The sequence below is a fragment of the Cyanistes caeruleus genome, chromosome 2 (assembly GCF_971803275.1).
Source record: "Cyanistes caeruleus chromosome 2, bCyaCae1.hap1.1, whole genome shotgun sequence".
In the NCBI taxonomy this organism is placed as follows: Eukaryota; Metazoa; Chordata; class Aves; order Passeriformes; family Paridae; genus Cyanistes; species Cyanistes caeruleus.
Window position 1 is genome coordinate 113,786,312 of NC_141702.1, and position 288,358 is coordinate 114,074,669.

General features: G+C 39.1%; 2 protein-coding genes, 3 long non-coding RNA genes and 1 pseudogene across 22 annotated transcripts in view; 4 read left to right on the forward strand and 2 right to left on the reverse strand.

The window, feature by feature from the left end:
• The first annotated feature begins 2,209 nt into the window (after positions 1-2,209).
• On the forward strand, positions 2,210-139,483 carry KIF16B (kinesin family member 16B). Of its 9 annotated transcripts, XR_002862997.2 has the most exons (28): positions 2,210-2,448; positions 16,400-16,469; positions 17,469-17,582; positions 21,464-21,580; positions 26,637-26,734; positions 27,243-27,352; positions 27,974-28,116; positions 28,685-28,853; positions 29,004-29,135; positions 32,351-32,526; positions 34,374-34,439; positions 38,182-38,241; positions 62,319-62,438; positions 62,991-63,042; positions 64,192-64,329; positions 67,820-67,902; positions 68,083-68,171; positions 73,449-73,481; positions 73,810-73,863; positions 75,193-76,548; positions 80,775-80,933; positions 81,776-81,881; positions 82,413-82,463; positions 89,130-89,252; positions 95,773-95,862; positions 119,010-119,093; positions 135,072-135,140; positions 138,099-138,187. XR_002862997.2 is itself a non-coding variant. In XM_023923188.2 (27 exons), exons 1-27 carry the CDS (start codon positions 2,402-2,404, stop codon positions 138,255-138,257), a joined length of 3,999 nt encoding a protein of 1,332 aa, XP_023778956.2. In that variant the 5' UTR covers positions 2,210-2,401; the 3' UTR covers positions 138,258-139,483. The 9 variants fall into 9 exon arrangements, 6 of the variants coding, with proteins under 6 accessions (XP_023778956.2, XP_023778957.2, XP_023778959.2 ...); XR_015283870.1 differs by lacking the exon at positions 135,072-135,140 and having other exon boundaries at positions 89,083-89,252; positions 138,099-139,483; XM_023923188.2 differs by lacking the exon at positions 135,072-135,140 and having other exon boundaries at positions 138,099-139,483.
• Positions 82,577-85,704, forward strand: LOC147655146 (uncharacterized; annotated as a pseudogene).
• Positions 139,484-158,232: 18,749 nt separating the features above from the next.
• Positions 158,233-165,758, reverse strand: LOC147655147 (uncharacterized). 2 transcript variants are annotated; one of them, XR_015283874.1, is made up of 4 exons: positions 165,731-165,758; positions 165,235-165,388; positions 164,368-164,409; positions 158,233-163,091 (listed from the first exon to the last, which is right to left on the reverse strand). It is a non-coding gene; the product is annotated as an uncharacterized LOC147655147 (long non-coding RNA). The 2 variants fall into 2 exon arrangements; XR_015283873.1 differs by lacking the exon at positions 164,368-164,409 and having other exon boundaries at positions 159,228-163,091; positions 165,731-165,754.
• Positions 165,759-176,984: 11,226 nt separating this feature from the next.
• On the forward strand, positions 176,985-183,039 carry LOC111926682 (uncharacterized). The gene is made up of 5 exons (XR_002863120.2): positions 176,985-177,219; positions 177,944-178,049; positions 178,442-178,531; positions 179,040-179,128; positions 179,874-183,039. It is a non-coding gene; the product is annotated as an uncharacterized LOC111926682 (long non-coding RNA).
• Positions 183,040-196,451: 13,412 nt separating this feature from the next.
• Positions 196,452-288,358, reverse strand: part of MACROD2 (mono-ADP ribosylhydrolase 2) — an 846,953-nt gene continuing 755,046 nt past the window's right edge. For 5 of the 9 annotated variants that reach the window (XM_086879293.1, XM_086879291.1, XM_086879288.1 and 2 more), the window contains 11 exons: positions 283,333-283,414; positions 268,375-268,416; positions 262,197-262,265; positions 250,369-250,431; positions 246,995-247,060; positions 237,642-237,719; positions 237,067-237,141; positions 236,480-236,572; positions 207,231-207,314; positions 201,480-201,548; positions 196,452-199,650 (listed from right to left, as the gene is read on the reverse strand). In XM_086879293.1, coding sequence (XP_086735419.1) covers positions 201,487-201,548; positions 207,231-207,314; positions 236,480-236,572; positions 237,067-237,141; positions 237,642-237,719; positions 246,995-247,060; positions 250,369-250,431; positions 262,197-262,265; positions 268,375-268,416; positions 283,333-283,414 — 714 coding nt within the window. In that variant the 3' untranslated portion in view covers positions 196,452-199,650; positions 201,480-201,486. The remainder of the gene's footprint in view (positions 199,651-201,479; positions 201,549-207,230; positions 207,315-236,479; positions 236,573-237,066; positions 237,142-237,641; positions 237,720-246,994; positions 247,061-250,368; positions 250,432-262,196; positions 262,266-268,374; positions 268,417-283,332; positions 283,415-288,358) is intronic. The other 4 variants (XM_086879294.1, XM_086879292.1, XM_086879289.1 and 1 more) reach the window with 1 other exon arrangement.
• LOC111926493 (uncharacterized) lies at positions 246,797-251,271 on the forward strand. The gene is made up of 3 exons (XR_002862995.2): positions 246,797-246,854; positions 250,815-250,869; positions 251,212-251,271. It is a non-coding gene; the product is annotated as an uncharacterized LOC111926493 (long non-coding RNA).

Consider the following 288,358-nt stretch of genomic DNA (forward strand, 5'->3'; position numbering starts at 1 on the left):
TGGATAAGAGATGTCCCTCCTCTTCCCCAGGCTGAACAACCCCAACTCTCACCCCCTGTCTTTGTAGGAGAGATGCTCCAGCATGTTGAATTTAATGCAAATTTAAATTTAATATTTTTATTCTCTCACTTTTTGCCAAGCTGATGATAATTAGCTTTCTCTTGTTAAACTCAAAGGATGGAGTCGGTGCTGATACCTAACAGGAGAGCTGCTGCAGAAAAACAATGCGGATTTGTTGTGTTATGTATCTAAATATTGTTATTTGATTATGATGCCTATGTATTCCATTTCTGCTTCATGGAGATGTTCCTTTCCTTTGCTGAGACAGCGCTGCCTGTGTCTCTGCCTTGCTAAGCCTGTCCCTCTAGGTACTTCAGCATGGTGAGATGCTGGGTCCAGGCTTTGTCCCCAGCCCCATGGTACCAGCATGGTGGCAGCCCGACCTTGGTGGCATCTCACCATGGGCAGACTGGCAAGAGAGTGACAGTGACTGCACGCATGGTTTTAACACCTTCTCTTAAACACATATGTATGTACATGTATGTGGCCAAGAAGAAAAACACGTATTAATAAAAACACACAGTGTAACCTTGCTGCCAATGATATCCTGGGGTGTACTGGGAAGAGTGTGACCAGTAGGTCCATGGAGAAGATCTTCCCCCTCTACTTGGCCTTAATAAAGCCACATTCTGGGCTCCTCAGGACAAGAGACAAGGAGCTACTGGAGATGTTACAGCAGGGGTTACAAAGGGATCTGGAGCCTCTCTCTCATGAGGAGAGATTGTGGGAGCTGAGCTTGTTTAGTCTGGAGAAGACTCAGAGGGAATCTCATCAATACAAGTATCTCTGTGCCAAGAGGAGGGTGACAGACTCTTCTCAATGGTTCCCAGTGACAGAACAAGGAGCAATGGCCACAAACTAAAGCACAAGAAGTTCCAGCTTAACATGAAGAACTTCATTCTGAGGGTAGCAGAGCACTGGAACAGGCTGCCCAGGGTGGGCATGGAGTCTCCCTCTCTGGAGATACTCCTAATCCACCTGGATGTGTTCCTGTGTCACCTGCTCTAGGTGACCCTGCCTTGGTGGGGTGGCTGAACTGGGTGATCTTCAGAGGTCCCTTCCAACCCTAACAATTCTGTGCTATATGTAGAAACACATCGATACATGTAGATATAAATGACATATAGATACATAGATAAATAGAAATACATAGCCATCTACCTTATACATAGATATATGTGTATAAAATAAATATGTGCCCTCTCTATAAAATATATCTATAACCCCATGTATAAAAAATTCTATGTATAATGGGGAGATATTTCTATTTCTATTTCTATTTCTATTTCTATTTCTATTTCTATTTCTATTTCTATTTCTATTTCTATTTCTATTTCTATTTCTATTTCTATTTCTATTTCTATTTCTATTTCTATTTCCATTTCCATTTCTGTATATGTGTGTATATATGCACATATGTGCTTATATAAAACAAACTGGTTGTATAACCAAGTGTACCTAGGTGAGGGTTGGCCCTTTTTTGGTTTGTAGCCACACCAGGGGCAGTTCATGTTGGACTTCAGGAAGTTTCTTTGCAGAAGGGGTGATTACACAGTGGAATGAGCTGCCCATGGAGGTGATGGAGTCACTGCCCCTGGAGGTGTTTAAGGAACGACTGGACATGCCCTGGTCTAATTGACACGATGGTGTTTAGTCAAAGGTTGGACTCAATGATCTCAGAATTCTTTTCCAACCTAATTGAAGCTCTGATTCTGTGATATATGTATGTATATGTATATATATGTGTGTGTATATATGTATATATGTGTATATGTATATATATATTATGCATTATAATATTATAATTATATTTATATAATATTATCTAATATATAATAATATATACTATACATGATAATATTATATCTTTATATATATAAAATATATAAGTTTATATATGTGTATATATATATATATATTTATATGTGTGTGTGTGCGCGTGTGTGTGTGTGTGTGTGTATATATGTAGGTATAGGAGCATACGCTCCTTAAATAAATACATATATTTCTCAATTTCTATGGAGAAATTCACATACGACCATCCACAGTATCTACCCCTCTTCCTCCTCCTCTTCCTCCTCCTCCTCTTCCTCCTCCTCCTCTTCCTCCTCCTCTTCCTCCTCCTCTTCCTCCTCCTCCTCCTCCCTCAGCCCTGCAGCGCGGCCGGGCAGACGAACGGCGAGGGGCGTTCTGTCCGTGCGCGGCCGCCGTAGCGCCGCTGGGGCAGGCTGGCGGTCACCACAGCGACACGGCCTAGGCTGGTGGTGGCCTCGCTCGGTCCCGGCGGCGGGCGGGGCGCGGGGAGGTGGCGGGGGACAGCTGGTCCCGGCGGAGATGAGCCATGGCCTCCGTGAAGGTGGCCGTGCGAGTGCGGCCAATGAACCGCAGGTGAGTGAGGGGCCGTCCCGGTCTTCTCCGCTCCGGAGCCGGTGTCGCTCACCAGGGGTGCGAGGAACGCCGTGTCCCGGCTCTGCGGGCTGTGACAGCCGCGGCGGAGGCGGAGCTCTGCCGGGAATTCAGGGGCTCCCGGCGCTCGGCTGAGCCTCTCTGCCCAGCAGGAGCGACTGCTAGGAGCGCTTCTCCTTCCCGGAAAGTTGGGAAGTTGTTCCCGGGTGAAGCGGAGAGGAGCGGGTCTTTGCCCGGGAAGTTCACTTTGTCATGGTCTGAAGCATTGCTTTGGTCCTTCAGTAATGACGGAAAAGTTACTCTGATGAAGATACAAAACTCTCTAAGAGGAGGGACCTGCCAAGGATGTATAGTCAGGCTTCTAAAGCGTGAAAGAAACCTACTTTATCTGGAAACAGCAGCCTTTCCTACCTGCTTGAGAGAGAGAGATTGTTGTCTAGCTCATTTGGAGCCATTATGGTTGAAGGTTATCAGCTTGTGCTCAAAATATGTATCTCTCTCCCTATATATATATATATATAGGTGTATATATATAGATCAGACATAGAGTTAATGGTCTAATTTAAGAACATATTTAAGAACATATGTGGAAACCCATCTGATTTTACTGCCAGTGCTCTTCCTCTTCCCTTGTTCTGAAGTGATGTAGCCAGTTCAAAAGAAAAGTGGCCTAAAGCACAGGCAGCCCATCAGACTCCCACTGTTCCTCTCACTTGATCTGATTCAGGTGTTTAAAACACACAATTTGCCACATTCTGAAACCTGCTCAATATCTTGTTGTTTTCAGTAAGGGAGTGACAAATCTTAGAGCTGATGAAGGTAGGAAAGGGAAAATATTGCAGGTTGGTTTTGAATAAATTAGGTGGATGGAGCTGTGTGGTTGGAGGTCTGGGTTGGTGAATAATCTTGTCACACCCACTTGTTTCCCCCTGCCCTCTCCCTCAAGTAGTTCGTAAAAAAATTTAAAATTATTCTATATATACACTCCACTTTTCCTTTAAGAATATCTGGCAACAGTTAGCATAGGTCTTCAGGGTATTAATAAGACTTATTATGTGCAATGTTTTGGTAGCATGGAGAAGTTTTGCAGGATTGTAGGTATGATCTGCCAAGAGACAAAAGAGACACAGAAATGGAAAGCACATGGCAGAAGAGAAGACTGGTGGTTGTGACAGGCAGTGGTAACACAGTGACCTGTGAGTGGATGTTTGCAAGTATTGCAGTAAAGGAACATCAGACAAAGACTCTGGACCTGGTGTCTCTATTGTGGGATGATAACTTGGATGGGGCTGGATCTGAACATACCAAGAAACTGACGAAAATGGTTTGTGATACAATGGAAAGGGACAAACCTAAGAACAGGGCAGACAGAGGCCTGGTGTGGTCCAAGGGGCAAGCTGAGAAAATGGTCTTTGTCACAGATGTGTGGCAACACACAGGCTTTCTCTGAAAACTGATGTCTGACCGTGCAAACTGTGAAGAGCCTGCCAGTTTAAGTTCCTAAAACCTTGGAGTTTATGGGATGATGTTAGAAATTTATGAAACATTACAAGGAAGCTGGATTTAGTGCCCTGGAATGTTGCTTTTAAGTACTGATTTTTTCCAGAGGCACAGTTGGTGTTTGGTGTGGAACCCAGCACTGGGGTCACTGGTGTTCCTTCTCTATCTGTCACTGCTGGACTCATGCTGTGTTTTGTAAAACTGAGCTCCTAAGCCTAAGAGGATCCAATAGCTTTTCCTGTTGCAATAGGAAAGGCATGGTGAACTGTACGCTAGGAGCAGTAATCATGTTTTTCTGAGTGGTTTCTCAGAATTGTTGGAGTTGGAATTGGTCCCTGGAGATCATCTGTTCTAGCCCTCCTGCCAAGGCAGGGGCACCTTGGCAAGTGTTCCCTTGCATGTGTCTTCTCTCAGCTGTGCTCCCTTTGCCTTTTTGGGTCCCTGGAGGATTTTACAGAGGAAGAGCCTTTCTGCCCATTCAGAGGAACTTTACAACCAGGTGTTCATTCTTCAGCACTTAATTTCAAAATCCTTAACATGATACTGTATGTATGTATGGAGTTAAATTTAATTTAGTTAAGTTTGCTTTGGTTTGTTTGAAGTTTAATAATATAATGCAGCTTATTTCATGAGTCATTTTTAATTAGAGAAGACACAGGTGATGAATGGGTATAGGAAGACTCATTATGGAGCAGTTGCACAGTGTGGTGTCACAGCACTACTAATTGTGTAATAAGTCATGAACATGGATTTTGGAATGAAACATGATGGGGAGAGGGTTGTTTAAGGATTACTTACTGTTGCATTGCTTAGCTAACAATTTTATTTTTTTTTAATTCTTCTGTGGTTTATTTTTAGTCTTCATTTTCTCTGACTTGACCTGGAAAAAATTCAGTGGCAGTGTTAAAGTCCTTAACCATTCTTCTTGGAGTAACATCCCAAATTGTGATACACAGATGTTACATAGAAATATTTTGACTCTATCTCTGCATAATGTAATAAATGTATGTCTAATGGCTTTGCAGTTACTGCTTTGAAACCAGTTGTAGCATGAGCTTAGAAAGTTCAGTTACTTGGTGGGTCTCCATCTGTCATTTGGTTTCCCTCATTCAACACTGAATTGCCATGACAGCCTTTAAGTCTATGCTTATAGCTGTAAGTTTCTCTAAAGGCAGCAAAAAACCTGCCAGCTGGCTGAAGCCTTGGTTTTTGTCATCAGATAGAAATTGGCAGGGAAGTGGGCTTGGGTGTTTGATGTATTTTGCTTTGGCAAGGTAATGGATTTGGACACCATGATTTCTAAGGTTCATTTTCCAGCACAGTCGCTAGAAACATTCTGGAGATGGGATTCTTGAGAAGTGTCATCAGATTTGAGCCACTGTTTGCTCACATTCTGAACAGGTGACTTTGGGTGACTGGTTACTAGTCACTGTCTTCTGCATAGTGTGGTATCTGGGATTCTGATAAGCCCCACCTAATTCTGGCTTTCTGTTTGTATTATGCATAGCATCTGCACAGTTCAAATAAATGCACCACTTAATGTTCTTCTGTTCAAAGTCTTTAAAGAAGAAAGAGTGAGTAGTATTTTCTTACTTCCATTTCATGTCATGTTTTTAGTTTACATAAAGTAAATGGCTCTCAATTTCTTACACTTAATAGCTCTGTTCTGTTTGGCTTTTAACTCATGAAGTAACAGAGGGATGCCACCTTTTTCGGATTTTTAACCCTTTTCATCTGTTTCTTGTATTTGCATAAACTAATTATTATATGTAACTGGCTGAACAAACTAAACATACTGTCCTTACCTGCAGAGATGGACAGGGGTCTGCACTCAGATGTTCAAAGATGCACATGGGGCTGCACTGCAGTAAATTCCTCTCTGTGCTTCCCTAGTGCTCTCAGCATTTTTAGATACTCATTTAAATGAGTTGCCTAGACTTTTTCATGGCTCTTATTACTTCCAGTGTAATGAAATAGAAATTCTAATTTGATTTCATGTTTAAATGATCAGAGTTTTTTCTCCTGCATGCACAGACTCCTTGGATTTGCTCTCCAAATAGAAGTGACCAATGGGGATGGCAGAAGAGCCTGCCAGACACAGTAGTGCTCTATTTGGTTATGCAGCCATTCACAATTATAGCATGAAGATTAAAAGCTTTTCTATTTGATAGTGGGGAGACAGAGAAAGTATGTTCTATTGCTTAGAGACAGCTTTTGTGTGACTCTGGGATTTGTTTGGGATAAGATCTGATACTTTAATCCACAAATACAGTCTGTGTGATTATTCATTAGGTGTAAGGTTGTCCCTCTTGGATAACTTCTTGGTTATGCCTGTAAGTCTAAGCAACTCCTCTGCATGTAGAGCTGCAGGCAGAGTACCGTGGGAAATTTACGACCAGTGTCTTATCTTTAAAAATATCTGCTTGCACAATCCAGGCTGTAGTATCAATAGCAGACTTTTCAACAGTTCAAGTTAATAGAACAATGCAAAGACAGAGATATAAAGGAAGCTGTTTTGTTTTACAAGGAACTTATGACTGGAGTGTTTTTGTAGCAGGAAAAAGAAATAAACAGGCAAACAGTGAAGAGCCAGCTGAATTCTTAATTTCCATTCTAAATGTTTACAAGTGATTTAGGTAGGAACTTACTGGGAGTATGAAATTTATAATTAAATATCCACGCTTTAGAATTGAGAATAGAAGCAAAAAACATGCATGGAAAATGTGTTATAAGATTGTCAATGCAGGGAAGAGGAAATGAATTGGTGTCTCATAAATTACAAGTTTAAAGTATGAGTTACTGTGTATTTTTCATTTTCAAGTTACTGCATAGATTTTTAATTTTCATGAGCTTATAAAGAGAGAGTGTTTTGACAAAATGTGTATAACATCATTGTATCACAGGTGGAATGAGGAAGGATGGAGTGATTAGAAGGAAGGACACTCATAGCTGAGTATCATATCTGTCTCTGAAGTACATGGGGAAATTTTTACTGCATCTGTTTCCTAACACTGATTGCTGGTTGTTGCTCTTAAGAGGTGTCCAGAGTGATCTCAGATACATAAGTCAGAGCTTAAACATGGCCAAATGTTGCAATACTGTCACTTTCCGAACTACTGTACCAATGAGGATAAGCCATTTATCTGCAAGCTGAGTTTGTTTTTTCCTCTGGTAACTGTTGGAACTTTCAGTTTAAAAGTGGTGCTTGTAATTTGATTTATAATCATGAACAATTTCTCTACTATAAAAAGAAGTTGAAAGATCCTTGAGCATATGGTGAGGCTCTGGTGTGCTTGGGGTGAATGTGTATCTGTCTTGCATCCATCTTTTTATGCGGTTGAGTTTGAATCCAGGAAAAATTTACTTTGATGCTGAGTTGGCAAGATGAACTAACTGTTCTGAATGTGGCTTTTTTACCTTGCAATATATTGTGTTCAGAACCTTGAACATATTTAATAACCTCTGGCAGATTTTTCCTTTTTTTCAAAGTAAATACATTTCTCTACCTGTAAGCAAGCTATACATATTTGTACATGTAAGTCCCTTCATCAGTGTGCTGCTTCTGTTGTTAGGACTGGACCAGTGCGTAACGGTGTAGACTGATCCAAGTTCCTGGATCATGATACTAAGAGCACTTGAAGTCTGAAAGAAAAAGTGTTCTTAATTGTATATGATATATCAAGAAATGCTTTTACTTTCTATCTCTCACCTCTTCAAAAGGAACGAACTGTAGGAAGATTTCTATTCTACAGTATGGTCATGAATCTTCTTAGGATAGGTTCTCTGCTACAGGGAGGAGCAGAGGAGTGAACATCAGCCTGACAACATCGTCATCTCTCCTTAATAATCACTACCTAGTACTTGTTCAGTTGTGGATTACAAAGTGGGGAATCTGATCTGTGTTTTACCCTATAGTTGAAATGACATGATTTTTGTGTGGCCACATGTTCAAGATGTAAAACTTGAGACAGACCATTAGAAAAATTAGGAAGGGCTGGAGAACCTACTGATGAAGCAACTGAAGTAGAAGCAACAACTTGATCACAGCAGAGCATTGACTTGAAGGACTAGAAAATAAAATTAAAAAGCCTAGTGGTCTTACAGAAAAGTCTTGGTTGTCATGTATAAGAGCTGTCAGAAATCTTATAGTCAATCCATTTTAAGGCCCTTTTTTTTGGTGTAAGACTAGTAAATAGTGGTAGATTAATAATTCAGGTCTGTTTATGTAGGAATGGAAGAAACAGTTGGGAAGTGAGGAAAAAAACCACCCAAGTTATTTTACTCAGGAGTTTAAGGAGAGCATTGCAAGTGTAAAGCAGAACAGTTGCTCTTCTGAAGAACATAAATTGAAGGTGGTCTAGCCATGTGTTTGGTAAAGGGTGGTAAAACACAGTACTGGACAGCTGGGTTAAGGAGCAGGGTCTGAGGAGAGTGTCCTTTTCTAAAATAAGAAGTTCAAATCAAATAAAGAAGCCATCAGCAAGGATGAGAGTTGGCTGGGAATTTGGATGCTACAGGTCAGGATATTCTAGAGAAACTTGTTGGACTCTCCTTAGGCTTTTCCACAATAGCAAATGTCAGTAGTGCTCAAGGGAGCTGGAACTTAGGGGTCAGGGAAACTTAGGGAGCTGAAACTTAGAGGCTTAGCACTAGAGAATGTCAGCACTCTATGGTGTTTGTTTCTCTACAGTTTCTCACCTGTGCTGAAGTACATAGTCTTTGAATGTTAATGACTTGTTTTCCTCTTTTTTCTGTGTCTTTTCTCTTGGTGGTTATTTTTTTAAGTTTTTCTGCTTAGAAGCAATGGATTTGAACTTAAGGAGTGTGCTGCACTCTCAGTGTAATCCTTGTTTGCAAATACATTCCAGAGCCAAACACTGAAGCTGTGGTTGGTGCTTCCTCCAGCAAGCCCCTGTGTTAATATCTCAAAATCCTGTTTCTTTCTCAAAATCCTTTTCAAAATCTTTCATCTTGAACCTTATTATCTGAATTACATTGGAAAAGATCAACAAAAATGATGTGAGTCCTTGATTCAAAGACTATCAAGCTATATGTGCACTCTGTGTGTTATGACTACCAGAGTAGGTTAGGAGATGCAAATCTAGACATGTTTTCAGGGCTTAAATGCTAAAAAGATAAATTAAATTCTTAGTTATGGCTCCTTCTTAATATCTGCAAAGTAGTGGAATGAAGCTAATAATGGATCAGCTTAAATAGTATCTAAGGAATTACTGCTGGTGAGATAGTGCAGGTTGTGTAAGAATCTCCTGCGGGGAATGAAAGCTCAGGCAGCTGGATAGAGCTAATACTTTTTAAGAAAGTAATTAGAGGAAATCTTACTTCAATGGCAAGGTGAGACTAGACCTAGGTTGACTGTTAAGTAGCTCCTGTGCTTGCTATTCTATCTCAGACCTCCTCTTCAGTGGATTTTGCACAGCTTTATACGCAGAAGTGAGAATAAATGGGGTATGCAGTCTTTAAAATTGGATCTTGCTCTTTTCATGTATCTAAGAAGATGGATCAGGAGGGAGAGTCCCCAGGGGCAGAGCTTTATCCTTATGTTGGTGAGCAGTAGACCTGGAGTGGACTTGTCTGCTGCAGAAGAAGCTCCAGTGAGTTTCAGCCAAGTACTGGATTCCCACTAACTGAAGAGTTAATAGCTGGGAGTGATTGTTAATTTTCCATAAACCATCAGAAGTCAGGATGGCCCACTTACAGCCTCTGCTTACATGTGCTTTTTTTCCTGTCCTCTTTTGTGCTTTAATGCAAATACTTGGAAAGTTTTTCAAGCGTGTAGATTTGTCACAATCATTACCTTGTTTTGTCTGTCTCCCTGTATAGCACAGTGCCAGCAGGGCTGGAGCACAGTGGCAGCATGGATGAACACATGTGGGGCAGCCTGTTTAGACTGGCCTCATTTACAGCTTGCAATCCCCAAAACTTACTAGTCTTAAGCATTTTGAACTTAAAAGTCTAGTTTTAGAATAGTGTTTTCCAAGTCCTTTATTTTAGTATTATCAAACATGTTGCCAGGTTGCCTATGCGTGTTACATCACTGAAATGATAAACAAAAAAATCCTTTTAACTTCTGCTTTTTATTGACAATTCCCTGAGACCAGAAGAAAAAAAGGTAAGTCTCTCTGAATTGTATCTTTCCTGATAAATTGAAGTGAGAGATGAGTCTGTTTGTTTTTCAGGCTTTGTTTATTTGAAATTAAGACTAGTTATGAAATAAATGGGATTAGAACTCAGCTCATCTAACCTAACTGAGCCCTTGGACTTGAAGACTCTTAGAAGTCTGAGTGTCTGAAAGGCAGGTATTGTTGGTGAGAACAGCTGATTGAAGAGCAAAGTACTCTATTTTGCAGAGACTATGAGTACAAAGCCAGGGTTATTTACTGAGTGAGGGTTTTTCAGAGTTATTTAACAGAAAGAGTGCATAGATGGCACTCAGCATCTTTATTGCTGATGGGCTGAAGTTCTTATTGTTGAAGAGTCAGACACTTCAAATATTAGTTTTATGAAGACTCTTCTCCAAAGAGTTTGTATTGTAAATACAAAGCAATAGTGAGATGCAGAAACTTGGAGTACACCCATAATTCTTCTGTATACTTACACATTGGAAAGATATTTGTGCTCAGATAACAGAACTCATTTGTTGTTCAGTCCAGATGTTTCTTTGTGTCTCAGAAAAGGAAAAAAAATGACAGAAGAAAAGCCTTATGGATTACTTGAGGAGCTAAAAGGGCCATGAAGTCAGGCACAATTTTTTCCCTGAGTTTCTAATTTAAGGACTTCCTACCCCAAAAGACGAGGGCACTGCAGGGAAACTGAATTTCTGAATCATGTTTTACTCTACACAAGAGGTTAAGACAGTAATATCTTTGACTTGGGGTAGTAGGGATAAAAGAACAAATTGGAAGAAACAAGATATTAAAAACAAGTACACAAAGTATCACATGGACTGAAATCCAGGAGTCCTAGATAACCTTCGTAGTGGTATAATAGTTACAAGAGAATTCCCGAATGTCATTCACATCAAACAGTTTTTTTTGAGATTATATTTTATGTTGCTTTTGCCAAAGATAGGCTTTTGCTACATTTTCTTAAAGGCTTCTATCAGAAATGTGTAAGAGGAGGATTCACATGTGGCTATCTTAAACTTTAGCTGTGTAGGAGTAGTTCCCGCTGGTAAGACCATTACTGAACCTGGTCAGTGTGCAGGCAAAGCAGGAAAGTTACTGTTGAGGTAGTCTTCTAATTAAAGATTAAACCTTTTCCAGGTTATTGGGAGATTATTGATCATGGTGTGTGTAGATACAATAACATTAAGTTAGCTATTGTGTATGATTTAAAAATTTGCATATGTGGCCACTTACCAGTTGTGATCTGAGTTCTTGGGAGGTGGAGCTACCTAAAATATTATTAAAAAAAATTTAAAATCCAGGTCAGATACATGATTTAATATAGTGATCAATCTGTGTTACTGTGAGTGTGCATGGTTTTCCCAAGAACACTGGATATCATTTGAGAGAAGACAACACAAGGACACCTGTATGTTCATATTTTAGGAGCCTTACTGCAGTATATTAAATTGCTGACTTTCAGTGCTGATGTTAAAATTTATACCTATGGCTAAAATCGTTTAATCTAGGCTGTCCTTCATACAAGAACCAATACGTGTGTACTAGAATAGACTTAGAGATCATTTCTGTTTCATGACATATACAAGATTTCCCTTGTGTCCGCATTCTCTGTCACTGGATTTATTGTTCTGGTTTCAGCTGCACAGTGGAGAAAGTCCTGAGACTAGCAGACTCTTTTAATTCTTTTCAAAGTTAACCTTTTTTTTTATTATTATTATTTTTTTTTTTTAAGCCAGTAGAAGGGAATGGGGGTACCATCATGAATCTGTCCCAGCAAATTATGAAGATTCTGTTGATCAGAAAACCCTGTGCCCATACAAAACTTGATTTAGGATAAAATTCTCTTTTAAAGTACCAAATAGGTACAGAGTTTCTGTTTCTTACTGAGACAAATGCAATCTGATCATTAGAAAGCTGTTTATTTTAATTTCAATCCCCAGGAGATTCTTCTTCTGTTTTCTTGTCTGTCTGAAAGTGAGGTGAAGCTCAAGAAGCTGGCACAGCTCATCTGTCAGCCAGCCTGGGCTCATTTAGGGCTTTTGAATCTGTTTGGTAATGTCAGCTGGGTTTGACAGCATAGTAGAGGTCTTGAAGATAATGAAGATGTGCTGTCAAAGAAACTGGGCAGCTGTCAAGGAGCCTCCAGAGCTCTCCTGAGCAAGAGCGAAGCTGCCACCCTTATCAGCTGTCACTGGATGCCTGAGGACTCCTTTCAAATTGAGTCTGAAGGACTTGTGACTGCAGTTGTGCTGCTTGATGCACAATGTATAGGTGTTATCTTTAACATGTTCGTGTAAAGATGGCTTCAACCATTTAATTATGGCCTTGTAGCCATATCAGTCAACACCATGGCGTCACTTGGAGATCAGCATTCAGAGAGATTCATTCACCTTTTTTCTCTCATGGTCTCAGGGTGCTTAGGATATGCTGTGCTACTGCTCTGCTGTGGAGACAGCTGTGGTTTTCATGCAGTGTAATCATGTAGTACCAGTAACCCAAACCACAGTGGATTTCCAGAATGGTGTGACTAGGTCAGATTGCTTGATTTGTTCTGGTTTTAGGTCTCAGCCACCATGACATTCAAAGTACTTGTTATTGATGTTTATGGGAAAAAAACCCACAAAAAGTGATGAAGATATTTTATTTACAGACTACCAGTTTTTAACTGTGCCGAGATACTGAATTGCATTTTTAAAAAGTGTATTTTCTACTGAATTATTTGGTAAGCATTGAAGATGTTAAAAAAAACCAAAACAAAAACCTCTGACAGGAAAGAAAAATTGTGTGATACTTTGTATTGCAACAACTTTGCTTTTCTTGTAGTTACAGAAAGTAAAGAAGAATTTCTTGTGTAGGAGGGTTTTTGCTTGGTTTTTAAAAGCATAAAGCTGAATCTGTGTTCCTCTCTTGAGTTACTGCTGACAAAGGAAAGTCCTCTTGGTCTGTGTAATTTGATGGGACATCAGGGCAAATACACAGTTACTGTACTATCGAGGTACCAGAAAATGAAAGGTTCTTTGTGTGCCACACTTTGTGCTTATTTTTCAGTTAAATTTACCTTGAATGCTCTTGGTTATGAAGCAAATCCTATGCTTTCACTTTGTGATCCCGGAAATAGACCTTGGTAGTGAACAAGAAGAGTGATAAAGAAGGAAATAACTAACATTGTGCCTAAAATGCAAACATAAGAAGTAGAAGGAACTTTGCTGAAAAGAAAAGCCATTGAGCATGAGTTGTTTTTATGAACTTTCAGACTGTGTTTTTGGGTAGCTGAAAAACAAAATCACACATCTGCTTTTCAGTATAAACCTCTTCCTGTAATTTCTACAGTCAAATGTATTTCCAAGAGTGTATTTTACAGGCCACCCATTTCAACAGGTGCTCTGCAGGCAGTTCAGGTAGTGGCTGTATCCTTGGCTGTGCAGCCTTGCAGGTTTGCTGAAGTGATCTTTTTAAATGCTCTTTAGGAAAACTAGCACTTTCTGTCCTGTGCTTTTAGGTTTTTCCCTACCACCCCATGGATGAAATGCATTTAATTCTTTCTGTTGTCTTTTGAGGCATTTTTGACAGGTCATCACAAACATTCCCATAAAGGAAATCATAATCTCATGATTTTTTAGTGGGTTAAACTATAATAAATGCTCTAATGTCTGAATAGTACAGAGTGGATTAATAATAATAAAAAAAAAATCACTCTTTTCCATTGAAAGACCTTAAAGGAAGGAACTTAAAAACAAACTCTGAAAAAGACAAAACAGATTTTGCAGGTCATTAATAAAGCTTTTTCTAAAGCTTCCTTTGTTGATTTGAGGTCACAGTACTTTTTCACCTTTTCATGCTCTTTTTCCTTCTGTGGGAGAATCTTCAAAAAGTTTTGGGGTGGGTAAGAGACTTAATGAACAGGGGTCTTTGGAAATTGCCTTGAAATCTGGAGACACTGCTAATATTTGGCTGTCTGTAGTATGGTTTCAACTAAATCCCCATGGAGATGCAAAAACTGCTCTGGCCTTTGCCCTCAAAATAAGCAGGGAATGTAAGGGAGGGAGAGGAAGAAGCTTGACATAGAGCTATCTCTGTTGGAATTCTTCCATGACCTGCCATGTTTTGATACAGCTTCTAAACCATCTTCAGTTTAGGGCAGTTTTTCACAACCCATATTCCCCTTGTGAATAAATTATTAAAACTTGGCACAAATAATCCATCTAGCAAGTCAATTACAGGAGAAGGATACTAGTTCTTCTAAGCATATCTGGTACTAGCATTGACATTGTTTTATATTAAAATGGAGTGTCAGTATTAGCTGAAATAGTTTTTCTCATTTTTTCTCCTGCATTCCTCTTTCCTCCTTGCAATTAATTGCCGGATGACTAGCTGATTTGAGCAACACTAGAGGGGTAATTACAGCACTGGGCTGATGTATTTTCTGGTGTCTGTGCCAAGAAACTTGCCTGCATGATCACTTTGTCATTTGGTTAGGGGTCACAGGATCACGGGTTGTAAGTTTCCTTCCCTTGTGATTCCGGAGCTCCACGTGGTGTATGAAAGAGCAGTGAGAACATCCTGGAGGCTGTCCCTGAGCACTGCTGTGTGAGCAGATTTGGCTCAGGAGGGAAGCAGGATTTCTTAAATCATCAAAGCGTTAATTGTGAATCAGTTTTGGCAGCTGGTCCCTTTATATTGCTTTGTGATGGAGGCTGGAATTTGCAGGGGCAGAATCTTTGGTTAGTGGCTGAAGCTCATCTCTGGATGAGGTAGGGCAAGTAGTTCCTGTGGATGCTGGCAGAGCCTTCATCCATAGGCTGCATTACTGCAATGCTGAGATCTATTTCCTGCAAAAAAATACCATTTCTTTTCTCCATTTCTCTGTTTATTATCTGTAGCTGTATTTTGGTGTTTCAGTATCTTAAATCTAGATGGAGTAGTCATAAGACATGCCTCAAAGTTTTCCATGGTAGATCTAAATTCAGTTGTATAATTAATGCTGTAATTATTACAATTTTCTCTTTTTATTAGCTTAGAAAATAACCTAATGTGTTGATATTTAATTAAGTATATTTATTTGCCTAATCTTTATTCATTAATGTAGATTTTAAAGTGGGTTTTGCTTTTCTTTACTGTTTCTGCTGGAAAACTGAATATGAACAGAGTTGGCTGATCTAGTGCACCATGAGAAGAAAAACACTAAAATCCTGAACTTGGTTGACCTGCTATTGGGAAAAAGTTTCTCTTTTGCATTTTGTGCTGCTGCAAGTGAATATCCAGTAGCTGCTGAGATATTGTGTGATGAGGTGAAGCAGCACTTTATTGCTTTAAAGCCCTCTGCTTTGCTCTGCACTGGTCAGGCACACCAGTTTGTCAGGTGACTTAGCAGATGATTGTGGGACAGGTGTGTCAACATTTGAAGAGTGAGGTTTTGTGTGCTGCACATCTTTCCCTTGTGGCTCTTTTTTCCATGTGCATGTTTTCATTAGCACAGGCAGTGTCATGCTCAAGGTTGTCATTCAGGAGCAGCCTGTATTGCTCTTATGACTAACAATAGTGAAATTGCATCTCTGGCAAGCAGGTTGTTACATGCTGGCTTTAGACACCAAGCTTACAATTTTTAAATTTTTTTATTTTTGAAAACAGTCGGAAACAATTGTGAAATAAATGTGAGTGCATGAAAACACTTTTTTGGAACTGGATTTTTTCCTTCCTGGAATCCTTGTGATTTGGGAAGCCACAAACCTATGTAATTCTTTGTTGGTAGTACTCTCTCCTTCACTGCCATGATGCATCAGAACTCAAAACACGTTTAGTACCTGATTTCTAAGAGAGTTTTAAAACACTAGGGTTTTGTGGTTTAAACATTCAGTCCCTGTCACCATATGGATATATGGGAACTGCTGCTACTGGAATGCTGGTGAGAAGCTGGGGCTTACCTTGTTGTGTTCTGTTTTGCCCTTCCTTAGAGCCACATATTTGACTTAACTGGGCTTTGGATCAGAGTACTTCCAATTAAGAACAAACCACTTAATTGACTTGCAGAGTTAAATTTCTGAAGCAGATTTCCTCAAGCTTTTGCTCTGTTTCTAGATGAAGGGATTTAGAGGCAAGCCCAAGTATTTCAAATATATGCCACAGAAGTAAATAAACATTGGACACAAGAATTAAAAAATAAAATAAAAATTAATTAATCTGAGAATTGACTATGGCAGGCTGATGGGTGGAAGTATCACTCTGGATAACTGTGATATGTTTTATTAAACATACTCAAGTCTGGGTTTTTTTGTTGGTTTTTTTTTCAGGGAGAAGGATCTTAATGCAAAGTTCATTATTTCAATGGAAAAAAATAAAACAACAATCACAAACTTAAAGGTGAGTAAACACAATTTATAAAAGGAGGTTGTAACTCAATAGCTGCCAAAATATGACTGGACAAAACTGTGATGCTTGCTGCACTGTTGTCAATAACCCCTAGTTGTTAAAATAGAGTGTTAAAGTAATGCTTTGGGGAAACCAGGTTATGCTGTTAACTTGCTACACTGTGATTTTCTGAAGACCCCTTGATAGGCTCTATCATTTCTTCCAAGGTTTATCACTCAGGTCATTGCTTAGCTGGGAGATGAAAGCAAACAATAGAATAGAGGTATGTTTCTGATAGCTATTAAGTCTTCATTTCATCTCTAGAAGTCTCCTGAAATTCCCATGAAAATGAACCAAACCCAAAGTACCCATCATTTGCTATAACCTTTTGATGGTATATTTTAACACTTCTCTCAGCAAGAGAAGCCCTGTGCAGCAAATTGTTTTTTTGCAAGATAGTTTCTCATGACTAATATATGGAAAGGAGTTTCAGTGTGTAGTTTCTTCAGAATGATTTGGAGCATGGTGAGGATTGCTGAAGTACAGTGTCAGCTGTCATGTCTTGAACATGATGATTGCCTTAAACAGCAGGTATGTCACACCTTTTTAATTATGACTCTACACTGAAATGCTGTTCACAGTGCAAACGTCTCTCTGGCTCCTATAAATTATATGTGTAAGATAATCTCTGATTATAATAACAGATATATAGACCCATTTAACTGAACCTAAGTATTGTGACAAAATATGTGCTGTGGGGTTAGAAGTAGTAAGCTAAAATCCAGATAATTCCTGCTGTGCTGTTTTATGATGTGGCTTTCTTGCTGAAGGGTATACGTCCTCCTAATTTCATCAATGTTGTTGAAATCATAATCTGACTTACTTGTCATTATATATTTCTTAATGTGTATGGCATTATGTTAGATTTGCCTTCTGATTATTTATTGTCAAATATTTTTAATTACTTCATCAGGATGTGTTGTACCAGCTCTATTTTCTTTTTTTTAATAGATACCCGAGGGTGCTACTGGAGATACAGGACGAGAAAGAACGAAAACATTTACTTATGATTTTTCCTATTTCTCAGCAGACAGTAAAAGTCCCAGCTTTGTTTGTCAAGAAATGGTAGGATTTCTGAAAGTTAATAATTGATCTTTTTCCTTTCCCTTTTCTTTGTCTTGAAAGCATTCCATGAAACTTCTTTCCACAGAAAGTGCTTCTTCTGTAATTTAGAAATTTTCTAGGTACCTGAGAGTTTGAATTTTTCTTTTTTTTGGTGGTGTATTTTCTAATACAGCAGGCTGAATGCCTTCTTTCAAGTTCTTTTTTCTGATTAGTCTTGTATAAGGTTAAGTTAGACAGCATCTCTAAGCACTGAAATTGGTTTTGAAAAACTTTTAGAAAAAAACCCACTTTTAAGAAACAAGAATATAACTTGAATTCACTTAGAAACATTCTTATCTGGATTTTTTTGGTGGTGTTTCTTTTTCATGGTCCAAAAGCCTTGGTACATATTGAAGATTCTTTTTTTGTCCTCCCTGGAGTATTCACTTTAGGAAAGGACAAAGCAGTTTTTCTTTCTGCATAGTCAGAACAGAAAATTAAACTTGGAGCTATAGGCATTATTCAGATGAATAGATAGACCCTCTATGACCTTGCATTTCATGTGAACTTTTAACTTATCTGTTCTTTCTCATTCCCTAATAAATCTATTAAGTGAATCTCAAGTAAGTTGTGATTACTGAAATTCTCTTTTGGTTTTGATGCTGTAAGCTTCAAGTGAGAGTAGTTCTTTCCCCTTAAAATAATGTAATGGTTTACTGAATATCCTGTAAGCCAGGTGGGTACATACCTTCTTAGGATGTATCCCTTCTATTCAGGAATCCTTGAAATCAGGGATGCTGGAGTGGCTAATCCTAAAAAGCATCACAATTAAAACTAGTCATAAGAAACAGTAAGCTGAAGCCATTTTTAAATATTTATGAGAATGACAAGTTTTGCCATTATATATGTCATAACTATAATTGATGGGGAATTTAGACTTGGAATTTTTACTTTAACCATCAGGGTAAGTGATATATCCTCATATTTTCTGAATACTTCTTTTATTTCAGTGAGATATTAGGGTTTCATCCAAACTTCTGATCATGTGTATTCTTAAACTGGATTGTTATTTCTTGGTGAAGTTCTTTTAAGTAACACATTTTTTTGCTATGTTTTTTGAAATACCAGGAAACACTCATTTCATTTGTCCATCAGTTTAGTACTGTAGAAAATTGAAGTAGTCATGTATTTGAGAGCAATGATTTGAACCCGAGATTCTAGTAAATGGTTTTAGGCAGAGGTTTCAGGCCACATGGCTCTGCTAGAATTTAACAATGCTTTAAATTGAGGATGCAGGGTCAGTTATTTAATTTTAACTAAAGAAGCTTTGATCATGTATTTTTCTGCTCTGATTCTAAATGAAGCTTCTTCTTATGCACCAGTTGTGACTTAAAGTTATGGATATTTAATTCTTGGATCTTCTAGATACCTGCCTTTAGATACTTCTGGAAAGGTATGTTAGATAAGACCACATTAGAGGAACCCCAGGAGGATATTCATGGTGTTAGTAGGCTCTTGCTGTTGCAGTGCAGGTTATTTCCAGAATCCAAATTTGCTGTGAAACTATGAAGTTAATAATTGTCAAAATAACCATTTGCAAAGTAAAGTTGATTGCATACAAATAGATATCCAGGCTGTAGTCTATATTGATGTCCAGTTTCCACATATAAGTGGTAAGTTGCCCTTTTCAAAGTTTTTCCTTCTGATGCCATTTACCTGTTTCAGAGTGGGTCAGGTAAAGGCAAGATTACTATAACTTGCCCATGTCAGGATTCTATAGAAACAAAAATAAATTAAAATGCCCATATAGTGATGGCTGCAGCAGCCTTGAGCAATAATTTTTTTAAGCTATGAGTTTTATGATGGGTAATGATAGGATTAGTAATGATAGGATATTAATGGTAATAGGTAAACATGGCTTCAATGTCTGTGTTCAATATTTTGCTGTTATAGTGTGTTCCACAACCTTGGACACCTCCTTTATCTGTGATGGCAGGAGTGTGAACTTCTCTTGCTCATCTACAAAAATACTGTTTTTCAGGTGTTGTTTTAATTACACTGTGTGCAGCACTTTGAAAATGAAAGGAGTTTTTAAACTATAGGAATGCAGTTCCTAGATGTATGCTGCACAAGCTACTGTTTTGTTTGTATTAATTTAATATTTAATTGGAAGACTTTGTAGTTAAGCTCTTACCAAGTTCCTGCAGAAATTCTAGTTTACTGCACCAATGGCATAGAAGGGCCTCATTTTCACATTCATCTTGCCAGGGAATAAAATTGATCTTGATTGTTGGTAATGTGGTTGCTTAGTGCCCTTTGTTCATAATTGTTATATTTTGCCATTTGAAAGGCAGAAAAACAATAAGTGGAAATCTGTCTAATACTACATACCATATTCATTTGCCTTGTAGATGCAAAAAACACTTTAGTATTCCAAAGTTAGAGTGGGGATGACAATTTGCCATCAAGCTTCTCAGTTTGTATTCCTGACTGAGAAACAAATAGAATGTTGGTATTTGCTGCCCTTTTGTGACAAACTGGTGTCCCATCCTAACAGTCTTCTCTTCTAACCTGTGTGTTAAGCCTTTGTGCTCTGACTAGGCTGACTTTACCTGTCCTATGTACGACCTCAAACCACATGCAAGACATACACAAATTTTTTAAAAAGGAAAATTCCATCAAAACAGTAGTGCATAAAGACTTGGTGAGGTAAATACTTGGACACAGAGAAAAATAGGGGAAGGAATAAAGTAGCTTTGGCTCATCTTTATGCTCTTCTTTGATTAATATAAATGGTTACAGCACTGTAGCTCCTTTGCTTGAGGGAAGGTCAAGTGAAGTATTCCAAAGGCATGTTTGAAGATTAGTGATTAAAGAAATTACCCAGCAGTCCATCCAGGGAGAAGCTATGAGATTATTCTGAGCATGTGCCATTCACTATTAAAAATGGCTTGGAGAACTTAAAGAATGTAAAGTGCAGACTATGAGCACGTAAAGTAACCAAACTATGAGATTTTTGAAAATCATGTCTAGATGGTGAGACAGAGATTAATATTTTAATTGGGAGAAATGCTGCACCAAGCTGTTACTCCTTCACCAGTGAGGGGTATGGATTGAAATGAGGGGTAATGATGATGAAAGGTCAGGCAAATCTGCGAGGGATGTTGCAGCCAGTATTGTAGAGGAAGGTGGTGAAGGTATCTGGTGAGAGCTGAATTTATTAGGTGAGAAAAGAGTCTCATATTATGAGATGTGGACGAGCGATCGTTACTAGTTTTTACGTGTTGAGGGTAAAAGAGAAGAGGTTAAATGATGAAAGAGGGTCACTTACCACATTAAAAACAAGTTTCCATGTTTGCCAGCCTAAAAAGCATTGCTACATGAAAGCCACTTAGAGGAAAAATACAGAGAAGGTTATGGGTCATGTTCTTATACTTGATTAACGCAAAAAACCAAAGAAAACCAAACAAAACCCTCCAAAAAGACAAAGGAAGAAACTGACAGAATCACCAAAATGTTTCCTTTTGAGAGGGGACTCTATTTGTAGAATATGAAGAGTTGGTGAAGATACAAAAAGTGAGTAGATAATAACGATAATGAAAAGTGAATGGAGTAGCTGAGATTGCTGAAAGAAATTGGGGCTTTAGAAAAGAATGTAGTTATTTGACATGTCAAGTATTCTGTGACAGGGAAAGAACTAAAAAACCACTGCAGTGCTGTAAACGAAATACAGTAATAAGACTGCATTTTATTTGAAATACTAATTTCTTCTCCTATAGAAAATAACAGTGTGTTTTGCCATTGTGTTATGCTATTCTTCAATGTTTGCCACACTGGGCTGATGACAATATTCTTCCCCAAGCTTCTGTTGACTTAAACATTTATTTATTTTTTAATTTTAGGTTTTTAAAAATCTTGGTATGGATGTGCTTAAATCTGCTTTTGAAGGTTATAACGCCTGTGTTTTTGCATATGGACAGACAGGATCCGGGAAGTCCTATACCATGATGGGAAACGCGGTATGTTGTGTTTTCACAGAACCAGGTTGGAAGGGCCCTCAGGGGTCATCTGGTCCAACTTTTCTTGGCAAAAACATGGTCAAGAGAAGATGGCCCAGCATCCTGTTAAGATGAATCTTAACATTTTCAATTGTTGGGGAATCCACCACTCCCCTGGATTATTCCAATTATTCCAATTGCTGGTTGTTCTCATGAAAAATGGTCCTCTTGTGAGAGTGCTTCTCTCTGCAGGAGTAATTTGTATCTATTACCACTGGTCTTTTGCATGTGACTCCTTGTAACTAGGAGTCTCCATCTTCTCTGTAGGCAGGCACTGGTTAAATAGTGGGACATGGTTATAAGGTCTCCTCTGAGTCTTTTAGTCTCAAGGCTGAATGAATTCAGCTCTCTCTTCCTTTCCTCATATGGCAGCTTCTCAGTTCTTTGGTCATCCTTGTGGCCCTTTTCTGGACCCTTTCCAGCCTGTCCACATGTTGTTTTTGTATGGCAGGGACCAAAACTGAATGCAGTGTTCCAGGTGTGGCCTGACAAGTGCTGAGTAGAGTGGGATAATGACTTTTTTATCTCTACCCTGGTTGTTATGACACCCTTTTTATGATGCAGTCCAGCATTCTTTTGGCTTTTTTTGCTCATGTTTGGCTTTGTTTGCTCATACTGTGCTTGCTGTCCACAGGACCCCCAAATGACTTTCCACAGAGCTACACCTCAGCCAGATAGATCCCAGCCCTTGCTACACTCATGGATTGTGTTCTCTCATGTGCAAGACCTTATGTTTGTTGAACTTTATGCGGTTCTTGTTAGCTCACTATTCCAGCTTATCCCAGTCTTCCTTCAGGGTGACTGTCCCTTCTGAGGTGTTGACTTCCCACTCGGTTTGGAGTCTTCATCAGACTGCATTGTGGTACACTTGGTCCCATTGTTCAGATCACTTATGATCAATTAAACAGCATTGGGCCCACTGTTGATTCCTGGGGACCCTACTAGTGACAAGTTTCCAGTTTTACAAGGAGCTATTTGCCACCCCCCTTTGAGTGCAGCCTGTAAACCAGTTCCCACCCACCACAAAGACCCCTTGTCTAGATCATAACACGTTAGTTTCTTTAGCAGCAGGCTGTGGGAAACCATGTTAAAAGCCTTGGAGAATTTGATGTAGACAATGCCCAGTTCTTGTACCACACTGAGTGAGCAGGTGTATATTTTTTTGCAATGGATTAAAATTATGTTGTTGCAGGAGCATTTTTTTATGGATTTTTTTTTTTAATACTGCTTCTGTCTGTATGCTATTAACTCATCCACGTATCACACTTTCTAGTAAGAGGTTTTGGAAGCTGTTTCTTTTACAGAAAGGTATTTATAGTTGGAAGAAGTTTATTTAAGTGATGCTCAGTTGTTTTGGACAAAACCCAGTAATTTTTGTTCAGTAACAAAGCAAAAAATTTCAAATGTTACTGCTGATTTCCTATGCCCATCTTGAGACAAAAAAAAAAGAGATACTGATTTTGAGAAAATTAGTGATCAGCTTTTTCTGAAGATATGTGCTTTTTAAACCTCTTTTGAAGAGTCAGAAGACTAAAATAGGTCCTTAGAGAAGGCTGTCAAGTGAGAAGCAGAAATTTGGCATGATAGTAGTTCATCAAACCCTTGTGAGAGTATACAGTAAGTTTAAGTATTATGTGCTATTGAGCACTACAGGAAGAGGAAGGTGTGATAGGAGGTGGGAGTGGTTTCTCACAGTTGCCTCTGTGACTGTCCAAAGACAGAGAGAACCTGCTAAACTTTTGGGAGTGGAGCAGTTTAGAAAGGCTGACCTGATGAAGCATGTTGCCAGGCAGACTCTGCAGATTTCATTCTTTAATCCTTGGGAAAAGAAATGTATTGTGTCTTCTCCCAGTAGAAATAAAAAGGGTAATATTAACACTTATCCTCCTTTGGATATATCACTCTACTGAAATGTAGTAAGATTGGGCTCTTTGCACCTCCTCTAGCTTAGGAGAGTAAATTAGCTGTAAATCTTTTTCTTTTAGCTGTCACACAATAAGTAGCTTTGTGTTTACCTCAATATCATAAGCAGAATAGGCTTTTGTAACCAGAAAAGATCTCACGTCCTAGATGTGGATTTCTATTTCAGAAATTTATAAAAGTGACATTTTTATGAGACTGTCTTACTATATATAATGACTGTAATAATCAAAACAGTTTGCAAATGAATAGAAGCTGAAGTTTGTTTGACACTATTCAATAATAAAGGTCTAATCTTCTTGGCATGATACATAAATACTTTAATCTGGCTTTGTATAGAGTGCATATGAAATATACTCAGCTGGCAAGTTAAATACTTCAGAATTGATGGCCCTGTCAGAGACACTACAGTGCTATAAGAAAACTTGAATTGGAAATAAATATTCTTTTTTCCCTACTTCCCTTTAAAAAGCCTGGGTTCTGTTCTCATTTTGTTTTCAATATTTGCTGTTCTTGGCTCTGGAAAGCTCTTTCTGTAATTCTGTGTACAGCAATCATTTCAAGAAAGGCGTGGGCCAGTTAGAATGTTGGGCAGAGATACTGAAATGAGCAGAGATCAATAAAATATGAGGAAAATCAGACTTGGGTATGCAGAGGAGGCAAGACTATGGGAGATTAAAAGTCTTCCAAAACCTGAAAGGCTCCTGCAGAAAGGAAGATAATAATTTGCTCCTTATGGTCAAGGTAGATGGGCAAAACTCAATACATTTAAATTGCAATAAGGAGTTTTCTGGTTAGATAGCACAGAAGAAGGACAGGCTTTTAATGAGAAAATTCAGCTTTGGAGTGAACTGCCTATTTTGGTTTTTCTTATTTCCATGTCTGGAAACTCTGTAGGCCATAAAAAAAAAATAGTCCAAGCTGTAGTTGATCCTGCCCTTCAACTCTTGTGGGTGAGAAGGAGACAATGTTTAAATACAGTTTCCAATAAAGAGTGTACATTCTTTAGGATGTACATTTTACTAGCATAATACTCTGGGAACTGTGTGTGCTTCCTTTCTCAACACTATATTGCTAAGGTTGAAATTACTCAATTAGAGCTTGTACTTCCTATTTTAAGCCTCTCTTTGTGGTTGCTGAATTATGTCAGACAGTAATGATTTGCCTAAAACCTTGTGATAGATCTTCCATGTTTTTTCCCCTAAGCTTTAATTAAAACTATTCAGGTGTTTCCAAGCATGAGATGAAATAAAAGTATTTTCCCTCTTCCATTGTTGAAAAAAATTAAAATAAAATGTGTGTAGGAATTTGTAACACTGAACCATGAAACTTTACCTGGAAATAGAGATTGATAATTGATATATATTGGGAAAGGCTGCTCCTCTGTTGCCAGAGGCAATTGTCAAAAAAAGCCTGATTAATCTGTGAGTTTCTCCCTTAATCTAGGATTTTTTATTTTTAACACAAGGTGCAGTCATGTGAAGAACTAGGAAAGATAGAAGCAGAGAATAGATTATTATTTCAAAGAATGAAGCTTGGTTTGAGAAGGATAAAGAGACTCTGATTAAGAGGAGGAAGAAGCTGGGAAAAGGCAAAATGGAGGGATAAAGGATAATTAAAAAATAGAAGTGACTGGGTGATGAATTGGGAATTTTGTCTGGGCAAAGGAACAAGGAGGTAGCACTTGGAGGTGGCACCTGGAAAAATATTGCTGTGAAAGAAAATGCAGAGGGAAACTGAAGGATGAGGACAGAGGGACCAGTATGAGAGCAAACTCGAGTGAGCTTGGGCAGAATGGGTTGGATTTTTGTAGGGGTCCAAGAAGAAGAGAAATCTTTGCCCATGGAGCACTTGCTCTGACAATTTGGTGCAGGGGGAGTCCATTTGCTTTGTGTTTTTCTGCTACCAGGTATCTGTAGAATTCCACCAGGCAAACTCTAAGGTGCCTGGAGTGCCTGGGCTATGTTCACATTGAATGTGTGGTCTGTCTTGTCCTAATTTGCATCCTACTTAATTACAAGGCCCCTGACTCTAAACACAAGAGCATTTCTTGTTTCAGCTGTGAATAGTTAGTCCATCTCATTGAATCTCTTAAATGTTTTTAGACTGGAGGCAAATTGTAGCTGACAGACTGTTTTGTAAGCTGCTCCTGAGCCTGGACCTCTTACCCCAAAGCTCATCTGTATGTCCTGTCCTGTTATTCCAGGGAGCCATGGCTCTGAGGTAACTGCCATCTCCCTCAAGCAGTGGGGAGATATACTCAGCAGGTAGTTGGTCACCTACCTAGTGAGACTTGGTGGGAATGGGGCAGCTGAGACCAGACCTGTGTGGCACTCTCCTGCTCCTCTGCTGCTGGGGAAAACCCTCACCATAGCTTACTGCTTGGCTGGAGATGGCTCTTCCTGGACCAACAAGGAAAACTGCATGCTAAGTTTCTGGCTATCTCAGTGGGATAGGTTTTATTCAGTTTGTTTTATTAAACCAACCAAGCATTTCACACATAAAAACTCTTTATCTGCAGAGACAAACATTCAGTAATTAAATATCAAATTTAATTTGGCTGGATTGTGGGATACAGTGAATGAAGGTTTAGTTTTCTCATCGTGTATTAATTTATTCAGAGGACCTGCTGCACTTTTCATCACAGGAAAGGCTGTGACTTGGGAACTGGGGGTTTGAATGAGAATGTCCCATGGCTGTTTGTAGATGGCTCTTGTCCTGCTCTCTGCAGTTGACTGTTGTCAAGTCCACAGTGAAATGAGATAGAAGCAGTTAAGATACTGGTGAGATAAGGCAGTTCATGACTTATTCTGGGGAGCCAGTCTGTAAGCAGTTGGGATTATTCAAACCGAATAGGAGGGACAAAATGTATTCCAGTATTAAAGAAATGGAGCTGGTTGTACATTCCACACACAAAAGGGTTAAAGTGGCAAGGTGACTGCAATTACATAAAGGGCAAGAGAGTATTTGCTGAAAATTTTTGATTTTTCCCCTTTCTGGAGTCTCAAACTCTCCATTGGTCATCTAGGATTTTATTTTTTAAAATATATTATGCATGCATATATAGCCTTGGAATTAAGAATTGTTGTTATTGCAGGGTGATGCAGGTTTGATACCTCGAATTTGTGAAGGATTATTCAGCAAAATAAGTGAAAAAACAAAGCGGAACGAGGCGTCCTTTCGAACAGAAGTCAGGTAGGTCTTGGCATGTTAAGAGTTTGCAGTTTATCAAACTTGTTTCAGTTACAACCACTCTGTTTCACTTTATCTCTGGGAAAAGTGCATATTTTTCAAAAATAACTTTTTATGCTTGGTCTCAGACCTGTAATTGATTTTTCTTGGCACTTGTAGTCAAAATGCACAGTACTTGCACCTTCAATCCTAGAGCTGTGCTTATTGCTTCATTTATATGATAGTGCAAATGCCTTTGCTATTGGACAGTATCTTCCTTTTTTTACCCTTTATTTCAGACTAACATTTGGAGATCTCGATCTTGCTAATGTCTGCTTTTTTTCCACTTTCTTCTTGCTTTTTTAGCTTTTTCTTTTATGATACAATACCTTGTAGTCATTATTATGTTAAGCCAACTTTGGATCTATTTTCTTTCTCCAAGTGTCTTGCTTTCAAACTTGCATTAATATGTCTTTCTTTTTATAAAAGGCTCTTGAATCAGTCAGTGGCTTTCTATTCTTTTTTCTTTCAGTTATTTGGAAATTTATAATGAACGTGTGAGAGACCTTCTCCGACGGAAGTCATCAAAAACGAATAATTTACGAATACGGGAACATCCAAAAGAAGGGCCATATGTTGAGGGTAAAAGCACTTTAATCGTTTTACACTGCATATTTTATTACCTTTATATATTCTCAAATGTAGTGTCTAATTATATTTTAATTTTATCTTTTAAAATATAAATCATGATGGATGCAGTGCTTTTGCTTCGGTACAAAGCATTGAAGGAATAGCTTCTAATTTTGCATGTCTGCTTGCTTTTCCAATCCTAAAATCCTTATTACAGAGTTTTTTATCTGTGAATTTATAACACATTTTTAAGGAATATTAAGAGATGCATTTGGTTTTAATAGTTTGTTGACTATAATTTATAAATCTTAGATATTTAGATGAAATTAAAACCTATTAGGATCTAATTGTCTTAATCTGTTCTCTACCAGGGATGGTTCTCTTGTGCAATTATATTTATGTTGTTCCACTAAATAATTTAGTAAGATTGCATATTTTTTTCTTTTTTTACTGTAAATGTGTAAGTTGTCCAGTGTTCATACGAGGTCTCATTCCTTTCCTTACATGATAAACAAGTATGACAATAAATGCTAATTGCAGCAATAGTTTGCAGTATTGAGGGTAATTTGAATCTTTTTGTAAAGAAAATTAAGGACATATATGAGCATACTGTAACATTCTGCTTTTCTTCAGACTTGTCTAAACATTTAGTCCAAAATTATAGTGATGTTGAGGAACTTATGGATGCCGGAAATATAAATAGGACAACAGCTGCAACTGGAATGAATGATGTTAGCAGCAGGTCACATGCCATTTTCACAATTAACTTCACTCAGGTAATGAAACACAACTCGTTGCAGAGATTGGACTTGTTTCTTTAGAGCATAGTGATTTGTTTTCTTATATGTAGTAAACTCCTTTTCTAATGACTCCTGCTCTTCGTTGTTGTTTTTGGGTGCTTTTTAAAAAGCCCATGGATGACCTGCTAGATGAAGAGAACTTGGAGGTGGGGGAGAAATTGAGTGTAAATTTGTCTGTGCATGCTATTACGTATTGAAAGCAATCTATAAATATAATGGAAATGTCACAAGCTTAATAAAATGAATGCAGCACATGGTCACTGCATCACGTAGATTATAGCTCACAGTGTCACAGCTTGTCTGTAAATGGCTAAAATGTTGCACATATTACAATTTAAAGAAATAATATGGGAGTTATGCAACCATTCATTATCAAATGTCTTTCAGCAGCACCTCTAATACACCTGTATTCTCAAGATCTGCTATTGTAAACAAGTTAAATTCAGTCATGTCATGAAAAAGGCCACTAAATTTGATTCAGTAAAAGTGTAGTATTTCTTAGCTTAATGTACTTTTCTTTGTTTTATTTTTTTCTTTTCTGTAGGCTAAATTTGATTCTGAAATGCCTTGTGAAACTGTTAGCAAGATTCATTTGGTAGATCTTGCTGGAAGTGAGAGAGCAGATGCCACTGGTGCCACAGGGGTTAGATTAAAGGAAGGAGGGAATATTAACAAATCTCTAGTTACTCTGGGAAATGTAATTTCTGCCTTAGGTAAGTCTCTGTTTTTTGTGCTTGTCTGTCTTAAGGTGTTTTTAGTCATTAAATACCTTTGTGTTTACTTACACAAATAATGGCCTAACACGTTTTTGAAAATGAATGAAAAGACCTGATTTTAATTTTTTTTCTACCTCCTCATCACAGCTGATTTATCTCAGGATGCAACAAATCCTCTTTCAAAGAAGAAACAAGTATTTGTGCCTTACAGGGATTCGGTGTTGACTTGGCTATTAAAAGATAGCCTAGGAGGAAACTCCAAAACCATAATGATTGCCAGTAAGTGTTCTTAATTTACTCTTTTTGAATTATGAATAGTTCATTCCTAATAGGAGTGGATGTAAATGTTTAGGTTCCAGATGTTTTGTTAAGGCAGAACATGGTTTACACATATTAGTGATTTCTTCCTTTCTGAGCTTTCTATTAACACTCTGTCTTTTACTCACACTCTGTCTTTTACTCACACTCTGTGCAGTGTAATTAAAGCTTTGTGCCTTTGGTCTATACAAGTGTGAATCAGTTGCTGTTCCAAACTGTTGGTTTTTGTTACATGAGCAGCAGCCTGGTCTCTTTTGACATGCTGTGGGAAAGGTGGTCTCTTTTATCTGACCTTCTAAAGGCACCCAACATTTTAACTTCTTATTTAAATTTAATTATGATCAGTTGTCTTGAAAACTCTTATGGTTTCCTTTTTACCCGTAAGAAGTTCTGCAAGGATCACTTATGCCATATGTATTGCAGGTTTGTCAATAAATTGGAATGGGAGTCCCATTCCCAAAAAAACAAAGTGAAGCCAGGATGATGTTTAAGGGGAGACGACAGTTTTGGATGTTGTAAATCATAGAATGGTTTGGGTTGGAAAGGACCTTAAAGATAGTTTAGTTCCATCCCTCCTGCCATGGATGGGGATGCTTTTCACTAGACCAGGTTTCTGAGAGCTCCATCCACCCCAGCCTTGTTTTGCTGGTGGGTAGGGTCAGAGACACAGATACCAAATTAAGGAATAGTGTAATTTACTATAATGTAAAACTGTAAACAATCACAAAAAGATAAGCTAAGCAAAGCACATAATAATTAGCAAAGAATTTCAAAAAGATAAGCTAAGAAGTGCACCTAATCAATACTAGGAAAGAAGGCCTATAGTGATTAAGAAAGAAACATCACCAGGTTACCCTGATAAAGATACATCATTCAAGTCTGAGAGACATCAGCTGTTGGGGGGGAGCTGTCACACTGAAGGACTGGAAACCCCCACCTGGTAACTGGGAGCTCCTGTGGTGCATCTTCCTCAGGCCATGAGGCCTCCCAACTTTGCTATCATGGTGGCCCAGTTTTCATACTGTTAAGCAAACTGACATAATTCCTAATTTAATTCTCTGTTGGCTTTCTCCCAGAGCCTGGCATGGGCTCAAGGAGGAACCAAGGGAGTTGCCTTTGATTGTAATACCCCCCCCCAATTAAGCCAGATGTAGCCTTGTCCAGTTTCTAGACTATATATAAAGGCAAATACATGTTTTACCAATAAATGAACATATTTTTTTGTGTATATAGTATATAACTATACTCTGTTAATAACCAAATATATATATATTTTGCTAGCCCAGGATGTGGCATGTTTTCTGGGCCTTGAGCACAGACTGCTGGTTCATGTTCACCCACCAAAAAGAACCCCTGAGTTATTTTCTGAGGGGCTGCTTGCAACGAGTTCTTCTCCCAGTCTGCACTCAGATGTGGGATTGGCCCAACCCAGGTGCAGAACCTTGCACTTGGATTTATTGACCCTCACTAGGTTCCTGTGGCCCCGCTTGTCAAGCTTGTCAAGGTACCGCTGGATGTGAAGAGAAGAGGAGCTCTGAAATTTCTCTCACTCTTTCCTGCTCAAATGAAGTGTGGTCTTAACTGATATAGTCCATTTTTGGGAATGAGGGATAGCAGCACTGAGAAAATAAAATGTCTTCAGATCTGGTCCTTCAGAACCAGTCACATTCTCTGGATATTCTCAGTTCCTTTGTTGGAGGATTTTGGGGATGTTTTTGGAATCCCTGTCACTTGTTTTCCGCAGGAGAATCCAACAGATGATTGTGGACCAGACTCTGCTTTGGTTTTCTGTCTCTTTTAAGTAAAGGTGTGCTGGAAACTTTGTTCTTGCTGCTTTCTTGCAGTTCCATGGTTGAGTAACTTTTGTTTTTTTGACAGAGGGATTGGGAAGAGAAGTTTCAGAAACACGGTGAGCTTTTGGTGCCCATACTAATGATTACAGTACCCAGCTTCTTTTTCAGCTACTTCCTCCTCTTTCAGTGATGCTTCTGCTAGGCAGAGCCCTGATTGTTGATCATTTCTCCAACAGTAACTCTACTGCTAATGTGGTGGTATTTCCTAACAGCCCAACAAGCTATCCGGATACATTTGTCCTGCCTTTTGTATAATTAAGCACAACAAAATGCAGAAAGATCATTTTAAACTGTAGGAAAGGCTGTAGAAAAATATGTCTGATATTGATTTGTCATATTTCTGTAACATATTGTAGCATTCTTCCAGAAAGAGAATAGTTGAGTAGTGGAGAGGAGACAGTAGATAAAGGAAGTGAGAGGGTGAGCTAGGGGAAGTATAGGCTCTTTCCAAGTGCATCTTCTGTAGCTTAGAGAGTCTCTGCCACAAAAAATATTTGTTTTTGAGAGAATGAGAAAGGACAGATTATTTTAGTTGCTTAATTAGTTTTTCAGGTGTTTTCATTGTCTAATTCTCTCGATCTCTTGTTCAGTTTGATCATTAAAATTTCTGGATGCTTTTCTCTTCTGTGTTTTCTACTCATCTATTTGGATGCCTTAATTATCTTCTTAATTTGGAACATCATATATATTGTTAGGAAAATTAAAGGAAGGATAGTATTAGCACTTGCATTTAAATTGCATTGTTTTTCCTGGTTAGGTTGCTTGAAAAATAATACTGGTTTCTCTTGATGCATCAGATAGCATCTGTGTGCTGCCTGATGCCTGCAGCTCAGGAGAACAGCTAGGTTTGTAAATTATAGAAGCTCTTCTCTTGTTTTGGTTCTCCTTTCTGGTTATTTTTTGTTTTAATTTCCATACTATGTTTTACCTGGAATGTCTTTTCTATGATTACATTGATACTTAAAAAATATTCACTGTTTTCCTGACTGTTCTTGTAAAAAATTGCAAGAAAGCCTGTGAAGTATTCATATAGGACATTTATGTTTATTGAGGAAATGTAAATGTTGAATAGATTGACAGCAAGATTTCTTTGCAATACTTGGTTGTTAGACCTGATTATCCTAATACACTTATCTCATACAGTGTTTCCTTATGCAAAGTTATAGTGACATGAAAGTTAGAACAAATTGTATCTGTACTGGTAAATAATATATTTCTGTCTCTTCACCCACATTGAATTTATCTGACTTATAAAATATAAACTAACTTCAACAAATGAAGCATATGATACTGGATAAACTGCTTCTGATTTCATGTCCTTAGCTATTTCACCTGCTGATGTCAATTATGGAGAAACTTTAAGTACACTTCGCTATGCAAATAGAGCCAAAAACATCATCAACAAGCCTACTATTAATGAGGATCCTAACGTCAAACTGATCCGTGAGCTGAGAGCTGAAATAGCCCGATTAAAAGCCCTGCTTGCTCAAGGGAATCAGGTTAGCTTTACTTGGAATTTATGTGTAATTTTCCTTGAGTTATAACATCTATTTCTAGAATGTAATGAGATAATTATCTTTCATTATATTGATTTGAGTAAACAAGCTCTATGAGGCTACGAATGAATATTAGTTTCCTGATGGAATCGGTTTCCATGTGGCCAGCAGATTAGCTCTTTTAACATAAGGGGGCAAAAAATTGTCATCCCAAAGCTTTTAGGTTTCTCATAATATAATCCAAGATGGATTGCAGTGTGCTGTGGAACAGGTAGTCAATGTAGCATGAAAGACTGAGCAGGAACCTTTTGGGTCCATCCTGATGGACTGAAGAGGTACTTTGTGTAGCATCTTAAGTAAAAGGTTTAAAGATGCATAAATATAAAATGTGGGGTATGAATGGATTTAAACAACACGTTTTATTTGTGTTTGGCTGTACAGTACATTAGAAGGCACATAACATGCTAAATACATAACAATATTTTCAGTGGTCGTGTAAGGAAACAAATATCATGCTCTGCTTCACTTTTGTATGATTCTCTTTCTTGCTCCATCAGTATGATCTGCTATAAACAGTCACTGAACAGGCTCAGTTAAGTTTGGTTTCTCCTGTGTTGGGTGGTGGAACCAAAGTAATAAGAATATCAATTGGCTCAGGCCACTTGTCTCTTGTACATAATGTCATTCAGGACTACTAGATTTCGTACTTGGGCAAATTGGAAGTATCTGATTTACTACTTCATATTTGATTTTAGAACTATGTAGTTCTGTTTTAGATGGTCTGTGCAATGTGAGATGTCAGTTCAGCATGGACCACTGTTAGTAGAAGGGTAGGACTTCAGCTGGATTTCATGCTATAAAAATTTTGCTGAAAAAGGGGATAGGAACCACCGTTGGAAGCAGAAATGGGTGTTGTTGTCTGCTCTGGGGTGGAGCAGAGAGGTTGGCTTTGTTACAAAGAATTAAAAAACTCTTTATGGGGTTGAATTACTTGCATTTCTTTCATATTCTCTAGGAGGGGAAAAATAATTTATTTTCAAATTATGGCTTGATTTAGAGTTAGTAGATGTAACTTGGACCCCCTTGAAATTTGAGTGCTTTGACCTAGTTCCAAGCTGTAAAATAGTGGTTATTGTAAAATAAATCTGGTTCAGTGGTAGGATATGGTAGATGGCTGTGTGGGAGACAATAGAGAACTTAAGCTTAAGTTAATTGAATTTGTAATGGTTGGTGAAACAGCAGGTGGTGTGTTATGTATGCACAGTGGTATAAATCTCTGCATAATTTCTTTCATGGTTTTCTCTTGCATCACCAGAACACTGTATTGCAAATGCTTCTGTAGATCTGAATATGTAGATCAAAATATGGTGCTGGATTCAGTGTAGGTCACATACAATGAGTACTGCCTGTGTGTTTGTGTTGTTTAGTAATTTTCATCTTTTAAGGCCAGCTATCTTAAGATCAAGTTATTAAAGATAAAACAGTATACACACGTATTAAAGCAAAATGGATAACTATTCATGCTTAATAAATCTTCATGTTTTTTAGAAATATAAAGAAAGCTGTATTAGGAGTTACCTGTTATAAATGTGTCTGGTTTCCATGTGTGAGACCTTGCATATAGGTAGCGAGGGAAAATATTCTCAAAACCAATTTGTGTTTGAAATACCTTCTATGACAGGATTTTGATTATTCTGTTTACAGAATTCCAAGGTAAAATTATATATATTAAAGTTCAAAGGAGTTTATGTTAAAGACTGAGAAAAATTGAACAATTGCATTTCATTTGGTTCCCCCAGAAATTGTGACTATTTTCTTTTTGTAATGCTGTTTACTTTTTACGGTTTTAGATTGCACTCTTGGATTCTCCAACAGCTTTAAGTATGGAAGAAAAGCTTCAGCAGAATGAAGCAAGGGTGAGTTAAAATTTCATAAAGCAGTTTTTAAACATCAAAGAAGAGGAAATATGGGTGGTCTGGATGTAGGAGTGTTTGTAATTTTCAGGATGTTTTTTTATGTGCAACTAAGTTTTGTCCTACCAGCATCATTGCCTTGATGCTTTAAAGAAAAAACAAACCAGAAAGTGTGTGAATTAGTAATTTTGTTATTTTATTAATCTGACATTGTAACCAAGAGCAAAATATAACTTTGATATTGATGTAGCAGTTCTGTTTATGAAAAGACTTGTTCCCTGACCAGCTTGCCTTACTAAAAAAGCATGTTTGTAAATAGGCTAGAGAGGGAGAAAAGCCACTAGATCACAGTAATGAGAAGCAACTAATCACAGTAACAAAATATTCAGTGTGTAGAAAAACAGCAAAAGATTTTTGGGGAGAATGGTCACCTCTTCTGTGTTTTTCAAATAATTTATAACTTGTGGTGTAGGGTAGATCTTTTAGAAAATTTCAGTATTTAAATCTGGTGTGTACAAATGTGTTAGGTACCTAATTAGAAATCTTTTTGGAGGAGGGTCCTAGATCTAGACCTTGACAGTGTGCTTCTCACCAAGTTTTTTCAATAATCCAGCCAAGTGTTGAGACTTGAAAAATTTTCCAGACAGTTTGGATAACTCACAGCATCCAGAAGAATCTAGATATAATGGTACTGTCATTTCTCTAACTAGCAATCTTTCAGTCTTTATTGTATCATTCTGTGGTAATTATTTTCTATATATTAGCTTGCTTTGAAAGCTGTTGCAAATTGGTTTAAAAAAAAGAGAAAAAAGTCATACTTTGGAAGAGTCAAGAGGGAATTAGTCAACTACATGGCAGCAAATACTTAGTTCTGAATACTGTCAAAAGGTGCCAATCAAATGTAGATATGATGCCTTTAAAAAAGGGGCTCCTTAGGCTGGTTTAAATGGTAGAGTTTACCTACCCTTTAGTGCTGCTTGGACCTTTAGGACTAGAAAATTAACATCTTGCTTTGAAAATCCTGTTTTATTTATATACTTAGTCTTATTTTTGAGTACAAACAAAAAGCCTTTCTATAAGAGTAAGCTCAGTAATATAAATTGCTGACTGCAGGCTAATTAGAATATGTTATTCATGTTCTGACAGTAACCGTTGCTTACCCTGCTCAGAAGTGTTGGCCCTGCTGTGTGGGGTGTATATCAAGCATATTTTATTACCTTTGTCAGCCTCATTAAAAGGTTATATGATTACTATTCATGATAATTACAATAGACATAATTACTGAAACTTCTTGGTAGATGTTGCAGTGGTTATAGCTTTTTCCTAATTGAATGAGTGCAGTAGCTAATTTGTTTGTATAGATTTAAAGACTTTATCACTATATTTATATTGCCTGACAAGTATATGGTGACTTTCTTTAATGAGTTGATTTTCCTTATATAAGAATAATCTGGAGTAGTTTAATTTTAAAATGTTTCATTTAAAAAAAAATAATTTAAAATGAAATGAAGTGTTTCTGAGCAATACAAATTGTTCTGGTATGGTGAATAGAGCTGTGATAGACTTTCTTCATGTCTTTCTTTAAGGTTTTGAAATTTATTTTGTTTTAATGTTCCAGTTAGCAACACTAGGAATTACAGTGTTGCATTGAAAAGTATGCATACTTGTCTTTGTTGAAATCTTGAGATGCAGGTAGAGATGGGAGAAGTTTCTGTATCTGTCATTGATTAATTTGGAGCTAATCTGCAAAGACCAAAAAAATTGCAGATGGCAAATGGGTAGATGTCTGGAGCAACTGCATTGAAGACTTCTTTCTTTGTACAGTGGCATTATATGAAAGTTAGCTAAAGAGGTGGACAGCTGCTTGATTAGGACAGGAAGGACAAATCCTAAACATTCTGTTGGCCTGACCTCAGTTTGGGGGAAGGTCATGGAGTGGCTTCTCTTGAGTCCAGTCACACGGCATGTACAGAGCAACCAAGGGAATCAGGCCCCATCAGCATGGGCTTAGGAAAGGCAGATCCTGCCTGACCAACATAATCTCTTTCTATGAGAGGATGACTTGGTTTGTGGATGAGGAAAAGGCTTGAATGTTGTTTACCTGGACTTTAGGAAAACCTCTGATGCTCTCTCCTACAGCATTCTCTTGGAGAAACTGTCTGCTCATGGCTTGCACAGGTGCATTGTTTCAGGAAACTGGATGGCTGAGCCAAGAAAAATGGTGAAGTTAAATCCAGTTGGCAGCCAACCAGTTGGTGTTCCCCAGGGCTCAGTATTTGGGCTTGTCCTGTTTAATATCTTTGTTGATGATCTGGACGAGGGGAGCCTCTCTGTCAGCCTTGGTCAGGTTGCAGATAGCACTAAGGTGTGTGGGAGTGTTGATCAGCTGGAGGATAGGAAGGCTCTGCAGAGGGGTCTGGACAGGCTGGATCGATGGGCCGAGGCCAATGGTGTTGAGTTCAGTAAGTGAAGTGGGGTCCTGCCCTTGGCTCACAACACCAGGCAGCACCACAGTCTGGAGGAAAAGGAACTGAAATGTGGCCCAGTGGAAAAGGACCTGGGGGTGCTGGTTGACAGCGGCTAAACGTGAGCAAGCATGTGCCCAGGTGGCCAGGAAAGCCAACAGCACCTGGCCTGTATCAGCAGCGGTGTGGCCAGCAGCATCAGGGAAGTGATTCTTCCTCTCTACTTGGTACTGGTGAGGCCACACCTTGAGTGCTGTGTTCAGTTCTGGTCCCCTCACTTCAGAAAGGACACTGACATGCTGGAGTGAGTCCAGAGAAGGACAGTGAGAGCTGGGGAAGTATCTGGAGCACAAGTGTGAGGGCAGAGTGGCTGAGGGGGCTGTGGTTGTTTAACCTGGAAAAACGGAGGCTCAGGGGTGACCTCATTTTCTACAGTTATGTAAAAGGAGGTTGTAGCCAGGTAGGGTTCAGATTTCTCCTAGGTAAAAGCGAAAGGACAAGAAGAAATGGCCTCAGGTTGCTTCAGGCGAGGTTTAGATTGGATATTAGGAAAAAATTCTTAATGGAAAGGGTTGTCGAACATTGGAAAAAGCTGCCCAGGGAAGCAATTGATACACCATCTCTAGAGAGATTTAAATGACTTATAAATGTGGCACTTCAGAGGGATGTGGTGCAGTAGTGGCTTGGCAGTGCTGGGTTAGCCATTGGACTTGATGATCTTAAGGTCTTTTCCAACCTAAATGATTCTATACACAGTGTTCTCCCTGTCTGTAATGCCTTTGCAAGCATCTTCTCACTTCTGTGCTGATAACAATGAAGTGGGTAGTTTCTAAGTTTCAGTAAATTTTGCTCTGGTTTGCTCCTGAAGGCTATTGGTGTGCCTCTTCCTCTGCATGCCATCCCCTGGAGGGGATTTTTGCCTTAACATGCTTACCTGTACCATGGGAAAAGAGCTGTCCTGTTATAGCTAAGGGATCAGTCTGTGGCAGTAGACTTTGTAGACCTGAAGCACTTTATGAAACTATTTGAAGGTAGACAATTATTTGCAGTAATTATCCCAGAATTTCATTTCATCTTACGGTGTAAATAAGAATTTTGTGTCTTGAGGGAGAAGTATTGTAGGTATGACAACTTATTGCACGAGCATCAGTGCTCTTCTGTATGTTTAAATATTAAACTTCACAAAGAATTGCACAAATACTTAGTACTTCTTTGAGAATGCATTTATCAAGAACTTTGGAAGAGATGTGATTTTCTTCAATATTTGTTTTCTTTCATAGGTACAAGAACTGACCAAAGAGTGGACTAACAAGTGGAATGAAACTCAAGATATTCTGAAAGTAAGGCAAATAAATAAATTTTCCTCTTGGCATTTGACCTAGCCGTAGTGTTTTTCCTTAAAAGAAAATTTATCTTTCTAAGTCATCTTCTCTGGCTCAACTCTTTCTGTTACTCACCATAGTGACCACACAGTGCAAAACAGCTCATTTTTAACAAATCTTTAAATTGATGAATGGTTTTATTGAGTTACAAATGCAGAAAACCTGGGCTAGGGACAAGTGATTCCCTCATATCCTTGGTATTTGTGTGGTACCAGCAAGACCTGTGAATAATCACTTCTTATCTTACACTGCGTATCTCAGTGGATGTGGTGCACAGTAGATATGGATTTTCCATTGTCCTGGGGAGATTTTATATTGGTATTTGTTGCATGATTAAAGTGGCAGTCTGAGGTTATATTTTAATGAGCTACTTGATGATTCCATGCATTTGTACAAGCACACACATGAATTTGCATGCGTGCACACTCAGAGAAATAATTCCCACAATTCGTTTTTTAACATGTCAACTAATATTTTTGTTGCCAAGTGTTTTAACTGTTCTGTTAAATAAAAATTTTGAAAACAAAGCTTAAGCTTTCATGATTTGCTGAACATAACTTGTTTGTAGTGCAATTCAAGCAAGCATTTAGAAGTAATTTTTAAATTCTCCATATCACTGATATCAAACTTGATTTTTCTTCTTTCTTGAAATCACTTTTTGATTTCTTTAATTTTTTTCTTCAAGTCCATCACTGTCTTTGATCTGACTTCCACGTGAGTTGAATGGCTTTGTGCTTAAAACTAAAATAAAATATAATAAAGCACAAATAGCAGAGAGAACGGAGCAGGGTTGGTAACTGCTTAGCAGTTTACATGACAGAATGGACTGTTTAATGTCTGTCTAGATACTGAACTGGGAATTATCAATTGCATATTCATAAGATATGTTTTGGCTTCAACTTGATGTTATTTCTGTTATTTTATTTTGAAGCATCTATACATACCTAATGCTTTGTTAATTCTCTGTTCACTGTGGATTGGGACATCCATTGTCACATGCAGCATTTGTGAATTTTGGTCAATTGTGGAACTGAACATTATGTTGCATATGGGAAGTTTTGAAAGCTCTATGTTGGAAATGCACTGAATTCATGCACAGAAATTACAGGATCAGAGGAGGTGTTAACTGAACAATACATATAAACAAGGGAGAGCTGCATTTAAATACTGAATCTAAAGTTCTTTAAGAAGCTGTAATTTCTGATTTTTTAGTACTGAGCTTTTTTACCGTAATTCTTGCAGCTTCTGTATGAACTGCACTCCCACAGGATGATATCTGAGTGTATGAATATAGCTTATATTCCATTTTTGGGTTAAAGGCAGTTGATTAAACTTTCTTTGTCCCAAGCCCCCTGAAAATGTGCACAAGATTTCTTAGTTGTACTGTTTTATTTTACATCATTTCACTGAAGGTATCCATATTTTTATTCACTTCTTGTTTAATGATTTGTGAAATCACTGACAGCATATGAGTGGGAAAGGGCTTTTGGAAGTTTGCCAGGCTGAGTCACTGGAAAGAAGATTTTAAACTTTAGAGAGCAGTGGTGTTTTTTGTTATAAATTCTCTGTGAGTTTACTGGGGTTTTTGTTTGGTCATTTGCATCCTTCCCTTGCACACAGAGACCATAAATGTTTTAATCTGTAAAAACAGATTGTCTTGGCACTCTGAGAAGTGAGGCCATCTTTATATGTCCACATCACTGAAGTCACACCTGCCACTTTCCCCATGCCATAATTCAGTAACTTTCATGACATTCTTCATTAAGGTACTTAGAACTTCATGTTTGTATTATATTTAAAACCTTTCCCCTGGCTATGCTGTCCTGAGATAGTTGGTGCCTTCCAATTCCTGCCCTGCAACAGGCTTGGAGAACTAAAAATCATTTGCTTTTCACTTTCTAGCACTTTTTGCTCCAGATCTTTAAGGCATATGCTTCCAAGATGGAAGTGCGCTTGTTTGTAGCTGAATGGGATTCCCTATTTTATTGTATGTGGTTATGCTTTTTTGTACTAAGTTCTAAATATTGAAGTTCACATGATTTTGAATTGTTCTCACAGGCTGATGGGAAAATCTATAAATGTTTAAATCCAAAATAATTGAAATGATTTTGCATAAGCCTTGTAAAATACAAGTAAGAATCACAGGGCATGCTGGTGTGTTCCACTAGATCCACAGATATTGCTGGAAGGAGTTACCTGGCTTTTGATGAGTACAGTGCTTCCATCAGGCAAAGATGCCTCACAAAGAAACCATGTTATGCAGGGAAGATGTTCCTTAAATATTTTCACCCTTGCCAGTTACTTTGAACCTTGTTTAAAATTAGACCAGCAGCATCTAAATGCTGCCTTGAAAATAATTCATAGAGAATGGAAAATACTATCCAGCTAGGAAGTACCAAGGAACAGAAAATACTGTGTGAAGGTAAGCTTTTGATAAAAAGTATTTGGCAGCTTAAAATTCAATTATTCCACTCAGCACTGTACCATATGTGCAGCTGACATGTGCATCCCAGTATTCTTCCTTATTTTTATTGGTAGCTTTTATCCCCTTTGATGTTTGTGTGTAGTTAACCCAAAGTTATGTTTTTCCATCTTAAGACTGAATATGTTGAACTTATCCCATCTGCAAATGTTGTCAGTTTTGGATTTGGGGTAGTGTGCAGTGGCTGAATGCCACTATCAGCTGTGAGCATCTTGTGTAGTCCTTCATTCTGTTGATGACTGATGGACATATCCTGGGCTGGGGATGGTAGCACTGGTAGTGTGCTCGCTTTCTTTTGTGCTTTTGGCAGAATCATTTTGGAGGGTGACTGTCTGGCTTCCTCTGAAGTCTGAATTATTGTCAACTCACACCTAAAGCCCAGATCTTCTCATTTTCTATATTCAAAGCTTAGGACACTGAATACATCAGAGTTTAAGTTTGTGCTGATTCTGTATAAAGGATTCTTTATTGTGTACCATGGCAGGCTCTTGGTGCTATTGATCTGCATGAAGTGCCAAGCATTGTTTCTAGTAGTGAAGTTTGTTTTCATCCTTTATCTTCTTACTGTAATACAAACTGACACTCTTGCTTAGCATTGCAATCTGTCACCTGTCTTTTTTAATAAAAAGCAAAGATATTTTAATGCTTAATAGTTTTAATAAATATGTGGATGATGCTTCACCATTGGGTAAAATACTGCATTGGAACCCAAGGTGATAGTGTTTGGTTCCACAGGTTTTGGGTTATTTCTTTAAATGTCACTATAGGATTGAACCTTACAGAATAGTGTAGCTTTACATTGCTTCTCTGTCTTCAGATGTCTTGCAACCTCAGCACTTAACTGAAGGATTTAGCTTTCATCTCAAGCTTGTTGGATCTTTGTGTGATTTTTTTTTTTTTTTGCTTTCTTGAAATGTTCTTTCATATACATTTCCAAAAAGAAGAGGAGGAGGAGGAGGGAAAAAATCTTGTTTGCTCTTTTCCTTAGTTTAGTGCTTTTTATACTGTTCTGCTGAAGATCAGTCATTGGGTCTAAGATGTTAGGATAACCTATCCAGCTTTTGATTTTCCTCTTGCCTTGAGGCATTAATTGGTACAAAACTTCTTTTGATGTGTCTGCTTTATTTGACTGCATATGTTGTCATTCTCCTAGAGATCTTTTTTTTTCTGTGTCACCTTTTTTTTTGTCATCTTTTGTGCATGTTTCAATTTTTTTCTCTAACCTTTAGCAGCTTTTAGATTAATCTTTTTAAAATGTGCACTCCTTTATATAATTCTCTGTTGGTTTTTCTTCCCAATTCTCTTTTAAATGTCTTTCCTTTTTTCTGTTTGTGTAGAAACTGGTATGACTTTGAGCTGTTGCTTTTTAATGTATGTCATTTGTAGCTAGTGTAAAGGTGTTTAAATGCTCTTCTTTTATTATTTTTTAGCTTGAAGTAGATTTAAAATTCCCTTTTATTTGCTTATCCTGATATCTGATTCTAATCATGTCATTAGCTTTGTGTGTTGATGGTCAACTGATGTCAAAGGATGTAGAGAGATCTATCTTGGGAGTCTATTAAAGGACAGGGTTTTTTGTGTGCATGTCTAATTCTTGTGATCAATAGTTTAACTAGTCACTACTTCAGCTGGCTTTGTCCTGTTGGATTTAGTGACACCACCTCACTTGCATCAATAATACTAATTCTGCTGCAGCTCTTTACCACATGCTGTGTAAATATGTTATTGAACACTGTTTATTGATGATTTATTTGATTATTCTTTTTCTTTCTTGTGCTCTTTGGTTAACTGCTGTTTAATAGTGATATTTATGCCTTAACAAGTGTTGTTCTTACTTGAGGAAGAAAACTGTATGAAAACTGCTTATCTTCAAGCATTAACATCTACTGTTTGTTTATGTCATGCCTCTTTTTGGGGGAGATTAAATACCCTTGACTCACCATGATGAATAAATACAAACTAATACCAAAAATTATTTTGGTGGATATACTCATCTAAGCAGAGGAATTTTCTTTCTTTAGGAATATTGGCTATATGCAGCAAGGACACTAGGAGACCAAAACTCAGAGCAGTTGTGTTGCTCATTATGATGTGTAGATTAGGGTGGCACAAGCAAATATATTTAATTTTAACAATTTGCTTTCCATGGTGGCTTGCATACCATAGTGAGCTCCCTCAAGAGCAGTTTGTTGTGTTCTGTGTAAATGCTGCATTTGTCTACATTTATTTGCATTCCCAGATAATCTTTAAACCACAGTTGCTGAGCGATATTTAAACACTATTGTCTCGGTTCTTCTGCCTGAAATGCTGGGCATATATCACCATTTTCCTGGTTTTTCGCCTTTTTGTTACTACTTACTAACTGTGACCCACTTGTCAGCTTTTCCTCCTCTCACTTGTGTTGTGTTCTGCCTATGTTGCCCTTTGATGAGCATTTGTTTTCTTCATTCTTTCATGTCATTTCTTTAACAAGCTCAGTCCTCAGGTGGGAAGTGCTCTCAATTAGCACCTTCTGCTTTCGCCTAAAATTCTACTCCTAAAAGTGTCTACTTCCACTTTTGATGGTGGCAGAGGAGTTGTACAAGCTCTTGTCTCCTGAAAAACAAACTGTAGAACTTCTAAAAAGTAAACAGGCTTTAATCCTGCCCTTAAAAAGTGCATGTGAATTTTAAAGACCTCTGCTCACATGCCTGTGAAGAACAGACTCTAAAATTGGTTCTTTTTACAGGTCAAATGAAAATAATGGAGTTACAAGACTGGTATGCATTTGTATGTAAAGCAATGCCTACATGCTACTGTACTTGAACTATTCGCAGCTTTAGCATATGTGTTTATTTGTATGTTTAGCAGGAATTATTTCTAAGGTTTTTTTCATATTTCAGTAAGTGAATCATTTTTGTAAACTAGTTGTTAGTTAGAGATATTGATGTTGCATTTTGGTTATAATCTGTTGTTGTCTGTGTTCGAAGCATATCTGTTTATTTCCAAAGGGAGAACTACATCTGTACTTCGACTTGAATAAATCTTATTTGATGTTTTATAACTTCTTTTATCATCTGTTTGTATTTGAAAACTCTTATTGCATGCTTTCAGTTTTTGTTTCCTCTCTAAAAGCTATGTCATCTGCTTGAATTTTTAAGAGATTTAAAAATCTCTGCAAAATTAACACAGGATTGCACAGCTATGAAGCTCGTAGAAAAAATTTAAGTCAGATGTTGCTGCTGAATTTGTTTTCTTTTAGAAAAGTTCATAGAATAAATAGAGTAGCAGCTCTGTTCCTATGGATGTTGGCTTTCTCAACAACAGTTTGTCTTCCAACCATTATGTAATATATGTTAATTTATCAAACTGAATTTGTATGGAAAAGAAAAATGCACATTCACAATAAGTATTCTCTTATTAACATATTATGTTTAATAGAATTGCCTTGACCTGTCTTGTGAGCTCTGTGCAAAGGCAAAGATATTATGAAAGTTTTAAGAGGGCTGATGTTGGCTATTCTTGTTTATCTTGGTCAGTAGCATCTTTTCTTTAGAAGTCAGTTCAACTGTGGTTTTGATTTCTTGCACTAGATGTCACTGCAGATACAATAATCAGGTTCTTCTGCATGCTTAATTTGGATTTAATTCAAATATTTTAAAGGAAAATGATTTGCAGTATCTTGAATTTCATTGCTGTTCGCATTCACTAAAGTAAGTTTATGAGAATGCCAAAACATTGCCTTAGGAGCAAGTCCTGAAGAACCTGAGTAACTGTTCTGACAAAACCACTTCTGAACAACAATTCACAGTTGTAATGCACTGCAAAGTGATTATGTACATTAAGATTTATTGCAGTTGTTTTTCAGTGCATTTTTCAACCCTCTTTTTCAACTGACAGTATATCTAGAATGTTTGACAAATTTGGCTAAAGCCTTTAAAATATATTTATTTTCTTAAATTTCTATCCTTGATATTTTAGAGATGTAAGAGATCAGTTTCAGAGAGAGGCGGTATCTTTTATTTTATCAGGTAATACAGTGGAGAAGGCAAACAGGATTTTGGACATAGAGGTCTTTCACCAGGCCACTTCTGCTAATTACTTTCACTGAATTTTGCAGCTGAAACACCAATGGCAATGATATGCAGTTCATATTTATAACTGCTTCTTTCAACATTTTTCCCTTGATTAATTACTTTTGTAGATTTATAATTGAGTTTCAGTGCATGAAAATTTAATAAATTTGTTCAGTTTTTTCCATCTTTTTTAAAGAAAGTTGCCTGATAACAAGGGAATGTTTACTGTTCTTGGTCCTTCTACATTATTTAACCACAGTTCCTGCCTTCTGAGCAGTGATGAGTAATATCAAGTTTAGCTCTCAGTTTTATTAGAATTTGTTTTTTTATACCTGGCCTTGTGCATTATGTATTTATTTCCCTAGTGTAGCAGTTGCTAGCAGTGGTTGTTGCTAGCAGCAGTTTATAACATCATCTATTCTGGTCAGAAGAATTCTCCTTTGGAATTTGAGTTTGGACAGAGATTATCCAAGTATGATTGGTTTTACATTAAAGAGACATTGTTTTTTTCATACTATATGACTGAACAGATGCCACTATTAAGTGATGATTATTACTTTACCTAATAATCCTCTTTTCTTCAGTCTGGTAAGTATACCTAGGCTAATGCAAACCAAGAAGAAAGAAAAGAGAATGGAGAGAATTTTCTATAAAAGCAAACAGACAGGAACTTTTTAAGGGGTTATATGGTTTTTCTGAGATACAAATTGCTTTTTCTTCAGAGGAGCAGCTCTCATTGCTCTTCACTCACCAATTATTTTTTTCAGTGCTTTGTCCGTCTCAGCCTTGGCTTGCTGTTGTCAGAGCATGAAAAAAGTACTGAATTGGGAACTGGTACTACTCATCTACTGTAGCTCTTTTCCTAATAGAAGCAGTATTGAAAGGGTCCCAGCCACCTGAGGAATGCTGAGTGCAGCAGTCAAAAGTAGATTTCAAAAGGAATAATTGTCTGCTTTCAAGTCTTTCTGCCACCTGTGTTCATCTGATTAAGAAATCTCCTTTTTCTCTTGCAGATGCTATAGCTGCTTGTGATGCCTTTGTGGTGGGCTGACCACTTTTAACTTTCAGTTTCTGCTAGAAAGTTGTGATCAAGAGATGCCTAATGCTACTGATTGTTTTTTATTTCAATTTTAAACTGTTTTTCCTCTTGGAACCAGCTGGGCCATAAGAGAAGCACAACTGGGGACTACGGTTTCTGAGCTCACCTACCACTGATTAAGCCAGGGTTGAATAGTTCAGTTGATAAGGCTGTGCATTTCAAAAGAGGCCCTCAAGTGTCTAGGAGTAACCACACTGCCAAATATTTCACTGCCCTCCTCCTTGCAAGTGGGGTCCTGCATTTGTAGATTATTCAGGCCATGCTTAGCTTTAATGCATTGCTAGAGCTTGTAGGCGGTTTTCAAATGAAAGGAGTCAGGCAGAATGGGTTGCTCTTGAAATCCTTTCTACAGCTCTGGTGCCACTTGTTCAGCAGTTCCTCCTGGGCATTTGTTCTGCTTCCCTATTAATTATCTTGTGCCAGGAAGGTGGTCTAAATTGAAATCAGTGGAAACTCCTGAAAGAAAAAATATATCCTAAGAACTGTTTCTCCCAAAGGATCAGCAGAGAAGTATTAAGAGAGAGAGAGAGAGACAAAATGTGTATTTCTCTTTGGATTTGGCTATGGGATGAAGAAGAAGCATTTCAACATCAACAGTTTAGATGACCCCCAATTTTATATCTGCCTCACAAATGAGCTGTTTCTAATGACAATGTGATATGAACTGCTGGAACCATTTTATTCTGCTGGTGTTTTTAGCAGTATATTTAGGAGATTGTTGCTGTGTGATTTTGATACCTTTGTGTGCATGGTAGTGTTGTGTACCTGACTTTGCATCTTAAATGGCAGCTGGGCATTAGCCTTGATTCATACAGTCTTAAACACCAGTGGCAGCACAGACTGTGGCTGTTGCAACCAGTCAAGAATGTTCATCTAACTATGCATATTCCTTTGTGAAGTCTTCACTGTTGTCTTGCTAGTCCTGAACTCTGTTTTTTCTCCTTGGTGCTTGTTGCTTGCTAGTATGCATAGTCCTTCTTCCTCCAATTTCATTCAGTAGGATGGCTCACATGTTGATCCAGAGGAAGAAATTCACAGATTCAAAGAAATTTATTACTTTAGATTAATCTCTACAGAGGTAGAGATGAATATCTAGGTAAAAAGTAACAGAACTCTAGATAAGTGAAACACTTAATTCTCCCATTGCCCTAGAAACATACAAACCCCAAAATAGCTTTTAAAATTAATAAATGTATTTGCTATGAGCCTAGGGTTTTTTTCTCTCTATAATTCCTTGTCTCATTTATCATCCAGCTTTAGCAACAAATGAGGTAGGAGTCCTGTAGCTAATAGTCTACTGCCTTCTCAATTCATTCCCAGAATAAAGTCTATGAAATGAATTATTTACAGGTCCTGTAGAAAATATGTTATAATGTAATTAAAGGCTGTTTTGTAATGCATATGGAAGAGGAGATGAATGAAAATAGCCTGTCTACCAGCCAGGCCTTTTCCCCTTTTTAGCATCAGCATGAAGAATACTGAGGGTGGAGTTGCTGTCTCTGAGCTGGGAGGTACAATATCTCCTGCTTGGTAGCGCCAGTAATGGCAAGAAAAGTCTTGTTCTGTGCCCTGAATGTCAGTGTTGCTGTATGTAGGTTTAATTGGCCTTTGAGGTTAGTGTGTGCTCTGTGTGTTTGCACATAGGAGACTCTGAAGCCTCCTCCACTTGGGACAAACCAAATTTGCTCTGGGTGCCTTACTTCTTGAAACAACAATAGTTTTTCTTTAGGCCAGGCTAGCGGGGACAGGAACCAGCCTGCAGCAGATGCTCCAGAATGGAAAACAGCAGCTTTGATGGTTTAAGTGTTATAAGCCACTGGAAAACAGGATTTTACAGGCTAGTGTCCAGAAAGCCAAAATAGGAACCTCTGCTTACAATTAGCCAAGTCCTGCAGCTCTGTTCAGGGGACTTTTCTCAGATGTCAGTAGTTCTATCTGTATGAAGTGTGAGGTGCCAAGGAGCAGGCATTTCAGCTTAAGTTGGTTGTTGGATTCTAGGAATGAAGGCGAAATTTCCTGAAAAATAACTTTGAAAATGCCAAACCTTCTGATGGAAATTCTTGAAGCACATTAAATGTAGAGGTGCTTTGGGGCACCACCACAATAGTGGGGTTTCCATGTATTAGTAGCCAGCTGTGTGTTGGCAGTGAGCTCCTGACAATCTGTTCCAAGAGGGAAAGAGAAATAATGAAAAATGGAAAAGGTGAGCTGACCTCATGAGACTGAGAACTGCTCCTGTAATTTCCTTATTCTTTACAGGAATTGCATCATTAATTTTCCATCATTTTAGCTTCACTGTCTTAGCAGTTGCTCATTTAAGTGGTTTTACATTCTGCATCTGCCTTTTTGACTGGCCTTCATTGCAGACAGCTATTGATGCCTCTCTGGGCTGATGCAGGAGCACCTGCATTTTTACAGTAAGCTGCCCACAACAAAACTGCAGTTTTCTGATCTTGCCTTTTGCTGACTCTTTAATTGGCTTTTCTTGCTTGATAAGGGTGCTACGATCTAATGCTCTGGAAAATGGGGGAAAAACTGCTTAGGAAGTTTCTGCAGTGGTGGTTTTCTTTGTGGTTTTGGATAGTAGAAGTTTCTTCATCTCAAAAGAAGGAAGTGTCTTACTTCTACTAAACTTCCTGTTTTAAATGCACTGAAACCAATACAGCCAATGGTATAGTGTTAATTCTTTGTTCCATTATCTAGGAGAAGACATAGTTTGTGCCTTATCCATATGCACAAGGAAATCAATATCCTCTTTCATAGTTGATGGCTGTATAAATTATTGAGTCATTGCTTATAAAAGAAGAACATTATTTTTAATTTTATTTAAAGTCCCAGGATAGTCCCAAACGTAACTTGGGCATGTGCACAAAAGATAAAGCATAGCCATCCACTGATGGTGTGTTCCCTATCTCCTCTTCTGTTTGCAATGCCTCCCAAATAGCATGTACTACTTTTGAGGCTAGTGATTCAAAATTTATTTTGCTATTCCAGAAGCCATACCCATGTCATAATGAAATAAAACATGGGATAGAAATTTGATATTGTACATGCAGCTTTACAAAAACCAAAAGCTAAACAGACACCCACTAAGAAGAGGAGCAGCTTCATTGATGCAATACAGAGCAAAAGAGCTTTTCCTAATTTAATGTGTAGGCTGTCACTTCAGTGGGGATCTCAGACATTTCAGAGTTGTTTGCTTGGAACACTGTGGACATGATTTTCTGAACCTGAGACAATATTCAAGCTCTCAGACACTAACTGTTCCCAAGGGAATGTCTTGGGAACCATTCTCGCTCAAGGATTATTTGTGTAAATAAGGAATTACTTTCCCAAAACAAGGCACAGATGTTCTGAGCATGTTTTTCTCTCTTATCCCATCAATGGGATGAGAGGGGTGTTGTTCCTTCTACCAGTCAGGATGACCTGGTTGGAGAAGGATATAAGGGTTGAGAAAACCCTGCAATAAAGGCTTTTTGGCCTCACAAAGTGGCTGCTGTGTGTCTGATTGTCTGGGGAGCCCTCAATACGTCGTGTCCTTCAGTGACAGAACACTTTTTTTTTTGTTTTAACCCGGGAATTTTCTTGTCAGTCACAATTAGACACAATCAATTTTTTTTCAGCTGTTAGTATTTTGTCTTATCTGAGCTGTTTATGATAAGTATTTTTAAGGGAGACAGCCTATAGAAAAAGAATGGTGGTTATGTAACCACTTTTCATCCAAAACACAGCAAGCTAAATACTCAGCTGTACTTACTCCTTCACCTTTTAAGGAAATGTTACTAGTAAGCCCAAACCAGATTTCAATTTTCTGAAATATTTTTTTTTACTCCTCTCCTATCTCTTGTTCCTCTTGTCCACACAGTAAATGTTCTTTCATACTTTGAAGTGAAATTTCCTGTTTCCCCTTTAGGTTCCTTGAGCAATATTATGCGTAGAGAAATCTTCTTCCATTTTCAACCGTCTTATCAATAACTTCCCTAATGCTGTCATTTCTAGTATTTCTTGACGTCCATTTCCAGTATTTGCTTTTATTGGGAGATAACTATGTATGTGCTAGTTGTCTGGAAAACTATTGATGAAGTGTCTTGTCTTCTGGATGGCAGTGCAGCCTTCAAAAGTAGGCAGTGGGTCTGTTCCATCTCTTTGGCCTTTGGTAGTTTAAGCCCTCAATGCAAGCATGAGAAGCTCTTGACCACAAAAATCAGATGTGTTACCTGATGTGCAACAAACCAATAATTAAACACTAGAGAGAGAGAGAGACACTGAACATTTATTTCTGAGTTGATCAGCCCTGGGTACCCGGTGGTATTCCACAAATCAAGCACACCAACTGTTAGAACTTTTTGTTATTTATATATTTTTATACATTTTAACAAAGAAAGAAATTAGTGTACATTGGGTGCAAGTCACCTAGGTCTCTTATTAATTGGTATTCCCTCTTCTGTTGGTTAATTATTCTCTCACTTCCCATGTGAATTAGTCTGCCTGATCAGGCTTTCTCTTCTTTTGGGTCTGTGGATTTCTAGGGTTGGTGGTTGTGATCTGCCCCTGCCAAAATAATCTTTTACCCAATCAAAGCTGATTTCAGCACAGTTGGTGAGTTGGGTTTATTAGTTTCTTTCTTATCTTGGAATTTCTGCTATATGTCCTTGTGAACCATAAATTCTGCATTCTCTGGGCTCACTATAAATGCAATGTCCTTCTTCCCAAGGTTTGTTAACTTTCCCCGAGGTCTGAGATCACTGAAGCATGTCCAGCCCTAAACCTTAACTAGGCAATTTTACCAGAGAACTTTGTTTTTCTAACATCTGGACATCACTTAGAGCTTGTTTGCTGCTCTCTGATGTAGGGGTTAAATCTCCCTTCTTGTTGGTTAGGCTTGAAAGTGTAACAAAGATTAAACATCAAAGAACATACTTTCTTAAGAAAATTTTACACATTCGACATTTTGCAACACTCTAAACATATCTCCATTGCTTCCAGATAATTTTTCTGACTCTTCTAGGTTTTTTCCAGTTGGTCCATAGAAAGATTGCTTTATTATGCAGAATTTTTAGTTCTGCTGCACTTAGGTATTTTTCCCTCTGAGTATGAAAATGTTACTGAGACATATTGAACACTGACAATCTAATGTAACTTAATATCCTTCTCTTTCCACTACAATCTTCCTGTAAGGACAGAAATATCTTGTCAGCAGTGATTGACTCATCCAATAAGCGTCTTGTTAAAGAGAGTGCCAATTTAGTTTTATTTGTTGGAGGGTAATGGGCTAGTGTTTCAGGTTATCCCTATTTTAGGTACTGAAGTATCAGTGCTTGAAGGTATTTTAGGTGTCTAATTCCCATATGTTTTGAAGTGAATTTGGCTGTATGAATACTTTAAAAATACAAGGTTTAGACAGAATTCTATGGGGTACTTAATTTCTTTTTCCCCAAGCACAACTTCCTTCTCTGTGAAAGAAGTCTCATTGTTTTGCAGGAACTTTATCAGAAAAGACTTGTGGTTTCAGGCAGCTTCTGGCCTAGCAATAGTTCATCCATGAATATCAGCATTTCTATGTCTGGAGTTTTTACCCTTATGTAAATACAGAAAACATAATTAGGACTAATTAATCCACAACAGATGAGACAAGGACTAAATAATCTTCAAAATGTCAACTTCTGTAGAACTTTTTGTTAAATATTCACATATAATTTCATTCAAAATCCTGTTTTCAATATCTGGACAAACTGTTGCTGAAGGATTTGTTCTGAATGTGTTTAATTCAATTATCAGATTTTCTCTATGGTACATGTCTGTTAAAAAGTATCTTCCTGAACAGACGCTGCTCTAAACCCTTGATTGTCAAAGGTTGACAAGTTTATTTTTGTTTTCAACTGTTTTTCATTGCCCCTTGTTGTTTTTATTTTGTTGCTGTGTTCACAGAGCATAAGGAAACAAATCTGAGATGGATTCTATTTCAAAACATCAATAAAAGTGTTTTAACTTTTTTGTTCCTATCCAAAGGTGCCCAGACCTTTGATTATCTGAAGAAGCATTTTGACGCTATAAGGAGTGAAATTGGTTTGTTATCTGCTCTTGGAAGTTTCTCAGCATCTTCCATCATTTGCATTCCTCTGGTCAGACTGTAGTATCAGACTTAGACTTTTGACTGGCTAATGTCATGGCCAGCACAAGGGTTTGACAAGGTGATGGGTGGAGCTCTGAGCAACCTGGTCTAGTTGAAGGTGTCCTGTGAGGGTCCCTTTCAACCCAAATGCTTCTATGATTCTATGATAGTAGGCCAAAAAAGCTGCTGAACATGACTCATGAAAAGAACATATTTTAATCTTCCAAAAAGCAATGATTTGTCTTTTTTCCATTTGAATGTGGAAATGTTTGTTTTCAAGAAGAATTTCTGGTCAAGGGAAGCAATTCAAAATCCCATCTTCCAGGCATCATACAAAGTTTGATTGCTCTAAGGACCAAGATAAGCTATCCAAAAACTAAAATTCAGTCAGGATACTGGATTGTGCATTATATTTTGCATGAAGAAATGGCATGTCCATAGTTGTCTGGATTGTTTGCCTTCTGTTTATTTCTTTGCTTGTCTCTGTTTTGTGTGTGTGGTTTTTGTGTTTGGTTTCTTTTTCCCCCAGTGGGATCCTCCTGTTATTTGTGCTTCTGCAGCTTCTGTGGTGACAGCTTTCTGATGAGAACTTAGCAAACCAGACTTTGAAATACTGATTTGCCAATTGATCTTCAGAATTTGTTAATTTACTAGTTATGTGCTGCAGGGATACTCTGAATTTTGGGGAAAACAGTAAATCTTATACTCAGTCAGACTGTCAGATAACCAAGAGTTATCTGTGTGAAAGTAGAGAAGCAAATAGTTTCAGGTTTCTGGTGTTCATTTGACTTGTTAATTGGCCCTTAAAAAAAAGCACAGATCCATTTGTGTTGCATATGCCAACACTGCAAGGGAACCTTTTTCTATTGAGAAGTGCAGTATATATGAGATAATGTGGTAAGTATGAAGTCACTCTTCAGAGCAGCTGAAATGTGTATGTTTGAAGTGCCCAGCTGGATTGCAATAGTCTACCTCTGTTAACAGTCTTTAATTATGTGATCACCTTGCAGTCTCTTATTATTTCTTTCTCTGGTTTCAGTCAGTGGAGATATGGCAGCAAAATCCAATGTGGACTTGAGTAAGGAAGGAAGAAGACCATGGTCTGATTGACCTTGATGGATTCCAGAGTTACAATCATATATAGGGAACATAAGAGAAGAGCAAAGGAGGATTTTAAGGTTAAGATTCTATTAACCCATGGAAATTGTATCTTACAGTATCCCTAACCCAGGGAAATTTTAGAGGGTTTCCTCTTGAGGAATTTTCTTTTGGCCATTTTCCTTTAAAGTTGCTAGTCTCTAAAGACCTAAATTGATTAGCTGAATTTAAACAGTCATTAATACTCTTAATTGAAATATGCCTGGGAGAGAATTTGGTTATATTTGGTTTTTATGTTTAAATCTCTGTAGTTTTGTCTAAGTATAAGCTGCTTTACACAGTAAATGTGAAGGTTTTCACTATTAATAAAATAACATATTTAAAAGTTTAATGCCATAGATTGCTTTTGGTAAAGCAATATCAAAGTTTGTCCTGGTTTCAACAAGTAGCTTTTGTTTACCAGTGATCTTCTTGGTCTTTATACACCTGTCACCTTGTTTTCATTAGGAAAGGATTTGTCAAGGTTACTTCTTTGTCCCCTAGTCCTTTTTGGCAGCATTTTTGAAAGAGATTTTTTTGTGTACTTCTGATAGTTTATAATATTGAAGCATTTAAATGAATATTTCAAACATCTAATCTGCTTTTTGTTCAAATTGTTAGATTTAGACCCATTGTGAGGTCATCTTTAACTTCTGAAGTAATGGAACTTGGTGTCATCTATGCTTCAAAGGCTTAGGGACGAAAGAGGGGATTTGCTCTCCATTTGTTATGGCTGGTGATATTCATTTGCCAGTCTTTATAAGTCATTAAAAAGTGCTCTATTTTGTACCATATCAGTGCATGAATCCTTTATTTTGGGGTAATTTAGGTAGTGGAATAAATCATCTCCAGTAGATCTATAGTTTTGAGGTGCTGTAGTACCTGTCAGGAGTCACTGAGAATTCAGGTGAGAGACAAGGCTGCCGTAATACACAGCTTTTGCACACTCGTGTTTTCAAATCCCAGTAAAGTTTTAAAAATAACATAAAGCTTTTCCACTGAAGAAATAAAACTTGCTTCATTTCTTACAGTATATAAATATAACAAATACCATACCTCCTCTGGAGAACACTAATTCCTGTTTTATTATTTTATATTAGCTAACAAAAAGGATTTCCCTGAAGGGTTTTTCAGAATGCAAAAAAGGTGACAGCTATCCAAGTTAAGGTTCAGATCAGTTAGCAAAATGCAATTGTCCATGGTCGCTTCTTGTACATTGGGTAGATTGCTTTGCATTTTTTCCCTAAAAGTACAGCAGGTTTGCATCTTTCAAGGAAGCTTTACTTTCTGTTAGTAGTTGTCAAAGCTGTGCTAGTTCCCTTTCATTGACTAAATTTTAAAAATACTCAAATGTGGCAAAACTGCAATCTGCCAAGAATGCCATAATGTATTGTAGTTTAGATTACGTAGTGCAGTGCAAGAGATTCCTCCCTTCTGAATTTTTCTATTTAATTTCTGCTGAACATAACAAAAAAAGTGATGGGAACTTTACCCTTCAGTCAATATTTGGGATGTCTGTCTTGGCTATGAAATATTATTTCAGTATTCTTGTTTTTTATTAGATATGATAATTCTTTTGACATTTATATTAGGAACTGGTGCCAGATTGAAGATATCTCAGTAAAGGTTGCTTTTATTTAATTTATTTTTAAGGGACACTTCCCTTTGATCATTATGGTACCTATTTCCTGACTATATTTCTGGATTTATACTCTTATCATCTTGTCCTTTCCCCTTATTTTGTGTTTATCCTCTTTTTCAACCTACCTTTTTAAAGGCTGCTGTGATCTTTGGCATCTGTATGTGTGATTCATTATTGTGTATAATTGAAATTGAAGTCATTGTATTGCAATTAAAGTTGAAGCATTTGGTGTCCTCTTAAGTTGTCCTTTAAAGAAGTTTAATTACCGTACTGGGCTGTTTCAAGTTAGAATGACTTGTTCATTTTAATTTCATTATTGAAATTGTGAAATGAACTGTAGTTCCATTACATGTAATATAAGGATGTGGGCATTTCCTGTGTATCTTCTGTCTTTCAATCATTTTACTAGAAATTATTCAATTTAGAGAATTCAAGCCAATTGACAGTATACTATGTATAATTACACAGTTTTTATATCTGTATTTTATATGCTTATCTTGTATAGTATTAATGATAGAATTGGAGTATATTTTAAGATGAAATCTATTTCACTGGAATTAGAGTAAAGGGAAGATGTTTTCAGAAGAAAAGTTCAGTTTCCCCAGTTGAGTTTACCTGCTTTACAAAAGTGTAGTATCAAAAATCCTAGTCACTTTATGATGGACAGCCAATTGCTAATGCTATTTGTGCCAGCTTAACACACCAATTATTTTGTGCTTTGGGTACACAAAACCAAACTGATAGTTTTTAAAGGGCACTTTATCCTGTCTTTTTTTAACATCCTCAAATGTTTGCCTTGAGATCAACTGGAATATATTTTTTATGATTTCTGACCTTTTAATAGCCTTTGAATTTGCATTAAAAGTGTCTCATAAGTGACAATTTGTATTTTCTTTTACTGACCTAGTAAAAGCTAGCACATAATGTCTGGGAAAGAAGGTATGGTGTTATACCTTCATCTGTTTCCAGAAAAGTAATTAAAACTTTGTTCCCAAAATTAAAAAAAATAAAAAATAGTTTGCTAAAATATACACTGTGGAATTAAGCATTTAAAGCTAAATGCAAATATTAAATTCAGAACTGTTGCTCTAACTTATGTTTGTTATGCTTAAGTGAGTTGTGGAAGGACTCAGAAATTTGAGTGATACTGCCTTCTGAACAGTTTATATTTGCTGGACTAGTGAAGAAAATTTAATTTGCTTTTCTTGAGAAGACTTTTTTGAAATGGTGTATTTTATTCTGCCATGTCTTTCAAAATTACAGTCATAACTCCCTGTAAATCTCTTGGGTTTTAAATAGTAATTTCCTATTTCATGAATATTTGTCACGTTGTCTGTAGTCTGTGACTTTTTCTTGAGCTGGCTGATCCTGGTTTGTCTGTTCAGCATGTGCTGGATCTAGGTTTGTTTAACAGTGATCCCTGCTACAAACAGCATGGGACTGGTTCTCGTCTTGGTGGATGTTGATGGAGCATTTGACCCTGGGATGTATAGGAAACTATTTCCTTATTTATTTAGTGTGGAAGTAAGGATTTAAATATAATAAAATAAAAGGATTTAAATATCATAAAAATGCTTTTACAGAGGATGTGATGGAAGCAGTGGTACCGGGAGGAGAGGGAAGTTTGTAGTTGTAGGGGCTTTGTGGAGGTGGTCATGGAGTGCATTTTTGGGCTTAATCACGTTTAATGGTTTCTTTAAATGTGTTAACTGGTGAAGTTTGCTGGTCTTAAAGCTAATTTTTCTAGCAGAGCATCTGAGAGAGGATTGGGTGAGCCTAAGGATAACAGAAGAGTGGTTGATAGTAAATAGTATACAATGTGGAGAACTTACACTGTGGAAGAGGAGGAGGATGGCATGACACTTTACTGTCACAAGATGGTCCATCCACATGAAAGACACATGAATCTGGGAGGATCAGATAGATATTGTGTGCAGTGAGTGGAAAAGAGGCGTGTACATGGTACTGGTAAAGTTGTATACACACTGGGAACACAGCATGGAAGGTGGCAAGGAAGAAGACCTTGAGAAAGGATGTGCTGGTATATGGTGAGCCTGGTCATCTCCTGGGGGGAATTGCTCAGAGTTTGGCATGGTATAACCACAGTAAGGAGAACTGATAGCACTGCTGCCAGTATCAATGAATAAAGGCTGGAGAAGGAAAATTATTATTTCAGCTGAGTGTCTATAGTGGTGCAAAGTGCATGAGTGTAAACTGGCTGCTACCAAATTCAGACCAAATATTTGAAATAATTTTACATTACACAACGGATGAGAGCCTGAGTGTAATCTATAAAATTACTTGTTATGGTGTTTGGGCACAGCACTTGTGACACAGAAGGTCACTTTCCAGCTGTTTCTCCTCAGGCAGGAGAAATGATGCTGGCATTTCAAGCAGAGGTAAAATTCCTCAAGTTTTCCTTTAATTACAGAACCAATCAAATCAGCTTTCTTGTGTTTTGAGGGGCTTACTGGCAGCTTTAGTAATTTTTTTGCTGTGCTTGCCTCTTAGTACTGTGAGTGCAACTTCAGTAGCTGGCTGTCAACTTTATAAATATAGTAATAATCATGCAATGCAGTTGAAAATTCAGAGGAGTAGTCAATCTGTTTATGTAGCATTTTGAGAAGAATTATGTCTAGGATTATTCAGGTAATTTATAATTTATTTATTAAACAGAAACAGAGGTCTGTCTGCAGTACATTCCTCTTATATCCTGTTATTTTTAATCCACTCAAAGCTTGCGCTAGGACTATACCACCCAAATGGTGGGAATAAGCTCCATGTAGGTGAGTTATGGTTTATTCAGCTGTACTCAATTTTGGAGTAAATTTGCTCAATAGGGCAAGCAGATAGCAATCCTCCAGAAAACTCTCCATGTTTTCTGTCTGTGATTCTTGAAGTTAGGGAACCCCAGGCAATGGATATTTTAAGCCTTTGTCCACAAGTACCTCTTTTCCTTTTCTTACCTTCTTTACAGGTAATTTCTTGCAGCCATGTAAATTATTGGTGTCCGTGGTATCCTTGTATTTAGAACAAGGGGTTGCTTTTTTGGCTTTGGACTCCTGATAATCAATTTTCTTTTCTACTTCTCCATATAAGAAGCATCAAGTGAGCACTGCTTGTTTGGGAGTTTCCCCCATGGGTTTTTTGCACATTCATCACAGTTCTGCCCTCACTTTTATCTCATTTTTTCTTTTTGTGGAAGGGTTAACTCTGGAAACTCAAACAGTGTAGTTCTCTTAGCACACACAAACTGGGTTTGCCTATATTGCCATATATTCCTTGTTGTAATCCAGCAGTACAGCCCTCAGCTTCCTGTGTTTGTCCAGAACCTCTGTAATGGAACTGTGATTTTAAGTCACTAATCTTCTGTAGTCCTGTGATGGTGAATATAAAAATTTCTGACTTCAGCAAGAGAAGTTTTGGATTTTCACCCATGCTGATTATGGCATGACCAGCTGAGGCTGCTTCACCCTATTTCCTCTCTCTGTTTATGTAGTCTCTTTAATGCCACATATCTGCTGGGTTTGGAAATCAACTTTTTCAGGAGCATTTGAATTCTGAACACTGTGGAATATTTTTTTCTCTAGGTGTGGAACATTTGTTTCCAGTGATTTAAAGGAAATGCTAAGTATATTGAATACATAGTTGGAGTAAAACCAATTAAGAATTAAGAACTTTGCTTGTGTGCAGGTTAGGTCTATACATTTTACAGAGGACTTAATGTTAGTATCAGGCCATTGAGTACAGTCAGAGATTTTTGTGAATCTGGGATATAATAGCATTTTCAATAAAATGAAATGCATCCAAAGTACCTGTTAGCATAAGAATTTTCTCATATATCATCTGGTTAAATATTAATCCCAAGACCTTTGCCATTGCACATTTTTTCACATATTTTTTAAAATTTGGTATAATGTGGGTTTTTTTCATAATTTAAATGTAGAAATCTGAACATCATGCTGGCTAAGTAAATTGTCATGTTTTACTGAAAGTGTCTGTACAGTGTATTCTCAGGACTGTGTGCCAGCAGCTGTCTGTTCAATATTTAAATAAAGGAATTGCATTTATGTATTGGAAAGCATGACAAAAATTGAACTCCCCTGCGAGGTTCTGTTCACTGCAGTGCACTAAATACATGCACTCTTTAATATATGCTGGGACAATAGCAGCATAATGTTTTCCTCTATTATTAGATTGGCAAAGGAATGTTAGAAATGCCTTTTGGACCTACTTTCTTTTTTAATTTAATTCAATATCTTGCTGGCCAAATAAAGTAGAGCTGTGTGTTTCTAATTTTGTGTGCGCATTTGAAGAGATCCACTTCAAGATATCCTGTGTGTCAGAGCAGTGGTCTTTATAATGGATAGTTGTATGTGATGATGATGAACTTTTCAGCTGAAGTGGGTACTTTAGTCATAGATTTGTTCTTAAACTACCAGATCATATCTCAATTTAGAGGTGCCATTGTATCAGTTAATACAGTAAACTTTAATACATCAGTACAGAAGAAATGAGATTTCACAAAAGATTTTATATCTCTCTCTATAAATGTAAATGAATTTACTGTGTCAGGATATTTCTGACAGCTGAGTCAGAGCTGAAGTTAAGGTGATGAGAATTTAAATATACAATGTGATCCCTTTATTTTAGCTTTGACTTAAAGACATGATTTTTGTATACTGTCTCAGAATTACTGAGTTTCTACTCTTAAGGTGAGCCCATTTGATCTAGCAGCTCCCAAAGAAGAAAACCTTTTTCTGCTCTTAGAAAGTAGCCACTTGTACCAGCCAGAGTGCTCCTTTGTGGATAAGACTTGGATTGCTTTATTTTCCACAACTTGTGAATGCATCTTAAATACTGAGGGAGTACGTGTAGACTTTTATGTTCAAGGATAATTCAAGCTAAGAAGCGTGTGGGTACATTCAGCTTTCTTCAGCTGCATCTTGAGGTTTTCATAAATTTACTGAATTAGTAATTTTTAATAGGGACAGTGACCTTGTCATTTGAGTTATGGATTCTCCACTTAAAATTATGTAGCACAAATGAAAGTGAATCGAATAGTGGATTAAACATAATAATTTCTCTGCCTTGTAATAGCTTAGAGACTTTCAATTTATTTCAAAAGATGTCTGTCCCTCTTCAGAAACATTCTTCCTATGCTGTTGAGGATGAAAGAGGGGCAGTTTGATTACTTCTTTTCAGTCTTTTTCTTTTCCTTCTCTCACTGTTAAAGAACAGAGTAATAAAGATTTATTGTTGGTGATGTTTCTTTGATTTCATTTTGGGGCAAAGGTGCACAGTTTGGCATTTGGAGGATATCTGCAGAAGCTTTTGAATTTGTAATTAAATTTTAAGCCAAGCATTTAAATTCAGGAGTTACTTCAGGTATCTGATTAAGATTCAGGTTGTTTTAGTAAACTGTATCTGAAGATAAAAGCTTATTTTCAGCCTGTATTAAGCTAAAAAATATTATAGTTAATCACAGCTACTGTCTGCTGCATTTCTTATAAAATTTCCATTAACAGGATGCATTCTGTGTGTTAATGGTAGTTGTTTACAAAATATAACTCTAGAAATTAATATCTGTTCTTTAATTTTAGATCTGAATAAAAAAGCAATCCATCTGTTTTAAATCACAGTTATACATGATTAATTTCTTATTATAGTAAGAATGTGCTGAATATTGAAAGACTGGGAAATAAAGAATCATAGTGTTTCTTTATTCTTAATTATTTGTGAGCTGTTTTTCTCACCCAGTGATAATTTTTTTGTCTCCTGGGATATTTATTTTTTTCCTCTGTCAGAGATGTTGGCAAATGCTTTGTTGTGCTGTGGAAAAAATATTCAGCTTTTAATATTTTATCAATTCTACTGGTCCAAAGGTGCTAACAGTAACCGGTCACAAGTCCTCAGGGTCTTGTCTTCATCCTTGTCATATGGGAACATTATAAATTATGTATAACAGTAGATGCTACTCAGTAAATATCTAATATGTGATATTTTTGACTGAAATTACTTTTTCTCTTGGAACAATTCATTAAGCTGTATTTTTTAGGTTTATCCTGAGACTCTTTCATAATATGAACGAGTATCTGGCTGCATTGTGAGTGTCTGAGCTGCATATGAATCACAGCTTATTTTTTTATTTCTGAATGCTGGAGAACTTTTTAATTCGTCCATGACCAGAGTAACATTTTCCAGTTTTGTTTTGCAGAGTCTTACATGATGTGTCATCATCTCATCTTGCCCAGATGTATCTATACTTGGAATTTTTAGACAGTATCAATATTGACAATGTTTTTTTTCTACATTCAAAATACATTCTGCATTTCATGAGGAAAATGAGATTATAAATCTGCTTTCTTCTTTAGACTTGCAAGTTGCTGTACTTGGGAAAATACATATAGCAATCTATGTGTTGTTTGTTCTTACAGTGTGGTGTCTTTTTGGCTCTGTAGAAGACATTTGATGGCTTGGAAAAGGAGTAGTCATGAAGCTGTCAGAAAACTTTTTTTTCGTTTTTGTTAGCACCCGGAGAAAAGTGTGCTCCTTGTAATACACAGGAATACTTGCTGACTTTGCCTCTGCTTCATGGATTTTTGAGGCTTAGCTCTTTTACATAGAAAAACACATTTGTCTTGAAAGACTGTGTGTGTGTGTGTGTGTGTGTGTGTGTGTGTGTGTGTGCGTGTGCAAATTCACAGTCTCTATTGTTGTTATCTTCCAGGCCTAGAAGCCAATAGGATTCTGTTTCTCGAAACTTGAAAATTGAATTTTTTAAATACTAAAACTTATTTCAAAGGTATAATTATTTTTTTATTTATTGCATCGACTGTTGTGTCTAATGTATGTACACCATATATTGCTTTATACAAGGCTGAAATCTCCCACTTGAAGGCTTGCTGGATGATCCTTCAACCTGTGGATGGATGTACAATGTGGCCCAAAGGAATTTTGAAGAATTTAAATTATGTGCTGTGAATATTTCTTATATTTATTTACTACTGGCAATGCTTTTCTTACATTGCATGGTATTTCAACTACTTAAGTTTACTGAATTGTCAGGAGTCTGGGGTTTTTAATTGTGCAAGGTTCAGCTTCTTTAAAGGATTACTGAAAAGTTTTCAGTTTTCTGTTCTTCAGCTGTAGTGAATGCTGAGGAGTTTGAAATTCTCCTTACCATTGTGAAAGGTGGCACACAGCTTGCTTTCAGACAATGTTGCTTTGTTACACTCTTGATTGATGTTCCTTCTCTGGTGTAATTCAGCTGTTTGTCTGGTTTCCTTCAAATAGCACCTTCACAGATTTCCTCAACTGTAAGCTTGGAATGCTTAACAAAAGTAAAGAAGTCACATTTAAAATGTAAAATAAAAATATACTAAAAAATTTCTCTTTCTTTTGTGTGATATTACAGAGAAGAATTTACATTGAATGTGGTTTAGAAAGAGAAGGAAGAGAGGGGTATTGCTTGCACATCCTAATAAATAGACTTTTGTCCTTTATAGGAGCAAACTTTGGCTCTGAGGAAAGAAGGGATAGGTGTTGTGTTAGATTCTGAACTGCCTCATCTCATTGGCATTGATGATGATCTTCTCAGTACTGGTATCATCTTGTACCACCTGAAGGTAAATACACATCTGTGTTTCCACAGCCTTTTTATGCCATGTGATTTTTTTCAGTAGAAAAATTACAGTATTGATTTGCTATCTATATATAGTGCTGATTATATTACTATGGTAAGGAAAGCTCTTTATGCTTCTCTGTTGTAGTAAGAAAAACTCTTAAAAGGTTAGAAATTATGAAATTAAAATATCTGTTTAGGTTTATCCTGAGAGTCAACTGGTTAACCAGATACAGATGTTTCATATTTTTATCTGTGTGTATTGGTTTGTTATTCATATGATTATAAATCTTGACCTTAAAATCTAAATCTAGATTGTCTCAAAACTACAAAGATGGTTCTGCACTGGAAAGTTTAAACTTGAATTTTCTGATAATATTGTAAAATAAAGACTGTGATAGCATTCTGAAAATGCTACATGATTCCTTTTTTTCATGTATGTTTAAATACATATTTCGTTCAGGTTACCCTGAGAAAGTGTAAAGATAAAATATATTCTTGTGAGGGAGATAAGGAGATTCCAACTGGAAATAATGTGTGTTTCTCTCTTAATTAGGAGGGCCAAACATATGTTGGCCGAGAAGATGCTATAACAGAACAGGATATTGGTATGGAATTTGGCATTTTTATATTCTTTCTTCTTCCAGTATCCTAATATGTGAACTAAGATTCATGGGTTTTTTTTTCCTGTTTTCAGTTAATTGTTCTGTGTTTTGCATATTTTAATTTTTAGAAAATCTGAAAGCTGAATTGCATGGGATTTGCTTCAAAGAGCATGACTTCTAGCATAGCTTGCGGGCTTTAAGTATATTCATATGCTTGTTACCAATTTATTTCTTGCTCTCTTGAAATAGCATCCTCTAAAAATACTGTCCTTTTTCATATAGCACCTTTTACAATTACTGCAAAATCATTTTCTTAACCTTTATATGATGATAGTACTGTTATGCTATACTATTATACCTAAGATAGTCTCAGGACTTTAGATTTGAGTTAAAAAAAATCCTGAAAATTGGTAAAAATCTACTGGTTTTCCTATTGATTTCTTACCAACACAGCTAACTGCCAGATATGGACTGTCATGTCACATAAGTTTTGCGTAAGTTCCTGGAAGACAGTTTCATTAAGTAAACTGCATCCTTTAATTATTGGGTGAGAATTTGAGAGTCTAATAACTTAGTTTGGTATATTTTCATGCATCAAATGTTGCCTGGATTTAAATTATTCTAATAAATTCCATGAAACTACCAAAGTTGTGATGCTTTGTGTTATTAAACAGTACACATAATCACTCATTACTTGAAGAAAAAATGGAAATTAGCATAGCTGATTGATAAAAGCCTTGAATGTCTTAGGACATAAGAACTTTATTTCAGCCATACTTTTGTGTACAGTGGCATCTTATATTCTGTCTTTTCAGATTTATCCATGGTTGCCTTAAGGTTTAGAAGTTTTCATTAATTCCTTGTGAAACTGGTCAAAGAATCTCTCTCTACAAATATGTGAATAACATGGGAATAAAGACCATTACACAAAAAAAATGCAAAACCATCCCAGCATGCTTCTTTCCACTAGAATGAAACAATATATGTTTAAGGCATACAGATGTGATAAAGGAAGGAAGAAAACATTGTCCAGAATAAAGAGAAAATATACTCTCCAATATGTAGCGCAATGTGTTCTTAAATTATTATTAATATATTAATCTTACTAATTGTGAGGAGTCTAATTATGTTACCTTATTTTTTTGTGTTTAGTTCTTCATGGCCTTGATCTGGAAAGCGAGCATTGCATCTTTGAAAATCTCAATGGTACTGTGAACCTGGTCCCACTGAACGGAGCGCAGTGTTCTGTGAATGGTATTCAGATTACAGAACCCACACACCTCAACCAAGGTATTACCTAGCCTAATGCCATTTTTCAGGCAGCCTCTTTGTTTCTTCCTGGCAGCAACACTGAAAAAAATCTGTGGGTATATAAAGGGATTATTGCTTAATTAGTTTTTTGTGTCTTCTCAACTACAATCCAAAACCACCAGGAAAATCCCATGGTGCTTTTGTTGTCGAAGAATTATCATGTGGTGAAAAGAGAATTCTTTATTAATTTCAACCACTTATGTCTTGATATGAAAGACAGGTGTCTGCCAAGGGAGGCAGGACCTTCCCTTGAAATGGAGAATATGATCCCCTTCCCTCTGAATTATAATAACTTGAAATTAAGGGGCTATCTGGCACAGGAATAACAGTTCTTTACCTGAATGCATTTGTATAACAAGGCAAACAAACAACAGCAATGCTAGCAACAACAAACAAGAACAGAAAGTCCAGTGAAGTCTCTGCCCGCTCTTCAGGCGCTTTCCCCTGGCTGCAGTTCCACTCGCAGCCGCCAGGGGCGCTGGTGGCTGCCGGCCGGGCAGGGCGGGTGCGATGGTTCCCCCGCGCCGCCAGGGGGCGCTGTGCCGCCAGCTCGGCCGCGTTCCCTCACATGGCAATGGCGGGCGGGCCGGGCGGCAAAAATGGGCAGCAGCAGCTGGGAGCTGGGACGGCAGGGTGGGCTCACCTGGGGTAGTGAGCAAGAGGTAGCAGAAACTCCGCAGCTGTAGCAGGGGCTGCAGGGCGTCCTGGCGGGCAGGGGGTGATTAGAGTGCAGTGAAAAAGCCTGAGGCAGCGGCAGAAAGCAGTGGATCTGTGTGGTGGCAGTCGCGCTCCTCTGCCATGCACAGCTGGAAAGATGCACTTTCTTGTAAGGGGTTTGGGGTCCTGGTCTTTTCTCCGAGGCACCCCAAAGAGTTGGCAAGGGTTCTTTTCAAGTAAGGCAGGGTGCCAATAACACCCTAGTTCAATGGCTGCTCTCAGGAGCAAAGGCTCACCCTCAGAAGGAGAAACCGGGCACGGCTGGGCTCCGGCAACAGCAGCAAAGGCTAACAGAAGAAGAATGCAGTGTTAAAAAAATGGAGTCTTGCATCCTTTCTGAACTCTAACAAATGCTTCTATAAAGGTTGCTTGCAGAAAGCAAGGAATTTTGGTGTAGAGAGATGGCATTGACTCACTATTTTTTAGTGCCTATTTCTTCATGCAAAATGAGAGGCATATGTCCTTGTTTCTATTACAGATGGGAAATAGAAAAAAAAATGCCCAGCCCCCTTGGTCTTAGGTTTGAGTAAATCTAATGTGTAAATTGTTAACAAGACAAACATGGACATTAATAGCAAATAACACTGGAAATAATAAAAATTGAGTTGTGATGAATCATCTTTTCTTTATCCTGCTGCATTTTAAAGGAGGAAAATGTTCAGTGTGCCTCATAAGAAAGCAGGAGTTCAGATGCTATTTCCCTCTTTCGAATGCATATTATAACTTGATTTTTGTACTGCTAAAAGTGGAAACATGACTTTTTTCCCTCACAAATTTCTTTAGACAAAAATTTGCAGCTCAAAGGGGAAAGGGTTTCTAGGGTTGCTAAGTTGTAAAAGACTGCTGCCTAAGTTAACCTTTTGTGTGTGTAAGGAGACTGAGTCTGAGAGGAAGATGGCAACCATGACATTAGGTGTGCAAAACTGATGAATTCACTAGTTTGAGGACTTGTGTGCCATCCATTTATCCCAGCTGTGTTAGCATTTAGTCTCACAGCATGAAGTGCCAGCATCCTTAAATACCCACTTTTAGGTAACATTGATTAACTGCTGATATATTTAAACGCTTCCGTTCATCATTAATAGCTGTTCATCTGAAAATGTATTAAATTTTTAGACCATCATAGGGTTTAAAAATAATAAGAGGCATGGGAATTAATTGCCACTTCCTTCTATGGATTTCTTCTATCATTTGCAAATGCTGGCTAATGTGGTGTTTTTGTAAATGTAACTGAACAACCAAATTTTTTTAGTCAGAAGAACATATGATAGGATTTCTGAAGGTAACTGGGTTAATATTCACAATTGCAGTTTGTCATTTACCTTAAATATATTCTTACCTTAGAACTAGTTTTCAGGGGTTTGGGCCAAACTGTCAGCCCTGCTGTACTTAAAAGAGAAACCTACGAGTTATTCAAATGACACATCATATAGGACCGACTCTCATGTGTTTCATGTTAAGTCTCTATCTCCTGTCTTCCTTGAAATTTATAAAGTTACAGATACATATCTATAGTTGTTAATTCTGAAAAATTAATTAATTACTTTACGTTGCTTTCACCTAGTGAAGTGGTCATAAATGTTTACAATTAATTATTTTTATCTTCACTTGAAAGTAACTGGAGGAACTTCATACAGATTTATGAAAGGTAATTATTTTTGAGATTTGACTGAGGTAAACTGCAAATGTGATCCGAAACTGAGGTGTTGTGTAGACAGCAAGAAGTGATTGTAGTGCTTTTTGCCATTTATTTGCTAAGACAGGATCACCTAGTTTGAATTGATATTCCTAATTAAGCTGATTTTAGGAGAAGCTTTCCTTGCTAAAGACATCATGTCAGTATCAGATGGTAAGAATTTGTAGTGATGAGTTTAAGTACAGTTTTTTCATACTGTGAGTGTAATGGAGTCCTTTTTCTTTTTAAAAATGCTTCGTACCGACTGACAGATAAATGCTTGATTCTGAGGTGGTGAACTTGGAAGACTTCCATGTTATGACAGTAGTGAGACATCACTGACAATGTACTTCTTAGTAGGGAAGTATTAATCTTGGTACCATTGTCTTTAAAATGTGATAAGAATTGCTCAGAATCTCTTTATTTGTGACCTATACCTTAACTGATTAAATACAATAATAGATGTGCATTGAGCAATATGAATTATTCAAGGTTCTTCCATCAGAAAATAGCTATTTGGTATTAAAGTCTAATAATCCTGTTTTGAAAAACAATAAACTTCAGTGTTCCACATGGAGAAAAAAAATGTGAGAGCACAAATAATGGAGATCTAGAGCTTTTAGTATAGTTGGATTCAAACCTGACCAGTGATCAGTAGTGGATGGAGAAATTTGTTCTTGGTCACATTTATGGATGTTCCTGTTGAATCTGCATCTGTTGGTGACTTCCAAAGTAGCACTGTTAAAGAGTATGTAGATCAAATTGGGGCAGCTGCTTCCTCTCCCTGTGTTTTTTCTTTAACTGAACTCCATGGACATGATTGACCTCGAGTCAGTCATATTCATGCAGTGTTTGAACACACGTGGGTTTCATTTTTAAGTAGGAAGAGGAAGAAATACACTGTATGTATCAGTTAAGGTAGCTGTGACTATGCATGGTTATACTCTTGTGAAAATGCATTTTCATTTTGCTCTTGCTTAATGGAAGTCTTTGCTTACACCTTGTGTGTCTGAGAAATCACATGGTATTTTCAGCTGCAGAATGTTGTCAGTGAGTGGTGTGTGTTTTTCTCATCAGGTGCTGTTATATTACTTGGAAGAACCAACATGTTTCGCTTTAACCACCCTAAAGAAGCCGCTAAGCTCAGGGAGAAAAGAAAGGTGAGATTAATTCAGTGTTTGGTAAATTTAAACCTTTTCACAGTTTTATTTCTAATATAGACATGCCTTGATTGTTGTATGATGTCTTTTTGCATTTGCCTCATGTACTTTAGGTAATATTTCATCAAAGTAAGAGTTTGTAAGCTTGTCTAATACTTTTATTTTATGGTCTGTTGTCAGAGTGGACTGCTATCTTCCTTCAGCTTGTCTATGACTGATCTTTCTAAATCTTGTGAGAATCTGTCGGCAGTTATGCTTTATAATCCAGGGTGAGTATATTCTAAAATACAGTTGTTATAATTACAATCATTTTTCATTTTTGCTGTTTGAAATGTTCCAGAAGCATTATGACTAAAGCAGTTCAGCAGAATAATCACATGGCAAATTTTATGTTTGTATTTTCTTAAGAATTACACGTTAACTATTTTTCCTGAGAAAAATGCATTTTGAACTGACAATTATGATTCCTTGAGTTCATATAATACCAATACAAGCATAAAAAGGCTGATAAATGAATGTCTTGTGTTCTCTGCCAGTACCTCTGAGTAAGTGGCCAAATTAAAATATGGAGGAAAGCTTTATTGTGCAGTTACAATGACATAGAATGCTTATGGTAGAGAAGCTGTTTTTAGTGATTTTTCCACTGTTCCTAAAGTGACTTACAGAGAACTGATGGTGTTTTGGTCTGATTTTTTTTTTCCATAGCTAGGGCCTGTGTTTTGAGTATGAGATAAGGCAATTTAACCACCTATGTGCTTTTGAAAAATTGACTGTAAATTGAATTATATCCTTGGATAGTGCAGCTTTATTCCCAAGTTTTACTTTGGAATCTCTCTTTATCCTTTAGAATTTAGGAAGATTGGACAGGTAATAATAACTTATAGTTAAATGATGTCTGAAATACAGGGAGTGTGTTTAACACTGCTTCAAATGTGACTGTTATTCTTGCTACTGAGCTATTTACAGAGATCTCTAGACTGTGAACTGGTTGCTAATAAATTACATTCTATTTTCAGATAGGGGTGATAAAGAAGATTCAAAAAAGCGTAGTATAAGTATACTTTTCTATTTCTTCAGCTTTTCAAATAATTGAAGGTTGCACTGCGGTTTACCTGAGCCCTACAAATCAGTACAAGAAAGCACCTTCCATAATTGATACATCTTTATGGACAGCAATTAGGCAAAAGCAGCTTTTGAGCTTAGCCTGGGGTACCCTGACAATTTTAAATTTATTTATGTTGATGCTAATGCTGTTTTTTTAACATCTCCTCTTCAAACAACACAGGAATTTTTCTGATTGTGTGGTGAGGTTGTCTCAAAGAGATAATTGTTCAGAAGGTATTATTTTAAGGGTAACGGGGGGCTGGGATAAATGCAAGTTAAATATATTTTGAATAAAGAAGACTTCAATCTCTCTACTTCCATCTAAGAATACTGCCAAGCAAGTGCTGTGCTACAGTGGTTATTCTTCTTAGTGGTGACTATGTTCAGCCTGGATGAAACATTCAATAAATCCTATCTCTGATTATCAAAGGCAGGGTAATTGTACCCAAGAAGGGGGGTGGAGCATCTTGCATTCTGGAAAAATGCAGAATGGAAAAGAATATCCTACACTAAATCTAGTTTGTTTGGGATTGTTTTTTTCTTTGTTTGTTTTATCAGGAGCAATGCTCTGATCCTTTCCTACAATAGATTGGAGTATCAGTTTCTCTCAATGTCGTGTTATACTGCCAGCCACCAGTGCAGGCCAAGATTCAGTAGCTGGCCCTTTGGGGTTTTTTTCTGTGCAGCTTTCATGGCTAGCATTCTGCCTCTTAATTCAGCCTTTTCTTCCTGATCCAGTATTAACCAGAAGAGGTAGATAAATTTTCAATTTTTGTAGGCTGAAATAAAGATTCTGGTAAGATCCATCATCTTTAGCAATCAATGGCAGAAGAGCCTGTGGGGTTTTACCTTCAGTTGTGGAAGCAACATAATGGATCTTGCTTACTGTATTTGTATCTTTTCCATGTGAAAAACAGCATTGTGCTTAATAGTGTTTTCAGAGGGATGGTCTTGTGTGTGCTTTTTTTTTGGCTGTTGATTTCCCATATGTGGGAAACTATCTTGTTGCATATAATTTTGGATTAATGTGCAAAATTCTTTGTACTACTTCTTCCCAGTCTTTGTCTTTAATATAGTGTCATGGAACACTGCTTCAGACAATAATCTTTGGATAAAATAGAATTTTGCGTGTAGATTTATGCAGAAGATTTAATTTGTGGACCTTTTCTTAGCTACATGATGCTGTAACTGTAAAACTACTGATGAGAAACCTTAGTTTTTTCATGGGTTTATGTCATGAACCGGTTACTAAACTTGTTAGAAATAGCTCTGCCTGAATTAGGGTGCAAACAAAACAGTATGCCAGTGGCAGTAGTATGGGTTTTATTTGATAGTAAATATGAGAGAGTGAGAGAAAGGGAAAGAAATAAAGAGAAAATAGGGGAGGGACAGGAAGGGATTGACAGAGACAGAATAAGGAAAATATCACCACTCCATGGATCCCAGCGATGCTCTGTAGATCCTTTCCAGCTGGTCTTCTTGGAAGTGAAGGTCCCCCCTAAAGCATAGAATCCAATGGGTTAATATAAACTCAGGCTAGGTAGGATAACCCAGGCATGTCCCTGGTGAGGGGGAGGAGGTTTGCCATTCTCTTTGTTGCATCATGTGCAGTTCTGTGGTGCAAGGCTTCAGGAATGACACTGGGAGTGGCACTTCAGGGGGTTTCTGATGGATTATGACACTTCTGCTGCCTGCCTTGTGAACGTCCTTTGGATGTGGTCTGTGGGGTTGGGGATTCCACAGCAGGGCCAGTTTGTGTAAAGGAGGATGGGTGTTCACTGCCTCTGACCAGAGGTTGCACCTGAAACCTCCTCCACCCACCCACATCATTTTGGGGGGGAATCTGTGTAAATCCAGCTTCTGCAGACTGTGGTCTCTCCCACCCCAAACTCAGCCAAGGAAGAATCTCTGCTGCATTTGGTTTTCTTGTGGATGCATTCCTCTCCTTCAGCTTTGTTTGTTTTTTCCTAGGCCAGACATGATTAAAGATTGGGTTTTCCCTTTATCTAATCTTAGTGGTTTAATTTACAGTCCAGAATCACAGTCAGGTATCTTCAGGGAGATTTCTTTGTTTTTAGCTCCTTTATACAGTTTTGTTATAATGAGCAAAACCATGTGTCAGTGTTAGCGGCATGAACTACTTGAGTCTCTGAAGTTTAGTGGGGGTGGGTTTGATTTGTTATCTTTTTTTAAAATTAATCTCATTAATTGGGGTACTGAACAGCATTGTGACATCTCTGTTGTCCTCCCAGTACTCAGTCTTTCGTAGCAGATGTAGTATCAGATTGCACTTTTGTGCTGTGCAAATTAAGCTGCTATAGTCCTGTGCTAGTAGAACTGACTTCCTTTCTCTGCAGCTTATCTACACTGCTCCTATCACTAGATAAGACACACTTTCAAGGAAAATGGTGTCTATTTAATTCAACACTGATCAGATTAAGTTCCTTTGTGGTAGATCTACAGAAGAAAAAAAGAGTAGATTCTTGTCTTTAATGTGTGTTTCTTTTTAATTTCAAGCTAATATGCTTTTTCCTATTCACAGTAGTGCTCACATGAATAAAGGGAATAGAGGTTATGTGAAAAAGATTTTTGTTAGGATAGACTAAACATGGAAACATCAGTCTTGCATATGTGCTTTGTAAAGCTGACAGTGATCTGTTATAGCCTCTGTGATTTTAGTTTTTTTTCTTTTGTGATGCTGAGATTTTTTTGGTAGTAGCTTTTTAAAGAAGCAAGGTTACTTGAGTCAGGCCTGTCCAGCATTCCCAGATTCTCTCCTGTCCTGAAATAACTTTGAGCCCACAACAAGTTTGAAGCAAATATTCCAGAGTAATATTAGTTACCATTTTTATACTTATATAAAATACATCTGCCAAACTGTCTGTTTTATAGCACAGTCAAAACACCAAAAGCCCAAAGGAAACCTGCATTTCCACAAACCAGAGCAGTATTCCCCAGGGTCTGTATTATTTTGGACTGAAATAATTATGGCTTTTTTTCAGCCAAGCTCTAGGTAAGAAGTGATAGCTAAAAGCTCTGAACTTCAGATTGCAGATCATAGCCAAAGGGAGAAATTCTGAGATGCAGCTTTAATGAAAAAAAGGAGGGAAGGAAAACCCAAAGCACATGTTAACCACTGGATTAAGCTTTTGCTTCCTGAAAGCCCCCAAGATGTCTGCTTGTTCCCTTTCAGCACTCTGTGGATTTTGAATCCACTTTGTGGATTTCTGCAGCGTTGCTGTACCTTAATGCCCACCTTAGTTTAATGCAAATGTGATGGGACTCTTGGTGAGACAGTTACATGAAAGCTTGATTGCCTGGGTCTGGCTATAAAAATCTACATTGGCTAATTACTTAGGGATTGTAGAAGACATTTTTTGAAATGAATTTGTGAGAAATAGGGAAACCTAAAATACGGAATTTGTGAAAGTAGTCATTTTCCCTTATTGCAACCATTAGAAAGATGCTTCTTGAACATGCAGGAATCACAGTTTGTTACAATAGCTTTATAAATGTAAGATTATTAGTGAACTATTTGCATATTTCCAAGGGCAATTTCTTTTTTGTTGTATGCATTTCTATGACTTTAAAAAGAAATATTAAAAATTCCTTATTTTTAGAAACCTATTGGTATAATTGGGGTGATGATATCTTAAACTGCAGTTTATCAAAAACTTGAAGTTAATTTGTGGTGAAGTCTTACATTTTTTTCAGTATTTATGGACTGTTTCACTAACCTGCAAATCCTTACACTGTAACAAGCCTGGAATAACTGAACATGTGTATATTTGGTTGAATAATTTAATCCATATATAAGTGCTTTCTGCCTCTTCAATATTTGTTATTAAAAAGGTCCTTAAATAAAAGGTAAATCTTTCAAGTGAAATGAAAATAAGAAAAAATACTTGTATACAACTATAATAAAAGCTGATATTAAAAAATTACACAAAATGCTCTCCCATGCTTATTTAGAACCTTGTCAAACTAAATACATTAAAATCTTAAAAATATTTTAAATTAATGGGTTTGAATTGTGTTCTGTGCTTGAATATGCACTGTGGGGTTTTTCAACCCCTCTCATTACATCCTAGTAATGTTTGGGATTTTTCTTTTTTCTTGGGAGGAAATGGCAGAAGTATTAGCACACACTGTTTTAGTTTTGCAGCCCTTTCCCTTCTCAGAAGTGACTAAGTTAATAAACCATAGGATGAAGGGAATTACTTCAGCTGTCATTGGCATTTGAAAAAATGTGTCTAAAAAGAATAGTTGTTTGAATTCTTCTTCTGAGATGTAATATGATAAATATTCTATGGATCTAACCAATTTAACCTCCAATAAAACAAAGTGCTGTTGATTTTAAAGTATTCTGTACTGCTAATATTTTTTTTCTATCAATTCCTTTCTCAATTGATCGCTCTGTTTCCCCCTGCCTCCCATGGCAGTCTTTTCCCTGTAAAAGGACCGATCTGTCTAAGGTAGAGAAATTAAATTTCTATGTATTGATTGCCATGTCTGCATGTAGTTAACTCACAGAGGCTATGCTAATCATCTATATGTCTTGCTTTACTTTTTAAATACTTTTCCCCCAGAAATTATTTTTTTTCTATTTATAGTCATGTCAGCATGATACCTAATTTGTAACCTTAATGAACTATTTTCTGTTCTTGTAGAAAGTAGTCTTATAAAACTTCATTTGTATCATTATCATCTAAACAGACAGAAAATTGCATCATGTCTTCCTATTCTTGTGATATTCAGAAAACAATCTTTTTGCTGTATTCTATATTTTTTTTTTTTAATCAGGCTAGAATTCGAGAGGCAGCAACGAGAGGAGCTTGAAAAACTGGAAAGTAAAAGGTAACATTGTTCTTTGTGGTATTTATGTGTGTATGTGTGTCTATATATGCAACTTATAGACTCTTTTAAATCATTAATTTGGAATCTCAGGGTTTCTCAGCAAGCAGATGATCCCGAGTAGCTGAATTGGAGCTAACTGATATTTAACAAAGAAACTGGATAGATTATACAGATACAATATATTACCCTTGCTCTTAATATTTATGGTTTTACTCTAAAAGATGACAAATTACGTTCTTAATTCATATCTCTTTTTTGTGCTTTATTTGTCTGTGGATTGAATCATTATAGGAGAAACTCACATGTTACTTTCTGCTTCTCTTATATCAAACTGTGGTGTGGAATGGGCATACTAATCATGCTTTTCAGAACGTTATGTGGAAATTGGTTCGAAATACAAAAGAATGCATTGTTATTAGCTGGCAAACTGAGTTGATTGTTTTGGCTCATCATACCTGCTAAGACTGTGGAAGTGATAACTTTGCCTTGTTGCAGATCTCAGCACTGATTAGATTCACAAGCTGAAAACCTTCCTGTCTTCTCAGCTTTAGATGGTGTGCTCCATTTTGATAGAGCTCTTTATGCAGTTGGACTAAGTGAAGTAAACTCAGAAAAATCCTGAAGCTCTGAAGCCCTGAAAGATACTATTCAGCAACTAATATCACTGATCACTGATATTTATCTTTTTTTGTTATGGAGGTGGAATTTGAGTTCAGGTTGTGCAGAAGTTGATTTGCTTGTACTTCAATTCTTCTGACTTCTGGCAAAATAACCAGTCAACTTGCAGGTTGTCTCTACTTGTATTATGTAGATGATGGTAACCCTCAAGTAAGAGAAATTACACAGGACATAATAATTTGTTTTAAATCTTATAATCCTGTTTATCAGTAATTCAGTTGGAATTATCTAAAGTGAAAGCGTTGCTTTAATTCATCTGTTGTCTTAAATTTGGTGAGGCTAATCAAGTCTTTCTATACAAGTTTTTGTGCATGAGAATATGTGTTTGTAAAAAAATACATATTTACTCTGCACTGTGTGGATGGATATGTTCTATTAATATTTTTATTTGATTTTACAAAACTAATACAGTCTAATTTTTTAACAGCATAAGTGGTATATAACATGTCTTCCTATAATTTTATGTATCTACAGCTTTTTATACTGACACAGACAATGAGTCTCTTTTTGATTTGTCTCATGCACTGAGTCATTTCCAAGCAATGAAGAATCTTAACTTGTAGCAAAATAAAACTTTAAAAAAAAATGGTTATATATAGTCAAAAATCTTAGTCCAAACCTTTTTAACTTCATGTAAATGTTTTACTGTAGGAAACAAATAGAAGAGATGGAAGAAAAACAAAAATCTGACAAAGCAGAACTTGTAAGAATGCAGCAAGAAGTAGAGTCACAGCGCAAAGAGACAGAAATAGTTCAGCTGCAAATACGAAAACAGGAGGAGAGTCTGAAACGGAGAAGTGTTCACATTGAAAGCAGGTTAAAGGATTTGCTGGCTGAAAAAGAAAAATTTGAAGAAGAGAGATTACGGGAACAACAGGAGATAGAACTTCAAAAGAAAAAGCAGCAGGAAGAAATTTTTGCCCGGGTCAAAGAGGAGTTGCAGCGACTACAAGAACTTAATCATAATGAAAAAGCAGAGAAAATGCAGATTTTTCGTGAACTAGAAAAACTGAAAAAGGAAAAAGATGAGCAGTATCTTAAGCTGGAATCAGAGAAAAAGAGACTTGAAGAACAGGAAAGAGAGCAGGTGATGCTGGTGGCTCACCTAGAGGAACAGCTTCGAGAGAAGCAGGTCATGATAGAGCTCCTGAAGAGAGGGGATGTGCAGAGAGTAGAAGAAGAGAGAAGAGATCTTGAGGAGATCAGAGAATCTCTTTTGAAAGTCAAGGAAGCCCGATCTGAAGGTGATGAAAACCATGAAGAGTTAGAAAAAGCACAGCATGATTTTGTAGAGTTTAAAAGGAAACAGCTGGAACAGTTGGCTATTTTGGAAAAAGATTTAATTCAACAAATGGATCACCTAGAAAAGGAAATAGCAGATGAAGAAAGAGCTCTGGAGCACTTAAAATTTGCACATGAGGAACATTTAAATCTCAAGAGAGATGATGAAAACTTTATGGATGCCATACTTAAGGCTGAAGAAGTTGACAAGATAAAGCCAGTGGAATACAGGCTCCAATCTAAGGTACGCCAGCTTGAGTACCTGAAGAGTAATCATTTGCCAGCTCTGCTGGAGGAAAAACAAAGAGCTTCTGAAGTCCTTGACAGGGGCTTGTTAGGGTTAGATAATACTCTCTATCAAATAGAGAAAGAAATAGAAGAAAAAGAAGAGCAGCTTTCCCAGTATAGGGCTAGCACAAATCAGCTGCAGCAGCTTCAAGAAACCTTTGAATTCACAGCCAATGTAGCTCGGCAGGAAGGAAAGGTTCGGAAAAAGGAAAAAGAAATCCTTGAATCAAGGGAAAAGCAGCAGAGAGAGGCACTGGAGCAAGCTGTTGCAAAGTTGGAAAGGAGGCATTCTGCTTTGCAGCGTCGTTCCACCATAGACTTAGAAATTGAAGAGCAGAAACAGAAGCTGGCCACCTTGAACAACAGCTGTGGTGAACAGGCAGGGCTGCAGGCAAGTCTGGAAGCTGAACAGAAAGCTCTTGAGCAAGACCGAGAACGGTGAGTGCTGCAGTATCTTCCATTTATCAGAACCTGTCCACAAAAGGGCAATAATTTTATACCTTGGATGTTTGAGAGTACAACTTGTTCAGTGTCCCTGTACTTGAGTTTCTTCATGAGTTTCAAGTAGTTTATCCAGAATTGATGAATTCTGCTGCTTTTTAAAGGATTCTGCTCACTTATTAAGTTCTGGTATGTTTGGATACTTATCCCATCCTCAGCAGGAGATTATTTGCATTAGTCATCACAGTGCTTAAATAGTTTTACCTACATAGAAAGCTCAGACATCCTTATGTTCTGCCCTTAGACCAAATGTACCATCTAAAAACTTTTTTCTCTTAAATTATTTCTGTATAACATTTTTTTTTCCTCTATTAGTAACAAGTTAGATGTTTGTTCAAGATTTGGGGACTGTTACCATAAACCTGCCAACTGTCTCTCTCAACTGATGATGTACTGAACCCTTCTGATAATAAAATAAAAGTAAATGGGGTAAATGTTTAATTTGTTAATAGCCATGGTTTCAAGGCTAAATAAAAATAAAATAGCCATATATCCATGTAAAATTTGATTTTGCTTTTTAAGCTTATTGGAAAATATACAGAGGCCTTAATACTGCCCAGTGTGGTGACAATCCCTGTTAGGCACAGAAGCAATGTCATTTGTTTTACTCAGGATGTCTTGTAGCATAACATTTAGTCTAAGTATGGGAGCCTCAGAGAAAAGTCAGTCAGGTAGGGAAGGATCTTTCTTTGTGGAAGAAGAGGAAGAAACCTTTTAGGTTTGTTTTTTTTTTGACCTGAGCAAAAATTTACTAAGATGAGTATGTTCAATCCCTGCAGTATGGAAAAAGTGCAGAATTGCCATTTTTAAATGAGCTACCTTTGCTTATGCTGGAGCTTTAAAACCTGTGAATATCAGTAAAAAAATTAGGGTTTTTTTCTTGGGGTAGTATTTTTCATCTATTTTTTAAATATTTCACTAATTTATCTGAATAGTTTTTCATAAGCCCTTTAAACAGATGTGGAAAAACCACCTAAAATGAAGAAACTTGCCTGTAGCCAAATTGAAGAGCTCTTCTGTATTCCGTTCCTTCTCACCATTATCAGAAGAGTTGCTTTATATAGACTGTGTAGAGGTCACTTTTTCAACATTTATAGCTACATTGTTTGGCTTTTAGTTAAGCATTTTCAATACTGATTCATCATTTTGTGAACATTGCCATTATTTTCATAAATGTCATGAACATAAAATCTCATTTTCTATCCTGAGCATCTCACTTGACTAAACTACAGTGAGCTATAAACAACTGGAGGTTCCACAAAAAAAGTGAAAAAGTATGTTATCAGCCAGAAAACGGAGGTTTGGGGAAGATACTAAGGAAGTAAAAAGATCTCTTTTTTTCTTCTCTCTTTTTTCCTTTGTTTACTTCAAAGTCCTCTTGCACAGACTAAATAAAACTTTGAAGTCTTTCAGTGAATAGCCCATGGGCCTGAACAATTCAATTCAGAATGTTTTTGTGACTGTTGAGGCAAGAAGAAGATCTAAAGATACATGAGAGTATGTTAAACATTTCAGGCTACTTAATGCCCTTGTTTTTGGGTTTACATTTCACAATAGATGATGCCATAATAAGCATATGAATTATATATGTTTCTTACTGTTTATCTAGATCCCATTATGTAATGATGTGCTCTGGTTCAGATTGGTGTTAAGTCTGTGAAAATGTTTAAATGCAGTATTAGTTTGAAGTGCTATACGAGTGAAAGTCCATCATAACTAGATACAATGTTTTTATTTGTTTGAATCATAGGGAAGCTCAAAATTCTTTCATCTATAGGCGTTGTAGTTTGAGATAATTTTAAGGAGAATGCTGTGGAATGAGTTATCTCCCTTAAGAGTTCCACAAATTTCTTTCCACCAATAAGAAACTAATACTAACTGGTGAAAGTGAAAAAGCAATGCTTTATTAAGAACAAGAATGACAATAGGCAGGGGGGAAAAAGTAAATAACTGCTAGGTATTGAACTGCTAGACCTCAGCACCCCACTGAAACAAAGACAGACCCGAAATGCTGGAAAATCCCCGTTCCCAATATGGGCCTGTTGGGATGGCTTGGCAGGACACAGTGAGCAGATGGTGTCAGATCCGTCTCGGGAAGGCAGGAGCCTCACGGAGCAGTTCCAGCAGCAGATGAAGAGCTTCCCCACTGCAAGGCACAGCAGAGCAGGCATGGCAGCTGGGCTGAAGCCACCAAATGTGTCCTGTCCAAGGCTCGGCGTTGGTTAGCGGTGGCTTGGGCAGGAGCAGGGAAGCTCTGCTCGCTTCTGCCATCAGGATGCCCCCGATTATCAGACAAGGAGCTGCAGAATTCGTCTTCAAGGCAGCTGAAACATTGCTACTGAAGTTTCTGTTCCAGGAAAAAAAAACAAACTAAAAAGGAAAGGAAAGGCTTTGCCTAAGCAAAGACCAGGCAGCCAGTGATGCAAATACCGTGCTGGGAAAAGCTGTGAAAAAACTTGGGCAGGTTTTTAAAATGCCCCCAACCCCCCTTATCCCACCAGACACTCAAAGTCTGCAGCATCAGGATCTCAAAGATACCATAACAGTTTCTGGCCACAGATAATTATGGGATTAAATATCATTATGAATCACCCCATGACAACAGGGAATGACCCTCAAAATGATAATTTGAAGTTAACTTAAAATGGGATTTATACACACATTTTGCTGGCAGAGGTTTGTGGCACTAGAATGAACATAAAGCAACTTCAGAGCCTTCTTAGAGGCAAGTGGCAGGTTACAGTTCAGTATATTTACTGGTGGATACATCACAAGGCTATGTTTGTAGCTATATAAATGATATCTTCTCATAGTAGGATGTTTACAAACCAAGAGTTAAGCGTTGGTCCTTTAATGTAAATCTGATTTTTGTAGTTAAATTGATTTTCCATGGATGCAAACACTTTTCTATATACATCAGCTATCTTTCATCTACTTACCCTCAGGACACAAGATTGTTTTGCTGCTAATCAGAAGAAATAGATGGCTTCTGGCAGTGCTGCAAAAAGCACTCTAAAACTGAAGTAACAATTCAGCCTAAGCCTCAACATTATTCATTTCTCTAATTTTCTCATTTAACCCCCAGGATGGAATATAGAATTGCACTTCAATTTAGATATATACAATTGTAGGAGAAGTGGTAGAATCTCAGCTTTGCATAATTTCTCCTGTTTTTGCAAGAACTTATTTTCTTTTATTATTTGATTTCTAAGTAACCTCTAGAAAAACAATTACTTTTAGAGACAGATATTGTAATGAAAATGGGGAAGATTATAACTGTGTTACTAATCTAATCTCAGCTACGTTACAAGGGAAAAAAGTGTTCTGCAGATTACTTTGTTCTAATACGATGAATATTGCAATAAGTAGTTCTTATTTCATACAAAATGCCTCAGGCATTTTTAGTCAGAAACACAGTACCCAATTTTACATATTGTATTCTGTGCATAAATCTGGGTGGAATTAAATTTATTTGTTAAAGAAAGCAAGGAGGTTTCAAAAGATTTCTTAGCTGTATATATACAATAACTACTTTATGTTCATTTTGTAAATGAATTTTCAAAAACATATATACAGATGGAACAACTGGGAAATGTATATGTGTACTACACAAAGATTTTCTTATAGAGAAGTTTTGCCACATCAATGTTTTTGGTTTTCTTTGGGACTTTTTTGTATTAGTGCTGTATTTTGAGGTTTTCTTTTCCCCCTACCCCCCATATCAGACCAAATATGTTCAATGAAGCAAGTAGAGGACTTTCTTAAAGGTAGTTTCTGTACTTTTCCCCCTTTCTTCATTTACTTTCACACCAGAAGGTAATACCTGAGGTCATTGACAGAATTCTGTAAAAATGATTCTAGTGATTCTAATAGATAGGTTAAGTATTAGGAGTTAATATTTAATTTACAGACTTAGATACCTCTAGTGATGGAAGTTATTGAAGTTGTTTTATTTGACTTAATGCTACTGTTGGAATGTGGTTTTGAGCTGTCTCTACTTTCCTATCTAAATATGCTTAAGGAACAGTTATGATTTTTAAACCTTCATAAATATTAGTATCTACAGTCTTACATACCTGTATATCAGTGTAGGCACATTACCTCCCATCAGAACTATGTAAATCAGCTCTAAACCAAAATTACATGTTACGATATCTTTATAGCTTGGACCAGGAAATTCAGCAGCTGAAGCAAAAAATATATGAGGGTGATGGAGCTCAGAAAGGAAACCATGGAATATCAGATGAGAGACTCTCCCATAGCACTTCCCCTGCCAGCCCAACAAAGCCACAGCCATCTGCTGCCCCACTGGTTGATGATAGGTAGGTAACCTGCATTCCTGAAATGGAATGCACACAATAGCTTTAGAAAATAAGTCTTTTGAAAGACCATTCTGCCAGGATTGGATTTGATTTAAATGCTGTGATTGTTCTGTCTGGAAGACTGGTCTGGAAATAAAATTGATGCTCTACTCTAAGTAACCAACAGCCTCACCTGTTGCTCCTGTGCAGTTTGTTTTAGAATACAGGGTTGGGAAACAGTAGGCTGAAAGGTATTAAAGTAGTTTTTGAGTTTATAGTTACTTGTCTATATGGTTTTGCATCATATATACTTAAAGCAACAAAGTCAATTTAATTGTCTTAAACTTTTTTTAGTAGGACAGCTGCCTGGCATCACTAAAATCTTTAATCTCTGCCCTTGTTATGCTTACACATGGCAGTCAGTATCAGCTCTCGGAACATTGCTTCTGTTTGAAGACCAAACCTTTGCTAGCTCAAGTTGCTGATATCACAGCAGCAATGAAGGCAAACTGTGAAGTTACTGAAGATCCAACCCCAGCCTTCTTTCTTCTTCATCACTTGTACCCTCACTGCCTCTTGTGTGTAGAGCTGCTCTCAACAGCAGTGACTGAACCTGTGGTCCAGTAATTTGTTCAATTAATAACAAATTTTTAACCTTTGCCTGTTAAATGAACACTCACTCAAAAGTCAGTGTTCCTTCCTTAAGGAGGGTTAAAACTGATCTAACATTAAGCCTCCCAATTAAGAGCTGTGCAGTTCTCAGGGTTTAAAACATTTCAAAGAGCCTTGTAGTCTGTCTTGATTTGTATGTAAAAATACACTGTTTTTCCATACACACACACACACTTTTCTGTATCTTAAAGGATTAATGCCTTTATTGAACAAGAAGTGCAGAGAAGGCTCCAGAATATTCATCATAACGCTGAGGATAATCACCTTAGTGCGTCCTGGTCTACAGAAAGTTTCAAGGTGAGCAGAAATGGGTGGAACATCCTGACCTTCAATGGACCATGTCTAACAACTGGTTTAATTTTGACATTCAGTAATTTTCATGTTTTCCTGTGTTTACATACTTTTAATTTACCAAAAAATGTTAGCAGTAAATGAGGTATGGTATCAGTTTTAAAATTTTAATAATATTTTTATTTCCAGTGGCATTTTTATGTTGTTTTCTAGAGATTCTTTGGCAGGAAAGAGTATGTAAATGGCAACAAGAAGTTTGCAGATAAAACAAAACCTTCATATTATGTCAGAAAATTTTAATTGATGAAAATTAATGTTCTTGATGGAATTTCATACTTGCAAACAAATGCCTATTCAAACACTGGTGATCTAATAGATCCAAAGAGTGGATTGATTTACTTCTTAGCCAGTGGGTTAATAAATATTGATTGTTATTCTTATCTATTACAAAAAATGTCTCTTCCTCTTTATACTTTTAAATTAATATATACAAGAAAGGCACTTTTTAATAACCTCCTGTACCTTTTTTATGCTTAGGATAATGAGAGGCATAATAACAGCACTATTCAACGCAAGTTGAAGTATGAGGTAGGTCATAATTTGTCAGAATGAAATGGTTGTCTTACATTATGGCATGCCCTGTCACTAAATTTCATGATGTTTAGCTGCATAATTAGAATTTTGAATTCACAGCAAGATTAATGGCTAACAGAGATGGTGGCACATCATACCAGCTGGAATCAAAGTGATTTTGTTTCAGATTGGACCTAGTTCTTCCTTGTTTGAAAGGTGTGGTGTTAGGGTGGATCTTTCTTCATTGTTTTGCCATGATTCTTAACTTGGAACAATATAATTTTCATTATTTTTAGAGGAGAAAAGCATTTAATGAGCATTTAATGATTGTCTGAATTCAGAATACATGTAACATTTTGACTCACAATGAACTCTGTAAGGGTGTCTATAAGTTAGCAAGAAGAACCAGGCCAGTTAGTGTGTCCTGAAGGATTCATACGTACATTTATGTATTTTTAAAGGCTTTTAAACTGATCCCTCCCACCATTTTTAGTTGTCTTAACTGCTGCTTGAAACACAGTTATGGTCTTGGTGAATAAATCCTAAATACCTTCATGGATTTAAACTGTAACAATAGGAGGGCTGAAACACCTCAAATTTGCACTTTTCTGACTTTTACACTGTTGTTTTTCAGCTGTGTTGGACTTTTTGCACTCTTGGATGGTATGGGATTACTTTTTTGTGCTTGTGTGGGAAAAAAATTAAGGGCTTGTAAGTTTCTGCATTGCCTGTTGACTTTCCTGGATTCTTTTGAGTAAAGCAAATATGGACCAAGTGAAATGGATACTGTACATAGAAAAAGCAAGGGGGGGTTGAAAAGATCAACTATTCCCTTACCTGGTATCAGTCACATCTATTGAGTTTTCTCTTTCTCATTTTGAGAGATTGTACTGATTCTGAATGATTGTATAAATCTAATCAAAAGCAATCCTCAGTTTAAGAAATGTTCAGGTCAGAAGATTTTACAAAGACATTTTTATCTTCTTCTTCTTCTTTTGGAATTTTTAACAGAAAAGTCAACAGTGGCAGCCATGCTATGGCTTTCCATTTGTCTAAAGATGGCAATTGTTCTCTGAGTTGTGTGGAGAAAATGCAGAAGTAAGAGACCATAAGAGACAGAAGGCATATACAGATGCTGGATTTATTTTCCAGTTTTGGAAGACTCTCCTCCCCCTGTGCATCAGAGAAGGCATTTCAGAATGAAAGGAGTAACTTAGAGCAGGAGAGCTTTGCTTGTCATTGTGACATTAAAAGTATTTTAATTCACTCTAAATGTACTAATACTTTAAAGAGTACAAATGTTCTGTATCAGAATGTTTTGTCTACTTCATTACGTATTTCTGACTTTAACAGTGTGGCTTATTCACTCCACAAGGTTGAAAATTTCAATCATTTTGATGATAAAATAATTGCTTCTCCAGACAGTGACAGCTCAAGAACTGAATCTGATTGTTCCCACTTGAAACAGATGTCTCATGCAGGATCCTTAATAGGTGCTAATGAGCAAACTGGCTTTAGCATATTGTGCTTTCTTTTCTCAGTCTAATGTACATTCTGAAACAACAACTTATAAAGATAACATCCCATTAAAGACAGTGCAACCCATAGTTGAAGACCAGTCTAGTAATTCTCAGCTTCCAACAAAATGCCTTCATTTCGTTTCTTTTAAGTTAATATCTTCTTGTTTTGATGTAAGACCAGAACATGCTTCCAGTTTGGGATATCTTTCCAGTAAGCTTTCCTGCTTTTACAAAGATACCTGTAGTCAGCTGGTCAGCAGTGCAGTGGTTTCTAAAATTAAGGAGTAGGGAAGTCAGTGTGGTGGAAGTGAGAGATGTGCCCAAGCAGTATCATTAATAAAAAATCTGCCATTTATGAGAAATTTGCAAGTAAATGTGTTCCTCTAGTCAGGCATGAATCAAGACATATCCCACACTAGTAATGGTGCTAAAGCTCATACTCAACAGCCTGAATCCCCTGTGCAAAAGGCTGTCACAATGTGCATGAGCACAAAGATCTCTGATGCCTTGGTGAGAAAGCCCTCTGAAGAATTTCCTTGCTGTTGGAAAAGCAAAAATCTAGAAAACAGTTCAGTGTTAAGACACTAAACAGTTTAGTATTAAGATGTCTTTCTAAAATTTCAGGTCTGTTCTCTGGAAAACGTCCTGGATTTTTTCATCTGTGCTTTACCTCAAATTTCTGTTAGGATGGAGGAGTTGAAAGGTATCTGTTGGCTCGTCTTTGGCAGTTGCTGAAAACTGGACCCAGAACCTGCTTGCTTGCTTTTGTTCAGTTCCATTCTGTATGTTGTTCTTTTGTCAGCTGAACAAGGCACCTGCCAAAGTTCCTTGGCAGTGTTTAATGAAGTTCCTATCAGCACTGTAAAGGAAATTCAAGTTGGCTCTGCTGGACAGAATATTCGACTTCTGTATTCTGCTGAAGATGGTTTACTCACAATATTTACCTATAACAAACATTTCACTTAAAGAATTTACAGCGACATAATGAGAATTTTGATTGTTACAGTTTGACTGTTTGGATGATGATGTTTATTTAAATTACCAGCTTCTGAAAGATTTGCTGCAGATTTCACTGGAATTGACTTCAGATATAAATGAATTAGTTTTTTCAAATGGAGCATGATTGTCCTGTTAATTTCAAACCGAGTTAGCTGACCTGGTTTACTTACTCTATGAAAATATGGGAGCTATTAAACCTTCATTAGGTGATATTCATGTACTGCTGTATGCATCAATGAAAGTAGACTATGACAGGAGTGATAGACTAGTGATAAGCAGACTATGTATAGGAGTCTTGTTCTTACAAGTACTCATAGAGGTCTCTTAAAGGAAAACAATGTCTTTTTTTCTGCACCTAACATTCTTGACATAACATTGCTTCATCCCAGCAATCACAATTAGACAGCCTTTTGGTACTGTTTGAATGATATCCATTGTGCAGTTTTGCCAGACAAAGAGAAGTGTGCAAAAATTGAGCTTGTGATTTCTAAAAGGAGCAAGGTTGGACCTGATTCAGGAATTGTTTTTTTCTAAATACTGTGAAAAAGAAATAAATACTCAGCTGACAGTCATCCCATCAATTCTTCAAAGCAGTTTGCATATCCCTTTGGAAATCTGGAAATTAACATTCAGTTCAAGTGAAGAAGCCATTTGGCTAATTATGCATTTGACTAGGTGTTGAAATCCAAATATGTTTAGATACATTCAAAACAAAAGTCTAATAAATATTGATAAAATCTTTCCCCATCCCACCTCCCCCCTTTTTTTTAATCAATAGAGAAGAGGAGCCTTTGAGCTGTAAGGGAATACCAGAGACTGTGTACACACATCTAAGCAATAATAATTATTAATTGAGTACTTGCATTTTGTATATCTCTGATATGATGTACATACAATTCCGTGGGAAAGTGAGGAAATTAAATGTTTCTATGTTATATGGTAGGTGGATGAAAACTATAATTACAGCTCTGTCTTAGGATTTCCATTTTGGCAGTGTTTTCTAGCTCCTTCCATATACTATCTATCCTCATTAATGTGTTCTCTATTCCTCCTTGATTGTCTTTTCCTTAATCTTCTTGATTATCTTTGTTTGTCATGCTCCTCATTTACTTCATGCCCTTGATCTCAATATTTCAAAACATCTCCAGATTTTTTAATCTTATTTTCACTGAATGCTCTTAATACTACAGATGTTTACAGCTTTTATACATGCAATTTTGTGAATATTATCATTGACAAGTCTCTTCTTCAGAGTTTTAAATTTAAGGTTTATTTCACTTTCATATCAAAATTTGTCACAAGTGCAAAAGCGGTTGTACTTTAAATAGCATTTCAACCTTTGGTCGTGCCACTGTGGCAAGACAGATGTTTTGGGGTCTGTCATCTGTGTGCATGTTTTGAATGTTCCAGCTAGGTAGTTGACAACTGGGGACACTGCCTGACAGATGGAGTGAGTTTAACTCTAGAGTTCTGTTCATATAATGTGCTTGACCTTACTTTTATCATTCTCTGCTTGCTTACTGATGGGGTTTTTGATGCTATGAGATTGCATTTCTTACAGTCTTTTATATTACTACATCCCAAGAAAAAATGGAGCTATTGCACATTAGTAGAATATTTCCATCAGTTGAGGCTTTCCTCTTGCTTAGGACAGGGGGTATTTATTTTACCACTTACCTCTGTCAGATGTTCGAATAATAAATAAGCTGTTGTCTCCTATCTTTTGTTTCTTCCTTTGTAAGGGGAGCTGAATATCTTTAGAATCCTGTTGCTTGAATATGCCATCTGCCTTGTTTGAGGAAGATGGTTCTTGGCAGAAAAAACTGGTATCTAATCTGAAATTCTAAATTCTGTAAGCATATTGCCAAGCAGAGGTGAAATCTACTAGACAGAGTTAGACTTCAGTCTCTCTCCTAGTGTAAGAATATTTCCCATTTGTTTTTACCATATGTTAGGACATGATAATGTAACTCACATGTGATTTAAAAAGAAGTAGGGAAGTTATGTCTGGAAGGATGAACACTTGTCTCGATAGAGAATTATGGGGGTTTTTATCGTTACATTTCTAATTCCTTAATGAAGTCCAAAAATGCAAAATATGTCGTGTTATTTTGAGGTGTTGTGGGGTTTTTTTAACAAAGAATGTGTTCTCAAATGAGTACAGAGTGGTATCATCATGTCAGTCCTGCTCAGGAGTGGCTCCCTCATTGACACCACTATGGCATTTCTTCTGGGCCTTGCCCAAAGTCAGCATTGAGTGGCACTATCTGAGAGGACTGTCTTGATCAAGGCTGTTAAAGGGAATCAGTCTCTGCAACCAGTTTCTTTTCTGATTGTACTCCAAAGTTAAATGTTTGTGCATTTTTTGTTTCCCATTAGCACTTTTTGTCTTCTGTGCTTTTTTAAAAATCTAACTCAATGAATACGCTGCACTTTCATGAAAAAGAACTTCATAGCAATATATTTTGTCCTAATCTTGCTACTATTTTTACTATGTAAAGTAAACATAAAGATCATTGTTTATGAATAGCAAACATTATTTAATGTATTAGGGTGCATTTGCCACAACACTTCGTGTCTGAGTTTTTTTTCCTCTCTATTAGCTGTTTTTAAGAGTTCTCTGAAAATGACTGCCAATAAATTACACGTTGACAGAGGTGACTATAAGAGTGGCTTTATGGTTTTATTGCTGTTTTAAAACAGATGATGTTGTTTTCAGGGGAATGAACTTCTCTCTTTTCCCCCAAGGAAAGAGCAGCTTACATTTCAGTCCTCCAGAAATGAGTTTTAGCTGAAAAGCCAGTAATGTGGGCAGTAATTACAGAAGAGCAAAATAGACAGGAGACAATATTTGTTGTAAAACAAAGATCGCTAAAAATATTTTTCCATTCAAACATAAACTTCTTTTATGGTTTCTTGAAATAAAAGAAAAAGAAAATGTTTGTGGTAAATATACTCAGATTAACTCAGTGGAATAAAAATTCACTTTCTTCGTATTTTTCACTCTTATTAATGCTAATATTAGGGGAAATTGTAATTTATAATTGACTGGCAATGAAATAACAGCCTCCTCTTCTTGAGAGCCATGATGATGTCAAAAGATTCTCTGTAACAGGCAGAGGTGTTTATGAATGAGTTTTAAATTCTTCTCCAACTCCTACACAGTCTTATGTGTACAGGAAGTCACCAGGAGTTGCTCCAAAGATGAATGTTGAGCATACAGTTACAGCTCAAGTGATGGATAGCGGTGCTAAATACAAATATATAACATAGTCATAACTTTAAAGTGATAGTTTTTCAATCTTTTTGGTTGTTAACTTATGTTTGTCATGCTGCTGTTATTTTTTTGCCAGTTCTTTAAGGTTTTCAGACCAAATATGTTCAATGGAGCAAGTAGAGGACTTCCTTAAAGGCAGTTTCTGTACTTTATCACTCTAAATTCTTATGCTACTTTTGGGCAGAGTGACTGCAAAACATTAATCTTTTCAGTGGCAAAAATGTTTTATTTTTGATGTAATTTCAGAGTTACATATTCCATCTGGCTGTCAGAGGAATGAGGGCTCATTGGAAATAAATTTTTAGATTGTTTTGTCCAGACTGTAAAAATTTATCATAACTGAGTTTTCTGAGGTTCAGGTATGATTAAAAAGAATAGTAGAGAACTGTTCTGACAGTGGATTGCTTATTTAATTATAAAATAGGTTTGAACTTTTAAAATTTAAGAGCTTTTTGAATTGCCTAGACCCCTGCAGCTTAGCATGATATTGTAAAATTTATTAGAAAAGATAGAGACATACAAAAAGAGTTAACTGTGAAAGCTTGATAAATGCACTGATTTTTTTTGAAAGGGAGGTAATAAAGTCTTCTACTTTCCCTTGTTTTTGATATCTAAACTGAAAATACCTTTTCAACTAAAGGGATATTTTTTAATACACTTCACCTTAATTTTTGTATGCATAAAAATATGCTAGGGCTTGCCTATAGGACAAGATCCACTTTGTTTTCAAAGAATTCCTTCATTTTAGAAGTAATTTCTACCTCCTCTTTTCCTGCTTCTCTGACCAAGAACACTTTCTCATTTTCAGTGAAGTTCTTTTCTTTTTTTCCTTATGTAGTGATTTTGGTTTTCCTTTCTTCTCCCTATTTGGTATGTCCATGAAAGCGGATGGTCTGTCGTTCACTGGGAGCAAGTCCAGACGACCTGAAGGACCCAATTAAAATCAGTATTCCACGGTATGTCCTGTGTGGGCAGGGAAAGGATGAACACTATGAGTTTGAAATAAAGGTGAGTGCTTATCATTTGCTTTTCTGTAATGCTTTTGTTCCACTAAGTGTAATTTCTGGTTCTCTTTCTCTTATGTAAGTGGCCTTGATACTGTTAAATAAGAGAGGTGAGAAGAATGCACGGTATAGGACGCTATAAAGACAAGCATTTTCCAAGTGGGTTGATTGTACAGAGGAGGCTAGTAGCCAAACTCCAGGGGTGAGCTGTTCCAGAGACAATGTCAGTTCAATTTGAGGAGTTCCAGAGATGAGGATTAAATGCCTATTGGTTATAGGAATGGCCTTTATTGAGAAGCAAGTGTCAGGTACAGAAAAGGCCTAGACTTGAAATATTTACCTGAAATAATGAAAGCGTGAAAATATTACTGAAGTATTTTTCACATATGCATGACAAAGGCTTGTTTCATTTCAGGCTCTCTTTATTGTTCTTATTCTTCCCACTCTGCATTTCCAAGGTGTTACTTCTCCAAACTTCCAGTTGATTTTCTGCACAGAAATGCTGGGGAGGAAAAAGCATATTAATTTTGTTTCCTCTGGTATGCAGCCAGTGTTTTTTCAAAGAAACATCTAAAGTCTAATTGGAAATGTGTTCTCAGTGTGTGTGGACATATGTGTAGCATAACTGATATACATGGCATCGGAGGCAGAACTGGCAGCCTCCTTTACTGAATGTGCTGCCAGATGCTTTGTTAGCTGCTGTGAGGTGGAGGAGTGACCTTCCTCACAGTGTAATGGACCATTTTGGAGCTGCTCTCTCTTTTGAAAAGGTTTTTATTAAGATGGGCAGTCTGAGCTTTGTTTGTGATAATTAAATTTTCATTTTGAAACATACCGTGCCATTTGTGGGTGGAATACCTCCTTTTACCTGTTGAACTTTGATTTTCTTGGGGCTAGTGAAAGCCCAGACCCAGAGAGATGCTGAGAGATGTGTAAGTGCACATGAAACTCCCCCAAGGACTCTTCTACTCAATTTTCAGCACGTGAGATTTACTAGATTAGGTAATGGTTAGTGAAGATGGCTAAAGTAAAGAGGTAGCTTCTGTTCTGAATATGTTGATGGATTTCTTTCCCAAGTATTTTTCCTTCACTGGTAAAACCCATGGTAACCTTCACTGGTAAAGCCTCTACAAGATCTTATCATGAGGGAGCAGTTGAAAGAGTCTGTGCAGTTTGGCAGTTTTGGGGATGTTTCTTACAGTCATTCCCTCATATGAATCAATCAACTGCTAATGCTTTTTCCTTTCCCTCCAGGTCTCTGTCTCACAGGGGATTGCTTCTGCTGTAGTTAGGATTTAGCCCCATGCTACAATCCACAGACCTTCCACAAACTTTTCTATTTTAAACCTTTTCCATGCAGAGCTCCCAGCTCTACTTTGATCTGTATTAATCTTCAGAAGCTCCTACAGTTATTCTGTAGAAAATTAGAACACATGGAATAGCGGCTTTGTATTTTTTTTTTCCTTAAAAATCAGGAAAATGTGGCAGATGGGGGAGATAAATGTACCTATTTATTTAATCTCTTCCTCATAGGTCAGAATACCATGTCTGCTGTCAATATAATTCCTGATTTCAACCTTACTTCCCTTAGTTAAAGTTTATTTTCAGGTCATCCGAAATATATGTCAGTTGTGGGAAAGGACTGAGGTGTTGCTAATCTCATTTCCTTTGCTAGGTCCTAAATAAGCTTTCTTCCACAAGGTTCCTCTTTCAGGAAAATGGGTAGCTGACCTATCTGCATGTTACAGCACTTTGGAACCTGACAAAGTGACAAGTGATAATTGAGTTGAAATTTTAAGACAGTGCCCAAAACTGTGAATCCTAGGTATCTCAGAGGTATTTGCTTCAACAGACATTTCTAGTCTTTGTGTTTGTAATTAAATCCTGCATAGTTATATAGAGGAACAAATATAATAAATTTCTGTATATAAAAAATACATAAAATTCTTCTTACTGCATGCAGTAATAAAGATTGTTTTGTTTATATGCCAGAAGAGAGAGAATGAGTTCCACTTTCCCTGGCAGCTTCATGACCAATTCATAAGTCAGCCCTAACATACTATCCAACAATATTTTGTTTTAGTGCAGGTTCAGCATCTTGTCAACATAGACATGTATGGGAATAGGCCAGCAGGATGTTCTGTCCACTCAGGTTCTTTATCTTGATACAGATCAGAATTAAAGATGTTGAGTGGGTCTCACAAGAACTGACTGGAGAGAATTCAAAACAGGAAGAAACCGATAATTTATTAGAGTTAAGACAGCACCTTCTTTTGCAGCAGGAATATGTCATGGAGCTGTTTGTGCTAGTCTGCTATTAAGTATTCTGTATGAATTGATTCATTTCCAAAAAAGCTTCCGTTTGAGTGACAATTTTATGTGTTGTCTTTAAAGACATGATGAAACAGTAATAGCTTAATCAGGTCTAAACACATTTATGTTAGAGCTGAATTAGTATGCCAGAGAACTCCCCTTCCTTTCATGTTGTGTCAGGATATTCAGACAAGGCTGTGCTAGAAACAGTGTGGGAAGAGCTTTTGCATCAATAAAACCAGAGGCATGTGTTATGGACAGTGCCCATGGTTGCAAACAGTACCTATGGTTGGCAGAAGGAGCAACAAAGCAGCAGGGAAGGTGGAACTCCAGCTCTCATAAAGACATGCAGAGTCTCCTGAGAGGTGATGGAAACAAGGTCTGGAATCAAGCAGAGCTCTGCAGGGATCCTTTGTCAATAGTGAAAGTTGTAGATAAGCCTTCTCATTCAGCTTTCCCTCATTGTTCTGAGTTCCCTCCTTTTATTTATGCTGTTTGATATTCCTTCAAAAGTGGTTTTCGTGTGTTTCAAAGCCTTTTAGTGGTGTCTGACAAGTAGTCTATAAGAAAAGATCCAGGCAGATGCACCCTAAGCCAGTGCTCTCTTTCAGATCCAGTTGCATTTCTGTTCAGCCAGATGCTGTGTTGGATTTGCTCAAAAAGTCCACGTTTCTAGTCTAAATTTAATTCTGAGTTTGGTGAACTGTTGCAGAGTGGCCATAAAGGCAGAGGCAGTTCTCATTGATAACTAGTTCTTTAAGAAAATGATGCCTAAACTCCCCATAACTGCCTAAATAAAGAAAAAGTCTAATATTCTGTCAACCTTATCAGATTAATACTCTCAATAATAAAATAGAAAAAGGTTCTAAGAAATTTTTTAGAAAACTTCTGGCTTTTCAGATGCTGTTTTTGTAGTGTGAGAACAGTTCAAACAAGGTTCACTTGAAGAAATACAAGTTCTCATGATGACTGTAGACAGTTTATCCAGCCCAGATAAAGACATTCAGCATTTCCTGTTTTTTTTCTAATTTCTTTCAGAATCAGGTGAAATATTGTGGTTTTTTTCTCCTCCAGTCATGGTGTTACTTCTGTTGCTATGGGGCAGAAAGAGGACAAGTTCTGTGATGTGCTATACAGTGGAATCGATTGAAAATGCCTCCTTGGTTATTTTATATCAGTCATGATGAGAAGAAAAGATAAGGGGACAGGACTGTGATATCTCCTTTCAGATTTATAGGTTTTACATAGGAAATGGTGCCTTTGAATGAGAAAAACAAAACAACCCACAATTCTGAGGCAAATCTAGGATCACAGTTGTGCCTAGAGAAGAATATTCCAAAATCTGTCTTGCAGATGTATCTAACCATATGGTTTTTGTTTTAAAATACTTTTCACTTTATTAGCAAATTATATAAAAACCAAAGGGCTTTTCAGAATTTCTTTACTTGTTCAAAACATCTGCATATCTCCCTGTCCCGTTCCTACAGTATATGGTCTGTCATAGAGTTGTTTTTTTAAATGGGGGAAAATACTCCCAACCCAGACTTGTTGGATCAGTTGTAGGAGTAAAAGGTTGTGTTATAGAAATGCTATTGCTGTGCCAGGTGCAGTGTAATTCTCTTTACACAAATGGAGTTTGATTCTGTCTGACCTAATAACATTATTGCTATGCTTTGGGGACCAGTTAAGAGTTTGTTTAGCATTGCAACTTGTTTTTCAATCGTATCAGCTATAACAATAAAATTTTGCAATTACCTGCTAGTCTCATTACAAGAATTTTGAAAGTGAACAAAGTGAAGTAAACAAAGAGGGTGACAGGGACCAAGTCAGGTCAAACCAAGCCACCAAAAAGCAGTTCTCAAGCAGCACAGATGCGTGGCTCTGCTGTTTTCCTTCCTGTACATCTCTAGCACAATATTAAACTTTTAAGAAGAAAGCTAATAAATAATTGGCTGCAGGCAATTTGGTTTGGGTAGGTTTAGTGCCACCCTATCACCTGGACAGGTATCTGATGCACATACAACATGAGATGCCTGCTCTTCCCCAGGCTGTGTGTCTGGAGGAGTCCAGGATGACTTGTGCTGGGTTGCTCCTCTTCTGTGAAAACCCCTGGGAAAAAAGAGGTCCCTTTTGAATAAAGATCATATGCAAATGAAATTATCACAGCAAAATTTTACAACTCTAAAATATTAAATTAAAGCAAAAGGAAATAGAGCAAAAAGAATGCAGTGATGAGTAACATTGTTTTATGAATAGCTGTTACACTTGACCATTGTCTGCTCAAACATTGAAATCACACAGTCCTCTGCCTTAATTATTCAGAACAGGATGGTTAATTGGTTAATTGAGATCAGTGTAACAAGCATATTCCTGACAGTTATAAATTGTTTTTAGTTAAACCTGCCTATGAATGTTAAATCTGTTCACCTGAGTTGTAAAGTTTGAGACACTGTTAACAGTATGTTGAGGAAATGTAGTCCTTTGTGTAGGTGTCTTAAAATGACAGAATTGTGAAGGCTGGAAAAATTTTTTAAGATCCTTAAGTTCAAGTGTCAACCCTGCTAGCAACACAAACATGTTCACCATTAAATCATGTCCTCAAGAGCCATATCCACCCTTTTTTGAACACAGGGATAGTAGTAGTAGAGTTAGAGATGACTTGTAGTAGGAATGAATCTTATGATGATATGAAAGACAAATTTTTTTAAGAAAGAGTGAGTTTTCATTGTGGTTACGTGCTAGAAGAACCTATGTTACAATGTTTGTGAAAAGTTTTGAGAAGGCCAGTTCTGTTTGCTTTCATCTTTGGTTTAAAATTGAGGTAAAAATAAGAAAAAGCCCACCCTAAACCTCTTTCTTCTTGTCATAAAATATGCAATAATTTCTGCTTTTCAAGAGATTTCCCCTAATTTCCCTGCTCCATATAGAGCAGCAAAGGTAGCTGCTGTATGAGGAGGAGGATGGAGAAAGAGTGGACCAGAAATGGGTTTGTTGCAAGCATGGGGTAGCAGCATTTGTGCTTGGTTTCTTCTGGCTTTGTTTCTCTGATTTCTGTTTCTCTTACTCAGTTATCCTACTCTATTGCATCTTTCTTTGCCTCTGGAACTTTTTAATTCACTCATGTGAGAGAACTGCTTGTTAATTTTAGGAGTCACTTTAAGATTAAAAAGCCTGTGAGATGTCTTTTGTGAAGTGGCTTTTTTTTATCTTCCTGCATAAAGTCATAGCTGGGCAGGAGTAATGCCACATATTAGGCCTGTTTGATTCAAAACACAGCAGTGTTCAGTTTCAAGCAATGCCAGTTGGCTCTTTCCAACTCTGCTCATCAGTGTAGAATAATGTTCACTCACCCTGCAGCTTGGCTACTTGGTAGCCTTTTGATCACTAGAGCTGCACAAAGACTTTTGACTGTAAAGTCAGATGCTCTAGTCACAACACTTCCATGACCCACTTAGAAGTGTCCTTAGTTAATGTCACCTCATTTCAGACAGTGTTTAGTATCTCAGTTCTAGTGAGAATTTTCCAAATGACTGATGGTAAGGTTGGTTTGCTCTCCCTCTTTGCTCCTGTTGTTATGCACTCTGTTCACAGGGGTAATTATGTTGATTTTAAGAAAAAATCCTATATAAATGGAATGTTCATCACCATCTTGAAGACACAGACCAAGAGTGTCTTAAAGAAATATCTTCTACTAAAAGCTGGTATAATATTTTACCCTACAAACTGGAATCCCATTCTATGTGGTAATGAACTTTATGTGTCCAAGAAATGTGTATTTATTAATTGTCAGTTTCTATGTGTAAGAATATACATTTCTATGAATATTTCAAGAGGCTGCACTGCACTTACTCTGGATGTTATTTATTCATTAATGGAACACCCACTGATTGTAATACTGAGAGTCAAATAGCTGCACCAAGAAGTGATTGGTGACTGGGGATGTTTTAATGTGTTTACAGTCTTGTCAAACGACTGTGGATTACGGAATGAATGTGTTCAGATGTTTTTTGCTTTGCAATAAGTTCTCCTTATTAAATACAGTTCTGTCACTGTAATAAAAGAAAAATTAAATAAACTTACAAAAGTTTTTAGATTTAAGACAACTAAGAACTGTCCATTTTAATCTTATAACTTTGTATACTGAATGGGTTTTAGTGTTGTACACTGTGTGGGTTTACTTCTGTTTCTTCTTTTTATGTTGTGTGTTCTAGATAACAGTCTTGGATGAGACATGGACAGTATTTCGGCGGTACAGCCGTTTTCGAGAATTGCATAAAACTTTAAAATTGAAGTACCCAGAGGTAAGTTTTGGTAAAATTTCCTTTACAAAAAAGGGTAGAGACTTGAAAAAAAAGTGCTTTGAAATATGTTTACTCAAAAAGGGAGGTGATTTCAGACAGCCAGCATAATTTCACCAACACAGTTCCTGCCTGGCTAATCTGGTGACCTTCTATGACGGAGTGGCTATAATGGTGCACATGGGAAGAGCTATGGGTGTCATCTCTTTTCATCTGTAAGGCCTTTGATACGGTGTCTTGGTTTGAGACAGTTTAAACAGATGGGCACTCCAAAATGACTAACCTTCCCCTTCATTCCAATCCCTTCCCACCAATAAGGAATCAGATATGAGTGATAAGATCAGATAAGTGAAAAAATAACACATTACTAACAAACAGAATGCCAACAGACAAGAAGAAAAAGGCAATAATTTCAACAAACTGCAAAAATCTCACAACCCCACTGGAGCAGAGAGAGATCCAAAATGCCAGAAAAAGCCTTTCCTGAGATGGCACAAGGCAGGGACTGCCTCAGGCTTGTAGGACAAAGGGACAAGATGCTGTCACACCCCTCTTGGGTAGGCAGGATCTTTACAGAGCAGTTCTAGCTGCAGGTGGAGACTTGCCAGCTCATGTAGGGTCTGCTGCTGCTTCCTCCTGCTGCTCACAGGCTCTGCTGCTGTTGCTGTGCTCTGCACTCACAGCTGTGGGATGGGGGGAAAATGACCAGCCTGTCAGTGCCGGCATGTGGTGGCCTGGCCCCGGGAGCTCTTCGGCTTGTTTGCTGCCAGCAGCATTTGCAAATTCACTTTGAAACAGTTTCTAACTGCTAAATGCAGTCTATATGGATGGCTGTGGTTGTGAAGCCAGAGCTGCCAGCAAGAGAGAGGTTCTGCTCCTGTAGTCTTGTGTCCTGGAGCAGGCAGCCGATGGATTTGGACCGGCTTGCTGGAGCCCAGGGCGACCGGCACACAACCAAAGAACTCACCCCAAGGCAATTCAAACCCACTAACTACACTCTCTGAGATGAGGGAAAAAAAACAAAAATGAAAAGAGATCCCAAAAAGGGAGGAAAAACCTTTGCCTGAGCAAAGACCTAACATCCCACAAAACAAATACCATGCAGCAAAGAACCGGAAGCTGCCAGGAGGCCGATTTGAAAAATACCCACAATAGCACCCCCCTCCCACACACACAAGGTTCCTGGCTGCAGAGTCTTAAGGAGACTAACAATTCTTGGGCACAGATAGATATGGAATACAGTGACATTATGGATCATCCCAGGACACATGGTCCCCACAACATCCTTTCCTCTAAATTGAAAGGAGATGGATTTGATGGGTGAACTGTTTTGGTGAATGAGGATTTGCTTGGATGGTCACATCCAGTGGGCGTTGATCAGTGGCTTAAGGTCCACACAGACATCAGTGAAAAGTGGTGTCCCTCAGGATTCCGTACTGGAACCAGTGCTGTTAGGTATCTCCATTAGCTGGCACAGAAGGAACAAGCATACCCTTAGCAGATGACACCAAGCTGAGTGTGGCTCAGAAGCATGAGGGATGGGATGGGATGGGATGGGATGGGATGGGATGGGATGGGATGGGATGGGATGGGATGGGATGGGATGGGATGGGATGGGATGCCATCCAGAGGGGCCTAGATGAATTTGAGGAATAGGTCCACGGGAATCTTAGGAGGTTCAACAAGGCCAAGTGCACCTGGGTACAGGCAGTTCCCAGTATGAGTACAGGATGTGGAATGAAGGGATTCAGAGCAGCCCTACCAGGAAGGATTTGGGTGTGCTGTGGATGAGAGGCTGGGCATGACTCAGCAATGTGTACTTGCAGCCCTGAGAGCTGGTCGTGTCCTGGGCTGCATCAAAAGAGTAACCTGCAGGAATAGTGAGGTTATTATCCACCTTTGCTCTGGTGAGACCAAACCATCCAACTGGAATCCTCAGCACAGGAGGGACATGGAACTCTTGGAGTGGATCCAGAAAAGGCATACTAAGTTGATCAGATGGCTGTAGCACCTCTCCTTTGGGGAGAGGCTGAAAGAGTTGGGTTGTTCAGCCTGGACAAGGCTCTGGGTAGACCTTATAGCAGCCTTTCAGTACTTGAAGGGGAGTTATTAGAGAGATAGGAACAGATTTTGCATCAGGGCTGTTGCAGTAGGACAGGGAGTAATGGTTTTAAACTGCAGGAAGCAGATTCAGAGTAGAATGTAAGAAAGAAAATTTTTTTACAATGGCACAATTTTTACAATGTGTAGAGAAGTAGTGGATGCTTCATTGCCCAATATATTCAAGGACAGGTTAGCTGGAGCTCTGAGCAACCTGATCTAGTTGAAGATGTCCCTGCTCATGACAGGAGGTTAGACTCAATAGCCTTTAAAGGTCTTTTTCAACCCAAATGATTTTATGATTCTATAATTCCTCTCAGACGTAGGTGTCCAGTAAGACTGACAAGCCCTTCAGCACTTCAGAGATCCAAGGGTGCTTGATACAGGATGGATGTTGCAGTGAAACTGTGACTCTGTGTGTTGCTTCTGGCCATAAATTCCCTTTACTGCTGACTGGCGCCATTCTCTGGAGGTTGCTGTTTTGTTCATTGCATGATACTTGCAGTCAGATCGTGTTGTCCTGACAACTTCTCATTTGAAAGAAGAGCGTTGCTCCACAGATACCCTTTTGTAATAGTGGCTTTCAAGTTTCTGTAAAATGAAAAATTGATCTGACCACTTCAGAGACTCTGGGCATTCAGGATGAGGAGCTGTGCCTGATAGAGCTTTAGTTTATTGGAGTGAGCATTTATGGAATTAGTTTTTAGTTTTCACATATAACTTTTAATTATTAACATTTTTCTTCTTTCCTACATGTTCCCTTGGATATTAGAAGAAGTAAATCATTCAAGCAATGAAAGTAACCCTGATTTGAGAGTTAGCACAAGTAAAGAAGCTTGGGCCATATATTCATGGGCAGTATATTAAAAAATATCATTATGTTCAAGGAGAGACATGAAATAGTGTGCAAATGCTTTCTTGGTCTTCGTTAACATACTCTTCAAGCTAAAAATGAAATGAGCATGGAACAGTCCTTGAGTCTGGGGCTCAAGATTGTTCCCAGTCCAAAACAGTATGAAAACCTGGAATGGAGACTACTGTGCACCAAATATCTAAGAAAAAGTTTTTTTAAAAAAAGGAGTGAGAGAAAATAAAATAAAGTCATCTTTTTTAAATGACAGAATTTTTTAAGGTAAATTTGAGTTTCTAATGGGAAATTGAAATGTTCTCTGTACACAAATGCTTTAAAAATATTACTTGTGAGTGTCCATATCGTATTTTTATTTGAATAAATTGCCATTTCCTCCTGGATTTTAGAGTTATAGTCTGTCAGCAGGAATATCCTAATTGCATCTAACTCTAGAAAAAAGAGCCAGGCAGCTATCCAGTTGACATGGAAAAGAATGGAAAAGAATCCCTGTGCAGACTGATTTTCTCCATTTAGGAAAATGTGCTGGAGTAGTCTTCTTCAGAGTTGGTTATTGGTCCTGACAGTACATTGTGGAACAACTGAATTCTTTAACAGTTGCATCAGAGGGAGATCAGCTTCGTTCTTGTAGGTAGTAATTGGATTTAGGAGGAATCTGATGTTCTTAAAGCCACTATTACAGTGTCCCATGTGCTGCAGCATATTAATTTCACCTTTTTTCATCAAGCATTTGTGATTGAGAGTACAAATTCAGGCTTTTTTTGATGTTACAGGAAAAATTGGTTGTTTTTCAATTTTTATTTATTTGTTTGTTTTGAAGAACAATGACAACATGAGTAGTAATATTAGATCAAAAGAAAGAACAGCATCCAAGAGTGTACAAAGGGAAAAGATCCCAGCCTAGAGCACAGGTACATTGTTTTCTTCATCTTGGAGTTTTCCCAGCTGAGGTTGTTTTTATTGTCATTGACAGTTCATAGTTAGTATTTTTCATGTGGATTTTATCTGTATTTTAAATTCTCTACACTGCTCATTTTGTAAGTATCTTATAGAGGCAATTTTCTTTTATCATCTTCTCTCTTGTTTGTGGTTTTGCTTGCAAGGTCAAAACATTTGCTAATTTAATATGCCAGTTTGTTCCTTATTGACACTTCTGTGTTGCCATATGCTTGTGTCTTAGGTAAACTTACTGAGATTCACATTTAATGCATTAACAAAATGATTGGTTTAGTTATGCCAAAGCATAAATCTAATTTCCCATGTAGGGAACACATCATCATTTATTAAGCTATCTGTTCCTTCGTGAAGAAGTTTTGTAAGTCACTGCAAACATCAAGTCTTACAAGGGTGCCTATAGTATCTTTTTCCAGTCTTGAATGAGCTTTCACTTCACAACAGCTTTCACTAAATTATCAGAGAAGTTCAAATATACCCATGTTTGCTAAATACCAAGCCTGCTGAAGATTAGGAGAAGCAAGATAAGCATTTGATCATGTCAGCTAGTGGTTTTAGATAGCTACTCGCACATAAGTACCTGATTTGGAAACCCTTGCAGCACCGATGATGTTTTCTGTTTTACACAGCACAGGCTGTTGTGTTGTATCCATTCCTGCTTTGAGACTTGGAGCATTGCAAGGGAATGGCAGGTTTGTGGGCAGAAAAGATCTACATAATATGCAATGGGCTTTTTCTACTCATCAGCACTTCCACAAACTACTGTGTCCTTGTTTATAAGAGGGGAAGAGCATGTTGTGATGGATGAAACAAAATATTGAATGCTGCAGTAAAGATCTGGCATTTGTTTTCTTTGAAGGAATTTCATTAACAGTGTTGTATATGTGAATGATTGATGGCTTTCCATATTTTTACCTTTATTTAAAATAGCTTTAATTAATGGTAATTTTGGATTAGTATTGCAATCTAAGTAGTAGTTCAGTTTGTTTGGTAAATTGAAACTCATCTGTCTGCTTCTGCTTATCTGTCATTGAACTAATTTAGGATTTACCTAAAAATGCTAAAATGATGCTAAAATGCATTTTAATACCAAACTTGGCAGAGTTGTGTCTTTAGTCACTATGTATTATTCCAAAGAAACTTGATCTTTAAAAGGATCTTATCTGAATCTATCAGAGTTGAGTTTTATTTTGCACAGTTCACCTTCCCACTCTAAATTAATATTTATAATGAACAGCAAAAATACTGTGGGCATGTTTAATATATGAGTGTCCTGCTTTTAAAAGTGAACTTTACAGCTCATTAGTTGCTCAGCTCTGAGTTACTATATCAGTATTTTAATAATTTGCTGATTTTGCATTTCATGTTTCTGCCACTGAATTCCCAAAGGGATGTCTTGGCAAACTGATTTATTAGGAAGGTTTTAAAAAGAAGTATCTCTTTCAAAAGCAGAAACATGTCTAGTATCTTCCAGTCTTACAAGATGTCATATAAATCTGCACATTTCTTCTAATGTAATTAAGGGGCTGCTGACAACTGCATATCTAACTAAAATATGTCACATGCAAATTTTGAAAAACTGAAGAAGCTGCAGCAGGGTGAGACTGAGCCAGTGGCAGATAACTACCAAGCATTTAACAGTGTCTATTTTTTGGGGGGCTCTACATGACTGTCATTTGCCCAGCTCCAGCTTTCTTACACTGCTAGATTGTTAATGACCATTTTATTACTTTATTACTTTATTACAAGACTATACTTGGCTTTCAGTTGCAGAAGTCTTTCTAATGAATGCACTTTTTGTTTATTAGTCAGAGAAGAGAGCCAATGGACTCTACATTCTCAATAGAGAAGTGAGAACTTCCACAGTTAGATTCTCCTGGTTTTCCCTCTGTCTTCATCTTTTCTTGCTGATTTTGGAATAGTTCCAGAGTGTTGGTTTCTACAGAAAACTTTTCTTTCTATCCACATCTTGCTGCAAGAGAAATCTCACTCTCCTAACACTTTCTTGTCTCTACCCTCTTTCAAAGAAGGGCAAAGAAACAGTTCCTATTTGTCTTTCTCCTAACCAAATCCAAGGTTTATGAAGTCCCTCCTTCATGTGAGAGTCCTTAAGTCCCACTTGAATCCAGGTTTTGTGGGGTTTTCACTGTAGGCTCTGCTTATGGGATTCCCTGTCAGTCATCTTGAAAACTCTGTGTGCATAAACATCTCTACTTGTTGTTAAGGAAAGCACCTTCCATAGAGGCATTTTTATTGCTAATAGTAATTCTTGACTTAAAATATTAGAAAATCCCTGGAGAGCTGCCAAGGAGAAGCTACAAGGCGTGCCTGTGTTTGTAGATTCATTCATGGACATAAGGACATATGTCTCTCCTGTTCAGCAAGAATGCCAAAGCTATTGACTTCTAGCTTATTTAACAGAATGCAATAATTGCTGTAAAATCTGTATTTGATTTATGGAGGTCTGTATATAAGTATGTATTTGTGTTTTTTCAGGTCTAAGGCACAAAGGAACTGTTTATAGTTTAAAAATAATATGGGTATTACCTTTAAGAGTTGCATGAAACTCAAAGAGCAGAAAGTATTTCTCAGATTTTTCAGAAGCACTAAGTGAATGCTTTCAAAAATATGCTGAAATCAAAGCATTTGTTGCAAGCTTATTTTAAAAACACTTTTAAATACTTTGAAATATTTCATATTTTTCAAAACTCAAAAAATAGTCTGTCTGTTTTTCTTCCTAAGTATTTTGCATCTCAGTGAAGAAAGACAAGTGTAGTGTTTGCATCTCAGTGATGGCAGTACCTTTTTCATCCATCCATACTTAAAACCACCCCACACATAATGTGCATGTTTGCTATTAAAATAGAGCAGACACCAGTTTTTCAGTTAGTCTAAAGTTCATTTTAGACACTTTTCTACTACTACTTATTGTTCAGGTGTAGTTCAGCTATGTAATGATTAATGAAGAGTCATGGACTGTTTATGGAGTCACCACTGACTGCTCTCACTGTCCTTTCCTTTTGACTCTGTTCTCCTCTTTTGGGTGACTGCCAGGGAAGCATCTCTGTTTCCTTTGTAAGTGGTCCCATACATCTGGTGCTCTTGATAAGCAATAAGTGGAAGAAATCTTGAACATGAACTGCTGGTACAGATAATGGAGATGAGATGAATTTGAGGTGAAGTCATCAATTTTAGGAGAATATCCTTGGATTCTGGAAGAGATCACTGTCAGAGAAATGCAATATTTTAACATGGTTGGTGTAAATTTCAGGATTTTTATTCTCCCCCCAGCCCTGAATGATCCCAAGGATAATTAGGCATTTTCTGTGTACTTATGTAATGATTAAATTATTTTTTAATTTCTTATCAGAAATTATGCAGAATAATTAAATTATTTTTTAATTTCTTATCAGAAATTATGCAGAATTCTCCCTTCCAATGAAGAATGAAAACAGAAATCAAACCAGGAGTGGAGCAATAAGGCAGCAGACTTGTGCAGAGCACATAGGGCAGTGTTTGGGCTGGGATCTTGGCTGTCTGACTGCTCCAGTTCTGGTTTATAACTCTGCAGCTGTAGAGTTTTATTGAATGCAACATTTATGTTAATATTCTGTGATCAAGGTACTTGGCTTGCAGGACTGACAAGCCTGTTGCTGTGCAACTGGTGAGCTCCTGGAGCTTAGGAGCTAATTTGGCAGCAGAAGTCAGAAGCTTATTGCATCAGAACTGGTTGGCCTGGAACTGCTGATTTTACCACTGGATTTTTTACTGGAATTTATAACTGTATATTTAGTTAGTATGTAAGCTTTAGGTAGTATGCTCACATTGAATGCAAAATTCTGGACATTTGGGTTCTTCTAGTGTTCAGTTTTAAACAGCATAGAGTAGTACATTTGTAAATAATGGAACTTTCCTAAGATGATGTTGAAAATTACTTTGTTCTGAATCCTGCTGTGCTTATGCCAAAGTCATGATCCTGCTGTCACTGAAGTCCCAATCTATTCACAAATGCATTCATTGTTGACATTGATGTTTAGAAACTCTTGATATCAAGAAACAATTTAAAATCGGGGGTTACATGCACTAGAGAGAGCAGGGTATGGCATCTAATACTGAACATGAGTGTACATATCTTGCTACAGATTCTATATCATTATTTTAGAAAGTTCAGGTTTATCTGGATATGGATTTGCAGTTCAGGTTCTTTCATGGTGCTCTATGACCCTTTGTAAAGCATAGTCTTTATATCTATATATCTTAAAATATAAAAATATTTTAAGATTTGTCTATTTCTTTGAAAATTTGATCCCGTGAAGAAATAAGCTTGTTGATGTGTTTTGGCTGAACTGGAAGGATGTTTCTGGGTGTCTGGATATGAAGTAGCAAATTTGGTTTGTTTTTTTTTTTTTTTCCAAATAGTCAAGACAAATGTACTGCTTTTTTGATTTTAAACAATGGTAAAAAATAATGTGACTCACAGATTTAATATGAGAACCACAGGACAAACACCAAGCACCAAGAAAAAAAATAGTCTAAAGGCTTTTTTTTTTTTTTTTTGTAATGGAAATTGTCTATAAGGGCACAGGTAAAAATTAAAATTATTTGCAACATTGATGTGCTTGGAAATAGCAAATGCCATGATGTTTATTCTGGCAGAATTATATGTCATAAAGCATTTAGAAAATAGTTTTTGAAGTATGAATCTTAAATTAAGGATAGACCTTAATTTTTGCTTTCTAGCCTGGGAATTTAGTAGCCATGGTAATACATCTTTCCATAAATATTAAAAGAAAAAAAAAGTAGTAAGTTTTAGAACACATATTTGTGTGTAAACCTTTTCTAAGCATATGATTATAGCCTTTGGCTTCTTTCAGTACAAATTATGGTAATTATGATACAGTTAAATGTAACATTCATACTCTTGTCACCCAGAACAGCCAGGAAGTGCATACACAGGAAGCATATTTTATCACATGCACGTTTCCAGCTCCCATTCCTAATTACATTATGTTCAGTTCATTCTGCAACCCTGCAGGTTTATATATGTAGTACTCCCATCTCAGCCCTAGTTTGACACTATTTATATATGGGATTTAAGTGGTAGATCCTTAGAAGCTTCACCTGGCCTTTCTTTCTGCAGCATGAGACTGTTGAAATTTTTTAAAGAATTTTTTTGCATATTTCTCAGTACATCTATCTGCAAATGAACCAAAGAATTCATTCCAATAAGTGTGGAAAACATTGCTGCTAACCATATCATATAGTTCAGTGAACGCTTGAATACAGGGAAATGTATTTATTTCAAAAGGTCACTCTGAATTCATAGTTGCTAACCAGGACTGGAGAATCACAGACAACAGCAAACCCTCCAGCATATTTGCTTCCAGCATAATACACAATTCTCAATCTATTTCTAGTTGGTAAACTAAATCAGTGAATGAATTTCTTGTCATAAAACAGAATCTGAATGTCTAAGGGCCTTTGAAAAACCCAGTTTTGGGATTAATTTGTGTTTGTTCTTGCTTTGGGTGCTAGATTAGTACAGCAAAATTTTCTTGGCTTGGTACATACAATTCTGCAGAAAGACAGCTTCTCTCTATCTCTTCTCCCTTCCTTTCTTTTCTTTCCCTCTGGGGTTGTTGATGAGACCTGGTCATTTTTGGTCTTTCCCTAGCAGCAGCTGAAACCTGTGAGCTTCCAAACAGTTCTCTGAGCTTTATCAGAGTTCTGATAGATTCAGAATGAAACAAGTTTAATCAAATGCCAGGTTTCATTGATTGTGCTGTGCAAAAGTCTTGTACATGAGTAACATAGAAATTGAAAAAAAAAAAACATTTAGAGAAGTGTGAGTCTGTCATCTCATAACTGATGAAGCATTTGACAGAATAATTCCTTTGATTATTTGATCATCTGATTTTCAAGGTTCTCTTCAATTACCTACTGAATTTGCATAATATCAAATTATTCATATTGTTTTATCAGTAAAGCAGTTTTGTATGGATAACAGCTATCTCTGTGAGAGGAATAACTCTGAGAAGGATTCCTCGACAATATAGCTGGAGGTTTAGGTGCTCATTGAAACTGAGCCACTTTTTAGCTATTTCTGGCTGTTGCTTGACTTGGGGATTGCCACAGGCTGCAACCCTGTGTCTCTGTCTTCATGCTGCTTTTTAAAAAGCAGAGGGGAGAATTGGAGGTTTTGCTGTTTCTTTTTTTTTTTTTTTTTTTTTTTTTTTGTTTTTGTTTTTTATTATTGCCTTCCTTCAGGGGACTTTTGGACATGTACACCATTAATCACTAGCTGTTAGTGACAGTCTCATTGTCTTCCATGGAGTTTGTGAAGAACAGCTTCTTCTTGTTTGGTTTGTCAGGAATATGCTGCCAAGTAGAATCCTTTCATATCAGTTGATGTAGTGACCCAGCTCAAACTCTAGTTTTTGTGAAAATACCCTGGTTAATTTTGAACAAATAGCATAGACAGTAACAAAAATTGTCAGGCTCCAACTGTACTGCCTGTTGTGTTTTTTTCTTACACATTTATATGGTATTACTGGCACAACTGCATATGTTTGCTAAACTTTATTCACTCTATAATCTGGAGAATTATACCATGCCTCTCTTGTGCTTCATGAGGCATCTTTTGAATAGGATATCTCAGGTTTTTCCTCTCTTTGAAACCACCAGGAGAATGAGTAGGGAAATACAGATTGCAGACTTTGCAGCACAGTAAGAATATTTAGCTGTTTATTTTGGCATTGCTGTATTCATCAAATGAGCAATTCATTAACTAAATGGTATTGAGCTACAGGTGACTCTTATCTGATGTAATCTGCAACAAAGGAAAGCTTCTGAAAAATTTCCCCCTCTGTATCTAGTAACAATTGTTACACATTTTAGTCTACATTTATGGCTTATAGTTTCTCTAGCTACTGTAGAGGAGTAAAAGAGCAGAAGTGCTATGCTGAGCCTTGTGCTCCCTAACAAAGAGGGGCATGTTTGCCAGTGACACCAGTGTGACCCAGGAACGTGTGCTTGTAGCCTGGAAAGCCAACTGCATCCCAGGCTGCATCTAGAGCACTGTGGACAGTAGCTGGATATGTGGGAGAGAGTCCAGAGAAAGGTTGGAAAGATGCTCAGATTTCTGGAGTGCCTCTCCCATGAAGACAGACTGAGGGAGCTGCCTTGGGATAAGAAGACTCTGGGGACACCTTTGGCACCTTCCAGTACCTAAAGGGACTCCAAGAGATCTGGAGAGGGACTTTGCAAGGGCGTGGAGTGACAGGACAAGGGGGAATGGCTTTAAATTGACAGAGGGTAGGTTTAGGTTAGATCCTAGGAAGAAATTCTTCTCTGTGAGGTTGGTGAGACATTGGCACAGGTTGCCTAGGGAGGCTGGGGCTTCATCACCCCAGAAGTGTTCAAGGTTGTACAGGGCTTGGAGCAGCCTGGTCTGATGGAAGACATCCCTTCCATGGCAGGGAGGTTGGAACGAGATGGGCTTTAAGGTCCTTCCCAAACCAAACCATTCCATGATTCTAAAACCAGCCTTAAGGTTAGCATTTTTACAATCTACAAGAGGCATTTTTTGTTTAAGGGTTTTTTTAAGAATTCGTTTATCATGTTCCTGCTAATGATCTTTCAGACTCAATATGGTGAAAATAATACTGTGTTTCTCAGTTAAAAATGATTTGACTTTAGAAGAAAGGAAGAAAACAAATTTCTCTGGTCTGTGCACCTGGTAGTACAGGTACTAAATATGTTTTTAATGCCTTGTTTGGTATTCACAGTGAGATCTTCCTGTAAAGCTCTCTTCACTGCTGTAATATAAATATATTAAAAAAAAAAAGTAGAAGGGCCTTTTTACCATCTGTCTCTGCAAAACAACATAGAGAAAGCTCCATCTTACAAAAGAGAATTGTCAACCCCTCTAGAGAGCCTAAAGTAAGAAAGCCCAAGCAAAAAAAAAAAAAAAATTAGACATGCCTGTATCACAAAAATCAATAAAATACAATCTCTTGTGGTTTAATATGAAAATAAACACAAAGAAGTGGCTTTCAGGAAAAATATTGAGTTGCAGGTTTAGAATTGAAGATGTCAAGAGAAGACTGAAAGCAGAGGATGTTGTCCGGTTTACTATAGGACATATTTCAGAACCAAAGCCAGGAATAATAGTGTTGGAGGGTAAGCTGTCTGGCCATGTCTGAAAACCAAAATTCAGTATGAGAATGTTAGTGATGTGAGGGAGAGTGAGATGAAAAAGCACTCTTCTCATGGGTGACAAACTTTGGGACATGTTGTTAAAACATTTGATTAATTGAAGGTTATCTATAATTGGTTAAAATGCTGCAAATAACAAAAAGAATTAAAGGTATGGTTTTGTTTATCTACTTTCTTATTTATTGAATTTATTATTTTCTGTCATACTTACCTGTAGGTACTATTGGGTATTAATATTAATAATATTAATTAATATAATTAATTTTGGGTATTAATGATGCTTTGATATTTCTTTAAAACTGCTGCTGAACACTGCATGTCCTAGTCTTGTTATGTCTTCTCTGGAAAAAAAAAAAAATTAAACAGAGCTTTAGCAGTATTTGAAATCCTTTAATTAATCACCATACATTCAAATCTAATTATATATTTTTTTTTTTTAAAATCAGGGAATAAATAAGGAGACCTTTAGTTTTCAGTTCAGTTTTTTTATAGTAACAGTAATGTAAAGTAACTGCAAATTAATGTACTGCAGGGATTTATTTAAATAGGTAGAACAGCATAATTTCCTGGTTTGTACTTCTGGTACAATTTCTGATTGTACTTGAAGGCTCATATGTGCTGTAACTCATTGTAAAGTTGTTGTAAAAAAAATGAAAAAAATAATGTGCTTTTTTAGCTTTCCCCTGTTTTCCTGGGTTACTAAAACTTGTGTGGGTGGAGCAGCATGACTTTTACACAGACTCAGTGAAGCAGTGTTTGTTGGGGAAAAACATTGTTGTAGAAAGCATCTAATAGGTGGGAATTACAAAATTACTGACATGTAATCTACACCCAAATTCTTACAACTGTAAAACACATCCCTGGTTTTTCCCCTGCCCTAAGTAATGATGTTGGTTCAATACCTTATTGGCTTTTTCATGAGTGTGTCTTTGAGATTTCCATGTCTATGTGGGTCTCGCAAAGCATTTAGCTTTAAGTGCTTGATCAAGAAATTTTATTATACTTGGAAACAAATATCTATTCTTACCCGCCATCCTGACTCTCAAGAGCAGTACTAAATATGGCATTGCTCATGAAACTGATAGTAACAGTGGTATTTCTGTCCCCAGAGTTGCTTTTCTGCCCTGCACATTCAAAATCCTTTGTGGAGCAAGCTCCTGAAAATATACCTGTTAAGTTTATTACAGTTATTTTTAGTTACCTGTCATTTTAAGCTTTACCTCGTGGCAACAGCAATAGTGAAAGGAAAATTTTTATGAGGCTTACAGCTAGTTTTTAAGTCTGTGATAAAGCAGCTAGTTCTAAAGTGTCTATACAAGTAGACACAAGTGAAAATGAATGTATAACCTGTGTGACTATCAATCACTCTTACTTTTGGAGGGACTAAATTCCTTTTAAGCTTCCCATTTGCATGCCTGCACTGCCTTTTCTCTGGTGTTACCACTTCAAATGATGCAGAAGGCTGTCTAACTTCTCCTTATAATCAGTCCAGTTTGTTGTGAGAGTTAGCACTTTATATCTTCTAACAAATCACACTGGAAGGCATACTGCATGTTTGTTTGCAGGTGTATTTCTCTGACAGCTGTTCTTTAAGACCTTGAGATCTGCCATTAATTTTGAGGAGTCAGAAAGGCATCCATCTAGTCAGCAGTACAAATCATTGCTGCTTGTTGATGAGTTTTCATTATTAACATTTCTCAAAGGCAAGGGTGACTGAAATTTATGGCATCAGTCAGCCACATGAGATGGGGTTGTGTCATTAAATGCTGCCAGATGTCACTGAGATGAGTTCATGTGCAACAAACAGATCTTAGGGAGAGCTGTAAAAACTGCTGTGGCAAATCCCCTTCTCTGACCCTGTTTCTATTGCTTAAATCAATTGGTATTGTGACTTCTCAGTGTGGAGTCCCAGTGGCTTGATAGGCACTATAGCATCAGCAGGAATGTGATGCAGAGTTGGGGCAAGGTTGTATGCAGCTGTGGTGAAGTAGAGGTTGATGCATGGCCCACCTTGTGCTATTGCAGGTACGGCCATGACCTTGCTGGAAATCCCAGCAGGAAGATAATGAATCAAATCCCAAACTGTTTTTGAAAGAAAAATAAACCCTACAGAGATCTCCAGAAAATAACTTTATAACCTTTCTGAGAAGTGGGGTTTGAGTCATACCTTTATAAAGATTGATGGATGTGTTGAACTTTGAAGACACAACCTCGCAAAACCAGTAAATGTTTCTTTAAAGAGCTAACCAAGACCTGAGACTACATGAAGAAAGATTAATGTTTAGTTGGAAAAATCATGACCTAAGAGCATCAGAGAGTAGGTATTAAACTTGTCCATTTAATCTCTAGGTCAGCGCATACCCTTGTCTTAGATGATGGTCTGCCATGCCATGCTGGTAATTTTTCTCCCAGAGACTTCTCTCTTGGGAAAAGGGAGCAAAATCAAGGTTGCAAAGACATGGTATGTTAGGAATTTTTCATGCTGATTTTCCGAATCGACAACTCAAATTTAATTTTTTTTAAATTTGGTTTTGACTGGTTTACCTCTAAGGCAGTTATATCATTTTGTTGATGCATGCTGCTTCTGCAGTATCTTATTCTACCTTTTTACAGCCTGTAGATGAAACTTAAAATATTTTCTTTGCCATTTGGGCCAATTTTTGTCTGTCTCTCCTTCACTGTTAATCCTAAGAGCTATACAGGTATTGTTTTCTATTTAGAAAGATTCCCTGGCTATATTAGCTTCTGATTTTTATAAAAGATTAAAATCCCCAAACTGCATAATTTTATAGAAATATGCTTGGTTTGCATGAACTTTGTTACATCCTATTGCTCATTTTCATGGGTGTTCTGTATTTAAATGTTATTGTACTACTTATACTGGACCAAACAATGAAGTAATTTGTCAAATATTATATAGACTCTGGTATATGGCTCTATTTTGGTATGCTATTATTTGGAGTTTATAGAATTGCTTTAAGGAAAATACTCCTGTAGTGCCAGGTAATCTCTTTGGCTGCAGTTAATTTGATTTTGCTCGGTAGCAGGAGGCCAACTAAATGGAGTTAAATTTACATGGATTAAACCACAGCCTCCCCATCTCACCATAGCTCCAAAACTGCAGATCAAGTCTAGGTCATCTTGCTGGTTTAAAGGAGAAACATGGATATGAGAGCTCTCAAACCGTTTTCATAATTACAAATGATTGATGGGCAGGTAGACATGATTCAAAGTGAGAAATCTTTGAATGACCAAATCCTATTTGGTCATTTTGCATCATCATAGGGAGGTTTCAGGGTGGTTGAGAGGAGAATTTCTCTTTTTGTTTTCTTGTCCCTCCTAAGTGGGACAGAGAAAGTTGAAATGTTCTTTGGAGAAACAATTCTACCTGTGAGAGGAAGCAACTGGAAAATGATCTTTAAAATTCAAAGAGAATTGCTCAGAACTAAAGGCAGAGATGGGAGAGCTTGTGTGTCCTGAGAAGATGCTCATTTGTTGGTGAATACAAATTTATTGGGGGTTGGACACAGCATCCTGACTTGGAACAGAACTGCATATATTTATAGGAGGAGATGTAAGTGCTTGTGCTTCTTGGAACTAAGATATATACATACATACACACGCACACACACACACACATATGTATACATATACACATATACACATATATACATATATACACATATTGTAATTGGAAGAAGTTGCCAAATTGCCTGCTTGGCAGGTTAACCCTTGGAAGATCTCCAGTGCACTCCCACCTCAGTGGGATGTGTGCTGGAGGGAATAAAACACACCTGGCTAATTGGGCTGCTGGGCATTAGGGGCTGAGCAAAAAGCAACATGTAAACCAGGAGTTGCTCCTAGCCAGAAATGAAAAGGTTAAATCTGCTCTCTGGTTAGGTAAACCTTTGGCATGCAGCAAAAAGGATGGACAGCAGAAGGAAAATAATGTTCTTGTGTACTTGGGGCAGCTTCTTTAAAGACAAAAGGCTGTGCTGTGAAGGAACTAGGAAGAAAATTGTGGCATAAATTGTGTACAGAAAATACCCGGGGGCAAAAACCACCAAAAAAACCCAAACCCCAAAACTCCAGTACATTGCTGCAATCTCATGCATTTGTCAGAAGGGAAGTATTTGCCAACCAATCTATTTAGGATTTTTCAGAGTAGACTACCCAAGAAAGGTAGTCTCATTCCCTTGTGTGTGTTTGAGTGAGATCCAGGCCCTGATGCCTGAAGCAGCAAGGAGAGAAAACGATGGAGAGCTGTAAGCCTGGGAGCTGAAACACAGCAGGGATGAGCCTAAAGCAGCTCTTGGCTCTCAGAAACACTGCAAAGACCTTGGGCACAGAGTTTGCTCCCCTCAGTGTCCGTGGAAGATTGACTGTTGGGCTGGCACTGGGGACCCTTCCTGCAGGAGGAAGATTGCTTACATCCTTTTTCCTGTTCCTATTTCGTGGTCATTTGAGTTTTCCTCAGTTTAGGAGGTTGTTTACCCTTGTTTGTTATGATAAATAGTGACTTTCGTTGCTGCTGTTTAGCCATCTCCAGGGAGTTCACTCATTAGAATGCTGATATGGGTCCACCTCAGAGCTTTGGCTAATCCTTGGATATGCTGCCTCTTGAGAATATCAATTCCCTCTCCCCTTCTGGCAGATAGTAGGGGGGATTGCAAATGACCCAGGGGAATAAGGAAAAGAATTAGGTAGGTCATGCAGAAATGGAGGAAAGCACAGTGTTGAAACAGAGACAAGTTGGGAAGCTGGGAAGTGGGGAAAGAGCATGTTGGGAGAGATGAAAAAAATAAAGTATTAGAAATGGAAGAGGAAAAGTAGTGACAAGCTGAATATCCAGAAAGTAATTCCCTGGATATTCTCTCTCCCTGATTAATTGATAATGGAAAATAACGTCTTTGTTCCTTCTGTCCTCTGATATCATGACTTACCTGTAGCATACATGTTGGGAGAGCACTGAAGGGTTTACACAGTGAAGGACTGTGTTTCTATTTTGTTCAAAGGAGAATAAGTTTAGAGGTTTCTTCACACAACTTCATATAGATTGAGCTATATCAGCTGAAAATATGACTTAGGTGGTATTATATGTTATTTTGTTTTCATTTTTAATGGATAGTATATCAAATTATTTCTCTTTGTTCTCCATTTGATTGTTTTCAGAATTTATAAAGCAACCTTTAGTGTCTAGTAAGTGTTAACTTTTGACCTTTGCCTACTGCTTTCTTATGAGATTGTGTAGAAAAGGCAATTTATCTCAAACAAATTATATATAAAAATATAGAAAATAAGCTTCTGATAGTTTGGGTTTTGTTTTTTCACTTTGAAAAATCCATAAATACTTGGTGCAAGTTCCTACTTAAAAATACAGCTTCTGGCTAGTTTCTTTAGAGTCTGTGAGTCTTAGCACACCTTGAGAAATTGAGGCTTAAGTTACTTTGTTTAAACTTCAAAAACTAAAGGTAGGAGTTTTTTCTTTCATTACTCCCTGCAAAATCAAGTCAGGTGCAGCCACAGTAGCTGCAAAATCGTGCCACATTCTTTTCTTTGATTTTTCTCATCTGTGACAGAGATTTCTGGTACAAAGGATCAAAAGTCAGACCTACTTTTTGAAAAACGAGAAAATTCAGAGTTGTAAAAGTAACATGAGAATTAAAGATGACTGACTTTTTAATTTAAATAGTTAGCATTTCCTTAATTTTCTTTTTTCCCCTTTCCCCCCTCCATTTAAATATATCAAAACATTGAAGTACAAAGAGAATTTAGGATGAAAGGTTAAAGATGACTCAGCCTCCATCAATGTCTGCCCTGTTTTTCTTCTTTAAAAAAGTCTTTTACCTTATTGTAGGCACTAAGGCATAGACTGTACCAGCCAAAGATAATGAGATGTTTCAATCTGTAGATTTTTGCTTGATGTCAGAATTTTTTTTTTAATGTTTAGGGAGCATAACACTTGGAACAATTTCATGTTTCAGAAGTGACAAGCCTACATGGCTGTATTATGTGGTATTTTACTTTGGTTCATTGTATGTTGAAATATCTGCAAAGTATTGTACGAGAGTTTTCATTAACATGTTCTGTTCTGCTGTACCATAAAACCCCTGAACTGAATTAAATCCAGCAGGTCCCCAAGCAGACATAACGTCAGTGAAAAGTCTCCAACAGATGATAGTAGAAATTAAAGGACACCCTTCAGATGCTGATGACTATTTTTCATAAAGGTTCTGCAATGAGAGTACACCCCATCCCAGGCAGAGCATTTCATGGTACTAGAGCCTTCATTTTCACTCTCTTGGTTTCCAAAAGGCCAATCTCTAAATTTGCGTCTCTCCCTGGGGCTCAGTAGTTGAAGACTATGAAGTAGCCATAGTTTCACTTTAAAAGGATTTTCTTCCATATAGATGTTGTTAGGTATTTGCTGTTCCCAGGATCTTAAGGTCAGAGTTGTATGTAAGATAGAACAGGTGCCATCTGCTCTTCCCAGCATTAAACACCTGCTAAAACATCTCCTGACTGGAATGTGGGAGAAATGGAATCCATTCAGCTTTTCAAAGTTTACTAGAATAATGTGTACTGGGTACAAAGCACCTTCTGCTTAAGGACTGAACCTAATACTGTCTAAATTTGATTGTACTAACCCACAAATACTCCATTGTGGCAGGCAAGTGTTGTTTCTTACAGATAATATTGCAGAGACAGACAAATAACATGCCTCTAACTAGACCCGGAAATAAAACATGGTCTTTATTTATTGTAAAGAAATTAAGGGGTAAATTGCAAATGACTGTTTGCCTCTTTCTACAACTGCTACTGCCTAGCAATGATTGCCAGGTAAGATAAACATCATTAACTGTAAAAAGTTTAATGTCTTAAAGACATTAGGGGTGCTGATATGTAGTCTTGAGGTCTCTCTGTACTACTTTAAAATATATCATCTGGCTTTGCCTTTTGGGTCTAAGCATAGTCCCAGCCTTGCCCATGGTACAGACATGCACGTGTGTGCACACTCCTGTGGATATAATGAAATTTGGATTGCAGCGATGCAGTGATTAATTTTAGTAGGGAGATGCTTCTGCTGTCAAAATAAAAATTAGAATCTTGCACGCTACATACAGAAGCTTCTCAGGAAATCATTCAAGCCCTCTCTTCCTATCAGGCTGGGGAATATGCCTCTTAATTTCCCCTGACAGAAAATACATCACCTCATCAGCAGCCCTAGAAAATGACAAAACATCCCTGCCAAAAAGGACTGCCTGCCAAATGCTTCCATTGCCACTGCAGGAAGTGAGATGCGGAAGGGAGGGCTGTGCTTCAGAAATTCCATGGAAGGAGAATAATTTACCTTGCTACCTGTCGAGTTCCACTGTTACACCTTACATAGTCACAAAGCGCTCATCTCATAGTCAAGGTGAGACCCTTGAAGAATTAATTTGAGCCAGAGGGCACACAAACATTTAATTCTGAAAGAATAATTTACACTCCTGAATCTGGATAGTGTGAAATTCCCTCACAGTGTTTGAGCCAAGGCAAACATCTTGATGCAAAATCCATACCTGCAAGATCTCCTATATATTTCAGTGCCAGAACAAATGCTGCACAGTCACACACTGTACTGGGTGCATTAACCTGTACCAGTGATTATCTCCACTGAAGTTACTCTACAGTTTTATAAAGGTGCTGTAGTACTACTAATAGCAATATTTATTGAAATTTATTGAATTTATTATATTTATTGAAATATATGCTGCTGCACTTCGGCTTAAATGAGTAACGTATTTTAAATAAACCTCAAAATTCTACTGAATCTTGCTTTGCTGAATCTCACATAATTACATTTAGAGTCTGTATATCAAATAGTACGTTAGGAAAGAGGATTTTTATAGACAGTTATTGTAACACTTATCATTGCTTCAGTGTATTTGTGTTGCTGACCTTTTTTTAATTAATTTTTTTGCAAACCAAAATTATGATGAGATAAGAATATTTATCATCAATGTATGATGGGGCTCTTGCCATACACATATATACACATATATGTATGTATGATAAGCACACTATCTCTGGAAAATATACTAATAGTGTATTTTTATATAAATATAGTACAACGGACTGGCTTCCTATTGTGCTGAAATTTCAGTCACATAGAGGACTACATAATTCACCTCACTGCATGAATGCATCGGGTTCTTAGGTTGCAAAGATAATTTTCAAGCTGCAAAGTAGGTAGGAACTAGTGCTGTCATGTCTGCATGAAGTGTTTGGATAGCCTGAAACTCAAGGCTGCAGAGTTTGGATGTTTCTTTCTCATTTTGGTGGGCATTAGACTGTGGGTATGTAGTGGAGTAGAACCCATTGAAATAACTGAGTTGCTGAAGTGATGATGAAATTTGTGGCTGGAGCCTTTTCTGTCATGTAGATGGGTGGTCATTTGTTGTGTGACAGAAATGGTCTTTGTACTTTATTAGTTTGTGTAACTTCTGTATCTAGCCCTGTAGAGATGCAATCTGCAGTAACTGATTAATCCTTTATAACATATCTCTTCAGGATGAAAAATCCTTCCAAGTGACATATATGTATAAATTAGTATATTCTATATACACACTGGCAACACTGGCACATTACAAACATATTAACTTTATATGTGTGTATGTCAATAATAGTTTGGCACGTTGACATTGTGGTGGCTTTTATAATGTACAAGTATTCAGATCCCCACTTCTTGACCAGCAATACACTTATGATTTTTATATAGGTACATGTTATGACTTTAAACACTGCAGAGCAAAAGTTTACTTGCTGAGACCTTTGTCTTCCATATGACTGCAGTAATAGACTTTGATTGGTTTGCTTTCAGAGATACCTGCATGGTAATGATTAGGGAGTTAAGAAATGCTAAAACTGTGAGTAGCTACTTCTGTTTGAAAGTGTTCAACAAAACACATGGGTTTTGTGAAATACAACTGGTTTTCTTCTAAGATACATCCAGAAAGCTTAGGAAAACAACTTGCTTATCCCAAAGTTATGTAGTTATAGTCCCCAGATTCCTGTTCAGATGGAACTTAATTTGGATAAAGAAATAATTCCTGATTTTAGCTGTAAGACCTTGCTTTGACTCCACAGAGTAGGTCTGAAGATGTTGTAGTGGAAGGTTCAATGTGAAAATTGTTTTTTAATAGATACTGTTTTAAAATTCTATAATGGAAGTATTTATTAGCAAATAAATATATAAAAAAAAAATCTCCCTATAGCCAGGATGGGATTGTGGTGGTAGTTGTTCTACTTTGCTTATTCCAGATAGTGACATGATGCAGTACTATTTAATAAAATACAATTTCTGCATATATGGAATTTTGAAGTCCTTGAAAATATGAGCACTTATAATTGTGTATAGGTAAAGAAGTGAGTAATGCAGTGATAATAAGTCCCCAGGACATTATTATACAATACAATGTTTGGTTGTGTACTGTTTGTCCTGCCAACATGAAGAAGCAGGAACACTGAGAAGAATATGGTTGGAGAAATTTGAGGAATATAATTGGGACATACTGGCAAGACTGATGGAGAGCAGACATCTCTTCCCTCTCCTCTGGTGCCCCACATCACTTTTATAATTTTAAGATGTCTAGACATTCCTTCAAAATTATTGAAGTTGGAGATGAACCAGAGAGTGGGAATAAATTATTTGTATTGCAGAATTCCTCTGTATTTTAAACATGCTTACATTCAATGTTAATAATGGAGCTCCTCATTTAAATCAGTATATCTCTGCTCCTTGTAACCAGCCATAAATTCTCTACAGTCTTGTATGTACTGATAGACTAGAAAATTATGCATCTTTTTTATTGGTTCAATATCTTCAGCCAACCTGGGGAGGCAGTTTTACACAGGGATTTCGCATGCAAAACAATTCCAGCAATACCAGTGGGAGGTTGTGTTATTCTATCTCATGATGTGAATGCTGAGGAAAAAATGGGTTTGATTTACCTTCAAGTGCAAGCACAAATTATGGGGAGAGGACTTGCTTTCTCCTGCACTGTTCCCAGCAGTGGCTTAGCAGACCAAGTTCAGTGGTACTTGTTACCAGCTCTTGAGTCTTCTGTGTGTTTTCCAGATATAGCTGGTTTTAATTAGTTCAGGCATTTTATTTATTGGTATACAAAAAGGGGAGGCAGTTCCCTCACTCCCTGCTTCTCTCTCTCCTCTCTCTCTCTCCCTCTCTCTTTCTCTTCTCTCCCTGCCCCCACTTCCCCTGTAGGATGGGAAAAAGAAATGAGGAGATAGCTTTGAACACCTCTCTGGAAGAACTGAAAGTAGAGATCTGAATAATTATTTTTAGCAGTTGTGCCACTGCCTTGTTCTCATTTTCAGTGTGATAAAGCAGGATTTTGCCTGCATGTGTGAATTCTCTTCAGAAATTAAAGCTGTCAGCTTCCAGCGTGGACACACGTTTGAATGGCTTTGAGCTACAGCTGAGTTACAAGAAGTGGTAGTTCAGGGCACAGCAAAAGCTTCAAGTCAGGTGTTGGCTGGAGTCCAGCAATGCATCTCCCAGAGCTTGACTTCAGTGATAGTTCTTTGTTCCAGTGATAGAACATAAGTAAAACCAAACAAATTACACTACCATACAGTTGGAGATCATGGATTTTAAGAGACTAAATGCAGTCTTTTAAAACGCACTTTCCTGAAGAAATTGTTATTCCTGTTTGATACTATCGCATCACATTTGGGTTGCAAAGTTTTAATATTTATGTGGGCAAGCAGTGATTCCTAAATTTTCTTCTAGTCACTCTAATGACAAAATGCATTGTTATCTTAGCAATACTACAGAGCAGATCACAATAACCTCAGTAGAAATGTGTAATGTGGTATAATGTGATAAATGATAATGTGATAGCATATAGCATAGCTCATGAATATTTGGTAGTTGCTTTGTAGTTTAATGAGAATTTTCTCATTTGTGCTTATCACTTCTGATGCTGATTCATCCTTTAATGTCTTCCAGGTCGCCACTTTAGAATTCCCTCCGAAGAAACTCTTTGGAAACAAGGATGAGCGAGTGATTGCAGAGCGACGGTGTCACTTAGAGGTATTACCAACTTTTTAACAGGTTTCTGCTGTGTGTTTAGGTTTAGCAGAAGCCATTCCCATATGATCAACATTAAATAGCCTGTTTGTAAGTACCAAGTTACTTGCTGTCTTGTTTGACACAGGAGATGGCAGCAGTAAATTGCAAAGTAAGGAAACATCTCTTAAAAAATAAATTACTCCTGGTCTAGAAAAAAAAAAGGAACTCTTAGAGATGTTCATAGGAGATAGATTTATTTAAGGGAGAAAGGTGGTGGGTGAGGTAAGTGTTCACTGTAGACAACTGGTCTCTGTGCAAGACAAGATTAAAAAAAAGTACTGCTACTTTAAATGTAATGTGTTATTTGGAGATTTACTATTTTATCATAGTATATCCAAATATCTCATGACAGAAGTAAAGCGATATTGAGGCATCTTTGAGTTTTATTTTGTAACCCAGCTTTGCAAACATACTCTTTTTCTTTCAATTAATTTTAAAATTTAATTTTATTGTGGATTGGGTTATTGAGTTTGAGGATTGAGTTGTTTTGGTAGTTCTACAGGGCTGTGTGGATGGCATGATTTTTAACTCCTATCACACATTAGGTCCTTATATTTCCATGTTAATGCATGTTTTACTTCAGCCCAGGAGCAGGAAGTGGGGTTTTGAGGAAGAGGCATAATCAAAGACTAAACTGCACCCTGCAACTATATTGTAGCAACATTGATCATGCAAGTCATTAAGACTTATATTCTTTGTAGAGCTAAAATAGTATTAGGTAGAGTTTTAGAGAAATTAATATAAAAGTAGATTGCTTACAGCTGGAATCTTTTCTTAGGTGGTTTGAATTTTTTCTATGGACTTCACCTTTTCTTTGATCTACTAACAAAACATCCTCCCACTGACTTCTGAACTGAGGCTGTCTTACATGAAGCACAAAATGAATTTTCTTTTTCTTTCACATCCTTGATAGATAGCATAAAGGTATGCCCATATTCCAGTCCAGTACTCAGTTTGCATACTTTTGTACCAGTAAAAATATTAATCCCTTAATCTTTCTTACCTTCCATTGGTTTACTAACAGATTTTATTGTAATGATTCTAATGTTAAAACTGCAGTGTATAGCAATGCTTTGATTGTGGCCATGTAATGCTTACAGCTCTATAGCCAGGTTTTAATTAAAATTATATTGTATCTATTTTCACTAAATTAGGTCATTAAAACTTTATTACCTATATATTTTTCAAGCATAAGAATCTATGACAACTGTTCACATGAATATGTTCTGGCATATGCCCCTTGGCCATTCTACTCAGTAGTCCTGACAACTCACAGTGTTGATAAACTGAAGATGCCCTGTGGCTAAGGGAAAGTTAGATAAAGGGACAAGGAGCCAAGCAAATGTTACTATCACTGCCATGAGGAATTCAATGCAACAAGCTAATCATGGTATTTTCACTACATATTTTGCAGTGGTTTGCTCTGGCTTTGCCAACAGCTGGAGAGCTCACACGGCTGCAGCCTCCTTGGTGAAGAGTGAGAGGAACCACTTAACCAGTGATGGTTTCCAAAGTCATGCAATGCTTTGAAAGGTCAAAGAACATCTGAGTTGTGCTGTGAAAGTGGCAATTACACTGCAGAAGTAGCAGATGGCCCAGGCACCAGTTCTATTTCAAATACTGGCTGTTCATGCCTTGTGGCTTTCAATCCGGTGTGAGCCTTGAGCATGCATCAGTGTATAACGAGAAAGGAGTAAATGAAGGGATTTTCTCTGTGAGGGACTTGGGTCCTTGGCTTTTCAACTGTAGTGTGTTTCTCATATGGGAGTTTGGTCAGGTGGAAGGTGGTGAGAGTGTTAGACCTTGGTATCAAGTAGAAACATGGCTTGTAGTCAGTTGACTTTCACACCTGATCCTGTTTCATGATTTGCTGGAAACACTTTGCAATCTCTTTCAAGCTTCATAGGTGTTGTAGGTGATAGCTGTAATAGGGTATAAAAGCTTGTTTGGTTTTCTACTTGCTTAGTCAAGAGCTAATAGCTAATTCAGCATTATTAGAAAGGGCAAAGCACAGCTAACAGACCAACACAAATGTATATTTTTATTCAGCATCTAAGCTAATTTGATTGACTGAAAATAAATGACGGCCTGAAATACCAGTCCAATAATTGTTCTGAACAAATATTTTGTTATGTAAGATTACTAGTGGAGAGGTCGTCTTAGTGATGGTGATAAAGAAATTGCTCTGCTCTTCCAGTTTTTGCATTAGATATTCATGCATCTCGAATAGGGTGGAACTCCATATCATTTTTCCTGAACTTCTTGCACTGAAATAGCTTTGGGTAGTTCAGTGCTCCCCACAGGTCATCTCTTAGCAACTGCAGTTCCTTATGCCTAATTAGATTTGTCCCTTTGCAAGATGGGGAATTCTTCTTTAGGAAGAATTTAGTTTTTCCTACACATCATCTCTAGGATTCTTGCCACAGTAGAAGTACTGAGAAGAGCAGTGGTGGTTTTGGTACCTTTCCAGACAACTAGAATCAGGGGGGCTGGCTTTTGCAGAGTTTGCTCTGTTTGAAGATTGAGATGTAGTGTTACCTTATTTCAGCCTGGGTTTAGAAGTGGGCATATTTAATCATAATGGAGGTGAAATTACTTAGAGTAAAAGAATCCAGAGAGCCCCAGATTATTAGGATTGTGATTTTGAAATCACAGTAAGTTCAAGGTTTGTGTATAACATTTAAGTTCTTTTATTTATCCTAGCTGGTACAAATGCTAACTAACCAAAAGCTTCACAATGCCTTGTTTGTAGGAAAGCACATTACATGAAGTATTTTTGTATGAGATGAACCTGAGGACTCAACTTAGATCTCCAGCATGATATTTAGTTGCCCTGTAAACACTTTTGCTTTGGCGTTTGTTGGTATCAAGTCTTTTGAACTGTATTTGACATTACCATAGAGTTTTGGAAAATAATGTGCAAGTTTTTGCCTATACATCTTACGAGAAAACATCTAAATTATATTTAAAATTATCAACCCAAAATACCCTATTGCAATCTATTAATTTAGCTTTTCATCGGGGACCTGTTGCAGGGCAAAACTCTAAATTAATTGTTTTGCAGTTTAAAGACTGTAATTTCACTTCAGAGCCAACCTTGCTTGATTAAAACCACCTTAAATGAAACAGCCAAGAATTCTTTTGAGTAAAGTTAATGAACAGAAGTTAGTGTGCATCTATCCTTTTTTGCATATAGAAATCAGTAGGTAAGGGTATAGGATCCTTTTTTAAAGTGAATTCAGATGATGTATATTCATTTTTTCATATTTTTTAAGGAAAAGCTTTGTAAAGGAAGTACTTACTACAAGAAATACTTGAGTTAGTGAATGTATCTATTCCTGTTTTAACTGCAAAGTATCTTTTATTCCTTAGTGAGTTGCTAGGTCTGTGAATGACACTAAAAAGAAATTGTCCTGAAATCCCAGCCTCTGTGGATACTGTGTTTCTGTATCATATCATTCCCCTGATTATTCTTTTTTCTTCTTCTCTTAGACTCATGCTTTGTTGTAGTAATGAGGATTATTTTTAGCCTTGTTTTCCCATTGTGCAGCCAGAGAAACTGGGCAGGGGTCTAAGCTGACAAAGCAGATTGAGCTGTTTTTCTTGAATCTTTAGTCAGAAGCTTTGCATTCGTGGACTCCCTAGGCTTTCTTTCCTGCCCTTGCTGTCATCAGTGTGTTTAGGAAAAAACTGTTGTGATGCCAACAAAATCCAAATGGGTTGTTGCTTAAAGGAAAACAAAAACTCTCACAAGCCTTAGTGTATCTCCTTGTCTCTGTTCACTGTTTTCTCTTCCCTGTTCTCAGGGCTGCATTTCCTCAGATTGGTTTGCAGACAGCTAAGGGAGAAACAAACAAAATCCCTGATGGGGTTTTTAGGGATCAACAGTTGGTTAGAGTGTGGTGCTGGCAACACCAAGTATGTTGGTTCCATCCCCAGACTGGCCATTCCATTAAGAGCTGGACTTGATCCTTTTGAGGCCCTTTCAACTCAGAATACCCTGTGGTCTGTGATCTAGAAATACTCAGCAGTTAGTAGGAGTCATGTGTTGTCTTTTGCTGCCACTTACAGAGCTCAGGGAACAAAAGCCAACCTGTTAACAGTATGGCAATGTGAGCCTGTGTCATGATCTTTGGAAGCATATGCACCTTCCTGGCATTGCCTCTGCTCTTTTTCTTGGTACTTTGAACCTCTTTAAAAGATAGACATGCTCAATTTATTTTAAATTAATAATATAATTGTCCTTAACCTCCTCACTTCCTGATGTCTGCCGATGAGTATTTCCATGATAGGTGTTAATGCAAGAGGCAGAAATAAATCTTGAATGAGCTGCATAATTCAATTTTGCTGTCCAATCTGTAGAACTGTCTGGGGAAAGTATTGTATTACTGGACTGGCTGAAATATTGCTGTTACCTTCAGCCAAAATTAACCTTCCAAAATTACACTAACTTAGAAGTCAAATCCTTTGTTTAGTTTTTAGTTTGTATTTTTACTTGAGTTCCTTTGGAGGGTGACGATTTCTAGGGTTGGGGTTTTTTTTCAATAAGTCTCTAACTTTAGCCATGCCATGTTTCCCCTTTAAAAGTCACATTATGCTGAGATGGCTCCAGGAATCTGGTTCTTAAGGAAAAGGTGAAATAATGGAAATAGCACATTTTTCTTGAACTTGGATTGATTCTTGTTATTTAAGTATCTTACTAGTTTTTGAATTAACACCTTGGTGGAAGTCAGCAATAGAAACATCTGAGAAGAAAAACACCCTCAAAATATTTGTTAACAAATTTGAGCAAACAGAATGTTTGAATCTGCCTCAGACCTTGAGGTTTTCCTTGAAGTCATGAGGACAGAAACATTTTACTGAGATTTTAGATTATTCATCACCTGAATATTCAGTGTGAACTTCAGTAGTGCTCCCCACAAGTCTTTGTTTCCCTGCCCTATTCCTAAATATATTTAACTGAGAGAATCTATACTAGCTATAGGTGAATTGATGTTTATATTGCAAAAATCCTATCAAGTGGGGTTAGAGTTACCATTTCTGTTTTATTTTTTCCTGACTGACACTAGTCATGAAGACCTTTCAAAGCTACTGTATACATGTTTGCTCAAAGTGATTACTAAAAGGAAATTACTAGACACAGGCATCAGCTTACAACATCCCTAATACCAAAACTTTCTAAAAGGAGCTTTATGCAGCTGCTCAGCAGCGTGACTCTTGAAGAATGAATGTTTGCCTCTGACTGTATGGTGATAAATACTGTTCTTAGCAGAAGCTAGATAAGATGGACCTCAGAACACATTCAGAATACATTTGATACTTACTGGAAAATAAAAGAAAACACTTTTTTCCCAGCTATGAATGCACACCAGTAGCACTGCTGGTGCAAAAGCAAACTGCTGCAAATGTTGGTGTTTGATAATCCTAGAAAGGATTTTTTCATACCCATAGTCTGAACTACAGAACACACTATTTTGGAGTGATGGCTTTAATTTCTCACTAGATAAATAAAATTATAGGGATGCAGTGGCATCAGGGAAGGAAAGGGTATAGATGCCTCCACAAAGACAAGAGAGCATGTGTGGCTGGGCATATTGTGAATATCAGTTATATGAAATCCATGTCATAGATAATTTTCTAACTTAGATACAGTCCGTCTGCACCAGGTGCCTTTCATAACCTCTATTAACCACTGAAAAATTTAAGAACAAAAATAACTGCTTTTCCACAACAGCACTGAAGTCTTGCTGGCAGACAGTAAGATTTTGCAGTTAGCCATCTGAGAGCAAGTTCACATATCAGGTTCCCATCTGTCAATAGGGCAGCCCAAGGCACATGGCTTTTCTGGTTTTGAAGCATCAACCCTCAAAGAGGAGCTGCAGCAGCTCTCAGCAGCAAAGCATTTAATCTTTTTTTTTTGAGTGGTTCTGCTTCTTGTGTGAGACCCTGTTGGCTCCAAAAAATTAATAAATATAATTAATTTTACTTATTGGCTACAGTCACTAGATACAAAGAAGCAGAACTTCACATAGGTCAGCTGCTGAAGCCATACCAATGAAACGTTACTTTGATTAAATACTGTAGACCTTCAGGTAGCCTGCAACAATGCAAGACATTATTCTTGTAATAGAAACACATGATAAAGATGGTCATTTAGAAGGAATAATAGCCTGAGGTTATTTTCTGGATGAGTTCATTTTAAGCTCTGGTTTGACAGGCTACTGGATGCAAAAGGAATGGTAAGTTTGGTTTCATTTGCTCAAACTCTGGGCCTAATTCAAAATCAGGTCTGAAGCCCTGCTCTGCAGAGCTCACTAGAGATAATGTGGCATAATATACATATCTCTTTAGAAGAATTCTGGTGTTTCTTTAAGTGTATAGCTTCAGGTCCCTACCTCAAAAATTATCTTTTGTGATCAAATGTTTATCTCCATTACCACCAAATAACTAAATAGGATTTGCAATTTGAAGGCCTTTTTATTTTTCTCTTTCCTTTTTAGATATTTCAGAGTATCAGAAAAATAAGGAGGTATGTGTATCATGATTTAGTAGGTTTAGAAAATAGGACAATATATAGTCTGAGCTGCAGTTTAGCTCCACATCCTAATGTGTTTTGCTGTCAGGATGGAATAAATTTCCCAACATATTCCTACAAATCAAGTTTTGAAGTTGTGTACCTTCATTGCAGTCTCTATTACAGGCTCAGCACATACAGGTGTAGGCAGATGAATAAAAGGAGTGCTCAGTGAAGGACTCTGGGTTGAATTCAGTGCTACCCCTTTCCAAAGCAAGTGTATCAGTCATCCTCCAGCCTGGGATTTCCCCAGAGGAAGCAGAGGCTGATGCATGTCAAGCTGTTTGGTAGGTGTTTGCCAAGCCCACTCCAGCAGATGACGACGCACTGTCACTACCGGCCCTGGGATGCGTGCTAAATTCAATCCTGTCGTTCTTTCTAAATGAATTTTGACAGGACTTGTTTTGACTTGTGGACTGGACAAAAGATTGGTTTCCTTCACTAGTCAGGTCTGTTTTGATCCTTTTCAGTATGGCCATTCACTTCCCAAACAAGACTCACACTGATAGACCACCTGTAAATCATAGCCCTTGCTGCCTTTTTTTTTGCTTCCCTGCCAGCCTACAATTCAGTTTCCATTGAAGCTGCCTAAAGCCAATAAATGTAAGCTTTTAGCATGCAGACATTGTAAGAAATAATAAGTCCTGTGGATTTGAAACAAATTTTAGGCAGAGTAAGATTGTAATTTGGGACGTAGACTGATTTCAGACGTTAATTCAATTGATGTGGCTATATAGTAATTCAGCATAATGTGCTCATGCCATTAGACTTGCACAGAAAAATGCTCCAAATAGCTATAATGAATAGTTTGGGTTTTGAAAACCTGAGAGAGCAGTTTTACCTTGAATCATAACTGGCATCTCTCAGAATGCTTGCACATTAAGAAAATTCAAAAAGGTATATGAATTTGAGTAAATTTCAGTACCACCTTGGGTAAAATGAAATTTTAGTGTCACTCAAGCACTTCTGGAGATACAGAGGTAAAATCTGCTTCACCTGTACAATTTTGGAGGAAACTAACTCTGATTCAAGAAACATACATTATTCTGTGCATGAAAAACATAGAGAGACTTTCCCAAGAGGCTGAAAATGTCAGTCCCAGTATTTTTTTAGTGCAATTTAGCTGCTTAAAGAAGCTTGATTCTTACCTGCTTAGTTCCAAAGTCATTTAGGTACCTCTGAACATGCCCAAAGGAGTGTTTTATGGAGGGCACCTGTGGAGTTCACCCCAAGGCAGCTCAAAACTCTTAACTCTCTGAGCTGAGGGAAAAAAATGAAAAGAGAACCCAAAAAGAGAAGGAAAGCCTTTGCCTAAACAAAGACAAGATACCCCACAAAGTGAATACCCTGTGGCAAAAAAAGCTGGAAGCTGCCTGAGAGTGACAGTTTTAAAAGCACCCAAGATAACAACCCCTCCACACACAAGGTTCTAATTTTGGTAGAGTCTTATGATACAATACTGGGGGGTGCAGATAGTTATGGAATACAATAACATTATGGATTACCCCAGGACATTCCACCCCTTATCCCATATTGTCTGATTAATGCCCAAATTAATACATTTAAACTATAAACACATATATCTATACATATCTACATATAACTATATACAAATACAATTTCAGTGGTCACTGACCATCCCCCAGATATGGACAGGGTTCATTTGGTCTATGACTCATATGTCTGTAGAAGTTTCTCTTGGGAAACTGGAGCTGCATTCATTCTGGTGGAGCTCTCTCTGTTAGTAATTTTCTCCTTTAGTTTATGCACCTGTGCTGCCAGGACAGAAGTAGGATTTCCATCCCAACTTCTCATGTCTTCCTCATGCTCATATGGAAAGAACCACAAGTCAGCTTGTGGGGTGCACCCCCTCTCCCTACATCCTGGGGAATGTTTGCTGCTGATGAAAGGGGCTCAGGGTATGTACTGACAAGACTTGAAGGCCCTCCTTAAGTTCCTTGCTGAATTTCTGATGAGTCTCTGTGATCCTGTCTTCCAATTTCCACATATGCTCTGTCAGGTCTGTTTCCACAAATGACATTTGTGCTTCTGTCAGGCGGTGTACAGGGTCTTCATACACTCAAAACCTCCTTTTCATACATTGTCTCATCCTCCTCAATACACTGCAGTGGTGCTAGGGCATAGACTTGTGTCCCTAGTTATGAGAGTTCAAGCCATATCAGTGCTGTACATTTTAGCATGTCTGGACTCTTAGTGGTTTGGTTGTCATCTGAAAGAAGGGTCTCTATCACAGCCACATTGTGAGAATTGTGAGAATCTACAATTCTCACAAGCATTGGCTTCCTTGCTCCGTGGTCTTCCAAAGGCCTTGCTGCAGCTGGAGATCTGGGCAAAGGTATCTCTCCTTCATACTTATTAAAAGCTGTGTCCAGAGGCTGAGAGGTTCAGGCCTCCCTTAGATTCACTGATCAATATGCAGATCATATGACAGGAATCCCAAGTGCCTTGCTTCAGTGCTGTCCAAAACTGTACCATCATCTGTGGTGTTCCAGACTCAGATCAACCAATTTAATAATGACTTGTCGGGCCATCAGGTGAGATTTTTCTCAGATAGTGAAGACTTTCTAAGCATGAACACTCAGTGATTATTTCTGTTTCTGATTGCTCTGCTGGCTGTGAGGGTCCTGGCTCCCCATCATTCATCAGGCAAATGGATTTGGTTTTAGATTTCCTTCTCTGGACAGGGGAAATTGCAGAAGGCTGCCCTTCTGGTTTAACTGCAGACTGAGTGACCAGGGTGTCTGCTGATTTCTTCTCCTGCCCCTCTGGCTGTACCTGCTGCTGTATGAGCAGTGTGTGATAAGCATTAACCAGGGCTCAGCACATTTCAATAACCTTCTTCTCTTTAGACCTCTCATTACAATTTTTTTTCAGATATTTATTCCCCTCAGCTGGATTCTGAATTTATTCAGGAGGAAAGTTCCAAACTATTAGGGCAGAGAATTTCTTCAGGGCTTGGCCTATATCCTCCCACATCCCACACCACTCAGAATTTTCCACTACTGTGGTGGACCTCTGGACAACCTCTCTGGAAATCTCATCTCTGATTCTAACCATGCTGTAGGCTATATAAAGGAGAGTTAACATAATTAAAAACAAAAATGTGATGTCTTTAACATTCAGAGGCTACTGAACATTCTCAAAATGTGACATGTCAGACCTGAAGGGAGAGAAGGAGGTAAAAGGCTGGGAAAAATTATCTTCTACTTTTCCTCCACAGCTGGCTGGGTGCAATTATTAATAAACCCCCAAAAGAAGCAGCTGAGACCAGGACAGAAAAAGAGCAGAGAATGCACATCCCAAAGAGTAACTCTGATTACCTCTGATGTTAATCTTTTCATACATTATTGTCACAGAGTATATCAACACAGCAATTCTGGTTTGTGTCCCTGGTGTGGGCAGAATTGTCAGTATCAATGGATAAGTATACAGTCCTAAGTGTCAGAAAGCCATTATTAAAGTGGGTATCATGGTGACAGTGAGTGTTGTACCCAATACAAGGAATCTGGGACAAGAGTGTTATTTTTTTACTTCCTCTTTTTTCCCTGTTAAGTTGGGCACTAAATTTGACTTGGTTTGAGACAATTTTAAATTACAGCACTCTGGAATGACTTGTCTCCCCTTAAGGGTTCAAACAATCTCTTCCCACCAATAAGGAACAAGATACTATTAGATAAGCGAAGAAATAACAGTTTACTAGCAAGCAGAACAGCAACAGACAAAAAATAATGGTAAATTAATGCTACATACAAAATTGCTAAATCTTGTGGACCCCCCCAAGAATGAAGAGAGATTTGAAAATGCTGGGGGGACATCCTCCATCCCCCAAGCTGGTGCTTTGCAGCCAAACGCATGGTTCGAAGGACAGAGGGAAAGGTGGTGTGAGTCTTACTCCCATACCCATCCCCATTCTGCTTATCTCCCCAAAAACTGGAGGTCCAGCTGGTATTCTCCAGATCAAGGGCTGGAACTCACGGAGGGACTTCAGATTCCTTGTGGCAAGAGATGACAGGGCAGGCAAGGCAAGGTGTCTGGGCTTGGATGACTTGTGGTCCTCTCTCTCTTTGGTCAGGCATCATTGACGAGTTGGGGCATCTTGGAGTGGTGTGGCAACAGGTGGGTGCCTGTGGAATTTGCCCCAGTTAAGAGTTAAGAGTTTGACTGTGTCATAGTCAAATGGGCAAGATATTTACTAGTAAACTTTTTTTTAAAAGTGATTTAGCATAATGTCCTACTTGCATTATTTCTGTTAAGGGAAACTCACAATGTAGAATTTGTCTTAGAGGAAAATTGGTGTGGTTGGAATTGTATGTAGACTTGTAAAGACATGCAAGCGCAGGGTACAGTGATACTGATTGGGATGTTCTCAGTCTATTTATTTATTTAATCGCTGACTACTAGGCATTACCTGTAAAAAGCCTTGCTTCTGATTAGACCTAATCAAAATGAGCAGGAAGGGTTTGATTAAAATGAGCCAATCCTTTAATCTTGATTCGTGTTCACGCTGCCTTGAGGCTAATTAATGCCTGCCAAGCTGAAGCAAATAACTCCTCCCTCTACTGATACAATGTTGATGCCTTAAGAACCTATAAATGAAACAAGACACACTTTTCAGATAATATTAGTATGGAGGTAATATGAAGCCTGATCTTTATTGGAGGCCTGTAGGGGCAGATGTGAAAAATGTCCACAAAAGCCCACCCTCACTGGGTGAATACCATTTTTGTAAATTTAGCAAATCAGCATAATTGATAAAAATCACCAATTAGGAGCACAAGTGGTGATGCAATTTCCCTCCAGTTCAAGCCCCTTCTAAATCCTCCCCTCTTAGATGGAAACTGAACTAATTTATGAAAAAATATGTCCTGAAGAGCTGTTTTTGGCCTTGGTTCCTAGGAGGAACCAAGATAGGATAGGGGCTTTGGAATGTGGTTTTTTCCTACTAAGGCAGGAAAGAGTACTGGGAAAACTACCTATGAATGCGATAATAGGCTACAAAGCTACAAATATATGTAATACAGAAAATATACAGAAGAAAAAGAATTACCCAGCATCAATGTGACGATTGTGGTGGTGACTTGCCATCTTCAAACATATGGATCTGTCTCTATTCTCTTAAAAAGTGTGAACACAAATCGTCTGCAACTTGAGCAAGGTCTCTGGCAGCAGGGACAGTAACATTCTGGAGGCAGTTGTCAAATTTAGCTCTTCAAGGAAGCTTTGCAGAGCTTTGACAGTGTCTAATTCTGCAGGGTTTTTTGTAAGGAGAACCCAGCCATCCGTGTCTTTAAGCAAAAGATAATGGGCCAGGTGATCCCATCATCATTATAGATGTTTTCTCTCCAAGTTTTTCCACAGAAATAAGATCCTTCAGGCACCGGCTAGTCTCCCTGGCAGTAAGTGTTTTTCCCGTTGCACTGAAATCATAACTGCATAGAATGACCTTAGGATATGTGCAGGAGATAAATGTATTCCACCTGATACACAGGTGACATTAGGTACTTCCTGAGGGTCCTAAAATACTTGGGATATTGAATGTCACATGCTGTTCTGCTCACATACTTTACTCAAATCTGCTTTGTAATATCTTGCAATATATGTCAAGGTGTTGAGGGGAAGAATTGAAGCTTCATGTTTTCTTTATTAGAAAAAGCCCACAAAAGACTAAAATATTTCTGAGCAAGTTATATCTGGTGAGTGGAGAATTGACCTGAATCTGGAATTAGTGGAGGTGAAGATATTAGTTGTAATCTGGTATGGTCTCCATCCTTTTGGACTGCTGTCTTCCAATGCAATGGTACCTCATATTCTATAGTCTTGCTATCTGCAAATTCTTCCCTTGCTTGCTTAAATTTAATCAATCCAGAAATGGATCTGAAACTACTTAAGCTAGCCCTTACTCAGTCCTAATGCCTCAGTGTCTTGGTTTAAAAGCCAGGTGTCTGCCAAGGAAGGTGGGAACCTTCCTTTTTCTCCAGATGGTTATTACTTTCAAATTACAGGGCTTTCAGGCAAAGATAGGGAAAAAGAATAGCAGTTCTTTACTAGAGTATGCAGATATATATATATGTATGTATATAATAGTATATAGTAAAATATGTAACTAGGCAAACAGCGGAACCACAAAGGCAGTCCCAGGCTCTCCCGGCCGCGGGCGCTTTCCCCTGGCTGCAGTTCCGCTCGCAGCCGCCAGGGGCGCTGGTGGCTCCCGGCCGGGCAGGGCGGGTGCGATGGTTCCCCCGCGCCGCCAGGGGGCGCTGTGCCGCCAGCTCGGCCGCGTTCCCTCACACGGGAATGGCGGCTCCAGCGACAGAGAAAAGGGGAGTTGGCTCCCTTTGCAAAACACACAGGGAGCAGCCGGTCCCAGAGCCATTCCATGTGGCGAGCTGGACTGTAGCAGTAACTTCTGAGCAGGGGGCTGGAACTGCAGAGGCATGCAGACCCAGGGTGGCAAACAAAATGTAATGAAAACCTTGAAGCAGTGGCAGGAACAGCAGGTCTGGGCAGACAGGGGGTGTCGAGTTAAAGTGTAGCACAAAAAAACCCCAAAACAGCAGAAAGCATGGCATTGGGCAGTGGCAGCCAGACTCCTGCAAACAGCCAGAAGATATTGCCTCTGGAGAGGGGGAGAGTCCGGGTTTCCCCTGAGGCACCTAAGCAGGTGGTAAGGGAGGGATCCAGTGAGATTGGGTAGTGAAAAGGTCTCAGTTCAATGGCCCTCTTGTGAGCAGAGGCTTATGCAAGGTAAGGAGAAGCAGTGAAGGGCAAAACTCAGCAGTAGCATTGAATTCTTCCTGCAGCCACAGTCCAGCACCAAGACCATAACCATCTCTCCTTTGGTCTGAGAGAGAGAGAGAAAAAGAGAGAGCTGAAGCTCTGAAGCTAGCCCCAGGCTCCTAGTCAAGTCTCAAAGTATCTCTGCACTTCCCAAGAGAAAACCCCCCAGCTAAGAGACTGCAGCCAACTGCACACCTTCCCCCCCTCTTCCCCATTGTGGCCACATCTTTTATCTCTCTTAAGTATCATCATTCCCATCTTTTAGGCAACAAATGGGAGAAAAATTCCCTGTGCCTTAGGTAGGCCCCAGAGGGAAAGGTAGATGGTTTAAGTGGAAGACATAAGGGGGAAGCTTAACTGTGGTGAACTGACTTGTGACCTGCAGGGCTGAGCTGTACTTGCCGACTGTAGGAGGAGCCTGCTGGGATCACTGCCTCCAGAACACCTCAGTTTGGATGGTTTGAATATGTCTTGGCATGTAATGTTAGGATATTTCACATAAGAAAACCAGTTCCCTTGGAACTCAGTTTGTAAATGAATTTTCTGTGTTGTGGTTGATGGCTGTCCTTGTCTTCCATACCTGACCCAGATAATCCAGTCCTGGGTGGTGATTGAGATGTGATGCATGTCCTGGATAAGGCAGAGCTGGCTTAGCTTGCAGTCCTTTTCCTAAGAGTTTCCATCTTCTGCATTCCAATACTAACTTACCTCCCTATACAGTGTCTTAATTCTTCTTTGCCAGTAAAAAACCAAAAAATTAAAAAAAGAAAAAAAAAAATCACAAGGAAGAAGCAGATCCAATGTAAAGTTTGAATCCTGTTTTTCTTGGTAACTTGGATATTTTCTAACCACGTTCTGTACAAAACATGTCTCTAGACAGGGCCTTTTGCCAACCTGAAGTCTCTGTGGGACACCACCATTTGTCAGTGCCATTTCAGCCCAGCTTTATTTTTGGCAGTAGGATGTAGTTAGACACAATAGCCAGCACTTCTGCAGTATTTGGTATTTTGCAAAAACACCTTGGAAGGATTTTTTTTCTTTTCAACACATCAATGGAAATGTCCGAAATAGAGAAAGTTGATTAATTTGGAGAAGGATCTCCAAGTGTTGATTTTCCTTTGCATATGCCCAACAATTTCTTTTTAGGAACAAATGCCCTCCCATTTCTGCATCCCAGCAGGTTGTCTTTGCATGCCTTGTCGTTTAATCAGATCCTTGTTTTTGTGATCACAGATTGGAACCGAATCGTGTGCCTCTCAGCTCGCTTTGGGGGAGAGTCTTTCCTGGGAAGAGCTGACTTTGCAAATACCTAATTACAACATAATGTGATCTTTTAGAGTCAGGGAATATGCTTCGATCTGTCTGGCTTTGGGGTTTTTTTTTGGTTAACAGATTTGTATCCTATAGAAAGATCTGTGATACCTGTGTATACTTTGCTCTCTGGATAATTCAAATCAAGATCTGATTTAAAGCCTGCAGCACTTAACACTAGTCAACAAAATAATTATGTGATTGGTGCTGGGAGGAACTAGCGTCTATATTAAAGGGAGAGAGGAGACTATGTTAGAAGTTAGATGAGCAAGTTAATTAGCCCTGCCTCTGTCACCAATGACCTTCTGTGACCTTGTGGTAAAGCTTTTGACTGTCAGATTGACATGTAGGTCTTGAAAAGGTGGTATTGCTTCACAGAGAAGAAGCTATTGCCTAAAAAAGTCCCCAAAGCCTTGTAAGGTTTATCTTATTAAACTTTCTGGTGCCTTCAGCTCTGTCATGTATTAGCAGGCGGTATTTCTAATGCCGATTTAAAAATGTAACTTCTAAAGTATTTTAAGTACTGACTTTTTTCAGGAAATTGCTAGAAATAGTAGTATGAAAGTAAAAGCTTGAAGTGTTTTCACTTTCTGAAAGTACCAGAGTTGATGGGTGTTTAAACACACCACATTTTAATGAAAAAATCCAATTCTTGCTAAGCTCTGCTATTGGTCTCTGAGGCTATCACTGTTAGTAATGGATTAGGGGAACAATGTCACTGAACTGAATTCCCCTTTAATATGCCACAATTGAAAGGATGATAAGAAGACTTTCACATTTCAGAAAGCTTTTTGATTGTAGTAACTTTAATAACTTTAAATTAAGTTATGGCTTTACATTAAAATGTATAAAATTATGAAGTTCCCACATCGCAAAGTAGCGCAGAAATGGTTAGAATGACTTTGTTGTGCTGATGAATTGAGCACAAGATGAACACTGGCCTACTTCTAAAAAGGTGAACCCTATTAAAAGGGTATTTAATAAGCTTTTTAAATGGTTTCCATTTTGCTATTTGCATAATTAAAAGGGAGGGAAAACTACTCAGACTAGGTTAAGAAAGAAGAGCCTTTGTGCCTCATACCACTTTTTCCAGTTTAGTTTCATTTGCAAAGTTAAAACTTGAAGGTACGGTCATCATAAATTTTAAGTTAGAGGGCTTGAAGTTTGTATTGCCTTCGGAGAGGGCAAACACCACTGCTTTTCCTATTCTGGATTAGTTTTTAACCTGGTTTTCTATCCTTGTTTTGTACATGCAGAGTATTTTCATTCCCTAAACTGGTGTTCCTGAGTGTGTGTTTAGCCAGAACAACCAACATGATTGATGTGTAAGTTTCCCATTTTACATCTCTGCTACAGTGCCACAGACTTGTGCCCTCACACGGAGACGTTTACAAACGTATAATTAGGATATTTTGCAGCAAACCAGCAGCATAGCAGGTCAAATGCTATTAGTGAAATGAAACTCCAAAGTGCATTTGGAAGAACACTGATTACCAGACTAAATAATCCAGAACAAATGGCCAGAGTCTAACAAACAAAAATGAGTAATAAAACCAAGCATGTTGGAATATTTTGGCAGTTAACTAGTTTTTCCTTTCCTAGATAATCATGCAAACCTAGTAGCTGTTACACAATGCTTTGCATGCCAGGGATAATGTTGCTATCAGTAGGAAATCACATCATTAATTTGTATAAAATTTGGACCTGTGAAGGTATCCTGAACTCTCCAGTCTCTCCTAAGAAATTTTTTTTCAAGGACACATCAAAGGAGTTCTGTAAATAGACAGAAATTGTATGTGATGCAGGAAATGGATTTTAATACAAAAGATTTGAAAACATCTCTCCTCCTATCCACTGAGTGCTGGCAAAAGAGAGCCCTTCATGCAGCCTTGCTGGCCAGTCAGTGGCTTCCTGAGCTGCAGTGAAGTCCATGCTGAATCCCTTCTGTATCTCTAAGGAGCTTTCTGACATTTCTGGCACTTGGTGTTGATGTGCTGCTGCCCTCCCAGCTTGCTGTGACCCTCGTCCTCTCCTTGTGACATCTGAATTTGGGAAGCATCTTTCCATACGTTGCAAGAAGCACTCTTTTTCTCCTCTTTCTTCCACTTTGCTGTCCATTGCAGCCAACAGGACAGAACAGCCTTGCCCTGTAGTGCCCTACCACAGCCCTTTGATCAATGCTTGTGATGTGAGCGCTTCTGCCATCAGTCACAGTTTCCTCACTACAGGGGAACACTCCCAGCCCAGCATCTTTGGGCAGAGCAGCCTGTATTTCAATGAAGCAAGAGCTTCTTTGTGTCAAGGGCACAGCAGCTCTGGGCTATATTAACATATCAGCATTGCAAACAGGGTAAATACAGATCTGGGTTTTAATAGAGGGCTAATTTGTTCAGAGGTGGTTGTTGAAGAGCACATTATGTCAAGCCATATGGCAGGAAACCTTCATACAAAATTAATTCCATCATTATCTGGTAGGGTCTGCTTGTTTCCATTTTCCCAAGGATCTTTTTTGTGTTCAGAGAAAGAACCTGTGATATTCACTCATCAGCTTGGAGCACAGATGTAGAAAAGAAGTTTATCTGCTGTTTGTAGTGTGTCACATAAGTGTATGCTTAGAGCAAAGGGATTTTTTACTTTGCCATTAGAGCTATCATGCCAAAACAATGAGTAATGGCTTTACAGAAAAGGCATGACAGTCAATTATCTGGCCATACATATCCAGGTGAATGCAATAGGTCTTGTGATGTGTCCACTGAGATATTTTGGTACCTTTGAGCCTTTGGTAGTCATAAACTAGAATTATTGCAGTAACTTTTCAGCACAGTGCTAAAATGCTAACAGAATGCTATGTTTTACATTTGATTTTCTACCATATTCATCCTTCAGGAATTACTGGTTTGGGACTTTTTGTAAAGAACTCTCCTTTGAGAACTAATTATGAAAAATGTTTCTCTGTTTCTCACTTTCAATTGCCTGTTAGTCTACTGCAGTTCATCTTGAAGGCATTTTTGTAATGAGTTTTTTTCATGAACTTTAATACAACCTGTGGCAGATCTGAATGAAATAGAAAATGTAACTGCCAAGAAAATAGTTTTTGTCTCCGCTGCTTTTTTTGGTTTGCTTTTTAAAATTTGTTTCCCTTTTTTGTGTAATATTGAAACAGCTGGTTTCTTAAATAGATAGTTGTTGTAGTTTGGAGGAATAATTCTTGAGGAACGAGTGAATAATTAGGACAGTTTCCTGAACAAACCACTTCCTTGACCCCATAGCTGCTGCATTCAAATAACTAAATGTTGTGTTCTTCAGAGGAGAATGTACTTACCTGTCTTGCAAATGTACTTCCCACAGAATCCAAGACTAGTGGATGATTTTCAAGTTATCTCTTTCTGTCTGTAGAAAAGGAGTCTATCCCTGTGCTCCAGATGAGATTTCCCTTGCAGATGTTTGGGTGACACTGGATACATTTGTAGTATCTCTCTGATCAAACCTAGAGTGTTTTGTTCAAAAGTTATATTTACAAGTTATTAAGTCACGCTAAATGAACCCACATATGACGGAAGCTTCATCAGGTTTGTGAAAACTGTGTTAATGCACCTCCCCCAGTTTCTCTAGGTACAAATGTGACTGCAAGTTGCACAGTGGATATATCACAGTGGGGAATATTAACTTATGGGAAGGGAAGGAGATGTCTCCCACATGCTTCTCATTAGTAAGACTTAAAAAAAAAAAAAGGAAATTTTGGGAGAAACTCAATGAAAAGATTCTGGTAGGTTCTGACATAATATGGAATTCATGCAAATCTTTCTGCAGATAGCCTTCATCAAAACAAACCCAAATCAAGGGAAGCATTGTGGAAGCTTCATGAGGGAAATATTTTTAAAGTCCTTTTGTGTCCATATGTAGTGAATATCCTGCAGAATGGAACACAGTACCTGCTATGTTCAGTAATGCTAGACAGTAGTATTAGCATGTCATGATTAGTAGAAGGCATTACATGACTGCAGAATAAATCAGGAAGCATCACACAACCACAGAAAAAGAAAGAGTTGCCAAGCTGGGCGTAAGAAGGAAGTGGGAAATACTTCTTACCTGCTTTTCCTGAGCTTAATAAAGACATTTCAGAAGACTGTTTTATAAATGCATAAATTCTGATGGGTATTGAAAGGACTATTCACAGCCCATGGAAATATTTTTGGGTTTTTTGCTGTTCATTTAATTTTTCAAAATGATTGTAATCAATTTGATCAAGCAAACCTTATGACATTTTACATTTCATTCCACAGAAATACCTCAGGAGCTTTTTCTCTGCAATGCTGAAATCTCCATCGTCTCCACTGAACATTGATAAAGTGGGGCTAACATTGTCAAAATACACCATCTGTGAATTCTCACCCTTCTTCAGGAAAGGTGTTTTTGACTACAGCAGCCATGGGACCAGCTAAGTTTTGGGCCAGGATCCTTATGCTGGAGGAGTACACTTGGAATGGTGCCTTCACTCTTGTGCAAGAGGAATGAGGAAAAGAAAAACAAAATGTGTCTCCTCCGTAACTGGAAAGTTGCATCCAAACAGCGCCAATTAGAGATAGCTACACCCCCATGCTAACCTGTGTCCAGCTCTCAAGGTAGTGCCTGCATTCTCCTGGAATGGGGTATACAGACATTTTTGTGTTTGGTTTGTTAATACTGTACAAAGATTCTGACTCTTGTGATGACTTTGGATCCCTTTCTTGGAAGCAGTGCTTTCTTCCCATTTGCTCAGATAATTTGTTCTGGCTGTTTGAGAGCATCTCATGTTTACCATGGCCGTGTGTCATGCTGACAGAAGGTTTCTGAGCAGTCTTCTGGTTTCTGTCTGAGCTATTCCTTAAAGAATCCTATCCTTTGTTTCCTTATAGCATAGTGTCATGTTTAAGGTAATGATCATACTCCACTGTTGTTTCATTTTCTTTCCCTTCCAGATATACTGTTTAACTATTTGACTGTATAATTGTATAGTTTTTCTCAGAAGAATTAAAGGGCCTGGGTAACTTGAATGCTTACAAAAATATATGCAGCAGAAATAATATCATTTAAACCCTGTCAGAGTCCTCCATGCTTGATTGTTTGGAGGCAGAGCAAATCACTCACCAAAAAAGAAGCAAAGGAAGCAATTGTTGTCAAACAACATGGTCAGCGTCTTTTCAGATTTCGTAGTCATTCAGACTGTAAATGGAAACTCTGCACTGTACAGAGCTTATAGCTATGCATAAAGCTGATGCAAAGTGCTATATATTGTTTTTTAAATAGCTTCTTCACAATAGTTGTAAAACCTGAGGTTTATTTGCATCAGCTAAAATTTATAGGATTTAAATAATACTACTTTAAAATGACTCAGGACTTACTCAGACTTGCACATGTATATACAGGTAGAGCTCCTTTTGTATTGCTGCAGATTCAAAAATATGTATACACTGTGACTGGAATTATGTGTACATGTTAATGTATTATTGGTTGTATAAAAATCAGAATTTAATAACTTCCAGTTATTAAAATGTATAATGAAAGGTAAGTTTTGTGCGCCATTTGTTCAGAGTGTGAATGATTTTTTCTGAGTTGACATCACTGACCACTGGTATGCTGTGGAAATCAAACTATTTCATGTCATTAAAAATTATTATTAAAACCTAAAGTAACAACACTGGTGGCATTTTTATTTCACGACCTAAATTATAGGAAGAGCAGTGTTCTAGATTTAATATGATACATACATCCATGGTCCTGAGGGAGCTGGCCAAGGAAGTGTCTGAGGCACTATCCATCATACTTAAGAAGTGGTGGCACTCTGGTGAAGTTCCCTCTGACTGGAGAAGGGGAAACATAACCCTCATTTTAAAAAGGGAAATGAGGAGGACCCAGGGAACCACAGGCCAGTTGGTTTTACCTTGGTGCCTGGCACAATTATGGAGCAGGTCCTTTTGGAAACTGTGCTAAGGCTCATTGTAAATAATGTGGTAATTGGTGATTGCTAGTAGGCCTTCACTAAAGGTAAATCATGCCTGACAAATTTGGTGGCCTGGGAATACCTTCTAGAGCCCCTTCCCATACTTAAAGGGAGCTTGCAGGAAACCTGGAGAGGGACAAGGGCATGCAGGGATAGTGGTAATGGCCTTAAGCTGTTTTTATTAGATATTAGGAAGAAATTCTTGACTATAAAGGTGGTGACACACAGGCACAAGTTGCACAAAGAAGCTGTGGGTAGCCCCTTCACTGGAGGTGTTCAAGGCCAGGCTGGATGGGGCTGTGAGAAGCCTGATGAGAAACACCAGGGAAGTGTCCCTGCCTGTGGCAGAGGCATTGGAACTAGAGGACTTTTAAGGTCCTTCCAAAACCAGGCCCTTCTGTGATTCTATAATGGTGTGTAAAAATTACTGGGTTCCATTAATAAGCATGCCACAATAAGCATCTCTAATTAAAATATAAAAAGAAAACTAAAAAATATTAGAATGGATGATTTAAATTTTCAGTATTTTTATAATTTTGATTCACTTCAGGGAAAACAAAAGGTAAAATTTCTAAGCCCTATCAGCAGGGTAGGATTTATTGCCTTTGAATATGTCTGACTTACCTGACTCTAATTGACTTAGGTATCTTAATACCTTTGACTGGGAAGCTAAGCATTCCAATCAAACCTGTTGATTCCCAGACTTTTTTTTCAGTAGGTTCTGGATATTCCTGAACTCTCTCATGCACTGGACCACTAACTGCCTGTGCTTGATCACTGACAGGGACCTGACCTTGTGATCCTTGCTCTGCCCAGTGCCTTTATTACACCTCTCCACGCTCTCCCAGGGCTCTCTGTGCACATTTCATCCTCCTGACCACAAGGCTGTGTCTTCCTTCCTTCTTCACTCTGCCATTTGGCTTTGTTTGTGCTTCCCAGATCAGAAATTGGAGGTTGAGTGCTTGCTGGGTTCCTGTGGTGAGCTGAGTAACTGGAGTTTGGTGTTGCAGCAGGTTAATGGTAAGTAGACATGTCTCTCTTTTGCTCTGATGCCCATATAAGTGCTTCAGAGGCAGAAATTTGGGATGATAAATAAATTATCCTAAATCTCACTTCAAAGCCAGTGACTATTCTCTTTCTCCTTTTCCTTTGGCCTGTACCCACTACCATATAATAAAGAATTAATGCTTTGGAGTCTATAGGAAAATGATTTTGCATAACTGTATAACATTATTTCCTGTGTGACACTTCTATGAAAGGACCTAGCAGGCCAAAAAATGGTAAACTTCTTTATCTGTTGCACAGTTAAACCCATTTCCTGGAGTTATCTTGTTGAAAAACTACCAGTGTGCCAAGCAGATCTCCATTGCATCCCATGGTGAATGCTGGTTATGAAAAGGCAAAAGAAAAAAACCAGACTCCTAGAGGTATTTTATGTCACTTTGGATTTGGAGAACCTGTTTAAGAAAAAAGTCAAGTGAAAAATTTGAATATTCTTTGTTTTTACTTGAATTTAAAAGAAGATTTGTACTGGATTCTTGTCTACAGTACAGATTGATTCAGAGAGGACTAGATGCTCCAGTGGTGTCAACCTGCCTATAAAGTGGTTAATTTGTCTAGTTTATCTAACTTACAGTGTTAAATGTGTACATTGCAAATAACAAAGGTCTGTTAATCACTCTGTTTACAATGTCATCAAGTTAAAAGCTACAGTGTTGAGAATGTAAGCATGATATTAGGACCACAACCCCAGGCTGCCAGTTTTTCCCACCATCTTACCTATCTTTCACTCGTATTCAGAGTTTAATCAATGATGGCAAGCTCAGGCTGAGCTAGGAGGCATCTTTGAATAATTACATCGGTAAAAAATATGATGGCTGTTTATAACCTACAGTCTTTAAACCCAGACTTCATGAGAAGTTTTCAATAGAAGCTGAAATGCATGTCGAAATTGCTAGCCATTTTAAAGATGTTCCAATTGCATTTCTCTGTTAAATATCCTCAGGCTCTAAAATTATCCATTAATTTTATTTTCAACATATTGACACTTTCAACAACATTGTGAAAGTTATTTTCAGGCCTGGTATGAGAGGTACTTTTTCAAAGTGCCTCAGTAATTGAGATATGTCCTTAAGTAAAACCTAACTTATGTATCAGTCTATATATATCTGAGGCAAAGTCTGTGTTTAAGTACTTTATTATAATGGGGCTATCACACTTACCCATGCAGCTGAAATCATGCCTCCATTAAAGTCACCAAAACACTTGGCTCATATCCTTGCTGAGCCTACAGCACTTTTTCATCAACAGGATTGCACAAAAAAAGGCCAAAAAGCACACTGGAGATGGTGTTTGGCTTTTTTTTTTCCTGCATAACATAATCAAAATGCAAAGAACTTTGAGGAAAGCATTCTTGTTGGTCTTGACCCTGCTCTCCTTTAACTGGAAGTGCTTTTCCCCTGAATATGCTGCTGCTCGTAGGCAGGAGGTTGAGCAGCCCTCAAAGCACTGCTGATAAATGTCTCCTGGCAATCTCCTTGCTCCTGTAGGTGGGAATAAGAAATAGGTTTGTATTAGACTCTGATAAAGCTTGAAATTGTATATGGTCCCAGCTCACCAAAGCCCCAGAACTGGAAAAAATAAATTATTTTTAACTTTGCAAGTTTCTTGTGTCCACCCCTGGGTTTATTTTCACTGTGTTTCATTAGATTCTGGGGGAAAAAAAAAAAAAAAAAAGTTTGATACGCTAAAGAGCAAAAACTTTCTGGCTTCCAGCCTCATAATGGGAAATAGAAGATACTCCTTTGCAGGACAGGCTTCATGAGCAATTGAAGACTATGCTGTTGTGCATGCCCTGAACCAGTTAAAGGCTTAAAGTCTGGATATATTATCTTGGCAAAGCTGTTGAGTGAATTTTTAATATACTGGGTCCTGCCACTTTTTCAAATTGTTGTTTTAGTATTTTAAGAGAGTGCTTTGTTATTATTCTGGTGGCAGACCAGAATGCTGTTGTAGATATACCTTTTTATTCCTAATACAATGTAAACAAAGTTGATAAGGAACAAAAATATCATAGAATATAATCAATTAAGGCTGGAAAAGGCCTCTAAGATCATCAAGTCCAGCCATTAACCCAGCACAACTGTGTCACCAATAAACCATGTGCCACATCCACACATTGAACTTTTCAAAGGTTGGTGATTCCACCACTTCCCTGGGCAGCCTTTCCAAATGCCAGACTACCCTTTCACCAAAGAAATCTTTCTTAATATCTAATCTTGACCTCCCCTGGTGCAACTGGAGAAAGAAACAGGTAGGGAAAGTGAACTGTCACCTGAAAATGAATTTTGTGGGAAACAGGTAAACTTCCTTATGCCACCTGTCTACGGTAGTTAAATCCATAAAAGACCTCATCCAACTTGCTGGAAATACCCAATCACAAACAATACTGTTCTTTTGGTTTTCTGAGATTGAGTTTTAAAAGGAATGAGTTTTAAAAGCCATATTAAGGGTGAACATTAATGTTTGACAAAATGGAGGCAAGATTCTGCCAATGGAGGCAGAAGCTTTAGCCTCATGCTTGCAGTGTGTAACCAGCCTTAGAAACAAAAATGCAAGTGGCAGCATGGGAAACCCCGTATCCTTTTTCTTCTTTACAATTTCATTTTCTTTATGAATACTGACAATTTTCTCCAAAGTTGTGCTGACATTGGAGCATGTAGCACAACTTTTGCACTCACAGAGTTTTGGCAGCACTTTGGTGGTTGTTTTTTGAAACTGGTCTCAGAAAAAGAAATAGGTCTACGAAAAAGGTTTACAGACTCTTTCAAAGTTCTTCTCAGTTTCTTTTGCTAGCTTCTTCTATCTTCTCATGACAGTTTTTTCCAGGTGGCTTGTTCTCATTCTTTAAGTTTTCAATTACTTCCTGTCTGTAGTCTTGTTTTACAGATGGTTTATAAGAATATGTGGTATATAAAAATGTGGGAAGAGTTGAAGAGAAAGCAAATCCTTTACTGTATGACAAATGGTAGTTATCATCTGATAACTTGTTCAGATCTCCTGTTGCAAAGTGCAGCATGCAGTTTTGATCTTTTTAGATCTGAGCCTTCAAAGTTCTTGCATACTACAGCTTTTTTGGGTGTTATTGCACTTTTTCATAATCATTCCTATTATTTTCCATTGTAATCAATGTCTGGCATGAGCCTTTCTTAAAACAAGATTTTTGGGGGAAGAGAGCCTTCTACTTAATGTAGATGTAATGTACTACTGCCGTGTTTAGGTCTTTCTGGGACTCTGCCTTTTTCACTATCCTTGCCCAAGAGTGTATTTTCTCCACATTGACCTGTTTTAATGTTACCTTGGGACGTTATCTGTTTTTCTGTTTCCTTAAAAGTATGGATCAGAGATTGTCAAATGAAACCACATTTTGGTTGTGTTGTGCAAAAATCAGTGTCCTTGATTTTTGATATTGGGAATTACAACAGAAATCAGAATCTCAAAAATGAGCCGGTGAAAATTGTTAATTGTGTTGTTGTCATTGTTCTGCCTGGGAAATCAGTGTGTTTTCAGGACTTCTACATCATGGTTGTTTTTTTTTCCCAAAATGTGAATACCTTGGAGATGTATGGGTTGCAAATTACTCCTTTCCATGGTGCCGAGTAGCATGCTGATAATAGGTGCAAAATGAATCTACTGATAATGAGAGCTTCAAGAATTGTTCTATGGAAGCTAATGACATGTGTATCGAATCACCTGTTTTTCTCACTGAGTTCAACAGGAGAGAAGGCAAAGCTCTACTGCTGAAAAAAACTGGCACATTTTCATCCATAACCACCTCCAATTCTCATTATTTTAGTAGCTGAGCAACAGAAGAAGGAGTGCTGGACAATGCAGAGGCAGCGGAACCCTCTGAAAATTAGCATAAGGGAATGTGAACAATTAAATACGTATCTCAGTCTGTCCTGTGTTCAGATCTGTCCTGTTCTGAGCTTGGGAGTGTTCATTAATGCAGTGTGGATAAAAGAAAATGCCAGTTCTGGGAAGCAAGTGCTTCCAGGAGGTACAGCAGACACCCACTGGGCTCCAGCACAGAAAGGTTGTTCAGCAGTGTGTGAAACCTTGGACAAGTTTCCAAGCTGCCTGAGCTTATTGATTCTGGCACCTGCTTTCATACACAGGTGCTCAGGTTTATGTACACAGATGAAGTTACCTCTTCACATCTTAATTACATACCAGACTTTGGCTGTATCTATTGTGTGAATAGTTTTAGGTGTTGTTATGAAAGGCAATGGAGAATGGAGGTATGCAAAAAAGTTGCAAGAAAACAAAAAAAAAACCAACCCCAGACCAAACACGCAAAGCAAAACCAAGTGCTTGTTTAAAAAACAAAGGTATCACAAACTTCTTAATCTGTGGTAACTTAACGTTTGCATAACATTATTTACTGAATGGGACCAGAATTGCTCAAATTTGTCAAGTCTATCAGCAAATAAGAGCATCTCTCAGCACAGCTCATTTAATATGCAAGGGGATTTCACTACCCCTGTTCTTTTGTAGTGGTGGAACCGGGTTTTAGGGGACTGGCACTGTGCTGGGTGTACTGGCAACATGTATTGCATCCTGTGTGAATTAAATCAAGTGTTGAATTAAAAAAGTCATATTGAGTAATCTGGCCTTTAAAAGCATGATGGGATTTTACAGGGCAAATTTCAGCCTGTTTATTAGCACTCATCTGGTATCCTGCACACCGCAGGACAAAAGGCACATCATAATTTTCACCATAGCATTATGAAGGCTGTTGAATTACCTTTGACAAGGCTGCTAAATGAGACTGCCGTGATGATACTCTGGAAGATCAGCAACAACAGGACTTTCTTAAAGTCCTTTAAGGTTAAGTGATTTGTTATCCAGGCATGAAGGCTTGGGCTGTGGTTATTAGGGCTGCGCAGGGCTCTCCGCAAGAAATTTCTTGGTCAGTATCTGTCCTGGTTTAAAGGACCAGGTGTCTGCCAGGGAAGGTGGGAAGCTCCCTTGGAAGGGAAAATGTGATCACTTTCCCTCCAATTTATTACAACTTTGAAATTCATATAAGGCAGACAAACAAGCAGAACCACATTGGGTACCTCAACAGCCAAATTTAACACCCCTTCCCCAGGTTTTCCTGCTTGATGAAACTCAGGACTCACTGCTAATTTCCTACCACTTCCCAAAAGTCACGGTAAAGGAGCTACTCTGTGGTTTCTCTGCAGGTTACCTGTATAAGGTTACCTGTTACTGCCATATAAGCAGATGGGACTCTTGATTCTTCATGCAGAAAAGCTGAATCTTTATTGCATAGCTCACATTTTTATAGGAGTATCAGAAGGCACCGTGTTGAATCTAACTGGTTAACAATACACTGACACTCAGTTTATTGGTTGGTAAATGGCCAGGGTGTATGTCTATCAAACCTCACTATTTTTGATTAGTTTGCATATTTTCTTCACAGATTATCATGGGACAGATTTTTTGTTGTTACAGGCACAACCTATTTTTCTTTACAAGAACAGATTGTTATGCAACCTGATTCTCATTCCTCTGATTCTTTCTCATGGGAACTTTAAGGCTAGCTATTAATTCAGCTAAGCAAGGTGTGATTTTATAAGGTTGTTCTTTTACCTATGTGCAGCAGTTTCCAACGATGTTCCATTCCTCTGGTTCCTTTGCTCAAGTCTTTTTTAAAGTAAATCACTTTCCATTTGCATTTGTTTTGTTGATTAAATGCATGTGTCATTTTGATCCTTTTTCACAGTCTTGTGCAATTTTGCTGTTCCCTTATATATTGCAGAGATGAGGAGGGGAAAAAGAAAGCTGAAGTACCCTTTTTTTTTATTATTTTATTTTTTATTTCCTCACTCTTCCTCCAGCTTTATGATGTGAATCCCTTGTTTTCACCTTCACACAGAATTAAACCTTCAAGGACAATTTTATACTTAAAATTGGTCTCCTGGTTGGTCTCCAGGTAACCTAAAGCTTTCATTCCCTTACTAATAAACCTAAACTTGTAACTGAAACTGAACTCTCATCCCTTTTCAAATTAGCCCCATGGTGCTAAATGTCAACAGTTTTCCAACTCCATCCGGTGGAAGTCACTGAAGCTGGAAACTTATTGACACACCAAAGGATTAAATCTACAGCTAATATTGTAGATTATGTTAATTTACTAACCCCATCACAAAACTGTCCAAGAATTGATGTTAGGTCTTTTATTCAGGGACAGACTTGAGAGAAAACCAAACAAATTCACAGCTGTAAAGAGGAAAAAGAATAAAGGGCCTGGGAGTGGAAACCAGCAGAAGTGTATCCCACATTAACAGGCCATAGGCCAAATCCAACTGCAGGGGGATGGTGCTAGTGGCACCACAGGGGTCTGGAGTGGACTGGGCAGACTGGTCTGGAGTGGCTGGCTGCAGGAGGGCTCCTGGGTTTAGCCAAGCTCTCCTGCACATCTCCCAGCTCTGGGCAGGTCCCCTTGCAGCCAGTCCGGCCGTGTCACTGTGCACAGGTGGGAGCAGCTCTGGTGCAGGGCTACATGAGGGCACATCTATGCTCCAGAGGGCCATGCCAGGACACGAGAGCAGTGAAAGGCTCCAAGGCATCCCCCTGCCCATGCTCCCAGTGTGACAGATGGTTTGCATGTTTGAGAAATCAGACAGGATTTCTGCAGCCATGCAGGGTACCCCAGAGAGCCCCTCTTTGCCAGCCATTAGCTCAGGTAACACAAATAAGGCCAGGAAAAGCAGAAAAACACTTTCCTTCCAGCTCTGTTGCCAAATCCTCCTTCACTGCATAGCGTGGGAAGAAGAGTCCTGGCCAGATGGTGAGGAGGACCCCAAGGGTGCAGGAAGCCCTGGGGTGAGTGCTGCCCACCTCTGCTCCCAGCTCTGCCCTGTGGTTTGCCACTTTTCCTGCACTGCTGTGATATGGTTTGGGGACACAGCATCATTTTCTGGCTGCACAGATCACACATTAGTTTGAAAAGCAAACTCTGGATGTGGTTTAGCATGGGGAGATGGAAAACAAAGAGAATGTGGCAGTGAGTTTGGATTTTCAGAGGATGGTAAATCTTTCAGCACCCAGGTTTTTGGAGGAGTGGGCTCAAAAAAGATTTGTATGTATTGTCTCTTGCTCAGTGAAACATGGATTACAAGTAGTTCTAGGGTCTGTAAGGCTGGAGACTGGCTGTCTCACCTTATGTTACTCAAAATATGTTGTTTTCCTCTTACTCCTGCCTGAGTTTTTTGCTTCTACAGAAATGCCATGACAAGACATAGCAGCAATTTTCCCAACAGATATGATAGTCCATCTCTGGAGGCTTTAGAAAGTATTTTCTCAAAGAGGAAGCATTCACTGTACCACCAGTTCTGTGAAAGTACTAAATTATGATATCAGTTATTACATCTTACTACACAAATTCCCAGTTATATAATTGTAAGTCTGTCTCTACTGAGCAACCGCTTTTATGGTGATGATCTTAGTATTTACATAAAAATTGCAATATACAAGGTAAATTGTGTATTCTAACCTACAATTTTTGACAAGAATTTGCACATGCACAAAAACTTATTTTTTCTTCTTAAGCAACAGTAATCATAAGTAATGTGCAGAAACTCATAACCATGGTCTTGCATGAGAGCTACATTTTTCCTTCCATATCCTGCTGTAATTATAGTGTACATCAATTCCACCATAGGTAGATACACCAGATTTTGTTTTCCCTTTATCCTCATACAATTTTAATGACTATCCCTGCTTAGAATACAACATTTTAAATTAAAAAATTAAAAATTTAGAAGAAGTTTGTTTCCGTGACAACAGTGACAGCAACATTTAATTCCCCTCTGTGTGATTTGTAGATAAATATATACAGTTGCTGATACTAGTGAGATAACATGCCTGGGGCTAATTGTGCCATTACAAATATTTGAAGCCTGAGCTTGATAATGCAGGTCATGGTACTTAAATATGTATGAACTGAACTAATTTAACTTTCTTGCTGCTTGCCAGTGTATTGACAGAACCTTTGGTAAGGGAGCTATGTGGTTGTCACAAAGCAGCTGAATTGTGCTGGGCACAGTTGATCACATATTGATAGGGCATTGTGGGGCTTTGTGTTTATTTGGATTTGTGGTGGCAGCTCAAAGGAAGAGGCTCACATGGGGCTTGTGAAGCAGATCCTGCTGTTTTCCTTCAGCACCATGGATGTCTTCTCCAGGGTTCCCGTTGTGGGACACCCCAGTTCGGCACATGAGGTATGTAACAGAGCTTTGCTTAAGTAAGCCTTGCTTACTTTAGATAGCAGTCTTGATTCTGATTGACCAGTCTCCAGGATTGGTCCTGAGAGGAACTGTGTGTGTCTGGGTTTTGCTCAGGACCATGGACAGGAGTGCCCCATGGCTGTGTTTGTAGTTTGGGGCTCTGCAGAGCAGCCATAGTGTCGTGTTGTGGTCATCCCATGATGGTAAGGCTGGCCTGGACGTAGCCAGAGATGGGGTCCCCTCAGAGCAGCTGACAGAAGTCCAGAGTGGCCTTCTGGACTTTTTGCATTTCACATTATTGATTTATTAAGATAGGAAAGATGAGGAAAAATACCAAGCTGTTTGGTATAATTATTGTGTCTTGCCCTGTGGCTGTATGAGAAATCACTGAAATTTATAAGCTCCCTGTATGCAGAGTTGTTCTGCTTACAGTGATCCCAAACTCTCGGTTTTGTCCTACCAAGCATCAAGCTCAGTTCTAGTGGAAGAAAACCCTTTATATACCCATCAATAAGCATTATTTTTAAGCTCAGGACTCCTGGTTTAGCCTGTAAAGAGCTTTGGCCAGGCTCGGGGGTGCTTTACCTCTCAAAGTAGATTGCAGCTAGAGGAAACCTGATTCATTGGCTCTGCTCCTCTGATCTCCAGGTAGAGCCTTGCTGGGGAGTAATTCCTTCAGCAGTGACTTGGGCTGGTCCCTTGGGCTGGTGGCAAATGACACTTGCAGCATCGCTGAGTGCTGAGTTTGGGTGTGGACAGAGTGACATGTCTAAGGTTATTTTAGTTTCTCATCTCCACTTTTCATATTCTCTCATAGCTAATGAGGCAGGTGCTGAGCCCAGTGAAAATTTATTTACAGGTGGTGAAGCTAACGCTAATCCAAGTCAGAGGTGGAGTTGTGGTCTTCTCCCTCTTGGAGTGGCACCAGCACATCATCCATAAGCTTGTGTCAGCTGATGGCTGCACCAGCAGAGCATACATGAATTTTCTGGGAGGCTTTGGTAGATGGAGAGGTTTGCTGTCCTCATTGCATCAGCAAAATCTTAAACAGGACTGTTGAAGCTGGCTTCAATCCTCAGCATGTGCCTGCTCCTGGGCCTTGGATGAAATCAGTGGTGTTACAGTGTTTTATAGAGTGTGAGGCACTCACCATGAGCTGTGGGGAAATATAATCACGAAAGTGGCATATTTTAGGGGGATGCAATTTCAGCAGCACAGAACACTGCTCCTGCAGGGCTCTTAGCTGGGAAATGGGCTGCCACAAGTCACCTAATAAAGTTCAGGGTAACGTGCTGTGATGAATTATGTTGGAAAGTAGGAAAAGCAGACATAAAGGGAGAAGATGTAATGAGAAAGAAAAGGCTTGAAAACCCAAGCATCATGGTTCAGATCACATTAAAAGGATTATTTAGATGTGAGTAACGGGGTCAGAAATTCTATATCTAACTGGACGAACCATGTGCTGTTCTATTACAGCAAGTTCTGCTTAAAACTTTTTAGATTTAACATGCTGAAATGATGTTACACATAGCCAGCCTTGGTCTGTGCCAGTAATTAATTTGAGTGCAATTAATCTGAGTGAAGATGACATCTTTTGTCAGCAACAGGTAATCCTTCCTAGCAAAGGTAAAGCTGAGCAAGCAGTTGAAAGGGAAATCATTAGCAACATTCTCCTTCTCCTGCAATTTATCTTCACATCCTGTTACTTCCCTGGATGGATGAGCTAAACACAGAGAATAACAAAACAACAAAAAAAAAACCCTTTGTGAGCTTCTGCAGCTGGGCTTCCTGATTGAAAGGAAATCTTTCCTTTGTATATGTTGATATCTCTTAAATTAGATGCTTTGATGGTCCCTTAGGGATTTAGCTCAAAATGAATCTGGAAATTAAAGGAAATATGCAACGTGTAAGACAATCATATTGGTTGAAGAAAGATTAGTTACAAGTGTCTTTGCTCAGATTTAACACATTTAGATATATTTATGTCCATGATTTCTTTGCTGGAGTCCCTGTCAGAAATAAGGCCCCCTTTTGGGTACCACACAGGAAACAGCATTAGACAGTTTTCCATGGCTCAGCCATCCAGTGCTACCAGAGACTGTCTGGGGACCTCTGCAGTAATGTCAATTAGCCATAAAAGTTCTGCAAACAAGCATTATGCCACCTCCTTATGCATCCCCTGCTGCTCACAGTGACACAGTAATGCCCAGAGCTAAAAACCATGTCAGAGCATCACTATCTTTTGCAGCTCCTCTGGTGATCTAAGTGGTGTTTTACTGGACAGTCTCACATGGAAGTTGGGATTGTCAAACTGAAAAAAGAGGATTTAGGCTTTGGTATCCTTTCTCAGGATATGCTTTTCAAATTGAAATGCCAGTAGTTTGCATCTAATTCCTCTTGAGCTAAATATATTTGCTTTCAGTTCCTGTCTGTGTTTTTCTCTCAGATAGTGTTTCTGCAGGTGATTGGGGAATCCCTTAACTCCAGAGGATCAGCAGGCATTATTTGCTTTCTCTGTCCTCAATTCCTCCACAGTTTTATTTATTTACTGCAATTTTCTTGACTTAAAAAAGGAAAAGCCCGTATGTCTGAGGAGTGTCTGCCTTTTCTGGGCTGCAATTAATTATGTATAATCTATTCAGGGTCCTGCATCGATTGCTCCATCAAGGGCTGTAGCTCAGGGAGGAGTTTCCCAAATGGAAATCCCTTCTCTGACCTCCCTGGGGTGCATGAAGTATGGATCTGTCCTACCTGTGTGAGATAGAAGGAGAAGCTCAAAAGTTCCTAGCACTGCAATCATGCAAACAGAGCTGGGTGCAGGAAAAGGATGCAGCAACAATTGCCACACTGGTGACAGCCTTGTAATGGAGATAAGAATTACCACAGACCTTAAATTTAGGGACCAGAGAATGCACCTGATCCCTTCTCTGCAGCACCACCCGGAAAATAAGTCCTGGTGCTGAGGGATAAGACAATGACTTTCTTCCTCTGGACAAATGTTTTTGTACCAGATCTTGTATTTCCCATATAGCATCCATGAGTCCATCTTTAGGTGCCTTTTTCCTAACCACAAACATTGCATCTCTTAACCCAGGGCTACAAATCCAATGCATGCCATGCATGTGGAACAGAGTTTATTGGATCACACACCTTTTGGTGTTTGGTTTCCTGCTCACATGGGCTTTTCTGAGCACTGTCAGCAGCTGGGGGCATGCAGATCTGTATCTAATGCTCCTTTGCACAGAAGTACTTCCTCCCTTTTGAAATGCTCTGGGTGCTCCACAGATGAAGGGTGCTCAGGGCACATCTATGCATTTAACTTAGCTTAACTCATTTGTTCTTTAATCGTTCATTATCCAGATGGGAGCAACTTCAAAGTGCTGTTCTCAGCAAGACACATTCCTCCCTATCACTTGAAAATGCCCAAAGCCTGTTTCCTGAAGAACAGACATTTTTCCAAATGTATAGTATTTCAAAGTCACTTTATGATTAGACCAGGATCGCCAGCAGTTAAATCCATCACCATCCAAAAGTGTTTGAGGGTATATTTTACCTAAGTCATATTGTAGGCATAAAGGGCTCAGCTGCAGAAGGCCTCCTAGTGTGCCCTGACTCCACATAAAAGAAAAATAATGGATATTTCATTAATAAAAGTGCAGACCATCATATGCACTCATAATTTCAGAGTAATTAAACAGCTGGAGAGAATGATGAATCATACCAAGACTCACTGTGCTCAAAAGTATTTTTTCTGTATGTTTGAATGTGTTGCTAAGTAATCTTGTCAATAGTGTATTATTCTCTTGTTAAAAAGTTGCCTTCTGGGGATAAAGCAAATAGCATTTTATTTGTTATTGCATATCATGATATATAACATAATCTGGTGAACTTTCAAAGGGAACGGTGTGAGATCTTGCAGAGGAGCATTTCTGGGAGAAGTAATCCAATGATGAGGGCTCAAACTGTGATGGAGGCACAGCCCAGCAGAGGTTTAACTGTTGTGAGCTCCCACCATGTGTCTCATGGTGTTTGGAGGTTACAAAGCACCCCAGGTTGTGGGAATATTTTGGTTCCTTCTGAGTATCAGCTTTCATCAAAAAAGTGTTTTATTTTTTACTTCAGTCCTCATGACGTGAGAAAAATGGTCACAAATGTGGCAGTGCAGGCTGAAAAATCCAACAAAAAGAACTCAGGTTGACTTAACATTTATCTTGTGATTAATATTGTGGCTGAGTTGCCAATTTATACTATTTGAAAGGCCAGATTAAATAACCTGTAACATTTTTGTGTTACCCTTCAGATGTGGACCGAAAAGCCCTTTCAGATGTGAAGCTGTCTCTTGTGATATACTTGTGATAGAGTGTTTCTGTGAATTTGGGTTAATTTGGTCTTATTTTCCTACAGTGATTTTTCTTAATTCTGTCTCACTTTTCCATGAGTGGTGGTCTGTACATATGTACTGCTCTCAATGGGACCTATAGAGCCCTGGACTATCCAGTTATTTTCCCACAAAATTATCTGGGGATTTCACCTGCCTGAAAGTCAATCTGGAGAAGGGCATGTGTACAGAAAAGGACTGAAAATTGAGAAGTGATACCAAGAAAACCGTACCAGGAAATCCCCCAGGAAGAAGAGCAGCTCCATGGATTCCCCAGCTGAATTGGCTCACAGATCTTCAAGAAAATATCCAGCTTGAGAGCTAAACAGAGTGCCTTTCTCCTGCTAGCTTTTAAAAATGGTAAGCTCCTTTGAGGTAAATATGTACAGGAATAAAATCATCAAATGAACACATTACCCTAGAACCGATTGGGCTCATTTAGTTCCAACCCTTTCACCATGGGCAAGGATGTCCCTCACTGGATCAGTTTGCTCATGGCCCCTGGCCTTGACCACTTCCAAGGATATCTGTGATCATTTTATGATTTCTGTGTGTAAATAAGCACCTGCTGGGAGAGGCTGTGGTGGTCACCATGAATTACTCAGCCCAGGAAGGCTTGGAAATGATCAGACACAATCTCCAAGCAAATCCAGTGGCTAGATTCACTCAGCATCTCATCCCATAGTCCTCTTTTCCCCCCTTGCTCAGAAATAATAGGCCTATTTTTTCACCAAGATACAATTTATATGACAAACAAAATGACAGCAGCAATAAGTGTTAAGCTGTACACTCCAGGAAGCTCACTGCTGTGTAAAAGTAAATGATGGCTGTGCACCGATATTGGCATCTCTGGCTCCACTGTAAATATTTGTTCATACCACCACTTAGGAGGAAATTTTCTGTGAGCTGATGGTGGTTCAGCCCAGCTCCCTTGCCAAAATCTTGTCATTTTTTGCTTTACATTACCGCCCCTCAATACACACTCATCTTTTGCATCCCAAAACAGGGTAAATGCTTTGTTAAACCTCAAGCACCTGACCATCTCCTTGCAACACAGAGCTTCTTTCTGCTTCAACTTTTCCCAGTTCCTCAAGGTTTTCTAGTTCTTCCCATTTTATGCTGTGATCCACAATTGTGCTGATAAAGCCTTTGATTTGCAGCTGATAACCTACTCTCCTATGGATATTTTATGTCTGTTTGAGCAAACTCAGTTGCCTCCACCTGTCCTTCAAATGTCCTGGATAGAGGTGCTGTGGAAGGGTGAAGGGGAATATGCTCTGGAGAGATGCCAGAGGATTGATGTGGTGATGCTCTGAGGATGTGCTGGAGAAGTATAAAGTGTGCTTGTCAGGTTTCATGGCTGTGCTTAAAATCAACTCATTCCAGAACTTGTGAAAAATAAAAGGCTTTGGATGAGCATGTGATGTTTCCCTTGGTAGCCCAACATAAGCCCTACTGTAATCAGCTGTGCTTGCTCCCCACATCCACCTGGTAAAGAGTGTGCTTGGGGAAGAGGTGATATTTACTTCATGCACAGGCATAATTAAATCAGATTTGATCTGCAAAATCAGCTCAGTAAAGGGCTCCAAGAAACCCCTTTCTGCTGCTTCCTGAACCTCCTCCTGGATAAATGATAGCAATCCCTCCATCTGCTGAGATTCAGGTGTTATTTGTGCCTGCATCTGAGGTGAGCAGCATCACTAACCAAATTAGACTAAACCGAGAGTGGCAGAGCTGAGGGAAAGGGGGGATCAGGGGACTTCTGAAGGCTGAAGTTCTCTCAGGGAGTGAATGGGACAAGACAAATGGATGAGACCACTGACAGGATGAAGCACAGAAGTTGATAAAATCCTCAGACTTTGGAAGATTTATGACAGCCTAATAAAATGAAGCAGGTTTCCCTCACCAGGACCATAAGAATGAAAGCATGATTGACAGCACAGGCAAGCTTTTCACCTGAAGGCAAAATTAGGAAGACATGGAAAATAAGCAATCCTAAGGCTTGGAAAAATGATACTGAGGAAAGAACAGGAGGAGGGTTGTTTCTGTGCTGGCCAGATCAGCCAAATGGGTTATTCACTACCTGGGTAGTAAAAGGCCTTGCTGTCCTGGTCAAAGCTGAATGCTTTGTTTTCCTCATCACACAACCCTCAGATCTGGGAGGTGTTCAGAGAACAGCGGATGTTTAGCACTTAATGACTTTGTCAGAAGCCTGACTCAGGCTTACAGGGGCACTCTGAATTCCTTCCTCGACCTGCAGACAAGAGCCAAGTCTTCACAGCTGAGATATCAATCTTTCTCACCTCTGGGTATGTAACCATGTTTTTGCTCTGTATGGCAGGTCTGTAAATCACTTCAGTGCATTCACACTGACAGAACTGGGAAACATCACAGCCCCTTGTATTGTCTTCAGTCCTGTTGTATCTTTATGCTGTTCTTAAAAAATATTTTCAATTTATTAGGCCATCTTGTTATTGCAGGAAGTACATTTCACTCAAAAATAATACTTTGGAATTAGTGTCAAGAATGTTAACCGCTCTTTCACGAGAAGATTATTTACATGCAGAGTGAGGAATCATGGGGACTGATAAAAACAAGAAGTCAGAGAGCTCTGGAGGAGAGACCTCATTAGCCTTTGAGGTTTTCTTTTAAAATTCTTAAAAAATTGCAGATAACTTTCATTTGTGTCAGTTTGACCTAAATTTTGTCCATGTTATATCTCAGAGAGATTGCAACTTTGAGTACAAGTAGGCCTGGAAGATGAAGATTCACCTTGATCTTGGAATGTGAATCTTTCAAGAAGTTGATTCAACTCCAAAGCCATATGGTCATAATCCCTCTTGCAGGAATAGGGAGGCTTTGATGCCAAGTTCTTGTTTTAGGACTTCTAAAAGAAGGCTTTGCTCCACCACATAGCTGAACCTGCTGAGGATAAACAAGGAAGACTAAATGCTGCTTTCCCAAGCTTACACTTTGAGGGTGATTTAACTGGAGGCTGCAGATAAAAAGCCAGATTTGCTTAGTGTTTTGAGAAATTACCTGAGTCTTTGAGGAATACTGCAATCCTCTAGGCTTGTGGTCCCTCTGGACAACTGGCAAATTGGCTTTTTAGAATTTTTGGTTGTACCTAAGAATATGAATAGGAGAAAATTGTGTTTATGAGAATGTAATGCTCACTCAGAGCATGGGGGTAGCCAAGCCAGGGGGTGAACACCAACCAGGGGAGTGAACAGGAAAACACCTAGAGCCTTGCAGTATTAGAAACATTTTCTTTCTTATTTTGTGTGCAAGTAAATTACTTAACCAAACTGCTGTGCAATTTGGTACAGTAAGATAATGGCCCTGCAACTGAAAGAGGAGGCATGGATTTTTCTTGCTATCAGTGTTTACATTGCATTTCTTTGCCGTGTTTTGATTTCCAAACCCAAAAAAGTAAAGTTTTCTCATGTCCCATGGTATGGACCAGCCAGAGAGTAGAAGCTCACATTGAGGGAAGGCAGCACTCATGTCATCACAGAATGGTTTGGGTTGGAAGGGATCTTAAAGTTCATCTACTGCCAGCTTCTCTGCCATGATAAGGCACATATTTCACCAGATCAGGTTGCCCATTTTTGTTGGAGTGGCCAGCAGAAAGAAGCAGTAATTGTGGATGGTGACCTAAATAAAAACAAAATCTATTTTATTTTTGCTCTAACTCTTTAAAACTGAGGAAGAAGATAATAATGGTGTCTGCTGTTGGTTTGCCCTGTATTTTGTGTCCTTTTTCCTGTTCGCTGAGTTAGTCACTGTCCATGTGACAACCAGAAGTGTTTTAGTGAATAAAAGCCTGCAGCTGACAGCAATATGTCATATATGAGCTGTAGAGTCACAGCTTCTCCTGGCCTTCAGCTGCTTTCTTATCCAGCTCTGACCTCGAGCCAGCTGTGCACATCTGCTCCCAGATCCACAGTTCCATGAGACAGGGCTGCACCAGGCTGGTGAAAGCTGTGGAAGGATGAAGTGGTGTCAAGTTGAGTCAGCAAACAGAGAGCTGATTTGGGAATGGTGATGGAGCCCACATCCAGCTACCTTCCATCAAAAGCACCTCCAGCTCTTCAGAAATCTGCATTATTCTCTGGTACAGATTCCCTCTGTTTGTGCCACAGGCTAGTAGTACCTCACAGTTTTCTTGGGTATTATGTTGTTTTAAGCATCTTTTAATATCTTTGACTATTTCTTAACTGGCTCCATAAGAGTTTAAAAAAAAAAAAAAAAAGCTTAAAATAATCTCACCCATCTAATAGATGAAATAGAAAGTTCATTGACTGATGAGTGAGAGATGTGTGAAACTTATACTTAAATCAAATTATATTTTGACCACATTTCCTTTGAGCACTGTCATTTTCCTACAAGAGGTTGTATAAATTGCTTTTTAATTTTATTTTATGTGGCAAAAAGTCAGGACTAGGATCCTGTCATGCTGCAAATCCTGAGCAGTGGTGATGGGTCAAAGCAGTATAACATGAAGGTTATTATCACCAAGCATGTGGATTAGCATGAGTGAAGAAAAGAATGTATTTGCCTAAGTGCATCCTGACACAGAAAGTCTGGTCTCTTAAGCCTTTTTTTCATATAGGAACTTCTTCTTCCTTAATTATTTCAGTCCTTGATTTCCCATGAGTGACACAGAAGGCAAATTAGGTTTATGGCAGAAAGTCTTCTAAAGATTGCTTAAATCTTTATTCTAATTCTTTTAATGAAATAGGTACAGCTATTTAATTTAATGAACCTGTACATACTGGTGAAAGTAAGTCAAACCATAAAAAGTAAAAAACCGAAAAAGTAAGGAATGGATTTTGACTCTCTTATAAAAACATGAACACTATCATTGGAATTTGTTTTGCTCCCAGCCCGAGTATGTGGAAGAAAAATGCTGATCCATTATTTCCATGGTGACCAAAGCTCCTGCATCACAGGCATCGTGTCAAGTGACTCAGTAGTGCCATGCTCCAGATCCACCCCAGCAGCCCTCTGCTCTCCCGGTGCCACAGCTTTGCAGGGCACCCTGCTGGAGCCAATTTATCACAGTGACCCTTAGTTTTATCTCTCTGGGGGTAGCCAGCAGCCAGGACACATGGTAAAGATCCCCTTTGCAGAGCCTCTTTGTGCATGGCAACAGCTACATGGGCTGAAGTGACTCAGCAATGAGTTGTTGCCCTGTCTGTGCTCACATTGCACCCCAAACTGCTCTTCTGCATCTTCCCAAGCCATCAGAGCACAGAGCTGCGTGGGTGTGTGGCCAAGCCAATGCTGAGAGGGAGGAAAAAGAGGCAACAGATTATATTGTTGCTTAGTGTTGCTCCCATCTGCTCCCAGGATGGACACACCTGAATTTGTGAGCCATGGGGAGGCAACAAGATAAACTCAGGGTTCACTCAATAAATGGGTGATTAGTAATCACCCATTTGCCCCTTAGGACAAATTGAGAAGAAAATCAAGCCATAGATTTTTAATGAGATAGAGCTTTGACTAGTTGGTTAGGATTTTAGTTTCTTTTGTTCTTTTGTACATACATATCCATATATATGACTCCCATGGGAATCTGACATACTAAGAAGCTGGGACCTTATCTTTTGAGCTGAAAGAGGTAAAATTTACAGAAATGCAAATTGTTTCTGAGAGCCAGGCATTTTTCCTGATACTACTTTGTGGTTAACACAGGACTTACATCTTTTAAAGCACTGAAACTACTACTAGTCCCCACAAGAGCTGTGAAGAGAGTGAGCATTATTGCCCTACTGTTGTTTAAAATTAATGGATTTTTCTTGGCTTTTTTATGGCTTTCTATGTGGACAAAAAATGGACAGGGTATGTTATACATGTCTGAACAGATCTTTGGAGCAGTGAGAAGATGACAAATGACTCCAGAGCCTTGGGTCAGACATTAACATTTTCTTGGAAATAATTTGTGTGGCAGTTCAATCCCATTTATGTTACGTTGCTTCCTGGTTTGTGGGTTTTTTTTTTTGAGTGTGAGTCAGCAAAGGAATGTGATGAGAGCTGGGCTAAAGTTACTCATTCATATTTGAATCCCCACTCCTGGCCAAGTGTTTGCCTATTGAAGGGCAAAGATTTTGCTGAAGTTGGAAAGCTGCACTGGCTGTGTGAACCTGCTCCCTCATGGATTGTTCTTGATCTCAGCGTAGGTTCCATGTGACTCCAGCTCTTGGTCCTTCAAATGTGTTGTCTTATCCTCTCTCTCTGCATCACCTTACAGACATCAGCAGCAAATAAATCCATATGAATTGTCTCTTACAACATCAACAGCCTGAATGGACTATTCATTTTCAGACCTGTGCTTGCCACCTGCCACAGGGTTTTATGGTGTGCATGGAGTTGGTGGACAGCCTGTGACTTTTCTGGTCAGTTTTGAAGAACTGTGAATTTTGGGACTTCTCTTTCACATTTTCCTGCCTCTCTCTGGCAAGCTTTTCCAAGGCTGGCTGCAGAGTGTAAGTAGTGTGGGGAGATCTTCCTGATTTACCTTAATTTTTAGCTAATCAGTGTTATTTCTTCCTGGCCTGGGTTCTTTCTAGCATCAATTCTGCCATCTCATTAACTGCAGCCAATTAGCACCATGGTGATGCAGCCAAGTGTCAACTGGTGTGAGCTTTTCTATGTCTCTTTTTTTCAGCATAATTAGAGAATATTCACCGACTGTCATGTTGCTTATATGTCTTTGTGGTGTTTCCTCTGTTGTGCAGCTGTGTCTTATGGCTCTCTAGCTGAACTTTGGCTTCTGCACAGGGAAAGGTAGCTGGGAGCAGAGTTTGCTCTTGGTGCTAAATAAAAATATGTCTTGAGATGTAAAAGAGAAGGATTGCATATATGAGATTGTTGCTGGCAAGGGTTTGAAGGCAGATGACAGGTGTCCAGGACATGCACAGCACCCAGTTTCATGGTCACAGCAAACACATTGTCCTGATGCAGCGAGTGGGGCTGGGGCATTTGGGTACATTATCAGTGCCCAGGGCTGGTTAGGGACCAACTGAGAATTGGGAGGTGCAGAAAGAACTTCCATGGGGCTGAGCATCACAGGAGAAACCCTAATCCTGGTTGTGACTCGACAGCAGCTTCCCTCTGCCTCTGTTGAGAAATGAGCTGGGAATGGCCAGCCAGGAGGGGCTGGCCAGGAGCCCTTTCACACAAGTATCATGCTCCCAGAGATGGTGAATAATTGTCATGATGTTTCCCAAAGTCTCAAAGACTTATTTCTCATTGCATGAAATATCTCATTCAAATTATTTATGCTAAATTAAACAAAGGAGAGCTTTCTTAGGTAGCCTGTGACTTATCAAAATGCTGGTATTTTAAAGCATAGATTCAGTCCCATTGCTTCTCTTAATCTGCTACATGAGGCAAGAGCAACTGCTACCTGCTATAAACCAAAAGTGAGACAAGAGAAAATGCAAACCACCAAAGCTCTTCCCTTTTCCAGCACCAAACCATCAAGCTCATAGGAAGCTCAGGGGCTGCCCATGTCCATCTGCCCTGCCAGGCATCTGCTTGCCACTGCAAACTCTACTGCTAATAAGCACTCCTATTTTTTCCCTGTTTTTCCCTTAATTTGGAAATGGAGTCTCATGCAGAGTATAAGTTATGGTTCACTTCCACTATGTGCTTCTCTCTATTCTCTCTGTGATCAGAGGGAGCAGATGGAAAACTTTGCAAAAAGAACAGACATCTCTGGTCCCTGGCTGCAAGGCCAGAGGGGCCTCAGATGTTATCCCTCATATTCTTATTGCAGTTAACTGAACTTGTCCAGGGGATTTAGAAGGAAAAGCTGACATTGCCAGGCATCTTTGGGAATTTGTCTTGATATGTTTTCACTGTTACTGATGAGAAAGGGAGAAAATGCTTAATTAGGGAATTAACTGCCTTTTAGAAAATTAAGTTTTCCGCAAACATATTTACCAAAAAAATTGTTGCAAAGCCTGACAAAAATCTCTTTTTTCAATGTGAATGAAAAGATGAACAGACAGACTAAAAGATGAGTATAATTGCTTGATAGATCTAGGACTAATTTTGCTCTAGGGAAATACTGCTTTCCCTCCTCTGCTGATCCTCTTTTCTTCTCAGATAGCCTGGGAAAGGGAGGCCCATGCAGGTAATTCTGATTTTGCCCCATAAGATCACTCAGTGTTTGGCTTTGCTCCAAAAGTCCTCTCTTACCCAATACCTGTTCACTGGAGTAATGCAGACTATAAAGCTGGGAATTCCAGGTACTTTGGGGGGAAAATGGGCCTTTGAGCATATGCAGCTAGGAGGTATGTTGCAGGTATCTCAGGGTGACATGGAAAGCATTTGTCTGATGCAGTGCTACTTCTCACAGGCATAGACCAATTTACATCTCGAGTCCTGAGGCCAATGAAAAGTTAATTTACAGTATTCCAGTTTGGTATATGAGAGAGGAATGGCCATTTTTGGTGAGATGTGCAGCAGGACCTGGGTACTCCTGTGTGCATTCCTCTGCTTGAGATTTAGTTTTGAAGGTGGTTAGGAATGTTTGTTTACCTTTTATGACTGGAAAAGAGCACTAAATAAAGTGTGGAAATTTTTTCCCCTTTATGAGCTAAATTGTTAAATTCCTGCCTAGCACTTTGTGGGGAGTCTCTAATTCAAATTGACAGGTGCTTGTGCAGTGGGCTGCAATGCCAAGTAAAAAGGTACATTTTGCATATTTATGCATGGAAGAGGAATTATTTCACATAAATTGACAGAATGGCAGGGAGTTATACAATGTGGACTACTATTTTTTTGTTGTTGTTTCTGATATGCTTCATCTACCCTTCCTGAACCTTAAAGATGCACAGATATTAGTGGCTTCAATTTGCAGCAAAGTGGCAAGTCTGATGTGTCTCTAGTATCTGACAGCATTTAGCTGGAAAGAGGGAATGATTTTTGCCTCTGAAATGCTGCAGTCAAACTCTGCTCCAGGCCTTGCTTCAAGTTTACATGTGAGAGAGTAACAACACAGAGCTGCCTGCCTGCAGAGGCTCACTGGCTCTGGGGTGATCCTGCAGAATCATCTCCCATGCCCCAAGCAATTATTTTGCTCTTGGCAGTGAAGACTCTGGTTGGTCTCTTGCAGGAACAGCAGTTTCTGCAAACTCACCCCACGAAGGTGCTCTCACTGCCTGCAGGTCAGTCTGTCGAGGTGGCTCGTGGCCAGCTCAGCATGACATGGGGCCACTCTGAGGTTCTGCATCTTTTGGGTGCACAGGCAGGACAGGAAAAACCCTGGGCATGGGACTTCCAAAGCAATCATGTTTGGAAGGGTGAGAGTTTTAGCAGATGCTCATCAGAAAAGGAGTAATCTCACCACTGGGATTTCCTTCATTAAAGCCTCATTCCAGCCTCTTAATCCAGGGACTCCATGTGTCCCCATCACGGAACATCCGGTGGAGTCCAGCAAAGAAGATTCACAAGCACATCTGTGCCTGAGATCCTTTTTCTTGTGTAAGCTTTTTTCAGGCAAAAAGCCCTTCCTTTCACCAGAATGACAACCAGGAGGTATTTGCAGAACAAAACCCGAATATCTGCAAGTGTGGTGTGCCGACTGATGTCTTTGGAGCCTTTGCCACTGTTGAGAAAGAATGAAAACAAAAACCAAACCCTACAAAGATGCTATTTTTGTCTGAAAATGTGCAGCAATCACTGGCACCTCCTTTGCTGTATAAAGACACAATAATAGCTTTTAAACCTGATTTAGTGTTCATTAGCACCTTTTAAAATTATGGTTATGGCCAAGATTCTACTTATATGTGGCACTGCATCTAATTCTTAAGCTAACAGATCATCTTCTGTAATCTTTGGTGTTACTAAGTCCCCCCAGATGTGGTGATACTCATTTACATTAGCTGGGCCTCATCTCTCAGGCAGCATTTCTGAAGACCATACACTTTGGGGGACATGATTATTTAGGATCATTGCAGGCATAGGTGTTATTTACCATTAATAAATCAGACCATTTTCAATGCATATCCAGCGCCAGAGGATCACTGAAGAGAGCCACAGCTGGGACTTCTCTTTAGTGAAAGCCATTAACAAGGTGTACCTGTTGAGTGAAGGCTGTTTTGCCCTTGGAAATCCCTCACTTCAGTGGGAATGAAACTTTCTTCCTTCCTTCCCCTCAAAGTTACAGCCACAAATCTTTTTCACATGCAAGAGTAGCGTGAAATCACTTAAATGAGCCATGGAAGGGCTGAGTGGGAGATGCAATAAGTAGGCTGTAGTGTTGACAGTGCTGCTGATGTACTCATGGAAAATGGCTGGTTCTGCTGGTGAAGTGGGGCTGAGGCAATTCAGACCATCTGTCCCCACACATAGACCAGAGAAGGCAGAAACTAAAGGTGTTTGAGTGATAGCTGATCTGTCCTTTTGAGTGAGCACACTGACTGCAAGCTCATTCTCACTCCAACATCAGCAGAAGGCTACTCCCAATCTTTTCCCATGAAGGAAAACAAAAATCAGTGAGACATATTTATCAGTTGCCTATTCTGTGGCAGTGATCCCTGCTCCAAGCTTGGTGTTCTCTCTGGGCAATACAATAATGAGTAATAAAAGACCCCTTATCCTTCCTATTAAAGTTCCCAAAGTGCTTGCTAAGCATGAGTTACAGTAAGGCTAGCTATGAGGGACAGACAGCAAACTGTAAGGCAAGAAAAACTCAGTTTGTCAAAGGAATTTGATTCAAAAATCAACGTGAAAACTATCACCCCTTGCAAATCAGTATTCAAAACAGTTGAAGTTCAGTAGGACCAAGTTTGCACCTCAGGGATCCCCTGTGCCCTGTAACAATTGCAAACAAAAGTCCAGTCCCAAAAATGAAGTAAAAAAAAAAAATAATTATTACTTACTTAACCCTTTTGAATAATTTTCCAGTAAATAGTGATGAGGCACTGTAATTAATGTGTAAGTTTAATTTAGAGTAGGTATTTACTAATCAAATGATATCTGACAAAGGTCTTAAAGAGATGGAAGTTATCTTAAAAAAACCCCTTCAGTATGTTTATCAGCAATATTCCAAAAATCAATGTTGTCATCAAGCCATATTGACCTTCTTAGAAGCTGTGATTTTTTTAAATTGCATCTCTGAAATAAGAATAAAACTTTTCATTATGCTTGTAGAGTTCCCTAAAAATAAATAAGAATCACTAAAGCATTTCTTATTGATCAGGAGTCTCATATTAACAGTCTTTAAATCTGAACAAATCCAAATGAAGAAACCCAAACCCGACAATCCCAATAATCCTCCTCCATTATCTTGTGCATCAGGGGAAGTTAAAATTTAATACATATTTTGTAAATGTTTAATTAATGGTGGGATTTTTTTTTTTTGTTTCTCCTTTTGGTGTGCCAGCTGCAGAATCCACCTTTGAGCTCTTGAGGCCTCAGCAGAGATGGTTAATAAATGCTATTTTGGCACTAGATAGAGCGAGTAATGCCACTCCATTAGCACAGTCCCAGACACCTCTTGCTCATGAATTGCTGTTCTTCATTAGAAAGCATAGCTAAGAATTTGTTTAAGTAAAAGAAAACACTATTGGCAGTGGGAAAAGGATGTAGAAGGAAGGTTTCAGATCTACAAGGAGGAAGGAACATCCATGTGCTGAACTCTGCCCTGTGCTCTTACAGAAGTCCACCCTTACACAGTGCCCAAGGCATTTATGACAGTGTTCAGAGAAAGCAGGCAAAGAGAAAAGAAAAGATCCAATAAAATTTACCTGGTTTTCAGGTTTTCTTTGGGGGTCTTAGCTGCTCTGGACAAATCTGGCTGTTGAGGTTTCTCTGAGCACAGCTGAGATATCTCCAGGCTGCCCTGGGGCAGACCATAGGTGTAATGTTGCTCCCCTGTGCTGAGCACTGTAGTTGGTAAAGCTATAAACATAAAAGATGTGGTGTTAAAATAAATCATATGAAGTAGATATATTTGTCTGGTTTTTCCCTCCAGGGTGATATATTCAGGAACACTGAAAATACTTTCAGTAGGCAATTGACAAATAGATGGGGAAAAATAAAAGGTTAATTTTTTTTCTTAAAAAATTCTGGTTTTTTTTCAAAAAAGCTTTTTTTTCTGCTTAAGTATAAATCTGTTCTCTGATGCTAACTTTAAAAGAGTATAAACAGGTTAAATGAAGGACAAGGGGAAAATATTCTGGAGGTAATTAAAAATGTGTGTTAGTTGGGGAAAAGGCTTACTGGTGGACTTAGTCCCCTAACCTTTTTTCTCGTGGTATCACCTCCAACCTACCCCCCAGCCAGGGCTATTTCAATGGAATATTATGACACCTAGCTGCATCTTTTGTCTTCTGATTGCCCCCATTGTCTGTCAGGCAGTGCATTGCCCTTCTTCCAGATAGCAGGTAGGACAAAATTCACTGATAAACCAAACCCAGAACAATGGTGCAATTGTAAAAATGAGCTTGAAATCTTGAACCAGGATTGTTCTCAAAAGGTCACTGTGCTGGCACAAGTCTTAGCCAGGGTGGCATAAGACTAACACCAAGATTTTATGTGGCAACTGTGAAGCGCGAGGAGTGAAAATGGAAGCCTTCAGTTCAAAAAAATCATGTATCTGCTAGAGAAGGATGCTCTGAGGCATCTCACCAGAAAGCTGTGTAGGAATTGCTGCTTGTGTTGTACACTTCCCTAGATCATCAGGGCCACATTGATGCCTGCAGAAGAAAAGAGAAAGCATGATATTTTATTCTTTGTACTCTTTACCACAGCACATCAGCCACAGAGATTTCTGCTTGCGCTGCACAGTTTTCTCTCTGGCTCTCCTGCCACATGCTGAACTTTGTATTCTCTTTACATTCCTTTTGGGAATTTGCTGATCAAAGCATTGGTTCATGCTTCAGAAAAAGCACACTTGATAGCAAAATTCATCCTGCTCCAAGGTGTTGAAGCATCTGGGACATGGGATTTCAATCCCACTGTAAACTCCTTGCAGCTGGGATAATATTGTAAGGATGAGGGTACTATCAGTAGGAGAGTGTCACATAACAAAATCCTGCTTCTTGGGACTTAAAAATACTGAAACAACACAAATGCAATTAATAGGGAATAATCAGTGAGCTCCTGTGAGAAAAATCACTTGTACTTTATGGTCTCATCTTCAGGAAATGAGATGTGAAATGAATTACAGAAAGTATGGAGTGCAAAGTCTCTGCTCAACAGCCTTGACCCGCTCCATTGCCCCATCACATCTGGCACAGCACTTGCAAAACTGAGATTCATCTCCAGCCACAGAATTTCTGGGTGTGGGTCTGAGATCTCTTGCACCTGGAATTGTACCTGTGGTTTCTTAGGATGCTGCAGCAGCCCCATCATGTAGCTCTTGGCTGGTTTGCTCCCTCACCGTGGCAGTATAGCCAATACTAGGTAGCTTTCCTGCAACAGCAGAAGGTGAAGTTAGGCAACTTCATTTCCCCTCCTCAAAACACACACACCTCCTGCCTGTATTTAAGCACTCTACAGTGAGCCCAATGCACCATTCCTATCAGCTGGTGTATGCACGAGGACAAGCAGACACTGTCTTCATAGGGAGGTTGGGCAGAGGTCTCAGGGGTGCTGCAAGGCCCAGCAGAATGGCTGAGAAACACAGATTCAATGGCCAACACCACAGGGGCAAAGTTCATCTGCAGAGAAGTCAACACTGACTTCTCTGGGATCACCCCTCTCAAAATCACAGAGGCACATACACACAGAGAAGAACACAGATCTGCTGAAAATGAATGGTGAGCGGGCAAGTGCCAAATGTTCCTGACAAATGTTGATGTCATGATGTTATGTAAGCTAGAAACTGATTCTTATCCCATGGTTTTGTTTTGCCAGTATTCAAATTTGCATAGCAGCTCTTAATCACATAGACAATTTAATAATTTTGGCTTTCAGAGAGATTGTAAAGTTTCTCAGGAGGCATTCTGACCCCTTCTCTCTACAAAGGCTGCTTTTCTCCTTAGACATTCCAGCAGTGGTCCCAGTAGTAATCTCTGTGTTTTCATTCTTGCAAATATATATCCTCTCATCATTTCCTTTTCCTGATTTTTCACAAATACCTCTGCCCTCAGACCTGGACACCCATCTTGTTTCCCTGCAGCTGCTTTAGCATTTTGTTTTCTTCCTTCTTTTTCTCATATGGATGTAATTCCATGAGAATGTGCTGGAGGACACCATTAGTGTCCTCTGCTTTACAGCAGCATAAAACTAGACAAGATCTTGAAATGTACTGAACACAGCTTAAAAGCCAATACATTGTGTTCTTTTCTTACCTCTGCCCCTCATGTCTACTTTGGTGTTTGATGTTTTCAAACAGGCCAGACCTGCACCAAAAAAAGTTTTATTTTCCTAGAGAAGGTAAATGGTTCAGAAAAGTCAACATTTTTCTGAGAAGACATTCTGCATTAAAGATATTATATAATCAATGGAGACACAAAAAAGCATGCAAAATTTGAAAAGACCTATAGCAGTTTTAAGAACATCAAAATATGTTTGGTTTGATTCCCAAGAGGAGTCCTTATTTGTGTGAAAGGGGATCCTGTAATTTGATTATATCCTAGTAATTTTCCTGTCTTCCATGTCATACCTTTAGAAAGGTAGGAGGATATTAGCAAATCTGTTCATTTGCAGTTATGTTTTGTTTTGGTAGTTTAATTTAAATGGCACTGAAACACCAATTTAAATTAGTGTGAAAATGCTGTAGCATTGTAGAGAGAGAGTTTTGAACAGGAAAAAGTCCTTTCCACATTGCTAACTTTACTGGAGAGTTTCCTTTTTTGTTCTGAGATAATCTTTGCATTATGCCTCCATTGTTAAATATTTAAGGACCCAGGCTGCAAAGAATTGATTAAAAAATTCAGCAATTTATCTGTGCCATGAAAGTTCATTTTTTGCTGTAATACAGTTTGCTAATTTGTTATGATTTAGTAGCCATTGCCAGAAGTGTTAGAGGAAAAGGTAAACTTGAAGCTTGTTGACTTGATTACTAAGTTTATTCCTTCTTTTGACAAGTTTACAGCAATAATTATAGAAAGAGCTGTAACTGCTATGCAGTCAATACTTCATTTTCCCCTGAACTAGGAAATACTTTAAGTCAGGCATTTTTGTGACCAAAGCTTTCTGAACAAATGCTGCAGCACTATAACAATTCCCTCAATTTTATTTTTTAAAATTAATTCAGTACTTGTGAGCTACTTTAAAGAAACCATCACACACATTAGGTCCATATCAATAATTTATTCTCCTTATTAGAAAATAGCAGGGCCTTAGAGAGAATTGTAGATATGAGGGTTTTTAAACCCTCAGAGAGACCATGGGGAGGGCACACTTACTGTGCACAAGGCTTGGGGGAAAAGGATCTATTTTTATACACATAGAATTAGGTGTATACAGCTGGAAATTCCCTCTTTGCCTAAAGTAAAAATAGACTTGTTTGCAGTTTTTCAAGTATGTAAGAGTAATTGAGTCTGGAAGAGAGAATTTCAGAATTCAATATTTATGAATTTTAAATATGCATCTAGAAGTGCTCCTAATAGATATGGTAGGTTTTTTTGCTCCAACAAAAATTGTTACAAATCACTGCATGATTGCGTTTATAAGTGTTTTACTGAAGGCTAATTGTTCCTAGGATTTTTTTATGCCACAGGTGCTGCAAGCAATCTAGCCAGTGAAAACCCACTGTGGGGCAAAAAGACCCAAACTCCTCTGGATTTAAGGACAGGTCAGTGAATGACTATGGATTCACTGTGTCTTGCAGAACCACAAAGGAAAAACTGCATCATTTTGGGTTTTGCCCAGGACATTGTTAGTACCTATATGAGACTGTGATTATTTAATATAATACCTGTTTTTTTGTTATGTTTTATATGTATGTTTAGCCTATCATATATATATATATATATTTGTTTCATTTTTTGTAGTAATAACTATATGACCATTAGAAAAGTGGAGATTTATAAATGTGCTGGAGTTGGTGAGAGGGGAAAACTGTGAACTGGATCTAATGCAGGCATCCAACTTGCAATCTGAAGTACCTGTGAGAAAGACACTACCAGATGTTTCCAAACAAAAGGATATGCAAATCATTCTGACTTGCAGATCTGGGTCTATAAAAGCTGGAGCCTCTTGCAGCAGCTTTGGAGGTCTCACTCAGGAGTGGACCTCCCAGTTCCTGGGAAGGTTCTCCAAATTGTTGTTGCAACAGGGGCTCCCCAGAAACTGTGGATCTGGATGATGGTAATGTATTAGAACAATTGGTGATGTATCTTCCTCAGTCACTATTCTCTTTCTCTTAATGACCAGGTATCTTGCTTATTTAGTTTGTTGCTGAAATCGTGGTATTTTGAAGGTGTGTAGACTTAGAGCCTAATTTAGGCATTTAACATGCAGATGACAGGCTGGCTCTTTGGTGTACATGCTTCTCTCTGTGGACTAGCTAAGGCCCTACTTCTCTATATCACAGGAGATGTTTCTCCACTGACATGGTACTTCTCACCACTGGCCCTTTCACTTATTGCTATAGCTGGGTAGGAGGTATATAATCAATTTTAGAAAATGAACAAATCAGGCTCTGCTGCAAATCTGCTTTGGTGACTTGTTCTAGGGGTGTCCCAGTCCTGGTTGAGGGCAGATGCTCCCAGAGATGCCAGGGTATATCATATCCCTCTGCAAACAGCCCTTTTATATACAGGAGATTCATTAAGTTAATTTTCTTAAATGGGAAAATGATTACAGAATCAGAATACCTGTACTGAAGAAAATCAGAAAAATAACCCAAACTTGCTTGAAACTTGAAACTTCCCCCATGGCCCTCGGATCCTGAAACACCAATTTCACTTCATGACCCTGAGTGTGCTGCAGAGAGTAACTGTCTCTGTGGGCTCCTCACTTCCATTTATATTCTGGAATTCCCTTGCTTTTTTCAGAGCTGCTGTGTTTCAAATGCAGCTGATTCAGATGTTCTTGTCCTAGCGAACCCTTTCTTTTCCCTGTGTCAGCATCCAGAAGATGCTGAAGATATTTCTGGCCATATGTGAATACTCCTTGAATTGATGGGGGTCCCAAGGGCCACAGGGCCAGAGGCATAAATGGATGAGTTTTAGACTGGATATTAGGGAGATCAGAAGAGAGAAACACTGGAAAAGGCTTCCTAGAGGGATGCCCCAAGGCTGTCATTTATGAAGCATTTGAATAATGACATTGATAACATGCTTGAATTTGTAATCAGACCTGGAGTCAGCTGGACTGGATGATCATTGTTAGGTCACCTGCAACTGAAAATACTCTGTTCCATTCCATTCCACTCCACTGCACTCCACTCCATGCATGGCCTGCCATGGATGATGTTAGGAAAAGCATTATTTGCACCTTTTCTTTCTCTCAATTCTGGTGCAGTTTCCAAAGAGCAGGTGTATTATATTCCTACCAGTTACTGACCAGGGCCTCAGGTTTCCCACTGGCAGGATTTAGGGTATTCTGCCAACAACCTGCTGAAAAACTCTGGGATGCAGAGTCCTTTCCAGACCCATTCTCCCAGGCTCTCAGAGAGAATTACAAAATTATTATTGAATTGATGACTCCTTGGCCATGTTTAATTTTTTTTTTTGCTTAACTCAGTAAAGACTGAAACACCATTTCTTTTAACACTTTGTTGAGTCTCCCTGACATTTTCTTTATTTATAAATGCAATTTGTTCTTACAGATGCATATGTTTGTCTGATATTGATATTTTCTCATTCCTACACCCTGATGTTCTGCTCACTGTCACTGCTGTCTGGTGATGACTGAGTGTGTTCACTGGCACCAGGAGCTTGATGCATTCAGCAGTTGACAGAAGGTAAACCTGAAAGCATTTCAGACACACCTTAAAAACTGAACATGGTCCTCCATTCCAACCTCAGAAGGGAGGCAGGGGAGCCTTTAAATCTTAGTGAATAAGATGGAAGCAAACAAGCAATTACCAAAACCACAGAGTGTGAGAGCACGGTGCTGAGCAGGCTGTGCTAGTGGCAAGGAAGGCTTTGGAGGAATCACCCTCCTCCCTTGGAAGTGCAGACTCCTGCCAGCAGTCTTAGCTAGAGCTAAGTTTGAGAGAAACCATCAGAATAGTCATCACAAAGAGCAGATAGACTTGATGTTGCCATCCTTAATAAAGTAAAAAAGCAGCCTGGAGAAGAAATCAGATTTTTGACCTCTTCTTCTAACAGAAGTGAGAGAGGAGTAAAGATGGTTGAGAAATATCATAAAAGCCCTAGAAAACAATGGCTAGATCACCCTTCAGAATCCTGACTATCCTTATCTTCCAGGTGCCAAAAAATAAGTGTTCCTCATCTGCTCCATCCAGTTTTATACCCTTCATGTTTTTAGAAAAAGACTGGGGAAAAATACTAAAATAAATCGTAAAAATCCAAAACTATATGGCAAAAATAATCACCACTGTATTTTTTTAGATAATCTTTTGGTGGTTTGGATATCTAGCTCATAGGTTTTTATGTGTGCTTGGAATTAGCAATATGCCATTAGACAGTATAAAAGTAACCCACAAAGAACTACTCAGCTTTCTTGTGCACAAAATATTTGTGAGAAAACACACTGTAGAAACATAATTTGTTTTCAAAAACAATTTTTAGTGAAGAATGCTGATTTTTTAATCCAAAGCCAAGGTATGCCTTTCCCTCACAAAGATTTTTTAAAAGCTGAAAACATCCTTCATAAAACTAGATAAAGCTATACTGTTTTCTAGCATATTTGTGTTTAAAAGAAAAAAACCCAGGTCCTCTCAGGCTGACCCTGGGGACATATGCCAAGTTCTCTAGGGAATCTGGAAACTTCTGTTGTGATTAGTTTTTAAAATGGGGGTTTTGAAGTGCCAGGGTCTGGACAGCAGATCTGAGCCAGGGCTGACTTACAGATGAATCTTGTACAATATATTACTAATACCACCTATGCTAGTTATTTAAGAATAGATAAACCTTGTTTGCAGACTCACCAAACTGCTTATGCTAGCTGTTTTAATGCCAGACCGGATGCTTTAGAGATTTTTGCATGACCTTGTGTAATTGTCTGTGTGATATGTTAAGAAACCCCCCCTGTTGGTATCACCAAATGTTTGTCTGTGAGATATTTGAAGAAATCCTCCCATCCATGGCCTGGGCTCTGGCCAAGCCTTATTTTGGGGAGTCTGGGAAGTGTACCACCAGATATTTCTGCACAGAAGGATGTGCAAGTCATTCTGACTTGATGATTTGGGTCTGTAAAAGCTGGACCCTCTTGCAGCAACTTAAGAGTGCTAGGATCTCCCAGTTCCTGGGAAAGTTCTCCTAATCATCACTGCAACAGGGGCTCCCCAGCAGCTTGTGGGTCTGGGTGGTGATAACATATTAGAGCAATTGGTGATTTATCTTTCTTGATCACTATTCTCTTTCTCATATAGAAATCATTTGATATCTTGCTTATTTTGTATTTTGCTGGAAATGAGTGCATAGTAAGCTTATTGTTTTATTAAATGTATCATTTTATGTCTGTGTTGCATTGATGCTAGTAGTAAAAAAAGAGCATTCTTTCCATTGGTGTCTGTTTCCTTTCTGTTGTACCTATCAATTGGCAAAACTGGTATGTGTTATTGAAGGTTTTTGCTTAAATTCACTGTCTTATTCACCCCTTTTTGGCAGACTAAAACTGAAGAAGCTTTTCAGGGACATATAATACAATGCAGAGAGAGTGACAGATCTCTCTGAGGAAAAAGGAGATCAAGGTAAAAAAAACCTGGGAGGACAAGGAGCAGCATCCACTGCCCCAAACACTGCTGTAAAATTTTACTGACACCTTTTTTTGTGAACTGCTTGTGTTCACAGCCTGGCTGGACCATCACTCCTATCCCACCAATCTATGACACTGCTGCATCTCCCCCTGCACAGCTAGGACTGTACTTCAATTCTAGTTCACTCCCCAGTGAGCTGTGGCAATTATTCTGTGTCTTATTGAAAAGGGAAGAGCCACAATTAATTTAAGGAAAATGAATATTTGAAACATTTACATCTGACTTTTGTTATTTTTTTTGCTAATATTTTTTTTGTTGTTGTTTTTCCTTATAAGCAGCAAACAGAATGGTCTGTTTGTGAAAGAACAGATTGGATTTCCATGTCAGGCTGCTTTATATAATTAATTCATAGTCATAGGGAAAAAAAACATTTATAAATCCAACCTCCACAAAAGAACAACACAGAGGATCAGCTGAAGCCAAACATATATGAGATTTTGCATTATGTAATAGTAAAATGCTCCTACTGAAACGTTTTATTGATTGCTTAATAATGAAGGAACAAGACTAAGCTTCCAAAAACTCAGCACCAAATCTATACAGACTGATAGATATAATTGATTCCTTTTATTGTGGAGTGTTAACATAGAAAAATATTAGGTTATCTGCGAGGAGCAGTCTGAATGTTCAGATTGGTATTCAGTAAAGGCTTTGTATGGTACCAGCACTTCAAGGTGGCTGTTTAATATTTTCAGTCTTATCTGTCAACAGCTCTGCATAATCCTCAATGGGTGGATCAATAAGAGCCAAAGGTATTGTGTTATAGTGTGATAATTCCTCAGAAAAGGTGGTGTGTGTTTAGGCTTCTTTGGTAGCATTGATGTCAGTGGGCAAAATAAGAGCTAGTGATTATCCCTCCCTCAAACAAAGATTATTTAAAAGTTCTCATGGATTGGCAATATGCAAAGCACAGACCTTGTGGAGGTGGTGAGTGGCTGAGGAGCAGGTACCTGGCACAGCCCCTTTGGCTCCAACATGCCCCATCACTGCCAGAGAGACTTCTGGTGTGCATCGTCACAATTCCCCATGGAGGGGGAAGAAACCTCACTCCACACTGACTTTTGATGTGTGTCACATCAGAGGTTCATGTGATGCTTCAAGGACCATCACCAAGCACATTGGAATGCCCAGCACCAAGGGTTGTGATCTGCATCCTCTGGGCTCTCAGGTTTTCAGGGCTGGCATGGCAGTGCATAATAGGGGAAGTGAGTTCATGCTTGGCCAGTGTTTTTGTGGGCCAGGAAACACTGCTGCCAGTGGTTTGTCATCTGACTATTGGTTTTCAACCCTGGAAAGGGTGCCTGTGAACCAACTGTGTCTGAACTCATGCCCCTGTAACCATGAAGATCAGCAAACCAACCCTGAAATTAAGAGATTCTCCTCTGAAAATCCTCATTCCATATACTTCTGCCAGTATCTTAGATAACCTTCCCCAGCAGTCAGGCACCGTGAGCTGGGGTGGATGATGCTTTGTGCCTTTTGCAGGGGTAAAATATTCACTTGCATTGATCCACCCATTGATTTTTTAGGCTTGTCTCAAACAGTCATGTGACAAAATCCTCTCATGAGGAATCATGAAATCCTCAGGTTCACTTAGGAGCTTCAGTGTGCTGTAGTGTAAAGCACAGAGTTTGCTGCTGAATGATAGATGTTGTGAAATAAAGAGAATTCACATTTGAATGTGTCTGCTCATGATATGAGACTTTATTCTGAAGAACTTTCAGGTTCCCCTACGCTTACTTAAGCAAAGGAGGCAGCTTTTCAGATAAAAAAAATAGAGCTGACCATAAAAAATAATGAAATTAACAGCAAAGCCAGTCCTTAAATTTTTCAGATTGGGGTTCCAAACAAGAGCAGAGCAAGAGGGTCCAACTTCAGACAGTGAGCAGGGAAAGGACACCAAAATCCTGGTGCCAAGCAAAATATCACAACACTGTCCAGAGAAGCCTGGGGAAAATTATACAATCTGGACAGAGTTGAGTTGTGCTGTCTGAAAGGAGACAGTTTAAAGAAAAATCCATTTCTGTACTCTCCAGAATACAAAATGGAGTGATTCTGGCATCTTGCTCCCAGCCAAGGCAAGGCAGCACCAGAAGACCTGGCCATCAGCCAGCTGGTGCAATGAGAGGAAAGCCAGCTTCCAAATTGTGTAATTTCTCCCTCTTCCAACTAGAGGAATCCCTTTTGGCACACTGCTTCCCCATCCTTCAGGGTGAGATCTTTTAATCCTAAATCAACTGATAGGGAGGATGAGGAGCTGAGCATTCTGCAACAGCAGGGGAGGATTTCATCCCTGGTGAGATTTCAGGTGAGGGTTTATATTAATAACTCATTGACACTGCACATTTTTAATCCATTTTTTTGCTATCCGTTTTTGCCAGCTGTTTAGTTTAATTAAAACTCCCCAGCATGGGTTTCCCCCCCTGAAAGTATTCAGTGATGCCTTGAGGTCTTTTGGTGAGCCAAGTATTAATTTCTCTAAATTATGCTGTGTGCCTGCCTGCTCTTTTACCTCAGGGGATGGGGGTTTCTGTGCTCCCCCTGTCCCATCATTCACTCCCTATCCCTCTGCAGGCAGACATGGCAACATAAAACCTTCATCTGTTCCTTGCTGCCCAAGGGCTGCACCCAGAGGTGCCAAGGGAGAAACTACAAGTTTTTCAGCAGAGAGAAGACATTTTAATATGCAAATCTCTTCCTAAGAAGCTGTGATGTGGCCAAACACCCAAGGGATAATCTGGTTTGTCTACGATTTTTTTTTTAGAAGGCAAACACACAAAAGAGAAACCTTGCTCTGGATATATACATCTATTTACAGATTTAATACCAGCAAAACTAGTGAAGAAGTGAACACTCACCCCAAGGTCAGAGCCAGCCTGTTCACTTCTCCCTGCCTCTTCTTTCTGAAGTTTTCTGTGTGCCCATATTTATAGATTCCACTGAAGAAGAACAGAGCTGTCTCCCTCTGTGATTGAAATGCCAGGAAAAGCCTTTGGCTCCTCAAAAAATCTAATAACTAATATGCTGGGATTGATTCCCTCATCCTTCCTCAACAGTACATTAAAGAGAGGTCACCAGGTGCAGTACATTAAAGAGAGGTGCACCTTGTGTGCTCCAACAGGACACACAAGGATAAGGGGTGACTATTTGGAATTTAGCAAAACTGAGGGAGAAGGAAAAATAAATAAGTGGAGGAGGTAGTCAAGATCTGATACCAGGATTTGTTGGGGACAATTGGCCTCTCAACAGCAAGCTGAACCAGAGCCTTAGAGGCACTTGAGTTAAGGGTCTTGAGTTTAATCTTTGATGAAGGCTGGACCTCGTATGCCAGAGGAATTTACCCTCTCTGGACCAAAATCTCAGATGGGAGGGTGTCTTGGTCTAAAAGACAAATATCTCCCAAGGAATGTGGGAACCTTCCTGGAACAGAAAGAAGACCCCTTCCTCAAATTGTTATAACTTTGAAAATTATGTGGCTTCCAAGCAAAAACGTAGGAAAAGGAGTAACGGTTCTTTACTATAAAATACACCTATAACAGAAGAGGAGAACCGAGCAGACAGTGACAGACGCCTCCCAAGGACGGAGCAGGGTTTCCCCGTGGGTGCAGCTGTGACCGCAGCAGGCAGGGGGCGCTGGCCGCCCCAGGGAGCCCCGCACTCGCCTCCAGCAGGGGGCGCTGTGGGGCGGGCCCTCATGAGGGGCGCTGGCGGCCTGGGACAAGATGGAGGAGTGACAATTGTCCTGAAACTCAGGCAGGAGGCACCCGTCGCCCTCAGTGCTGCCTGTGGCCAGCCTCAGTCAGTGGAGGGTGGTTGGGACCTCTCTCTGTCTTGTAAGCAGCGGTCACAGGCAAGAAAGTCCAGGACAAAACTGTGTTTCTTGTTGATGGTATGTTCTGTCATTGCCTAAGTTGGTGGTTTGGTCCAAATGAGACCCTTCCACCCCACATTGTGAATCTACCCTGAGTCTCCTGTCAATCCTGTCTTAGGCCCACTGCATGCTTGGAATTCCACTTTGGAAATCCCCTAAACTTCACTCTTGATTAGTCCATGTAACCAAAATTCCACCCCCCCCTCCCTCATTGGTTGATGATTTTGTGAACCCTGCCTTTTACCCTCCCCAGGATATCTCTGATTATCTGATACTTTGTACCGTCCCTTTGAACCGCCTCCCTATTTCAGCTGTTGCACGCTCGCATTTACTGTCTTTTGCCCCCAAGACTCCCTAGAGCAGTAAATCCTCTGTTATCCCATGCAAAAGACCTCCCTCTCATCCTTGCCTCCTCAGAGTGCAGACTGACAGCCAAAAAGCCGTAGAACGAGTGCTCCAGTGGCACCTTGGGTCATCCTGCTCCTGGGGTGTGACACACTCCTGGCACGGGCTGAAGTGGCAAAGTCAGATAAGCTCCGGCCCAGTGCAATAAAACTGCAAGATGACTGTCCCCACTCCTAGCATGGACAGACTGCACACACACAGCTAAAATCTGCCACTCACTTCCCCTCCCATCCCCCAAACCATTCTGGTGGTATGCCAGATCTGCTGGATCAGCTACTCTTTTGTTAACTCAATTAACCTTGCCATCCATCCCTGAGGCGTCATCCCCTCTTCCCAGTGTCTTTCCAGGTGACAAATGGGAAAAAATGCACTGAGAAACCTGACCCACAACAGGGGGACCAGCTGTTGAACTGCAGAAAGGAAACTGAGAGCAGTGTTTCTGGGTGAGTGCCACTTCTGGGAAATAGTCTGTAGGGATCATCTTCAAAACTCCAAACAGGCTTCTGCTCCTGCCCCAAGGATTAAGGCAACAGGTTTAAAAAAAAAAGATGATGAATGAATGAATGAATGAATGAATGAATGAATGAATGAATGAATGAATTATCAGGTTGCATCCCTGGCTAGAAAGTATATAGGGGGATTGATTAGCTGTTGATTTGAAATGCTGTGATTGTGATCTAATTGAGAGTTGGGGGGAAGACCTATTTTTGGCCACAAGAAGATGTAGTCTTATTCTTAAATAGCAATCACTCTGCTTGTGTCCATGAAAGGCTATGGATTTGCTGTAATGGAGCTGTAATATAGAAGGTCTAACCTACTCTACACGTGCATTTAGGACTTACCATTTCTGAGGCCTCTCCTTGTGAACTCTAGCTCATCTCCAGGAAACCAGAGATGGGAGCAGCTTCATCACAAACTAGTAACGGTAAGGGGATTGTCCTGAGATATTAGGTCAAAATCTTCTGAGATGCTCCAGATGACTAGGCCATTGCACTGTCCCAGGGGCAGAATTAATTTACTGCTGTGGTTGCATACATGGCAAGGGAAGGCTGTTGTGGCAGTGGTGACCTCCTGGTGCCTCACTCGACTGCTCTTGTGTTTAAGGACCTTGGCATCCACGTAGGGTAACACTGAGAGGTTCCACTGTGAAAACAAGGGTTTGCTGAAAACTGTCTCTACCTTCAGCTATAGCATTTTACTCTTCTGTCCACATAGTGCAAATTCATTAACAGTCCCATATATGTTTTTTCCCGAAGCCGTGACATCATTGTCGCCGCGCCATTAGCAGTTTTTGAACTTTGTTGGGGTGCTGACACTCAAAGTGAGGCTTATGGTTATGCCTATGAAACTCAAGGGTGTTTTGCTCCTGCTGGCTGGAGCAATCTGTGTGCAAGCTTTGCTCACTCTTAAATTTCTTTCTTGGCTTAATTTAGACTGATGGCTCGAATAATGGCCTTTTTGGGAAGCCTTGAAAAGCTCTGTGAGCAATGACAGCACAGGGGGGAGAGAGCCCAAAAGAAAGGTATGTAGTACAGAAAACCTAAAAGCAAAAAGTGGCACAGCTCTACCTCTTTATAATGAAGAAAATGTTAATTAAGATACTTGTAAGCCTATAAAGAGCAGTGTCAAAATGAGTGACCTATTTTGCCATAAAATGAGGAACATGAAGCAATATTTTGCAAAGGCTAAAGAGCTGTGTAGGCATCTGTTTACTGGATATGTGGCAATCTTTTTTGAAAACAGAAGGCATATTCCTCTAATACTGTGTTACATGAGAGAGATTTCTGCCTGTTTTTATTTACTGCTGCTGCTGGGATTCCATTATTTTAAGGCATCCTGCAGTGCAGGAGAAAAAAAACCAGCTCAGATTTGTCAAGGTGGTGATGGCAAAGCCTAATGTGGCCATGCTGCAGCCTATTTGTGCTCCTTAATGCTTCAGAGGTTTCCACATGAAGAGAATCATGCCAGAATAATAATGCCACATCTTGCAATTCATTCTCATCAGTTTTAATGAAGATAAAGGGTCTCACTTTTTGAATCCATTTGTGCTTAACAAATTAAACATGCTGCTGAGTGGTGCATGTGTACAGAATATTTGTCCATATAATGTTCATTTAGGTAGCAAAGTTAACTAACCTTATTCCATATATTTTTATTTTTTTCTTTCTGCCTTAAGAAGGCCACACAGCTATACAATTGGTTCTGATCTTGTTCCCTGTTATTTGAAGTTATTGTTAATAATTTTACAAGTATTCTTGATGTTGCAGCTTCACTTTGCTTTGAGAAAGAAATTTTTGGAGTCCAGCAACCAGAAGAAGTGAGCAAGAGGGAACAGAGAATAGGCAAAAGCTTCATAGGAAAATCTCCCTTATTTGCTGCAGCAGCAAAATCCACCACCATCAACAGGTCCCACCTACAGGCACTTCTCCATCTCCTTCCTGAAGTTTCATTTCATGGCCATGTATCTACTGATTGCTACCAGAGTGCAGCAGCCACTTGGGAGATTGCAAACTTCCCACTGTGCCAGGGAAGTTGGCAGGCTGCTCAGGGTTGTTATGAGGAAATGCTATGGACAAACTTAGGGGTGACACTGACTTTGCCTCGAGTAATGCAAAGAAAAGTAACAATATCTGTTACATTAAACACCTTCATTCTGTAAACCACTGGAAATAAAAAGTTAATAAATACAAGAAAGGAGGTCAATTAACATTTTGCCAAGATTTGTTTCCACAATAAACTATCTACAGCAAATAGCCAGGGAAGGGTTCCAAATACTTGGTTGTCTGGACCTGTGACTTTGGATAAAACACAAAGCGGAAGTAAAGGAACCAATGGGCAACAACTTCTGAGCTGTGCTAGGAAATAGTATTTGCTACTGCAATCAGGGCAGCAAAGCAGGCTGCACACAGGCAGTACCAAGAGGACCATCCAGATGTGTCCCTGGAGAAGCTGTGCAGTGGAACATGTACAGTTTCCATGATGTCATTCCCCACTTGCTTTTTTCTGCCACAGGGAATAAACGACTATAGGAAATACAGGGTGATAACTTGGTTTTGGCATGAAGAAATGCCATGAAAGCCAACATGGATCTCTTTATGATACCTTTTGACTTCTATAGACACTCAGTGGCATCAAAAATGCTCTTTTCTTTCTTCTCCTTTAAAGAAAAGGAGAGGTCTGTGACTTAGCTGTCTGTTAACTTGAAGGGTGACCTAAATATCTTCCAGAAGACAGGAAAGAAAGAGAGAATCATAGAATATCCTAAGTTGAAAGGGACCCACAAGGGTGATCAAGTCCATCTCCTGACTCTGTGCAGGGAACAAGCCCAAAACTCCACCATAGGCCTGAGAGTTTTGTCCAAAACTTCTGAAAATCTATCAGACTTGGTGTGAAGAGTTGTGTGAGCTGTTGTGAATTGTAGTGAGCAGTTCCCTGGGGAGCCTCTTTCAGTGCTCGAACACCCTCGGAGGGAAAAACCTTTCCCTGATTTTTCAACCAAACATCACCTGACTCAGCTGCAGGCCATTCCCTTGAGTCCTGTCATCAGTGCCCAGGAAGAAGAGTTCAGTGCCCCTCCTCTTCCCTTTATGGGAAAGCTGTAGACTGCAACCATGTCTCCTGTCAGTGTCCTCCAGGCTGAAGAAGTGGCCTCAGCTGCTCCACTTACAGCTTCTCTTCCAGACTTTTCACCATCCTCATGCACCTCCTTTGGATGCTCAAAACACTTGAACGGCTCAACTTTCAGTTTCTTTTGTTATGAAGGGTACATCCTATATTCTTGAAGACAAAACAGTATGTGCAAATGTCAAAAAGGAGAAATTAGAACACTGACTTCAGAAAATGCAGTTTTTCCCTCTGCTTCCGTCTTTTTCTTGTAGCTTTGTTGCTGAAGAAAGGTAAGCACAGTGGTAATAACAATCACTCAAAACCTTTCACCAGGTGTATCATCATCTGTCTGTTCAAAATATTTCAAGGTTTGTTTTAGTCATGAACTCACAGCAGCTGATAAAAAAAGAAAAGCCCTGATTGTGCTGGCAGACATAGGCTGCTACTGAGAAAAGTCAGAAAAGGAGGAACAAGAGGACAGAGGACAGACAGGTCAGCAACAGGATCACAAGTGTTCCACAAATTGACTTCAAATACTGAAACGTATTCAAGGGCGCTGGCTTACAGCAATTTACACTTATTTGTAGGGGATACCTTGAAACACCATTCATTAGCAGCACAGTCAGCACCTGCAATTAGGATACAGAGGTGGGCACTCTGGCACCACAGGGTGAATTTTAAAAATAGAATCAACACCCTGTTAAACAAGGACGGATTTGTGTGGCCACAAGGAATCTTTAGCCTGCTCTTTTTTTTTTTTTTTTTCTTAATTACTCCATAAAAATAATGAATATCTTATTTCATTCACAGATATATCTTTTTATTCCCACTGTGAGAGCCCAAATTCATGAATCCCAGCAGCCTTTTCTGTCCTTGTGCTGCTTTGTGTTGTCATTACAATCACTGACAATTTACTCTTTTAAATCCCAAAGCTGTACGTATTGAAAAAAAACTGTCCTAACTTTGTCTGGGAGGAGGCACAAGTCAGAGTCATCTAAGAAAAGTCTGTTAATCCCTTCTTTCTCCAGAGATAAATCCACAATTGAACTGCATTGCCACCTGCACTTCTCCCTCTGTTTTGATGCAGAGTTTACAGTAATGCTGTCAACAATAACACAATTAGAACAGCTATTTGCTGCCAGATCCTCGGCTCTCCTGACAACAGTTTGCCAGTGTGGACACTGAAGGGCATCTCTCAATTCAGCTTTCAAACATTCATAGTTCCATCTCCTGGAAGCTCTGGGACAGCTCAGGACAACTTTTCTAGGATGTGCTATGGACACAACTAATTCAGTAGAGATGTCTCTAGGAAGAGGAGCCACGGAAGAGGAGTATTTGATGAGAATTTTGGAGTAAAAATACTCTCCTATATTTTCACTTAAAAAAAATAAATCTTAAAAACCAGTATGAAATATAGTTGTTGTAAATGTTAAGAGAGGGAAGTCAGGAAAGAGGGAGCATCACAAAGACATTCCCTACAGCTAACCAAACAGTGCACTGGCTCTATCTTGTGAAGAAGGGTGTTTAAAATAAAAACCATTTCTGTATTTGTCTAATACAGAGCAGGTGTTAGCACTGTGATTGGGCTAAAGAAAAAAAAGCAAAATTTAAGTAAATTTGCAGGTGAATACAGCAGACTTTTGTGGGCAAGAGCTGCTCTTCAGAGTCAGTGATAAATAAGTCCTGTCTGGAAGATAACAGAGAACACGCGGGACTGGAAATTAAGTTCAATTTTGGCCCTAAAGTGACACATCAAGCCCATATGAGTATTCCAAAATGATGGTAAGAATGAGGACTGTGTTTATCCATCATCCCTGGGGAGAAAAAGATTGGAGAAAAAAATATCAAAGCCAAGATGTCTCTTTGTACTGCAAGAGCTGCCATTTCAGACCCTCTGCCATCCACAGTCTTTGTTTTGGCAGAAGAGGACCAGGACTCATCATGAAAAAAACTTTCCTATTGATTTATCTGTCCAGAGAGTCAGTTGTTCATCTACTGAATATATGAGAGCCTGAAGGGGCAGGGAGGTCTTCAGGATGAGAGGAAGACTTATCACTTAAAGGTGAGCATTGCCCTGAAGATGGTGTAAGGACATGAGACATTAGCAGAAGAAAACAAAAGGAGAACGTTGGAATATATGTGAAAACAAATGTTTTAGAAGGATTGGGAAGATCAAGAAGAGAAGACAAAGTGAAAAATGCAATTGTGGCGGAGATGATGGGGCATAAATGGCTGTCAGAGAATAGGAAGCTCCAGTGGGTAGATCAGATGGTCATGACAGAAAAGTAAATACAGCTAAAACAAGCGATGAGGGGGCAGCTTAGATCTTCAAAGAGCACCAGGCTATTCACCGGAGGATTGAGAGGTTTTGAACAAAGACTACAGTCAGAAAAGTGTTGAAAAGGGCCAAAAAGGTAGGTAGAGATGAAGTCAAAGGCCAAAGAAAAATGACACACAGTATGGTGCCGGTGGAGACCGAAGGGAGATGTGTTTCATGTGGGGGGAATTGCCACCAAAGCGAGGAGTGGCAAATTTTAATATACCCATGTACAGCTTAGATGGGGGAAAGGGCAATGCCTCAAGTCTTGGATTTACTCTCTTCTGGTCCTCTGTTTTCCCAAGCAATGGGAACCATGATAGGTTTTCCAGGAGGCTTGACATTACTGCACTCTTTATAGCCACTGCAATGAAAAACTGCTGGAGTTTTCAAGCTGTCCTGCCATCATCCTGCAATGAGACATTTTTCAAAGTGTTGATTTTCTGTCTGCTAATTTTACCCAGGCTTAATTAAAAGCAACCAGAGAGAGCAAGAGACTCAGAGTGAAGACAAGAGGGAGGAAAAATAAAATTATTTGGCTTCACATTCCAGGGACCCGAGCACAATTTGGCAACTAACTGAAGCTCATGAGAGATTTTAAATTTTTTTTTTTCTTTCTAAATTATATATACTGAGTTTATAATTACAGAGATCCAGATCTTTGGCATTGTCATTTCCAGCAAGTCTCATTACATATCTTGCAGTAAGTACATGGCCGTTAATGCTAATTCCATAATGACAGTGGAGCAGTGAAGTCAAATTTAATAGTTCCTCAGTTAATCATTAAAATTAGCCTATCTCTGTGGATACTGGATCTTCTAATATTTCCATGCAATGCCATATTGGGTAATAAATGAGATGGCAAAAGGGACTTTTTAATGTGTTATCATCCCATGGAGGCCAATAAGGCTACCTCAGTCCTGGCTCAGAAATGCTGGAGTGGGCTGTGCAAGCTAATTCCTTTCTGTGAGAGTTCACTGGGCAAAAGCTGTTTTGACATAACCATGAGATATTGAAAGGTCAAAGATGGTGAAGCAAATACAAGATAGCCAGAGCACAAGGTGTATTTCTCAGTTCAGAGACAAATTTAGGAGAAAAACGCTTTGATATGATTGTTTTCTCTAAAGAGAGTGGCTTCAGTAATCCCCTTTTTCTGCAAATGAAAGAAATAAATAATAGTGGGTGAAAGTGAAAGAAAACCCCATCTGTTTATTAACAATACAAATTTTCTTTACAAATTTTTTATTAACAAAACAAGCATTTATTGACAAAACAAGGTGCCTGCACAGCACAGAAAAAAAGATAGAATAAATTCTAAATATTGAACTTTCAGAACCTTATCTCTCCTGCCCCCCACCCACAGCAGAACCAAGAACTGAAAATGTCCCTGGAAGAAAAATGCACTGACTGCCGAGTGCACCACCGAGAATGGTGGCCTTCCCTTTGTTTTAAGGAAGTGAAAGAAAGTTCATGCAGCAGCTCAGGCAAAAGAGATGGGAACCTGTTGAATTTCTGGAGTTGGTCTCCTCCTCATAGCAGACAAATCTCTTGGATTTTGGTGTCCTTTCTCTTGTTGCTTCAGCTTTTCCTGAGGTCTCCCCACCGGTCCCCCTGCAGGTCCCGGTCAACCGCCTCGGCAATCGCCCAACTTCGGCCCAAAACCAAGGCAAGCAGCTGAAAACAAAACAGAAGCCACCAAAAGGATTACCAGCACAGCCTCCAAGACAGGGAAAGGGAAAAAGGAGACCAGGGAAAGGAAAAAAGGAGACTTCTTGCTTAAGTCAGCAAAATCTAATCTAGCAAAGCAACAATCTATCACGCGGTCGGTGCTGCACCCAGCACGCTCTGGAGTGAGTCCTTGAAGAAAGCCCACACCTCACCAGGACCCACCTGAAAGCTCTACAGGATCTATAAAGCAGATGATTAGGGAATAGAGTATCCTCATAAAATCACCCCAAAACAGCATGCCAATAATTATGTGGTAGGGAGAAGAAGAAAGGTGTCACAATGGTCAGGTTGAGCTGCACTGTGGTGAACTCCACCAGCAAATGCTTCTTGTGAATTCTTTCTAGCTTCAGTCAGATTTAATTTTTTTTAAAGTATTATTATTCAATATTTTAAATTTTCTTATTCCTGAATTGGATAGTTTTACCTTCAAGATTAAATGCTTTGACATGACCTAGAGATTGAAGCCACCTCAGAACTTGGGCAGGGACATTTGGAATGGTTCAGTAAATTCTGTTATTGAGGGAATTCTTGCTCGTGAAGGCTTTCACCAGAAAAAAAGAACTGAAAAGAAGTATTTATTAATTGAAGAAACTGGATAGCAATATAAATGAAAATTTAATTCTTCTTTATGAGTAGATGACTGGTGAGAGATTACAGATTTTTAAAAATTATCAGCATCGTCTCGTCTCAAATGTTGATCTTTAAAAATTGCAGACAGGTTTTCTTAAGTAATGGGCTCAAAATCTTTGCTGCTTCCTAGAAGAAAACCTAGAAGTGCTAAATGACTGCTCATTTAATAAGTACTCTGCCTTTTAGTTTGGTTGCTTCTTCATGAGCTCCTGACTTTAATACCATTGCCTTGATAAGGAATACTGAAGGAAGGGACAGAGAAAAGACAGAGGGATCTTAATGTGGGAAGAGATGGGATGGAGTGGAGCTTAAAGCATACAATGAAGTGGAACCCAGGCAGTGTGTCACTGAGGCTGCTGTATAGCTGAGCAGAGAAGGTAGTGCCAAGAAAGATCCAGGCAAATTGGCAGCTGTCAAATGCGAGAGGGTCCTGGGAAATGAAGAATAGAGTGGTTGTATATCCCATGACTCCAAAAATCCAGGCATCTCCTATGGCATGTCTAGCCCCAGACATCTCATATTGGGATTGCTCTGCCTTCAGTGTCAACAGTGCCAAGATTTCCCCTCTGGACTTTGGGTGCCTGAAGCCAACAATCTCATCACTAAATTTCGTATTCTCAGACACCTTGACTCCATAGCAACATCTGGAAGAAAGTGTCTTTCATTGCTCATTTGTACACTTTTTGTCTCTGAAGGATCCATATCAATTCAGGCCATCCAAATGGTCTGTGTTGCTAAATCTGATGTCTTTTGCACAGAAGATAACAGGAGAGATAAAATTCAGTTAATATAATTGATCCAAACTGGAACTCCAAATGTTTTTTTAATGCATTGACAGCAATTTCTGTAGGAGCAGAAGAGTCAGTTTATAGTCTGAGGATGAATATCTTTGTAGTGAGATATGTGGTGATGCCTTTGGGGTTGAGACAAAACCTCCTTACTCAAAGCTCCCATTGGGTAAGGCTCCACAAAGCTTTGGCCTCAAACAATAATTAAAGGTGTTTTCTTTTGTGGCAAATTGCTATATCTTGTTCAAAATCAGGCAGTTAAGGGAAGGAATAGAAATGATGTGTGAATCTCTTTGTAAAGACTACAAAATACAGACAGTATTTTAAATACAAACTTTACTTCTTGCTCTTTCATATTTTTATTTGAAGGTTTACTTTTTCAACATTCAATCATTCTTTAAATAGTTTCAGGATGTCTTGTTTCAGCACACCAATAGCTATATCCTTTCTTAAATGAAAATCTTGGAGAGCTTTCTAGGAACATAAAAGTTTTCTGGAACTTGATGTTTTCAAGTTTTCTCAGGGACTTTATCCAGAAGAGACAAAGTGCAGATAAGTCTGTCAGTTGCTTTAAGATGTTCTGAATTAGTTTTGTCTTGCAGGACAGCTTCCAACACATCTCAAGCTTGGTGAGAATTTCTGGGCTGTGTAGTCAGTGCATCCAAAATATTTCTTTCAAAATAAGCAAATGTATCCAATTCTTTTTCCCCCTGTAGGTTTCTTGAATGCATGTTGCTTGGATCTTGCTCTTTGTTAGCATTGCAGGCCTCTGGAGCCTTCAGCCCACACTTCTCCAGCCCCTTGCCCACTATTAGCATGAGCCCAAGGGCTTGACAGAGAGGAGTATCTTTGGGGAGTGCCATTTCATCATTTGGCCAAAATGATGACAAAAAAAATGACAGTGAAGGAGAGAAAGAAACAAAACCAAAGAAAAGAGAACAGGAAGTTGGTAGCCTGACAAGCAGAACAACTCTGCTCTCGTCCAAGCTTGTGGGAAAGATATTGGCCCATCTGTGAACAAAGGCCGTGCTCTGGGAGCTGTTCTCTTTCCATTCTCTTTTCTTTCATTGATTATTTTCTTCTTCTCCTTCACTGTAATTTTTTTAAAATTCCCAACAGCCTTTCTGTAAGAGAGTGCAGAAAGCATGACTGGATTTAAAGCATTTCCACTATCTGCTTCTGATTGATATTTTTTATATTTCATAACTCACTGCAAACATGACTCTTACCCCCCCTCGGTCTGCCTCCCCCCCATAAATAATAATAATAATAATAATAATAATAATAATAATAATAATAATAATAATAATAATAATAATAATAATAATAATAATCCACTCTTCAATTCCCAGCTTTTAATGAATGGGATGTAACATGCCATACTCACTGCAAGCAAAATATTTACTTCTTCTCCATATAGTTTAATTACAGCTTTTTCTCTTCATTGTCCAGGACTCCCAAACTACTGTTGTAAGCTTCTCACCGAAGCCTGCAACTGAGAAAATAACTTTTTGTATTCACTAAGTTAAATCATAACATGCTGCTCATCTTTCTAGACCCAAAGTCTTGTGTATTGCTGGTGCATTATAGCATGCACTTGTGATTAATAAGACTGAGGAATTCTGGGAAATTAGCTAGATAAGTGGTGAATGCTACATTTCTGGAAATGTTGAGTGGAGGGAGCTTTGAGCATGTTGACCTGGGGAGCTTCCAACTAGGGGAAGGTGTGGCTGGGGCTTGGAAATGGACCTTTAAAGGATTTTTAAGATTCCTTCCAACCCAACCATTCTATGACTCTCTGAATGGTTCCAAATGGTAAATTATTTCTTGCCAGAAATACCAGAAAGGGCTGGGGTTTTCTTTGTTATTACCTACCAAGAATTTCAGAACAAGGAGTTAATGCCTTCACCACCAAATTAGGGGAATTGGCCTAAAATGGTAACACAGAGTGTTTAGTTTTTTATTTTCTTTCCTGTCTCCTGATTGCTGTGCTGACACAGCTTAAGAGGAAGCACATCTTCTCCAGCAGCATGGGTACCAAATGTCTCCTGAGAGGTGATAGCTGCTGTTTCTTTCTTCCAGACCACAGACTCAGACGATATGAGAACCGTGACCATGCGTCTCCTCTTTGACCTCCACGCTGGGTAAAAGGGGTTTTCTCATCACATGCAGTGTGACCTCCCCTAGCCTATGCCCAGGGCGTGCTGTGACCTATCTTCCCATTTAAACTTGAGCTAGAAGGGAAAGGGTACATGTGTGCCAGTTCTTAATGCCCAGTAGGTATTTTTCAAATAATGGGGATTTGGGGAGGAAGGGGGAAATCAGTTAGATGGGAAACTCTGGGCTTATTTTGCTGTTTTTATCTCACTCCAGAGCATCCTGGATAAATAGGATGAGTGTGTGTTTTAAGCTTTCCAGGAAATAAGGCCCAATGGGTTGAAATATAAATTCATTTGATTAAGGGCTAATTTAAAAAAAAATTTTAAAGCAGATTAAAAATGAAATAAATCCCTTTTTAAGAGCTGATCCACTGCTTACAGATTCCCTTCCAATATTTAAAAATGCATTTAAGTGCCAGTCAAGCCTCCACACAGACACCAGTCATACTTTGGTTTTGTCACCATACTTCTGGCTGATATAGCATTGAGTGTATTGCATATTCCCTAAAAGAAGAATACACTGCACATGCCCCAAAATAAGGAGAGGGAGAAGGATGGGAAGAGAGATGTGGTGTTAAAAGACTAGGATGATGGGTTTGAAATCTTTTTGGGTGTTTGAAGAGGGTGCGAAGTTACCCATAGCAATCAGGAAACATTGGCTATGTTTGATGCTTTATTTATGGTTCAATATCTGAAATGGAGAGACTGGTTGGTTTCTGAGCACGTTGTAATCAATATGGCATATTTGATGAATATTGCAGCCCTAATTAGCTATGACTGGGTTGTTTAGTGTTTCAAATGAGGAAAATGATCATGTCAACGCTCTAATTTCATAAGAAGAGCATTATTGCCTTATTTTCTGATATTTGTTTTGGTTTATGCATATGCATCTTTATTTCTGTGTTTGCATATGCTCTTTGCTTTAGTGAATATGTGTTTTTGCAAGCCATGCTGACCAGAATTTGTCTCTGAGCCGAAATTGACAGAAGAAGCTTACTCTGCAGCAAAAACTCTTATACTTGTTTTTTGGGGTTTTTTTCTTGCAGGGTTTTAAAAGGAGAAGAGAATAATTGCACAGTATGGCCATCATACTCCAGTGGCAGGGAGTAGTGCTGTTAGTTTGCTTTCAGCACCATCTTTGCAAGAGTCTGTGCAGCCTCCAGCCCTCACACTGTCTGTTGCTATCCCCAATGTACACAGACAATGTCTCAAAGCCCAAACTAACCATTACTTAGGACTTTTTATGTGCTACAATATTTTAATGCCACTATAAAATGCCACTATAAAGTGCCCTACGTGGTTGATGAACACATGCCTCATGGCCTGAGTGGTCCTGTCTCTCCTGAGGCTGTTAGATGAGCAGGGGGTGTCTTGTGGCCTCTGCAATTAGCTGAGCCACACACCAAGGGTTCCCCAAGGAGACCTGTGCCCACTAGAGATGTTAACTCTCCCTGCAGGGAGGTATGCTAATGAAATAGCATGAAGGACTGAAGTACACCCTGTCATCATGGGTGCTATCAGGGTTAGGGGCAGAGTTAGATGCCCCAAATCATACCTTTCACAAATTTCAATTGCAAAACCCCAAATAATCCTGATCAGGACAATGTGATCTAGAATCAGAAGAATACAGTACTTCTGATCCTCCCAATTGGACACCAACAATGCTGGGTCCCTCCTAAATATCATCCACATTTAGAGATGCGTCTGTCATCTCTAAAGAAAGGGGTAGACCTGCCTCTCCAGTGTAGATTTCAGAGAGGAGAGTGAGTTCCAGCCCAGAGGATTAATCAAGGCCATGTGCCATGCCACCTAATCAGGTTATCATCTAGCCTGTGGAGTATGATGCCTGTCTTGCAGAGCTGAAACTGGAGAGGGTTGTAGATGCCCGAGGCGAGCTTTGCTTGCACTGTGGGATGAAGGTGCCTTAAGCCTCATCCTGGATGCACTCACATATCTACCTATGTGGATGGCCCTTTGGGTCCTACTTCACCACAGTTACTGGGATCCAGAGGGTTCTGGAGTGGCCAACAAACACCTCACCCAGGCTCAGAGAGGGGTATGGCTTTGCCTTGCATGAATGCCTGTAGCATTTGTAGGGACACTGCAAGAAACCAAGTGAAGAATGAAGCCAGGGAGACGTACAAAGATAAATGAGCCCCTTAATCCTTGGCCTTGTCCATTCTTCTAGTCTTTAAAACACACTGCACAGGAGGCTGATCTGCCTCAAATGCCTCCAGCAGCAACCTGACCATGCTGAGACACCCTGTCTTATAGCATACCTCGTCTCAGGTTTTTTTCCTGTCACAAAGTTATTTATGTTTGGTGCCTGGCAATTAGTTGCCACTGAGTCAAAATATCTACAAACTTAATGCAATCTTCCTCCCTCCCTGCATCTGTGTTTGGCAATGTCCAATAGCTGTCCCCTGGCAATGAGTGCTTGCAGGGCATCTTCTAATGTTTCCAAATCCTCAGAAAGGTGTATTTCCCCCAAAGAGAATAAAAAAAAAAGGGCAAAAATCCTAACATGTAACATGAGCCTGCCTGGGGTCACTCAGCAGCAGCCAGCATAAATGCCTGAACAAGCATTCTGAGCTTCCTGCCGGTGTCTTGTCTTTGGTTTCACAGCTTAAGCTGCCAGTCCTTCACAAACCCTACCCTGTAAGAAGACTCAGGAAAGGGAAGTGTAAAGTAGTAAAGAAAATGACAAAAAAGTTTCTAATCATTTAAATGTCAAAATTTGGGATAGTCCAATTACTTCTCAGCAGAACATTGGAGCTTTTGAGTGTCTCCTGTTGTTATTTAAATGTGCATCAGGCTAGTGGGGGATCTAACCGGGGGCTTTCTAGTTGTGATGATGTTGCCCCAAGGAGCAGCAGTCTCTCAGAGACCACAACAATCTTTGAGGTAAGGGAAAAGAGAAACTTGCAAGAAGAAAGGGGTTGTCATCACTTCCTCAGAAACAGATGAAATTAGACTTTCCCTCCTTTCAAAATGTGATTCTTTCACCCACAGGCGACCAGGATGGAGCCTGAAAGTGGTGAACAGTTCAGAGAGGCCCTGATGAGATGATGGCCACTTCCAAATATTGTTTTCATTGTAATGGTTTGAAAACACTGTGAAGCTGTGGAAGCTTTTTTTTTATCCTCTGACAGATTCAGACTTTTTGAAGAGGATTTTTTTATACAATTGTTTGTTTAAGGATGGTTTTAGTTTCAGCTGACTGGAGACAGTGAGTGTTGGGTTGTGTCAACTGAGTGTGTGAAAGACAGACAGGCTTTTCATATTGGCTTGAGCAAGATGCCAACTACCAGAGGCTCAGGCTCACAATGAGGACCAGAATATTGTGGCAACCCAGCACCACAGAGGCAGCCCAGGATTTGCAGAGTCCTTGGGACATTGTCTCTTCCAAGCAGGTCTCGGGATAGGGGGCTTAAGAGAGGTGTGTGCTATGTAGCAGTGCTGGACCAAAACAGGCATTTGCTGCCTACAACCCCTTCCTAACTCCCCATGGGAGCTTCTGCTTTCCTATGGCACTATTATTCTTTTAGCCATTTTTGGGAAGCCACCAAGCCCAAAAGCATAACCCATCTTTAAGTCTTCTTTTCCTTGGGGTTCAGCAATGCAAGTCAGAGTTTTAGCAGAAGTAGTTTCAATTATGCTGTCTCTCTTGCTTGACATACAAGGCCAGTCATTGCAGGGAAGGTGTAGCAGGTTGTCTCTACCAGCAGAAAAAAATGGCTCATGAATTGGGTAATTTTGCTGAAGCAAAGGAGGCAATGCTTTATCTCATGTCTGTTCTCTCCACCCACAGCAAGGCTAAAACAACAGGAAGCATTTTCATTGCTCACAGCTCCATATCTCTTTTCTCTTTTTGGCAAAATAAAAGTGTTTTGTTTTTGTTTTCTTGCTTGTGGGGTTTTCTTTTCCCTCTTTGGGGTCACACTGCTGGGGCTGCCATGTGCCCTCTACAGCTGGGTCAAAGTCTGTGTCTGCCACTGTCTACCACTGCCTCCTGTTCCCAAGCACACAGGTGTATGCACATCTCCATCCTCCTCCAATTCTGCAGCATCCTGCTGAAATGTTGGCCTGAACTTTGGGCAGTGGCTGTTCTTTCAGAGTCCTCAGCTGTGAGATAGGATTGGTGGCTGGCTAGCTCAAGCTCCCGAGCTGCTGCTCACTGGGCTAAAAAAATTTCGTTTGCCCCACATCCAACTGTATATTAATATAGTCAAGCAGAAAAAAACAAGCCAAAACATGATCCAGGGACCCCTTTGTGTCCAGAAAAGAAACAAGTGTGCAAGTCTGTCAGAATGCTTTCTCTGTATCACAAGTTTTGTCAGCCTTCCAGTGACAAAGGATAAAAGCAAATTGATTTCAGCCTTTATATTCTTTTCTGAAATTAAATTCTACTTTTTTCTCTTTTATAGTTTTTACTAGGCTTGACTGGAAACAGCAACAAAACAGCACTCAGAAGTGCTTTTTGTTAACATGGTTTTTAAAACTTCTGTTTCTGTTTTTAGCTCATGGTAGAAATCAACTTTATCACAGAATCCTCTTTGTTCTCTGACTCCTGCTCTCACGTCACAATATTCTTCTGATGAAAAGTTCCTCAGTAACATCTAGTGTACATTATTACATATTCTATGTAATACATGGGGATTGCATATAAAGCTATCCTGGGAGTTGTCTTTGGGACATGATAGATCCCACATAAGACATTTTATATAGAATTTTGTTCAGTTTTATTAAGTAGATATGCTGCAAAAAAAAATCTACAATGACATATGTGCAATGTATACATACAAGATATAAAACACAGTCTATACTAAAACTTGTCTAATTACTGCATCATTTATCATATCATATAAACATATAATGTGTTGTATTTACAGTAAATCCTATGTGTAGTATAAGATTTATAATAGTTCATTATGATAAGAAGATTTATTATGTTTCATTATGTAATTTATTGCCTCTTGCTGATGACATTTACTAGACAAACAATGTAGTATGATATAATTCCTATATGGTATGACACAAATATAATATATAAAGGAGTAGTACACAATGGAATAGTATAGCATAGGGGTTATATACTACATTATAAAGAGTGTTCTGTTGGGTGCAGTTATATCCCAAGTTACATTTATCTACATTTATATAGTTTATATGTTGTCTATAATATGTGGTCTAAACCACATATTTGTAGTAGATTGCTGGTGTATATCATCTCCATGTTAGATGATGTTGGATGCTGTAGTTTATTTAATACAAAATACTTTGTATGCTAATACTGACATTATGTTACAGCTTTTACCTGTGTTTAGAGATTATATAAACCCAAATTTGAGCTAATGCACACCAGGCACAGAAGGGATTTTTAATTTCATGATGGCCATTTGTGTGCTTCTGGATTTTTGGGTCTCTGCTGCTTGTTTCAATTGTCTTGTGATTTGATCTCTCCTCCTCTGTATCTGCTTCTATTTAAAAACAATTTCCTGACTTGCTGTTGCTGTATAGTTTAAAAATATATTAAAATCTTATAATCTAGGCTTACATGTCCCATCCAGAAGGACGTTTCCACCAAGCAGGTGCTTGGAAACTGGTGTGAAATAAGTAGGACTTGGAAGTACAGGGCAAAGGCCAAAGAGGCTCCCAGGCCTCTGCAACAGCTGGTGGCAGCACTGCTACCCAGACTTGCACTGAAAATTATTTATAAGAGCTTGTTCCATTCCTTTCCTGGGGAAAACCAGGAAAAGCTTGGTGATTTTAAATGTTTATAGGTAATTTTCATAGGTGAGGTGTGTCTAGTGGCCAGTGCCAACCAAGTTTTCCAACATCAACCAAGTGCATGGATTCATGCTCTTCTGCCAAGGAGTAGATGATGCTTAACAGGGTTAAACTGGAGGACAATTTCACCTGTGTGTAATGCAAATAGAGGCACCTCCCCTCAAACCATGAGTCCTGAGCTGCCACCAGATGGAGCAGCCTCCCCAAGTACCTCCTCCACCGTCTGTATTTTCATCAGGAATCTTTTTAGTTGTTTTTTTGTTTTTTTTTTTTTGGAAGGAATTCATTATGATAAATATTTTATCGGTGAATTCTGAAACAATTAATAGTGATTTGACATTTACTTTAAGGAGCTGCTGATAATTCTAGTGGAATGAGAAATTAGGGTATTTAAATGTCTCTGGACACTTTTTTGTTCAGTTAAATAAATAAATAAATAAATTAAATAAATAAATAAAGCCTAACCCCAAGTCTAATTAAAATCCCCAAAGCACAATTCTTACCTTAGAAATAAGCCAAGGTCATAATGACCCCTTCAGAAGCTGCTGTGTGAGGGTGCTAGGGAGAGGAATCAAAGCCAATTTGAAGCATGCACATAACCCTCTGAGGAGATCCACATGGAAATCCTAAAATGTAACCCAATTTCTTTCAGAGAATCTCTCTGAGAAGCTGCTTAGGGAAATCGGTAATAGGGCCCCTGTTTCTGCAGACACAGATTGACACCCAATGTAATCATCTCCACAGAAGACTTTCCCAGGCACAAATCCATCACTTTAACACCTTCCTTTTCAGACTTTGTTTAGAAATCTGTCAAGACTCTCCTAATCCAGATCATGTGGAAGAACATCTCTGTGGAGGACCTGAGCCACTTCTAACACATGCCCTTCTTCATACTCCAACAATGGCATGGAGTTCTTCCTCTTGACATTGTGCTAGTCAAGAAGGGTGGGATGGACAGTACTTTCTCCTAGCTAAGAAGGCAATTTATTTGCTCTCTCTTTAAACACACACACTGTTGCAGCAGAAGTAGGCACAGTGTGGGTAAAGTAGGAGCTTCTACTGCTGTACAGCTCTGGAGATACAGTGAAAACAGCTGAAGGCAGTGGGAAGCAGAGCTATTGCTGGTATTTGTGTCTCTCAGGTTAGTGCAGACCATACACACATTTGGGGCCTGCATACAGCAAAAAAGGCAGACGTTCCCCACTGCCATGCATCTCCTCTTCTATTTGTCAGCCCAAGGGCTGCACACAAGGAAAGGTGAAACTTCAGAGAAGGAAGCCATTTGCTGGGGAGTGTTGAGCCCACATAGCCTGCCCCCTCACTTCAGTTATTGATGATTAAAGCCTTGGCTGAGAAGAGTAAGGCTGGGTTGGTACACACAATTTCACCTACATCAATATCATGGAAGAAGAAAAATCACTGGCAATCTTTGAAGTATCCTCTGCCTATCCATTTTTTAAATAAGTGATGGTAGAAAGGACAGACAACATCTAGCATACATAATTCTCTATTATACCTGTGAGTTGCATATATATGGTGTATTCTTTGACAGGTACAGATGCTGGGATTTAGTGCAACAGGACAGGTTTTGGAACATCTCTTGTGCAGCAATGGGACCAAAATGTCTTTTCCCCTTTGAGCTGCAAAATCTTCTAAAAATCCCCCCTGCCAGGACGTATCTGGTTCTTACAAGAATCTGCCAAATGATAAATTCTAATGAGGATCCAGCTGCATGTGTTGCTGATGGCACATCCAAACCAAAATGTCCTTCATGGAAAGCCAAAATGACCTCTGCACCATGGGCACAAACACACGAGTGGCATTGCCTTGTCTTCAGGACAAGCTTTATTAACGATTTGCTTTAACAAGATAGTTATGAAGGCATTGGTTCTTTAAGTTACAAGGAAAGTAACGAGACTCAGGGTAAGCATGTAAATGACAAAGTAACAAAAAAGGCATATGTTAACCCATATAACTACTAGACCATCTATTAGAAGACATTTTTCAAGCAACATTCTACATTTCTTTGCATTGAAGTAAAAACATATTTTTTTGGTCAAGAAAATTACCTTTTTCAATTTTTACACTTTTTTAAAACTTATATCACAAATGTCAGGGTAAGGCAAATCCTGGATGAATAATATGATAAAAATCCCTATTCCCCAAGAAAATAGATCCACATACTCTGTTAAATTTTGTAATTTTAAAAGCAAAGCCGGCATGCACTGCATATAGAGAAAACTCTTTTTTTTTTTTTTTTTTAAATATAATTTCATTCAAGTCCTAAAGCAGAACAGTGTTAATTCCAAGAGAGGCTTTCTCAGTGCTTTGTAGAGAGTGACAATTAGCTGCAGTGACCCAGTATGACAGACTGTCTAAGTATCACCTTTGGATGTCATCACGGGAGCAGTCACCAGCCTGAGGAATATCGTGCCTAATGGTAGGGGTGAGCACTTCCAGACACAGGAGAAACAACAATCAAGCACAGCCTCTTATGTTGAATGCAAACATCAGCACCCAAAGGCTGCTACTCCCTTTACACCACCTACTGTGAATACATTTTGTTTAAATCAAAATTCTTGACATAAATAGCAGTATGGTGATTCTCCATTTAACACTTGTTCTTCCACAACCTCAGCTCCTTACCTTTCTCCATCTCCAGAAGAACATCAGAGGCTGACTGCATCGACTGTTACTAACACAGCTGAGAACTCATGCTGCCGAAGTATACTCACTTTATGAGTGGTGAAAAATGCCAACAACTCAAATCAAAATCCACCCAAAGGAAGACAGATATAAACAAGGCTGCAAACAGTACAGTAAGGACTTAATCTACTCATAGGTTTCCTTGCTTTACGCTTTCTGGACTTCACGCTTTGCCAACACATCACTGGGCAAATGGTTGTTTCAGCTGTCTATGAAGGTTAAATAAAAAGCAAAATGAAATTACTTTCAGGGGCTAGAGAGTGTCTAATATGATGCATTTTGCAGCTTATTTTTTTTCTTCTGACTGCCAGTCAGTCTTCACAAGACATTTAAGGAATCTTTATCTCCTTCTGAATGACCACACCTCAGCATCCAGCCTCCCGTGGGGCCGTCCCTTTGGCTCCTTTGCTAAAACCAAAGTTGGTGAAAACAGAGAGTCATCTGATTCATGGCTAATGTTAATGCTGCCCATGGGGAAGCACAAACAGACCTACATTTAGGGGACTGGATAGGCTGTTGCAGTTATCACAGTTATGCCATCCTCCTGATGTATTTATTCACTCCTGACCTACCTATTATGACAGCCTGTTTCAATCAGAGTAACGCAGTATGGAAAATACACAGAAACATAAGGGAGCATGCAGAAAAGTCCACATCCCAAAAGACATCTTCTGTCAAGCATGACCCCAAAGCTGGGAAAGGAAAGCATCAGAGGCACCTCAAAGGGAACAAGGAGTCCCTTCAAGAGTATTTGGAGAGAAGAAAATCCAGAGGAACTGTAGTTACCAAATATAGGTAATCTTAGCAGAATTCTCAAACCAATTAACAGATGAACATTAGCTCATTTACTCCTACAATTGATCCAATTTGGAGTTGTCCATCCACTCCAGGTGATGAAGTAGGTCCTTGAGAGCCTCTCCGGCGCTAGTCGCAGCCGGGTGAATGTACCACTGGAGGCAGCACACAGAAATAAATACCTTGTGATCCCACCTCAAGAGAACATGCTGGAGTCCCACAGAGAAGGGAGGTGTGGGGGGATGCCTTTCTAGGGGCTGTACTCTCGGTATATAATCTGGTGCTTTTTACTGTTTTACTTTCTAATCCTTGTTTCTCCTTGGCACCCTTCTGAATTAACAACAATCACTGACTGTCCTAGCCCCTATTAGGTACACTTGGGTCACCCTTGACTTGCTGTTGTTACTTCAGCACAGGATTTATCATTGAAACTGCTCTAGCTGGGATGAACCCAGATCACAGGAGGATAGAGATATGTCTTACCTTTTTATTTTACTTTTTATTTTTTTTCTGGACAGATATTAAATACCTATTCTGTGATTAAGGAATATTTTGGGTGAAAAAAAAAATAGAACAGAGCCAATTATTTTCTTACAAATATCAAATTAGAATCAATTACTTTGCTAAAGTCGCCAGATTATTCTTAGCAGCACTTTAAAATACAGTTTGTAGCACATCCCACTAGGGACACCGGTCTCGTGCTCTTCCACCCAGTGTATTTTCTGTCAGTTTCGGTTACAGTACAGTTGGGAAATGTACATGAAAACCTTTTGTTCCTTTTCTACGAATTTCAGTGCAGCATTTGCTGGCAGAACAATTGACATATGGAGAGACATTCTTATCCAAATAACTGTTAATTGCTTTTAAAGAAAAAAAATAAAAATTCATGCATATGCAGTGGAAAATGTAATGAGGGCTCACAAAAGCTACTGTGTGAAGCTGTTAAAGCCGGGAGCTGTATTTAAAGATGCCACAAATGCACAGCCTCTCCAGCATTGAGGAAATGTCTGTTGCCTGCCTGTACCCAAAGGTCATACTTACAGCACTGGTTTTGAGATGTGCAGAACTAACTGGAAAAAGCAGGGTGGATTTGGGGTGCGGGCTGTTTGAGGCCACATGTGTCATTCACATGTAAGGACATGGCACAGCATAGGCTGATCATGGGGAAGAAGATAAAGATGCTAGAAAAGGGGTGGGCCTGGAAACAGGTGTGATGGTATGATGCAGGAGGAAAAAAGACCCAGTGTAAGAGAGGGACTCACATTTCAGAATAAACTGTTGTAAATGCAGGGTTAATTGAAAGACACTGTTAGACCTGAGATGTTATGATTCTTTCCAACAGGCTTACAGAACGAAATGGAATGAAGAAGAAAGAGAAATAAAAAGCAGACTCATTCCCCCAAAAGCTCCCCCCCTCCCAACCCGCTGATCATCTCCATGTGCTCTTTTCAGCCAAGAATGATGCTGTAGGATGTCAGCGCCTGCCCGTAGGGTTTCCTTGGGTCTCTCCTCTCCTGCATCCTTCCTTCGCCACAGCAGTAGAGAGAAAAGCGGAAAGAAAAAAGTAAATTTTTCAAATGTCTGCAGAGAATCCAGGTCTCATGTTTCCAGCAACAGATACTTATGGTTTATTTTTCTTGTCCAATATGTGTGTGTGACACAGCTTATATATAACAACTAATACTAGGTGAACAAATTACCTCTGCTTATCCAGGGTGCCTTGGTTTTCCAGAGCACCATCAAGCAACAGATGATACCAGATAATCCCAGCTCTGGCAGGTGCTTTGGTGACAAACAACACATTACAGTACTAAAAATAGGAAGCAAATGGACCTCCATGGCTTGAAAACAACCCTTGTGAGATTCTCTGAGATTTAACAGGATGATCAATCCTGCCTGGGGATCACTCCTAGTAATTAAAACAGCAGCAATGGCGTTTGGAAGACTTTGACAGAGAGCTGCAATGAATTTGATGCCTGCTTCTAATCCTGTGCATTCCATTGAATTGCTGAGCAAGACATGGTGTGCCCAGGATCTGGCCCCTTTGTATCAGAAAGTTGGCTGCAAAGCCACATCTTGCAGTGGAACTGGAGAGATTTATTAATTGATTGCTAATCCGTGAGCAAAAATTACTCCAGCCCTAAACATTCACAGATAATAATTTTTGTGGGAAAATGCAGCATGAGAAACAGACTTCTTAAGGGCCACATGAAAACTGCAATATTCGAACACCTTTTTTAAAACAGATTAATGTCATTAATATATTGATGTATTTTTAAGTTAAGGATTTTATTATTTCCTCCTTTTTGTTCAAGCAAGAAGCTAAAGGAGGGAGAGGAAGAGTTATGGATGCTGTATTTTAATTAATATTTTGAGGGTGCATCCTATTTTTACTTCAGTACTCTTTAAATGGAACACCTTTAGGGAGACTTCTCACTCCAGCAGTACAGTAACACATCACTTGCACGCAGGTAAGGACCAAGAGTTATGTTCAATAATAAACAAATAATAAAATCTCTGTGTTACAGCTGCTGCCATTGTACAACTCACCCTTGTGCTACATGAAACCCCATTACAAGGGTAAATATGGCATGTTGCTGTTGATAATATTGGAATTTCTCAAAAACCCAACACCAAGGGAAGAAGTGTGCACTGAAATCACTTCTGAGAGAGAAATGGCTACTGCATCTTTTTGTTAGGGAGGAGCCTTGGACTTCTGTCTTCCCACTACATTATTCATTTTAGTCTAGAAGAAATGCTGTTTATAACTATGAAAAACACTGTCTCAACAGCCACTGCTGCTCCAGCCACAGCACTATCATTTAGTGTGGAAAGCCAAAAATAAGCTCCAAAAGGCAGCTGTCTGAATTTGCCTTGTTTTTCAGTAGTATTGCTGAATACTACTGAATACTACTGAATCAGGTACTGGAGAGCCAAGGGCAACAAACCCCTTACAATGTGAAACTTTTGTTCCCAGAATACAGCTCATACAGAACTGAGCTTCATTCCAACCAGTATAAGTTGCCTGTCATTTTCCAAAGCAATGCCAAAAATTGTTTGCTCATTTATTCTTCTGTTGGTTATCAGTGCTGTTTTGCCTTCTGATGATGTCAGACCATGCACTACCCAAACCCATTACAGCTGCAGATTGCTGCTATAATATCTGCTTGACAAATTAAACCTTTCTTTTTATGATGTAATACAGGCCATCTGAGACAGTTATGTCTTTGTATTCTGTCTTCCCATTTTTTTTATTTTTTTTAGGTAAATTTTAATTCAGGTGCTTTCAAAGCAAGTTTTCATACAGAAACTGTATAGAAAATAGGGGAGAAGAAATAGTTGTGAAGGTCTTACCTGTTACTTAAGCTTTCCGCTCTGTTTCCATTGGATCGTTTATACTTTCAACTTGACTATTCATTTCAGCTGAAAAAGAAATGACATGGTCATTAAACTCTATTAATTATACTCATTAAGTTTATCATGTGGAGTAACAACTGCTTTTAAACCAAAAGGGACATTTATTGCATTAAGAAATCTCTTAAGTCATCAAATAGGTCTCTTAGGGGACCCATCCTAACCTGGAGCTCCCTGGACACTATGAAAACAGTCCTGCAAGGAAGGAAGGAAGGAAGGAAGAAAGGCTTTAACATCACTAGAAATGCAAGAGTCTGGCTCTAGATTTCCTCTTTGGTCCACATCCATCCAGTCTGGAAGCAGCAGCCCAAGGAGTCCAGCTCAAGGTGCAAAGGACCTTCATCTCTTTCTGTAGGCCACAGGCAGAGATACAGGTGATACAAAGAGTGATCTAGAGTTTCACTGGACCAAGTGGTCTTGACCCTCAGATTCAAACACTGGCTTCTGACAAAGTTCCTGGTAAGACTCAGGGTTGAGCCACAGGATGAACACAGATCCATTTCCATAGACAAACAGAATCATTTAGGTTGGAAAAGACCCTTAAGATCACTGGGTCCAACCAAAAACCTAACACTACCAAGTCCAAACTAACCATGGTCCTAAATTGCAGCAGTCAAGCTGTGACACTTTTGATCCTGTCTCTGTTCGACAGATGCTGCTTCCAGAAGTTCTTGAACTGTAAATTGCTGGAACCTAGGGAAGGATTCAGAGGCAATGCCACTATAGTCCTACAATAATAGTTTGTTAGTGTAAGATCCATTTAAAAGCCAACCTTATTTTCATTTAAAATTACAGAAAAAAAAATAAAATAGAAGGCTTAAACTAATTTCACCATGACATTTGTGAAAACTACCATCTAAACTATGGCAGGTGTGATTGGTTGTAGCGAGGCTAAGCATAAATACCTGCAGTTTTTAGACTAGTATCTAGTATTTGTTTTACACTGAAATTGAATTAAGCCATTTATATTAAAACCATTTTTCATTTTTTTCTTTCTTTGCCCCAGCTTTGTGTTGTGTTATCACTTGGAGGTTATGAGGCATTTAACATGGGTGACAGGGAAAAACCTCAAACATGACTAGGAGATTTGGAAACTAAGATAAGATGGGAGAGAGGAAGGGAAAAAAAACCAAATCAGAAACGATGCTACTTCCAGCCAGGCAGTATGAAGTCTTTTCTGAATCAATATCATGTCAATGTACCTGTTATGGTTTTGATGAATTATTTGTAAATTATTTATCTTCCATATGCAGAGAAGATACTGTAATGGCTTCCTGGATGTAAGCGATGAATAATACAAAAAATATCCTCTCCTGATTACAGAGCTCTGATGCACATCACATTTAGCAGGCTTGCCTTCTTTAACTATATTTGCATAGCAAAGACAGGATGCTTAATAAAAAGATCACTGAAGGAAGGCTGCTGCACACTGCCAACAGCATCCTCTCCCAGCCTCATTACACTGGACAGCTTCACTGGCAGTATTTGTTGGAAATACCATCAGCCTTCACTCATGCTCTACAGAAACCTTCTGCAAAATAAATCCAGACTTGAAACCTGTGGTTAGGCTCTGTCAGCATCCCAGATGAACCTTCTCCTGTGAGCTTTGCATGAGCTCTGCTAGGGACAGGGAGGGCTTCTGCAGACCACTGAGTGCACCCCAACATATGCTGCCATGAGGACAGCCACACAATTCTCTCTGTTTGGCTGGAAAACAGCCCAGCAGTGAAGCACACAGCACCAGAACACGTGGAAGAACTGCCACCAGCTATGGTGGGGATGTGACTCACAGTCCTGGGTTCCTCCCAGCATCAGGTGGTGTCAGAAAGGCAGCATTAGCCCTGGGTGTTCTACATCCAATCACATGGCAACCTGAAACAGGGCTTCTCCCTGATAAGCAAGGTTTTTAGAGGTTTTAAACTGCTAACTCACTTTAGCATTTTGCTGCACCTCCCCATAATATGCTGTATCAGCCAACAGCTCAGAGAAGCACCTGGAGTGCAAAGAGGTGCCTGTCTCCTAAATTCAGTTTTACCTGCACCTCCCTCTGCACCTTTACAGATGGTTTTTATGCCATTAATGGATATCTCTGTGTGATGTGGACATTCTCTGTTTCATCTTTGACCCATTGGGAGCCAAAATTATCAGCTCAAATGATGATCAGGCAGTGATTTCTGCCCCAAAAGCATGAAAGTTCCTTGCAAGAGGAGAAATAACCCAGGAAATAATTGCCATCCATCACAGCCCTGTGGTTGTTGCTGACCTGAGGGATGTGCTTTGGCAGTGCAACATTATTCCTCATCCCTGCAAGAGAGTTATGTGCTCAAAGGTTAGCTAGCCAGGAGTGACAGCCCAGCACCTAAGTGGAGAAGACAGGTAAATGGGAGACTCTAGAGCCAAGCTAAAGTCATCTCTGAGAGAGAGAGTGCATTTCTTTAGCCTAGGATATTATGCCATAGACCTGGACAGCAGATGACAACAAATTTCTAGTGTTTTGATTTAAATCAGGATTCAGCTTTCCACAGGCTTGAAACAAAAAATGATGATCAAGCAATCCCATTGTGAAAAGTTTGATCTGACTAATACCAGTTGGAAAAACTGCCCTAGTAGTCTCTACAGCTTTGGTAGAAGAGAGAAAGAAGGAAAGAAAAGAGAGAAAGAAAGAGAGAGAGAAAGAAAGAGAGAAAGAAAGAAAGAAAGAAAGAAAGAGAGAAAGAGAGAAAGAGAGAAAGAAAGAGAGAAAGAGAGAAAGAAAGAGAGAAAGAGAGAGAGAGAGAGAGAGAGAGAGAGAGAGAGAAAGAGAGAAAGAGAGAAAGAGAGAAAGAGAGAAAGAGAGAAAGAGAGAGAGAGAGAGAGAGAGAGAAAGAGAGAAAGAGAGAAAGAGAGAAAGAGAGAAAGAGAGAAAGAGAGAAAGAGAGAAAGAGAGAAAGAGAGAGAGAAAGAGAGAAAGAGAGAGAGAGAGAGAGAAAGAGAGAAAGAGAGAGAGAGAGAGAGAGAGAGAAAGAAAGAAAGAAAGAAAGAAAGAAAGAAAGAAAGAAAGAAAGAAAGAAAGAAAGAAAGAAAGAAAGAAAGAAAGAAAGAAAGAAAGAAAGAAAGAAAGAAAGAAAGAAAGAAAGAAAGAAAGAAAGAAAGAAAGAAAGAAAGAAAGAAAGAAAGAAAGAAAGAAAGAAAGAAAGAAAGAAAGAAAGAAAGAAAGAAAGAAGAAAAATTAAATAAAGGCTGCTGTCAGAGAAATACCCTCTAAGAACACAATCACCAAAGGTGGGGTTTGCCATCATTAAAAAAAAATTAATCAGCAAATCTGTCCTGGGTACAAGAAATTTAATATAAAAGGGTCTGCTCTCATGGCTGAAGGAAACTGGCAGAACAAATATGTGTCTGTATCATGGCCCTAATCCAGGCTACAGATGCACCTACTGACAGTGTTCCTGATGGAGAATCAAGCCCAGGTCTCAAATAATAGTAATTTCTCCAATATATCACTCTCATGGACCTGCCCACTGGATGAACCAATATTGAAATCCACCTAAGCTGTCTAAACTCTCTGCATCACTAATGCACTTTTCACCATGCTATCGTACATGAAATTAAACCACAAGAGCTGGGCTGCCAAGGGGATGCAGTGATATATGCTTGTGCTTTCAGCTGTGAAACAATGAGATCTCCTGGGGCGGAAAGAAGGGGACCAGAGAAAAAAATTGGCAATTTACATAAAAATTACTGTTAAAGGGAACGAGTTTGATCCTTCCTCTCTTTTTTTAACACGCAGTATATGTCCACAAGGAAAAACATCCTGTAATATAATCCTAATACCAATTTAAGCTGTCTAGAAACAAAGACTTCCCTGACAAGTGAAGTACTGTTTAGTAGCCTAAGCAAACACCCTTTTCCTGTCCTTTCATATAACTTAGAAAGTTCAAAGGAAAGGAAGGTAAGAGATGAGTCATATGTAGAAGACCTTACAATATAAGCAAGATTTGAAACAGAGAAACCTATCACTCATTTCAGAAACCACTGTCCTGTCCTATGGCACATGTTGAAACAGCTATGCAGTCACTTTCCAGCCAGAAATCCCTTAAGATATTCCTTTAGTAAGTTTGGATTTGTTTTCACTAAGTAGCCCTAACTATCCCATGGGTTCACAATTCAAATGTTTTAATGTGCTATGACTTTTGGGTTTGTTCAAAGCATGAGCTGAGAAGGCTGCTTTTGGCTTTATTCTGCACTTCTACTTGTAACAGCATAATCTCTAGTATTTTTTAAAAAAGAAAATTCATTATGCACACTTGCTTTTCCTGTGCTTGCAAACTTCTTTACAGGCCAGTATCTAATCAGTCATCGATTCAAATGCTGCAGTACAATCTGACATCAGAGAAAGGGAATCAGCATCAGATTCTTCATGTAACTAATAGCAAAAAAGAATATATAATTGGTTTGTCTTTGAGATGTAAAAAAGTGTGACTTCAATTTATTTTATGTCAATGTTGAGGAGGTTAAAGAAAGAGATTAAAAATAGCCTTCACTACAGAGAGGAGTCTATGGGTATAAAATGGGACACCCAATCCCAAGCCCACTGCTGTTTGGGGCAGTAAAAAAGCCCCTCTGTGTAGAACCAACAAAACCCTGTAGCTCTGTTATGCTACAAGACATGACCAAAAGGGTCTGCCTCACCAAAGCCTAATCACCAGGATGTTCATTCCCACCATTATTTCTTTACACACAGGATGAGTTCAGAAGGTCAATTATTTTTTGTTTACAAGGACATTTACTCACTGCAGATTTTGAGTAGTATCCTAGTACTCAGCCCTTGCTGGAATTTCCCACACAGATGGATCATTGGCTCACTGAGGTCAGTGTTGGAGGAATATAATTTCCAAGTCAGGAATTTTGGGTTGATTATATCCACAAACCTGACTGGAACTGCTGTTATGTCAACTAAATTGTGGTTATTTTATTAACAGTAAAAGTCCTAGTGAGAGAACTGTTACCAGACTGAACTACACATGGATACTGAAGGTGGAGGAAAGGGAATCATAGCTGACCTAGAATAACATACAAGTTCAGAGTGGTTATACTGCCAAACACTTCCCCCTCGATGGAGCTGGGCACCAGCACAGAAATATTCAGAAATAATCTTCTGACTGCAGTTAGAGCCCCCACCTCTTGGCCAATTCTATATGAAGATCAACATTACAAAGGGTCTAAAATATTACTTAAAAGGCAGGCAGTGTGGAACACACCGACTGAACACATTAACCCAATCAACCCAAAAAGCAGGGCTACAGCACTGAAAGTTACTTCCACCAGACTCACAAGACAGCAGAGATGGTGTAAACCCCCCAAAAAACATATAAACAAACTCCAGAAAGGCAATGCTAGGTAACAACTTACAGACAATACACAGAATCACAGAATGGTTTTGCTTGGAAAGGACTTCAAAGACCATCTAGATGTACTCCCCTGCCATGGGCAAGGACACCTTCCACCAGACCAGGTTGTTCCAAGCCCCCACGAACCTGGCAGTGAAGACTTCCAGGAATGGGGCACCCACAGCTCTCTGGACAACCTGGTTCCACTGCCTCCCTACCCTGATAGTGAACAATTCCTTAATAATATCCAATCTAAACACGTTCTTTGTAATTTTAAAGCCATTACCCTAAAAAAGCAGTCGAAAATAACAGAACAACATACCATCCTTATTTGAAACATCTGCTGCTTGACTTGCAAGGTCAATTTTCATAGGCTCCACAGAAGATTCCTCTTGCTCTTGTATCCCTATAATATAAGCCAAAGAAGGAGAAAAATCAATACTCACAGTACCTGAGTAATGTTTAATTCTCAGACTCCTCATACCTGGCTTTTTTGTTTTGCTTCTGGCATGCTCTTACCTTTGTAGACTCCACTGTTGTATAATGGCACCCACTAGAGAAGAGGACAGAGGATACAGGGGGAACATGGCTTGAAAAAAATTGTCTGAATATTTTTAGCCAATCTCTTTTAACTGGGATTGTTAAAATTGCATCGTGGTGCATGCTTCTGCATCCCCACCATTCTTTTCTCATAATTTTTAAAGAATCCCTTCTGCTCATAAAACACAATATATGATGGGGAGTTAATCACAGTTATAAAGTTTCTCTAGCTAGCAGAAAGAAAATAAATACAGTGAAGAGTTCAAATACACTGGGTAGTCAGACACAAACTAGAATATGAATGTAGGAAAATGCATTTTATCATTGTAACTCAACATTTTTATCTCTTCTGCCTCAGGCTTGTCTGGAAGCTTAGATTCAAACTCCTAACAATATTTGAAAAGAAAAAAAAAAATGGATTTGCTGTTTTAGACAGAGTTCTACTATTCTGCCATTGGCTAAGAAGCCAGTTTTTATTTACATTCCATCATGCTACTTCTCTACTTCTGTGGCTGCTGTAAAGCCTGTTGCACCCATCCTGTGACTGAACTCTAGGATATCAGGTGAGTGGTCACTAAGTGAACCAGGCATTTGGGTGGTAATAATGAGACAGCAGAGTCTAGTAATACATTTCATAAACATTTTATTCTTAAAATGAAATAATGTAGTCCATCAACAACACAGAGGAAACCTTCACTGTCTCTCAAAAACCTCCTACTTTTTCCTGTGGAGTTCTAAAGTGGGCTTTTTAAGTCCACTGGAGTGTACTACATTAATTTTGTCCAAAAAAAATGATCTACCACTGAAAATTTCAGCCACTTTTCCTTCTAATTTTATCTGCAAGCCAATGGTATCATGGGAAATTTAACTTCCTCTCTGCTCAATGTGATGGCCAATGCTATTTTCACTGACAACTTCTGGCACACTACCTATAGAGTCATAGAATCATAGAACCATTAAGGTAGGAAAAGATGTCTAAGACAGAGTCCAACTGTTAACCCAAGACTGCTAAGTACACCACAAAACCATGTCCTCCAGTGCCACATCCACTCACCTTCAGAACACTTCCAGGGTTGGGCAGCCTATTCCAATGCCTGACCTATGGTCCTGCTGAGCTTGGGGGATGGATGACTTTACAGTGATAGAAATGTTACTTATCATTTTAACAGACCTTGCTTCTCATGCAGAAGCTTTCAGTGGATCACTGGTTTAAAATCATACACAAACAAAATGCCTGTAATCATCTGTGACTGAGAATGCTGCATATCTGCTTGAAATGGCCCCTTTGTGGGTGTATCAAATTCCAGATGATTCTCCAGGAAATTCATGAGACCGAGTGTGGCTGTCTCCTGTGGTTTATTATGTACCAACACCCCCAAGATTTCCCAGTGCTGACCCACCTGTCTTTTTGGCTCAAGCAAAAGATAAATCCAGGTGACCCCCCACAAATGATGTGTATATGGCAAGGATTTGTCAAGTACAAGACTGAACAGGTGTTTCAAAATCCCTGCCTGACTTCTGGAGGAATCAATATGAAATTCAAGGAACCATGAAAACATTGACTAATCAAGGAAGATACACAGACATTCCAATTGTGATACATTTTGATTATCTGAGGCATGCAGCTCTATGAAAAATAAAATTTTGAAAGATCTCAGAATAATTAGGCGGGCTGGGAAGAAGCTTAAAAACCATGTAGATCCAATCCCTCTGCCATGGGCAGGGATACCTTCCACCAGACCAGGTTGTTCCAAGCCTCATCCAACCTGGCCTTGAACACTTCAAGGGATGGGCAATGACAGCTTCAAAAGGCAGTGCCAGGGCCTCACCACCCTCTGAGAAAAGAATTTTCTCCTAATATCCAGTCTTAAACCTGCTGTTTCACATTAAAACCATTTCCCCTTGTGCTGCTGACTGTCTCTACTTGAGTGCAGTGGGTGCAGCCCTACCCACCAAGACACCAGGATGTCTGATGTAGGAATTTGGGATGTCTCCTAAACACCAACATGCTCCAACTGGCAGCTGCTGCCTCTGAATCTACTTTGACCCCTTTAAACCACCATCTATCAACCAAATAAAGGAGATATGATATGGCAGGTTATGTCTTGCCTCCCAGTTTCTCCCCTTGTCACTGCCTGAAGATGACCACATGAAGTTCCAAGCCCTTATCACAAGAGCTTTAACTAGCCAGCATGCCTGGCTTCGCCACGCTGCTGAAAGGTTTCTCGCCTTCCATTTCAAATCTCTCATGCAGCTGACAGGTGCAAAGGTTTATTGGCATAGTGAGAGGTGATGATGGAGCCTAATGAAAGAGAATTTTATGGACACATGTGCATGTGTAAATTTCTGCACATGTGCTTTGTTCCAGTTGTCTCCCATTTGCAGTGATCCCATCAGGCATGGGATGGGGGATGGCAAGCCTAGAAAGAGTTACAACAGCATCGACAGATCAACAAAATTACTTTTTTCAGAGGTTTAGAATCATAAATACTGTCAGAAGAGTTGCTTTTGTTCTGCTTTTTCACCTTCTTTCCACATTTAAAACCCTGTTTCCCCATCTTTTCTAGGTAGGGATTGTTACAGCATCAGTGGTTTTTACACTGAGAGTTTATTGTTGGATATTGTCAGCAAGAAAATTGTAGTGGGAAACAATGACCAGGACCAAACTAGGCAGAAGATATTTTGAACTTTTACGAAGCTGAGCACCACTAGAAATCTTGGGAGGAGGTTTGCACAGTTTAACATCTCATTTTTGGAAAGAGTTACAAATTCAGTTAATATAAATTTAATTTCTTTCTTCATTATTACTGTGGGATGGACACAGGAACATTCACTATACTGCCATGCATGTGGAAAGGGTATTATCCAAAATAACTTCCCTGCTGTGCAGTCAATTCAAGTTCACTCTGAGATCAGCCCTATTCACATAAATAGCAGAATTTGATCAATACCAGAAACTGCCTTGACAACCAATTTATTCATGAGGCCTCTCCCTCGATTTAATTCCTTCAGGTTAAGGCACAAACAAGCAAAAGGTTTCAGGTCTCCATGCAGGAGCTGAGGGTTCCTGAAGGGGAGGGAGCCCAGGAGATACTGCTTGCAATATCAATTCCCATTTCCAATTGTGCTCCTGCCACAGCTCATTACCTGAACCCTTTGCCAACTGGTTACACAACCAGCCCTGCACTAAGGAACAATGGGCTGCTGGCATGGGCAAGCAGGGCTCCCAGCCTTTTCCAATGCATAAGACAAGTATATACACCAGGAATATGGAAATCTCTGCTCTTTTTTAATCTTTTCTTTTCCCCCCTTAATATTAATTAGTAAAATTAAAGTAATATTTCATGTGCTTGATAGCAAAAGATTTTAAAATCATAGAAAATTCGGGGAGCTAGGAAGAAAGTTAGGCTTGGCAAACCCTGGGAAAAGTAGGCCCTGGGAAATGTTAAACCTCAAGCTTGCTAAGATCATGTGAAACTGCACCTTTGTAATCAGTATATGATAAATGATACAATTGTTAGATGTGACTAGATATAATTATTGTTTAAAGAATCATGAGAAACTATGTTAGGGGTTTGAGGTGGATCATGAGAAATCCATGCTTGGGTAAAATCAATGCATACAATAGAACAATGTAAGTTTAATAATTAATATGTAAGTTTTATAACAATAGAGTATAAAAACATGTTCAGCTCAAAACCAAGGCGGGTCAGATTTGGGTTTGTGTACCCAGAGCTCTTAATAAAGCACCTTCATATAATCATTCTGTGGTTATGTGTTCCTGAATGCTAACATGCTTACAGGTAACACACCATTTCCTCTAGAGAAATATGATTTTTTTCCCCTCTAGATTCACGTGCTGTTTACAAGACTAACATGAAGCTCTTGTGGTAGCTCTTGCTACCTTAGCATCGATTTTAAAATTGCCCAAATATAGAGGTTAGACATCTGTTTTCCAAACCCCCAATAAATTCTAACAAGTGAAAAGTGTAACCCTTGTCTTCCTCATCATCCTCCTCCTCCCTTTGCACAAGGTTTGCATCTATTTCAAGCAACAAAAGCAGGCAACAATGCAGGCTTAGAATCTCTAACAGCCCAGGAATTGAGTTTCTGCTCTGAGCTGCCTACCTTAAGGATTTTTATTTCTCTTTGATGAGTCTCAAGGGGGGTTCTCTTGGCAGAGCCCAGCCTTTGAGACCAGCCTTGGCATTGAGTGTGGGTCAGGGACGTCAAGTGAGGTCTGAACCAGGAACCTGGGTTCCTGCTATTAGTTTCTAGCTTGTTAATAATGTCAGAGACCCCCTTTAAGACAAACAGAAGAACAAGTTTCATGTGTAATTTAGTTCTGTCAGTGTTATCACATTCTCCGTTTTTGCCCAATTTTAGAAGTCTTGTAATAAGTGGGAAATCCTGGCCCTAAGATAGTTCTGAATATTTGAGGGAGAAAAGAGTTGTCAATACTACAACAATCCAGAAAACTACTATTTTTACAGGCAAAATGGCAATGCCGTTATTCCCATAGCTGGTCTGCTCTGCAATTTTGGGTGTTGCCACAGGAATTCAAATAAAATACTATTCTGCCTATGGACAATGTTTAACCTGACAAAATTCATTAGCTGTAAATCATTTGTAGAGAAGTTTCTTCTACTCGTGTTACATACTTTGAAAAAATAACCTCTGCCATTATGCAATATGAAAACCATGTTACAGCTATTCTGAACAATCCAGATTTCTCCAATTCATAACCACTGAATAAATTTCATTGTTTTGAGTTTAGCTGTAAATATGCTTCCCCTAATCATGAGACTCTGAGAGAGTCAAGAACATTAAAAAAGAACAAATTCAAATTTCTCTGTTTAAAATTGGAACACACCATTTTTCATCTGCAGTAACAAAAACAAAACAACCAAACAAACAAAACAAAATAAAACCCCCAAAAATATCCCCAAACCAAAAAACTCACCAAAAAACAGACAAATTTCTTCTGACCAACAGCTGCATTGTCTTATCTGTCAAAACCACTTCTCATTTTCTTGCTCTGCAAATAGCCAGAGTTGTTTTTTCCCTTCTTTCCAGTCATTTCACTGTAGCACTTTGCTAATGTGACTGTCAAGCCTTCATGTACTTTGTTTACTGCTGTATTTTAGTAACATTATAAATGCTGCCTCATTTAGAAACTGAAGCTGTCTGTGATTCAAGGATTCTGTTTGACTCCTGTTTGAAATCCATCTGGGATGACTGACCCTTTTAATCAGACCGGATTCTACCACATCAAATATTTGTGCTGTCTTCTTGTATGGCTCTACAGGTATAAGCACCCAACCTGCTGCTCTTGGAGCTCTAAGAAAAAAAAAACCAGCAATCATTTTCCATCTGTGCTTCATTGTGTTCGAGCTGGAGGGCAGTTTTCTCCCTCACTGTCCTTCTGCAATGCACAGGTCAAGTTCGACAGTTCTGAATTGGCAGGAATGGCACTGCCACCACCATGCCTCTTGCTGTTCAGGGTGGCTCACTAAATAACAAACATCTCCATCTGTTTTATCAGGAATATTACACCTTGATCAACCACCACTCTGTCCCCAGCAATTATGCACCACAGAGATGACAGGAAACTCAAGGATGCAGATTCACAGCTTTGCTGGGCTTCTCAAGGCACTGAGTGAGCATCATTCTGGATTTGTGTTGCAGCCCCTTAATTGTTAAATGGAGTATGTACCCTCTTTTTTGGCATTTTGTCTTTGTTTTCCAGAGTAACAAAGAGTGACGAATCTCCCTGTCCCTGCAGCACAATGTGTGTCAGCTCAGCTCTCTGTGTCTGTGCACACAACTGCACCTAAAGGCATCGTGCTGCTCCCAGCCACTGTTATTCCCAGCTCAAGCTGAATGGCATTTTTAAAAAAAAATGCAATTTAAAAGTGTCTAAGATCTGCTTATCCTTATCCCTTTCCAGCCCTTTATTAAACATACTGTTGGCAAATCTCATTGTGCCTACCAGTCTCCAAAGGTGGGAGTAGGAGGCTAGTGAGGATTGTCACCCAGCAATGTGGTCCATAAGAGCCACACAAATTTGGCACATCTAAAATCACTCTTCTCCATCAGAAGCATTTTGTGTATTTTGTCTCCATCTAAAAACAAGATATACATGCACACAGCAGGCTCTTGATGAATACAAGGTACACTAAGAAAAGCCTTTTTGATTTTTCTTTTTTTTTTTTCTGGAAAATGTGTAAAAGACCATGTCATTATTTTCCAGATGTTCTTTTTGAGAAACCTGTCATCAGAGAAGAAGCCTGCAGCATAGAATGTTTGAAATGGAGCACCCAGAAAATGTCATCTCATCCCTCAATCCCTGGCTGCTAACACAACTAAATGTTGCCTGGTTGTGATCAAACTAGTAGATCACCTGTCCTGAATGGCTTCCAAAGCACTTGTGCACCAACCCTACCTACAAATAAGGCAGACAGCATGCTCAGTAGCATTATGACAAGGGAAGGGAACAGAAATGGTATGACTATTTACCTCTCTTTCCCATTCTGTCATTTTCCCCTGCTGTTTATAAAACTCAGGAGTGATTTGGTTCAGTTTCTGATCACAACCTGCCTCATTCTAAAAACTGGTGTGAGGAATTAGTGCACTAGGGGACCCTTTTGTGGAAGCCTCAGGACATCTACATATTTCCTAATGCACACCTTTTACCAGAGGGAATGATGTTAGGCATTCAGAAATATCTTCTGAATTCCATGGCCATATAAGCCAGCCTGTTGAAAGACAGCTGCCTGCAGAATGATCTCTGCACCTCTACTCCCATCACAGTATCACACTCTCTCCAGCAGCTTTCATTCCTCTTTGCACCATTAATTTCTGGTGAGGACTTAATTTTGATGAACCAATGTGGGAGCCCTAAGGTTTGAATAGCCCTTCTTTCCCTTTGGTCCACCCACCAAAAAACAGAACAACTTAATAGCCTGTGCTGCCATCAGCAGCACTCACTCTGCCTCTATTCCTTTCCAATCTTTCTTTCACTGGATTTTCTGAGCACTTCAAATGATCTTGAGGAAACTGTAGAAAGGCAGATTGTGATAGCAAAGAGATCCTGGATCTCCTAAGCAAGACAGATTTGTCAGAATGTGACATGGTTTGTTTCAAAAAAAGGGAAAAAACCTTTCCATTTTGCTTCTAAGGAATAACTCCAAACATAAAGGGGACCAAGCCAGTCCTCAGCTTTGAGCATCAGGGTAAGAACCAGATAGGTACCTGTAGTGAACTGAAATGCAGTAACAATTTACAATGTGGGAGAAAGATTCTTCCCTGGTATTTATCCAGAGACCCCAACCTAAATTTTGCAGCTTAAAATAGAACACAATATTTACAACAAGGAGAGACACATGAAGTTGAACAAAGTTCTTCTAATAGATGGAACAGGAAAGAATAGATATGCTGTAATTCTCAAATATTTTGTGATATAAGGGTACCACAGCCAGCAGACAAAGTAAAAATTAATTATAAAACTCCAAAACAAATAAAACTCATTGCAAACCTCAATAAAATTTGGATAACCAGAGGTAGAGCATGCTTGACTGAAACAACTTGCTGTTTGGAAAGAGCACTCACCTTTTTGAAGGCTCATCAGCTCCTGCCCAAGTATTCAGTTTTAATTTTAGAAAACTGCTTTCTAAAACCAAGGTGATCATCATATCACAGAATCACAGAATCACGAAATTGGAAGAAACCTTCAAGACCATTAGCCAAACCCTCAACTGAGCATCACAATAATCATGCCTAAATTGTATCCCTAAGTGCCACATCCAGGTGCCTCTTGAGCACTCCTGAGGGGGTGATCCCACCACACTGGGCAACTTACTCCAGTGGCAAAGCACTCTTCTTCTAGAGGCTCTGATCCCATCTATCTAATCTTCTCCCCTGGCACAGCTTTAGGCCATTTCCTCTCACCCTTTCATTTGAGACATGGCAGAAGAGACCAAGACCCACCTCACTACAACCTCCTTTCAGGGAGCTGCAGAGAGGAGTGAGGGCCCTCTCTGAGCCTCTTTTTCTCCAGGCCTAATACCCCCAGTTTCCTTGGCTGTTCCTCTTAGGATGTGTGCTCCAGACCCTTCTCCAAGGGCTCTGCTGCCCTTCTCTGGACTCACTCCAGCACCTCAATGCTCTATTTACAGTGAAATACGTTTGCTTGTAAAGAAACAATGATTAGCAGCACTCAAAGACCTTACAGATGAACCTTACCACATCTTTTTTCCCTGCCAAGACACAATAATTGTGTAAATAATTGAATAACTATAATTAAAAAAAAAAAATAACAAATTAAGAAAGTGTCTTGGAGATGTTTTTTTTATCCCTTACCATTTTTAGTTTTTTGTTTTGTGTCTGGGGTGACCACTGCCCCCCTGCACTCTGGGAGAATCGCAATGGGTGAGAGCCAGACTGGGGCTTCCTGCAAGAGTTGGGGGCAGAGGGGTGGCAAGGGGCACCTCATTCCTTCCCAGCAGGTGATGTGGCTGCCCACACAGCCTGGTGGTGTCTCTGACCAGGGATACTGTTGCTTTGTGGTTTTTGCTCTTTTTTTTTTTTGTTTCTTTTCCTTCAGCACTGTGACTTGGCTCCCTGGCTCGCTTCTCTGCATCTGTGCTGTTGGGGAGCCCAGCACCACGGCCTGCCGTGTTGGGACAGGAACACTCCAAAATTTTACACTCAGCTTTAACTATATGGTGATAAATACAAATCTGCTCTAAAGGACTCCTGTTGCTACTGAGCTCCTCACCTATCCAAGTTCTCAGGACTGGCTTTTCCAGATCTTGATGGGGACTCATCACAATAGAACAGGTGTTTAAATAAAACACACACACATGAGCACAGTTTTGTGTACATATCTGTGTTCAAGGGCAGTAAACAATTTTTCATAAATCAATGGCTGTGAGTTGTTTTCCCTCTGTAAAGAAGGGAATAGCAGAGTGATGGATATGTTACCCAAGGTGATACCTCCCAATCTGCCCTGAAAACACCTGTGGAGAGAAGCCAAGGCTGAAATCTGGCTTTTGGAGATCTGTGTAGCTTTCTCTGACAGAGGACATCATTAATGCTGATGGCTGCCCTGCTTTCTCCTCTTCACAGCAGTGAGCCAGCCTCCAAAGAATGGGTGGGAAAGCAAACATACCAAAAATGAGTATTACCTCCTAAGCATGGATGCCATTTTTAATTTCTGCTGATACCTGGATGAATATAAGAGCAAAAATTTTATAGCAGCAACATGGAGTAAGATATTTCACCAGTAAATAATAGAACTAAAGGAGAGGAAGGGTTGCTCTAATCTACAGCTGCTCTCTGCCAGCAGGGAATAACCACATCTTCTTCTGAATAGAGACTGTGTACAACTAAGGCATGTGAGGACCTAAATCATGAGTGGTGATTTGAACCCCAAATCAAGTGTGGTGAGGCACTGGCACAGGTTGCCCAGAGAAGCTGTGGATGACCCACCCCTGGCAGTGTTCCAGGTGTGCTTGTATGGGGCACTCAGCAACCTGGTCTACTGGAAGGTGTCCCTGCACATGGCAAGGGGATGGGAACTAAACAGCTCTTAAAGGTCCCTTCCAACCCAAAACACTGTAGGATAACAGCAGGGACAGATGTATTCACATGCCACATATTCCCAAACTGAGACAAGCCTGAAAGAACAACCTCCATACTATGGCAAGCAATTCAGCTGTGTGGTGGCAATCATGCTCTTCTACCAATTTCAGTGGCAGCTCTTTAGAATCAGATTTCTTCAGGACCATGGAAGGCACAAAACCAGGCACTGACAGTGTAGCTGGTGTTTAACACTTGAAAAATCTGCCTGCCCTCCTGACACTCATCCCCTAGCATGAAGCCAAAAGTATTTCCAAAACACTGAAAGCCACAATGGAGAAGATACTACATTAGGACAGCTCCTGTAGGTTGCTTTAGAACAAAGTAATCCACCAACCTGGGTGTTAACATCTCCACCACAGGAGAGTATCTCCACATGATGACAGACTTAGCCAATATTTCCTGGCAAGGCTAGAGAATGGATTTAGATTTTCACATTAGTGAATCTTATTTCCTCTGTTTCTTGAAGAAAATCTTGAGACCAAATTCAAAATTACCTCTGTGGAATAGAAAAATTTTGCCCACAACAGTTTTTCCAGAACAGCGATTTGGCAGGTGAGGAAAAAAAAAGTCTCAGTGCTGGTAGTTGCATGCTTGCTTCTTTTTCTTGCAGAGAGCCATTATGCAGTGTTTTCTAAAATTGTAAATGCTCTTTCTGGCTCACTATGGGAAACAACACTAATATGCATCATAGGGTGTGAGATAAAACGTGCAGTGCTACTGCTGCCTTTGATTTTTCTTCCATTTATATCAGCTCTCAGTAACAATTACAAAGACAGCTGCAGATTTTTTTTCCTCTAAACTTTTTCATATTTCATTCTTTGTTTGGTTCATAAATTCTAGGGTCTAACTAGGACCTTATATCAGAGACAGGAATTTACATTTAGATAACATAATGCAAAGAATACTAACAAACATCATCATCCCTCTCTAGAAACAGCTCCAGAGTACTGCCCAACTAACCTAGGATTTGTAAAATATGGATCTGACCTATTTGCTTGAAGCAGAGTATTTATTTTTCCTTCTCCAGTTAAGAGAAACATAATATAGTGAGGTTTTTTTTAATGAGTATTTGTTTGTGTCCTGTCCCTCCCCACTTTTTCTTGATTTTAGGGAGTCTCACTTGCTGTGCTTGTGCTGAATTCGTCTCTAGTTATGGAGATGGCTCCAGTTTGCTGTCTGGGAAAAGAACCTGAGAACAGCAGTAACTACAAGAGAAAGGTCACTGTGTTCTTCAGTCACCTAAAAAAGCAGTTAGCTACACCACCAAGAACAGCTTTCTGATTACAGGACACTTAAGAGAGGAAGCTTTTCTTCCTCTTAACCCTGTGCATGGACTCAGTAGTGGTAGGCAGGCAGAAAGCTAGCAACATGCATCAGAACTACAATAAATTGCTATGGAGAAGTCCTCAGCCAGGTACATCAGCTCTGACATCTATCATCACTGACACCCAGGTGATTTATGAGATTTTCTGCTCAGTTTAGGTGGAGGGTGCAGGTATGGTGGGCTTCTTCATCTCCCAAACCACTTTATTCCATATTCCATTCTATAAACAACACCTCCCCCTACACAGACTCATTTCCACTGCTTGAAGAAGTCCACTCTGCTCTTACTGGTCACTCCAGCAACTTCACAAGAAGGAGAACAAGGGATCAGAAATTTACATAAGGCTTTACCTACATCAGACACTTATCTGTATCAAAAGATACTAAATTCAAACAGCAAGTTGGACCAAGGCTGGCTTATGTCTAGATCATTACTGTGACATTGGGTAAAAACTGGAGCAACTTTTTTGGAAAGCTGAGGCATGTTTTTCCTCAACCATCCTGCCTTCACTCCATACTATTGATAATTTCTCAAAGTTCTGTTATACCTCAAGGCACCAAATAGAAACTGGAGGCCAAAACCATATAGCACAGATTCTGAACAAAAGTCTTTAAGAAAAAAAAAAAACAAAACAGGAGTAAAAAAGAGGAGGATGAAATTGTCTCACTATGTTCCTTATCAGAGAATACACTTCCAAAAAAGTGCAGGATTTTTCCCTTTAGCACTGGAGATCATATCCCCTTTATCCATCAAACTATCTTTTAACATAGAGGTTGTTCCAGATGCCGGCACACATAGGCCAGCATTTTCAACAATAGCTGACTAACGTTAGGAGCGCTTTAAAAGGGAGTTTAGGTCCATTTTTTCAAAAGCTTCAAGCTCCCAGCAGCTCCATCTGGCTTCAAAGGGGGCTCACTTCATAAAGTGTTCTGGATGTGCTCAGCATTTTTGAAATTCAGGGCACCCATTTTGAATCCTAAACATGGACTTTAAAAATCCATGCCAATTCTCACTGCACTAAAGATAACAGCACCTCTTCAAATCTGTGCTCAGATAGCTAAGTGACAGTATAACCAACAACCTGACTTTTCCCTTCTTTTTCCTTCAACAGAATTTGTAGAACTCCTAATAAAACCTGTGTCTACCACAAGAACTAGCAGACTTGAGTCTAAAAAGATAACTGTAATTTTCCTTGAAACTAGTCAGTAACACTCCCTCAAATCCTCTTTGTAAGTGATGAGTGACATGAGTTCCTTACAAAGAGCTGTCCTGAAGATCAGCCAGAATGCAGCAGCTAGGGCTGTGGGATACTCAGAAATACCACAGGCTATAGGAAAGTACTGAATTCCAGGCTGGCATGTTGGAGTACTTAGCCCTTCCTGAAATGTCAGATCTCTCCTACAGGGTTCCAGAAAACATAAGGGATTGTATTTGCAATCTTAGCATCAAAGTCAAAACCTCTACCAATTAAACCAGAAGAGAATAATTGTATTAGCAGCTGATAGTGGCAGACTTCTGTCCTGCTAAAGCAGGATGACATGCACACACTAAAAACACTTCCTCAAGCTAAATTCTTCAGATTGCTGGATTCAGACCATACTTTATCATTTATTCATAATAAGACCTTCTTAACTTAGGAACTGAAGATGCCTAGAGCACTTCCATTATATATCTTTCAAGTATTTTGAGCTTAGGAAAAAAACCTGACATAGTGGTTCCAGACTTGGGTCGTAAAGCAGCAACATCTCCCCTCTTCTTCTTCCCTTGAATACTCACAGCTGGAGGGTAACACAGAGCTTTTGCCAGCACACAGCACAAGGGTAAGGATTAGAGGCTACAGGTCTGCTCTCTACAAATGTGCACGTGGCCCAGGTCTGCAGGAATTTGTATGCTGATGTAAGGACTGTCACTGCCCACGGTCTCCACAAATACCTTGGCACCTCTTACTTTCATGGCAACTACTGAAGCTTTCAAAAGAATGCAGAAGTGCTAATCTCCCAATGCAAGTGACTTCAGCCCTGACAGACATTTCCTCAGAGTCACAGATAAAGCTGAAGGATTAAGCCGTAAAGGATTAGGAGAGGTGTCATCTAGAATTAAGTCACTGGCCTTGAATCATGGTTTTGTTGGGCACTGAAAATAGAAAATTTCACCATCTTAAAAACAAGCTTTATTGTGTTTTTTAAAATATATATAAATATATTTTAGATATATATCTTGATTTCCTGAGTAGGTTTAAAAGTCTAGACAGCTCATAGTTGTATGATTTCCATTTTTAACCACACTTCAGTGCACTAAAAACCATCAATCTGACAATCCAAAGAGACCAAAGAAATTTCTTCCACAACTGTGCACTGGATGTTTATGTATCTAAGAAAATACAGGAAATAAAATAAACACCTTGCATGGCTCTCTTCACATAGAACTTATTTTGAATTATTTAAAAGATCCTAAAAGGGGAGGGTCTGTTAGACAGAAAATTGATCTTTGCCTGGAAATTTTATAGCTCATAGCAAATCTAGACCTTCCCTAGTTTGCTGCCCAGTTATTTTGATGTAAGCACCAAAAAGAGGTCCATACATGAGATGTGCTTTAAGCCCAAAGTCTGTGGCATTTCAGTTTACAGCTGTAGAGATTTTTGGGGTGGTAGGGAAGAAATAAGCCTTGTACCTTAAAGTGGTGTTTCAAGTCACCCTGGATATCTCTGAGAGTGTTGAGAGCTGATAGAAAATCTTATGAGGGACCCAAGCACTGATCCTCAGCCTGATAAAACCTGCCATAGTTTGGAGGCATTGTGCCTAGCTCAGGCTGGACACTGGGAGAAGCCCTGACACTGACAAAGCCACTAGAGCTACTGCACTCTGCAGGCAGGGGGTGGTCCTGATGTACAGGGAACCCACTGCAAAGGCACATGAGGAGTCCTTCAAAATATCTCTAACAAACCTTCTCCTGAATCCAACTATGTTCTGTTTCTCCTGATTTAAAGGAACAGGTAATATATTGTGAAATGTCATGTTTTCAGAGAGTCATACAAACGTATCCTGTGAAGCCCAAGATTTCCAGAGAAACATTGCTGGCTCTTGCTAAAACTATAAACTGAAACTACCAGATTGCTGACAAAAACAAAAATAAAAGTGAAACCCCCCTCAATTTAAAAAGACACGAATATTTTTCAATTTTGTCAGACATTTGCATGGAGGGAGGAACAAGAAGGAACTACTTCTGATTACCCAGCAGGAAGCATTTAAGAATGTATTTACTGGTCATTCAGGACACAAGTACTTCTGGCAGAGGCAAGCCAACTACTTTATAAGCAGCAGAGCTGGAGGAAGCCTGTTGGTCACAGAGGATCAATGTATATGACAGTGGTGCCACTGTGTTGGCAGTCCATGAAAGAGATGCCTCAATTAGGCTGATGGGCATGTAAAATCATGGAATTTAGGCTCTGCACTCCATGGGTAAAGAAAACTGTGAGGGGCATCTTTTACTGTATTTTCAGTTTAAGTTTAGAGACTGGACTATACAGCAGTAATCATTAATGTTGGTAGTAAAGTTTTTACTAATAGGTAAAAAGATCCTGCTTATCCTTCTGTATGTTTCCTATCAGAAAAATTCTTCACTTAAGTTTCATTTCCTTAACACAGAGCAACTAATAACCTAAATGAGAAATTAACAGTGCAACCATTAATGTACAATAGAAAGTATAATGAAAATGAACCCAAATTAAAGTTCTCTAAATTCAGTTTACCTACTCTTCATCTCAAGGTATATTTACTATAGCAAGCCTAAAAGTTTAGATCCATTTTATTTCTGCCTGTCCTCCGATTTACAAACCCTGAATTAATGCAGCTCTTTTCAAAGCCCACATAGGAAAGAACTGTGCAAATAGCTGAAGGAAATGATAAGAACTCTAGGTGCCATGGATCACATTCTGTGCACAGAATGGCTTCCCCAGAGTAAGCCCACGTGGCTGTGCTTTTTGGTATTCATCATTACAGTCCAGTCCTTGGACCACTGGCATTGTGGCCACGTGCAGCCAGGTTTCCACTGAAAGAGCAACGCTTTTAACAAAAGGCCATCCCTCCCAAGGGGTGATATTTGAATATCAGACCTCAAAAAGGTGGCTTTATTTCAAGAGTTTTGCCAAAGGCTGCTAGTGGGCCAATCAGTTGATGTGTGTGATGGTTTATAGCAACAAATCTGTGAAGTCTCCAGAAACTAGAAACCTGTGAAATGTGGGGAAGAAGAGCTGCCTTCTCGCCAAACCAAAATTCCTGGTTATATAGAGTATTGGATCAAAGACAAAGTATTTTGCAGAGGCACAGCACTAGCAGAAGCCTCATCACCAAGGCTTTGGGGATGCTGGGTGACAGTCCCTCTGGTGTTCTCAGCCACACTGCTTGGGCACATCCAAGGCTGGACCAGCCCCCTGCCCCTTCCTTCAGCTTTCCTCTGGACATACCCTCCAAATTCTGATTTATTCCAGGTTGTCAGCAGCAGGGGTGTTCCATGAGCAAATGGGTAGCCCCTGCTGCTCCAGGCAACGCCTCCTCAGCAACTCCCAGCAGCAGGGCAGGAAGAGGAAAATCAAGATGTCAATTCCAAAGTGTGCCTGGAAATTTGTACCTGCAGTAGCTGCTCTCAAAGGTTTAGAGCTCAACTCTTCTTTCCCAAAGCCTGCAGTAGAACCAACTACTTGAAGCTCCTGGACAGCACAGGGATACAGAAAGCATGGAGCAGCTTCAAGCTTTCTCCATATGTGTCCTTTGGGTCCTGGGGTCATAGAATAATAGAATAGTTTGGGAAGGGATCTTAAAGATCCTCTAGTTCCACTACCCCTGCCATAAGTTTTTGCCCAAAGATTTTTCCACCGCCCAGTCAATTAAGAAATGGTGCAAAATACCAGAGAAATGGCATTTCCTAGTGATGCTGATAAACAGAGTATATAAGCAGCTACTTTAAAAGCAGGCTTTGAAATGCCACTGGCTTGCTTTGTTCTGAGAACAGTCCCAGGGAGAATGTCAGGTCCTGTAACTCATTTGTTATCTTTATACAGAGGAGCTCTGCTAAGCGCCAGCCATCATAAAAATACTAACATTCCTTCTAGTGGAAAACAAATAGAAAAGAAAAAATGCAACAACTCGCTTAAAAGCAAGCCAATTAGCACTTCAAAGATTGCCACATGGTCTGTAAACAGGGATGTTAATACACTGGGGAAGCATGCTCCCCTTCAGCCACAGCCTGAGTTACACAAATGGAGGGAGCAGCATTACAGAAATAACACTCCCCCATGACACAAACCTACACTGTGCATTCATTTAGACACGCTTTTTGCATTTTACTTCCCTCAGTGGCTTAAAAAAATGCTGAGAATCAGAACAGCATATGAAGAGCGTTTTAATCTAGCCTTTGATAAGGCGATTTCCTCCTCTGGGCGGTGAGCACCCAGCAGCAACAACTTTATGTGCAACGTGAAGGAAAGTGTCAGGGAGAAAACTGCAGTAATTGAGGTCACATCCTCTGTGATTGCAAGGAAACTCCCTCACACATCTTACCCCATCATCCAAGGACATTTCCATGTATATACAGCCAACCTTTTTAATGATATCTAAATATTTGTCTCTTGAGCAGATAAATTAGTAGGCATTTTATTCTAGTGATGGAAACACCTGACGGCTGGATGCTCTCATCTACCTGTAAATGCAAAACACCAACAACTGAATTCAATTATGTGGCAAAATTATGTGACAGTTATCTCTGAGGTATTTGGAATCCCACACAAAATCTGTGCTTCACCTGGTTAAGCAGCTAGTTCTCACATTTTATAGGGAGAGAGGGAAGAAGCTAAAAGGCTGTGATTTGTGGTTTTTTGTAAATCTCATTTGCAGCTGTACAGTTACAGCTTACAGATTAATAATAAAAGAGTGTATGTGACAATGCAGAAACAAATGATGCTCAATGTCAAACACAAAGCAAGATGCAAATATATTTTTCTGTTAATTAACCAGGCTTTCATTTCAACTGCTCTGATCTTGTAAATAAAGATTACAAGCTAGTTTCAAATAAGTGTGGGAATTAAGCAAACAAAAAAAAGTATCCGAAACCCTAAATCAAAGCGCCTTAACTCAACGGTCTCCTAGTACTGGTTAGCTAATTATATTTGCCATTTTTTATTTGGGGGATCTAAACAGATTAAATCAGGTTAAAAACAATGGTACTCAGGAACTGGCCCAAAGGTAAGAGCTCTCTGGATAGTACCAGATATCAGTTGCTGTCAACCATCACCAAAAAACAAGGGGCATCCCTGAATGCTCTGAAAGACAAGAAGAGGATGGATAGATGGATGGATGGATGGATGGATGGATGGATGGATGGATGGATGGATGGATGGATGGGTGGATGGATGGATGGATGGATGAGAGCAGAGACAGATGGACAGAAGATAGATAAGAAAGAACAAACAACAAAATAACAATAACTGCACCTATGACTTGCCTCTAAGGATCTGCTTTCCAAGCACTTTTATTGAAAATGTTCAAGTCCTTAACTGATCTTCTGGCAGTCAAATAAGGGGGCCTGAAAAGCCTTAGGCTAATTAAGCATTGCTGAGTGATGCTTGATGAGATGGGAAAATACAAAGCTTTTGAAAGGATGAAAAATCTCCAACCACCTGGTACAGTGTTGAGAGGAAAGGTGAAAGACAAAGGGGCAGTTTGCAGTAGGGAGGTACAAGACTCCTTAATTACTGGGTTGCCAAGACCATTCCCATCCCAAATGCCTGTGAAAGTTCACAAAATGAGCTTCTAGGGCTCAGCAAAAACAACATCTCTTAGTAAGAATAGCATCTTCAGGAAAGCAAACAGTAGTAGTTTTCCCCAAGATACACCTGTTAATTAGAAATGATGGGTAATAGATGCAGGTGGCAAGGCCCCCAGATGAGAACAAGACTATTCCTGCTGACCTCTCTACCTGTTTTTTCTGACTGCTGCTCTCCAAGGCTCCACAGATGGTGTTCTCTTTAAATTAATACCACCCTACCAGCCAGAAGGAAGCTTCTGTTGTACTTGGCAATACAGGTGAACAGCCTGCATTTAGATTTCAAAGCAAATGCCCCAGGTGTTCCAGCAATATGGCAAGCCACTGATGTGTTCCAGCCTCTTCAGGCCTGCATAAGACTCAGCTGTGTTTTCTTATCTCTAAGACTAGCTAGAGAAAAATCACAACATTCAAAGGGCAAACTTCTCACACTGGAGCAAAATCTGAACTATCTCTGCTCTACATGGCCTTGCCAGTTACGAGCTTTGAAAGTGCCATCAGTGCCATCCTCTTGGAGAAGATGGATATGTATCCAGCTGATTACAGGTGCAGGTTAGCGAGGAGCAAGCTGGCTTCAACACCCAAAGCTGCAACCAAACCTTTGAAAAACTGCTGTGCTCATTCTCACTTTTGGAATGGGAATATGTATGGCTGATTTCCTTCCCTCCTACATGCAGATCCTTCTCCAGTTTTTTCAGCTGTGCGCTGGCGATCCAGTTGGATTCACAAGCTGGGCAAGAGCAAGCTGTATCTATTCTTGAATGGCAGACCTCATTACAAGAAGGAAATGGTTCTGGCAATCTAACACATTGCATGGCACTGCTGCTTCCAGGATCAGATATAAGCCTCAGGTCATGGCTACCTCTGGTGGTTAAATATCCCATAGCCATTGTGATAAGAACAAATGGCATTAACCATATTTTACAGCCAAATCTTGACATGAATATCTCTCCCCCAGGCTCCCCTTGAAAGTTCTTCTCACTTTGGAAAGATTTCTTGTGTCTTAGACATCACACCTTTAACTCAGTACTGTTAAACATTGGCTGTGTTCAGTGCCAGAGGGAACAGTTTCATAAGCAGATTCTGTGATCTCTGTATGCATCAATTTCTAAGATAACTTGGGTTCCTTTAGATAGGTACAAGATATATATGTATTTCTTATAATCTGCTTTTCATGCTCACACACTTCAAGAGCCAGCTGGATCTGCAAGCAGAACCGTGTCCAGGAAATCTATTCTATGCTGGAAGCAGGCAATACTAGAAATATTGTTTAAAGACTTTTTCCTTTAACTTTCTTTTCTTTTTAAAGCAAACTTGCCGATATTGCAGTGCCAGAAGATTCAAAAACAAGCTACAAAAGCATCCAAATGTTTGGCCATTTACCTGAGAACCAGCTGTGTTCCAGCTGCAGGAGCCTGCAGTACTGCTGTGTGGTTACTGAGACATGTCAGTAACCTCCCAGTAACCTCAGTCATCTGCAATTCAAGACTCAGGTTTCTATGTGCAAGCAGATTTATGATGATACAGGCATTAAAAACATTGACAACTGTTGAAAAAGACCACAATAGCTGTACCTACTGCACACTGGCCAGTTACTGCTTTGGAAGACAGAGAGATGAACCAAAAGCACAGAGGACGCCAGTTTTACCAGACTGAGATAAGTGTGGAAGCTGTTAGCTATGCTCATGTGAGGGTAATTGTAAAATATCTGCTGTCCCAAGGAGGAAGTCCCAAAAAATGAGAGCACAGCTCTGGTCTCTTTTGGCAATCCAGCTGTTGAGGGCAATGTAACCACCAGAGAGGAGCTCCTGGTATCTAAAGGAAGAATTGGGTGTGCTGGTAAGGATCACAGCAAAACACCATGAATCTGTGAGGTGAGATCACAAGAAGAAGGGCCAAGGACTTAACTGAGGTGTGATGGCAACAGCCATGAAAAACTGGGTGCAGTGAGGATCTAAACCCAAGTGAGGGAGAGGGACCATGCCAGTGCTTACCCTGGCCTCATACCCTGTTGATCAGAGCATGCTGGAAATAAATCTGAATTAACACTGGAAGGGTTCCACCCCTGATCCTTGTGTCTTAGAGATTCCTGCAAGACAGCCATGTGGGAAGCCCCTTTCATTGCTGGGACAGCACCCATGAGAATGTGTCACTTGCAGAGATCTTTCAATGCTAAGAAAGGAGCAGAACAAAAAGCAATGATGCTGCTGTACACTCATAACAGCAAATCCCCCTCAGTTTTCTGACCTCTCCAGACCAGCTGGGTTGATGGAGGCACCATGCTACGGTACCAGCACCTCAGAGATGGGGGTGATGCTCAGACCCAGCTGTGCTGACTATCTCTCTGCTCAGTCTGTGAGCTTCCTGCTAATCTTCCTTCTAGCTAGGATGGCTGGAAGAATCAGGCAAGTTAATTTCCTTGACTTGAGCTGCTGGAGTTAGGCATTGATTTTTCAGCATATTGACAACTTATTTTGAAGCACCTGAGGTATCTCCATTTGTTCTCATTTGACACCTTTGTGCTACATTTCAGTCTGACAGACCATGAAAACACATCCAGCAGTTGTGCTTTACCTGATGAAAAACCTTGTAGCTGTGATAGCATCTGGTGACAAATTGGGAATCTCAGTGTTTTCTAGGCCCTGATACAGTGAATTTGCTATCCTGATCCCCTGACTATAAACCATTGTTAGCTGTGAACAGGGGAAATGGAGAATAGACTATTGATATTTTCTGCTCTAAGTCCAGAACAGTGTTTAACCAATTTTTTTGTCCAGGTAAGAATGGCATAGCCTGTAAGTAACTGCTTATTTCCTCCACAGAGAAAATACTGAATGTGTAGACATGCTGTCTTTCAAGGGCTGTCAAGTAATATAAATATTGAGAGGTTTTAGGATGATGTAAATGCAATAAAGCTGGCCTCTGTGGTAGTTATGATTACTGGCACAGTGACTGCAGAACAAACAAACAGTAAAGGCACATTCACATCTACAACAGGGAAAAATGAGTCAAAGGGCTTATATACCCCAAAATTTCAGTGTAAAGACCCTGCAACAGTGAAGCTGTAATGAAGGTCATCTTTTGGTTGAAATTTACTGGCTGTAGAAAGCAATGGATTTTAGAACTCAGGACAGAAGTCACAACTTGGGAGGAAAATCATTGGCAACTGTTTCAGCAAAGTAGTGTTAATCAAGTTAATCAAGTAAGTACATTATAAACATGGAAGCATGTGTAAGGTAAGTAAAAAAAACCCACCATTCCATACTCTTCATGTTTCTCTTAGTTCTTTCAAAGAAAGTGAAGTGTTTTTTTTTCAGTTACCCATAGACTGTCTGCAGCTGCAACTCACAGTTGATCATTCAGAGCACTGGTTTAATTGCAGCTATGGGCACATGCACAGCACACAGGAGTGCTCCAGGACAGCCCCCTCAGACATCATGCAAGACCCCAAAAAGGAGATGCTGAGCTTTTGTGAAGTAACAGAAAGTCCCAAAGAGCTGCACCTCTGCACCAATATGTTGAGATGACACTGGTGCCTGATTCAGATGCAGTCCCAGAGATGCAGGAGGGAAGAGCTTTCTCTCTGGTAGACTACTCAGAGTGGCTAAAGACAGGGTCAGTTTGGGCTGCTGGGTTGATACTACGGGATGGGTATGCTGGTGATGACCTTGCATGCTCATCTGGAGGCAAAATGTGATAAAAGCCAACCAAGCAGAGGAAGACTGTTCCAGATGGCAAGATCTCAAAAGAGCACTCACCTGTCAATCACATTAGGAAAAGGTGAGGGGACAGAAAACCTGCTGCCAAAAAGTTGTGAGTAACGTGCAGAAAAGAGGAAGAGAAAATACAGAGGAAGGCATTCTGCTTCAAAGCTGAGTGAAATTGTGTGGGATTTTTCCTGCTCTGGGTCAGGAGCAGTGAGAAAGGTTTAATCTCATTTGGGGTCATACCCTCACAAAGAGACCTCTACTTTACAAGGCTGTACACACATTTCCCCTTACTGTGTAGAAGTTCCTTCTTGTACAGCTCTGGCCTCTCTCTCCAAGCACAAGAAGCAAGGACACCTATGAAGCCATGGTGTACCTCATTAGCAGAGCCAGAAGTGGAAAAACACAGAAGAGAAAACAGAGCAGAATCAAAAAGTGTGTCCCTTGATCCATGTGACAGTATAGAGCAAGTAAACACCACCCTTCTCATATGAGAACAAGATTTACTCCTCACCACAGCACTAGGCAATACTACAGGAATGAACAGTGAAGTGAAAATGTTCTTCCACTCCACAAAGAATGAGCCAGAGAATCATTCAATCCTAGGACATACAATGTTTTCTTTTAATCCCTTCCTGTTCTATATTTACAAAAAAAGACAGCTCTCCAAATCATGCCTTCTCCACTCCCACTGGCTGTGGTTTCCACACAGTTATGACTGGACTCCACTCTATTTTATGTAAGTCCTCGGTGAAATGCAGTTTGTCTCCCTGCTGCCCTAAGTGTGTGGCCATTTGAGTTTTTGAAACAGCTATAACATAGTGCCATAACCTGGGAAAAGAGGTACATTCACCCAAAACCTAAGCAAGTGGGAGCACAGAATTTCTAGTTCCAGAGCCAGCTCAGTTGGATCTGTGTGTATTCCATCATAAACAAACTTTACCAAAAGAGGTAAGAATCTAAAATTAATCAGTGCTTAACAAAACGAAGATTCCTTTTGTAGAAGACGGCACAAAGACATAACATTTGTCTGTGAGGGATCAAATTGTTTCCTGGTGAAACTGCCTGCACTCCTTTGGTGTGCTGGACCTATTCTAATTTAAGACTGAGTTTCTTACTGTGGCACACAGGAGCTAAGCTCACTGTTCAAACAGATACCTCAGTAGCTGTACAGTATATGTTAAAGTGGTGCCATATCTCTGGAGGCGCTAAAGCTTATTTCCAGAAATACTGCTGGCTATGATGCCATCTGTAACAGTGCAGTCCTTGGCCAGTGAGCCCTGCTTTTTCAGTATGTTACAGGAAACTCTTTCTAAGATGTCTCTCCCATATTCCTTTCCCTCATTCCTTGGGTGCTATTTGAGATAGTTTGAAAGAAATAGATGTTTTGTTTGCATAAGGCACTGCTGTTATCTCTGGAGAGGTGAGCTAAAACCAAAGACTGGTAGACTTGGACCCCACCATTTGGAATATGGATTCTATTATCTCCCTGGTTTTCATATGTGAGAAGGGGATTATCAGTACCTTAAAGCTCTTCAAAATTTGTTGCTCACAAGTAAAAAAACATGTAATATCATGTAATACTATTATAAATGTATGAGGCCGAAGAATGACATCATAGCATCTGCTTTTCACTGGGATTTCATGATTATATATTTTTCAGCATTCCCAGCATGGAAGATCAAAATGAAAATGGCACTTCAATATATTCCATTAAAAATATCCAATTTCTTCTCCAGCATTTTCAAGGATTTAATTTCTTCTCTTTCTTTTTATTTTCTGTGTATGGAAAAGCATTCTAAAGCTTCTTTTACTTGATTTAATGCTGAGTCTGATTCAATTCAGTGCTGTAACATAAGTTAATTAAACTAAACAAAGGCTGCATTGTCAACACTTTCAGCAGGAACAAAGAGATGATATTTTTAAATGCCATAAAAATTGCCAATTCATAATACTATTTCTGTTCTGTTTACTGTAAATGAAAAGAAGAAAACAATCAAATAGAGATAATAAACCTTAAACACTATCATTGTTACAGTATTCCTTATTGTTGTTTTCCTGTTTTCTTTCCTTTTGTCTTTTTCTCTTTTAGCCTTACCATCAAGTCTGGTAACATAAAGTGACTGTGACAGCAGGCAAAATGTTTAAGCTGAAAAATTCCTTACATTTTCTACTTTCTTTTTAGAAAAAGAAACACAAATGGAAAAAAAAAAAAAAAAATTTCGTGGAAGTGATGAAAAACAATTAAAACTTCAAATTAATCTTGCACCACCTATTTTTTATGTACATTCAGGCTATAACCTGATACATGGAGAGTAATGAAAAGAAAGAGATTTCTTCTGTAGAAGGAAAATAAATATGACTTTTTTTCCCCTCAAGAGACTGAAATCAATATCTAGAGCAGACTAGACAGTGTAATAACCACCCTGATTGCCAATGAACAGTGCTGCACAGCATCCTCAGGGAAGCACCCTCAGGAAAGCCCTGCAGGAGGTTTGCATCCCCTTTGCTGCCCCATCCTGCACCATCAGTGAAGCCTCTTTGCTGATGAGAGCCTGGACACCTCCCACTTCACAACAGCCACAGACAGTGGGGCCAAACCCCCCCCTCCTCTTCTGCAGTCTGCAATGTGCAAGTGGAGCAGAGAAGATGCAGCTTAGCCTCACCTGGCTACTTCCATGAGGCACAGAAATTACTTGGATATCCTTTTCTGCCACAGCTGTAGTGCCCTCAGGAGGGCAGAGTGCCTGATACAGCCAAACAGCCCTTGGACCACCACAAAGTCAGCATAGTGGGCTGGCAAACATAATCTGGTCACAAAATCTCCTCAACTGGCTGATACTGCAGCTGAAAAGTTCACTGGAGTTTTGTGGTTCTCAAGAAAATAAAGGTGTGCACAGCAAGGCTTCATAGGCTGGGCACCTTTCAGGATTTGCACTCAAAATATCTCTGCACTTCCCACTAGTCCCATCCACTGCTTTCCAACAGCCCATATCTCTGCACAGCTTAGAGCTTTAAATACCCATTTGCAACTTTCTGGTTCCACAGCCTTTACAGCATTTCTGCAAAACATCCAATGGTGCACTTTTTTTCCTTTCTTTGCCATACATCAGTATCTGCTAGAGTAGGATTTTAAAGATATATTTCATATTTAGTGTCTGGATATGCTGTAACTGCCAAAAAAATGGCATCCAATCTATTCAGTATGGGTTCTTATCAAACACCAAATGCACTATATCTGGTTCAGGACATTTTTTACTCTCCTCTTGGAAGTTGGAGCCATTATACTAGATCTTCAGAAGCCACAGAACTCCAAAATATTCTTTTCTTTCCAAACAAAGTGAAATTACATACTTAAAGATTATAAGAAAGACTTTTTTTTAATTTTTTTTTTTCCCCAAAATGTCTCATCTCTCTCCAGTTGAAGAATTAAAGGCATTTGGTTAAGCTATAAAATTGCCATTAATCAGAAATAAAAATGTCAGGTTTGTCCAAAAAGATCTTTCTCAAGAATTCTTTTGTTTTTCTATAGCCACAATGTAATTTTGAAATTTTTGACTGTTTGATAATGAAGTCATTGTTTTGACATTATTTACAACTGTACCAATGAATATAAAATCCTATAAATGCCTGAGACTGAAGCTATAAAAGATGAGAGCTCTTTTCCCCAGGTTTTGGAACATTTAGTTCTCTCCAAGGTTATGCCATAAAATTATCACTCCTGCTGAAGCAAAATGGACAAGTGAAGAATGGAGCAAGTGTTGCCTACAGAGTTACAGGTTACAGCTATTCATGTTACAAAGACTGTCCAGCAAAACTGGGCTTAGCTAGAAGAGAACTTGGCAGACTTCAAATTTAGAATAAACAAGCACTGATCAGAAGACTGACAAAGGAAATCCCATGTACTGCAAATGATGGAAACCTCCCTCAGCCTGCCCCTGAGCCAGCCCTAACCTCGTGGTCAAGGTGAGGATATATTTCTCATGTGGAGAAGCATCACAGGTCAAGCTCAAACTATGCTCCAAATGGCACAAGATGACAAAATATTTCAGCCCAAATAGAGAAGAAAGCAAACAGAGAAATAACAGCAATAACTGTTCATTTTCTAGTGCTCTGGCAGAAATCCTACCCCTTTGAAGAGTTAAATGACTTCTAAGGGTGATTAGTGAGGAAAATCATCATAGTGAACGTCTCAATGAATGGAGATGGAAAGAGATGGGAAAGGACAGAGGTGAGAGTGGGCTCAGAGGAGAAATTGGCTGCATATTCATGCAAATAAAGGATTTACTTCCATGTGCTGCAAATTGTGTTGTGGAATAAATGTGCTGATTAAACCTACAAGTAAGTGTTGAGTGCATGGTCATTACAACACAACAGGACTATTTCCAAGTGTACATATAAAGGGACTGCCAAAAGGTCTGTTAAAACTGTGTACACTTACCTAGTCAGCAAATAGGTCAGTGAACACCACTTGCTCTGGTTTTTAATAAAGGGATTTGAGAATATTCCCCAGACTTATAAGAAACATACATTTTCATTATTCTTTTGTGAACCAGAATGAGTGCTTTATAGTAGTTGGAAAAAAATGAAAAAGGCATCTTAGTTTGCCTTTTTCCTTCAGCTGCTCCCTCATAATATGTAACTTCAAGTTGAAGTAGGAAAAAAGGGAATAAATTGGCACATGTGATATTTTATTACTGATTTTGGAAAAAGCAACAGCAGGTTTTTATGAAACACACAGTGCCTCACATTGTTATATTCTTCAGGGTAATCTGGCTTGGTTCTTACTGCTGGCAATGGGATATATTAGTGTGACTGCCAAGATTCTGATTCTTCATTCCTCTGGGCTCCCAGCATCCCAGAACCTTGAAAGCACCAGGATCTGGGACTCCTTGGGAACACTACAGCATGACCCTGGAGCTGTGAAGTGAAATTAACTATACAGAAAGGACCCTGCAAGCTTTAAAAAACCCCAAAACACAGAGATGAGCTAGCAGTAAAGTTCATGCAATTAAATCAGAAGATAACCTATGGTTTGTCAGAAGTTCATGTAAACTGAGACACATCTCTAAAACAACACGAAACAGACATTTTTTCCACAGAAAGCCACATCATTGAAAAAATTCCTAGCATGCCTCAAAGCCACAATCAGTAACTGAGCAGAAATCCAGATTTAGGCTGGAAAAGGGACTTTGTTCTTTGTTGGTCCTTTAGTGGCTTACACAGCTCCAGCTCTGAGGACTGAAGGGATTGCAGATGACTCCCAAGAATTAATGCCCCAGTGAGACAGAGAAGAGAGAGGCTATGTGCTACCCTTTGCTCTGGAATGCCTTTGAAAACACACACACAAAAAACTCTTATAGAAGAGAAAGACCAGGTAATCTGGAATTTAGTAGTTGCTACATTTGGCTATGCATATAGATCCAGAAGGGGTCAAACTGGCTTCAGAGCCATGAATTTCTGTTTAACAGGACTAGCAGTCCCACATTAGCCTTTTCCCCATGTTCTCAGACAAAAATACAGTATTTTATCCTATGTCAAATGTACTGTGTGTGCTGCTGGAAAGCTATTCAGCTGAATTACTTTAGGAGGTAGCACTTGGGTTACATAAAATAATCTCACATATTAAATCTCTTTTTAAAGCCAGGTAATCTCTTTCCATTAAGAGGAGTCTCTCATTGGGAAATATATCTTATTTTATCAGTCTGAACTTCAGCTGATTTTATTTTCTTTTTTACATCTTTTTGTCCAGACCCACTTCATTTTATGGCAAACCTTCAAAACCCAAAACCCACGTGGCAGAATTTGTGCCCACCAGAACAAGAAACACCTAGCTAAATGAGCTATGGAGTGTTTATACCCATAAGAATGAAACAAGGCAAGGGAAAGGCTTTATTTCTTCCTCTGCTCCTGCTCTGCAAGAGCACCCATTTATTTTCCCTGTGCCAAAGAGAGTACATTTGGAAGAAACTGAACAGAATATTTATAAGCTGTTATCCTGCACACAGACTCAACATATCTCCTCTTATCATGGAACTTACCAAAAGATCACTTAAATTAATGACACTCCTTCTATGGACTTCAACAAGCCTTGGATCAGATGAATCCTGCACAGCATCAACACCTGAGACCCCAGGTAGGAACAAGTTCCAAAATATTTATCAAGAACTTTTTACTTAGTATTTGAAACTTTTAAATCAAGGGCTGGATAAGGAAAAGGTGCCAAGAACAACCCTTTTCTGACATTACCTGCTTTTCCTTAACAATGCATATTTTAATAGTAAGTAGAACAAATGTTGAAATATAATCTCTCTTCTGAGAACTAAATGACAGTCCCTAGCTATTGGGGACACTAAAGTAGTAAAGAGGAGAAAATGTGCAAATAACGAAGGTACATTTTGTCCAATTTAGCTGTGATAATGCATAAAATAATATGTAAATAATTTCTATTTGAGGAGATTAGCATAACAACATTGGTATTTGCAATCAGAGAGAGAGCCTGTGTTGTATAACCTGGGCTTGCAACTGAGGCAGTGTGGTACCATTTACCTGAATTTGAGCATAAGAATTATATCAGTGCTACCTTCGTCATCATTAACACAAAACCAATACCACTAACACAAATGGTAACAAGGAGATGTGATCAGTGTCAACTTGGATAGGCAATTAAAATTTAAAAATAAAGGAATGGAAATGTTGTTTAGCTGTGTAAGAACAAAGAGGTTCTATTAACTTGGCTTTGCAGTGAAGAAAATTGTCAATATTGTTAATGTAGGTTTGCAAGTAAGTTGGTGTCAGTGCTGCTGAGGAAAGGACTTCATAATTAGGACAACACAGTTAATATTGACCTGAATTTTCAATAAAAGTCATGTCTGCATTTTAATTTGGAACTGTAAAATTCATCCTTGGGCTCTCCAAATGACCATATAATTAACTCACAGTGTCTTTAAAATTAGAAAATTATTTACATAATACATTATATAACCATGTGCTTTTACAAATGGTGAGATGATCGCTGGGTTTCCAGAAGCATCCGACACTTGAAGTTTTATATTTCCTTGCAAAAGCATTCCCAAAGTTTTAAATACTTTACTGCCATAAAAAAAATACCACTTCATCAGACTCTTCATTCTCACTCCAAATATTGTTTTCTTCATTAGAATTACTAGTTTTAGTTAGTCTATAGTTAAATCTCTATTAATGACCTCACAAATAACTATCCTACACATTTATTTTAAATACTCTGAATGATACAAGCAAATGTGATCAAAAGGATACTTGCATAAATCAGCGTTATGCACTTAAATGCAAAAATGCAAAAATGAGGGAAGTATTTAAATGTCACTTTTGAAACTGAGTGTGCACTTTTTTGCACTTAGCTTCCTGTGCAAATCCAACTCAAAGATAAGATAAAAAAAGGTTTCTTCTTAGGGGGAAAAAAGTGCTTTTATGTGCCCTTTCCATGTTTCCTCACAATAGAAAAGGATAACATGAGTCCTGAACCATTTTCTGTCTCCATATGTTTTATAATAGGCTCACCTCCTTCTTCTTCTTTTCCTTCCCCCTTCTCCTCTGCACCAAGAATCAAAGGTTTCTCAACTTCTGTTTTGTCTTCTTGGTTCAACAGTGGATCTGAATAAATTTGATAAAAAGATGAAGAGTTAAGCTTTTCAGAAAGGACATGAAAGGATTAACACCCACAAGAGACCTTGCCATTTAAAACACCAGCAGAGAAAAAGGATTTGTCCTCCATGGGTACGAATAAAAAAGCTGTCCGAGGAAATCCAAGGGGCTCTAGTTCAGAGCAAAGCCTTGAAGATACTGAACTTTCTGGGATTTATCTCAAAATCCCACGTGCCTCATCCAAGCATGGGTCTTCCCTAGGACTCACTGCAATCCCAGAGGCACATACAGTCCATGCCCCATCCCTTAAAGTGTTGAAGGCCAGGCTGGATGTGGCTTTGAGCTAGCTGGCCTAGTAGAAGGTGTACCTGCCCATGGCAGGGTGGTTGGAACTAGATGATCCTTAAGGTCTTTTCAATCCCAGACATTCTGTGATTGTGTGATTCTGTGCTAGTGTTTTCCCTTGTTAATCTTGCTTTTTGATTTCAAGACACAAGGAGTACCTTCTATTTCCATGCAGGAGCCTTGGGAATCTTCCCCACTTTTTATCTCCTCATTTTCAGAAATATCCTGTTGTCCTGTTAATACAATAAACAGAAAATGGTATCATGATGATGCTGCATGCTGGCAACGCTAAATTCATTAAAACCGAACATGAGCCTCACACACAGCATGGGACTTCTAAGCCAAGCACCACTTTTTTTTTTCTATTAAGTGAACAATGTCAGACACATTTTATATATGAAAATACCACTTAACAATACTAGGTATTATGTTAGTTGAATAGCTGCTCAAAACTGACCCTGCAGCACTTACAGCTTTTTTATCTTTTGCTGCTCTGCCTTGACACTGTTTCTCATAGGAGCTGTTGTAAAGTGCTTGCACTTGATGGTCAGCAGAAGGAACAGAAATACCCCACAGGCTTTCAGAAGCACAACAACATAGGAGGACATGATAACAATGCTATGCACTCAGGATCAGTTATGGCTAAACCTACTTAGAGACATGTGGCTTTCCCATGAAAGAAATGGTTTCACCCTGATTCATTATCTCCCTCTTAAAAAAACTTTGGCTTTACCTTTGGCTTGATCTTGCTCACACATCACAGGATCCACTGAATCACCCTTCTGCATGACTTGGGAGTCTTTCAGGGAATCTGAAGTAAAAAAAGCAAACAAACAAATAAATCCTGAAGCAGTTTTCATGCTGGAAATGTAGTTAATTGAGTTAGAGGAGCCCTTACGTGACAGCTTCATATCTGGCATTTTGATCCACTGACAGATTTGTTCTCTATTTAACTACAGTCTTATAAACTACACAAGTATATATGTGGGTTTCAATTATTCAAATTAATTTTGGAGTCCCTACCCTTACTAAGCAGGTTTTTGGTGGTAGTACAAACCTTGAACCAGGCACTGGCAAGGAAGGATGCATAAGAATAATCAACAGAACAATCAACCATCAAGAATTTTATTCCTCATTAGTGGAGTGGCACAAATCTATGAGAAATAGTATGAATCACCTACTTGATAAATAAAGTGATTTATTATTTATTTAGAATAACAGATTTTCATGCTTGGATTTCCAGAAACTTTAAATCTTTCCAGAAACATTAAATCCCATAAATCCCTGTGCAAATCCTAGCCTCATGTCACTTGATGACACAGCTCCCAAGGTCATTATTGTGGCCAAGATTGCTTTTCTTTTTTTGGGGCAGACTATCATAATGAACTGCCCAAAGCAATGCTTGGAACCAGAGGCACAGTGAGACTTAAATTACATTTTGGCACAAAGTCCAATTGATGTGCTGTGTGGGGCCTTCATAAACACAGGGCCTTATTTTGTTGTGTCAAACAACATTTTCTGACAACAGTCAGTTTTTGTATGGGGATGGAGAAATACATAATGCATAATTCCACTGCATTCAGGTGATACAGCAACACAGACAGTCAATCTAGTTTTGCTCATCCTCATCACACACAGATTTCACTGGATAATGAACTCTCTTTGAGCCTTGTTAAAAACCAGCACTGATCTAACTGGACATTTTGAAAACCACGGGAGTAAATCCACTCCAGGTCATAACTGCAGCAACAGACAATCAGTGTGTGTGTCTTCCCATGTGAGATCCTTTCTAAAATCCTGCACAATGGAAAAAGTAAGTGAAAGTGCCAAAAGACCTACAGCACATGATAATAATAATTTACACTATGACAGTGTATTTACAACTTAAATTCTGGAAGATCCCTCTCTACAACATAGCTGAACAAATCTTACAATATACCCAAGGATGCCCCTATAAAACTCTGTTCCTGAAAGTGTCCAAAAATAATCTTTGATGGATAAGTAGAAAGCTGGGTTGTTAATATCTGATCCAAATTTAATAATCTGTAGGAAAGGTACGTGCTGAAATTGTGTGGCTTTAATTAACTGCAAATAATCCCCCAAGGCAAATATTTAATTACCTGCACAGTTTCTTACTTCTTTCATGGCATGACAATAACTTTAAAAAACCCGAGTTTGAAAGTAGAATAACTCACTGATGTACAATTTGTAAAACTTTATACTTGCTGCACTTTTATTTCCCTACCATTAACTTAAATTTCTGCTCACTCTTCTCAGTTGGACCACCACACCAGTCTTTCATACCATATGGTACAATGAGGTTCAAAGGATTACCCTTATCAGCCTCCATTGGAGCAAAACTAAATTAGAATTTTATCAAATTCTGAGTTTAATAAAAAATCCAGTTGAAGGATCTCTTGGAATAAATAGGAATAGCAAAAAATTCTACAGGGAATTTTTCAAGCAAACTTGGAACACTTTGAGGGAAATTCTGGCTTTGTTGAAGTTTTTGACAAAGCTCTCAGGATTTCAGACAAGCCAAGGTTTGTACTACCTGTAACTCCATACCCTAAATTAATATAGTTTTTTTGTATGATACAGCTGCATGCTTGTAAAAGGAACTGCACTGGCAAAGCTGGAATCAGAAGTGCTCTGCCTAGAGTATCATGATGCCAGGACTCAAACACAGCCTTTCAAGCAGTCAAAAATGATGATAAGTACAGTATCACCTGCATGGGGAGGGGGATATGCAAGCAGCTCTACCCCATCACTCCCTTAGAACTCTCTTATTTATTATCTCTCACCTATCGCACAATACTTCATACTCCCAGACTGGTGCCCTTAATCCCAGTTCACTGGTGCCACCTTTTTTCCCAGATTGAGGAATGACTCCAATTTAATGCAAACACCAACCCTCAGCATCACTGGCACAATTACATGTAATGGTCAGTCAATAATGGATTTTAAGAAGCCTCGTGCTTGGCTGGCATGTGTGTCCTATCATGGTGATATTTGCCACGCAGCATCACAGAGGGAGGAATGTCATTGCTATTCCCTCCTATTGGCACAGCTGGCAGTCTGTCCCATGGGTTTTATTCTTAAGAAATGGTAATTTTGTGTTAAAACTTTTGTTTTTATCATAAGCAGTTGTCTCATTGCCCTGCTGCTTGAGAAAGCAATTTAACTGCACTCAGTTCCAAATTATCTCAGGCAATATACTATGAGAATTCTTCACAAGTTGTTTTTTTGCAAAGCATGTCTGCAAAAATAACAACGGACAGAAGTTGCTGCCTAGTTGTAAGAGTCTCCCAGTTTTACTTCCAAAGCAGGAACCTGTCTTGATTGCTTTTACCATGAAGATTCTGAGTTCCAAAATCCTTAAGGTCAAGACCATATCAAAGATTCCTTCTTTTCAAATCCAAATATTGCACTAAATATTCAAGCCACAAGTTCCAAAGACAGATTTACTTTTAGGATTAACAAGAATAAAATAAAGCAATGGAATAAACCCAGATTTATGAAGCAAATCTGTGCCAAGCAAAAGTGAAAGTGTAAAACCAAAGGCAGTGATCAATAAAAATGTTGATGACACACTACTTTCTGCGTGCAAGTTTTCGGTAGGGTGGTGATATTCCTCAGGCTCAGCTGATCCTCTGTGCTCACTTTGGATCCTTGTGCAACTGTGCATAAGCTCAGTATTACAGCCCTGGATGATTGCAGGGTCTGCAAGAGCTCTGGCCATCCCTAAGGCCTTTGTTCACCTCTTATTCACCTGATGTTTTAAAATGGCATAAAGCAACGTTAGTCTTCTCCTAACAAAGTTAATTATCTGTTAAGTCATACCAGAGAATTCAAGCCAAGATATTCTTTCACAGCACAGTATTGCTTAACTTTTTTGTGACAGACACAATGGGCACTATTTACCTTGGGTGAGTAAAACTGTAAAAGTTAACACTTCTCCAGTAAGGACTGAAAAAAAAATAAAAATCTGTGTTTCTGGTATCACTGGAGTACAGTTCCTAACATCACACATGAATGAACCAAGCAGGACATTTTCTTGCATAAATAAGACAAAGATAGGCCACATTTATCTACTGCACCTCAGGTGCTTAAGTGCTCAATGAAGTCTGAGCAACCCTTAGTTCTCTAAAACTCCTCCTTGCTGGCTGGAGTGGCAGTGTCCATGTCAGGAGTGCTGCTCTCTGCTACCCTCCATTTTATTGAATTAAGTGTCTTGAATCCACCTGGGAACTAGCCCCAGTCTTTAACAACCTGTTTACAAAAATATTTAGGCTTTAAATAAATTAATCAGAATACTCTGCAGGTATATTCACTGCTCCTACCAACTGTATGCTGAATTCATCTCCAAGAAAAGCATGTAGCTTGCAATAAACTATCAATCCTATCCTTCCTGCCAATAGTCAGGCACTATTTTGTTTAAATCCTGCATAAATCCCCTGCTCTTCCATACCATTCATTTTTTCTTCTGACTGTATAAGGCAGTGCTGCTCAAATACAATTTTGAGAAGGCTAAGGAAGAGGGGAGATGTAAGAACTGAATGTAAAGTGGTTTTAATGATCTTTTAAAATTCACTTCCCCAGCTACTCTCTGTACAGCTTATTTACTGAGTAGTTTCTAATGTGCAAAACACCTGGGTCCTGTACACAGCATAGATAAATCACCGTGTTTCAGGGAGCTGTAAGAAGATCAAAGAGGGAAAATGATGGTCATTAGGAAAGAACAGGTTCAGTACATTTTATTTTTTTAAGCATGATACTGTGATAAATGACTGGAATGTTTCCAGAGTGAAAGAAATCAAGCAGACATCTAAAATTACAGGTAATGGTGTGCACGGAGGCTGCCACATGATTAGGGTATTCTTTTGCCTCATAAACCGAGGAAAATATGTTAAAATGAAGTACTATAAAATGGTGATTTATGAAAAGTTAGGAAGAGATTTTACTTTTGAGCTTTGACTTTAAAATGTTATTTTTATATTCACCAAGATTTCATTTTAATCTATCCTTATAATTGATTAGATTTATTGGAGCCAAAGTTTAAAATGCTTGGTGAACCTGACATTTTCAGGTGCAACAACTTGTAGAGATATTTTATCAAGTTTTCAGGTAATAGACCAAACAGTTCATATCTGTAGTTCATATCAGTGATATCTGATCTCATATCAGGGATCCACTGAATACTTCTCCCACCTGTTTGTGCTTCAAGCTGACAGAAGGGCATCTTACCTTCTGTCCACCTGAGAAATTCCAGGTGCAGCTGGTATAAAAACTGTGGGCATCCTTCTCCTGCCATAAGGGGCAGGACCTGTTTTACAGAGCTCTGGGAAATGAAAAAGCTGAGAAAAACCTGTTTGCCTTGGTTAGAGCCTGTCCAAGGGAAAGGGCTGGGGGGAGAAGATGAAAGAGCAGGATCTCACATTGGTCTGACGGGAGCGCAGCTGAATGGCTTCAGGTCAGCTAATATTAAAAAATAAGGAGGATTTAAATAAACCAGCTAAGTGGATTAGTGTTCACTGCTGCAGATGCCAGTATTGGTGAAGGGTAGAGCAGAAATACCTCTTGAGAAGTTCAGGGGCTGGACCCCATCTGGATGCACAACTCAGGTCAAATGTGTCAGATTAAATGTGAGGAAGTGAATAACTCACATTATTGAACAGCTTGAAGTGAACCTTGTGGAAGTTTTTAAGAGAATAAATGGCTGGTTGGATGGTGGTGCTGACATCCTTGGTTAAAAACCCCAAACCCCAAAAATCAGCTTGTGTTAGCCAGTTTGCTTTCACAGGAATCCTTCTAACCAAGGGACAGAAAAATGTTATCACTTGAGCAGGCATGCAAAGCCACAGGTATGGCTGAGGGTGTTGAAACTCTTCCATTAAAAAAGGTTCTATTTCAGTTACCTATAATTGAAATTTTCCAGGCTGAAATTTTAGGTCTAATCATAGCCCAAGGGTGAAGTAAAAACATTTCATTGGTAGCTGCTGAGTGCTCAGCACTTCTCAAAATCAGGTCAGTCATTTAGATGTCTTAATATACACCTAAGAGCTGATTTTAAACACCTCTTTCTGAACATATTGGCCTTTCAGCCAGTCTTTTTCATGTGCTTACCAATGACTAATTTATGTCAATTTGCACAGCTCCCTTGCATTTGAAAGGCTCTATCTTTCAGTTTATGCCTTCTCAATCATTTATGTCTTTAGGACATCAAGATTTTTCCATACTCAGAGCTACAACTGGCCAAAGAGGAATTTATACCTATTACATTTTAAAGGCAGGATACTTACTGGGTTCTGGGTTGCCCAAAGAGAATTTTTAGGGCTAACCCCTAGCCAAGTCATATACCTAATTATTTTTCTGGAAACACAAACCCTCCAGCCAACTGAATCTGACTCCATTTCAGAGAATGCAGAAAAACAGTGACTTGCTTTCAATGGCACTCCCACAAAAGCCCAGACTTTGCTGAACACCTGGAAATAATTAATCAGTCACCTTTATTTTTAAAATTAATTAGTATATGATTTAATTTAGTTGACCTTCAAACGAAAATTCATTTCTTATTAAGTGCTAATGAATTACAATCAATGTATTGTGCACAGAAACTTTGCATAGTGGGGAGTAATGCTTCACCTGTACTAAATCCAGTTCCATTTTACATTTTCCTGCCAGAAAGTCTAATCATTAAATTGGGTTAGATAGTAATTGGTAGAAGAGGCAACTGAGATGAAGATGCAGAACACTCTCTGTCACACACACACACGTATGCATGTACACATACTCTCTTTAACAAAACACAGGTTCAATCCAATCTATACAAGGTCAATTTAAAATTAGTTTGTAGCCCCAGCACAATCTTGTGCAGACAGATGTACCAGACTGAGTGCAGCCTGCCTGACACACCCTTTATCTGCTGCATAAACATTAATGACTTTAATCACTTTGCTCTGCCCTTACACTTCATAGAAGGAAGCATCTCTCACTTGAAATACGTCATATCTGCTTCCATATGCACAGTAATGAAGCACTTGCAAAGGTGCTGCCTGGAGATGTCAGCTCTCCCCCAAAAGATCATAGTTAAGCAGGCAAATTTTTAAGGGTAAAACTGCAACAGTTCCTTGCAGACAGTGGAAAGAGAAACTTGGCACAGACTGGAATAGGAGGATACCTCAACAGTGTTGCATTGAAAATCCCAATATTCTTGAAATATGACTCCCATTCCCCCTTTTTTTTTCTCCCCCTCCCACCTTCCCTATTTTTTTCCTCCGTAGACAGATGAACACTGAAAAAATTCAGTTTGCTCAAAGGTCATGTGCAAACTGGGTCTGTGTGGATTTTTTTTCCTGGACAGTATCTCTCCTATGGTAAAAGAAGACATATACTTTTAGATTAATGTGAGATTTGAAGTCTCACGAGAGGTTTTCATTTTAATCAAAGCCCCTCAAAATGTAGCTCTTGCACTGCCCTCCACTCTTATCATGAAAACCCCTTTCATATTCCCATCTTCTCCCTTTTCCTTTAAAAAAATTATGAAGAGGACTGACAACAAAAATACTAGATATTTATAGTAACAGAGATGGATGTGTTCTGTTTAGAATATCACCACATTTTAGAGCAATAAATAACTATGTCAATGTGTTTGCTATATTCTAATCCCAGAAGTATGAGGAGGAAAAAAAAAAAAAGAAAAACTGCTAGTCAACTACTTTAATTGGACTCAAAATAATTGTTTTGGTGCACTCACAAGTGGTTGACATTTGAAAGACCTAAACTTTCATAGCAGGAAACTTCCTGCTATCCCTGCTATTCTGAGTGGTTTAAGCTATGCATTTTGGGAACGTGCAGCTAGATTTATTTGCCATAAATCTTCTACAGTAATTAGGTGGAAGGACTGGGAAAACATAATTTCTCTAAATGCTTTATTTTCAGTTCATTTAGTTGAAGATAAACTAGAGAAATGCGTATGTTCCAGAACCTGGAGGTTTCAGCCATGTTAACTCAGCAGGCAAACAATTTGAAAGCTGGAATTTATTTTGGGAGCATCAGGTGTTTTCAGAAATGCTAGGATTTTGTAAAAGTGCCATTTCTCAAAAAAAAAGGTAGCATTTTTTTTTGGTAACAGTAGTATTTATTTTAAAAAACCTCAAAATCTGAAATGATAGAAACATTAGAGAATCACAGAGTGGTTTGGGTTGGAAGGGATCTTGAAGATCATTTCATTCCAACCCCCCAGCAGGGACACCTTCCACTAGACCAGGTTGCTCAAAACCCTGTCCAACTTCACCTCAAACACTTCCAGGGATGGGGCACCCACTGCTTCTCTGTGCAGTCTCTGCCAACTCCTCAGCACCCTCACAGTAAAAACCTGCAAAGCTGAAAATCTACTGATGGAAATAAGGATTAAAACCATGGCCTGGCCAATCATGGCACTGATGTTCAAAATTCTTGTCTCCATTAAAACAAAAATAGCAAGGAAATACAAAAGCACAGTTTTAGCTTTTTTTTTTTTTTTTTTTTTTTTTTAACTTGTACAGTTTTACAAACAAAATCTATGGAGGAGAGCTTGTCTCACTCCTTTTTCTCTACCAGATGCTTCCCATCTTCCTTATGAGGAGAGGTAGGACATCAAAGAGATAATGCACTTTGGATCTCTCAGGGCACTATCTCTTCTGCCAGCCTCTCAAGAGAAGAGGGGAAAACACCACATATACTCTTAATATATGAAAAGTGAGACTTAGCACACAAAGATGATTTCTTTCCTAAGAAGAGTCTTCTAATGCAACAGTGTAAAAACACTGGGAAGCAGATCAGACAGTCCTCTTCTTAGTTAGGAACAAGAACTCAGAACAATACCAATTTGTAGGGATCATCAGCTGACTGCAGATGGAAAAGGAAAATCCAAACCCAAAGCCTCACTGTGACCCTCACATTGTGAAACAGATAAAATGGGGATTCTTCCAGAAACAGAATACATAAACAGGCCAAATGTCATCAAAACAAGAGAAACTAATGACAGGCAATCACCAACCATGCTGGGATTGAATCCATCACTATTTCTGCCTTCCACTACCCTTGCTACAGCTACGATTTGTGATGTATCAAAAGCAAAAGCCAGTGCTCCTGCAAAGATTTGTGGTTCTTTTTTTCCTTTGCAGGATAAATCAATCTGTTAAAAGAGCACTTAAATCAACCTGCACAAGGGCTTTGAACTCATAATCAGGTAAGTATGTGGGCTGTCCAGCATGTAGCTTTGGAACAAAAGGGCAGGATCTCACACCCTGTCACACTTATCTAGAAAAATGAAAAGAGAGTCAAGTAGTGATGCTGAATTAAACATTGAATCTTTTAAAATAAATAAGTTAATGGATGTTAATAATTATGTTATCTGAGTAAAATGCATGAAAATTTTCTATTAGTCTTTCTTGAAGGCCATACTGATGGATTGTATTTGTTATAGATAGCATAACTCCTCTTTTGGATTACCAGTAGCAAACATTTTGTATAACACCTGGACTTTTTCCTGATGTACCCCCACAAAAATGCTAAAAAATGTAGACCAGCATAAGCAACTAATAGCATGATTATTATAGGAATATCAAAAAACTGGCTCCTATCTGTTGGTAAACCAGCAACTCCACAGGAACAATCTCAGCTTGAAACATTTAAATTAGATAATCTCTCTTTCCTAAACTTCCTGTCATTTGGCCCTGTGACACTTTTAAATATTTATTACAAACTAAACTGAGTGCCCAGCACAGTCTGCACAAGATAAACATTACTTTCTGCCTCTCTATTATGACTTCATCTCCTCCTGTCTCCTCCTGATGTGTTTATAGCTATTGTGTTTTTCTTTTCCTGCATCATGAGAGCACTGAACAGGGAGCTGATATTGCTGAGATAGATGTGCATGCTTAGCTGTATTACAAAGCCTTTGGTAAATGAAAATCCAAGTGTTTACCTATTTATGTATTGTTTAAATGTGATTTTGGCTGTTTCCAGACAAGGGAAAAAAAACAGTTTTATGAAATGTCCTCTTGGGATAGGATATTTCAAAACATAATTTCCAATCTGTACCTTTATTCTCACTCAGCTCAATGTCTTCTGATGATAGGCTGGCTACAGATGAAGGTTTTGTTTCACCTATAAGAACAAAGGAAATGAAAGAGAAGTTATTCATTAAACAGAAAACTGATGAAGCACTTTACTGAAAAAAAAAAAGCCTTATAGAGACAAGATATTGGAGCTGAATTTCATTTACAGGGCTTCCATCCATTCACTGGCTATTACTGGTCTGACAGTCTTTCCTAAGCAAGATGTAAACTAACATTCCAGTACAGCCAGATCAAATCTGTATTTCAATTTCTCATAATACACACAGAGGAACGGCTATTGCTTTCATGAGTAGGGTGGAGTTCTATTCACTCTGAGATTTCTTTTTTTCATTTAATCCATATATTTTGTGAAAAAAACAATTAATTAATTCTTAATTGAATCATGTCCATGAATCCCACTGGAATCCAAATGCTTTCCTGAAAATAGAAGCTTTCATGAATCAGGCCTGAAATTAGAAAGTCCCTAAAAATCTGCAGCTTGGAATTTTTTAATAGTAGAGCACACCGGTAAAACTATTGTAGTTAATAGATACAACTGGTACCTGAACTTAATAAAACGTTCTCACTTTCCCTGTTGATTTTTCTTGCTAATTCTTATAGTTCTAAAATATTTATAAGCTTTTGTTTCAATTTCTAGACTTTAATTTCTTTCAAAAGACTTATTGTTGATGATGCTGACAATTTTTTTTCCTTATATAGCCCTTTAGTACTTTTAATTAGATTGAAACAAGATCTCAGAACCACCTGCCATGTTGTTTTTCCATGTGAAGCTCATTGATGAGAGAGTGGAGGCCAGACTTTAAAAAAACCCCACACAGCTTAAAATTTTCAGTCTTTTCAGACTGTTACTGTTTTTTCCACTACTAGAGTTTTTTTTATAATGTGTATTTTTCTCTATAATATGATATTTTTCACTATAATGAGAATATACAAATCTTTATGTAATGGACCAGGTAAGAATAGAGCATCAATTTTTTGTCCTACATTTTCTTTTACAATACTGAAGCATATGATTTGTCACACTCAGAGGAAGTTTATGCCTTTTGGTTTAGATAATACAAATAACATTAACTTTTGATGGGATTGCTCCTAACAGTGGTCACTTGTAGTGTATAGAAATCTTCTAGGCACACAACTGTGTGGAAATCATGGAAAATCAGGTCATTTTCCACTGCCAAGAAAGGGTGCAAAAGCAGCAACCTCAAAATTCCTGGTGATGCTTTGTCTCCACAATGCACAGAGCAGAAAGCAGCAGAGACTCACTAAGTGGATGTAACTAACTTGAGGTAACTGTGGCCCTCTCTGTTCCTGTCACTATGTAAACCAGGAGGGAAAATTTTTCAGCCAAATAATTCTTTTCTGCAACACCATCTGCCTGTGGCCAAGGAGGTGACTATTGGGCTATGAGTGGGAATGACATTGTGTTGAGGCATTTACCTAAACCACGTTCCTAAATGACATTTTCTGGATCTGGGACCTCAGATGTCTGGATCATTTCTTTGACACTCTCCACGAGAATAATGAAACATGAGTACCAATACAAGATAGCAAAAGAATGTATATCATGGCTCTGATAAACCAGCTCTGACAGCTCATACTGTAACAAGTCGTAACAAGGAGTTTTGGGAAAAGCATAGTGCATTTATAACACCTACAGTAGCAAAGTGGTAGTTTCAAGAGGTAAACATTCCTTAATTCTCTTGGGGAAAAAAAAAAAAAGAGTATTTTATTCAATCAAACTGAAGTACTCACCCCATCAGAGTGACTGTCTGATGACTGACAAGCACAGTGGGCTGTATTGGGCATCTGCAGATGCTACAATCAGGTTTAACAGGAATCTCTGCAACTGGAGCCAGGAGCTCCAGGCAGTATTAGCTCTTTGGTGAGCTAGCAGTCAAGCAGTACTTGGTAAAGTTAAAAGCTCAGAATTGCTTGGAAAAAGATATGCCCCAGTCTAGTCAGAGATTTGAAACAGAATCTCAATTCACACGGAATAACTCATTCTTCTCCCTGGTCCCCTTGGCCTGTTTAAAATACAACTAGTATGAAAATGAAAAAAACAGGGAAGCATATGTGGTTGCCCTCCCACACTTACAAAACACCATCATGCACTTATCTTGTGGGGGATAAAGTCTGCTGAGGTCCATGGGAATCTATTTTATTCTGTAATACTCTTTGTTTCTGGCTTCACCTCCCGCTGCCTGCCCCACATTAGGCACACACAGAAGAGGTGACAAAAAAGGCTTGAAACACAGGAGGACTTTGAGCACATACAGGCAACATCAGATGTTAACACTCAGTTGCACAAGAGTGACCTGTGGAAGGCAGGGAGAAAAGCTGCCCTTCTACCTACACCGTGGCCAATGCACAGGATGAAAAGAAGACCCTCATTCAATGGACTTCTCATTACCACAATACAGGAAGCAAATCAATTAAGTCAGGAATCCAAGCCTTCTAAATGTATCTGCTGTGTTTGCTGACCAACCACCTTCAGCTCCAGAATTTCCAGAGAAAACCGCTTTCTCTGGTTTAAATATGTTTAGGGAACGTTCTGCATTCCAATGGGAAAAAAAATCCTAACCAAATGAGAAAAGCAGTGTGCTGCATGTCATATTACAGTTAAAGAAATACTTAAGAAATAAGGGAATAGACAGACATTTTGATTTCTACTTCAGGTCTTTTGGTAGCTAATTCATTCTGTCAATTCGTAGCTGTCTCTTGCAAGGAATAGAGTTGTGGAGCATGAAAAATACAACCATAAACAGAAAAAAACCATCTCTTGTGAACATGGAGTGACACTCTATTCCAACACACTGAACTCCATAATTTATAAGCATGTCACCTGCAAAACCCACCACTTGTGAACCCTGACATTCACTCACAGCACATGCAATATTTTTCTCTATGGATTTAAATCTTCGTAACCATTGTGTAGACAATTTTTTAAAACTTGAAAATACCCTTTAAAAATATGAGGAGTTGAGTTTTCATCAGAAGGAGCCTCCTGCTTGCTTCCTCCTTCCCCAAATTTCTTCCCCTCATTCCTACTCTATGCAGAGGGGGAAAAAAATACTTATTCCTTGTGAGAGGATTACCTAGATTAGGCAATTTGAAGGGAGAATGTAGAGCTGGTAAGCTGAGAGGGGTCTGCATTCCTGCTCTGCAACACATTCATTCATAATGAACGAAGATTTGGTCGTTAATGGGAGAATTGCCCAAGACATGAGCTAATCTGGTGAAAATGTACAAATATTCCCCTTCAAAAGCACTGACTAAGGGTGTTGTTCAAAAAGTGGATAAAGCCTAAGACAGGCCTTTAAGGAGCTGGGTACAAACCTGCTTCTTGGCTCTGGGTCTTACTTTCATCGGTGTTTTGCTTATCCACTGCATCATTACCACCTATTGAGAAAAACACATAAAAATTATTTATGATACATCTTTTTATTGGTAACAGGAGCAGTGCAATATTAATTGTAACCAATTTAGCACAAACTGCTAATTTACAGCAAAGTGCTGTAATAAAAAAGGAGAGACGTAAAGGTAAGCTGAAAAAAACTGCCAACATGACCAGTTCCATTTAAACCAGTCATGTTTTTATATCTCAAGATGAGGATTATAGATTTTATTTCAATAGGCCCACTGGAAATAACAGTACCAAGTAAAGGGATGTTTCCCTAAACACAGTCTGCAATAAATGAAATTGTTGCTTGAACTTCTGTGTATTTTATAAAGGGGTTTCTTCCTAGCTTTATTTTCCTTCTATTATTTTTCTATTTCAACAGAATCCTTGAAGTGGCTGTTTGTGACCTGCAGAACTTATTTCAATGCCTATGGGAGGTAAGAATCAACTGAACTGAATTTTAAAGCAAAAGCCACAATACCACTTAACATAAAGTATAAAAATTCCTCACAAATGGCTGTAATGAAGACAGCACATCAAACCAAAGTAAGACTGCTAGGACTGAATGAATTTTCCCCTTTTTACATTCACATTCATTCCCAATTTTCTCCACTACTTCACATTCATTATCCATTTTCTACCCTCCAGCTCTTTTTTGGAAGGCAGGTACCAAACAGCAAATAACCACTGAGAATGGGTAATATCCTGAAAAATATCTATGGATCTCTTAAACTTTGCTCACCCTGACTAGAAATATATCAGGAATTCTTTATTTTCAGGGATGGGAAAGGCTCTTTTAGCTTCATAATAACATGAGAGGCTGCAGAGCTGCATGCAGGATTGGATGCCATGGCCATGCTCCCTTCCCACCAAAAGAACAGCTGAGCACCAGCGTTAATGAGGTAATTGAAAAGCTGATTGCATATACATTGTGAGAGGGGAAATTCATTCCCAAGCCTGGAAATGTCTGGATAATGATACACATATTTTTATTTTTTTTTTCTGTGATCTTTGCTGGCTGCTGGGTTTTCTGATTGCAGCTTCTCTAAAGAAACACAGCTAAAGTTCCCTGTGTTGGCCACCTTGCTTTTCTTAACACATGGAGCCTGGTGATGGGAATAGCAGTGGTCCAAATGTGCTTAGGTGGATGGAAGGAAAACAGAGAGAGCACGTATTTTCCACAGGCAGATGTATGTCTGGTGGCACACTGCACCTCAGCTGATATTGAAAGGCTGAGGTATGATGCTTTCCCTCTTTCCAGCAGGCAATTCTTCCTGGCATCCAGCAGATGGGACTAGTGGAGAATTATTTCCAAGGCTTGCCCTGCAAGAGCTGCTCTCAGGAGGAGAGGAGATGAAGCAGGAACTTGAAACCCCTCACCTGAGAGAAGAGAGGTGGGCAGGGTGTGGCTGATGGCCATCAGTGGGGACTTGTGCTTCCTGCCCTCCTGGCAACTCTTAGTATGAATTCTAACCTTAATGGATGACTTGCCATAATGATTTCCTAGCACAACAGTGAGCTCTATTTTGTGAAAAATTGTGTTATGTGGTTGACCTAAATGGTGTGACAAAACCTGCAGGGTTTTTCTTTCCCTGACTTGAAAGCAAAAGTTGCTGTTTTCAAAGTCACCATTCTGCCTGTCCACACACAATAAGGCCGCATGCAAAATAGAAAGTTAGCTGAACTTTTCTCTCTCCCACCCTTTTCTCTTAAAACACAGGCTTGGTGCCATCAAGCTATGTAGCAAGCAATTCATAAATAAAGACAATCCTGTAACACAGCAGTGCAGCAGCACTGGAAAAATCTTTACCAATAGGTCAGACCAAAAGAGGTTATTGCATCACTGTAAAATGAGTGGTGCCAAAGCTTCAAGGATTGAATCATGGTCAAGTGTAACATGTTTCACACTATGCAGAAAGAACTTTACAATCAGATAAAGCAGGTTAGGCACATATGTAACTACTGATGTATCACTGAAATTAATTCCAGCCATTACCTTACTGCATTCACAATTTAAAAATCAATTTCCAGATGATACTTGTTTCTACATCCATTCTTATGACTATAACCACAGCTTATTTGACTAAAACCAGGTTAATTCATATTTATTGCTAAGGAACTATATCTCTTGCTTAAGTCATGCAGAGAAAACTTAAACTACAAGAGAAAGTTTAAATGATCATCTGATTCAGCAGATTATCAGATAAACCACATTTTCTTAATCCTAAATGTATTATTTCAGCAGACATTCACTGTTTAGAACTGGAATAATAATAATAATAATAATAATAATAATAATAATAATAATAATAATAATAATAATAATAATAATAATAATAACTATATATTGTAACATAAATTACAGGATTCTCAATATTTTTTCACTTCATTTTGTTCCTTTAGGAAGAAAAATGTAAAAGACCTTAAACAGAAACTTCACCTCTTGCACTCTAACCCAATCCAATTGACTGACTGGATCATGGCATGAAAATTCATCTTGATCAGTATACTGACAATAAGTGTTGTGCCTGGCAAGTGAGTTTGGCAGAAATAGGGAAAAGGAAATGCTAAAAATTAAGACTGGACAAGTTATGATCAAGTAAATGACTTTCAGAAGGAATGGTTAAACTCTGCTTGGCCTGGAGTATCTATTTATCTTGTGAGAAAGGGAGGAAGCAGGGCATGAATACACTGACAAGAAAGCAAACTATAGAGAGGAAAAGTGTCTAATCCCAAAGTCTTTGACAAACAGGTTTTTCCACTTTTAAAAAACCATTCTAATGAGTCTCTCACTGAGTGCCTTTGACTGATGAAGAGTCTTTCTGCATTTATTTCTCTCCACTGGAACTGGGTGCAGAGCAAATGGAAAGACTTTAAGGAGCACGTCCTCAAGGCAAAGAGCTGGAAATATATTTTACAAGAGTAGTGAGACAATTTTTTCACCATATTTTTATTCACCCCTGGCTCTCCTTTTCTCCAGGCAGAAAAGCCAGAACCAGTACATTTTCCTTGAATCTTCCGCATGACATTATTTATAATAAAAATGTCTTTTCCACTGGATGGCTGCTACAGTATCTGCCATCCTTCTCTTCCCACTACTGCAGCAATCAGTGATTGCATTTCCTTTAGGTGAAAGATGTCCTCACAATATTTGCTTTTCTATTTCAGCGGTAATTGAACAGCAATCTGTCACTCACTCCAAAGGAGATACAAAAAGTGGCAAATGACATGTCGTGTCATTTTAGGCCAGAAAATGTAAATGATTTTGAGCCACATCACAAGACAAATGGGAACATCTGTTTCTTTCCCTCTGGCATGACAGTCAGTTCTAAAAAAATAGAAATTTGAGGATTACAGTTGTACTGTACAAACAAAACAAGCACATCAGACACTAAAATACCTTCTTCTGTCCATATATTCTGCTTTCTCTTGCCAATTGACTAGTGCATGATAGGTTCTTGCTGTCTTCCCATGGCATTTTCTTTGAGGTCATCAAGAAAATCCATTCCCCTTCCCCAAAAGATATATTTGGTAGAAAAGAAGCTAAACAAGGATCAATCAACATGCTCAGCAAGCTGGCAGAGACAATTTTAACTCCACCAGAAAAGAGGATTCTCCAAGAATTCCTGCCCACTTTCTGTCATGGAGAGGCATTTAGCATGCCCAGTGAGGTGCCAGCTGCAGTGGCAGCCCCCAAATCAAGCAGATAATATAATAAATAATAAGCCATCCATCAGACAGGAGAGGGCTGGGACAAGATCTGGATGAAAGGTCAGGGAACAAACCCTAGGAGCAGGTTTTAGTATTCTTCACATTTTCTCTGCAAGAGCCTGGAAACATGTGGCTTCTTACATCTTCCACTGTTCTTATGACAGACATGGCAAGTCAAAAATATTAATAGCCTGCTGGCCTCTTGGCTCTTCCCATTTCGGAGCTGAGGAAATGCTAGGTCTGCTTGCACACCTACTCCTCTTCAGCAGCACCTTTCTTCACAAGCAGCTGGCAACAACTTAGAGATTAGGCTAAAGTGCCTCAAAAACGGGTGCAAAAAGACATTTTTCAGAAGAAAACAGAATTGCAGACACTGTATATTTGTATTTAAAGGAAGAAATTCTGCATAAGCAGTACAAACCAGTCCATTTCTACCCCTCCAACAAGGAATCACAGAATATCCTGATCTGGAAAGGATCCACAAGGATCATCAAGTCCGACTAATGAATACAGATGCTATTAATAACAAAATTGTTTTTGCTACTGAGAAACCTTTATTCATATCATCCATAGGGTGTTAGTGTTTAGAATAATGTTTCTTCAAACCTCCTCCTCCTTCCTGGGGTAGAAATAAACTTGATAAATGGCCAACACCTGAGACTTTCATCCATATTTGTGCAGGTGCCACATCCTGGGACACCAGGTTTAATCCTGTGACATCTCTGAATGGCTCTGCCACACAAGTCCAGGAGCATCTTCTGCTTTTCTGCACGGCCAGTGACTTTGGCATCTCTCCACTGGTGCTTCTTTCTTGTATTAACAAATTCAAGTACAACCAAGGGCTGTCAGACAAGAATGCCAGTTTTGAACTATCTTTTTTACAGCCCAGAAATACTGCCATGGTAATCATACTAATGACATGAAGGTCCTTATTGTATAGCAGAGAAACTAATTAATGAGGAATTGAAAAATATAGGCCTTGATCTGCATTCTGCACACAAGTAGATATGCTGGCTTCACTGAAACCCCTAAAATGTGAGAAGAAAGCACATGTACATCCATATAGGCACTTGAGATCATACAGCCTGCAACCATTTTCAAAATATTCCAGCAGTAAAATGATATCAGACATAAACCAAGAAGCACATACACTCAAAGGCCATTACTACAGAACTACAAACACATTAAAGTGAATCATTAACGTGGTGGCCTGAAGTTGCTGAACATTTTCAGTTTTCACTTTAATTTCTTTTAATTAAATTATGATTTAGGTCAGTTTTAATCATTACTTGTATATAACCCCTTTGGGGTAAATTTTAAGAAGGGTTAGTAACGTGTTATCTGCAGTAATTGTTTAATGGAGTTATGAGACTCTGCCCTCTGTGCTCCTTCAACAAATTACCACGCTGCAGATGCAGCCCTGAGCATGCTACTGTGAATGCACCCAGCCCAGTGAAGCTGTCAGTCCAATAAATAACAGGATTTCATTTCCATGCAGCATTTTGTCCAGGAGTGTGGGAAAAGAATGAGAAAACTGTAGCTTGAGGGCTTATCTCAGAGGTTAAAAATAAAGCTATTGTATCTCACGTATTTATCACCCTGAGAAATCCAAGAGTCTTGGCTAAAGCCCGCTGAAGTCACCATGCATGCTCCCCTTGCTTCACTCTTCTGTGGGTCAGAAGACAGCTAACTCAGCTTCATCATAACCCCTCTGGTTAGGGAAGAACCAGGGGATAATAGCCCCAGCATCAAATTAAGTCCTGAGAAGACAGGAGCATGCTAGTTTGTCTGAACTCACTGCTGGGAACATTGTGCTCACCTGGCTTTTCACTGGGTCTGACTCTCCATTGACTCAGATTGTGCTGCATAGTATTGCCTCTGTTCTTGTCGTGTATAAAGGGGACAGAAATTGCTCCTTTGAGTTGATGCAGAGCTCACAACAGTATAAAGAAGCCCTGACTCCTGGCCCTACAATTAGTGCTATCCAAGAAAAATAAAAAGACCCCATGAGGGCAAGTGCAAAACAAATCATTACTATATAAATTTAGTCTTTGTTCATATTTTTACAGTGTACCTGAAGTCTGAGCAAATACATACTACATGGGATGGCCACATGGCATCTTTTCCCAGCCACAGTCAAAATAACTTGAGACCTATTTTGATTTTTCACCAACTGAATAAACCGACAGAGAAGCCACAGAGAAAATTACACTCATAAAAAACCCTCACAAAATGCAAACAAAACTATGGACTACTTAGCATCAGCATTTTGGAATGAAGGGACCAGCCCCATCTCCTGCAGTGGACCTGAATAATCATGATGGTTTAGTGTTATTCACATGCTTAGAAATGAGCAATGAATTCCAGATGAGCCCACTGCAGGTGCCTCAGGTGGGTCACTGGGTGGAATTCTCTGACAACACTGCATTAGTCACCCCAGTAACTTAGTCTTTTGCACTTTAGCTCATCTCAGAAGGAAGACAATCTACTCCAAAGCATTCAGGGTGAAAACAGGAATTGCAGGTGTCTTTCTGGTGCTGTTACACAGATGTACAATTGGTTGCCAAAAGAAACCCAAATGGGTAAATGGCCAACACAACAGGACTGCACATCACCTGTGGAGGCCAAAATGAGCTGTGTTTTCTGAGTTTTGCACAGCCACTGCATGGCAATTTAATGGAACAGCAGAAGCCACTTCACCAATAAAAAGAATCTTCTAAAAAATGTTTGCTCAGAGAGAAAATACAACTGAAAATACAGATAACATCCTATTTTACCCCTGGCTAAGTGCAAGGTGATCACCTAATATTCTGAAAGCTGTAATCAGTCAGGACAGATGGTGGACTTCAAAACAGAAGTGAAAAGAGAAGCTATCAACCACAGTGGATGGAGGTTAATCGCCACATTTTAAACATAACCCATCTGCATTAAGGTGAAGCATCTCACAGACACGTTTGGTACACATCCTTCCCAGGGAATTTCTTCTGTAGTACTTTATCTTCATTTAACATTTTATTAAAGGATTAGGTTTGGTGGAAAAAAGAAGACAGTCAGTTTTAAGCTATCTTAATAAAAAGCAACACTTTTAAAGCTGAATAAATGACTGTGTTTTTTGAAGCATAATTATGTGTCTCGATGTTCATTTTTAGTAGATTATGTTTGGAGCAAAAATTTACTGAAGAATGACTGCCCCGTGGGATGCAAAGTATGAATGTAGTATCATACATAATGATAAATGTAGAATTTATCAAGGGATAAAAGAACTCCTTGCTATAAACTGCAGAACTAATCAGAAGTCAAATCTAGATATTAATTCATCCCTTAAAGAGAGAGACAATCAGGCCTGCACAGTGTTAGAAGACCTTTAGGAGAGATGCTTAGAACATCTCCATGCAATGGCAAGAAAGAGCAGCTACTGTGTGCATCCCACAGGCTCCAGAGAGGATTGATGGAAGGCTGTAGCACAAGCCAAGTGCCATGGACTATGGTAGGTGCATACACTAGATCCCTCTCCATGAAGCTAGAGAGTGGGCAGCACAGCAGCAAAATTCATGGCAAGTAAAGGAGAAGAGAAGAGGAAGCCTTATGTTAATCTCACAATTAGAGGATTAAGCCATAAACAGAGGTTTATTTTCTGGTCCCAAGAGTGTGCACTTTTTACCATTTCACAAAACATTTTTTGGGAGAGGGGATGAGGAGCCAGGGTGTCTCTCTCTTTCTGAGAATCCTAATGACTGGCCATGACCTGCTGGATGAATGAGTTGTTGAGATCAGATGCAGTTTTATTTTGCCTCATTTCTGCTGCGTACTTCAGTCACCAGACTGACATCTCTCATGGACAGAACATCCACCAAGCCAGGCAGGTGCCAGCTGATGAGCCTGGATTTCTGACACAACATTCAGACATGTGATGTTACCTTTGAAAGCCTAAAGGCCAAATTGTGATGACCCCATCAGGCAAAGGAACCAATGCTATAAACTCTGTTAAAGGTGATATGTGTTCAAAATGAGCTTTGTGGTTTGGCTTCTTCATCAACCTGTTCTCCTTCCCACCAAGTGAATGGAAGGCAGACAAAGTACGTCCTGGACAAATAACTCCAAAAGACCTGCTCCTTCTGCAGGTGATCCTGGGAGAACAGCCTATCAATCCATCAGAAGGAATCTGGTCATTCATCTGGGGAGCAGCTTATGAGAGAAACTGGAGTAAGACAACTTCCAGAGCTCCAGCTCTGTCTTCACATCCCTTGAAGGAGGGCAAGGAAATGGCTATTCTTGTATGGATTGATTATTTTTCTGCTGGAGGAAGAGAAAAAGCAGGCCTTTGTGCTGCTGTTACTAGATGTGTTACTTGTCTTTGATACAATATTGATCTCACACAGACCATGGAGGGAATGGATGGAGAGCTCTTTGGCAGGCTCTGCTTTATATCTAAGAAATGCCATAAAGAAGGAAAGGGAAAACAGTTTTGCTTCTCCCTGTTGCACATGCCACGCTGTTAACTATATATGGGAGGACACATGGGGAGGTAGGTAAGAGAAACTTAGGAACATTTAAAATTCCTGTTTTGTTAGGCTTTTGTATAAATGGTTTGCCTTTGCTTGGTGGCAATAAGTAGGATGGGAATGGGTGACTGTGCCATTTGTGCCAACTTGTGGCTGCTATGTTGTGACAGGTACTGCCATTTTGTCTGTGTAACCACTTTGAGATTGTGTTATGAAGCTACTGAAGTGAGACATGCATATGTTTTGTTTAGTGCCAAACATATTTTGTTCACCTGACACTTTATAATCACTGTCAATGAATGCACCTGACTGAGGGAAAGGCAAAATTATCCCTGGCTGCATTTACTCTGCCAGGATGCAGGAAAGTGGTGTGAGAAAAAGAAAAAAAAGAACAAAAAGGAAGAAAATTATATGGCATGTTTGCACATGTCAAACCTGAAATACTGCAGGGAACCTGTGAGTGAAAGATGGTTCCTAGTTTATCCATTTCACAGACAATATCTCTGCGGTGAAAATCTATGGAATACAACCACTGACATAAGAATCTGATGTACAGTTCACATTTACTTTTCTCTACCAACAATCTGGAAGCAGAGAACAATATATCTAATAGAATAATAACAGACACCATTAATACTTTAGTGGTTTGGTATGAGATTGCTTTCATTAGCATGTCAAGTGTTTATTTTAGCTTACTGCAAAACAAGCTCCTTACACACAGCCACGTACTCCCCTGGATTGCAAAGAGGGTAATAATAAAGGAACTTACTTCCCCAATATTCTGTGGAGGTTTTAACATGCACTGAAATGATATTGCTCCATTACCTCTAGCCAATGAACCAGCCTGGTGAGCTGGAGAAAAATATTGCAGCAGAAATATTGCTGAACTCAGTGGAATAGGTTTCAGAGACTGCCACGAGGGCAGACATGAGGCTGTTCTCATTGCAAATTGTATTCCCATCTTCAATCTAAAAGGACACTCACAACCAAGCAGAGGAAAATATATTGGGTTCTTCCCATGTCTCAGTGTATATTTGTTAAATATTTTATACCTGGTCATGATACCAAGGGGAAAATAATATCCTATGTTAAATGTGGACTTGCTTTTATTGATAAAAGGTAGGGGTTGGGCTTTTGGGGGGTTTTGTTTGTTTTGTGGGGATTTGTTTTTTATAGTTGTTTACTTTTCTTGTTTGTGATTTTGGATTTTTTTCAATTTTACCCTAAGGGAAATTCAACCAAGTTGACCTCAGGCAGCATTTGCCTTTGTTGTGTTTTATTCGAGACTGTTTATATACATTAACTACTCAATTTTTCTTTTAAAAAGAAAAAAAACCCCACCAACTAGCTTTTTGGAAGTGAAGACAAACCCCTACCTAAATAAAATTATTCAGACATGTAGTTGTGGTTCACGTCACATACTCAGAACTTTCATAATCTTCAAGGCTCCCCATTAAAAGTTCTTTTAATTCATCAAAACCAACAGCTAATAATTAGACCAGGAGAAACTAAATCCTCTCCTCAGACAAATGTGTGCAAATCCCATTTACTTCAATGGAAATGGCTCACAGGTGTGATACATTAGACTCCAGCCACTTGGCAGCTTGACAGGAATTCAGTGCCTGGATCCCAACTTCTTGTCTCCTCTTCCAGAGGCACAGGTAATGCCAAAGAAATCTGATCCAGGTTTCTCCACAGGCCCCTCAGCAAACACTTTAATCACCTATTCTTTTCCCCATCACAACAACTCTCAGGGCTAAATTTGAACTTTCAATCCTAAACATCACAGGTTTGCTTCCTGCCTAGCAGATGGGGGCTCTGCCACCAGCTATATTAAACCCAGCAGCAGTGATTACGTTTCACAGGCTTCAATTCTACATCAGCAAAATCTACTGTATGGCATCAAATTCAAGGAATTCAGGCATTTTACAGCTCAGGAGTAATGCAATAATTCTATTGCCATACTGCTTACTTTGCCCTTCCAACACATTTATTTGTGCTTCACAAAGTGAACAGTAGGTCACTGGGAAAAATGGATAAGCACAGAGAAATAGGAAACTGTATCTAGGGAGCAACAGAAAAAGTGAAACAACATCAGCTAATACTTGAATGGAAGGAAAACCTTACACTTTGACAATACCTTCTCTCTTCCTTTCATTTTGTTTTGTTTTTTTTAAAGATACTGATACAATGAAAACTTTCAGCCACACTCCATGTAAGAATATATCATAAAACAACTCGTGCTCTGCCTGTTTAGGAACACTGAAAGTGTGACCACAATCCCAACCGTGGGTTAGCCTGCATACAAATGGACATGTGGCTTGTCATTGCTGAACTCTCTAATTCAAACATAAAATTGGTATTTTAATTTAATCTGGGTTCAGTGCAGCATGAAAGGAAAGACACTCAGGTGTGATGAAATTTCTTGGGTCCCTCCACACCTTCCAGGTGATGACAGCTATTGCTTTAATGACTTGCCGGTAACAACCAGTCACAATGTTACTGACAGCATGTTACTAGCAGTTACTTAAAATGATAGATGTTAACACTTTCCTGCTCTTTGTGACTCACACTATACCCTAGTCAGAATATTTTAGGAGCTGAATGCACAGTGCTAGGTCAAAACGCTGAAGATTGTGGAGCCGCCGTTTGAGGTGCAAAATTATATGTGTCATTTGAGGAATATTAGGTCAAAAAGAAACCATGAGAAGGAACGGTGGATTAAACTTTAGGGTTAAACATTGAACATGGATTAAAGATTAGGGTTCATCCTTTTAACTGTTTCACAGAAAGGGAATTTCTTCAGCATTGGGGTGTTTTGCTCTGCCACATATCTGAAAGCAGTGTGAAACTGTGCACTCTGAAAATAAACCTTTGATGTGAGCGTCTTATAAACAGTTTTTCCAATGAGATAGAGATTAGGAAAATATACTTTGATCCAGTTTTAGAACAGCATAGACCACGTTTATGACCATAACATGGCCAAGTTTCCCTGAGCAGACTCAGGTGGAGGATGGCATCTCAGAGGAACAGCACTATAGGCATTATGTTAATCACCTGTGACTTCTAACTGTGGAGGGATGTAATACACTGTGTAAGGTCTAGAAACATCAACATTGTAAAAAGGAAAACAGCAAAAATTTCTTGTAGAAAATGAAAGTGATGATTATATTGCTCTGTGTTTAGCAGGAGGTACCTGACCAACTTAACCAATCAGTTAAACAAACCAAGCCCCACACAACATGGATTGGGCTTTTTCATTTAAGTCAGAACTGGTTAGAGATAAAACAGCAGCAATTTATTAAGGTGTATCAGCAATAATCAGTATCCCATCACATAAAAATAGGGTTTGTAATTGTGAATCTACCTTAGGATGAAATATACTTCAGAAGATTTATAATCCCTTTATCTAAGCCACAAAGAACTCTCCAAGTGTATGCAAAGAACATTCTTAACTGAAAGTTTTCCAGTTCTTTCTCAAAAATTCAAAACAAACTTTTCCTCAAAATGGGAATTGATTAATATCCCTGAGAAGTTGTGAGACCACATACCTTCAGCATCATCCTGCAGGTCCTCAGGCTGCTCCTCTTTGCTCTTTGTGGGAGATGGAGACAGGCCTTCTGTAAACATAAAAAATTATAAGTTACATATATTATTTGAAAATGTTTTCATTGTATCAGATATTACCATGAGTGATATCACAACTGTATGTTTTATCTCAGCACTCCATTCAGTACTCAATGCTTATCTTTCTGTTATTTAAATTAAGTACTGCATCATCTCTTATGAAATTTATTATACATATGTGTCTTTCAGCATGGACTGAACTTTCTTTGACTTTCACAGGATGGAAGTGAAGAAAGCTCATACTGAAATAACATAGTGCTTCACAAGCACTACAGAAACAATAATCATAACCCTCACCCAAATAATGTTTTAATTTGTAGTTGTAAACATAATATTTATTATACTGCATTATGGAACTGTGGAGAAATAATTAACGAATAATACTAAATAACAGATTATTTTTTTTTCTCTCAGCTCAATTCTCCATTCACTGTTTTAACACAACAACAAATTAATACAGACTGAAATTAATAATTAAATGAAAGGTAGGTAAACAAATTTGATAGTGAAGTTAAGGAAATTAAAGCTTTGCAAGACAGAAATGTTTGGGTTGAACAAAAATCCATTCCAGCCTTTCAGACAGTAGGCAATATCAAGCTGGAGGAAAGGGAGCAAAAGAAGTAATTGAGGCCAATTAAATGTGAGATCTCTCTTGCTTATATGGACTGAAGCACACAGTGTTTTATATCAGCTGGTTAAACTTTGAATATTCTGAACTTTTTCTACAACATTTTCAAAATATCCTGTCATCCTAACAAAAATTATATTATTGTTTGTTTGCTATGACACACCTCAAGGCACAAACTGGCAGCAGACAAAGCCTGTTAATAAAAAGGGAGGCCAAGCTGGAAATTAAGCATAAAAGGTATTCATAAATTAAGACATTTCATGCAAGCAGGCTCCCTAATTAAAACATTCTTTAAACACTGTTGCTTAACCACGAAAGCAGCAACTGACAGACAATTAAAACTCAATTCATTGCGCCCACTGAATGTATTCAACCATGATGAGAAAATGGCTTTCTGTCATTTGACTTTCTGTCAAACCTCCTGATTCCTTGTGGCTAACTCAGGGCTTGGGTGCAGGAGAAGCAAAAAAACCTACACTTTTGTGTGTGCTGGAAATAAACTTTGACCACTTGTAACTGGGAAATTTAGGAAGACATATGACCTCTCATGATTCACCCTTATTGCTGTTGCCGTTAGCAAATAAGAATCATGTTATTACTTAAAACTGATTAGCTAATTAACAACTGGGAAAAAACTATCTACACATGTTTCAAAAATTGGTTAAGTGTTTCAAAGACTCCCAGGATCTCTCCTGCTGTCACATAAATGCCCCACAATCATCTATTCTTTATGTTGCTGGAGTTTTAAACAGCTCTTGACTATCAGATGCCCAGCTCACATGAAGGACTTGGCTTTGCTAAGAGCCATACATTCTTCCCCTTTTTCTTCTACCCTTCCACAATTACATATATCTAGAACCAAAATGCTGAAAATTTTGAAACAGGAGGTATGAAAGTAGTTAGCATGTGAAAAAGGAACTCGCAGGTTCAAGGGGTAGTTGGAGTCACGGTTCTTTGTGGGTCACTTCAATTCAGGATATTCTGTAACTCTGAGAATATTGTGTTCTTTCAAAAGACAAAAATGGAGTCAATCATTGGCTTTGCATGGAGCCCAGGGAACACAGAAATAACCTCTGATGCCCTCTTGGTTATTCTAGCATACTTATGCACAAAAAAATCTAGAAAAGCCATGGATTGGGAAGGTGGCAGGACAGCTCAAAATGTCAGCAAAAATTCCAAAATGGAGATCTGTATGTGAGTAATTAAATTCTATCTCACTTTCTTAATTTTAATGAAAGAGCATTATAAAAATAAAAGGCCAAACTGAACATTGCTCTTATAAATTTCTACTAGAAGGGAATTTAGACTTCTTTCTAGAACTACATAGAGCTCAGAGTACAAAGAGCCCTTAGCAATCAGTAAATAAAGCCAGTTACTGCAAAGTAGAACAAGCCTTGAGGTTTGGCTCAATACCAGGTGGTAGACTGTTCCTGAGAGCACTTAATACAGGACATATGTCATGTCATCATGTTTGCTCATCTGATTTTGAAATTCAAACACATTATTTTGAGGAAAACAAGAGTTTTCAAGTGCTAAAATGAATTTCTTTCTAGAGTGAAGAACGCAGGAGTAACCACAAGAAAATCCATGAGGAAAAATAAAGGACAAATAAAACCTGACAAATAAAGACATGCTTTGTCAACCCTTTAAGGGGCTGAGGAGCAATGCTGATATCATTCAACAAGAACTCTAATACAAAAGAGAGATCCTGAAAATAACCAGACTTGTGAAGACTTCTTCACGCCAATGTTCTCACTTTCTTTTAAAAAATAACTTGAATATTTATAGTGGATCATATCAACATATGGTTTCTTTGGTTCAAATGCCACTCTGAACCACCTGCCATGTTTTCTTTTTTGTTTGAGATTAATTCACATTAGGGGACTGAATCAATAGGAATGCTTCAATCAACACTTGCCCCTCTACTGAGGAATTTTATCATCTAATCAATCTGTGAAGTTTCCTTCAGTCCCACAGATCAAATGTCAACCAAGTTAAAGTGCAAATGTCCAGACTGGTCTTTCAGGACTATTTGAATACATTAGATAATATAACAAACATCTTAATTGACAGCTCAAAGATGGAGAGGGAGGAGGTGTACATTCAGAGAAGTCAGAACTATTTCTATCTCAGAAGAAACCATATTTTTGCACTCTATAAAGAGCCTTCAAAATGCTCACAAAAGGATGTAAAGGCAGTGTCCCAGGAGAACAAGCTTTCAATCACAATTTCACTATTTTTTAGCAGTTATCCCTTATTTCAGAGATCAAAAAGGATCTGTGTTTACCATGGTCAAAATACAACTTTTAACCCTTTCTGCTCTCTAGCAGTGTGTATGTCCTTCCAAACAGTGAGCCAAATATTACAGAAATTTTGTCTACTAATTTATTTTTAAAAGTAACACACCTGGACAGGTGTTTGAACTGATCATATTGAAAGTTTTTCTAATTGTGATCATTTGTACAAAAACATTTCTGAGCTCTACTACTGGGAGACATATTTTTTCTTTAGGCTTATTCAGAGGGTGAGCAAATAATTTAAGTCTCCAAGTAATCTATATCCAAAATCCTTCACAACTCCCAAATTTGCCTTGTTACAAGTGATTGCTGTTTTCATTTCAGGAAAAAAGATAGTCTTCCTCCAAAAAACAATCTCCAAGTGTAAAGGTGTGCTAAAATGGAACATGCAAAAAAAATCTGCGTTCATGTGTCTTGATTGTAATAGGGTGTTATTAAGCCCTGTTAGTGTGAATGAGATCCTTCGTCTTGTTTTAACTAGCTGTGGCTTCTAAGTAATGAATAGATGATTAATTACAATGATCAGGATAAAAATAGGATAACCAGCAGGACATTTATTAGGAGCAACTACTTGATGGGAAATGACAGTAGTGTGGCAACAGACATAGAGATGAGGTCAAAAGGCTTCGGTACCTGGCAGAGAATGAAGCTGAACAGATTGAGGGACAATAGAGATTCAGATTCAGAGCTGAAAGTTTTTCCTGAGTGATTTTTTTTGTTTGGTTTTGTTTTTTTTTAATGGCATTGGTAAGAGAATTGACTTATGTCAGCACGTAATAATGTTATTATGTGCTGACATAAGTCAATTCTCTTACCATTAGGGAAAAAAAAAAGGCAAAAGAAAAAGAGGAAATGAAAACACTCAGGAAAGACTAAGTACTGGGTCATCTGGTCCTTGTTTTGGGCTATGTAGGAAATCATTCACAAAGCAAAGCTGAGATGTAGACCTGCACAGGTCTGGACCTGCTATTTCTATATCTGCCCTTTTGACTCAAACCCTTCTAACACCAACTCTATGACACATGATAACCTCAAAGCACTTCAAATTAAGTGGTGCTGTTAAGCCAGCAACTGCTACAAGACTCAGCATCCAGAATAACAGACTGATGGGTTAAAAGGCTGTGAGTTAAATGCCATTAGAAGAGTGGGTTTGAGTGTGCATATTTAACAAGAGTGGATTATTTTTATTTTAAAACATTTCTTCTTATTCTAGTATAAGCAGTGATGTTATGTCATAAACTCACCAAAACGGTCATTCCTGCTTGTTGATTTTATACAATGAATATAAATATTAATGGATATTATGCAGTAGATTGTCTTGGAGATGTTTTTTTTGTCCCATACCCATTTTTGTTTCTGCTTTTGTGTCTGCTGTTGTTGCTGCCTCCTTACCCCTCTGCTCCCCCAGCTCTGGGAGTATCCAATGCAGCAATGGGTCAGAGCCAGCCTGGGATTTCCTGCAGGAGTTAGGGAGGACAGTTGCTTCCTTCCAGTAGCACGATTTCGTTCCCCATGGCCAGGCCACATTATTGCTCTGAGAGATACTCATTTGCAGTGTGTTTTTTATCAGTTTGTTTGCTTTTTTTTTTTTTTTCCTTTGGCACTGTGACTGGAGCTTACTGGTTTGCTTCTCTGCTTCTTGGGAGCTCAAAGTGACAGCATGCAATGCCAGGACCTGGGAGCAGCCTGTGCCCTGCTGGGGAACACCTGGTCTGGGCCCTGGGACCAGCCACTGCCGGTGGCTGTTTATTTATATAATAAAATATTTAACTGGAAATGTTAGATGAATACTAGAAATTTAACTGTAGCATTATCTTTGGCAAATGTTTGTTATATAATGATGGGCTTTTTTTTTTTTACTTTTATGTATGTTCATATGACTATATCAATCACACTAACTATATTAAAATTACTAAAAGTTCCTATCCAGTAATCTTGACACCAAAACGTAATTACAATCATATGTAATAAAATCAACAGGCCAGAACAGCCACAAAAGAATGTTCTAATCCATCAGTATAACACATATCTGTGTTTTCACACTTATGTATATGCACCATTCTTCAAGTATTTCTAATTTCTCAGGTAATTAAGTGGTTGCATAAATGATCATAATCCATTTGTCTTTAGGCCAATCTTGACAATTTAAGTAGTCAAGATACTGCTTCAAAAGCTTTTACATCTGTTTTCTGGCTGGTATATCCCTGCCTCTCCCCATGTGGCACTCCTTTCTGACCTTGCATGTTTTCATAAAGAGAGCTGCATGTTCCTGCACAGTCAGTGGACCACGATGGGATCAGGGTCACAGAGACCTTGGGGTATTAGCTGGTTTGGAAGGAAAAGCAGAGGAGTATAGGGAGCTACTCTGCACATAAAAGGAGATGCACTGCACAGAAATCCATATAGAACAGGAGATGTTCACTGAGGACCTCAAGGTGAGGTCAGCAGGGAAAGTATCAGAAGGTGCTCTGGTGGAAGTCTGTTACAAAAAAACTGATCAACTGGATGAAGCTTTCTCAAAAAAACTGGCAAAAATCTCCTGAATGGAAGCTTTTGTCCTCATGGCAATTATCTAATCCTCTGTCCTCTCCTTTTCTTGTTCCTATGGCCTTTCTTCCTATTAATACCTATTAATCATTTCCATTTTATGTCATCCACAAACCTTAAACAGTGACACCTGTTTTAATCAGCAAACTGTGAGGACCAGGAAAAAATCCTCTGAACCACTGTCTGACCAAGCTCAGTGTATTTAAGAGTTTCTGGGAGAGTTTTTCTACTGTTTTCATTGCAAACATATCACTGCCACTGTTCAGAATGGCAAATGACTCAAGAATTGCTCTGTTCACAGTTTTTACAGATAAATAGACTGAAGAATTGTTATTATTTCCCCTTCATGTTCAAACTAGCTCATGATAAAAAAGCAATGAAATATTGCCTAGAGGCTTATAAGATGATGACATTAAAAAAAGTAGTCTCAGCTGGTCTTGCCATGCACTATTTATTATCAGGGATGTTTCACCCTAATTTTGTGTAAAAACCAGAGATGACTGTTGCAACATTGGCAATAATGATTAGCACTGCTTATCTCAACTAAGGCAATTAATTTCTAGAATTTTTTCAGTTTGGCTTACGTTTCAGAGAAGTGATATATTTTAGCATAGAATATTCTTAACTCACCTCTCTCTTCACTCAGCTGAGCCCCTTCTTCATTAGCATCACCTGTCAAAAAACAAATTGAAAGAAAAAGGTTACTGGGAATAGCAGCAAACATCTAAAATGAAATATTCCATGTTTCAAATAGAATATCTTGTTTCATGTATCATGTTTCAAATGCCCATATCTTAGTTTGCCTCCTCCTGTGTAACATTTTGTAGTGAAATCTGGAGCTGGATGGGGAAGGAGGTTTTGATACTGGTTATCACCAGATACAGGTAATGCAGGGAATAACGACAGGGAATAAAAGTCTGCATAACTTAAATTCTGCAAATAAAAATAGTTATAATGTGAAATTATATGAAATTCCATTCTCTTTCCTTCAGAGATTTTGGTTTACTTGACGAATTTCAATTTGCTTTGTTTCCCTGTAACAGCTGGCTATGCTAAGAAGAGAACTAGCTACCCTACTAGAAAAATCATATGAAGAAGTTACTAATTATTTGCCAGATAGGCAAATTGGTTTAAGAACAAAATTAATCTGCAAAGACCAAACTTGGGCTAGTTAGGAAGAGATCATTTTTAAGCTTAAAATGAGAGAAAAGGAAAGCAGATTAGTTTAGCAAAAAGTTCCATATTGGTAGCAAAGGAATTTTTTTCCAAGGTGTTTTGCTGAATTAGAAAAAAAATAAAAAATAATAGCCTTAATTAACATTGTGGTTATTCAGTGTTCCAGAGTCTCAGTCATGTAATGGAGATCACAGACATTTATGTCAATTATGTTCCTGATACATACAGACTCCATTTATATTCTTTTAAATGGGGCTGCTGATGGACATTTTACCAGAGCCTATAGTGACATGACAAGAGGGAATATCTTTAAATTATCACAGGGCTCATTTAAATGAGATATTGGGAAGAAATTCCTCACTGTGAGTGCACTGAGGCAGTAGAACAAGTTGACAGAGAAGTTGTGGATACCCTGTCCCTGGAAGTTCTTGGAGGTATTCAAGTGGAAGGTATTCCAGCCCATGGCAGGGTGGGTTGGAATCAGATGGTCTTTCATGTCCCTTCCAACCAGTCATTCTATGATTCTATGATATGGACATATGAAAATTCTATAGCAAGCCCACAACTTTTGTCTGAGGCTTAGTATCTCTCAAACTGGCATATATGCATATTATGACTGGCCACCGTATGAACTCAAAGGAGCTTTGCAATATATTAAGCAATGCTAATGGAAGCTAACAGTAGTATTTAGGTCCAAATTTACAGGGTTAGAACTTCACATCAGAAACTCTGCTGAGATCCACATGCTGCGACTGGCTGTGAGAATTAGGCTCTGGTCTCACCAAGATTTGGAGCCTGAAAATTTACTGTAAGTAGCATGAGAACAGAAAAAAATGTTAATAATAGAGGCCTCTACTTGGAATTATAATTCATTATAAGCATTGAAGTCAAGAGTGTGAGAATTTTCATGCTTCTGAATCTTCAGTGCATGGATCTGCATCCACTCTTCTCTCCTTTTCCTCTCATTCAGACATGATCTGGAGGGCAGAACTTTCAGAAAGCAGTAAACAACAGCAGATTACATTTCTCTTGAGTACACTTTATCCTGGCCCAAAGGACTGAAAAAATTCACTGCATATTTTACTTCCTTTTTCCTTATTCTTCAAACAATTCTTTGGAGGTGAAAAAGGCACACAGGCCTCTACTGTACAAATATAAATCTGTACACTATCGTGATTTCAAAGACAGGTGTCTGCCAAGGAAGGCAGGAACCTCCTTTGGAAAGGAAAATGTGAGCCCTTCCCTCCCAATTATTATAATAACTTGAAATTAAGGGCCTCGCAGACGAAGATATGGGAAAAGGGAAAAAACACTTCTTTTTAGAGTATAAATAGATATATAACAAGGCAGACAAGCAGGGCCGGCAGTGCCAACAAGCGGAACCACAAAGGCAGTCCCAGGCTCTCCCGGCCGCGGGCGCTTTCCCCTGGCTGCAGTTCCGCTCGCAGCCGCCAGGGGCGCTGGTGGCTCCCGGCCGGGCAGGGCGGGTGCGATGGTTCCCCCGCGCCGCCAGGGGGCGCTGTGCCGCCAGCTCGCCCGCGTTCCCTCACACGGGCATGGCGGGCAGGGCCGGCGGAAGGGATGGAAAAGGAGCTTCCTTTGCAAAAACCCAGGGACAGCCGGTCCCGGTGCCCCTTCAGATGGTGAAATGAGCTGCAGCAGGAAGCTTGGAAACAGCAAGATGGAACCTCGGGTGGTCCTAGCAGGCAGGGGGTGTGGGGTTACAGTGTAGTGAAAAACCCGGAGCAGTGGCAGAGAAGCTGCAGCTGGGCAGCCACAGTCCGGCTCCTGGACATGGCCAGAAGGGCTCCCTCAGGTCGGGGAGGGCTCAGGGTGCCCAGTTTTCCCGAGGCACCAGAGCAGATGGTGAGGGTCCTTCCTAGAGAGGCCAGGTGTTAGTAAGGTCCCAGTGCATCGGCCGCTCTTAGGAACAGAGCTCCACTCATGGTAAAACACAGCAGGAGACAGAACCCCGCAGTGGTGGGGAATTCTCCTCACAGTGACCACAGCCTCTCTCCCCTCCTCGAGAGTGAGAGCAAGCTAGAGACTGTGCCCAACCCCTTCCCCCAGCCCAAAATCTCAGGATAACTCTGGCCTTCCCAAGAGAAAACCCCTCAGGTAAGGGAGCAGCAGCCAGCTGCACCTCTCCTCTGTGACTACATCCTTTGTCTCTCATCTGTACCAGTTGTTATTGTTTCTTAGCAACAAATGAGAGAAAATTCCATAAGTAAGAAAACAAAATGAAAAAATCCTAACCCCCAACATACACACTACCTTAAGGAACTTTGACAAGTAATTTTTAAGATAAGAAAATGACAAATATTGTTAAAGCCTATGGGAATTCTGTCATTGGCTTCAACAGAGCCAGGATTTTCTACTGGTGTTCTGCTATTCTTCAACAAACTGCTCAGAAAATATTTGGCAACATAGAGATTATTAATTATTCAGCTTCCAATAACATGTTCTTTCCATGGAAGCATTTATAATGAAACCAGCATGATAAGGTTTCAAATTAATCTAAGATATGACACTAAATCAGCAGAATCTTAACATACATATATCACCTGGTCTTCTGTGGAAGTTCTTAATTATAGTTCTGTAAGTGACTTGGAATATGAAATTCCCAAAGCAACGGAATAGTTTCTAAGCTAGTGATAATGGACACAGACAAGAAATCTGATGTTATTAAAAAGTAGGGAAGTCATTACACAATATAATTATGAAGAGGCAAAGACTGCTTTTGTGATCTAATTGTGAACTAAAGGCTGGGGTTTTTTCTGGGAAAAAGTACTTAAGGCTTGCTGAAAGGCAGTGAAGTCTCTATATCATTTCTGAAAATGGAAGTTGGGCTCCCAATAACTTGGTGACACATCTCTGAGTCATTGTGCTGCCTTTGAAAAATTTACACCAATCTAGGTACGAATCTGAGTTTCGCTTTGGCACGCAGCAATCCCCAGCCACTTCATGTCTCTGTAATTATTATTCTCACACTATTAATCCATCTGGTGGAAGCATTTCCCTGTTAAATATAAAACATTCTCTTTCACTGACCTTGGTGTGGCTGGCTGAAGTGATAAACACCATGTTTAGCTGGCAGAGCTCTATGCCAAAACCAATTATTTGAGATAAAAACCAGTGGTTTAAAAGTCTATGTTCAAAATGCATTCACTTACCCCCCGAAAAAAAAGATATTAAGAGCAGTTTTTTGGTTACTAGTTCTGAATAAGTAAAAATATTTTTTCTTACTGAAGTTCTACATACCTAATATAAAGCAAAATCAGTGCCAAGATTACCATGAATTAGATTTGTCATACCTACTCTTGTTTTTCTTTTGATTGTTCTGTTTTTTAAATTTTTTTTCATTTTCCCTGTACAATTTCTTACTCCATCTAGAGGAAGCCTTAGAAAATATTTGATATATGCACCACAGACAGTCAATCCCAAAGCAAAATTGGATAAAACCACAGAAGAACCTTAGAGTGAATATTTGACAGCAGCAAATATTTCCTTAAACACATATTGTCAATATTTCTTGTCCAAACTCCCCCACTAGAAAGATCAGAGGTGAGATCCTCTGTACCTCTCACCCTCACTTGAGAGCTCTTGAAAAATAATTGACTAGTAAAACATGCTCTAGTGAGCGCACACATCTACCCACACTTGGTTAGTCCTCTGGCTGCAGAAGCAGAACAATGACCTTTCACATTGCTTCCCCATTAAAACCCTGGATTTTAGGAAGTTCTACCAAGATGACTTTGCTGGAAAAGGAATGACTGATCCTGCAGTCTGGAGTGAGAGGAAAACTGACAGTGACTATCAGAAAGGGTCAACTCATCCCCAGGAAAAGTCCCATCAGTATTTAGAAGGCTTAGGAGACAAGAAAACCTTATAACCCAAAATGTGTGCAAAATTTTCCAGTTTCATATACTAAACTTTATATATACTATACCTTTCCAGTTTTCTAGTTAAGGTATACTACATAAAATTAAGGTATTAAATGGGTGATGGGTGGAAGAAGTTTCCACTGAAGTATAAAATCATTTACAGTTGAAAGTCAACCTATGATTGAAAGTCTCCCTCTAACTCCTAGGTTATCTGGGGTAACTGTATCTCTAAAGATCATAGAACTTTACATTTGGGAGCTGGGTGCTCAAAGCATAAGCTTTTGTGTAAGCCACAGGCTCCCTAGTAGAGTCATGCACTAAGTGATGCCTGTGGCTCTGTCATTGTCCTCTCCCTTGTTATCTGCCAAGCTTTGGGAAATGGAATAATTACACCTTATCTGCTCTTACTGACATAGGAGAAGGGGATGCCTTCTGTCAGATCCTTTGTTTTGCCTTTTGCCTTGCTGGTCAGGTTGTTTCCCTGTCTCCCTAGTTGTGGCATACAAGCAAACAGAAGCCAGATGGCTAAAATCATCAATCTGTGTTAAGATTTATGTTAGGAACAGAGAGGTGAAAGGCTCTAAATACTGCCACTAATCCCCAAAGCCATTAAACCATCTCCTCCTTGTTGCTCATGCTTCCATTTGCATTCTCCTTTATGCTAGCATGTGGAAAGCCAGCACTGTACAAACACTGTGCATTGAGAAGCCCTTACATGAGAGCCAGCTCCTTGCTGCAGGAGGCTGCTGCTTTGTCTACATTCAGGTCCTGCATCCTGGGCTGCTGGCACTCCCCAGCAGCACTGCATGCTGCTGGCTCCTCCCTGCCTCCCTCTAATCTTGCCTCAGCTGCCTAATTGCATCCTTCAGGATTTTTATTTTTATTCAGCATTTTCTGCAGTTTTCTGATTTCCAGATGTTTCCCTATTTCTAGTCAACCTACATGTCTCAGTCTGCTCCTCCTGACCACAACCAGGGGAGAACTGGGAAGGCACTGTAGGAATGGATAAAAATCCCCTCTGCAGCTTTTATGAACATTCCCCTCTGCCTAACAGAGCAACGAGATGGGCAGAGCTGTAGAGGAGGCTGAAGTGACAAGCTGGTGATCATAGTGTTGATGTCTTAAAATAAAAGCTCGAACCAAAAGAAACACCACAAATTTCAGCACTGAAAGCTTCAGGCATCCTCTTGAGCTTATCTGCAGTGCAAAAACAGGGGTCTGGCTCAAGAAGTTTCTACAGTCAAGCGTTTCCCTAGCATGCATTCCACGATGTGCCCATATTATTTCCACTGGGACTACAGAGGAGGAGCAACACAGCAGTCTGACACCTATGAGAAAAATGGATCCCATTTCAGGTCAGTCTTGAAAAACTTTTTGTGTCCAGTCTCAGAGCAGCCAGAAGTGTGGGCAAGGGTACTCACCTGAGGCAAACCATTGAAACCATGATAATATCAGGTTTCCAGTAGCTGGAAAGACCAAGCAGGTTGTCACTGTCCATATTTCTGTCTCCCACATCTTTCTTTCCAGAATTTTATCCCAAATCTTCAGCCACTCAACTGCATGACCACCTTCACAGCTTTAGGGAGATTTATAATCTATCATATCTATTTACAATACCTAGTAACTGAAAAATCACTTCTTTTGGTGGCTTACAACCACTGCTGACACCCAAAAGAAGCTTCATGACAGTGTACAGGCTTTATGTCCACCTCAGCAGAAGAGTCAATGTTATTGTTGCACAGTGAGCCACATAGAAAGGTTTCTTGGAGCCCAAACATGTATGTGAGGTTTGCAATAACCCAGGATCTCCCAAGCTCGTTTGGTTGTTTCAATTCCTCCAGCTCAGCTCTCCACTGGGGAAATGTGACAGAAAATAGCACAAAAAAGGGCAATCCTTTCTTTAAGGAAAAGCAGATTTGGAAATCTCTGGCAGATAAGATCAGGTAAAACAGGCCTGACTGTTTTCTTCTCTCTTAGTAAAAAGTTTTATTTTCTATAAAACTTTTCCTCATCCTCAGTGCTCCTAAGATAAAGAAAAAAAAAATAAACCTGAAAGATCTTTAACAGAAAGAAGTGCATTCTTCTGCTTGGGAAGTAAAAAGAGGACTTCTTTTCCTTCTGTTTCTATGCCTTCATCATGCAGTCCGGCATACAGAGCATACTACACGAACCTCCACCTGATACTGAGCAAGTTTAATTAATTTTTGTTGTCTAATTATAGAGAAATTTCCACTGATACAGTGTGTATGTCCTGGCCATACCGCAGCAGTAGTGCTGGTTTCCTTCCTGTGTTGATTAGTTACAGTAGTCTCACAACACTGGAGCCTCACAGAATGTGAGAGCGTGTGTTTGTAGCTTTTGAAGCCATATCAAGTAGAAATCCTCACTACCAATCTCCTAAGAAGTTAGAAACTGGGGCTTTTTTGTCGTCACATGGATGACCTCTCATGAACAGTATTTATCTGCTGTAAAATGTGTACCATGCAAACCATCTGAACCTCAGCTGCATACACAGACTATGCAGCAACTGCTGTTCCCACAGTGAGGGAACTGGACAACCCTAGTCAAGTGAAGGAAATGGTACTCACAACAGGATCAAATCTGGACTTCTATTTTCCAGATGCTTCTACCTTAAATAAAAGGAACAAGGCACTCTCTGGGGAAACAGGTATCAGGTTTTAAAAAATAACCTATTCCGTATTTCCTCACTGCCCTAAAATACTGAAAATAACAAAGTTTTGTTTACACAAGCGCTAAATTGGATGTTAATCTTGTAATTACACACAAAATGGCATGTTTTGCATATGGTCATACATTTGCAAATACAAGCCTCTAACAACATCTCATCAGTAACCTATGGCAGAGGCAACCAAATGAGACAAACCCAAATTTAAATGCATCCTTGGAAATAAGAAGCAGTTGAGCACATGAAGTCATTTGGAGTCTGTGGCCAGAGAGGACATCATATTTTTGATGATGACATAAAATGCATTTTGAATGCTTTAATGAGATGCCACAATACCAAACAGAGTAGAAAGAAAAGATCCCTGATCAAAGATACATTCACATAATGTATTAAACAGAAAAAGCTGCTTGTTCATTTTCTGGTCCCAGGCAGCCACGTGTGAAGGGCTGAGTATAGAAGAGAACAGCAACACACTTCTCTATCTCAATCACTTCCTGAGCCTAAGGTTACATACAGGCCATGAAGATTAATAGCTATTGTTGCACCAGTCCTCTGTTGGTTGAGCTAATCCTTTTTTAAACTGTATTTACGACCTACAGGCTCTGCAGCACCTTGTATCAAGTACTCTTAGATCCTAATTGTATGTTGGGTGAAAAACTACTTCCTTTTGCTTGTTTTCATCCAGATCATTTCCTAGAACACCTTGTGCTCCTTGTGTTACAAGAGATGGTAAATATCTGCTCCATATTTCTAATTACCAGGCTCATTATCTTCCTGTGTTCCCCCATGCTGTTATCAGGCACAGCAACCTGATCCTTGCATCTAAATGACCCCAGTGCCTTCAAGGGCTTTCTCATCCACCTGCCACTTTGCTGTCTCAATGCAGCTCCTATCCAGGTGTCTCCCAGGAACTGGAAAGCTCATGGATTTGGAGTGAGTGGACAAATCCATAGAAACAACCATTTTCCCACACTTCTGGATTGATTGCAGGCTCTGTTGTCAGTCTCACAAAAGGAGACAAGAAAAATCCCCACAAGATGCAAACAAGCAAAGAAGATGAGGCTCCATTCAGCAAAGTAAAAGCAGAAGCACTTTTATAGGTTATGGTCCCATTGCTGATCCTTGCCCTGCTCCAAGCTGAGACACTGCTGCCATCAGGAATAAGGAGCTAAATGGTTTTCCAGACCAGAAAAGATGGGATATCCAGAAGAGATGGGATATCACAAGCCTCCCAAATGTTTTTAGGTGTCCAGTACTTGCAACACATGAAGTCTAGAGAACACACAATTCTGTGTCAGAAGTTGGCCAGAAAGTAACTCCGATGAGATCATACCAGGAAGTTTTATTACGATTCAAAAGGAAGGGGGAAACTACCCATAAACTTTTTTATTTTAGGTACTGGAAACCCACTGCCATGTTGGAAGGTGCTGGGAACCCTTTCTTGATCTGCATATCTTCTAAGGTGCTGAAAACAGTATCTGAACCATCAGCTGTCCCCTAAGCACCACTCCTGAGCTGCTGCTTGATCACTGTCCTGCACCACACTGAGACCAAACAGGCAAAACAGACAACCCCAATGAGTGGTAGGACTGACACAGTCCTTACCATGGCAAATAAAGACAGAAAGTCATAGAAAAAAATTTGGTTTACAGTTTTATGAACACATTTAGCTTTAAGTGACCTTGAGTTTTTCTGAGGTAAGTTGTTTTCAGAGATGTTTCAAAATGGACAGCTATTTTAAACATTGTGGCTATTTTAAACTTTTGGATTGAAACCAATTTTTACAGCAACATATTTACACTGGGTAACAGTGGGGGGCTGTGCTTCTCCCCAGCTCTTTTGAATTAAATCCTTAAACAAGGGGCCTTGCAGGAGCCATCTGAGTATGACATCTTTCAGTATAAGGACAGTTCAAAGGGATGCAAAGAACATTTTTCACCCTCAAGCAAACATCAGTGTGCCACAACTTCTCCAAACTGACTGCTGCCTTCTACCTTCCACCCACCAAAAAATCCTCACTCATCCCTGCCTCAACCTAAGACTCCAACAAGATGGGAAATCTAAGGGGAATGTTAAATGCTGCCATGGAATCCAGAGCAGGCTGGATGGCTGTGACTGCATAAATACTGAGGGGTACCCCAGTGCGCTCTCAATGGCTTGATACAGAGCTCTGGAAAGGAAAGGGATGGATGGTCATGGCACAGTCACCATCTGAGAAGCCAAGCAGGATCTTCAAGGGACAAGACCAAAGTTTCATGAGGCAGAGAAATCAGAGTCCCCTAAGCAACACAACAGCTCCATTGGAGCTATGGGGTTGGGGAAGCAAGACAGCACACAGCACTTTGCAAGCTTTGTGAGGGAAAACAGTGAAGAGAGTAATAACAATGGTCTGACTGCTTCCAGTTTCACCCTGTGAGATCAGGCGTTCATCAGCTGTGAAGACAACAACTTGGAAAACCTGCATGGAAACAGGAAAAGCAGCTGCAACCAAAACCTTCAGGATAGCCCTTATTGATCAGGAGAAGAAAGACAAAGAGATATCAAACTCCCCCAAATCTTACTCCCTAAGGGACATTTGTTTGGGGCCCCAAGCCCTGGTGACCTTTGTACTCCAGCCTGAACCAGTCAGAAAACCAGAGCCTTGTGACTTATGAGGCAAATCACTGCCCAGGTGAAACCTCCCATAAAGGATATTGGGCACTTCCAGTAAAATGCTTGGCACCTCTCCACAGAATAAAATAAAGCCCATGAAAAATATTTTGTGGAATACATTCAGGTGATGAATTATGGAAACGAATTGGCTCATGAACTCTGCAAATGCAAATAGAGAGGCTAAATTTATCAGATGAATTATCCATTTGATACTGGATTACTTGCTAAGGGCTAACTTATGACTCCTCTGCTCATGCAGAGGAATGCTCCAGCCCCAGTGAAGTCTGCCATGGTAAGCAGAGAGTGCGATGTCTCTCAGTACCAGTACAGAAATTAAAGCCCCTGCTTAGGAGTTCACTCACGTATTAGTGCAGAGATTGGCCTTTTTAATACAAAGGCCTTCATTCAGCCATTTAGACAGTTTCCAATTTGATTCCAAGCCTGGGAGATCTCTTAACAATGAATTTCCTCTGCAATTGTAATGTATTTGCACATTTTATGCACAAGTGGGATACTATGCACCCTCCTCAAGTGATAGGAGAATTATTACAAGGCAGTAGCTCTCATCCATATTGTTTGGGTAGGGGAAACAGTGTTTTTCATCAACCAGGATGAAAGCAGAAAATGCATTAAATATCATAACCTGTAATAGAGGGAATAGAAAGTTTTCTCAAGATGAAGCAATCTCTCTCTCTTTTTCCTAACACAAACTGATAATGGCTCAAAAAAGAAAAAAAAAAGCATAAAAAAAAGAAAGAAAAAATTTCTTGGGATCAGCATGCTTTCATTAGCTTTAAAAGGACACGAGTCTCAAAGCATGCACCTTCCATCTGTCAACTGGCCTAATGAAAGTGCAAACGTCCTTTCTACAAAAAATTTTGCAACGTTTTAGTGAAGTAATTTTGTTACTCTGTTTGAAGTAGCAAGAAGTAATATAACCTTGGATGCTGGAGCTTCACAGGACATCTCTTTTATAGCATCATTTTTGTCAAAAAAAAAGTTTTTGGAAGAAAATGTTTCTCCTCTCCAATCCGCTGGTAACAGGTGGTAGATTTAGAAATACTTTAAGCATTACAATTGAAGATAAACCGTTTATAATATATGACAGCCACCATGAAAAATAAGCATTTGCCAAAGGTCCTTACAAGATTATCTCTCTGACCTATTAAGTAGCTTTGTGTACACAGAATACAGGAAGAAAAGGAAAAAAAGGTATCTTTGCTCCAGCTGGCAACTATTTACAAACGCTCTTAATTTTCCTCCTACGTATAGAATCCTAGAAGTATGTATGACTCCAAGGTAAATGTTAGCAAATCTAGCTTTTCAAGGAGGATTCCATTTTCTGGTAAGTCTCATAAATATGTATAGTTACCAAGAAAAGTAATGCCTAATGTCTGGACTCCATATAGAGTTCTATTAGAAGAAACAATGCATTCCAGAAGAAAAAATGATCTAAGTAGCAGTTCCTTTCCCAGAAAATTCACTCATACTACTAATAGTAATGAACCCAGCAATGTAAGAACTACATGTATGAGCCAGAACTGCAGGCAAAGGTACTTTATTTGCCTGAAAGACATTCAGTTTAAGTAGAGAGAATGTTCCAACACAGGTGAAGGGAGAATAGCTGGGCTATGTCATTGCATAAGGAGATAGGACCCAGTTAATAAAAAATAAAAATAAAAAACACAAACCCATCACTGTGGCACTGTTTAATATATTAAAACAGTGATCCATTTTAAGCAAATAAAGTTGTTCTTTCTATTGCTCTTATTAGAATATACAAAATCTTATCAGCAAAACCCCAGAGGATCAATAGAAAGTTCTGCCTTGACTAGGACCCTTTACTTAACCAAAGCAGGACTTTTCTGGACAACATTGACTGAGAACCTATGTCTGAATTAAAGCCAAGTGGTGCTCTGCTCCCCCTTGGAGCATTCTCACTCTGGTTTGGGTTCTGTAATCACTGAGACTGAATCAGAAATGCTGAGACAGTTGCAACTGTTCAGTAACTGCACAACTTTGCTACACTGCTAAGACATGACATTACTTCGAGGTCCGTCTCTTCCCCCTAAATATTTAAAGTTTGAAAATGACAAGGCTCTTGGCAGTTGTCTTGATATCAATATTATTACTTGACTAATTTCTTTGGCATTCCACTTGCAAAATAGGCCTAATGATATGTTCAACTAATGGAACAATTTCCCTATATCTATATTCCACTTACTCTAATGTGCTGAGGTGTAATTCTAGCTTCATTTCATTATCACTTGACTAGCTCAAGCACTTGCATGTATTTTTGGATTTATTAATGCAGTGGGTTTAAAGTAATAACTATTTATGTATATAACTCCATGAATATATTCTCCTTTCCAAGCATTTTTGTCCACATCTATTAAAGTAGATATATTTCACAATGTTTCTGAATGTAAGATGCACTTTTTAAATGCCTTGACATTTTTTCTCTAAGCTTAAAGCAATAGTCAGTGTTATTCTCTCCTGTGAGTGTTTAGATAGTGTCCTATCAATTTAAATTTCGGGCAAATCTATCCCTAAAGACTTTAATTTCACTAAATTAATAGATTTCCTTTAAACCAAAACAAAAACACCAGTTTCATTAATTTCTTCTGCAGTAGAAATATCAGGAATTTACTGCCAAAGGTAGAGGCAGTTACTAACTCCTTGACACAGAGCCATGTTAGCTAAATCTTCTGTGCAGGAAATGAGTCCTGCAGAGAGATGGGATATCTCTACAGTAAGAGAGTCTGCTGATGACTTGTCCAAGTCTGCTACGTTAAATGTAAATGGCAATTTCCAAGACATCTGAAAAAAGGAACAAATGGCAGACTCTGATGAGCAGGGTCATCTGGTGATCTCCATCCAGACCTTCAGCTGATGTTCTCACCAGGAGGCGGTTTGGCATGGGGCTGACTTCAGCTGACACCTGCTGAAGTGGTGGTACGCTATGGAAAAGTGTCATTTGGAGTTTTATACGTAAATAGTTATTACTTTAAGTCAGCAAGGAAAGCCTGAGACTGTCCATTAATGGTTAGGGCACTCCAGAAGAGAGACCCAGATACTGACCCTTTCTCCAGTGATACTACAGGAGAGTCATTTAGGAAGAAAGCCCTGCCTCTCTCTTTTTCCTCACAAGTTGAAGAGCTAAAGACACAAAAAAAACCACTAAAATAAAAACTTCCTGGATCCCTTGCTACTGACCCACCCACAGGAAATCCTTCACTGCATCAGGAATAAAGTTTTAGAACTAAACTGGTTCTTTTTAAGACTCTGGCTAATCAGACAGAAGATGCCCAGTAACATATCAAAATCAGAAGCATTCGTTATGAGAAAATTGCAACCAGGAGTCTATGAAAACGGGCCCTAAGGTATTTTAATAATCCGTACCTAATCCTGTAATAATCTATCTAAATTTTGTATATTGAGAACTAAACTTTCCCTGGGTGGTTGTAAATCTTGGATCAACTTTTTGTATAGCCACATATGCAAAACACTGGATTTAGAGGGTCCCTACCATGGCCACCTGTCTGTGGTCACATATCAGAATCTCAATTTTAATTTGATCAAGAAAGTCATAAAATCTTTACATACATGCGAATAAACATACTTTAAAAAAAATAGTATGGCAGATCATCTACATAATGAGGTGCAATACAATTATATGTTTTTCTATAACATGAGACCCAGCTGCACAGGTTCTTTGTAGACAGGAGTTCAACAATATCAGGTTTTTTAAAAAAATGCAAATTAAATGAATCTTCCACTTTGCTGTCTTTCTGACTTTGCAGCTCTGAAGCATCTTCTTGTCTCTCAAATTTTCAAACCCAAGTGGATTTTACATTTATAGGAACAATACCAGGCTTAATACCATGATTTCCGAGGCCTTAGAGATGAAAGTGAGCATTAATACTCTTGATTTGTTGACAAATTGATGTATATTCTTCTCTCACTTAATCTGAAGGGCAGTAACACAGCCAGCAACAGTAGACAGGGTACTGCCACTTTATACTTTGGGTTGGGTATGCTGACAAAAATCATTCAATGAATGGATTAGACATGAATGCAGCCTCTTGAAATGCATGTTCAGTGTGCTCCAGACAAAAAATATTATTAAGTGGTTAGACATCATTCAATGCTACCTGAATAATTCAATAGGTCTTCAAGTTTCAGCTGCCAATCACTGCAAACTGGTGATTACAAAGTCATCTACAAAAAAAGCTTTGTTCTAGTGAGATGAGACAAAAATACCACAGTTTCCACGCTATCAGACAAAGCAAAAGCTGAAAACCACTGTGGCTACAGTGACAACACAGTCCTGTAAAATTAATGGGACTCTGAACGCACCAAAACTCTGCTTCCTATTACTCCAGGGCCATTTCCACTAGACAGACAGCATGGGGAGTATTGGGATATAAAACACTAAAATCTGGATCTTTTCACATATAGTTGGACTGCTGTAAGCACAAAGCAAAATAAAGTGGGAGGAGTTTTAGGGTTGATAAAATTATGGAGAGCAGATTTCTCGTGATGTACGACAAAAATAAATCACAGGTTTATAGGAGGAGGGGGATCAGCAAATTTACTATCCACCAGGATTCCTTAAATCTCGAAAGCAACCTCCTGTGTGAAATCCAAGATGAATGGCTAACATTTCCCAAGTGCTCCAGCGAGAGACATCTTTCTCCCATTCATTCTTGCACAGGGACAGCTCAAGTTTAAAGTCCTCATTCAGACACAGTTGGGCTCTAACCCCTGTGGTGTCTTTTCAGACCCAGAGAAACCTTACCAGCATTGTTAATGAAAGACCAAAGTGTGTACAAAGTGTATGGAAAAGCAATATACACTAGGAGCTGTATACATTGGTGCAAATAATTTCCTTCTCAAGAGTCAAGAGAGCCAGAGCCATGCACCCCATTTTGGGAAAATATACATATATAGGATGGAATGAAGAGATTAGCTATACTGAGCATACAAAAGCAGTATTAGAAGTAGTTTTAATAGTTCACACATTTTAAATGTCTACATTTGTCCAGGATCAGAGCCTCTGTGCGCAGCTGATCTTTAAAGAAAGTTCACATTTCAGTATTTGGCTTTGGAAAGAAGAAAAGATGCCAACTGTTGCGTTTTTTCTGCATGCTTTTTTAAAGTCAGATGGTACTTGATTACTACACCTACCTAGCGGGAAAAACTCGCCCATTTTCTTCTTGAAAATTTTGTAATCAACCTCCAAAAAGACGCAGAAGATGATACGATCCACCTGTAAGAAACAAAATGATTTACAGTGAAAGCATCACAATCATCCATATTGGTAACAACAGTCAATAAAGGCAAAGAAACTTTTAAGCCAGTGTGCTTTTATGCTCCAGGCAAACAAGAAAACAGGGCTGAATGCCTTGACTTTATTGTACATCTGTGTTGTAATTTATAATATAACCTTTGCAATTGCAACTCACAACTGTATTCTTTGTTAACTGCCTCCTGTTTATGCAAACTGCTCTCAAGCACAGGATAAATGACTCTGGCATTCCAGATGAGAACTGGGATGCAATGTTTGATGAAAAAGTCACATGGGGACTTCTAATAAGCATACAGAAGAGTAAATGGGTAAGCAAAGAGCTCTTTTTCCAATCCTTGTCCGACAAACCTATTTGCAAACCCATTTAGTATTTTAAAATGGCTTTAAAAGGTTTCATGTGGTTTTAATTTACATGAAACCACTTATTCTCACTATAATACAAACAGAATGCAGCAGAAACACAAAAGCTGATTAGATGACAGGTAGCACACAGGGTAAATAAAACATTTAATATGCCATCTACTTTGTGAGGCTGAGCATATCAATGAAACCACAGTCCATAATGTATGCACCACCCACCAATGAGTTCAAATAAATTCTTTGGGAGATCACTGTATGTAAAAAGCTTTTCTGAAACAGATCAAAAGTAATAAAAAAAGCTAAACAAAACAAAATCTAGAAATCTAAAACCTTTAAGGCTGAGAAACACCCACACTGGACTTCAGCCTTGCAATAGCTTTGTGTTATTTATTTGCATTGCCCAGCACAAAATGCCTCTGTAGCTAAAACCCAGCTTGGAGGGGTGCTGTGGAAGAACAAAAAGACCCTCTTACAGCTGAGCTGAGGGACCTGCAACCCAGAAATCATTTCTTTCTCTGATGTGCATAAGAGCTTAACCAAAAAAAGGGACGAAGCCCAAGCAATAGGAAATTTGGCATCTTATGCTGTCATGATGTCTCCACAGGCCATAAGACAATCTGTCATAGCAGAACTCTTCAAGAGTGCTTTTGCATGTGCTAGAAAAATCATGAGCCTTCCTCCTGCAGGGAAACAGTGAGAGGAAGGCTCTCAAGACGTGAATTCTTTCCCTTATCTTCAGTAGAAAATGCTGTCCTTTTGCTGCAGCTGGTCTTAGAAGTGAAGTCAAGGCTTGGCTTCAAAAACACTGTTACTACTGTTACTACTGCTGAGCAGCTCAGGACATCATTTCTGAGCTCACTTCGGTGCAGCCCAGTAGAATACAGAAAGGGATGAGAGCAGGCAAGCACCACTTATGCTGGAAAATACCAGTAGCTACTAACAAGGACATCTCAGAATGAAAGGTGATGACAAAACCTGCATGATCAGACTAGGTACATAATATCACAACTAGAAATACTACAAGGGGTAATGGCCTCAAGTTGCACCAGGGGAGGTTCAGGTTCACTATCTGGAAAAATTTCTTCATTGAAAGAGTGGTTAAGCACTAGAACAGGTTCCACCGGGATGTGATGGAGCTCCCATCCTTAGAAATGATCAAAAAATGAGTATATGTGGCACTTTACAATATGGGTTAGTGGGAAAAGTGGAATTCACTCAAAGGTTGAATGTGAAGACCTTGGAGATCTCAAAGCTTACTGATTCTATGACACTCTGTGAGACTGAAGGCACAAGCTATGTTAAGGAAGAAGGAGGTTTGTGGGCACAAGAGGAGGCAGCAGAGCTTTGCAGGGAGGCCTATCGGCAGATTTTTCAGCAAGAAAACTGCCTGCTGCTGTCTGTTCATATGATGCTTACAGAGCCAAGCTGTTCTGTGCATCCCTTGTAAACAAACCAGGCTGGATCTTAAAAACGTTCTGGACCGTGGATCAGCTGCTATTCAAAAGGGGTATAATAAAAAACTCAAATACTAGTTATGTGCTCAAGCCAAAAAGCCATACTCATCTCCATACTCACAAATTCATAATGTAAAGCATCATTGCCAAGACATGTTACATTTTACCTACATGAGCTTTGACATGATCTTTAAGGTCCCTACCAATCCCAACTATTCTATGATTCCATGATTCTGACTAAACTGGGTGTTTTCAGAAGGGAGGCTTTAATCAGCAAGTGCTTAAATTACATTTCTTGTGAAAATTGGATTGAGATATTGCTGGGGTGTTGCTAGATTGTCATCTTCCCTCTCTGCCTTGTGGACTTTGAAGCATTAAAAGTGATAGGCTCAATGAACCAGAACAGACAAAAGAGCAAGGACGGAAATGCATAAAGCAGAGGAGGAAAGATATTCCCACACAGAGAAGTTTCTGAATCTCTACATAGTCTCATATTCTCTGCTGAAAATCCTACAGAAATTTGCCTCATTCTACATCATCCAACTTCTCAAGGTGCTCCCTTTACTTTTATTTATTCAGTGCAGCTGGCAATGATAAAACTTCTCCGTGAGAATTTCTACTACTTCTAATATAATTTCTTTATTTAAAAATAGGGAATCTCTCTAGAATTGGAAGACTATTTCAAAATTTCTAGCCTCCTGATTGTACACATCCTATATATAAACCTGTTCCATTTCTTCTCGATGTGAGAAAAACTGCTCTATTTTTAAGTATGCATAAGATATTGTGATGACAGCTGAAATCCTGTGTTTATCTGATTGAATGGCATGCGTTGGCAGATAGTAAATCTGAAATTAACCCCTATTCTATCATTCTGCCAGTCATTGACTATTTTATCTAACATCCCCAGCTAAAATAGCTTGAGATTAGGCAGGGAAAGTAACCCTTGTCCTCACTATGCCCATTCCAGCTACAGTAAGGAAAGATTTAATCCAAGTGACTATTAACCTACTTTGCCTGCTGGCCCACAAAAGCTCAGCAGGATTTTTGGGACGTGCAGTTAGGAAAGCCACTCCTTATTCAACAAGGAAATCTCTCCTCTCAGGAGGCCTGGAAATGCCAGCTTCATTAGAGTGCCACACCACCCCTTTAGAGAGGAACAGCCCCTGTGAACTCCACCAATAGTGCCCAGATGACCCCCAGTGCCTTTTGCAGATGCCCAGCTCCTCCACTGCTGACCAAGCACCACTCAACTGCAGCAGATCTGTAAAGGAGTTCTAGGCTGAAGGTATTAAAGCTCATCCCTGATTGACAGATATTTTTTGAAGGCTGGTATTAAAATCAACCATGCCATGTCAGAGCCTGATTAAATTCTGCTCACTTTGCAGCTATGAATAGGTGGATCAAAGAACCCCAAAATCAAGAGCACTGCAGCACAGGAAGAAGGGAGTTAAAATGCATGAGCTGTTCACTTAGGCACCTTCACAGCTCAAGGCTGTGAGTACATTTGATTGTTTTCTTTTTTTTTTTACCTTGGGCCCTGCTCTCTTTGCCAGGCTTTATTTAATTTTGATGGGGATAGCTTCCAGGTGGTTTTGTTAGCAGCACCTCATAAGAATTAGTAAACTTCTGCAGGGCTTACAGGACTCATGCTATTTATTGTAGAATCACACAGTGGTTTGGGTTGGAAGGGAACTCAAAGATAATCCAGTTCCAATTCTCCCATCATGGGCAAGAACACCTTCACCTAGATCTGATTCCTCCACGCTCCATTCAGACATGGCCTTGGACACATTTTTTGCAGTAGAATGGACCCTAACACCAGAGTTTTAGAAGGATACAGACATTATCTCCACTGGTGTTTTCAGTTCATGAGATATGGGTATAAAAGCACAGTTGGTCTAATAGCAGCAGCGCTGATCTTAGTACAAGGAAAGTGGCAACAGTATTTCTGGTTTTTGATCTTTGGGGTTTTGATAGTTGGTGGCTTTGAGAGCACTTTACATGTTGTGAGTTTTTAATTTATTGGCGAGTTGCTGCACCTTGGGTGAATTCACTCACAGACCACTGACAGTCCATGGAAGTCCATGGAAGGCTGGGCAGGTACGTGCTCAGGAACATGCACAGGAATGATGGAAAACTGCTGAGAGTCCCTTAAACTCATCCTTAAGGACCCTGCCCTCTCCTGCAGTGTGTGGGAGGATACTGCATGTTTACATGCACATCTCTGCATGCAGCTGCTGCTATAGCAGGAATTTACAGCTGTATCTACATAAAAAAAGGATTGATTTCTTACATGGGCATATAGAGAGAGGATAAGGGGGAATGGTTTCAAACTAAAAGAGAAGAGATTAAGATTAGATGTTAGGAAGGAATTCCTTACAAATGAGGGTGGTGAGGCCCTGGCACAGGTTGCCCAGAGAAGCTGGGGGTGGTCCCATCCCTGGAAGTGTTTAGGGCCAGGCTGGATGGGGCTCTGAGTAACCTGGTATAGTGGAAGGTGTTCCTGGCCATGGCAGGGGGGCTCGAATCAGATGAACTTTAAGATGCCTTCCAACCCAAGTCTGTCTGTGATTCTCTATATATTTTAGCATCAAAAATAGCTATGTTTTTATCTTAGCTCTTTTGCTGTGGTCTTGGGCAGGTTGTGTGCTTGCCCTGGCTCCATTTCCCTATCTGCCTAGGGGATACCTGGCTGTGCACCCATGCACTGATTCAAAGAGTTATTGCCAAACACAATCCACAGGACATGCCAAATGCTTTCATAGGTATAGCTGTATGTCTACTCAAGTGCCAAGCTGGATGTATCAAACACAGATCTGAAGCAGAACACTGATCAAAAGCCTTTCTAGACTACTTCAAATAATGAGTGTTTCCATGTCACTGCCTCCCTGTGTCCTAACAAAATAACAGCTTGCAATGCAAACAAACCCAAGTGCGTTTCAGCACTCCCAAGTATTTCATGCATGATTACAGCACCAAGACATTTACCTAGCAGGAAGTGACTTTATTTATTCATTTTTATAGTGACAAAAAGTTTCATCAGCACTTAAATCTTACCAGAAAATACACAATAGAAAAACAATGAGAA

Bases quoted from the DNA above. Each gene is read 5' to 3' on its own strand.
- KIF16B (XM_023923188.2), top strand. From the start codon at position 2,402: ATGGCCTCCGTGAAGGTGGCCGTGCGAGTGCGGCCAATGAACCGCAG. The intron at 38,242-62,318 runs GTAAGGCAAATA...TGTCCTTTATAG, and splicing joins AAACTCAAGATATTCTGAAA to GAGCAAACTTTGGCTCTGAG. The intron at 95,863-119,009 runs GTAAGTTTTGGT...AATGTCTTCCAG, and splicing joins TAAAATTGAAGTACCCAGAG to GTCGCCACTTTAGAATTCCC.